This window comes from Ursus americanus, chromosome 35, assembly GCF_024610735.1.
Source record: "Ursus americanus isolate L20-20 chromosome 35, mUrsAme1.1.p, whole genome shotgun sequence".
NCBI lineage: Eukaryota > Metazoa > Chordata > Mammalia > Carnivora > Ursidae > Ursus > Ursus americanus.
This window is the reverse complement of record NC_142161.1, coordinates 4,686,414-4,947,443: the sequence shown is the minus strand read 5'-3', so window position 1 is coordinate 4,947,443 and position 261,030 is coordinate 4,686,414. Positions and strand designations below refer to the sequence as shown.

The following is a 261,030-nucleotide window of genomic DNA, read 5'->3' as shown; positions in this document are numbered from 1 at the left end:
CCCGCCAGTCCTTTCTAGTTTCACCTCCTTGGACCTGTGTGACAGTCAGCAGCTCGCTCACCCTCTCTGCGTCTTTGGCCGCCTCATCTGTGAAGTAAGGTGGTGGTTAGATTCAATGAGATTATTGATGAAAGCACTTAGCGCAGGGCCAGGACCGTGGTATATGGACCTGGATAGCTTTGAATAATAATATCACTGTTACTTTTGTTTTTTTTTTTTTTTAATCTCTTTGGGGACGAGGGGTTTAATCACCTAGAAGCTGTTGTCTTCCAGCTGGCCCCGGAAGCACGCTCCTGTGCCACATGCTGCGACCAGGGATGGGTGACCTGGAGCACAGTGCCTGCAGGCCACGCCAATTCCCTGTGGCCCCTCTGGCTAGAGGACCTTGACTTAGGGAAACTGCCCCTTCAGCGAGTGGAACCTCTGAGGGTCTTTCCTAGAGTTCATTCGTTCAACAGATCCTGTGTTGACTATGTGGCAGGCCTCTTTCTTGGTGCTAGCGATAGAGTAATAAATAAAGCAGAGTTCCTGCTTTCCTGGAACTTACCTTCTAGAAGGGAGAAATAAGGAAACTAGGAAATACCAGGTGGTGCTAAATCGCTGAAGAAAGTCACCCCAGGGCGTGTTAGCTTCTGTAGGGAGGGAAGGCCTGGTGGAAGAGGTGACGCGGAAGCGGAGACCTGAGTGAGAAGGAGCCACTGTGCAGGGGTCTAGGGAAGAGTCCTCCTGTCCGACAGAGCAAGCTGGTTAGCTTAGGCAAGGCCCCGCGGTGGGAGTGGACTTGGCGTGTCTGAGGAACAGAAAGGCGGCCAGTGGGCAGGAGCTGGCCAGCCAGGCAGGGTGGAGGGTGTTAAGATGTGTCAGAAGGAGGTAGGCATCAGATCAGATAGATTGTTTTGTGGCTCAGGGACGGAGTTTGGATCTTACAGTGTGGCGAGAAATCATGGAAGGGTTCTAAGCAGAATACAGTACCATTTACGTCGTAAAAGGTGCTTCTTTGCGATACCTGCAGCGTGCGTTAGAACAATATAGGAGGAGGGGAAGTGGGTGAGGCTACAGATGCAGCAGGACCGGCCATGGACTGGTAGCTGTTGAAGCTGAGTGATGAGTACAAAGGGGTCCCTGATACTATTTGGTCTACTCATATCAGTCTGGCATTTTTCATAATTGAGAATTAAATGAAAGATCATGCTGGCTGCTGGGCTGTAGGGACAGTAGTGGAAGCAGAGGCCACACTGTGGAGTCTGTTGCCCTGGTTCAGGAAGGGCAGTGGCTTGGGCCACTTGGGTGTCAGTGGAGAGGATGCTGGTGGCGGGACAGGACAGGTGTCTGAGAGCCTGCTGTCCAGTTGCATATGGGTGGGGGCAAAAGGAACCTTTTAGGTTCTTACGTATTTTTAAAGATTCTATTTACTTATTTGAGAGAGAGAGAGATCCAGAGAATGAGTGGGAGGAGGGGCAGAGGGAGCAGACTCCTCTGGGATCATGACCTGAGCTGAAGGCAGACACTCAACAGACTGAGCCACCCAGCCGCCCCCCTTTTAGCTTTTTAGCCTAAGCAACCAGATAAATGGAGATACCAATTTTTGAGATAGGAAAGATGGGAGGAACAAGCTCAGGGGAGAAATAGAGTTCTGATTTTGGACATGTCAAGTTTGAAGACTGTTAGCCCTAAGGTGAAGCTTCACGCTGGCAAATGGGTACCTGAGTCTGGTGCTCCGGGAAGAAGAGAGTGGGGCTGGAGTAGCTGGAGGGTCGGCTGCCTGGCTGGGTGTCTCTCCTGCCAGCTCACGGCCCCGCTCTCTGTCCACGTTGCCCCCACAGGGTACTGGCTGTCACGCTGAAATGAACCGCCGGCCCTCCTCCGTCTGCCATGGCTACCCTTAACGCACCCTCCACCAGTGGCACCGCCCCCACCCCCGGGCACGATGCCCCGTCCCCGCCTCCGGACACCTCCTTCCCCAGCACCCCCGCTGATCCTGTCACCAAAGATCCCCCTGCTGCCCCCTCCACCTCTGAGAGCATGAGGCCCTCAGAGCCAGGGGGACAGGCCCTGGAGTCGGGCTGTGGCCTCGTCCCACCAAAGGAGACTGGGGAGCCCCGAGAAGAGCCCGGCTGTGGTGGCTTCTCACCAAAGGACCTAGGAGTGCAAGAGGACAAGGAGCAGGAGGACGAAAGGGGAGGACTCCCTCCCGTGGACCTAAGCAACCATTTATTCTTCACAGCTGGCGGCGAGGCCTACCTCGTGGCCAAGCTGTCCCTGTCAGGTGGCAGTGAACTCCTGTTACCAAAGGGCTTCCCCTGGGGCGAGGTGGGATTCAAGGAAGAGCCTGGCCTGCCCCTCCTTGCCCACCCGCCCCCTGCACTCCTCACTGCCCTTCACATCCAACATGGCTTTGACCCAATCCAAGGCTTTAGCTCTTCTGACCAAATTCTGTCCCATGATACCTCAGCGCCATCTCCGGCCACCTGTGAGGGAAGGGATGGAGCCTTCTGGAGCTACCAGCTGGCTCCAAATCCACCCGGAGATCCCAAAGATGGCCCTATGGGGAGCAGGGGAGGAGACCACAGGGCACTCTTCTGGCTCTGCCTCCTGTGCCGCCTGGGTTTCAGCGGGCCCCAAGCTTTTCTGGGTCACACACAGTCTCATGGGGTGACGCTAACCCCTGCTCAACACCTGGGGCTGCCCGGTAACCCAGCCGTGCTCCAGGCGGGAGATGAGGGCTGCGTGGCCCTCCTAAGCTTTCTGGAACCAAAACCACCCGCTCAGCCCCCTTTAGAAGTCCCCCTTGACAAGAGCGGCATGGTGACCACAGAGGCGAATGTAGCCCAGCCCGAGGACAGCCCCCCTGACGCAGAAGCCCAGGCTCCTGCCCTGCCCGTGGAAGAAGTCCTGGCCCTCAGCCCGCCCTCCCCGCCCACCACCCCCGCCACCTGGGACCCCAGCCCAACCGAAGCCAAAGAATCGCCGATGGCAGCAGGTGAGGCGGGGCCAGATTGGTTCCCCGAGGGGCAAGAAGAGGATGGAGGGCTCTGCCCCCCACTCAACCAAAGCTCACCCACCTCCAAGGAGGGGGGCACTCTCCCTGCCCCGGTCGGCTCCCCCGAAGACCCCAGCGACACACCACAGCCCTACCGCCTCGCCGAAGACTACAGCCCGGCCCCTGCGGCCTTCCAGAGCCTCAGCCTGTCCAGCCACATGTCTCTGTTACACTCTCGCAACTCCTGCAAGACGCTCAAGTGTCCCAAGTGCAACTGGCACTACAAGTACCAGCAGACCCTGGACGTGCACATGCGGGAGAAGCACCCCGAGAGCAACAGCCACTGCAGCTACTGCAGCGCGGGGGGTGCGCACCCCCGCCTGGCCCGCGGCGAGAGCTACAACTGCGGCTACAAGCCCTACCGCTGCGACGTGTGCAACTACTCCACCACCACCAAGGGCAACCTCAGCATCCACATGCAGTCCGACAAGCACCTGGCCAACCTGCAGGGCTTCCAGGCGGGCCCCGGCAGCCAGGGCAGTCCCCCTGAGGCGTCACTCCCACCCTCGGCCGGGGACAAGGAGCCCAAGACCAAATCGTCCTGGCAGTGCAAGGTGTGCAGCTACGAGACCAACATCTCCCGCAACCTGCGTATCCACATGACCTCTGAGAAGCACATGCAGAACGTCCTCCTGCTGCACCAGGGGCTGCCGCTGGGCCTGCCCCCCGGGCTGGTGGGGACAGGCCCCCCGCCCCCCGCAGGAGCGGCCCCCGCCACCCCTCCCGAACTCTTCCAGTACTTCGGGCCGCAGGCCCTGGGGCAGCCTCAGGCTCCCTTGCCCGGCCCCGGGCTGAGGCCAGACAAGCCCCTGGAAGCCCAGCTGCTTCTCAACGGCTTCCACCCCCTCGGAGCGCCGGCTCGCAAGTTCCCCGCCGCAGCTGGTAAGCAGCCTGGGCTCCGTGCCTGCTTCCCCTCCTCCCTTCCCTGCTTCCTTCCCGGGGCTGGCCCCCCACCGGTAACCCCAGCTCCTTCAGCACTGTCCTCATTTGCCCACCCGCCCCTTTCCTTCCTTGGGCCACTCATCTGTCTCTGTCCCCCAGCCCCTGGCAGCCTCTCCCCGGACACCCACCTGCCTCCGAGTCAGCTCCTGGGCTCCTTGTCCGACAGCCTGCCCAGCCCGCCGCCCCCGGAAGACGGCCCGCCGCCGAAGGTGTTCCGCTGCCTCGTGTGCCAGGCCTTCAGCACCGACCGCCTGGAGCTGCTGTTCTACCACTGCAGCGTGGGCCGGAGCCTCCCCGAGGCCGAGTGGAAGGAGGTGGCCGGCGACACCCACCGCTGCAAGCTCTGCTGCTACGGCACCCAGCTCAAGGCCAACTTTCAGCTCCACCTCAAGACCGACAAACATGCCCAGAAGTACCAGCTGGCCGCCCACCTGCGGGAGGGGGGCGGGGCCGCGGGCTCCCCCTCGCCGGTGCCCCTGGGGGACGGGGCTCCTTACGGCTCCGTGCCCCCGCTGCACCTCCGCTGCAACATCTGCGACTTCGAGTCCAACAGCAAGGAGAAGATGCAGCTGCATGCGCGGGGTGCGGCCCACGAGGAGAACAGCCAGGTCTATAAGGTGAGGGTGGGCGGGGAGGGCCCGGCGCCCCCGGGGAGAGAGAAGCGGACAAGGGCTTGGGGACGCACCGAGGAGACCCCCACGGGTGGGCGAGCTATGGGAAGAGCCGGGGTGGCAGGACGGGATAAAATGGCAAGTGTGACCCAGGATCGTCAACTTCTGGGAGACGGGTGCGGAGAGGAGACCAAAGGCTGGTGGGCTCAGACAAAGTGAATCCAGTACTTTATTCGGCTTTTCTGGTGTTGGAGGCTAGGGGGGGGGGTGTCTGTCTGCTCAGGCCATCTTGTCACCAGTTCAAGAGGATGGAACCAAATTCCATTCACCTACCAGGAGGGAGTCCAGGATTGACAGGAGGAAGAGAAGGAGATGGGGGAGAAAAAGTAGTAATATCCAGGTGGCCAGAGGAGGGGAAAAGGGGGGTGCTCAAGAGAGCAGATGGGATGGGCAGGGAGGGGGTGCTGCTGGTCAGGCTCCCCTGGGGGAGGCAGAGGGGGCCCCCGAGATCTGGAGGGGCCTGAGCAGCCTCTTTCCGCGCGCTTCCAGTTTCTGCTGGAGATGGAGGGCGCGGCGGCCGGGGCCGAGCTGGGGCTCTTCCGCTGCCTGCTGTGCGCGTGGGAGACGCCCTCCCGCCTGGCCGTGCTGCAGCACCTCCGCGCCCCAGCACACCGCGACGCCCAGGCCCAGCGGCGCCTGCAGCTGCTGCAGAGCGGCCCCGCGGCCGAGGACGGGCTCTCGGCCCTGCAGAGTATCCTGAGCTTCAGCCACGGGCAGCTCCGGACTCCCGGTGAGGAACAGGGGACCGCGAGGGGGCGGGAGCCGGGGCTGGGGAGAAGGGGATGCCAGGGAGGAGAAACGGCTCTGTGCGCAGGCGAGAACAGGTGGAAAGGAGCCAGCCGTGAAGGGGTGATAAAAGCGGACTTGGGGAACAGTGGGGCGGCCCAGCGACGGGGGAAGCAAGAGGCTCTTGGGAGGGAGGAGGCAGAGAAGGGCAGAGGCTTTGCTGGGTGGAGAGTAGAGAACAGGAAGGGAGGTGAGGAGGCATCACCCAGTGATTCCGAATGGTGACTGGTGTTCCAGCAACGCTAGGTGTTGGGGGCGGCAGGAGCTGGTCAGGAAGGAGAGAGGAAGTAGAAAAACAGAAGAATGGAATCCACTTCGGGCCGGGCCAGGGCCTGTCGGAAGGAGATGGGAGCCGTGGGCCTGGCCCGAAGGCAGCAGGGAGAGGAAGCCCTGGACGAGCTCCCCAGCGTCTTCCTGTCTCCTAGGAGGTCTTCAGCCCAAAGGCTGGGCTTAGGGTCCCCCTTAGGCAGCTGAGGTTGTACCAGCAGAGACCGAGAACAGCCAGCCAGGCGCCATTGATCCAGAGGGTGCAGGAGAAGAGCCTGGAAGGGGCAGTCAGAGGTGGGCACGGGCATCCGGGCTCTGTAGGGGCCGGCGGCGGGCCAGGGTGAGGGTGCGGGCAGCAGGAACCAGGAACAGGCGGCATTGACTGGTGCTAATTGAATTGCCAATATGCTGGCTGGAGTTAAGTGCCGGAGGGGCCGGATCAATAGCTAATGATCCTGGCGCAGGGCTGAATGGAGTTAAGGAACTTTAACACTTTAATTAGGCTGCCACCGAAAATAAATTCCTACACATCTGTCAATTCTTACTTGAGTGGTAATCTCCTCTCCCAGCTAGACCTGCCGCCTCCCGCTCGCCGCACCTGCTTCCATTCGGCCTCACCTTCCTTCTTCAGTGCCCCTCCCTTTGTTTCTGGGCTCCCTGCTTCCAGGACCAGTCAAGATGGGGAGCCGAGTTGGGCCCCGTCTCTGCTGCTACGGCCAGACCTGTTTCCTCATCTTGAAATGATGGGGGCTGGCCTCGCAGAGAGGACCTCTTAGGCCCTCCTAGCTCTAACCCTGCCATTTCTCCTTCATCCTCTATTTCTTTTTGGCAGCTTTTTGTCCTCTCCAGCCTGTTGGCTCATCCATCCATCTTCTCCTTCTCCTGCTGCTTGTCCTGCTTCGTCTGCCCTATGTCCCCCCTTTCCTGATGCTTCACTCTTTTAAGCTGACTCTCCCCTCCTCCTACACAGGGAAGCCTCCTGTCACCCCCTTAGCTGAGCCGCCCACCCCTGACAAAGATGCTCCGAACAAAACAGAACAATTGGGTGAGTTGCTCGGCTGGTCCGTTTTCCTCCATCCCTGCCCCCGTTCCCTGCGCCCCTCTTCCTCATACATTCTGAGATGCACAGGGGTGCCAGTAATCCAGCTGCCCGGCAAGGCCTCCTGGGCGCAGGGAGCCAAACTGATGCAAGAAAGCGCTCACCAGAGGGAAAGGAGGGGGAGCCCCAATAGGCTCAAACCTGGCCATCCCGCTAACCCGGGGTCAGCCCTGTCGGCCCTCCTCTCCCTGTATTTGAGTACAGCTTTGTACTTTCCTGCCTTTTCCCCTTTCCCTAGAGCCCAACCCCTACCCTGGAAGCTCTCTGCTACGAATGAGGTCATCTTAAGGGCTGGGGGTTCTGGAAAGGAAGAGGGAGGGCTGTCAGAGTCTCTTTAATCTTCTCCCCTTTCAGCTTCTGAAGAGGCAGAGAATAAGACTGGCCCTCCAGGAGACAATGCCAACCAGACCACGGTCAGAACTGGGATAACTGGGAAAAGCTGGGGTGGAGGGTCTGGTGTTACGGAGATCTGTTCATATTCTAAAGCCTAAAATTCTCATTGGTAGAGCTTGACACACGGATTTCAGACTAAAGGTAGATGACATTTTGTCAGGCCTGTGACTTCCCTGGAACACCACATTGAGAAACGCCACCTGGGGCCAGTGATGTGTTCAGCCCCACACGGGGTGGAGCACAGAGGGCGCAGACGAGGGAAAGCAGGACTTGAGGCAGAGGGGGCAGCAGGAAAGGCTGCAAGCAGGTGGAGGGAGCGGGGAAGGCACAAGTGAAGAAATGAAAAGAGAGAGCCCAAACCACAAGCCTGGCTGCTGCCCAGCTCTCTACTCCTGTCAGGAGCGGAAAGACAACTAGACACGGATGGTCGTCTCCGCAGAAGGCCCCGAGCCAGCAGGGAAGCATCCGCGCACCTCCTTCCTGAGGCTAGAGGCCCCAGCCCAGATGACTGACCCACAGCAAACTCGGCGGCTCTCCCAGTCTCCTGGCCTCGGGCCTCGGCCTGGGCCAGGCAGGACCTGGGTGGTTTAGCCTGGGACCGGGAAGTTTGATTCTGAGGGGGCTCCCAGCCTGGGTTCTGAGGCGCCACGCTGGCCCTCACGGCTCTCCACATGGAACCTCAGCACGCAGAGTTACTGCTGGCCAGGCCCTCCTCCTCGCTCCTGTTCCCTCCGGCAGACCCATTCCAGATGTTCGCTCCTCCGGTGGAGGGCATTACAATGACCATCTGGATGCCTTGCCTTTCGGGCCATTCCCTTCCCGCAGCACGTGGGCTAGGACCAGTGGCACCTGCCGGCCGGGGAGACGGATGGCAGGCTGGAGGTCAGGCAGTCAGGTGACTAAGGCGGAGACAGGGCCTTCCCTCCGCCCCACCCCTCTGGAGGTGTGGGCGGGAATGCGCCAGCGGAGGCAAGCCAGAATTTTCCTGGGCCGCTGGGGGAGCTGTGGTGTTTGTTTACATTAAGAAGGGGAGAAGGAAAAGAAAGTGGGAGCTGCTTATCCTCTGGGAGAATGAGCCGGCTTCTGAGCAGACAGGTAGGGAGGGCCCGTCTTCAGGAGACACTCAGGTGAGGGACCTCGGAGAGGCAGAGCCGGCGGGGATGAAGGAGGCTCTGGGTCCAGATGTGCAGAGGGCAGGGGAGCCGGTTCCGGAGAAGACGGGCGAGGGCGGGGGTGGGTAAGAAGAGCAAACTCAGTCCGGGCGAGGCAGGTACAGGGCCATACTGTTAGCTGGGGAAGTAGGCAAGGCAGAAGAGACAGGAAGGCCAGGCCAAGGAAAGACGGAGGCCAGAATGGAGGGAGAGGCCCGGACAAAGAAGGCAGGCAAGGGCAGGTCAGCCTAGGCCTTTGTCCCAATCGAAGGGAAATGAGGGAGGAGCCAGCTTCTTGCCTCGGGCTGGACCTTCCGTGATGCCTTCATTTGGGGTTCCCTCCTCCTAAATCGGGTGTGGGGGAGTCTTGCTGTGTTCAGACACACACAGGGCTGGGTGATGGCGGCCCCCCCTCCCTGACGCCTCCTCCACCTGCCCCTACGTGTCCCCAGGTGTTCTGCTGTCCGTACTGCAGCTTCCTGAGCCCGGAGCCGGACCAGGTGAGGGCTCACGCCCTCTCCCAGCATGCCGTGCAGCCCAAGTACAGGTGCCCACTGTGCCAGGAGCAGCTGGTGGGCCGGCCCGCCCTGCACTTCCACCTCAGCCACCTTCACAATGTGGTGCCTGAGTGCGTGGAGAAGCTGCTGCTTGTGGTGAGTACTGGCTGTGTGAGGACCCAGCCGGGAGGCCCCGTTCGGGCCAGGTAGGAGGGAAGAAAAGGCTGGGCTGTCCTGGCAAGTGTGTGTGTGTGTGTGTGTGTGTGTGTGTATGTGTGTGTGTGTGTGGCGGGGAGGGTAGTGGTGAGGAAACAGCATTTCACAGGTTTGAGGGGGTTTCAGTGTTGGGGGGAACCTTAGCAGAGCTTGTCTGGCTGCCTCTGCTCGCTGGTGAGGGAGCTCAGCGTTTCGTTCATTTCCATGCGGTCCTGACAAGAGCTGTCAGCAGCAGGCACGGGCTGAGGCACAGGAGAGGCAACAGCCCAGGCCCTGTCCTCCGGGAAAAAGCAGAAGTTGGGGGGAGCATGTCCAGGAGGAGGCTGGAGCCCCCACAGGGGCGGGCACAGGTGCAGAGCAGGGCCTCGGGAGTAGCGGGGCGGGGGTGGTGCGGAGCGGTCACTGGGCTTTTTTCTGTTACAGGCCACAACTGTAGAGATGACCTTTACGACCAAAGTGCTGCCTGGGCCCACTCTGTGCCCGCTGGGGGATGCCCAGGAGCCCCCTGCTCCTGGGCCAGAGCCTGCACCCAGCAGAGAACAGGGAGCAGGTAAGAATGGGGACGGCAAACCTGCCAAGGTGGCAGGGAAAGGGGTCCTGGGCTCCACAGACCAAGAGAGTTTGAAGACAGCCAAGGCAAGGATCGGGTGCCCTAGATACTGGGTGGGTGGGGTCTGATTTCAGACAAAGGTCCCTTCTCATGGCACCCTTCTCTCTCCCTCAGAAGGCCCTCACCTGAGCCCCGAAGCCAGGCCTGATCCTCTTCCTGAGCCTCCCCCGCCCTCAGCCGAGGCCCCAGACAAGCCCCCGGGAAGCCCCGGTCGATCCCCTTCTCCAGCCCCATCTCCAGCTCCTCGGCCTGATGCCCCAGTGGAAGAAATGGCCCCTCCGCCCACCGTGGCTGAGGAGGAAGAGGGGAGCGTCGGGGAGCCCCGCCCTGCAGAGCCCGCTCCAGCGGACTCTCGCCACCCTCTGACCTATCGCAAGACCACCAATTTTGCCCTGGACAAGTTTCTTGACCCTGCCCGGCCCTATAAGTGCACTGTGTGTAAGGAGTCCTTCACGCAGAAGAACATCCTCCTGGTCCATTACAACTCTGTCTCCCACCTGCACAAGATGAAGAAGGCTGCCATCGACCCGTCCGGCCCTGCCCGAGGAGAGGCGGGCGCCGCGCCTCCCACTGCGGCCGCCGCAGACAAGCCCTTTAAGTGCACGGTCTGCCGAGTCTCCTACAACCAGAGCTCCACCCTGGAGATCCACATGCGCTCAGTTCTGCACCAGACTCGCTCTCGGGGGACCAAGACGGACGCCAAGGCTGAGGGGCCAGAGCGCGGCCAAGAAGAACCCAAGGAGGGCGAGACTGAGGGGGAGATGGGCACTGACAAGAAGGGCCCTGACCCTGGTGGCTTCATATCTGGGTTGCCCTTCCTGTCACCTCCCCCACCCCCCTTGGACCTGCACCGATTCCCAGCCCCTCTCTTCACCCCACCAGTCTTGCCCCCCTTCCCTCTGGTGCCCGAATCACTGCTTAAGCTCCAGCAGCAACAGCTGCTCCTGCCCTTCTACCTCCATGACCTCAAGGTGGGGCCCAAGCTGGCGTTGGCTGGGCCTGCACCCCTGCTGTCTCTGCCAGCTGCCGCTCCTCCGCCCCCGCCCCCGCCCCCCAAGGCTGAGCTGGCTGAGAGGGAGTGGGAGCGGCCCCCCGTTGCAGAAGAGGGGAATGAGGCAGGGCCCGCCTCGCCCCCCAACCCGACGCCCAACGAAGCAGCCCGTACTGCAGCCAAAGCCCTTCTAGAAAACTTTGGCTTTGAGCTGGTGATCCAGTACAACGAAGGAAAGCAGGCTGTGCCCCCTCCTCCGACCCCACCCCCGCCAGAGGCCCTGGGGGGTGGGGACAAGCTGGCCTGTGGGGCCTGTGGGAAACTCTTCTCCAATATGCTTATCCTCAAGACACACGAGGAGCACGTCCACCGCCGATTTCTGCCCTTTGAGGCCCTGAGCCGTTACGCTGCTCAGTTTCGAAAGAGCTATGATAGCCTATACCCACCCCCTGCGGAGCCCCCCAAACCTCCTGATGGGGCCCTGGATTCATCAGCTCCCCAGCTGGGCCCTCCCTTCTTGGTCCCAGAGCCTGAGGCAGGGGGGACCCGGCCCTCTGAGGAGCGGAGCCGGGCAGGACGCTGGCCCCCAGAGGAGGAAGAAAGCTCCAGAGGCAGTCTGCCTCCCCTAGTGCCCGCAGGCCGTAGGTTCTCCAGAACCAAGTTCACAGAGTTCCAGACCCAAGCCCTGCAGTCTTTCTTTGAGACCAGTGCCTACCCCAAGGACGGAGAGGTGGAGCGGCTCGCAAGCCTCTTGGGCCTGGCTAGCCGTGTGGTGGTAGTGTGGTTCCAGAATGCCCGCCAGAAAGCACGCAAAAATGCCATCGAGGGCGGGCCTGTGCCGACTGGAGGTGGCAACGGGGGAGCCTCCGGCTGCAGGCGCTGCCATGCCACCTTCTCCTGTGTTTTCGAGTTGGTGCGGCACCTCAAGAAATGCTACGACGACCAGCCCCCTGAAGAGGAGGAGGAGGAGGAGGCAGAGCGAGGGGAAGAGGAGGAAGAGGTGGAGGAGGACGATGCAGAGGAGGAACAGAGCGCGGACCCCCCCGCAGGGCCGGAGGGTCCCTCGCCAGGGCCCCCGGACAGGGAAGAGCTGAGTCGAGCAGAGGCCTCAAAGACGGGAGGCAAAGAACCTGAAGGGAAGGCCCCTCCCTCGCCGTCCCCGGTCCACACTTGTGACCAGTGCGCCGTGTCCTTCCCCAGCCAAGACCTCCTGGCCAGTCACCGGCGGCTACACTTCCTGCCGTCCGTGCAGCCCAGCACCGCCCCGCACCTCCTGGATCTGCCCTTGCTGGTGTTTGGGGAGCGAAGCCCCCTGGTGGCAGGCACTCCGCCAGCGCCGGGGCCTCCGCTCAAACGGAAGCATGAGGAGGGCAGCTTGTCCCCAACGGGCAGTGAGGCAGGGGGGGGAGGGGAGGGCGAGCCCCCCAGGGACAAGCGCCTGCGCACCACCATCCTGCCGGAGCAGCTGGAGATCCTGTACCGCTGGTACATGCAGGACTCCAACCCCACGCGCAAGATGCTCGACTGCATCTCTGAGGAGGTGGGGCTCAAGAAGCGAGTGGTGCAGGTCTGGTTCCAGAACACCAGGGCTCGGGAGAGGAAAGGCCAATTTCGAAGCACCCCTGGGGCGGTGCCCAACCCAGCAGTCAAGCCCCCCGCCACATCTGCCCCTGCAGCCTTCCCCAAGTTCAGCCTCTTGTTGGGCAAGGTAGATGATGGGACTGGGAGGGAGCCCTCAAAGCGGGAAGCACCTGCTTTTCCCTACCCCCCGGTTACCTCTGCTGCCGGGCCCCTGCCTTTTCTACCACCTGGGAAAGAGGCTACCACCCCAACACCAGAGCCACCTCTACCTCTCCCACCGCCCCCTCCACCCAGTGAGGAAGAGGGTGCAGAGGAACCGGCTAAAGCTTCTCCAGAGAGTGAGGCTTGCAGTCCATCTGCGGGGGATCTCAGCGACTCTTCTGCCTCCAGTCTGGCCGAACCGGAGTCCCCCGGGGCTGGAGGAAGCAGTGGGGGAACAGGAAGTGGGGCTGGGGTTCCGGATGGAATGGGGCAGCGGCGCTACAGGACCCAGATGAGCAGCCTGCAGCTCAAGATCATGAAGGCCTGCTACGAAGCCTACCGCACCCCGACCATGCAGGAGTGTGAGGTGCTGGGGGAGGAGATCGGGCTGCCCAAGAGAGTCATCCAGGTCTGGTTCCAGAACGCTCGTGCCAAGGAAAAGAAGGCCAAACTGCAGGGGGCAGCAGTCGGCGGGGCTGGGGGCAGCAGTGAGGGCCCCCTGGGAGCCCAGCGCACCGACTGCCCCTACTGCGACGTCAAGTATGATTTCTATGTCTCCTGCCGAGGCCACCTCTTTTCACGCCAGCACCTGGCCAAACTCAAAGAGGCAGTCCGGGCCCAGCTGAAGAGTGAAAGCAAATGCTACGACTTGGCCCCAGCACCTGAGGCACCCCCGGTTCCCAAGGCCACACCTGCCACCACACCTGCCTCTCTGCCCCTCGGGGCTCCCCCGGCCCTGCCTCGCCTGGCCCCGGTCCTCTTGTCTGGCCCAGCTCTGGCCCAGCCCCCGCTGGGGAGCTTAGCTCCTTTCAATTCAGGTGAGTGGGCAGTTGGGAGGGGTTGGCCTTCAGAGAGCATCTCTCTCTAATGACATGCCCCTCTTTTTCCTCCTTGACTCTTCCCACCTCCAGCCTCCTGTGGCCTTCCTTGGTTTCTGGCTCTTCGGGGGAGAGAGGGAGGGAAGGGCACGTGGCAGCCAGGTGGTGGGAGTGGGCAAGGGCGTGACTGGAGGTGGCCTACAGCAGGAAGGATGACAGGCTGGAGGGGGCTAATCCTTCATCACTCCTTTCATCTTCCTAGGCCCTGCAGCCTCCTCTGGCCTCCTCGGCCTCGCCACTTCAGTCCTGCCTGCTACCACAGTGGTCCAGACTGCTGGCCCAGGCTGCCCCTTACCTCAGAGACCTGTGCTCGAGCAAACTAACGCCTCCACAGCAGGCACCACTGACCCTGCCCCAGGCCCCCCTGCTGAGCCCCCTGGAGACAAGGTCTCTGGTGAGAGAAAGCCAGTTGCGGCCCCCACCAACTCCTCCACTGACGCCCTCAAGAACCTCAAAGCACTGAAGGCTACTGTCCCAGCCCTCTTAGGGGGCCAATTCCTGCCCTTCCCATTGCCCCCTGCAGGGGGGGCGACACCACCAGCTGTCTTTGGCCCCCAGTTGCAGGGGGCCTACTTCCAACAGCTCTATGGCATGAAGAAGGGGCTATTTCCCATGAACCCCGTGATACCTCAGACCCTCATCGGACTGCTCCCCAACGCCCTCCTCCAGCCACCACCCCAGCCCCCCGAGCCCACAGCCACAGCGCCTCCAAAACCTCCTGAACTGGCTGCTCCAGGGGAGGGGGAGGCCGGGGAGGCTGATGAGCTGCTGTCGGGCAGTACTGGCATCTCCACCGTGGACGTGACCCACCGCTATCTGTGCCGCCAGTGCAAGATGGCATTTGATGGGGAGGCCCCAGCCACTGCTCACCAGAGATCCTTCTGCTTCTTTGGGCGGGGCTCTGGGGGTTCTGTGCCCCCCCCACTGCGGGTGCCCATCTGCACCTACCATTGCCTGGCATGTGAGGTGCTGCTGAGTGGGCACGAAGCCCTGGCCTCCCACCTGCGCTCCTCGGCCCACAGGCGCAAGGCGGCCCCACCCCCAGGGGGCCCACCCATCACCATCACCAACGCCGCCACTGCCGCCACGGCTGCTGTGGCTTTTGCCAAAGAGGAAGCAAGATTACCTCACACGGACTCCAACCCAAAAACTACTACTACCTCTACACTTCTAGCTTTATAAACGGATAAACCAAGATGGGGGGAGAGGGGAGGGCCTCAGGGCTCCCTCTCTTACCCCAGGGGGTGTTTGGTGGGAGCTCAAATCCCTCACCCCAACCCTTGGCTCCGCCCACCTCACGGGAATCTTTCCATTCCCACCCTCAGTGGGCTTCACACACCCCACCTCCAGCAGAGTCCTGCCTCCTCCCCCCGCGCCCCCAGCCCCCAGACACACACTGTGTCCTCCTCTGTGGCTCCTTGCCCCATGTCTTCACAGACGCACCCATCTTGTCATCCTGACGGTCCGCTCATCTCTGCCCTGCCCACCACACATCTATCCTTGAATCCGTCTTCCCACAATCTTATCCCCACTGGATTCACCCCCAAACATAGTCAACCCCCGCAACACACACACACACACACACACACACACACACACACACACACACACCCGTTAGCCCATGCTGTTCCACTGACTGAGAAAACACCAAAAAAAAAAAAAAAAAAAAGAAGAAGAAAGGAAAAAGAAAACCCAAGACAAAGAAGGGGGAAGGAAAACAAACTTTGCTACTCCCCCTTCCCTCTCCCCACCCCCTTGTCTAGAGCGCCACGCAGCTCACAAACTTTCCAAATACCCAGTTGGCTCCCAAGGTTGGAGCCTGGGATGGGCAGGGAGCCCACAAAACTCTAACCAAACTGGAGGTTGGCAGGGGGAGAAGTGCCCGCAGCTCACTCTCCCCACACCCCTCCCTCCTAACCCTCTCCTCGCCTGACCGGAGCCCCTGCGGCCTGGACTCTAGGGGAAGCCGCCGCCAGGAACCCCTCTGCCAACCCCCACCCTGCACCCTGGGAACTGCAGTAACTTATTCTCAAAGGCTTTAAACACAGAGATCCTCTCAGCAGCCGTGGGCCCGCCCCTTGGCCCAGCCCTGCCACGTGGGGGTCCAGCCTGCCCACCAACGGCAAATCCAAAGTTCTTTTAAAAAAACTGAAACACACACACAACCAAAAAAAAAAAAGAGAGCGAGAGCGAGAGAGAGAGAGCACGCGCGCACATGTGCACGGGAGAGAGATGGAGACAGAGGAATGAACTAAAGTAAAACATAAACTTGGAAAATACAGAAAAAAACTGCAAACTCTCCCATCACACAAGTGGTGTTTTTTTGTTTTGTTTTTTCCTGTTTGTGTCCCTCTGCCCCCATGTTAAGGGTTTCTTTAAACCACTAGTCTTGGGAAGAGCAAATGGCTTTAAGTCGTTGGCATGGGTATGGTGATCCTTGAGACAGAAAGCCACGCAGCCTGGCACTGGCCGTGCCCAGCATCTGAGGCCGGGGCTGGCCATGGGGAGAAGACCTACCTTTGCCCCCTGAATCGAGTATTTATCAGGACCGCTAACAGCCCTTTGTTCCCAGCTGCTATAGAAAAGTCAGTGTTGCCAAATGTATCCCGGCGGTCCCAGGAAGAAAGGGGTGGACGGGACAGTGTGGTTTCTGAATCTTGGGTATACTTCCCTTTCCTGCAGCTAACCGCTGTTTCCTCCCATTTGCTTCTTTCACAAACCCCTACTTCTATTTCTGTGTCCAGTGGCCCCTTCACATTCCTGGTTGCTTGAGATCCTTGCCTTTGCGTGGACCCTTGTTCCCCACCTGTGTTCTTCCCTCCTCGGCCCTTGCCCTTCCTGCCACCAGCAAGTAGCAGGTGCTCGGGGCACCATCCGCGGAGTCAGAGACTGTCGGGGAGGCCCATGGGGCTCTGGAGCTGAGGACAGCTTGGGGGGGGGGGCGGGCAAGGCCGTGACCGAAGCACAAGGTGAATCTCTGACAGGGTGCTGTCATCAAGGGCAACCAACGAAAGGAATGAGCTAGAAGAGTGTTCCCAACCTCTGACCTCATCGTTTCTGCCAGCATCAGGTGCGAACTGGTAACCCCAAAGCCCAGCTAAAGTGGCACAAGGTAGAAAAGCAGGTGTTTTATTTCAGCAAAGAAAAGCCTGCAAAAGCTCCCAGTCCTCCAGACAGTTTCTGCTACCCCCCTGCCCGGGAGACCTCCCTTCTCAAGGTATTGTTGCAAACTTTCTCCCTTCGGGCTTCTTCCACTACCGTCACCATTTAATATGCGCACACACAGTTCAGTCAGCCCTGGGATTTCCACTTCCTGGCCTGTCACTCTGCCCTATGAACATGTTAATACCGAAGCAGAGGGTTCTGTGCTGAAAAGACGGGAGGGGAGAAAGGGGCAGGGAAATCAGCCGAGTCCCTAGTGCCCACATGATCTGTGAATCTCACTTCGGATCCAATCCATTTCTCAAATGAAGAGCTCCAGCTAGCAGACCGGGGTAGGGTGGAATCCGTCATTCCAGTGATGCCGGTTACGAATGCAGGCCCTACCGTGCTCTTGCCGCCACCCTTCCTGCCTCTCAGCCTCTCTCCTGTGTCCCTCCCTTCCTGTCCTTTTCTTTTCCCGTTGAAACTGTGAATAAGACTATTTTCTTAGCAGCATGTGTCAGGGGAAAGAAGATTTTTCACTCCGTGCTTTCAGGGAATGTGACGTGTGTTAAAGTTGAAAACAAAAAAAATTACAAAAAAGGATAGGCGGGAAAGAGGAAACATTTTAAAGAAAACTGGGGCAAATGCCTGGTACAGGATGATTAGAAGTGTGGTGTCGTGTACTTTTAGGAGTTTACAACCAGGACAGGTTAGCTGTTGTCTGAACTGTGAATATTTTTACTAGGAGTTAACATAGCCAGAAATCCCTCCTCTGCCTCTTCTTGCCCTCCTGCCTACTCTGTTCCATTGGGACACCCTGGTCTAGAGACACCGCATATGTGCACAGCAGGGGACAGGAGCGGACTCTAAGCCACTGTCCTTACCAGGAGCCCTGTAACTTGAGAGACGAGAGTCTGGCTGACTGTGGAGTCAGGTATGCCATTCCATGTTCCCAGTGGCCGGAAGCATTCCTCCCCAACCGCATGCTCAGACCAGAAGTCCCCAGCAGCAGTGCTTCTGCTCCAGAGATGCTCAGTGGGCTTCTGGCAGAAGGAAGCCCGGGGTGTCAGGCCCTATGCAGGATGCTAGAGGCAAACACCAGGTCACCCCGGGTAAACCCTGTTGCTTCTCCTGGGGAGTAGTAGACCCAACCTGAACGCCTGGCACATCAACACCTATCTTGTAATACAGGTCCCACCCCAACAACCCTAAAGTCAGCTTGAATCCATGGCTCCTCATATGGGTCTTCCACAGCCTGGGGCAAAGGCCTAGGGTTTCTGACATACATGGGCCCTAAGGCTTCCAAATTCTGGTCCAGCCTACTTACTGCTAGGATCAGTGCAGGAGACGAGGTGGAAGCGAGCTTGGCTGTTTTTGCTCTAAACCAGACTCAGTGTGGAGCTGGCTTCAGGTACCCCATTCTCAACTAGGAACAAAACTCAAAGTCTTCCGGAAGAATATGAGAAAATCTAAAGCCGCAGCAGCCAAGTGGGGCAGAGTCTGCAGTGACCACAAAAAGAAGCACTTCCTCCCTCAGCCCTCCAGCCCCTGGAGTGTACTTAAGCAGCACGCACAAGCACCGAGAAAGCCAAGTACTCCAGACCCAGTAGCGTCCATCTGCCTCATTCCATCTATTTGTTCCTTAGGCACATAGAGGGCTTATAGATCAGATCACCACTCCCCAAACCTCCACCAGCCTCGTTGTTCGAAGGCACATTTTCTCACCCAATCATTCATCCCTGTATAGAAACTCACACCTGAAACACAGAGCTCTGTGTATATAACCGCACCACTGAAACAAGCACGCACGCCGTCAGAAGCCAGCAGAACCACGCCGAGAGAGCTACGCGGATAGACACATGCCAGCAAGGATGGGCCCCGGGGGCACCGAGGCGCACGGACATGCCCCCAGCCCTATCGCCTACACCTCCCACAAGTACAACCAGCCTCTAGGACATACTCATTGTCTTCACATCCCACAGTAGGTGCGTAACCAGAGTCAGGAAGGGAACCAACTGTTGAAATCCATGGGGAAAGTACCTTCCATTCCTCTGCACTGTGCCACTGGGGAGAGGAGAGGTAGGAGAGAAACCAGGGGGCAACTTTAGGGAAAGCTCCTGGAGACAGGACTAAGCTGGGCTGGGACCCGGTGCTACAGGAAGGGTAGCACTGAGGAGCGTTTCTCTCTAGGCTGCAATGCGAAGCTCAAACCACCAGTTGCGAGCAACTAGTGAGAAACTTGGAAGCCCTGAGGATATCCTTGAGGACGAAGGAAGAGATGCTCCAATGCCGAGGAGGCCCTTGCTACAAGAAGGGCTACAGACCCAGTCTGCGGGAGTACAGCTTGGATACACGGTGAAAAGGGCAGAGGAAAGAAAAGTCAGAAAGAGGACATTCATAAAAGATCTAGACCGTGGCTCGTCAAGCCTGGGGAGGGATGGGAAACGATCCCCAGGGAAAGCCTCCAGAGCAAGACTACACGTTATGGGAAGAATGTAAAATTGGGTGAGGTCCGTCCCTGTCATTCTGTCATACTGAGGGCCCAGACAGCCCTCCACACAAAGGATAGACAAGGGGTAAATGGCATTATTCCCTGCCAGTAGTCTGAGCCTGGTGTTTCCTGCAGCTCTCCAGCCACAGAGAGGTGTCCGGCTAGAAACTAGTGGGGAAGCAGGCTGATTATAAGTGGACCAGAAGGAAGGTGACGGGGAAAGGTGACCTGGGATTGAGTTTTTTTTTTTTTTTTTTTTAAGTACTCTCTACAACCAACGTGGGGCTCAAACTCATGACCCCAAGTTCAAAAGTCAGACGCTTCACCAACTGAGCCAGCCAGGCGCCCCCCTGGGGTTGACTCTTAATCCTACCCAGCCGCCAGGCACACCAAGTACACAAACAATGGCTAAAATGAAAGAGGTAGTCGGTGGGAGCTTAGCATGCCCCATATCCACAGTCCTTCCCCGATAGCCAACCTCATACCATGTCTTTCCAGCTGGACTTGAATGACCCCCACTGTGCTCATTCCCAGCAAGTGCCTGGACAGCAGCGTCCTTGCATCTGGCCAGGTTTCCGCAGGAGGAGAGGCCCTGTACTCTGTCCACCTCTCCTTCCACCACCCAGGACCCAGACCCGTCTCCGAGAGGAAGTGAAATTAGCGTAACTCAGGCCGTACCGCGCCATAGACTCCACGCAAATCTTCCTGGACCACAGAGAGCCGTCACCCAGCCATGTCCTACCCCGTGGTTCTCAGCGGTGGTTTCAGGAACACAGGGCAGCCAACCATCAGAATGTGGAAGGGTTCCCTAAGGGATTCTTCTGTGATAACTACTGCCAGTGAGCGGGTTCTGACAAGCTGGATCTGACTGATGTGACCTCACAATCTGTCCCATTCCTCCCGCTGCTCCTGCCCAAAACATACCTACCACATCCCACAACGCACATACCAGGGGCATGACAGCGGAAAGACATGCCTGTGGCTGGGGAGGAAGAAGAAAGGTGCAAAAGGCCTGGAGGCATCCAGACTGGGTTAACTGTCCTACAGGTGGCTGCCGCGTCTTAGAACAGTCTCCCAGAGTCTGTCTACCTGCGGCTTGCTCGCCCGGGTGCTGCCTTACAATGCCCATTTCTGAACCACACTTGAGTCGCTGAATCAGAAACTCCTGCGGGGATCCCACGCTCTCCAGAGTTCAAGAACCCGATTCGGGCTGCTGAGCCCGTACGCATCTGTGGCCTGCCCTTAACTCTCCAGCACCCGGGGCCCAACCCTGCTCCACCAGGGTGCCACCAGGGGCCTCGCATCACCTCGGGTTTGTCCTCTTCATTACCCTGCCGTCGCCCCCACCTCCACCACCTGGGAAGTCTGTGTCTTCCGCTTACATTGGCTGTTCTCGCACAGGAGAAAAGAAACACTGTCCACTCACCCATTTGGCTGAGTGTCTCCCTGCTTTTTCCTCTGCTGTGGAAACCATGTCCCTTCTTCTGAAGCTGGCATCCACTTGCAGAAATGCTGAAACGAGAACTCCCCCAACCCTAAGCAGCTCAGTCCACCATGGCAATGGCTTGACTTCCATCAGAGCCACCCAGCCTCCCTCAACATCACCCAGAGCCGAATCTTCTACCCGAGTATCTTCCTAGTTACTAATCCACGGCTCCAGGCTACCCAGAAAGCAAGGAAAGCCCCACCTCCTAGATGTTCTTCCAGACGGAGGCCCAAGGTCCAGTTCTGTGGCACTGCCAAGGGCACTGCCTCTGGAGATGTAGGGGTGGTCTGTGTCACCACAGATGCTGGGGCCTCCCCTCCTAAGAGCCTTCCTTTCTACAAGGGCTCATTGCTGATCTGTGGTTTCCCTTCCAGGGGTGGATTTCAAAGACATGGACATTTGTCCAAATTCTACCTAACTGGGGTGCCATTGAGAGATTCCTAAACACTAAATCTCCCCGAACACTCTTTCTGGAAGGCCAAGTCCCAGGTGCCTTTGTCTTCCTTATACCTGCCTACCTCTCCAGGCCTAGAGCACCTCTTCATTTTTCTAGGACTGTTATGGAATATGGGCCTTTTCACAAGGGAGAAAGAACCGATTCATCTCAACCACAGCTCAGCCGATCACAAGGCAGGTGAAATACACCAGACACAAACCAACCACTACCCAGCAGCAAGGCCTGAGGGTCCCTCCTTCCTACTTTTCTTCCAATCTCTTCTGGCACCAGCTTTCCGACAACAGGGCTGGCTGGCCCCTCCACAGCTCTCATTCACCCTGCTGGTATTTCTTCCTGTCCTCACTGCCCAGAGAGGTGTACAGGCCACTGGCCGGGAGCCTTGGACTTGGCTTCTTGCCTGTGCCCTTGTCCCTCTGTGCTCCAGCTTCCCTTGAAATAGCTGCTCAAACACTGAGTGTGGTAGCAGCTAACTCCCTTTCCTGGGGGCAGTGAGGTAGGAGGGAGGTGGGTGTCTAGTTGGGGTTGGCTGGGGTACCGAAGCAGCGAGCTCTTGAGGGTCTCGTCTCGCGCCACCCCCCAGCACAGAGCTCCGCCTGATGCCCGGCCTGCCTATGTGCACCGCCCTCTCTGTCTGCCGCCAAGTGGCGGTCGTGAGCATGTTTGGCGGCTTTGGGTTTGCCGCAGTGCCAGGATCTGAGACACTGTTCACGTGCCAGTGCAGCACTGCCAAGCGTGGCGGCATCTAGTTGGTTGGGTGCCAAGCAGTAGGACCCAGATGGTGATAGAGAGATGAAAGAGGGGTGGAGGGGAGGGAGGGAAGGACAGGAAGGCGCCAGGGAGAAAATCAGATACCTCACTTGTTAGAGTGGAAAGTCCAAACGGGATCCACAGAAAGGTGCCCACCCATTCTAGATCCCAGCTCAGCAAGCAAACCCCCCCCCCCCCCGCGCCCTCCCCCCCCCACGCTCGCACAGTGGCAGACACAGACCAGGCAAGAGGATTTGGCCATCTTCAGCAGGAAACTGGCCGGGGGCCAGACAGGACTGCCAGCGCTCTCCATCCTTCTTCCTTGGGGTCTTGGCAATGGCGCGCTTCCTCCTTTGTGTCCTCACGCCTCTCTCCGTCTGTTGCTCCACTCCCCATGCCTAAGAGGGAACTGCAAGGAGGTCCTGGCAGAAAAAAGTCTGTTCTCCCAAACAACTCACACACACACATACACACACATGCACACACACACGGAACATCTCACCTCCCTTCTCACTCCTGGCACGGCAACGCTCTCAAGCAGATTGGTAAGACGCACTGCCACCTTCCTCCATTCCACACAACGCCAGAGCCCGTGCCAGGCTCCTCAGGCAGTGCCAGCACCCAATGCCTCACGCCCATGTCCCCTTGCTTTCCACAAAGGGCCAGGCTGCCAGCCCCGAGGAGCTCTCCCAGGGAGCAGTGGCACAATCCCTCCTCCTGGCTCTTAGATACTTTCTTGGCACTTGCCTGGCTACTCTTTCCACCACTTTACTTTCCCAGACTGGAAGAAGGCTGACTACCTCGTAGTCCAACCGTTTCTCAGAGCTGAGCTCCAGAGGGACAGCAACATCATTAACATCCCCCTGCCCCTCCTCTCTGCCTCCTGGGGTCCCTGTTCCCACCGCCCCAGATCGGGCCACCAGCCTGGCGGGTGTGATGCCAATGGCTCCCGGGTAGCGATCCTTCCTCTCAGAGCACCAGGACTCCTGCCGCCGCCCCCCTCCCCACCCCCTCCTCCCATCTCCGCGGGCACAAGGGTGGCAGCTGCAGTGCCAATGCCTGTAAGCAGGCAGCACGGAGCATGCCATGCACCCCGTCCTGCCCTCCCGGGCCCCGAACCTCTCCCCTCCTTCCACCCCATCCCTCTGTCCTTCTGGTTGGACACTAGATGGGCAACCGCAGTGCCACCCCCCCCGTGCCCAGGAGGCTCACATCCAGCACGCGCTTATGCGTACATGTACACGCGCACACACACACAGACACACACACGGCCCCGTGAGTGCCAGGCAGCGGTGGCAGACACACAGCAATGCACAGTGACGGGTATACCCGAGGAGGCAGCCAGATTCGGCACCTGATCCAGCACCCATTTGGGATTGGGTGGGTAGGCGGGCGGGCAGGCGGGCGGAGGGGTGATGGAGGCAGACGATGGCCCTAGGTTGGCAGCCGATAGAGCTGGGAGAATGGAGGGAACAGATGCTCTTTGCCCAGCCTCCCTCCCTCTCTCTCAGAGATCAGTGCCAAGCTGGGGGGATGGGGAGAGGGGAGGATGGGGGAAGGGTGGCATTTGGAAAGCTGGCAGGCGCGGGGAGCTGGGTCCGCCCAGGCTGGGCAGTGCCGGCACTGGCTGCCGCCTCTCCACTCTGCCATCTGTCTCGCTTCTCTCCCCACCCCCTTTCTCTCTCTCTCTCCTTCATCCACAGCAAACCGAAAAGAAAACAGGGTCCTCATTCCGCCCACCCCCAACCTCTGCCAGACCCCCTCGCCTCCTCCCCACAACTCACCACACCATACCACCACCAAGCCATCTGTGCTCTCTCCTCCTGGCTCGGTCACCTTCTTTCACTCGCCTTCGCCCTCATACCAAAACGGGTGCAATGTTTTAAAAATATATATACACATATATTTTAAAAAGCAACTTAAAAAAAAAGCCCACAATTTTCTTTGGGAATGTCCTGTCCTTCTGAGTCTGGGTCCTCGGTGCCAATATTTATGGCAAGCAGAGGGAGGGGACCCTGTCCTCAGCTGGTGCCCATGAATCCCATGCCAGGGAGGAGGGGTGGCTGGGGTGGGGGTGGGGTGGGGTATCGGGAGAGCTCTCTTCTCTCTGCGCCTGTGGTGGTTTCTTTTTTTTTCTCCTCTTCCACTTCCGGAGCAGATTCAAATAGATCTAGAGCCTTCCCCACCCCCAGTTCCCAGGGCCCCTATGCCCTTCTCTCCCTGCTTTTGATTTTACTCCTCGATCACCCTTTCCTTTTTTTTGGTGTGTGTGCGTGTGTGTGTGCGTGCGCGTGTGCGTGCGCGTGAGTGTCTGCGTCCATGGCGGTGGGCACTGTGCCAGCCACCACATAGCCATCTGCGATGCCTTCCGCAGCCTCCGCTCTTTCTCCTTGCCACCTCCAGCCCCCGGCTCCCCTGCATCCCAGCTCACCACCCCCCCATCATTAATTAGCTACTGAATTAATTAAATCGTGAATGCTAATTAACATTCCTACAGGGCAGGCTGCCAGGCTGGGAGGGCAGCGGGGGTGTGAAGAGGGGATTGGGATGGGGGAAGAGGAAGGAGAGCCTGTCTGCTTAGGAGAGCAGGGGGAGATGGAAAGAACCCAAAAGAAGGACGAAGGAGAAAGAGGGCAGAGTGATGAGACATGTGTGTGGAAAATGGGGTGTAAAAACAGAGTTCAAGGGAGTGCGACCCAGCCGTTCCTGCCCAAATAAGACAGCCAATTCCTCTTCCTCAAGCTTACCTTCCATCCCACGAAGTGTATACTACTTAGGTGGTGCGGGACTCCAGCAGCTTTCTTCCCAACTCTTACAGAAAATCAACCTCAAACCAGAGAGTCAACAGCTACCACCTGTCAGTCTGGCCACAATGATCCTTAGACCAGGTCACTGAGAGGAAGCTCTGGGCTCAGAGAAGCCCATGTTGACTTATCTTTCTCTATCTCTCTGTCAAGGTGAAGGGGACAATCTGTGAGCATCTGTCGCAGGGAGGCATGGGGGACAGATATGGGGAACGCTGAGGGGTGTCAATTCAATGGGAATTCAGTAGCAATTAGCAAAAATCATTGGCACTGCCCGCAAGGTTGTGCTAGGGACACTGTGACAGAAGACTGCCTGCCTTTGCGATTCCAGAGTAGGGCGAGTGGAGACACTCCTACCCAACTCGAAGGTCAAGAATTTGCGGAAAAACTGAGTAAGGGCCACCTAACTTGCAGTTGTTACTATTTTTAGAGAAAGAGAAACGCCAGTACAGGGAAACATCTTTCTGTGGGTGCTCTATGAGACACTAATCTGATGGGCTGCTCCTGAGAAAAATGGATCCCATGATCACAGTTGTTTGGGAAACTCTGTTTATTCCCCCTCTAAGAGATTCAAAATGCATACTGGTGTGTTAAGGCTCTGGAAGGCCTGTGAAAAAAGAAAATGTTGAATGTGTTTAACCCGCAGATACTCAAATTCTCTGGGCCACGGAACCCTCATTTTCCTATTTTCTAATTTAAATAATTTTATTCACCCAGAAGCCATGTTCCACTTTGGGGAAAGCGCTCGTAAGTGATCAGGTGGGGTTGTGCAGACAGACTAGCCGGCCCCAGGTCAGCTGCCTCGGAACAGTCCACAAACAAAGGAACAGCACCCAGGCTCAGGTCTTCTGAATGAATACACCAGCCACAACAATCTTCAGAACCACACACCTCTACTTTCAGAGCTGGACAGAGACCTTAGCAGCCACTCCTTGATATTACAGTAGAAGCAACCGAGACTCAGAAAGATGAAGTGATGTACCCAAGGTCACAGAGCCACTAGACGATAGCACGGACATCAGCACCGGGATTTCCTGACCGCTAGAACAGGCAAGGACTTAAAAGTCGGGGACCAGGCCGACATGGGATTTATCAGTTACCTATGCTCTTAAAAAACTTCACCAGACCCCTTGCCTCTGCGGACTGAGGCCCGGGCCTGGTCTTTTCCACTGCTGCCCTTTGTCCTCACCCCCACCTTTGGAACCCTGCAGCCTTTCCCTGCCTCTGGAGAGTCTATTCTGCCTTCCTGTGGAAGTGGGGATGGGGGCAGGAGTTTCTTTTACTAAAGCTAAGTGTTTCTGATACCCTGGATTCAGAACCCGTCTTCTAGGGAACCCCATCCCTGCCCCCCACTATATACTACTGGTTTCAAGCCAAAGCTTCTACTCCCTCACGACCTCAATCTCCTTGTGGTCCAGAAACCCCAAATGACTCCTGGGACATCTCCTGCTGTATTCCTAGCAACCTTCCCTTTGCCTGTCCTCACTTTGGCATGTGGAGTCCCTGAGGTCCCTTAACCTCGCCATCAGAGTCCTCGAGAGGACTCACTGGTGAGGAGGCCCTGGAGCCAGCTTCAGAGACATGCCAGGGCCCACAGCCTTTCTGAGCTTCTGAACGTTCATCCTCCCGCCACTGCGTGAGCCCCTCTTTTCTCGCAAGGCCCTTTGGGGAACTAGGAACAATAGAGAAAGGTGGGAGTGTAGCTTATTTCAAAATTGAAGAACATTACCAAGTTGTTTTTGCTTTCTGGGTCCTATTGTGTGAGCCAGCCCCACTTTACACCCACACTCCCCATGTGTACCCCCCTGACAACTTCACCAGAATGACGACTCTCTTCACTAGATAACTCATCACCCCATTTTAAAGGGAGAATAGCTTTGAAATACAAGTTTGACTTGCCAAAGAGATTTACATCCAAATATCCAGGAATGATGAGGTCTTCCTTTGGATCTCTAAAAGCCTATGAATGCGCCAGCTGACCCCATCTCCTCCTTCCTTCCAGTGTTTCTGATGGGACAGCCCTCTGGCACGGGCTGACAGAGCCACGTCAGAGTGTGACCCACTGTCCCCCTGCTAACTACACGTCTAGCTGAGGAACCACCCAATAAAGGGAGGACAAAGAGGAGTCAACTACCCGACTAGAGAGCCAGAGGTAAACCTAGATGTTCAGGACACATTTTTTAAAGAAAGTATTTCAGGGGGCGCCTGGGTGGCACAGCGGTTAAAGCGTCTGCCTTCGGCTCAGGGCGTGATCCCAGCGTTACGGGATCGAGCCCCACGTCAGGCTCCTCCGGTATGAGCCTGCTTCTTCCTCTCCCACTCCCCTTGCTTGTGTTCCCTCTCTCACTGGCTGTCTCTATCTCTGTCAAATAAATAAATAAAATCTTTAAAAAAAAAAAAAAAAAAAGAAAGTATTTCAGGGCTGCTTTTATTAGTGGGCGGCATCTTTGCTAAATTACCCCACTCTCAGTGGTCAGTGACACAGGCCAAAGTCCAGCTCTCCAGGGTCAGGGATTTCAACCCGGGTCGCTTTCCCTTCCCGAGCCCGGTTTACCTCTCTAACACCCGGGCACTGAGCCACTGTCAGAAGCAGAGGCCCTCCAGAGCTGCGATATAAATGATGATTATTCTATTATCAAATAACATGGCCAAGCCTGGCCGGCTCCCTACAACGGTGGCGGCAGAGGCGAGCTACACAATTCAATATTGATAAACTGTACATTGTCTTCCAGAACCATCACTCTGCTTGACAGCCACTCTCTAAGCCTCCCACCATTAGCAGCAAAGAGGGAGATACTGGCTAGTGACGGCCCCGGGGGGGGCAGGGAAACGAGGCAGAGGGAAAAGCAGAGGCCCCAGAAACCTCAGGGAAGATAAAGTCCTCAGAGCCCACTTCTACAGCCGCCAACACGAACCAGCCAACTCTGGCCCTTCAGGCTCTGTCCTGTGACCTGTCCTTCTGGAAGGTTAATCTTCAACAAAACTGCCCAGAAAAATCTAACACTGGGGAACAGGAAGGGGGCCTATAGTCTAGTCCCATCTCCGCCACGCCTTCGATGGCGCTTCACGTCCCCGTATTCACATGAAAGAGAAGGGAAGGTGCCTACACGTCTGTCCAGCGCTAACCTTCTCTAATACGACAGCTCAGCGTGTCTTCTAAAGTTACTGCCGTATTTCTTTTAGGTCCTGAGCACCCTCACAGAAACAGGGTCATGGGAGTAAGTTTTTTAGGAAAATGGTTTAAGATGTTGAGCCCCAGACCTAAGGTTACACCAGATCTGCTCTACACCCCCAGGGCCTTTGCACTGTCTGTTCTCTGTGCCGGTGTGCATCTCCCCAGACAGATGCAGAGCCAGCTCCCTGCCCTCTTCCTGCCCTTTGCCCAGGAGGCCTACCTGATCGCCCGACTTAGTGCTGACGCCTGCCCCCACCCAGCCCTGTACCCCGCTCTAATCTTTTCTTCCATAGCATCTATTACCTCCTAACATGTAATTGACTTATTTACATAATGTTCATTGTTTATTTTCTGTTTCTTACCTGGGGTGTGTAAACTCCACCGCAGCAGGGATATTTGCTTTATTCATGAATGTATCCCAAACACCAATAACAATGTCCGACACATAGAAGGTAGGTGCTCAATGAATATTTGCTGAACAAATGAAGCTAAGGTTAGAATGGTTCATGTTTTGGCCAGACCCACCTGACTACTTCCGCATTTGGGGCTAGGGGCAGGGAGAGATGGGCTGCCATTTCAGTGCTCCCCACCTTCTGGCAGGATGGCTGGTGGATGCCCCCCATCCTCCTCCATCCCCATCACAGCCTGAAGAACATGCCACTCGGGAAAACCCGGATATTTAAGTGGGATGTTCACTGTGGAACCCAAGCACCTGCCCGACTTGCACTCGATCAGGTCACTTAGCCCTCCTCCTCCAGACTTCAGTGTCCCACTCCAGGCCATCCCAGACGTAAAAGCCCAACCTCTAACACCATGATTCTTCAACTTGAGTAAGCATAAGACTCACCCAATAAGCTTCTAACACTTACTAGCAGACTACCTTCCAGAGACGGATTCAATTAAATGGGGAAGGACCCAAAAACATGCATTTTTAAAGACTCTCCCCAACCCCAAAGTGACTGTAATGACAGGTGTTGTTTGGGCCACGCCGGGAGACCTCTGGTGCGGACAAAGAGCTGGTGGGCTTATTATGTGAGCCTATGGCTCTCTCTTCTCTGATTCTCCCTAACTTCCGTACGTGGCTCTGTCCAGGATTAGGCCCAAAAGAAATGGATCTGTGCAATGGGCTTGCCATTTTCTTTCCATCGGAGCTACAAAAATTAAAACAGCCCTTGGAGAAATCTGGGAAAAAACCGAGGAAGTAGAGGAGAGAGGCAGTGTGGAGCGCAGGTGAAGCATGTCTCGGGGGAAGGCGTGTCCCAGCGTGTCCTAACTTCGCACCTTCTATTTTTGACAGCCTCTTTGGCCATTAGGTGCTAAGTTTAAATATCTCCACTTGGAAAGTAAACAGATGAAAATGAGCATGTCTAGACTGATGGAAGTCTGTCCATTTTATATGGGGAAATCTAGCATAAGCCAGGGGAGTGCTTCCAAGTGCCAGACCCAACACAGACTACTGGCCAGACAGGTTCTACTGGACAGAACTGAAGGGGACTCAACCTTCCAATCACCAAGGGCACTACTCCTTGGAGCAACTCTGCCTGTCTGGGAAGGGCGACTGTTAAGCAGATGTTCCCAAAAGGATGACACAGTCACCATCAGTCAAATCTCAGCACAGAGGTTCCTGGATCCTCTAAGATAGACGCTTGGAACAATAGAAACAAGCCAGCAGCAAGAAGGGATATCATGGCTGCCTCAGGGTTCTAGGAGCAAGATGAGGGCTCTGGGAGCCTCGGTGTAAAGGCATCTAGGTGGAGGAAGCAAAAAGGGATGGCGAACACACCCGTTAGGTCTTTTTTTGCCTCTGTTCTTTCTCTTTCTTCTTTGGCTCTTCCACTTTTTTGGAAACTTGCTAGAGACCAGCATTATTCCTGCCCATTCCAGAGACAGGGAAGACTGAGTTACTCAAACATAATTTAATCACAGGACTAGGGACTGAAAAGGAGCCCTGGGTCCCCTGCACCTCCACTAGGTTAAGCTCATAATTGTCTGTCATCTAGAGGTCTCTCGAGGCCAACCAGATTTCCTTCAATGGTAACAATAATAGAAACCAACATTTACTAGCACTTCCTCTATGTCAGGCACTATATATTAACCCATCTAGTTAAACAACTCTGAGGTAGGGACTATCATTACACTCACTCTACAGATGGAGAAACTGAGGCAAGGAGAGGTTAGCTATTGAGAGGAGTACATGGAGTTCCAATCAGGCAGCCTGGGCTCCACAGCCCATTCTAACTGCTTGGCTCACCCACTGATCCTGGGCCTAGAGACAGGATGGGAGTTGCCCTAAGTGCAAGATTCAAGACTAGGTCTAAGTCTCCTGAATCCCAGGGCAGTGCTGGGAAGCGAGTTCTTCACCACAAAATCAAGAGCAGAAAAGTCAGTGGCATTTATACCCACCCTCAGGGGAACTTTTAGGCTCTTTAGCTAAGTTGATTCCCTAGCATCCTATTCTAGAAGCTTTGAGCCTGGGATACTTTAAGTCCAATAGGTCTCACGTTTATACATTTCACTATCATTCAATCAGTGAACACAAGGAACTATGAGCAGATTGCTGTGACACAGTATGAAGTATATGGCAAAGATATGCAGAAGGCGGAGCAGAAAGGGCCTTCACATACCCCTATACCCCCTCTGCGTATGGAAACGTTACCCTGAAGGCTATCAAGAGAAATGCAAGGATTTGAGTAGGGGAATGATGGTAAAGTTTGTGCTTCAGGGAGATGACTTTGGTAGCTATTGGAGGCTATATTCGAATGGGGAGGAAATCGGAGGCAGGATAACAGGAGGCTGTGGCTGCTTGAGGTCAGAGATGACTAGAAACTGAACAGATACAGTGGTAATGGGAAAGGGAAGTTAAGATCAGCTTTCCTTAACTGGTGGTATATAGGGATGAGTGGAGAAAAAGATGCCGAAACACGCTCAGCTCCCATGCTTGGTGCTCAGGAAGAGAATGGAATCACATACTAGGAGAGTGAATAAAAGTAGATTTGGTGGGGAAATAATGGAGTTGGCTTTAGAAATTAAGCTAAAAGTCTCAAGTTAGAAGTCAAGCTAAAGTTTGTTTAAATCACCCAGGTGGACGTACTCATCAAGCAGATTTTAAGTTTTTTTAAAGATTTTACTTATTCATTTGAGAGAGAAAGAGCACAAGCAGGGGGAGGGGCAGAGGGAGAGGGAGAAGCAGGCTCCCTGCTCAGCAGGGAGTCAGACATGGGGCTTGATCCCAGGACCCTGCGATCATGACCTGAGCCGAAGGCAGATGCTTAACCAACTGAGGCACCCAGGCGCCCCTCTGTTAAAGATTTATTTTTAAGTAATCTCCACACTCAACGTGGGGCTCGATCTCACAACCCTGAGATTAAGGGTTGTGCGCTCTACTGAGTCAGCCGGGTGCTCCCAGCACGCAGATTTTGGATAGAGGAGTTGGAAGCTCAAGGAAGAAATCTGAGCTGAAGATAGAGATGTAGGAATTATTAGGAAACTGGTGGAGTTGAATCCTGGGGAATGAATGCTATATCACCCAGGGAGAAAATGCTGAGTGAGAAGTAAAGAAGAGGCAGACTCTTAAAATAACATGTAAGGGGTGGAGGCGGTGCCTGTACCAAAGGGACCAAAAAGGAACAGAGTGATACAAAGACAAATGGGAGAGTGTGTCACAGAAGCCAAGGGAGAAGAGTTTCAAGAAGAAGAGGTCAACAGGTCAAATGCTGAGGTCCACAATGTTTGGACAAAGATCTTGGGACCACCCTAATCTATCCCAAGCAGGCCGCTGACAGAAAACACTGCTTAGCGCTGCTATGTTTCGTGAGCCCCCTTTAATAACAAAAACAATTTACTTATCACCTTAAACTTCAGTAGAGAATCGCCAGGATAAGCAGCAGTGCCCCCGTGGAGCAGCCAAGGCAGGGTCACCTGGAACCTCTTGAGGGCCAAGCTCCACGTCTCAGGCAGGAGCTCATGCAGTAGACCCAGAACCCTGCAAATGATGCTGACCCTCTGAGACAAACCCCCTGAGCCTCAGTCCCCTAACCCACAAAATGGTTGTAAAATGGTCCCGGCGCTTGTGAAGACTAAATGAGCTCATTTTCCTGATGAGAACATCTTACACTGTAGCTGGCTCTTAGGAGTCACCTCACAAATGCTGCCAGTCATTTCCTGCCTTCCTTTATAGGCTTTAAAGACTTTTAAAGCTGCAATCTTACACGATTCTTACAACCTAGAGAGAAACGGGGGAAAACCAGCTTTAGAGATGTATAGTGCCTGACCAAAGGTCACCCAGAAAATTAGCTGCAAAGCCGAGACTGGGACCTAGGGCTGCTAAGGCTTAGTCCAGGGTTTTGTCATCTACAGCATACAAATGCCTAGAATCCTTTTCTAAGTAAATAATCCCTCTTTCATTAATCATTACATCTTGCATAAACCCGAAGCTTTAATACAGTAGCCTTATTCGTAACTGGACACGCCTATAGGAGAATTCACTCTAGGGAAGCTGAGCCCTCAGAATCCTCTTGGCCTCTGCCGGTATGACAGAACCCAGAGCCAAGCACAAAAGCAAAGGAACCCAAGAGTCCTATTGCTCAGATCTCTTTTTGCAAACATTACCTACTACTAGCTTTACCCTTGACCTAGACGCTGAACCCAGCTAAGCAGACCTCCAAGATCCTTTTACTTGGCAGAATCCCTTCTCAGCCAGAAGACGGGGCCCAAGGCTCCAATGTCCAGGGCCCACTTTAATCACCATCCTTCATTTCTTTGCTTCTGAAATGCCAACCTAAAATGTACCGTAAGGCAATGTCCAACATATAAGCCGTCTCCGAGGATATACGATATATTAAAGTGTTGACGCTACAGAGAAAAATAAAGCAGGAAAGGGAGATGGGGTATGTACAGAGGGAGGGGCAAGGGGCAAATTTAAACACAGAGAAGGTGACAACTGAGAGCAAAGACCTCTTTCTCTGAAACAAAAATACCGTCAGCTCAAAACATAATCTGCAAGTCATTTAGCCTTTCTAGACCCCGTTACAGAGCAGGGATACTTTAGAAGGTGAATGCCTCCGAGCAGGGTGCTTTGTGGATAGGAAGGAACACATCATCCTCTAACCTCTGCTTTGGAAATGTTCTGTTCCACATACAGTAGCCCCCCTTATCCACAGGGCACATGTTCCGGGACCCCCTGGGGATGGCTGAACCACAGACAGTACCGAACCGCATACATATTATGTTTTCTCCTATACACACACGCCCATGATGAAGTTGATCAATTAGGCACAGTAAGAGATGACAATTACAACTGGTAATAATACAGAACAATTGTAACTATATACTGTAACAGAAGTGTTTTGGATGTGGTCTCTCTTACCCTTCTTCTGCTTGTGATCCTGTGAGATGATAAAACAGCTACGTGATGAGATGAAGCAGTGAGGGGAACGACACAGGCGGGTGAGGCGTGCGAGGTTACTACTGACCTGACGGCACGTGAAGAGAAGGACCCTCTTGCTTCTGGACTGCAGGTGACTGCGGGTAACTGAAACCTCAGGACACGAAACTGCAGATAAGGGGGACTACCGTATTAACGTAGGGTAGATGTTACTCCCTTGACGCAGCACCGGCAGGGCCGACTCCCCCAGGTTCACCCAGCTGGCAAATGGCAGAAGTGGGAGTGGAGCCCAGGCCTTCTGATTCGTGGTCTAAGGTACTTGCCTCCACCCCGAGTGGCCTGGATTGAAGCTGTAGGCACGTTGCGTCTCAAGACAGGACGAGGGTCTCCCAATGGCATGGGCCAGACTAATGATGGCATCTGCATTTAGTTCCCCACTTCCCTCTAAGAACCTGACAGCACTACAGACACATTTAAGAGCTGAGGGAGTTCTCTGTTATTTCTTCAAATGATGCAACATCACTTCACCAAGGCCCTCAGAAGTAGTTTTCCTTTCGCTGACAAATCATAGTCAGTCAACTAATATTTAATCAAGGGCTTTGCTAAGTACCTGGTTCCAAGCAAGGAGCTAGAGTATCTATTTAAAAAAAAAAAACCTAATTATAAAAAAAAAGATGTATAGGTAACTCAGTTCCTACCATTAAGTTGTTTAATAGTAATTAGTAATCACTTATCCTTCCCCCTCTTTACGCCATGCAATCTTTGCCCTGAACCCTGACTATGGACTTTTGAGATCAGGAAAGGAGTTTATAGGCCTGATTCCCATCCCCTCCTAGCACATGGTAGGTGCTCAATAAAGTTATAGATTAATTGATCCAGCTCTCGGTAAGAAAACTAGGACTTCAACCTAGGTCTTATTATTCCCCAGAGTTTTGCCACTGCGCCATATCAGAACCGGGTGAATTCTCTCGAAGAGCATGCCTAACCCCAGGCGGGGCTGAACAATGCTCTCAAGGCTTCTGCTCCGCCAGGAAAATGCCTCTTAGACACAGGCTGTGCTGGCTCTGATATCAGTTCTGCCTCCACCATAGTCTCAGCTTTCCACGGGATTCTCAATCTATACACAACTAAAGTGCAGCCCCCCCCCCCCCCGCCCCCGGCCATCTCCCAACCCAGGCCTGGCCTGAGGCTCTGAAATCTCCCGGACATGTCTAGTGAATTCACTCAGCTGATCTCACACAGCACCTTACACAATGGTCTGCTCCAGAGCACACCGACTACCATAAGGACTATTTGAACATGCCCGACTCCCTTCCAAACTGAATTCCTCCGGAAGAGGGAGTTCACGGCCTATCCCAGCACCTAGCACAGTGCCCAACACAAAAAGCAGAACTCGGAGAGAGTGAGGGCATGCCTAGCAAATGCTGCCTGCTGTGGACACCACGCTGCCCAAACTGCCCACGCCTGGAGTCGTGTAGGGCCTTCTGCAGACAGATGTGCTTCTCTTACCTATGCTAAGGCATCATGTCGCCTGGGAAGGATACCATGAGAAATCAAACTCGTTAGCAGGCATTAGCTGGTTGCATTGTATTGACTGTCGGGAGGAGGAAAATATAAACTATTGAGAAAGGCGGGTGAAGGTCCAGAGCACAGGGCGCCACAGGGAAGGGGGAGCTGGCAGCCACCCTTGTCAGCACGGGCTACAGCAGCCCCTGACGGAAGCTCAGAAAGGAGAGTGGGTAGGTGTTGCCAACTCCATCCATCCAGGGCAATCTCTGCACAGAATTTAGCAGTAAGAGAGCCAAGGATTCTCAGACACTTGCATCTTTTTGCTGACGCTAGACTCTCAGCCTTGGACCGTCCAAGGCTTCTTCCCTCTGCAGATTGCAGAAACATCCCAAAGGCCGACCAGCCATTTTCTTCTCAGCAGCTCCCAGTGAGGAGGGAACAGAGGTAGCCAATAGGATACTGGCTCAAATCAGCCTCATCCACTTGGAAGTCCTGGCCAACCAGAGCCTGCAGGCACAGTAGGAAATAAGGGGGAGGGAGTGGAGGAGCTCAAAGTACATTTCTCACTGCTTCCAGCCAGAGCTGGATCCAGGATCACTGGTTTTCAGCCAGCTTGGCAGGACGTTTTGATAAGCCGGTCAATTAAGTTTCTCCAACAGAGTACTTCCTCCTGTCCCGTACTTCTGTAGGGTTCCTGCCCCTATTATCTTTCTACACACAAAGAAAGACAAGGAAGAATGGAGCGGGGCGGGGGGGGGGGGGGGGGGACGGACGGGACGGACAGGGGCATGTTTTTTTCGTTTTTTAATAAAGAATGAAAAAAGACATCATTGTAGGCTGTTAGAAAGGAAACTGGGCCAAAAGTCAAAAAATCTAAATCTGAGGCCTGGCTCTGGACTGACAAGCTCTGTGACTTGGGCTGTCCACTTCACTTCCCTGAGCCTCAGTTCCCTCATGCAGATGAGGGTGCTGGCCCACATGATGACCACGTGCACTGAAGTACCTTCCATAGACAAAGTGCCACATTTCCTTCGGAAAAATCCTAGAAAGTAGTTATTCTCTGTATCTTGCAAATGGAGTAATGGGATTAGAGAGGTGACTTACCAAAAGCTCCGCAGCTAGGAAGTGGCTGAATTTCAAGTCAGTTTTTTTCAGATCCCTAAACCCACTAAACCATATGCCATTGTTAAATGACCTCCAACCTCCCTTTCAACCTCAGAGCCCCAAAATTTCTTGAATAATTGCTGTGAGGTTTTTTTTTTTTTCATTTATCAGTCAGTAACATCAAGATCTGGAAGCTAAATTGCCCAAGTGGCACTTTCTATAGCCACAGAAGCAAATACTCCAAATTATTCAAGGACCCTAGATCCGCAGGGCTGGGAGAGACCCCTTACCCCTCCGCAAATTTGCTCTTCCATGACTCACACAGGAGAAGAGTCAAGGAAGGCCTTAAGGCATAGAAGAAGGCTTTCTAAATTCACCCATCTACTTCATTTTTCCTCTATTAACTATTAAGGCAACTGAACCTGTTAATGTGGCAAACATGTTTATTTCTTCTCATTTAGTTTTAGTACCGTTTGTTTTTCTTTGTTGTCTATCCCTGTGTTTGAGATCCGAAAGTCAGTAAGGCTTGAGACTGCCTGTGCCCCTTATCATTCGAGCAGACCCTTTCACTCTGGGTGCTAGTCAATGCCGCCCTATCATCAAGAGGCCTCGGGATGAACTGATGGTGATCCCCACCCGTTAGTGCTTCCACTCAAGGTAGCTGGACTCGCACATTCCAAAAAGATTACAACAGAAGAAATCATAGCTACTAAACAAAGGAAGTGTTAAAACAGTGAATAAACAATGTGTTAAAACGAAGTGTTATGTAATGCTTTGACTTGCCTCTCCCTGTGCCTATACGTAACTGAGAGAAGCATTCTGGCTGTAAGCAAGGCTGTGCCTAAACCACTCCAGGCATTATTAACAACTGCGAAAGGGGATGCCGACAGGCATGAGGACATTCCAGAAGAGACACAAGGTTTAGACAATTAGATTCTTTAAAAAAAAAAAGTCTATGTATCTCAGAGAACAGGCCCAGTACAGAGGTCAGAAATAATAGGCGAAAAGTTACCCTAGAGTTTAATCAAAAGAGATCTGTCAATATTTGGCTTGGTCTGCAAGAGACCATCCAGAAGAAGCAATTAACATAAAGCAAATTCAGGGGAAGAGCTGCAGTGTGTCCGGTACTGGCAAGGGAAATGCCACTTTCGTACACTGCTGGTGAAGTAGAAACTCATCTAGCCTTTCTGGAGGGCAACTTCAGTGTCCATTAACATTTAAAACTTCTATCCAGCAATTCTACTTCTAGGCACCTATGAGAAAAACAACTCAACATTCTTTACAATAGTAGTGTGTATAATAATTTCTATCATTAGCAAAATGGTTGCATAAACTACAGATATTAGGTAGCAATTAAAAAATTGAAAAAGATCTTTAAAGACCTAGAAAGACTTTCAAGATATAATAATTAAAAAAGCACATTACAAAACCCTATGTATAGTGTGCTCCCATTTATGTAAAAATAAAATAACAACTACAAAACACTCAAAAAAACCCCATGTATTTCTGTACCTACATACATGCATGGAAAAGGGCCCAGATATACACAAATTTGGTTAAGAGTGGTTATTAAGAATTGGGGGCGTGAGGTCAAGGGAGTTTCTGTTATCTGTACTATATGTGTAATGAATGACAAAAATAATAAAATAAAAAATAAAAAAAACCTAAAAATGAACATAAATACCACCTTTATATATGAAATAAAAGATACTCAAGACACGTTTTAGGAAAAAAAAAACAAGTTTACCAAATACCAGGCAGAGTATGATCTCACAGTTGGGGTGAGGGTGAAGGTGAATGGACACCAGAGGAAGACTGGTCCCTGGGTTCAAATCTTCCTTCTGCCACTTAATGGTTCCTCAATCATGGGCTCACTGCTCGATCTTTCCAAAGCCTTGCTTTAAGAATTACCTAGCTCATGGGGTGCTAAGAGATTTAAGTGAGAATGTTTAAAGTACTTTCTAAAAGCCTGGCACAGATAAGCACTCCATAAATGGTAGCCATTATTTGTATTAATAACAATAAATTCAGTATCAAGAATTGGATCCCTGAGATCATTTCAAAGAGAATCTTTATGACACTTGATTATGATTTAGTCTTAACATTAATCATTATTATTTTTTAAATTACTAATTCTGTGAGCTTCAGTCATTAAATTTTAGAGCTGGAAAGGATCCCGAGAGTTCATCTGACTTGGTGGTTGTTCCCACATCTGGCTGCACAGAATTAGCTAGAAAGCTATTAGAGGTGGGGGAAGGGGGGAAGACAGTCCAAGGCTCCTCTTCAGATCAGATTAGAATTTCTGGAGGTGGGGTTGAATGTGGCTATACACATGCTTACACATGCATAGAACGCCTCTGGGGAGGGAAATGAGGGACAAAGGCGGAAGGAAATTGCACTGTGTTCCCTTTCGTAGTGTTGGAATTTTTTACCTATTCAGAAAAATAAATCCTTTTTAAAAATTAAATAATAATAAGCTTCCCTAGGTGAATCAAATGCGGTCAACCCACAAACCAGAATGGGGGTCTTTATCCTTTGCTCCAGAAATTCCACTTGGGAAAATTGCAAGACTTACAAGATTTACATATAAAGATGTGGCTATCCATCACAGAAGGAAGAAACAGTAACAACAAACCTGGAAACATCCTAAATGTCCCACAATAAGAAATGGTTTCACAAACCATGGTACGTCCATGTTAGAATATTACACGTTCGTGAGGTGTTCTTTAATCCGATCTTTTAATAGCATAGGAGAATGTGACACAACACGAAGTGGACAAAATTGGATGTAAATGGGCACGAGCGGCCTAATCATAATTCTGGAGCGGGAGGATGCTGGGAAATGTCCACGACAGTGTGAAAGGGAATACAGTACAGACAACGACAAACCTGTGCCCTGTTCTCTGCACTCCGCTGCCTCTCCTCAGGCCTGGCCCCTCTTTAGGAACTGGCCTCCAACCCCATCAAGGAGCATCAGCACTACTCCCCTGTCGAGTCGCCCACCTTACTTGTCACATAATTCATTCTCTTACTCGCCGTCACGCTTTCCCTAACTTTAAAACATAAGCGCTCCCTTCAGAGGAAAATATTCGCCACAACTAGGAATGTCGCAGACTCTAAATCAACTGTTGAACCTCGATACATGGCTGTATGTTAATCAGTGTTTGGGAGGAGCTGCAAACACGTAAGGGTTTAGGCTAGTGCTTTGTGTGCCCCGCTCTGAAGACTTGGTTTCCCCAGGAGCCGCCATCTCTGTGACGGATCAGACACAGACGTAAGAAAGGATAAGGAATAACGTAAGAGGGCACGCAGGCAGTGCAGGCCAGTAGGTGCTAAGGGGGCACACACACATTCATACATATGTACAAGCCCAGTTACTCATTGTACCGCGCTCTGCACAGCCTGTATGCAAATATTTTTGAGTGAATTAATTACTGCAGTGTAATGGGGGGGAATGCTAAGTGAATGGTAGGTAGGGGTGTAGACAACACAGCACTTGGTCTCGGTGTGTTTCAGACTCAGAATGGTTGGGAAACATTCTTCTAGCCTGCTGCACTCTTCCAAGACTTGAGTTCTTGGTGGGGGGCTAAACAAGGGGGAGTTTAGAGCTGTACTGAATATAGTTTTCTTTACTCTTCAGAGAAGAAAAGCAATGACAAGCAAGATGTCCCTATTTTTTTCAGGTTGGGCCACAGTAGTGACTTTAATGGAATCCTTGGTGCCAGACCTACCCTTGTCAATTCATACCCCAACCTCCCTTCTCCGCTCCCTTCTATATAACTCCAGTTGTTCTCTTATCTCTCTACCCCTTGCTCAAAGACAGAAGCCACGGTAGCCATAAGGCACTCATCTTCCTGAAGATCTCACCAGGAATCAGTGCTCTAAACCTCCCAACAACGCAATTATCTCATTTGAAGAGAAGGCTCATCCCTAAAAAGTTGACAGGACCACAGAGAGGAAGCTCAAAGCTCACCAGAATGCAATAAGGAAAGGGAACTGAGAATGAATCCGGAATTTTCCCATCCTGGATTTTCTTGGTTCTCCAGGACAGGGTACACACTTAAGGATTGATATTTGTCTATTTAGACACCACCTTCAAAGTTCATCATTTTCCTCTGGCTTTTGGCAAACTTTAACCATTCTAGACAGATAAGAATTCATCTCCCGAAGAGTTCCTACAGCAGAGAATGCCACTGCCTTGCAAGGAGGAAGTTCTCCTTCATTTCCAACCTAAAGCACTCCTATTAAAACTGAGATTTATTTCTTTGGAAGACATTCAAGGCAGCAAATTAGCATCCTCTATACCACTATTCCTCAGGTTACTCATGCATGCTAATGTTTGAGACCCACAGCTCTACCTCTAACCTTTAGAGGCTTCAAGACACTTTCGTTTCTCCCATGTTAATTATTCTAATTATTCTCCTTTTTAATAGGTTCCATTCTCCATGATTTCACTTCTCTGTCTCTTCATACCTCTCTCAGGCTTCTTTCCACTTAGATTCTTTCCTCACCTACCCTTTTCCCCCTTCCTCCCTTCCCCCTTACCTCCTATCCCCAAAACTCCTGTCCTAGATGGACAGAAGCCTTGCTTTACCACCCCCTGCTTTTCTGACCTGGTTGCTTCCCCGTAGGAATGTTAATTAGCATGTGGGATTTAATTAATTCAGCAGCTAATTAAAAATGGGAGAGGAAGAGTGGGAGAGGAGGGCAGGAGAGACAGAGCCCGCCTTAGTGCAGAAGGCACCGGAGATGGTTCTGGGTTGGCTGGCACCATGCCACCGCCCTCCAACCCCCCCTCCCACAGCACGCACAGCGAGGGGGGAGGGGCAAGAGTGAGGGGCATAGACTGGCAGAGCCTCTAGACAGACTCGTTCAGTCCTGCCGCTGCTTTGTGCTGGGGAGAGACAGAAAGAGGGAGAAAACGAAAAAGAAAGGGGGAAAAACACGGACAGACCCACACACAGGAAGAGCAAGAGAAGAGGGCATCGGATCCAATGACTCCTCTCCTCTTCAACACTGGATGAAGCGAAGAGGAGAGACTGTTCATCCCTAAAGAGAGAGCCAGCATCTTGGGGTTCCCGGGCTTCTAAGGACCACTGAGGACAAGCTGGGAAAAGATAGCAACCAATCCTCTGGAGAAAAAGGGATAGCTTACTCTGACAACCAGGGACCCACTCTGCAGCCATTCTTCCCATACCTGCCTGTTTCCTCAGCATGCACAGGCAATGAGGAAGCTAGCTACTGAAAATGAAAGATGGGGGGGTGGTGGGAGTAGCACAGATGGGCGACGGGGAGCAAGTCGACGAGAAGGAGATTTAAAGGAAGAGGAATGAAGAGTGTTACGTGAGGAGGGAAGGGAGAGGTGGGAGAAGGCGAAGGAGAAGAAATAAATAATGAAGGAAGAGGAGGAAGTCAGGGGCAGAGCCACGCTTTGTTTGCCACGATGGATAAAGAGGGATGGAGTGTCCGAGCAGAGGACTTCTACATACTGATCCCACCCAGCCTAGGCCGGGCAGAGGGGGAATGGCAGCAAGGCAGGGAAGGGCAGGAGCAGATCCTTCTGAGGGTCAACTAAGGTGCCGGAGACAGGGAATCATCCCGCAGGACCTTCCTAAATACTGGATATTTCTGCCAAACCAGGAATTTATCAAAAGCAATGGAGAAAAGCTTCCAAATGAACAGAAAAGGAGGCTAGGATGACAGGAGACTGCAGACCCGATTCCAGGAGCTCCAGCAGGGAGATGGGTGAGGAATGGGATTTTTAGCACCACCCAGCTGGCTCTCTAAGGGTATCATCTGATACTGAGGGAAAGACATCCATTAGGGGGTTGATTTGAGGATTTGAGGGATGAGAAAGAGAGGAAAGATGGGGCTTCAGAAAGCACCCTTTTGGTGGGAGGCAGCTAGGAAGCTTTGGAGCTTAAAGCCTTGGAGGGAATAAAGGAGGGCAAGAACGAAGTCTGCCATCAGTGATGGATTACATAAGGCTTGACTGAAAGAAACAGGAGGGTGTGAAGCCAGATGAAGCTTTTCTGGTGTTAACTGCCTTAGAGCTGAATGCAATGGCAGACAGGGGTCACTGTAGCTAAGAGACAGGGTTTTCCTGGCTAGGAATTCTGATTTGATCTCTTTACCACCTAGGGCTTCCTGCAAGAGCTAGCAGTGAGTGAATCACAATTGGGAGAGAGGAAGTAGAAACTCAGGGGCTCTTTATTCTCCAGAGTTCACCCGTGGGGCTAAACCCAAGGCTGGCAGATGAGACAAAGCAGTTCTCAGAGGAAGTTGCTACAGGCTCAGTCAGAATGGAAATACATGAATGCTTTCTCAGCCTATTTTCTAGTCTAGGTTTTAATCGACAATAAAAAACTATATGGACACTTATTAATATAGCCACAATGATGGTTTAACACTAGATTTCGGATCACAGGCATGAGTAGGAGCAAGCAGGTGGTCCACAGAACCTTTTGTTATTTTAGTGCTCCTGGAACCGAAGAGTTAGTTGCAAATGAGCAGCAAGGAAAGAAGAGACCAGAGTTTCCAGCGTCCACCACTTAAGAGCCTGAGTTCTAAGATATTTTTGAAGGGGAGAAGTCTTAGGGGAAGGAGCCTATTAACAATAGGGTCAAATTAAATGTGGAACGGGAAATAGGAGCCAGGGCTTTGGAAATCCCCTACCTCGCCACCGTCAAGGCCTCTCCGATAGGCTGGACTGTGGAACACCTGAGAATTCTGGCCAGGTACCTCGGCCAGCCCACATACCCCAGCTCTCCCACTGCTGACGCTCTCCCTCAGCAGGCCAACCAAGGCCGGCTTAGCTTAGACATAAAACCTGACCTGCTGCTGGCTTCAAGGCTGTCAGTGGCTCTGGGGTTGAAATAGGAACACTGGTTTCCAAGAGGGAGTCAACAAAGCCAGACCTAGATGTCGGAAAGGATATGGGCTCTCATGCCAGCTCTGCTAATGACTTATTCATAAAGTTTTGTATAAATCACTTCGCTCTATAAGGCTTGAGTGAAACAAAACAAAAATCAACCAATTTTAGCTAGAGCACCGTAAACACTAAGGGAAGAAACAGTTAAAACTTAATTTATAACTCTTCTAGAAGGGTACTAAAGCTGAAAAGTTCCTGCCATTCAGTGAACAAATATTTATTGGGCCTTGCTTTTAAGAGAGGGACTTTAATAGGGATCACTGTCTATATTACATGAGTCCATGACCCTAACTAGAGGGTCTGAAAAATCCAGCTGAGGAAACAGAGAGTCCACTGGCCTACCTGCACACTTTAGGAAGGTGGGAGAGGCAGGCAAAAGAGAGGTTTTTCACAGGCACCTGCCAGGCTCGGAGAATAAAGCGAAGGGTGTGGTGTTCTAGCCCCCATTTCCCGTGCTCTGCTGGGCAGGCAACTCTGCCTCTCTTCAGTCTAGGAGGCAGCCGTGACCCACACATGCTGGGGAAGTGGGAGCCAGTCGCTCCGGGACAGCAGCATATGGTACAGAAGATCTCCTCCCATGGGGAAATGAAGGAGGCCACATGTCCATCTGTAATTCTCAGGACACACACAAGGCAGACTCAGCACCATTGTCCAGAGAGTTGCTAGGATGCTATTCATCCATAAAAATAATTCAATAAGAGGAAAATTAGGCATCCTAGAAATTGGATAACCTTACAAACGACGACACTGCTGAGTTAGCTGAAGGTTTGTACTCCTCACACAATGAGCAGTCTCCAGATAAAGTTAAGAAGCAAGGTGGGGTAAGACCTAGGGTAGTGGTCTGATGCATTTGGGCTGTATTCTGGAAAGACTAAACAATATAGGCAGCTATGGCTGAGTAAGGCAACCATGTCAACTTGGTTGAGATAAAGGAGACCCGGAATGGCAGGAGAAAGCAGCAGGCTAGGAGAGCAAACTGAGGTCCTACAGCCAGAACTGTGCTCAGCAGGCAGCCAGGATACCCAACAAGCAGGCGTCACAGCTGTACTGGCAAGAAGGACTTTCTCAGGACTCAAAAGATCAATTACAGGACATCTCCTGAGGGACCAGAGAACAGGTTTTAGAGCACGGTTTTCTTCCCGAGTCTTCAAACACAGGGTAACAAAAGCACGGCTATCCTTGGCCTAAACCAGAAGTTTCTGGATGAAGCCCTTATTACCTGAATTCTTGTGACTCCCTATCTCCCATTGTCCCAGCACATGGAATCAAATTCTGTGAATTCAGATAACACAGTATTCCCTTGCCAGCTGAGCTCTCATTATCCAAATCCAGAAACTGAATAGATCTGGACAGCAAAGGATACCTTTACTTACCCATTTCCATTCACTTTCCCTCCCAGAGCCTTGTCACTCTCCTGACCTAGCCCTGGACACTGACTCCTCAGTTCCCCTCACCCTGCTCTCTTCTCACCCACTCTCATCCGTAGCCGCTTTTCATTAGGAGAGTCATCTGTAAGATGCCAACAGTAGAAGAGATAAAGAAAAAGAAAGGGAGTAAGGAAGAGTGTAGATTTTAGATAGGGGTGACCGAGAGAAACCCTGCAGACAGAGAGAAGGAGAGAGAGAGAGAAATAGAGAGCAAGAGAGCTGGAGCGGGGGGGAGGGGAAGATGGCACTGCGGAAAAAAGAGCGCCACAAAATTAATTTGAGGAAGGGAACAGTAGAAGAGACGTTGGTGGAATAACAATCAGGCAGGAGAGGGCTGGGGAAAGGGGGAGGGCGCCAGGGGGTGGGAGGAATGGTGTTGGGGAGGAGGGCCAGCACGCAGAGCAACAGCAGCGCCACCTATGGGCACGGCGAAAGGCTACAGCAAGCAACAAAAGAGGCCCCCACCTGGGCAAGGGAAGGCTGGGGTGCGGGTGGGGAGGGACAAGCGATGGCTTCTGCCCTTCAAGCCTCTCGGTAACCAACACGCAGGCTAGAAGAATAAATTCTATATGGCTCTCCTGGGAAAAGAGGGACTTAACAAGGTAAGGGAGGGAGGACACAGAACTCCTGGCTTTTTCCATTCCAAGGGGTTTTCCCCCTCAGAATTCAGGCAGTAGAAAAGGGTATGAAAGGGAAGGAATGCCAGGTACTGAAAAGAACGTGTGCGCTGCTTCTTCTTTCATTAGCCTGAGAAAGGATTTTATCTTTATTTCCAAGTGATTTCTTTTCCCCACTGGAGGTCTGAGCACAGCTCCCTCCCTGGGGCAATGTATGCCCCTCACTCAGCTGCTTCCTCCCAGCATCGCCTTGAAACTCCCAACCATCATTAGAAACCCCCAGGGAGCCACCAAGCTCAGAGAGGGAAAAGGAAGGGTCCCCCACCCCCCCAGCAGTCAAACAGACCTGGGAGGGGGGGACGGGGTGGAAAGAATGAAAGAGAGAATGCAAAAGCTCTGCAGAGGGAGGAGAGACAGAAATGTGATCAGTGGTATTTGTTGTACTTCCAGGGAGGAAGGATCCGTCACATTTTTAATAATAATAAATACATGAAGACAGATTTGCCAGCACTGCTCCAGCTCCTTGGAAGTGTGGGGGAGGGGAGCCAATGCAGCTGCAGCACAGACCACTATCCCCCCTCCCCTCCCCCATTCGATGGGCTCAGTATTGCAGCAGCCTCCCCCTCCCCCTCTAACCGCAGTCCTCCCCATCACAGCCCACCCTTTCCCTGGTCCCTTCACACAGCTCTGCCTCTCCCTCCTCCACCTCTCTCCCTCTCTACTTCCCCCCAACCCCACACTCTCTCTTTTCAATCCTGGTCCTCATTTAACACGGTCTTACTCCAGCTCTCAGAAACCCTAGTACCCACAGAGTCCTCCCCCAATCCTGAGGCCCTGCTCTTTCCTACCAGGGCCCTTCAGGCTGTTGGCAATCTCCCCCATACAACACCCCCACAGAACTAATCCAGTACATTTCAGCATTTCCTGGATTTCACCAAAAAGGGCTGTTTTTTTTCCCCCATTTTTATTTCAATGTGACCTCCTTTCTCACAACCTTAAGTATAATGGCCATCAAATGTGCTTGTGTTCAGGGGGTGTCAGGGCCTCGGGACTAGGTGACTACTGCCACCTATTGACCCAAATTTGTTCAGGACAGACCTTTAATATACTTCTTACACAGCAGCGCTCTGTTATTTCAAGAGCATCAATAGCTTAAACATGCGAAGGCACGGCTCTTGGGGCTTCTCTGAGACCCTCTCAACAATGAGATCAAAGAAATACAAAGGCAAGACTGGGCAGAGAGCCAGAGCAGTGATGCCTTTCTCCAAGCAGAGGCAGAAGGAGAGGCTGAGGACAAGAAATCTAAGAGCAAGTTTAAGTCTCCTCAAGGGTCTATAAGCAAAGAAGAATAGGAGACAGAGTTCCTCTCAAGGGTTGTTTAAAATCTTGTGCATCACAACATAAATGATGTTACCAACAGAGGAGAAAGCAGGAGTTCCCTCACATACTTCCATCAGGTTGGCCAAATCCTTGGATAAGTCTAAACATGGATTGGAGATTTACACACATAATAGATCGCAGGGAGCATGGGGATACTCCGGACTGTTGCTGGCTCTCACTCAATCTGCTACCAATCGGAACTGGAGATTGGACAGATAAACTGGGCTGTGGAAAGGGGCAGATCGACACCATGCAGCTCTAGGGATTGGTTTAGCTATGTACTTTCCACCAACCCAAGGCAAGCAAGGAGATGGGAAAGCCTGAGCTCTCCATGGTACTGAAAATGGACACAATCAGATCATCCTTTCCTTATAAACAAAATACATTTTTCTAATAAAAAAAATATATCCATGAAGAATGTTGTGAACTTCTGACGGACATTTCCCCAAGCCTTCATAAAACTGTAACAAAAATAGGCAAAACCAGGTCTTGGTCAAACCCTCTCCCCCCACTCAGATGAAAAAACTAAGGCAGAGAGAGACACTTAACTACTTGACTAGAGCAAAACCAAGACTCTCTTTAACCTCACAAAACTGGAACAGGTACTCATGTGCACTAATGACAGACATTACTTCGTGAACATTGGAAACGATCTGTTGTTAGCAGTGCACTGAAGAAATCTGACATTCATGTGGTCTGAACAATCAGAGAACTGAATCTATGAGTAGGAATAAAGGATAGAAGAAAAGCGAACAACAGCCATAAAGAAACCCTGAGATTCTAATTCTTAGTTCCCTTGCTCTACTACGGGAACAGTGGTTTTCAAACTACATTCTATGCAGTTACAAAGGCTGCATGGAGCTACTCACAAATCTTGGGGAAAGCAGGCTATGAGAACATAGGGCTCCAGGATGCTTCATCCCCACTTTCACTAAAATAACCTCACTTTTGCCTGTTTTACATATTGCAAATCCCAGTAAACCTTTGTCAACAGTACTCTCTAAATGGTATTTGATGACTCTGGGGCAAATATCTCAGAAATTATTTAACATTTTGTTGGAAACCTCTTTCAAATAGTGCCTATCATCTAGAAAACCAGGGATAACAAGATATCCTGGGATTAAGGACTGGCTTGAATATAAGATCCACAATGGTAGGGGCTTTTGTTTGTTCAGTTCACTGGTATACCACCAAGAGGGCAGAACAGAATCTGGAACTTGTGGTTTCTTTGAAAGCAAGACCTTGAACAGAAATGGGGCAGTAGGGAAGGGGGAGCTAAAGGCTATAAACTACCTACCACTATTTTTAAAAAGGAAAAAAACAACCTGAAGACTTTCATGATCCCCATGACACCTGAGGGCCTCCACACTCTGTTCTTCAAGCACTGGCTGTCTAATTTATTAGCCATGTAATCTTGGGCAAACTGCCTAAATGTCTCAGTTTCCTCATTGGTGAAATATAGGCAGTATATAATTTGTAAGGATTATGTATAAAGCTCAGTATGTAACACAAAGTAAGATCTTAAAAAAGAAAAAGTACTCCCTTTCCCTTGGCAGTTCCCAAAACCCAAAAATCTTAATAAATTAGAAACAAATGCAACAGTTAGTCCTAAGAAGCGAATGTGGGAATATGGTGGTCCTAACTAAAGCGTTTTTGAACTGAACCTCCTGTCCAGTTAGCTCAGCCAGATAGGGAAAAGAATCTCTAAATCTGTTCTTGTGGCTCTTTGCTTAGATTCATTAGAGCAAACAGAAGTATGAGGGTCCTGGGCAGGTCAGGCTCCCTCAGATCTGCCAAAGACTAAAAGATCAAGGCCCCAGAAATAAGCCCATCCTGGAGAGAATCTTGGAGATTCAGTCTAACACATTCATTTTTCAGCTGAGGAAAATTAAAGGCCAGGGATGTTAAGTGATCGGTCCAAGAGTGGACAGAAGACAGTACTAGCTTGTCTCCTACTTTCTACCAGGCTACAGTTGACTAAAAACAGACGCCACCCAGTTGGGAAGAGCAGTGTAAATCCAAATTCATGGGACTCAGAATCAACAAGGATTTAGTGATATCATAACCTAATTATACCCCTTCTCCATGACACTGCCCAGGAATGCAGACACAAAATTAGGTTTTCAGGAAATCCCAAGCCCTTATAAAAACTCCAATGAACTCATTCGACAGATTCTTCAACTTCTGTCCCTTCCTGTTCCTCTTTCCACTTTCTGTATTATCCAAGGCCTGAAGGATCTCCCACCAACAGAGATCGTTCTGTGGACAGAATACAAGATCTCAGATATGTAACTCCTACCAGTCCCTTGACTTAGGCTGATATTTCTGTGGGATTCTCACTCTTTTGGTCTTCAAGCTAGGAATATTCTGTCTGCCTATTTTTGGCACTCCTTTGCAAGCTCTTTGTAAAAGGATTGGCCTTTACTGACTGGTAAACTGGGGGCTTAGTTGAGGGAGGGTCAAAGAGGCTACAAAACACAAGACTATACTGACTCTTTTCTAGTCTTCTCGTTCACTCTGCTATTCTCTCCAAATTAACTCTGTAACTGACCAAAGATCGGCCCTATGTTTATACTATTTTAGAAAGAAAAGAAAAACATTCTGAAGCGGAGACAAGAGTAACTTGTGGACAAGGAAAGGTTCTACATAGCTTTTCCTACAGTCAAGCACCAAAGGAGGTTTCCTGAACCACTGATGCCACCTGGTGGCCAGCAAGATACATTAACAAAACAAGACCCACATATTTATGATTTGAATTCAATTATAACAAATCATACACAAAACTGGGGCAATGTGGGTTGGAAGAGTTGATTACAGTACTCAAACCTCCCAATATTCTTTTGCTAAATAACCAATTTACAGTTTCTGACGAAAATATACCATTCAAAGGAAACCGTATAAAGCCAAACTTCTCTCACTCCCCCTCCAAAATTTCATCTATGCTTTTTCCCTTTTATCACCCTCTCACCAAAAATACCCCACACCCAGTGATTCCAGTCATACCATACATGTGCAAAAGGGGCTTCAATTCATAGTAAAATCAGTTTTATTAATAAAGGTCTTTCCATATATCCAGAGCAAACAATGAATTTCAAGGGGGAAAAAAAAAACACCTACATACAGTGAAATTAGAAGTATCCCAGGATGACAACAAATATACATATAAATATGGACACCCATAATCACCGCCGCCTCCGAAAACCTGAAAGGAAGGGAAACCAAGAATGAGGCACAGGACAGTTGGAAAAGCTGAGGGGATAGGAAAAAAAGAACACCTAGAGGGAAGGGCTCAAGAAGGGGGGGTCCCCTGGGCAGTACTCTGCATCCTCCCAGGACAAAAGACTAGAAGTAGGAACGAAACTGAATCATGATAACGCTTCCTTCAAGTGGCACTTCCACAGTTCTACTTAAGGAAGACCGCACACAAACTGTGGGATCTTAGAGACAGAATCCAGAAATCTTTTTTGTGAATGATGCTGATTTTCAGCTTGACAAAGAACAACGAAGCCCACCTCTAAAGAGATCAATGCCCAGTCAGGCAGAGATACTAGGGGCAGTGCTGACACCTAGGATGGTAAATCCAGAGAGCTGATGTCCCAACTTGTATTGCCCCCCCCTGCACTTCACCATCCAAGTCCTAGCCATTCACTGACCTTTTTTCTTCCGACCTTTCTTCGGTATCTTCTTCCGCTTCTTAACAGGATTCTGATCCTGAAGACGGATGGAGAAGTGAAGGAATGGCGGTGTATTTCCGAGGGTTAGCACCCCTTCCTGCATTCCGCATGGTAATGAGCCCCACATCCATCTGGCTGGAATCCAGGAGGCTGTCTCCCACCACTGTACCCACAACCTTACCTCATCAAGATGAGGGGTTCCTCCTGTCAAAGCACTGATGTCGCTGAAGTGTGTGAGGGAATGGAGTTGTGAGCTCATGACATTCGCCCGTTTTCGCCGTCCTTTCTCGCGTTTACTGACACTTAAGCGCACCATCATGCTCTCCTCATAGTTAATCCTGCCACACGAACACAGTTTACAACATGCTTAGTCCACACACACAGAAAGCTGCAGCCAAGAACCCGGGCCCAGGTATTTACTCACCCCTGTTCATATAGCTCTCAAGAAATTTCATAGCAAATCAACAGAGTATTTAAGAACAAACCAGATGTCTAATATTGAGCTTCCTCAACGAAGTGTTCTTTATGCTAGAACCTCCCTCCTCCCTAGAAATGAACTCACGGTCCATCCACAAGAATACTTATAAACTATTATACTAGAAACCTCTTCGACTTCACCTTCACAAACAGGATTCCCTACACGGGCCCCCTCACTCAAATCTATCAACAGAGACTGCCGCCAAGGCAAAACTGGTGAGTCAGTATTTGTATCACAATTGCTTTTCTGCTTTTCTTTCCCGAACTTATCTAGCGCTCTCAGTGCCATTATAAAAATCTGACTTCATTGCCTTCTACACAGAAAAGAGAACTGTGACAGCGAAATACAGAATTTCTAAAGCCCCACAGGGTGGAACTGCACATATTCCTTTTCCTCTAGCATTTGTTCAGCCTCAACAGCTGGGAAAAAGAAAACATTCTTCCTCTAGTTCCTATTCTGTACTTAACACCCCTCATTCTTAGAAACCACTAGCCTGTCTTCCACTCCACTTTCTCGATAATGTGAGTTCTCTTGGTACCAGACTTAATCACATTCATCCAAAGCATAAGGACAGGCTTCTATGGCGCAGAAAACAATTTCCAACGGCAAGCACTCAGACCTGTGTTGATCCTCTTGACTCTGGCGAGTAACATGCGGATGCCGAGCGTCACGGATTTCCTCTGGGGCATCTGAGTACTGCTCCTTCAGTTCACGAATGACAGAGCTGCTCAATGCCCGTTTTTTGGCCCGTTCTAGCCGCTTCTTCTCCCGCTCCGCTTCTGTCTCATCTATGTGATACATATCAGTAAGGGTTATCCCAGAACAGAGAGAAGGATAAGAGAGACGCAATTTATGCTGAGGAGGCAGCAGCCACAGTTCATACCATAATGTACTGGAACCAAGCGTGGTGGAACGTATTTCTTAACCGTTCCTTTTGCAGATTTCTTCCCTGAAGCTTCAGATTGGCCTTCTTCTCCTTCATCTTCCTCCTCATCCTCAGAGCTCAACTATTAAAGAACATAATGTCCATAAACTTAGGAAGTGTTAGACAATAAGAAAAACCAAAGCTGGAGTACCCTGGGGAGGTGGGAATATAAACAAGAGCCAGAAAGGAAAATCTCATACTCTATATTCTAAGGCACAAGATGGGAGTCAACAGTAATGAGAGAATCCCAGGAGATCCGGGGTCACTACGAGGCTCATTCAGGCTGAGAGTCCTCAGGGGAACCAGGATAACGCAACTCCCTACCTTGCTCATCAGATTGCTGGGACGAGGCTTAAAACGGAGTGGGTCGTTCTCACCTGAAATAAAAAGCCCAAGAGATTTTGCAAGATTTGGAAATTTATGACGGTCCCCACATAACCTTACAGTTTCTGCCACTTACTGAGGCTGCCTGTCACTGCAGTCTTGACTAGTTTGTCAACTTGATACTTCAGTTTTTGGTCCAAGGGACGAAGCTTCTCCAAAACCTATAATGTGGTTACATAGGATTACATTCCCTTCCCAAAATTAAAAATACATCAGAGTCTCTATATTAAGTCGCCAGATAAAGAACCTAAAATACACATAAATTTGAGCAAATGAAGAAGAAAACAGTTTTTTCATTTGGTTTCCTCACTTAATCATCAAAACACCCATTTAAATGAGAGCTATTGTGTGACAGTCCTAGAGTTCAGGCTGTGGAAACCTAGAACGCTAAGATGCCAGTGTTTCATACCGTGCGAATCTCCACCAGTCTCAAAACTGCAGCATGTCCCTGAAGAGACCCTCCTGAGGCTTTGTCCAGGATGAGATGGGTCAAATCCATAAGGTACATGAGCAGTAGCTGGTCCTTTACCTCCAAGAGGCTAAGACCCTGAGGTGAACAACAGAGTAAGAGATGCAGTCAGTTTTAGCCAAAGAATCAGGAGGAAGGCCTAGGATAAACAGGGTAATTTTTTCTGAGTTCGAATTTTTCCCAATCAGTTCCTATACGGTATCCGGAATAGTCTCAAGGAGGTGACTGTACCTAAAATGGCCAAAGAGACAATTATGCTAACACGAGAGAGGCAAACCTCTCAGAATTACTGGAAGACAGTAAGAACAGGAAAATCAATAAAGTATCCCCCAAAATAGCTACAGCAGGGTTTCTCAACCTCAGAGCCGCTGACATTTGGGAATGGATAATTCTTTGTTGTGAAGGCTGTCTGGGCCCTGCAGGATGTTGAACAGCATCCTTGGCCTCCACCTGCAAGGCCTCTCCAAATTTTGATGATCAAAATGTCTCCATACAGTGCTTAATTTTAATTTAATCAAAACAATTACTGACTTTATCCCCATACAATGGAATTAGGCAATACAGTTAAAAAACAATAATCTACATCTACTGACATGGACTTAATTCCATGTCAGCACACTTTCTGCACTACAATGTGGTTCCAACGAAGGCGGGGGTATGATGCACACGTTTCATTTTATTTAATTATTTAGAAGACTTCACTTATTTATTAGAGAGAGAGAGAGAGGGAGAACGTGAGCACGGGGAAGGGGAAAGGAAGAGGGAGCCTGGAGCCAGACACGGGGCTCGATCCCAGGACCCTGAGATCATGACCTGAGCAGAAGTCAGATGCTTAACCAACTGAGCCACCCAGGCACTTCCAAACATTTTATATATAGAGAGAAATCTCTGGAAGATAACACGCTATTAACAACTGCTACCCCCGGGGATCCAGGTGAGGAAAAGGAAGAAATGGAGTGTGCACACTGTGAAAGTGTTTTCCCATCAAGCATCTACTACTTTAACAATAAAGAAATTTCTAAACATGTATTCCAGTAGTTACCTCAGATTATATCGTTTTTAAATTTTCTTCTTTGTGGTTTTACACATCGTCCAAACTTTCTAAAATTAAAACACACGTTACAGGGGCGCCTGGATGGCTCAGTTGTTAAGCGTCTGCCTTCGGCTCAGGTCATGATCCCAGCGTTCTGGGATCCAGCCCCGCATCAGGCTCCCTGCTCAGCGGGAAGCCTGCTTCTCCCTCTCCCACTCCCCCTGCTTGTGTTCCCTCTCTCGCTGCCTCTCTCTCTCTCTGTCAAATAAATAAATAAAATCTTTAAGAAAAAAAAAAACGTTATATCTACAGTCAGAAAATCAATCAAACGTTATAGAAGTTTATTCTTTTACATATAAGTAACATGAGCCGACTTAAGTTATGGTTGTTAAAAAAATTTTTTTTTGTGATGACATGAAATGGAGCCGTAGAAGTCCACAGCCCTGGGAAGACCTATTTCAGAGAGGCTAAATATTCTGCTTATGATTACAGAGTATTAGTACAGCTAGGATTCAAACTCAGTCTGACTCTAACACCTAAGCCCTAGGTATCTTTAAACCAACATGCAAAGCTCTTGAAACCAGCACTAGAGTGATAACAGGAGAAGGAGCAAAGATTTTAAAGACAAACAAATTGAGTTTAAGTTTTGAATCAGGCATTTGGTAGTCAAATAATGGGTAAGTCACTTATGACCCCGGTCTCCTCATTTGTAACATATACAGTATTTCCTTTCTGCCCCAAAAAGTAATTATGAGGCTTAAATAAGTAATATGAAAGCACTCTAATCTGTAAAGCGCCTAGTAAGGTTTTGGTTCTGAGAGATAAGTTACTAAGTATCTGTTCAATGAATAAACAAACATACAGTGATCTAATATAAGTTTTTTGGTGTGGTTTTTGTTTTGTTTTTTTCATTTTTTGGGGTTATGTGTCACATGCTCTTCTGACTGAGCCAGACAGGTGCCCCTATAGTGATCTAATGAACATGCTGGCAGCCCAGAACCAGCCAAGAATTTGAGAAGTAGGTTCTTCCGACAAGTTTGGACATTGTCAAGTTCAAACTGAGTTATAAGCACATAAGAAAAACAACAAAAAGAAAACACAAAGATAAAAAAAAGCAGAAAAATATAAAAATGGGTTAAGAACAAAGCTGCATGATGAGAAAGAAAGGCAAAAGGAGAATGTATTAAAATTCTATTAGCTATAGAGGTGTCTGGCTGGCTCAGTCAGTCGAGCATGCAACTCTTGATCTCAGGGCTGTGATTTCAAGCCCCACACTGGGTGTAGAGATTACTTAAGAATAAAACCTTTAGGGGCACCTGGATGGCTCAGTTCTTTAAGCATCTGCCTTTGGCTTAAGTCATGATCTCAGGGTCCTGGGATCAAGCCCTGCGTCAGGCTCCCTGCTCAGTGGGGAGTCTGCTTCTCCCTCTCCCTCTGCCTCTTCCCTCCACTTGTGTTCTCTCTCTCTCAAATAAGTAAACAATCTTAAAAAAAAAAAAAAAAAAAGAATAAGAGCTTCAACTGATGTCAGCCTAGATCTTGATCTCAGGGTCGTGAGTCCAAGCCCCACTTTGGGCTCCAAGCCCACTGGGTGTGGAGCCTACTTAAGGAAAAAAAACCCTTCAAAGTCTCTTACTAAGCTACCATAATGATTTTCATGCTTTTATTGACCTATGGAGTATTTTGCTTAATGTCTTAGGACAAAAGCTCAATATATGAAACAGGTAATACCATAGTTTTCCAGTTCAAGCAGGTATGAAGGACCCAGAGCTCTCCTTTCATACTGCTTCATATCTACTGATCCCTAAGAAGGTTCTGCAAGACCTTAATTTGAAAACTATCATATTTCAATTTAAAAAAAAAAAAGATTTTATTTATTTATTCATTTGAGAGAGAGTGCGTGCGCGCAGCAGAGGAAAAGAGAGAAGCAGACTCCCTGCTGAGCAGGGAGCCTGATGCGGAACTTGATCCCAGGTCCCCAGGATCATGACCTGAGCCAAAGACAGACACTTAACCGACTGAGCCACCTAGGCGCCCTACCATATTTCAATTTTAATATGCACATTGTTTTCATATTTTAACATCTCTGAAGACAAGATGTATCTTTTAATCAATGGCATCTTAACCTCATATCATAGATTAACAAGCAGCATTTTTTAGTATACGAAGTAAGTGGTATGTGCCCAATTAACAGCATCTTAGATTAGAAATACAGTAGTAACTCCTCAGTTGGCCTACAAGGCTCTTCACAGAGTGACTACTTTTCTAGTCTTATTTCCTACTCCCCATCCCACCCCCGAACACACTGTATATCCAACCACACTAAATGACCTCCTTTCCCAGTATATTACCATGCTTTCAGGTCTCTGTGGCTTTGTACATGCTGTTTCTTTCTGTTCCCTGGACTCTTATTTATTCCTCACAATCCTTCTCCTCTGGGAAGCCTTCCCTGACTTCCTCTGCTCTCTGGCAATTATTCAGTCTCTCTCCTGGGCTTGCACAGCACTCACGATGACTCTGTGAAGTGACTGCTACTGCTCATACCTATTGCTTTCATCTGTCTTCTCCACTAGACTTCAGCACAGAAACTGGATCTTATCCATCCTTGAAGCTCTAAACTTAAGGACACAGAAAACACTCAACAAACCTATGATAAAAGAACTGTGGAGAACAAGTCAGGGGATGCTAACTCTTCAAATATGTCTTACCTTCTCTGTAGGATAGGCTTTAGCTTGAACTTTTTTGGTTAGAGCTTGTATTTGTGCAGTTACAGCCATCACCTGAAATTAGTCCAAATAAAACAGCTGTGAATAATATACCTAGTCATCTCTGTGACCTATGAAGGGCAAAAACCAAACAATGACACCTAAGAATCATCAGAAACATTGCCTAAGATGCAGTATTACCTTCTTTTCAGTTCTGGGAAAGTATAGGAGAGATGGTTTTTGATACTTCGTCAAAAAGTACAAAAAACTTTCCACCTCTTCTAAAGCTACAGAAACCATCTAACCAAACCATGGGTGAAGGGAAGGGAACTGGGCCAGTGGTGGTGGTGGTGGGTGCTGTACCTTTATCTGTACTGGTTGAACTTTCAACCAGTACACCTGGGTACCCAAAGAGCAAATCACACCACTTTTCCCAGCATTGGTTTCCTTAGCTGTAACAATAAAGGAAATTCATTCAGAAGACTTCTTTTTGGAGTCTTCTGTATTGCTTTGGATACAGATATCAATTACTTTGAATTCTAACCTGAAAAGGTTTTCGTTAAGTCACTTGGCTCTCATAGTATTTGGTACCATTCAACACCTGCCTTCAAACGACCAAAGTTTGGAGGTGAAGCACACAAAATCAAAGCCAATCCGTCACTAACCCGTCCCAAAGGGGTGACGTGACTCACCTGCTCCTGAAGGTTTTTCAAAAGTGTGACGGCACTTGGCAGGTCTGACTCCACCACCTCCTGTGAGAGGGAAAGAGAGAATAAAGAAAATCCCTTTTGTCCTCAGGATTATGAGAAGACATGGGGGATGGAAAACCGTCCTCTCTCCTTCAGACACCTCAGACTTCCGACTTTCCTACTCCAGTACACATGCAGCCTCGCTTCACAGCCGGCCAGTCCTCCAGGTTTCCAGGAGGAGCGGTAGCTTCAGCCCCGTCACCCTACTGCTGCTCTCACCCCGCTGTGCCAGGGAGGTTGCTTCCTTTCATCACCCCCTTCCCTCGCGCCAATAATTTGCCCAGAGCTACAGAGGGTATAGGAAAATCCCACAATAGCAACCCGAGAAAGCAAACTCACGGGACTCCCCGGCGCCGCCATCTTCACAAAGCCCGCCCCTTCCGGGGCGGTACTTTCTGAGCTAACATTGTGCGATAAACTTGATAGACAACAGCCGCTTGTAAATCTAAGCCAATAGGAATAGTGATCCCTCACTTCCGCCCCGAACAGGATGTGCGGGAGGAGGAGCCACATCCAGCCAATAGAATGGAAGAACTGCCTAATCTCGTCAGATTTGGGGGGCGATCTAATGACGTGAAAATGCTCGTGGAAAGGGGCGCATGATTAGTGGATAGTGTAGAATGTTTGGAGCTAAACCAATAAAAAACTAGCCAAGTGATTGATCGACAGTTAGAAAGGCCCAATGGCAAAAAGAAGTTTGCAGAGCAAACTGAGAACGTATTGGCTTCCCGGATGCCGCAGTACCCAATGTTTTTAACTGCTCTGCCCCTGCGTGACCACAACTGACCGCTAGGTGGCAGTCCTCGGCTGCTCTCTGGTGTGGCTGTGTTGCGGCTCCGCCGTAGCGGGCTGCTGCTCCAATGCAGGCCGCGCGAGATTCCTTGCAGACCGCACAGCCCTTGGATAGACTTTGTGACAGTAGTCCTGTGTGACCCTGGAGAAGTCACTCAGTCCTCGAGAGCTTTTTTCATGTGTAAATAAGAGAGTTCGGCCAGAGAAGCCCAGAACCAGGGTCTAGAAACGGACACCGTCATGAGCGGAGGGGACGCTGTGCAAAGACCCCCATGTGCCACTCCAACGCTCCTCACCCCTACCCGTTTCGGGAGGTGAGAGCACGTTTTACAAAGGAGGAAGCCAGTTAAGATTTATGTGACTTTACCCCCTGTCACCCAGGTCCGCAGCAGAACTTGGTCCAAATCCAGCTTGTGTTTCATTATGCCCTGCCTCGTCTTTTCTCGATACTTCAAAATATGTCACCTCACTCCTGCTTCTCACAGGCTGATAAAGTGAACTGGGTCGGTATTAATTGCTTCCAACACCTGCCTTAGGAAGTAAGCACTGCAGAGGTTAATAATGGTCTTGAATTAGTCTCGCAAGGGCGAGCTGACCTCGGGCTAGCAATCAGATCTCCTGACTTGGAACCCTCTTCTGGAATTAAGGAAGGAATAACCCCCATTTCTCAGCCAGGGTGGGAAGATACTGGTTTCTACATCTTTTACTAGACTCAGGAAGAATAGGTAGGGGTTCTATCCAGTCTCCATGACTCTTAACATTGGTTTGCTGCTTCAAGCCCACCTTGGAAGCTCAGAGTGGCTTGATAACCTATTCATTCTATTCATCAATAATTTTTGTACTGCTTGTCAGGATTTGTATTATGAAAAGTTGCCATTTCGATCTTTCTTTTCTTTTTCTTTCTTTCTTTTTTCTTTCTTTATTTGTTTGTTTGTCAGAGAGAGACAACAAGCAGGGGGAGCGGCAGGCAGAGGGAGAAGCAGGCTCCCTGCTGAGCAAGGGGGGGGGCTCCATTCCAGGAACCTGGGATCATGACCTGAGCTGAAGGCAGATGCTTAACGGACTGAGCCACCCAGGCACCCTGAAAAGTTGCCATTTCAACATAAATTCTCATACTTGTCTTTTAAGGTCACAAATAAGATTTTCCTTTCCTTGATACTTGAAATTAATCTATTCATATGCATTATGATGTCAGTGAGGAAACAAATTACGCTGCTTTGTTTTGGTTTTGATGATTAAGTACTTACCAGTTATTCTTTTTGTTATAAGAAAATCTTGGAGTTAACAGTGCAATAAATCTTTGTGAAGTCTTTCAGGACTCAACCAACAAGTATTGGCAAAGAACAAGAGATCATTAAATTTACTGTTTTTTATTTCTTTCAGCAATTCCACAAACTGTCAGTCATTAATAACATTTTCGTGCATGGTAATTCCTATCCATTCCTCTAGATATAAGTTTGTTTTTTTTTTTCTCTGACTTCTTTCAGGATTTTTCTGTCTTTAGTTTTGCAGTTTGAAGATGATATGCCTAAGTATAAGGGTTTTTTTGTTTGTTTTGTTTTGTTTTGGGGGAGTTTTTTGGTATTTATCCTGCTCAGTGTTTTCTAATCTTTCCAAGTTTCAGGTTTGGTTTGGTTTCTGTCATTAATTTTGGAAAATTCTCCGCCATTATTATGTCAAGTTTTTTTTTTTTTAAGATTTTATTTATTTATTCGACAGAGATAGAGACAGCCAGCGAAAGAGGGAACACAAGCAGGGGGAGTGGGAGAGGAAGAAGCAGGCTCATAGCGGAAGAGCCTGATGTGGGGCTCGATCCCACAACGCTAGGATCACGCCCCGAGCCGAAGGCAGACGCTCAACCGCTGTGCCACCCAGGCGCCCCTATTATGTCAAGTATTTATTCTCCTTTATTTCTTTCTCCTACTTCTGGCATTCCCATTATGCATATGTTACAGCTACTGAAATTGTTCCATAATTCTGGGATATTCTGTTCCATTTATTTCTCTCTTTTTTTTTAAGATTTCATTTATTTATTTGTCAGAGAGAGAGCACACAGGCAGGGGAACGGCAGGGAGAGGGAGAAGCAGACTCTCACTGAACAAGGAGCCCAATGCAAAACTCTACCCCCGGACCCTGGGATCATGACCTGAGACGCTTAACTGACTGAGCCACCCAGCTATCCCAGTTCCGTTTCTTTTCATTCCTTTTTCTCTGTATTTTAGTTTAAGAAACTTCTATTGACATTTCTGCAAGCTCACTGATTCTTTTGTCAGCCTTTGTTTAGTCTACTGATAAGACCATCCAAGGCATTCTTCATTTTTGTTAGTGCTTTTGACCTCTAACAATTTTTTTAAAGACTTTATTTATTCATTTGAGCAAGCGAGCGAGAGAGAGAAACAGAGCCAGCACAAGCAACGGGAGAGGGAGGGGGAGAGGAAGAAACAGACTCCCTGTGGAGCTGGGGCCCTGGGGCTTGATCCCAGGACCTGGAGATCGTGACCTGAGCCGAAGGCGGATGCTTAACCGTCTGAACCACCCAGGCACCCCTGACTTCTAACATTTCCTTTTGATTTTTTCCTAGAGTTCCCATCTCTACATTACCCGTCTGTTCTTGCATGTTATCCACTTTTTTCATTAGAGTCCTCAGCATATTAATTATAGTTATTTTAAACTCTCAGTCCAATAATACATTAATCATGTTTTTAATTTTCTGTACGTTATGATGCTTTGACATCTTAGGGGCCTTCCTAATCCTGGAAAGACTGCCCCTCCCTGAGCTGGCTAAATTCTAGAGGTAGCAAACAACTTTGGGTGAGCCCCCCTTTCTTATGCAAACCACCCAATCCAAAGCCCGGGTCTCCACCCATCTCCTTTATCTAACTGTTACAACACACAAGCCACTATTTCTCCTGCTCTAAGCGACCCCAGGGACAGATACCAGCCAGTTGGAGACCACCACTATAGCCGAAAGCTCACTACACATCATTCAAACTAGCCAATCCTAAAATGTTTGCCCTGCCCTGTCTTGCCTTTCCTGCAGAAGACACAATAAAGGACTGTGCCCATGCTTTCTCCTGTCCCTTTGCCTCCTGTCTCTGGTGCTTCCCTGTGTGGCCTTGTGTCTCATAGCATGTCCCCTCTTCTTGCGGATTGTGAGTAATGAACTCTTCTTTCAAGGCAGTTTACTCTGTCGTACCTGGTTAAAACACAATCCTGGAGACATTTGAAGATTGGTAATTGCAAAATCCCTCCCATGTATGAATCTGGTTCTCATGTTGCTTTGTCTCCTCAGATCTGGGGTGTCATTTGTTTGTTTGCCTTTTAGCATGACCTGTAATTTTTTATTGAAAGCAGATACGATGTATTGGATAATAGGAGCTTAGGTGGATAGGGTCTTTCATGTGAGGTTTTATGCTTATCTGGCCAGGAGTTGGGCTCTGTTTACTGTTTGCTGTACGTGTAGGTGTCAGAGATTTCCGTTTCCTCCAATGTCCTTGTTTCTGTCTCCTCCATTGTCTTTGGTTTCTCTACAAACTCCTTCCAAAACAGAATCCAAGGCTTTCAGTTCTTTCAGCTATAATCCACTTATTATACAGGAGCCTTATTGATGTGATAAGGTGAAAGGGGAAGCAATCTATCATCCTGTGATTAGGTCTTAGGCCTGTGCCCCTCGGCTGTAAACTTAATGATCCTCCCCGGGTTTCTCCCCCTTATGTGAGACAGGAAGGCTAGAGGGGTCTGGAGTTGTTTCCACTTTTCGGCTATTATGAATAATGCTGCTATGAACATATTCATGCAAGTGTTTGTGTTTCTTTCTTTCTTTCTTTTTAGATTTTATTTATTTATTTAACAGAGAGAGAGACAGCCAGCAAGAGAGGGAACACAAGCAGGGGGAGTGGGAGAGGAAGAAGCAGGCTCCCAGCAGAGCAGAGAACCGGATGCGGGGCTCGATCCCAGGACCCTGGGATCATGACCTGAGCCAAAGGCAGACGCTTAACAACTGAGCCACCCAGGCACCCAAGTGTTTGTGTTTCTTTCCCATCGGGTAAATAGAAGTAGATGGCTAAGTATTTGATCATGTATGTTTAACTTTTTAAGAAACCTTCAAACAATTTTCCAAAGTAGCAATGCCATTTTACATTCCCACCAGCAATGTTTGAGGGTTCTGATTTCTCCACATGCTTACCAACATTTCTTGTTCGCTGTCTTTTTTAGGATAGCCATTTTGTTGGGTGTGAAGTGGTATTGAGGTTTTAATTTGAATTTAATTTGAGCATCTTGTCATGTGCTTATTTATTAGCATGTCTTTGTATATCTTTGTTGAAATACCTATATAAATCTTTTGACCATCTTAAAATTCAGTTGTCTTCTTATTGAGTTGTAAAGGTTTTTTATATATTCTTAACACAAGTGCTTTATCAGAAATGTGATTTGCAAATATTTTCTCCAGGTCTGAGGCTTAAATTTTAATTTTCTTAATCGTGTCTTTCAGGTACAAAAGTTTTTAATTGTTACGAAGTCCAATTTATCAATTTTTCTTTTATGGATTGTGCTTTTGGGATCATATGTAAGTCTTCATGCCTAACCAAAAGCTTTCCCTATGTCTTCTTCTAAAAGTTTTATAGCTTTGGATCTTTTTTTTTTTTTAAGATTTTATTTGTTTATTTGACAGAGATAGAGACAGCCAGCGAGAGAGGGAACACAAGCAGGGGGAGTGGGAGAGGAAGAAGCAGGCTCCCAGTGGAGGTGCCTGATGCGGGGCTCGATCCCAGAACTCCGGGATCACGCCCTGAGCTGAAGGTAGATACTTAATGACTGAGCCACCCAGGCGCCCCTATAGCTTTTGGATCTTAAATTTAGGTCTATGGTCCATTTTAAATTATTTTTGTGTATGGTGTGAGGTAAGGATCTAAATTTATCTTTTTGCATGTAGATCTCCAGCATCAATTGTTGAAAGGCATTTTGCTTCAATTGCTTTGGAATTTTTGTTGAAAATCAATTGATCTAGTTTAGTTTTAAATTTTAATTAAATTAAAATTCAATTTCTCAATTGTTCTAAACACCTTTCAAGTCCTTAATAGCCACATTTGTCCAGTAGCTACTGCACTGGACAGTACAGCTCTGGGGACACAAAGATGAAAATATTACAGTCTGGTGACACAAACTTAAGAAAACTGGGACAGTGTAAGAAATGAGCAATGTGCTAAAAATAAAAACCAATAGAATGGGTAAAGAAGATATGGTATATATACAATGGAATATTATGGAGCCATCAAAAAATGAAATCTTACCATTTGCGATGACGTGGATGGAACTAGAGGGTATTACACTAAGTGAAATAAGTCAATCAGAGAAAGACAATTATCATATGATCTCACTGATATGTGGAATTTGAGAAACAAGGCAGAGGATCATAGGGGAAGGGAGGAAAAAATGAAACAAGATGAAACCAGAGAGGAAGACAAACCATAAGAGACTCTTAATCTCAGGAAACAAAGTGAGGGTTGCTGGAGTGTGGGGGGTAGAGGGATGGGATGGCTGGATGATGAACATCGGGGAGGGTATGTGTTGTGGGGAGTGCTGTGTATTGTGTAAGACTGATGAATCATAGACTTGTTACCCCTGAAACAAATAATACATTATTTTTTAAAAACCTATTAGAAATAATAAATAAATAAATAAATAAAAATAAAATAAAAAGCAATAGCGGGGAGGAAGAGAATATTTGTGAACTAATGTATTCAAAGGGTAGCTATGTGTGTTAGTCGGGGATCTCCAGAAACAAAACCAATAGGAGATATTATGAGGGATTAGTTCACACAATTATGGAGGCTAAGAAGTCCCACAATCTGTTGTTTGTGAGCTGGAAACTCAGGAATGCTTGTGGTGCGGTAGCAGCCCTAGTCCAAAGATCGGAAAACCAAGGAGTGCCAATGGTGTAAGTTCTGGTCTGAGGACAGAAGACCAATATCCCTTCCTCCGCCTTCTTGTCCTGTTCTGGGACTCAACAGATTGGATGAGACCCATCCATCCACACTGGGGAGGGCAACCTATTTTACTCCACCTACTGATGCGGATGTTAATCTCACCTGGAAACAGCCTCACAGACATACCCAGAAATGATATTTAACCAAGTATCTGGGCACCTAGTGACTCGGTCAGATTTACACATAAAATTAACCATCACACTGTCCTTAAAAATGCTCATAATTATTGACTCAGGAATCTATCTCTTGGCATCTGTTCTGACAAAATCATTTAAAAAAAGGTTTAAGTATTTATACGTGTATATATATGTTTACACGCGTATACGCACACATATATATCTGTTTTCAGACATTTTAAGTTTGAAAAACTACAGGGGGGTTGGAGAGTGACTGTGAGTAGGCATGGGGCTTCTTTTTGGGGTGATGAAATGTTCTAAAATTAAAGGCGATGATTATACAATTCTAAATACACTAAAAACTACTGAATTGTACACTGTGGAAGGGTGAATTTTGTAGTATATGAATTATATCTCAATAAAGATGTTATAAAAAATATAAACAATCTAAATATCCAACAAGTAAATTTCCATATTCTAACTCAGAAATAGTAAAAACTAGCCCCATAGCCTCATGTATTGGTACAGCTTCCTTTTTTTTAAAGATTTTTTTTATTATTTTTTATTTATTCATTCGACAGAGAGAGAGACAGCCAGCGAGAGAGGGAACACAAGCAGGGGGAGTGGGAGAGGAAGAAGCAGGCTCCCAGCAGAGGAGCCTGATGTGGGGCTCGATCCCAGAACGCTGGGATCATGCCCTGAGCCGAAGGCAGACGCTTAACCGCTGTGCCACCCAGGCGCCCCCAGTACAGCTTCCTTTTTATGCCAAGCACAATTCTGAACATTTACATGTGTTAATTCAGTGGTTTTCTTTTTTTTTTTTTTAAAGATTTTATTTATTTATTCGACAGAGATAGAGACAGCCAGCGAGAGAGGGAACACAAGCAGGGGGAGTGGGAGAGGAAGAAGCAGGCTCCTAGCGGAGGAGCCTGATGTGGGGCTCGATCCCAGAATGCCGGGATCACGCCCTGAGCCGAAGGCAGACGCTTAACCGCTGTGCCACCCAGGCACCCCTAATTCACTGGTTTTCAAAGTGTTATCCTCAAACCGGTAACATCAGGTATGCAAATTTGGGCACCCCACCTAATCTATGGAATTGGAATCTCTGAGGCCATCCCCTAAGAAACTGTGTTTCAACAAGCCTTCCATGTGATTGTGCAGCATGGCCAAGTTTGAATTATCACCAAACTTATTTATTCCTCACAGCAAACCCAGAAGATTGGCAATAATATTATTGTCCCCATTTATAGATATTCCCCATATACTAGTGGAATATCTGCAGTCATAAAAATGATAAAATCTAAGATTGTAGAAATACGGAATGCTCTTTGATGGAACAGAACTGTGTGTACATATTGTGTGTACACGCAGCAGCCAGAAAGAAGACTCTCTCTCTCACACACACACACACACACTCTCTCTCTCTCTCTCTACTTGGAAGGAAGTGGAGAAATAAGAATAGTTAATGTGCTTGGGTAGGAAACCTTGGGTGTCATTTTTGTACTTGCAGAGTTTCAACAAAGTTTCGTTTGTTTTCGTGTTTCCGAAGCAGCCCTGTTGAATTGGAAGGTACTTTTACAGAAGGACTTTTTTTGTAAATACAGAAAGCCCGTTTAACTCACTTCGCAAAAGCGTTAACAGATGCCGTATCTCTGCAACTATTTAGAGACGAACTGAATTCACACTAACACTGACAGTAAACAGAAGGATACTTAACAGCAAGAGCTAAAAATCCTCTACTCCACAAAGTTGTAATGGCAACCAACAAACCATTAAAGACGTGGAGTCCCAAACATGGCTAAATATGGGCACCGGATGGGTCACGGGGGTGACCAATGGTATCTCACCACACAGCATCAGGGATGGGGCGGGGGACGGGGCTGGAGGGACCAGTTGACATGTTACCTGCGATGCACAAAACTGAATCTTGCAGCGGGACAGAAGAGGCAAATCTCCACCCCTCGGGGGGCTTTATCTGTCCTGGTAGTTCATGCTGTGGTCCGCACCGTGTGATGACTGGTAGGAGCGGGATGGGCCTGAGCTGTGCCTAGAGGGGCAGACAGGGAGAGCCCCAACCAAGTCCGGAAGGTAGGAAAGCCCAGCCTGGGGTGAGGGAGCTGTTGGTAGGCTGGTCCGACCTGGAGGTGGGAGGCTGTGAAGCGACAAGATGGCACAAGCTGTGACCAGTTGATGAAGTGTCTTTAAATGTCAGCCGGAGGAGCCTAGGCTTTGTCTCAGAGACAACATGGAGCCCTGGAAGTTTCTACAAATGATAGATATGTAAGAAGTGCATACTTCTTTAGAAAATTGAGTCTGTGGGGCGCCTGGGTGGCATAGCGGTTAAGCGTCTGCCTTCGGCTCAGGGCGTGATCCCAGCGTTGTGGGATCAAGCCCCATATCAGGCTCCTCCGCTGTGAGCCTGCTTCTTCCTCTCCCACTCCCCCTGCTTGTGTTCCCTCTCTTGCTGGCTGTCTCTATCTCTGTCGAATAAATAAATAAAATCTTTAAAAAAAAAAAAAGAAAATTGAGTCTGCCAGCTATTTAGTGAAATGAGCAGCTGGGAGACTAGTCAATGTGCTGTTGCAATTATGCAGGTATGGAAAGGGGCGAGGTTGAGATGGGGTAGATCCTGGAGGATCCCGCAAGGAGCTGAAAAGTACCAGATGGGGCCCCTGAGATGGGGTAGATCCTGGAGAATGAGGTCATTGAGGATGCTGGAAGGAAGTCCAGACTGGCCAGGCAGCCGATCAAAGGAGTTCGTCTGTGAAACAGAGTCAGGAAGGTGTTCTAACAAGAGGACACTAGAACAGGTTTGGAAAGCCAAGCAGGCCAGTGGTAAGAGCAGATACCACTCACTGAACATTCGCTGTTTGTTGGGAGCTGTGCCTATAACTTCTTTTTCTCCCCTAGCTTTCTTGAGGTGTAGTTGACAAATAAAACGTGTATGTATGTAAGATGTACTATGTGGTATATTGATAGACACATACGTTGTGAAATGACTGCCACAATCAAGCTAATTAACAAATCCATCACCTCATATAGTTACCTTTGCCTTTTTGGTGGGGGCGGTGAGAACAATGACATACCCTCTTAGACAAGTTCAAGTACACAGTACAATACTGTTCACTATAGGCACTCCGATATGGATCAGATCACCAGAACTTACACATCGCTCACAGCTCAAGTTTTGTATCCTTTGAGCAACATTTCCCCCACCCCACCCCCAGCGGTTGGTAACCACCATTCTACTTTGTTTCCAAGAGTTCGACTTTTTAGATTCCACATGCAAGTGAAATCATGCAGCATTTGTCTTTTTGTGACTTATTTCACTTATCATAACGTCCTCCAGTTCCATCCATGTTGTCACGGTAACAAGATTTCCTTCTTTATAAAGACTGAATAATATTCCTTGTGTGTGGAATCAGATTTTCTTTATCCATTCATCTGTTGACGGACACTTAGGCTATTTCCGTGGACTGACACTTGTAAATAATGCTGCAATGAGCATGGGCGTGCAGATATCTCTTTGAGACGGTGATTTCATCCTCTTTGGATACATACTCAAAAGTGGGATTGCTGGGTCATATGATAGTTCTAGTTTTAATTTTTTGAGGAACCTCCATGCTATTTTCCATGATGGCTGTAACCAATTTCTTTTAATAACTCCATATACATGATCCCTAAGCCAAACCTATGGGGTAGATATTGCCATCCACATTTTATAGTAACCCTGAGGTTTAATGCGGAGGTTCAAAGCAAGATCTTCCGGGTTCCAAAGTCTGTGCTCTTTCCTCTAGATGGGTGCTTGTCGAACAGTAATGTGCATGAAATCGCTGGGGCAGGGAGTGTCTTGTTAAAATGCGGTATGCCTCAGTCCGTGGATCACACTTTGAGTCACAAGACTTTGCATGATACTTTTTTTTTTTTTCTCAGAGCGGTTAAATAACTCATGCAAGTCCCACAGCTGGTCTGTAGTAGAGCCAGGGTTTTTGAACACAGGTCTGTTTGATTACAAAACCTATGCTCTTAGATATTAAAATATGCTGTCTCCCTTTATTAGCAGGAGGCAGGGTCCCCCAGCTTCCAGTCTGGGGCTTAAGGGAAAAATCTAATCCTTGAGTAGATGCGAGCCAGAAAAACTAAGAGGGTTACCAAAACAGGGCCTCTGGCAGAGGGAACACGATCAGGGCTCAGTTACCAGACTGGGGCACAGGGTGGGGCCCAAGTCTTAGGAACAAGATAGAAGCTAAGTTTCTGGAACTACTGCACAGGGGCAGGGATAACTGTGCTGAGGGCTGATCAGGGACAGAGCTGACCCTGCAGGTGTGACAAAGTATAGCAGAGGAGAAAATGGACACAGGACTGTGAGCCAGGTCACCTTGCATACCTTCCTCCCCAGGATCCTTGGCGCTCCCCAGGGAGGCTGGGCCTTCCTAAGGCTCACCAGTATTCCCAGGGGCTCTAGACCCCATTCCCCGCACTCTCATTGCCCACCCTCCATTCCCTCGATTTCAAGCCTTCTGCCTCAGTCCTCCACGTGCACGCTCCCTGTTTGCACGACAGGATGGTTCCATATTTCAGGCCCTTCAGGCCCTTATCCTAACGACCTTGCTCTGTCAGGACCCATAAAAACTGTCTTTGCTTTCTCTTTCTTTCTTTCTTTCTTTTTTTTTTTCCATTCATTTTTCTTCCCTTTGATTGGCCAGTGCATAGGGTAGGGCTCTGGGAAGTCAGAAAGCAGAGGCACTAGCATTGACTCAGTTTGGCATCTGCGGTGGGGCGTGGGGGGCCTACGGGAGCAGCACCGAGCAGGGTGAGAGCAGAGAGCGGGGTATTTCGGCTGCCTGTGGGCTCATGCTTTTGCATCAAGAAAGCAGCCATCCACGCTACACCAGCTGTCGGCTCAAGGACTGCTTCAGAGTCATCACCTATATTAGGCTCTTGGACAGAACTTTCGATTGACTTTTGGCTAGAGGCCACCTCAGAACTTCCACAATAACGGACAGGTACGAATGTGAGCTAAAGGATAAGTTCCAGAGCCCGAAACAGAAAAATGGCCAGATAAAATTTTGAGCATGAAAAATGAGACATTTCAGAATTGGCTTTGCCAAAGAAATGATGAGCCATTATCATGTCAATGTCAGTGTTATGAAAATAAAGTCTCGTACACAGATACAGACGACAGCTTCCGGTACATACGAGGATACTTTCCCATGACCCGAGAAGCCCCATGGACCTACTATCACTTCTGCCCCCAAGCAGAGTCTCTCTGTCCAAGTGCCCCCCCCCAAGAGGATGATGTTCAAGGGGCAAAGAAGAGCCACGGCAGAACGCATAAGTTTGTCAGCGTCCTCTTAGATACCCTTTATCAGCCTCCTTGAGTCATTTTAAAATTCATTTTGGTTCATTTTTTTTTTAAAGATTTTATTTATTTATTCGACAGAGATAGAGACAGCCAGCGAGAGAGGGAACACAAGCAGGGGGAGTGGGAGAGGAAGAAGCAGGCTCATAGCGGAGGAGCCTGATGTGGGGCTCGATCCCAGAACGCCGGGATCACGCCCTGAGCCGAAGGCCGACGCCTAACCGCTGTGCCACCCAGGCGCCCCTCATTTTGGTTCATTTTTGAGAGCTGGTGACCGGTTAGCCTCTGGATATTCTGGTAATCATGCAAATGCAAGTTACTTGAGGAGAGACCCCTAGAATCATTCACGGCTTGAGGAGTCCCCCAGAACTACAAACATTTAATTTTTGTATATCCTAGTTAAAAAAAAATCTCACTGTGTGTTTTATCCATACACATAAAAGGGTCTGGAGGGATACCCTCCAACTACCAACCGTGGTCCCCTTTGTGGAAGGGGACCGTGAATGGTGGGAGGGGCTCCGCTTCTTTTGCCTTATAGAAGATTCATTGTTTGAACCTTCCAAGTCCTGAGCATTCCTTTTATAATTGGGGACAAAGGAGAGGAGGAGGAAGGGAGGGAGGAAAGAAGGAGAAAGAGATTTGAAAGAGAGGAGAATACACAAAGAGAGGGAGAGAGAGAGAGAAAGAAAGGGAAAGAGAGAGAGAAAAGGAAGGAAGAGGGGCTCCCTCCACCCTCACCCTGAATAAGATCCAGGGAATCTCATCTATGTCCCTTACCCGGCAGGAGCAGCCGCAGCTCTCGGAGGAGCAGAGAACAGCAGCTGTCCACCTTCTTCGGTGTATTATTCATCACGTATTTATTTTATTTCAATTTGTCAGAGTTCAAAGGGCTCAAGATAAAAATATCCAGAAGAACTTTTGGCCATGTAAAATATTAAACAATGGGGGCGCCTGGGTGGCTCAGTCGTTAAGCGTCTGCCTTCGGCTCAGGGCGTGATCCCGGCGTTCTGGGATCGAGCCCCGCATCAGGCTCCTCCGCTATGAGCCTGCTTCCTCCTCTCCCACTCCCCTGCTGTGTTCCCTCTCTCGCTGGCTGTCTCTCTCTCTGTCAAATAAATAAATAAAATCTTTAAAAAAAAATTAAACAATGAACAACATTTAGGGAGACTAGGGGAAGGGGAGGGGAGGGAAACATGTAAAGAAACATATTGGGCAAGAAAGAAACAGCAGTTTCAAGTAAATAGCAACACACACCAGTCTGCTTAAAAACCCGAGGAGGCTACGACTCCTTGTTGAAGCTCTGAAACCTTGGTCCCTAGAGGCTGGGCCTAGAAGGCTAGGCTTCCAAGCCTTGAAGACTTTGTCTCCCTTTTCCCTGCAGAATGCCCGCAGCGCTGGCCGGTGGCTGTGCACATGGTTGCTCAAGGCCCAACCCTCTGTTCAGGATCCGCCTGGAGCTTACCTTCCAGAGAAGACCCCCTCCTGCCCTCTGCCCTGCTGCTCTGCGTTCAGTGACAGCACTGCTGCGTTCCTGTGTTTATGTCCTCAATTTTTCAGTTATTTTGCATACATTAACTGTTGTCACTCTGGACCTGTGAGCATGTTGGCCATGCGTGTTCCTCGATCATTTTTCTTTGATATTTTATCACTGGATGATTAGTTGGTAACTCAGCTCATGCAAAGCCTGGCTCAGAAAGCACTTCTGCACTTGTCTGCGACTCTGAAAACTCTTTGAGGACAAGGAGGCCTCCGACCTGGCTCTTTACCCCTTTCAGGGTCTACGTGCTGCCTGGTCCACAGAGAGTGTGCGGTGACCTTCCCGTCCCCTTCCCACCACCTCTCCATGCTCTTCTCCGGTGACATTGCCAGAAGCCAGAAGGACCATGGTTAGCAGATGACCAGGCAGGCACGGCTGTCTAATTCTAGCCAAGGGCATGGGGGAAAGGACAGAGCCCAGGGACCTGTGGCCTCTTCTCTGAGAGGACACAGGGCTAATAATAGGAGGGGAGATTAGGGAGGGATTTGAACTGCATTGTTATCTCACAGGAATGGCCTCTGAGAGCCTTTTTTCCAAGCTCTTCCAAGAGCGGCACCACCCCCTCCTCTGCCCCGGTCTCTGAAGGAGTGCTCACCGTCTTTCATCGCTTCTTTCTCTCTCCTTTCCATCTGCTCTTCTCTGTCGACCCCATCCATCCCTTCCCCATCCTGTCCGTCCAGCCCCGGTCCTCTCCAGCTCATCCTCAGTCCTCACCACTTTTCTGTCGCCTGCACCTATGTTCCCTACTTCCCTGCCTTGGTCTGCTTCCTTCCACCCCTCCCACAAGTCCGTCTTGCCCACTTCTGTGTCCGTCCTGGGCTCCCCGCCCCACCGCCTCTCCTCCCAGGTTCCCCACTGTCTTCAGCTTCAGGCACCAGACTTGTTTTCTAAGCTGGTGGCCTTTGTCTCCCCTTTCCTAACACACGTGAATGAGTTTCTCCTTCTCCTGCCTCTGTCCCCTTGCTATGTTCTTCCTCAAAGCTGAGCTGGACAGGCACAGGTAACGGAGATTGGGGTGGGCGGACAACCTCCACTCCCCTAATAACTAGAAATCACCACCACCAGGCACCAGGCATTGGGACACCTCTGAGAACAAGACTCACGGCACGCAGGCCATAGGAGACACCTCCTTGAGCCCAGCCACAGCTATTCTTAGTACCCAGTACCACAAAAGGGCCTTTTGCTTTGTTTCACACCACCCCCACGGAGCTGCTTTTGGCAGCCAAGCTGTAATCTCAGAGACAAGGGGCCCAGGCACGGGGAGGCCAGGCTGGAAACTGTGCCCCCTGCCCTGACTTCTCCAAGCCATGAAACTCTGCCCTTGGGGCAAGGTCACCCCCCCCAACACTCAGCCACACAGCCATACAGCTCTGCCACTCTCTCGGCATTCTTGGCCTATTCACGCCACAGCTGAACGTCAGCTCTGCCAGCCCTTCCCCTTACTCCTCCTCAGTACCTCCTGGCCTGCCCCTCTCACTCAGGCTCCCAAAGGACCCTTTCCTGGCTCTTGCCCACTCCCAACAAACCAACGGCCTCACCATCTTGCTTCCCCCCACCACCACCACCCACACCCGCCCCCCTCTTCTGCTCAGAATGGTTCAGGCTGTTTTGATCTCGTAAATCCAAAGCCCTTGATAAAGGCCCTTCCTTCCTTGCTCCCGGTGGGGAAGCTAAGACCCCAGCTCTGGTGCTTTCAGGGTGGAAGAGCCTGACCAGCTCTCAGTCTTCAGTCTGGTCCGCGGTTCCGAGGTGATCTGGCAGTCAGGCTGCCCGCTGCCCCTGAAAAACTCCCCTGGGAGAAAACAGCAGCCAGCTCCCCAGGCTCCTCCTTCATTCCCAACCAGACCCGGGGAAGTCGCTTACCACCTGCCCCCAGGGCTGGAAGGAACCTGTAATGTGCGTATCTCTTTGTGTTCTCCATCAGTTTCAAATAGTTGTGTGGACTTTGGGGCCTGTGCAGCAAAGGGCTGGAATTAAACCCAGGCTCACACACCCTGCAGCAAGAATGCTGCGCAGAGGGCCAGCCTTCCATCCTACATCCCGCTGCAAGAGACCAGCAGCTACCCCCTGGCTGGGTTACGGGCTGGGGCAGGTGGAGGGACGGTCAAAGCGGCAACATCATCTTTCCAGGTAAAAATAAAATTGCTGAGGCATTCGCAAGCAGAAGGAGCCGAGTCTAGGGTGCTACCGGGTCATTCTCTAGGGTGACTCCCTGCCCTCTGGCCCTACTTTGTCCTCATACCCTGGACCACCGGAGGCCAAGACCTTTCTCAGGCGAGCTGGTGAGGGCCGGAGGATGACTGCGTGGCTGCCCCGAGCTCTGCTCTGAGCTCCCTGGAAGCATATCTGGAGATGAGGAGGAGTTGGCTAAGCCTTTCACTCGCAAGCCCGCCTTACGGGCGGTGGGTGCCCCAGCTCTCTAGGGATTCCCAAGCCACCACTCAGGCTTCCAGAGAGAGAGGCAGGAATAGGAAAACAGAACCAGAAGAGGCAAAAGGGAATGGGGGACAAAATAAGGGCATCTCTTCTCACCCCCTCTTCATGAGTTCGGGATTGCCCGATCTTAAAAACACAACAAACCGTGTTACTTGACCCTCTTCCCTTCTAGCTGCTGTCTAATCTCTTTTACTTCACTGCCAAGCTCCTCAAATGCATGGCGGCCACCCACTGCCTCCACTGCCTGGCCGCTCATCGTTTTCCTAATACCTCGCTGCAGCCTGGCTCGGCCCTGTGACTCTACAGAAGGTCCCTGCCCCAACGTCACCCAAGTTCCTCCTTTCTGTCTCCCCGCCACTCAGTCTTTCTTTGGCATCTGACACTGCGGCCACCTGCTCCTCTTGAAACACTTCTTCTGGTTTCTAGGAAACTGGCCTTTTCCCGTGCTCCTTGGCTCTCAGGTCGCTTTCTCTCTTCTCTGTGAGCTTCTCCTCCTTGTCCCATCTTTGCACCACAAGCATCTCCTGCGGCTTTTCCTCTTGTCTCCAACCTTGCGCCTTCTTCCGTGACCCTGCCCAAGGCTGTAGGTCTCAGGCACCAGCCTGCCCCCCAGTCCCACCATTCCAACTTCCTCCCGGGATGCAAAATGCCCTCCGTCAGCTGCCCCACTGTTACCTCCGCACCAAACACTGTCCCTCCTGCCGTCTGCCAAAGAGCTTATCCCTGTTACTGCTACCCCATCCTTCCCGACATGACGCGGTCATCAATCTTCCTTCCTCATTTCCTGTGTCCAATCTCTCAGCAAGGCATTTCTTTCTTCCTAGAAACCCTTCCAGCCTTGCCCCTTTCTCTTCACGTCTGAGGGCCCTGCCCTCCTACCAACCTGGATTGCTACTTTGTCCTCCTCTGGGTCTCCCTGCCTCCAGCCTCTGATCCTTCAAAGCATCCAATAATACTGGAGGGCTTGGCCCCTCCAGTTCTACTGTCATGATGTCACAGTGACTGTCCCTGGTTCAGAGCTTTAGTCATTTTTTATTGCCTCCAGGATATTGTCCATTTTGCCGGTCTGGGAAACATGGCAGCGTTGGTAGAAAGCACTTTGGAGCAAGACTGACCTGGGTTTGAGTCCTAGTGCCACACTTGCTGCTTGACCTTCAGCAAACATCTTGACCTCTCTGAATCCTGTTGCTCAACCATAAAATGCAATTTAATTGGCAAGCAAGTGTAAGATAACATGTATAAAATGCCGGGCTTTGTGCCTGGCACAGGGAGGCATTCCTCACACAAGCATCCATTTCCCCTCTTCTGCAGCGTGGCCCCACTTGAAGCTCCAGACTCCCCAGAGTCCGACTAGGCATGTGTCGCCTGAGTCTTCACGACTTCACTATGCTGTGAGCCTGCCATGCTTTTGGTCATGCCCTGATTCTTAACCTACACCACATCCCTAATCCCGGTGCTTCTCAAAGCCCTGCCCTCCCTTCGAGCCCCAGTTTCAGGCCCTCACCGAGAAAGCTTCGATGGTTCCAAACCACACCGAACAAGAGCTTCTCTTCCCTTAGGTTGTTCTGGGTCCGGACCACACCGTGTAGCCCTGAACTATTCTCCCTTGGTTTCCAGTGTGTTCCCTGTGGCTTCCCGAGCTGACGGCAATGCTTCTGAGTCAGACACCATGTATCCTTCTGTAGTCCCCACAGAACTGGGTGTGCAGCAAGACGTCTGATTGAGTGACGGACCGGGACCCAGTTGGGGGAAAGGAAGGATGAGATAGGCTGGAAGCTGGGAGGGAGGCTCTCCTGGCAAGTTCACGCTCTGTCTTCAGGCTGGCGAGAGGAGGGAGCTCAGCCTCGGCGTCCTAGGCGCATGCGGAGATATACACGTACGCACACATGCGTGTGTATACGTGTGTAGGCATGCGTGCCTGTGTGCACTCACCTGCACTTAGAGTTGGGGGTAAAGGTGGAGAGATAGGTGCTGGGCCGGGATGGCCTGCTGAAGCAAGTGGGGCCTCTGACAGGAAGAATGAAGTAGAGACTCCTTTCTCCCCTTGGGGAGGGGACAGGTGATTACTCAGCCTGGGGGCTCCTTGGCAATCCCATGGGCTGTCCATATCTTGGGCTGATCCAGGCCTGGTGGCTACAGGATACTGCCCCAGGGATGCCTGTGACCAGAGGTCCTGGGGTGGAGGAGCAGGGCTTGTGCGGCTCCCCAGCTGGGGCCCAGCAGAGAGAGAGCGCAGCGTTAGGCTCTGGCTCAGACACCAAAGCGTCTGGCAGACAACTCCCGGATGCTGTTTCTCAGTGTGCCCAATTATTTCACATCACAATACCTGGCTATGCCCCTTCCAGAAGTTTCTAGCTCCACCGGGCAGCTCCACCCAGGGTCCCTAAGATCCTCAGCCAGGACACACACAAAACATTCTAGCTGACAGTTGGCTCGAATGGCCAAGCATCCTCCACCTGGGGGCCTCTGTTCCCATCAGGTGTCCTTGGCTGATACCACCGCTGAGCCTGGGTGACTCCTGGAGGGCCGTGAGGGCAAGTCCACAGGCAGCGGTCAGGCACGGCTGCCTCTCCTGGCTTCAAGGCTAGACTGCAGGCCCGGACTGAGCCTAGGACAGCTTGGACACTTGGCCTCCTGGTCATGAGGTTCCCAAGGGCAGCCCCGACCTGGGTGGAAGAGGTCATGGGATTGCTGGATCGCTGATCCTCCCTGGCCTGGACCGTCCCTTGTACCAAGTGGACTTCATGGGGCTGCGAGAGATGCAAAGAAGCAAAGGGCGGATGGCAAGGTCGGTGACCAGTCCTACCACCCGCAGTCAGGTCCGTGTTCCTAATGGTAAAAGCTGCCACTTCATGAAGACCCACTATGTGTCTGGGGCTGTGCTGGGTCCTTCACCTGTGCAAACCCTAATGGACTTAGTGGTCCTAGAAGGGAAATGTGACCATCCCCATGTGAGAGATGACACAGCTGACTCAGAGAGGTTCTATGACTGGCATTGAACACACAGCTGGGAAATGGAAGGGATGGGTTTCAAGCTGGATCTTTGTGATTGACACCAAAGCTCACCAGACAGCTCCTTGCATGCCCTCTGAGGCCTCCAGCGTCAGATCTAGACAGGCCGTGCCCCACAAAGCCTTTCTTTTGGTGAGATGTACCCCTGCAAACACTCCCTGGAAGCCAGACCCACCTTCCCAAAGACCCCAACCTAAACTAGGCCAGCCCAGCCCCAGCCCCAGCCCTCTCCCCTCTTTCCTTTCCAGCTGCCCACTGTCTATCAGAAAGCAGAGGCTCTGGAGTGGAGAGTGGGGGCAGAGTGCGGAGGGGTACAAAAGATTTTGGAGCTAGCAGGAAGACAAAAGAATGACAAGAAGCAACAGCTGTTTGTAAAGGGAAACCTGAGACAGGCACAAAGCCCAGGTCCTAATCCCAGGCTCGTGTGGAGCCAGGGTAGGGGTCCCCCCAAGGTCAGGAATTCTAGGGGCAGGCAGAGAGGAGCGCTTGGCCCCACCGCAGGGTGGGCCCCTTCTCACATGTGCTCAACAACTGGCGTCTCATTCCTCTCCCTGGGCCAAGCCCCTGCTTCTTCCTACCCCTCTTTTGCTCCCATTTCTGGGGTTGGGGACTCCTTTCTGAGTTCCCTCTTTCCATACTGAGGTCCACTCTAACCTGCCCTAGTGAACCCCCTCCTTCCCCATTCCTGATAGTAATTTTAGCAACTTTTTCTCTGAACTCCTGCTGGCATGTCACAGCAAATGGTCCCAGTTTGGGCCTGACACTTGATCAGGGTGGTGACAGAGCCCAGACAAAGCAGGCACCATGCCGGGGAGGGGAGGGGAGGGGAGGGCAGGGCAGGGCAGGGCAGGGGAGACAGATCACCTTCCTTTCTCTCCAGGCCTTATTTGGTCTACCTTGGTGAAGTTGCCCTCCCCCCAGCCCCTCTTTATTTATAGCATTTTGCTCTGCTCTCCTTTGTCTTGTCTGCTCTCACTCTGCAGGACACGCTGCACTGTCCCCACCCCCACCCCCACATGGTGGGGCCCCGGCCCCTCTTCTCCCCACCAGGAATGCGCATGCGAGCAAAGGCCCTGGCTATAAGCTGAGGCCCAGATTCCACTTCTACAAGCAGTTGAATAGAGCTGTCAGGAGGGAGGGTCTTTATTTTGGTCACTCTGAGATCCTTACTGACTAGAACAATGCCACATTAGTAAGCGCTCAATAAATACTTGTGGAAGGAAGGGATCGGGAGAGCTGCTCGGTCTTCAGACAGTAGCTAGTGGAAGGAAGAGAATCCTGGCAGAGCCAAGAGCAGGTGCCAGAGGGCTGGGGAGTCATTGGGGGTCTTTAAGGATGTCAGACCTTCCAATGTGTCTCCAGACCCTGAGGGTATGAGGCAGAGAGCTAAGCAGCAGGGAGGTCAGCGCCAGCCTGCAGGGGAGCGGTGGTCAGTGACCCCGAATCTGGAAGAAGGAAACAGAGTTCAATTGCCCTAAATGTAGGAAAGGTTTTCCAGCTCCACAGCCAAGGAGGCTGGCCCTCGGTGAAGACACGGACTTTGAAAGGCCTTGACACCCTCTGTGCTCATCCCCCGCATCTGCACCTGAGCCCTGGGAAGTCAGGCAGCGGAAGTCAGGCTTTGGGCTTGGGAAGCTGCAAGGGGAGGATAAAAAGAGGTTTTTGCCCTTTGTCACCAAACCCTGAGGTCTCTACGAGTGGGGGCTTAGTTCCTCAGCCCCTGGGAGGGCCTGGTCCAGACCCGCAGAGTTTGTCCTGCCAGTCATGTTAGCAGCAGGGCCCGTGCAGGCCGCCTCAGCAGCCCCTGTGGTTGGGGATCGACCCTCCACTCACCTGCACCCTTCCCCCACACCCCACGGCTGTTCAAGGCTTTCAGACTGTGCCCAGGGTTACTGAGCAGCCCCTGCAGGGGGGGCCCCCACCTGGATCTGCCCTTCCCTGCTGTGCCTACCCCACCTTCAAAACGTACCTGTTCTGCCCTCCCCATCCCCCAGGCCTGCCGCTCTGCTTGCAAGCTGATAGCTAATCAAATGGATTAATCCGCATGCGCTGGAGAGCTGTGCTGGGGAAGGAGGGGGATTTCAGAGCAAACCACGCAGTGGTTGCCTGGACACAGAGCCCGTGAAGCTTGCGCACGCGGTGGCTAGAAGACGGTGGCATTAGCTCCGTTCTGTGCTCACGGGCTGAGCTCCAGCGCCCTTTCCTCACCTCCTGTGTGGCTGCTTCTCAGGCCTGCAGGAAAGGGGGACACTTTTCCTGCCCTTCTGCCCCACTTGCCAGAACACCGGTCTCCCCGGGTCTGGTGAGAGGCCACTTCAGAGATCACAAGAGGCTATAGGTGGGCCAGGCAGCAGCTGGCTTTGTTAGGGGTCTCCTTGCTCCAAGTAGCTGTATTTTCTGTGCCTCCACGAGCATCTGGCTCTGGGCTAGAGCACTCCGTACCTTCCGTACCTGAAGGCTGGGCTAGGAAAGTGAGTCAGGCAGGGGGTCCACTAGGACCGTCAGGCAGCAGCTGGGTCTGCCCTCTGAGCACAGAGACTCCTTGCCTCCCTGGACTTCCAGCCCTCCCTCCACACGCTGGCCTCCAGCCCCCATCTGCTCAGCTCCCCCCCACCGCCTTGAATCTTGCTGCTCTGCCTAGCTGCATGACCTCAGAGAAGGCACTTCCCCTCTCCATAAAATGAAGGACTAACGAATGGCCTGCCTGGCTCTGAGGTTCAGTGACCTCAACACACTGCCTGGCTGGTCCAAGGAAATCAGTGCCCAAGCCAGAGTCCCCATCTCTAAGCTCCCTCGTCATTCTTGCCACTTGGCTGGGAAACCTCCTTCCAGCTGCTCCAGGCTAGCCCCCACGCAGGGGCCATGCCCCCAGCTCTGCCCTACCCCTCTGCTGCTCACACTCACCCCCTCCCATCTCACTGGGGAGGTAGGACCCAGGCCAGGAAGCAGAGAAGACACCATGCGTGGGGCAGGGCCAGCTCAGGGGGCAGGTGTCGGAGGGGCAACTGTGTCAGAGGCCAGGAGAGCCCTGGGGGAGGGCCAGGCCCCTGCCTGCCTGAGGTCACGGTGGTCTGACCAGAGTCCCCTGTCCTGCCAGCTATGGAATGTGAAGCCTGGCCTGGGAGATATTTTGGCTGCACTTTGAGCCATCCCCGCCCCCTGGAACTCAGACCCTGCACGCTCCATGCCATAACAATGACGACCACTTCCAATTGTTTCCTAGCTGGTGGGGGGGGGGGAGCACTTTGGGGAAAGGGGGGGGAGCCTGGGGGAAATGCTTCTAGTGACAACAGCCCTTTCTAAATCCGGCTAGGGACTGGGTGCAGGTGGGGGTGGGGGCGCCTGCTGCCCGATATATACGGCCCCTGACCAGGTCAAGCTCCACAGCTCTCCCCTGTGCTCTGTCTTCCCTTGCTGCTCTCAGGTAGGAGCGCCGAGCAGGGGGCCTTCCTCTGGGATAGGGGGCCCCAGCTTTAGGAAGGGGCTCCTCTAGGAACAGCAAGCTGCATGCAGGGCTTCATGCAGAGTACCAGGTCTGATCATTGAGCACACAAGTGCAGGTCTAAACATGAGTGTAGGTGCCCTGGGAGTGGGGGGCTCGCTCATGTGTTGGGGGGGGTGTGAATGTCTATATCTGAGCATATGGGACCAGAATGCATTATGCATTAGAGATGAGTGTGTGTGTGTGTGTGTGTGTGTGTGTGTGTACAAGCATGCCCAGTCTCAATGCATGGAAGGGGAGGGTGTGTACCTCGCTGTCTGATGAAGATACGGAAATATCAAGTGGGAGACGTGTCTATGATCACGCCTAAGGCTAGCTGGTCCATTCGAGGGGAGGGAGAAGAGGATGGCAGAGAACAATGACTTAGCAAGTGTATGTGCTTAGAAGCTAGTTCTGTGGGGTCTGTCATGGGTAACTACCCATATCCACGCACGTGGAGGTGCTTGTGTGCACATCCGGGAGTCGAGACCACTCCAGCGTGTGCACACCCTGCAAAAGGGGCTCACAGGCACATGGTGTGGCTGTCCCAGGTCTTTTGGGTTCTTTTTTTTTTTTATTGGGTTTTTTTAAAAGATTTATTTAGTTAGTTGAGAGAGTGAGAGAGAGAGCACGAGCGGGAGGGGCAGAGGGAGAGGGAGAGGGAATCTCAGGCAGACTCCGCACCGAGCGCAGAGCTCGACTTGGGGCTTGATCTCATGACCCCGAGATCGTGACCTGAGCCGAAACCAAGAGAGGGACACTTAACCGACTACACCACCCAGGCGGCCCTGTTTCAGGTCTTTGTGTACTTGGGAACATCCAGCGATCTGGGCTTTTTTATACTGTACACATACTTAACGTGCGTGTCTGCTGCCGCGGCGTGATGGCACCCTGGGAGGGTGTGTGTGGCGAGGTGTAGGCAGGAAGCGGGTCTGTATGAGGCGTGTGCACGAGCAGTAGACGTGCGTGTTCGTCAGAGGACATGTGGAGGGCATTCGGCTGTGTGATGGGTGTGCCTATGAGAGGGTGCCTACGAGGGTCTCCTCTCCGAGAGTGTCCACCAAGACTGACAGTCCAATGGGGGCAGGATGGAAGAGAACTGGCTTTGGAGTCACGAGGCCTGGGTTCAAGGCCTGACTCCGCCACTTCTTGTTATGTGTTCTTGGACAAGCAAACCCCTTAACCTTAATTTCCTCATCTGTAGAATGGGGTGAGGATTGAGTAAGAGAGTGTGCATAAACGGGCTTTGGAAACTGTAAAGCACTGAACAAATGTGACCATTAGCTGTTTCTCAGATGGCTCCAAGTAGTCAAGTTTCACTAGGTGAGTATAGGCAAGGGTGGGACCATCTCCCAAGTTCGAGGACAAAGAATAGACATCAGGAAACTGTTAGAATTATTGCTCAGGAGAAAGGGCCACAGTGTTTGGAAAGCCAGACAGGTGACAGGACCAGAGAAGCTGGCCACCACTCCCCACCTGTTTTCAGGCCTGGGGGAGGGGTGAGTGCCGAAGGGCAGAGCCAGGGAGCAGCGGGGAGGTGGCCCTAACACAGCTTTCCCTCTTTCCAGGTCCCCTGCAGGCTTGAGCCCCTTTCATCTAGTACACACATTCAATAACCCGAGGTAAGGAAAGCTGAATGTGGAGTGTGGGGGAATCCGGGAAGACTGGCCATGACAGCCCCAAGGCCAGGCTATGGGACTCTAGCTTCTGCCTTGCCTTGGGGAGTGTGTCTTGGCAACCAAGAGCCCCTTGCCTGTGACTGGGGAAGAGCCAGGGAGGGACAAGGATTAGAGATGGACATAGTTAGCATTCTGCTTCCAGAGAAGCCCAGGACGCTCCTCCCTCCTCTAGGAAAGCCCCAGTCCAAACAAAAGTTGGCCTCCCTTTCTGCCCTGACAGGTTTGTTAGGCTATTCTCGGGTTGAGGGATCAGCTCAAGGAAAAAGAGGTGCAAGGTGACCCACCCCTGACTCAAGAGGATGGTGATAGGCTCTGGGGCTGCCACTGAAGGCGAGAAAGCCCGCAGAAGGGCGTGGAGGGTGGGTGGACGGGAGGGCAGCTAGCATCTTCTCCCACTCCCAGCCACTGCAGGCGCAGCCATGGTGGACGCGGAGATGGCCGCGTTTGGGGCCGCCGCCCCCTTCCTGCGCAAGTCAGAGAAGGAGCGGCTGGAAGCCCAGACCCGACCTTTTGACCTCAAGAAAGACGTCTTTGTGCCCGATGACAAAGAGGAGTTCGTCAAGGCCAAAATTCTGTCTCGAGAGGGTGGCAAAGTCACCGCTGAGACCGAGCATGGCAAGGTAGGTGGCAAGGCTGGTGTGAGAGGCCCTCCTGGACCCTCCCCCCCATAGCTGGAGTACACAGAGAGGGTACCACCAGGACCCATCCCATGCAGACCTGAGGGCAGGCCGATCTCCCCCTCTTCAGGGCAGGGATCCACTCCCCCCCCCCCAATAGCCCTTTGGATTCCTAATATCCTGTCTATCTTCCCTACGATCCCGGTCCTTCTCTCTTGAACACCGCTGTGCTAGAACTCGCCTGACTCCTTTCTGGGCAGAGGGAGGGCTGACAGGAGGGCCTGCATGGGGACTGTTGCAGACGGTGACCGTGAAGGAGGACCAGGTGATGCAACAGAACCCGCCCAAGTTCGACAAGATCGAGGACATGGCCATGCTGACCTTCCTGCACGAGCCCGCCGTGCTCTACAACCTCAAGGAGCGCTACGCCTCTTGGATGATCTACGTGAGAGCGCCATCCGGGACCCCTCCGAGTCTAGTAGCTTCGCCCTCCCCAACGGCCCACCTCCTGGAGCCGCAGGGTTCTGCTCTTCGTGTCCAGGCCCTGTATCCCGGCCCCTGCATCTCCGCTTCGGTTCTCACACCCCCAAGGCTGGGATTACCCAGATTTAGTGCTTTCATAGATTTTCCTTTCTCTTCTTCCCCTCCTGGCATTGTTCTCTTGTTCTGAAACCCGCCATTCCTCCCTCTTCATCACCAGCACCTCAACCCTCCTTCTCTACCCTAGACCTACTCGGGCCTCTTCTGCGTCACCGTCAACCCCTACAAGTGGCTGCCGGTGTACAACGCCGAGGTCGTGGCCGCCTACCGGGGCAAGAAGAGGAGCGAGGCGCCGCCCCACATCTTCTCCATCTCCGACAACGCCTATCAGTACATGCTGACAGGTGACAGGCCTCGGCGGCAGGGTTTTCTCGGGAACCGCATGGGAGGGAATGCACAGTTGGTTTGGGCAACTGGGACATGCCTGGAGGGAGGCCCGGAGGTGGGGCAGAGAGGGTGGGTAGACACCAGGCAAGAGCATCCTGGGTAGCTCCTGACCTTTCCTCCCCACTTGCTCCCAACAGACAGAGAAAACCAGTCCATCCTGATCACGTGAGTGCAGCTCGTAACCCGTTCACCTTCCAGAAGCTCCCTGACCCTAGCCCCTATGCATGGACCTGCAGTTCTCATGTCCCCCCACCTTCATGCCGGCTCTTCTTTCTTCTGTGACCTTTCCCCTTGCCTTTGCTTCCCTACTTCTTTTTGCTTCCCACCGCTCTTGGAGTTTTCCTCTCCCGTTCCCTACGCTCACCTTCCTCCAACTCCTCGCTCACTCATCCATAGCCTAGTATCACGGTGTCTTCATCCCCTCCTCGTTTTCTTTCGTCTTTCCCTTCAGAATCCTTCCGCATTCTGCCAACCTCACCCATTCTCTCCCGAAAGGGCCCAGGCCCATCTCCTCACATTTACCTTGCCCAGCTAAGACCAGGTTCCTTCTGCCCAAACCCAGCGGCTCCTTGTGGCACCCTTCCTGGTGCTCCCCTGATCCCATGTGTGTTCGGGGTGCACATTACCTGGCAGCTTCCTGCTTTGGGGGCTCCCACTGTCAAGGAGGACCAGACGTTCTTTCCTGACTTGAGGCTTGTTCGTCTCAGGCAGTGTCTGTTCACTGCCTAATGAGGCCCTGACTGTCCCAACAGTGGGGAATCCGGGGCCGGGAAGACGGTCAACACCAAGAGGGTCATCCAGTACTTTGCTGTGATTGCCGCCATTGGGGATCGCAGCAAGAAGGAGCAGACCCCAGGCAAGGTAGGCCTGTTGTCCTCCACGGGCCTGCGCTGAGAAAAGGGAAGGGGAGGCCTCTCACCCACCATCCTTCCTGACCTCTGCAGGGCACCCTGGAGGACCAGATCATCCAGGCCAACCCCGCCCTGGAGGCCTTCGGCAACGCCAAGACCGTCCGGAATGACAACTCCTCCCGCTTCGTGAGTAGTCCCTGACCTTGGATTTGGGATTTGCGTTGGTGGAGGGATGATGTCAAATATGAGCCTTGCCTCAACTCATCACTGGCCTCTTCCATCTCCCCAGGGGAAATTCATTCGAATCCATTTTGGGGCAACTGGAAAGTTGGCATCTGCAGACATAGAGACCTGTGAGTACCGTGGACTTGGCTTGAGCTCACCCTCATTCTATGTGATTGTGACCCCAACCTCTCTCTCTTCTCTCTCTGTCTCTCCATCTGTGTCTCTCTTTAGGCCTCTGCCTTTCGGTCTTTCTCGCTCTCTTTCTGTCTCTGTCTGTGTCTTTGGGTCTGTATATTCATCTCCCTCTTAGACGTCCTCTAATCTTTCTCCACCTCCGTCTCTTCATGTCTATGTGTGAGCCTCTCTCTTTGTCTCTTCCTTTTCCTCCGCCTTTTGCTTGCTACATTTGTCATTCATTTTCCTCTCTTTCCTTGTACCCAAATCCCCACATTTCTCTCTTTCTTCTCCCCTTACCGTTCACAGACCTTCTGGAAAAATCCAGAGTTATTTTCCAGTTGAGAGCAGAGAGAGATTATCACATTTTCTACCAAATCCTGTCTAACAAAAAGCCTGAGCTGCTGGGTGAGTCAGAGCTACCAACCGAGACCAACGATCTCCATGGCAACCTGGTCCCCTCTGCTTGTCGCTGCTTGCTGGCAGGCCCTGGGTTTACGGCGCTGCTGGATTCAGTTCTGTGGGATGGGAGACCACGTTAAACCTTGTCACCTGCTTTCCTGCAAGCCCTGTGCTGTGGTAGGCAGCCCCTCTGACGGCCAGAGGCTTGTGTCCTATCCGCATCACATCTTCTCCTCCCAGATATGCTGCTGATCACCAACAACCCCTATGACTACGCATTCATCTCCCAAGGAGAGACCACGGTGGCCTCCATTGATGACGCTGAGGAGCTCATGGCCACCGATGTAAGTGTGTGAGAACCTGGTCGAGAGGTGAGGGGACTGGCAGTGAGGGGTAAATGAGACCCGAGACGCTGTCTGTCTGTTATTCAAAGTGGTATGACCCTCCCCAAGGGCCAGAACATGCCCCATGACCGGGATGTGTTGGGGAATGGGTGTGTTGAGATGGGGTGGCCAGTATTTGGTGTTCAAATAGACAGAGAGGGCTGAACACCATGGGACAGAGAAGCAGACAAACCAAAAAGCAAGGCATCACCAAGGGAAAGGGGGAGGGTCAAGCTGTCGCTATGGGGTTGGGGCAGGCTATTCGGTGAAGACTAGATACAGACAGGTATGGAAGGTTTAAGCAGGGAAGCAAGTGTGGGGCCTACAAGAGGGACAAAAGTCGAAAACCTGAGTGGGTAACCAGAGCAGCTTCAGAGGACAGCTCTGACCGCTGATGCCAGATCTGGGGCCGTAGGCACACCATCCTGCTCTTGTGCCTCCCATCTTGGTTTTGGAGTTCCTCACTGGGCATGGGAGTCTCAGAAGCTACAGGGATTCAGGAGAGAAGCTCTCCCTCCTACTGAAGAGGGATCTCGTTTACCTGCCATACGTCCTTTTCTGGGCTCCACCAATGTGTGGTCTGCCTACAGAACGCCTTTGATGTGCTGGGCTTCACCTCAGAGGAGAAGAACTCCATGTACAAGCTGACAGGTGCCATCATGCACTTTGGAAACATGAAGTTCAAACAGAAGCAGCGAGAGGAGCAGGCCGAGCCGGATGGCACCGAAGGTGGGGGCCTGGGATGCTGGGGGGCAGCCGTGGGCCACACCTGTAGAGGAGTCATCCCTTTACCAACTTGGCTGCCTGTCCTCTCCTTCCAGAGGCTGACAAGTCCGCCTACCTCATGGGGCTGAACTCAGCCGACCTGCTCAAGGGGCTGTGCCACCCTCGGGTGAAAGTGGGCAACGAGTACGTCACCAAAGGGCAGAATGTCCAGCAGGTGGGTCGTCTTCAGGAGATAAATGGGGAGGGGGCTGGCATCCTGCAGTGGGGGCTTTGGAATTCACTCTCCGCACTAATCTGCTCATCTGGTCTCTCCCTTACCTTCCAGGTGGCGTATGCCACCGGGGCACTGGCCAAGGCCGTGTACGAGAGGATGTTCAACTGGATGGTGACACGGATCAATGCCACCCTGGAGACCAAGCAGCCACGCCAGTACTTCATAGGGGTCCTGGACATCGCCGGCTTCGAGATCTTCGACGTGAGTGGGGGGAGCCCAGGCACATATGCGCCTCACTCGTTCGCACCTGTGACCATCGTGGCCAGTCGCGGGAAAGGCAGTGGGGCTCAGGGGTGGCAGACGCCTCGTCCCGTCTTCCAGGGGAGCTCCCCCTCCCTGGCCTGATGGGGGAGGGGACCAGCCACACCCCCGGCTGGGCTTCGGCGCGGGCCGGGCTGACCGCACCGGCCCCCCCAACCCCTGCCCGGCTGACCTGCTCCGCCCCCGCCCCTGCAGTTCAACAGCTTCGAGCAGCTCTGCATCAACTTCACCAACGAGAAGCTGCAGCAGTTCTTCAACCACCACATGTTCGTGCTGGAGCAGGAGGAGTACAAGAAGGAGGGCATCGAGTGGGAGTTCATCGACTTTGGCATGGACCTGCAGGCCTGCATCGACCTCATCGAGAAGGTGCGGCCTCCCCCCGCTGCCTGGCGTCCCAGACGGAGTGCCTGAGCGCCCCAATCCCACCCTACTTGAATGCCCCCGTCGAAATGGCAGCCCCTCTCCCTGCTAGGGAACATGTGTTGGGTCCCGAGCCCTGTGTTGTCCTGACCACCCAGGACAGGGGGGCACAGGGAGAGCGGACGTCCTAGGGGTTTGGGAATGGACACGGGGAGGATGGGCAGCTTCAGGAATCCTCCCATACCAGTGTGTTTAACAACCCTGGTTTAACCTGGTTTGGGTGTGGGGCAGGGAATCATAAGACTGCACCTGTGTTCAACCCCAGCATCTCAGGGGTCTGGGCAATGGAGTGCTGTGTAAAGCATCTGGACCACCCACATTCCCAGACGTTCACAAAGCTCCCTCTGAAATCGAACAAAGAATTCTGCCTTGGGAACGCATGGACAGGTGCAAGTTGATGATAACTGTCCTCAAAGCTGAGCCTGGTACCTTAATTCCCAAAGGGGCATCACCATAAGCAAATACTGACCTCAGAGCAGGATCCTTCAGCATCCACGTGAAGCATTCTCAGTGATACCTTCCCCTCTACCCTCAGCCCATGGGCATCATGTCCATCCTGGAGGAGGAGTGCATGTTCCCCAAGGCCACTGACATGACCTTCAAGGCCAAGCTGTATGACAACCACCTGGGCAAGTCCAACAACTTCCAGAAGCCACGCAACATCAAGGGGAAGCCGGAAGCCCACTTCGCCCTGATCCACTACGCCGGCACCGTGGACTACAACATCTTGGGCTGGCTGCAGAAGAACAAGGACCCGCTCAACGAGACGGTGGTGGCCTTGTACCAGAAGTCCTCGCTCAAGTTGCTCAGCAGCCTGTTTGCCAACTACCTGGGGGCCGACGCACGTGAGTAGAGCCAGGAACCCTGGGGACTAAGGAGCAGGGTTTCTGCCGTGGTTCTGAGGCAAGTCCATGGCGACACTCCACCACTTTCGTGTCGGGCTGTGCCTTGAGGTTACAGGTTCCGTGAGATAGAATGGGGTGGAGAAGCCGAGCCGCCCCCAGTGAGGACCGTCGCCTGGAGGTCAAATGCCAGCGAGGACGGAAAGAGTCTGTGGTGGAGGGCTGGCCTCCCACACGTCCATTCAGGTCGCTTTCCTTGACTCTCTTCCCACAGCTGTCGAGAAGGGCAAAGGCAAAGCCAAGAAAGGCTCATCCTTTCAGACCGTGTCAGCTCTGCACAGGGTAAGCCTGTGCCCCAGCCCCAGCCCAGCATGGCTCCCCAGCACCCCCCAGCGCTGCTCCTTCCCGCCGTTCCCATGCCTGACTCCTCTGTCTCCCGCTTCCCTTGTGGCCCCTTTCCCTCCTTGTCTTTCCTCCTCTCCATTCTCTCCCCCTTCTTGGGTGGCCTCTTCTCTCCCTGTTTCCCATCTCACTCTCACTTTCTCTCTGGCCTTCCAACCTCTCCCTCCTCCGTATCCTCTCTGCCATTCCTTCATTCTCTCTGTCTCTCTTTCCCTTCCTTCCTCTCCTCTCCCTTCCCTCCTTCTCTCTCCTTCACTCGCATTACTTTCCCCTCCTGCGCTTTGGGCCACAGGAAAATCTGAACAAGCTGATGACCAACTTGCGCTCCACGCACCCCCACTTCGTGCGTTGCATCATCCCCAACGAGACCAAGTCTCCAGGTGAGGCGCAGAACTCAGCCCAGCCCCCCGCTGCCCATGTGCCCCAGGCCCTGGGGACAGGGCCTCCTAAGCCATCTCCTAATCCCCCACCATGGTGGTTTCCAAATGACTCTCGTCCCATCCCCCATGAGGTAGCAGACTACTCTCCCCCGCCCCGTTTCCTTGTATTTACAGTATGGCTTGGGGGGGCCCTGTGAGGCACTTTCATGGGCATGGCCTCACAGCACGCACCCCCAGTGAGACATACAGAGATTGTTTATCCTTTTTCTGACTGATCAGGAGCTGGAGGCATCAGGGGCCTGAGTTCAAGGCCTGGCTCTGCTCTGGTCAGCTTTTGACCTTGGTGAAGTGCCTTAACCTCTCTGGGCTTAACTCCTCTGGGCTTAGTTTCTTCCCTAGAAAATGGGATATAACCACCCTGGCAACTGCTTATGATAATAAACACAACATAAAAGAAGGAATGTGAAAACCTTTTGGTTACTCTCAAGAGTACAGCTAGGGGGAAAAAAAAGGACCATTATGAAGTGACTTGCTAAGGTTGCTGGCTAGTGAGTGGCAGAGCCAGAATCAGAGCCCCAAACTTTTGACTGAGTCCAGTCCTCTCCCCACACCTTCGTCCCTCCTCTCCTCCCGCTGCAGGGGTGATAGACAACCCCCTGGTCATGCACCAGCTGCGCTGTAACGGGGTGCTGGAGGGCATCCGCATCTGCAGGAAGGGCTTCCCCAACCGCATCCTCTACGGGGACTTCCGGCAGAGGTGGGTACAGGGAACAGGGGGAGCCCGCGCAGACTTGGTGGGGAGGGGAGTCCCCAGATGGCCCCGAATGCTGTGGGCAGAGCAGATCGGTGCAGAACGTGGGTGACTCGGGGCACCTGTCTCTCCAGATACCGCATCCTGAATCCAGCAGCCATCCCCGAGGGCCAGTTCATTGACAGCAGGAAAGGGGCAGAGAAGCTTCTGGGCTCCCTGGACATTGACCACAACCAGTACAAGTTCGGCCACACCAAGGTAAGGGAAGGGAGGAGATGAGCTGATTACAGAAAGACCTGTCTTGTCCTTTGGCTCCTTACCTCACAGCTCCTTCCCTTTTACCAGTCATCCTAGAACCATCTCTAAAAGGCATGCTCCCCTCCCCATGGACCTCCCAGCATCATTCCCTCTCCCAGCTCCAGCTGCCATTGGCCTCCCTCTTTGAGTTCTTTCCTCGGGTGTTAACTCCTTGAAAGAACTCTTTCCCTTCCCGGCCCACCCGCCCCTTGCCCGCAGGTGTTCTTCAAGGCGGGGCTGCTGGGGCTGCTGGAGGAGATGCGGGACGAGAAGCTGAGCCGCATCATCACCCGCATCCAGGCCCAGTCTCGGGGTGTGCTCTCCAGAATGGAGTACAAGAAACTGCTGGAACGCAGGTGAGAGCTCCAAAAGGAGGCTCCTGGCCATCGAAGGCCTAGGCCGATTCGGGGGCAGTGTCAGGAGAAAGCTCACCGAGACTTGAAACAAGCAGACCAGCAGGAGGGGCTCCTCTGGTCGGGCCTCACAGCCAGGACACCACAGAGGAAGGGTGGGCTTCGCTTAGGAGTCAGGGCTTCAGGACAGGAAGGAGAGATGGGACTCTCTCACCACCCTCTTGCTGGGCCCCCGCAGAGACTCCCTGCTGATAATCCAGTGGAACATCCGGGCCTTCATGGGGGTCAAGAACTGGCCGTGGATGAAACTCTACTTCAAGATCAAGCCCCTGCTCAAGAGTGCGGAGAGAGAGAAGGAGATGGCCACCATGAAGGAGGAGTTTGCGCGCCTCAAAGAGGCGCTGGAGAAGTCGGAGGCTCGCCGCAAGGAGCTGGAGGAGAAGATGGTGTCCCTGCTGCAGGAGAAGAACGACCTCCAGCTCCAAGTGCAGGCGGTGAGGCTCCGGGCCTCCGTGGGCTCGCGCACCTGTTCAGCCCCCGGCTCCCACACCTCCTGCACCCCCCACCCAGAGCTCACCGTGTCCTCTCACAGACACGGGATTCTGGAATCAACGCTCTAAAGACCTCCAAGGAGGTCCCTCTCGAGAACAAAAGGGAAGGGGGAAAGAACCAACTTTTAAAAAATGGGCTTTCCGGGGCGCCTGGGTGGCACAGCGGTTAAGCGCCTGCCTTCGGCTCAGGGCGTGATCCCGGCGTTGTGGGATCGAGCCCCACATCAGGCTCCTCTGCTGGGAGCCTGCTCTTCCTCTCCCACTCCCCCTGCTTGTGTTCCCTCTCTCGCTGGCTGTCTCTATCTCTGTCAAATAAAAAAAAAAAAAATCTTTAAAAAAAAAAAAAAAAGGGCTTTCCACTTGGGAAAGCTGGAGCCACAGCTCAATAATTTTTTGAACTAGGCAACCATGCATTATCTTTGAGTCTCAGTGTCCTCATCTCTGCACGGGGGATAAAGCTGCCCGTCTCACCAGGCAGTAAATATGCAAAGTGCTGGCCTCAGTAGATGCGGTTCTTTCCCTTTGGTGAAGGAGACCAGAGGAGGAAGGCCAAGTAAAGAGACTTCTGGGTTCCCTTCCTCTCTGCTTCCATCCCCCAATGTTCCCATCACATTGTCCTGCAATTCTTTCCTTCCTCATCCTTCTGAGGTTCCTCTCAGCTGGAGATATCCTGGAGCTCCCCTGCTACAAGCTGAGCCTCTCCCTGCACCTGCCAGGGTGAGGACCCCACACACTGAAAAGCCTCCCCTCTGCGCTTTGTGCTCAGGAACAAGACAACCTGGCCGACGCAGAGGAGCGCTGCGACCAGCTGATCAAGAACAAGATCCAGCTGGAGGCCAAGGTGAAGGAGATGACCGAGAGGCTGGAGGACGAGGAGGAGATGAATGCGGAGCTCACTGCCAAGAAGCGCAAGCTGGAGGACGAGTGCTCTGAGCTCAAGAGGGACATCGATGACCTGGAGCTGACGCTGGCCAAGGTGGAGAAAGAGAAGCATGCAACAGAGAACAAGGTGAGGGCAGCTCCTTCTGGCCCCAGCCCAGGTCTTCTCAGGATTCCTAGACCACGGTATGGTCCTGGTCCTTGGCACTGGACATCCCCATAGATGTCTCCAGGCCAATGACCTCTGACCCTAAAGGAGATGGGGTTCTTGGTCGACAGGTGAAGAACCTGACAGAGGAGATGGCTGGGCTAGATGAGATCATCGCCAAGCTGACCAAGGAGAAGAAGGCTCTGCAAGAGGCCCACCAGCAGGCCCTAGATGACCTTCAGGCTGAGGAGGACAAGGTCAACACCTTGACCAAGGCCAAGGTCAAGCTGGAGCAGCAGGTGGACGATGTAAGTAGATTGTCACAGGGCCTAGATATACCATGGCTGTATGTGTGTGTCTGTGTGTATGAGTGTGTGTTTGGAAGGATGGGATTGGAAACTGTTCCCTCCCCTGATACCTTTCTAGAAGGGAGCTGGGGAATAGAAAAGTGGAAGGGTGATCAATTATGAGTCATGTGTGATCAACTGATATGATCAACAATAGAGACGGACTTCCTTTTTTTCAATTTAGTTTCAATATCTCTACTTTCAACCACAGGGTCTAGAGAGTTATCACATAAGAACGTAATATATTTCTTTGGGAATTTTGTGAGGCTCTGAGGATCTTTGGACCTCTAATATTCTAAGCAGGATCTGACCCTCAGCGACCATTGTTCCACAGATAGCTCTCTGTGCATATCTCCATTGGATCGTTTATCACCCATGTTACCATTATCGAAGTATCTGTCTCAGCCATAGGACTGTAAGCTGCCTTTAGGTGAGAACGTGGATTGATTCAGTTGCGCATCTGAAGTGCCTAGCACAGGCCCGCAGGAGCCCACTGAATGAACTAATGGAGCTTTGGGTTTCATCACACAGTCATTCATGAAATCATTTATCAAATAGTTACTGACCGTCCCTCCATGCTAGGCGCTCTCATGGTCCCCAGGTCACTCTGGGGACGCTTTTCCAAGTCCTGAGCATCTCTTAGGATTCCCCAAACCTGGAGTGGCTGAACTTCCAAATCACCAAATCAGGATGACTGGTCTTACGGGGCACACTGGTCCTTCTCCCCACCAGCTGGAGGGATCCCTGGAGCAGGAGAAGAAGGTGCGCATGGACCTGGAGCGAGCAAAGCGGAAGCTGGAGGGAGACCTGAAGCTGACCCAGGAGAGCATCATGGACCTGGAGAACGACAAGCAGCAGCTAGACGAGCGGCTGAAAAAGTAGCGTGTGCCCCTCCCTGGCGCCTTTCCTCCTCCCCGGCTCCGCAGCCTGTTCTCCCCGTGACACTGCAACTGCCCCAAGATGCCCATCCTCGGAGGCCACACAGCCTCATGCAGCCTCCATCAGTGGGTGCAAAACCGTGGGCAGAGGCCTCCAGGAAGAGGGCTCTCCTCCCCCAGACACAGGCAGCAGGGCCCTCCAGTCCTCCCTGGCAACAAGCCTAACCTGGATCCCTCAAGCCTTTTCTTCCTGTTGGGCAGCGAAGAAGGATGGAAACCGATAGCTTGCCTCCTTCTACACACAAGTCTCCTTGGAGACCAGTTGCTTAACACTGAGGAAGGCTCCACACAAAAGCCTCTCAGGAAAGGCCTTTCAGGTTCTTCTCAGAAAGCCCCGAGGACCACAGAGAAGTGGGTCAGCCGCCAGGCTTGAGCAGTGCAGGGGTCTGATTAACCCATGCATCCAATTCTTACTGCAAGCCCTACCAAGATGTACAGACCCACTTCCCACACTTGACAAACTGAGCCCGCAGGGTAGATTTGGATCAGCAAGGATCTTATGGGGCTTTAGGGTCCGGACTTTGAAAGGCTCTAAGAATCATCAGGCTTGCGTCCTCATGGGGCCTGTGTCTGCCCAGGAGCCCTCACGCTCCCCCAGGCACACCATGTGTTGAAAGAAGGAGGGAATATATGATCCCAAGGATCCCCGAACCACCGTCTAAGGATGGTATTTTGAGGCCCACTTTACCAAAGAGGAAACGAAGGCTCAGAGAGGTTAACCAAAGTGCCCAAAGTAACAGTGATAGAATTAAAGACCATCAGAGCGAAAAGGGGCCTTTGAAACCATCTAATGCAATGCCGGCATTCTACAGGACCACAGAGAGGAAGTCCCACAGAGTCCAGGTCCTGTCTCTCTGCCTGCGGTGCTCTGCCCATTACATTTCTTGCTGGACTTCAGTCCTTCAGCACGCGTTACATTTTCAGGGACCCTACCTCCTCCCCAGATGCTATTTTTCTGATGAAATCCTGCTCTCCGTTTTTTTGTGTTACCATTTCCAACCACTGGTGGGCCCTCTTGCTGCCCAACCGATCTTCCTCATCTTACTCTCCCTCCTTCCCCACAGGAAGGACTTTGAGTTGAATGCCCTCAACGCGAGGATTGAGGATGAACAGGCCCTGGGCAGCCAGTTGCAGAAGAAGCTCAAAGAGCTTCAGGTAAGGTGTGGGATGCCCCGGGCTGGTGGTCAGCTTCCTCCACCCTCTCCTCCAGGATGCCCTCCCCCCCAGCATTACAGGAACTTGCTATGTTTCCACGAAGGGACATGCTAAGCTACCGCAGTGCACCCATGGAAGGCTCCTGGGAGGGGCTGGGTGAGCCAAGGACGACATAGGAAAAGACCTTGAAGGTCACAGGTGTAGGGGACAGAAATCCTGGCTTCCTGTCTCAACTCTGATTTAGCTGGCAACGGTGGGGCACCCACTCCAGATATCTGGGTCTCTGTGTCCTCCCTTGTTACCAGTGGCTTTCAAGATCCCTTTAGCCCTGACAGTCTGTAACTTTGATTCTTACCCCTAGAGCAGACAGCTTGTTAGGTCTTTAGACAAACATGGCTCTCTCACTCTAAACTTTTTGTGTTTTTGCTTAAAATATCCCTAGAACACAGGTCTCTTTGTCCCTCTTAAACAGTAAACTTCAACCACTTTCTTTCCGATAGAAAATGTATAATGTTCTGGCCTAAAGGAAGGCTAGTTCAGCTGTCCAAAACATCTTCTCCAAATCCTTTTATTCCCACTTCTCTCCTGGTAGAACTGGAAAGACTTGCTGTTCCAGACAGGCCAGGAATGTTCTAGAGCTCTGGGGTGGGGGCTCCGATGGGCGGCTCCGGGCAGTGGGTCTGAGCCCTCCGTGTCCTGGGCCAGGCTCGCATCGAGGAGCTGGAGGAGGAGCTGGAGGCCGAGCGCACCGCCAGGGCCAAGGTGGAGAAGCTGCGCTCAGACCTGTCCCGGGAGCTGGAGGAGATCAGCGAGAGGCTGGAGGAGGCCGGAGGGGCCACGTCCGTGCAGATCGAGATGAACAAGAAGCGCGAGGCCGAGTTCCAGAAGATGAGGCGGGACCTGGAGGAGGCCACGCTGCAGCACGAGGCCACGGCGGCGGCCCTGCGCAAGAAGCACGCAGACAGCGTGGCCGAGCTGAGCGAGCAGATCGACAACCTGCAGCGCGTGAAGCAGAAGCTGGAGAAGGAGAAGAGCGAGTTCAAGCTGGAGCTGGACGATGTCACCTCCAACATGGAGCAGATCATCAAGGCCAAGGTGGGCCGCCTGCTCACCTTCCTTGCACCCAATTCCTTCCACCCACCTCCACTTTCTGTCCATGTCTCCTCTCTTCTCTGACGGTTCAGTTTCCTGCTTCCCTTCTCCCACCCTGTTCTCCCATCCTCTCCCTTCCATGCCTCTCCTCTTCACTTCTGTAACTGCACCCCTTTCCACCCTTCAGTGCCCCCCACATCCATCGTACAACTCCCCTTCCTCCCTCAGGCTAACCTGGAGAAGATGTGCCGGACCCTGGAAGACCAGATGAACGAGCACCGAAGCAAGGCCGAGGAGACCCAGCGGTCTGTCAACGACCTCACCAGCCAGCGGGCCAAGCTGCAGACCGAGAACGGTGAGCCCCACCCCATGTCCCCTGACTTCCTGAGCCACCCAGCCTTGGGTAGACACTCACACGCATGTACACACACATACACATGTACACACACACGTGTACACACACACATGTACACACACATACACACTTCTCCAGAGAATGGGCCTAAGGATGAAGGGAGGGGATTGGGAGACAGAGGGGTGGCTGACCTTCCAGAGTTGATCGTGCCCTCATGCCTCTCCAGGCGAGCTGTCCCGGCAGCTGGATGAGAAGGAGGCCCTGATCTCCCAGCTGACCCGAGGCAAGCTCACCTACACCCAGCAGCTGGAGGACCTCAAGAGGCAGCTGGAGGAGGAGGTTAAGGTGAGGCCCAGACTCAGGCCAGTTGGCCCAGGCAAGGAGCGAGCAGGTCCCAAGAACGAGGCTTGCTGTCTTTCCGTTGTTCTCCCATTTTCCATACGGAGTTAACAGCCCAGGGCCTAGCACGTGCCTCCTCAGTCTGTTGCCCAGGCCAAGGCCTTCTGCCTTTTTGCGGCCATTTCTGGAGGGAGAAGGGTCTGGGTCAGGGGAACGGGAAGGGGAGGAGAGAAACACACTAGGGAGGAATGGCGGCCTTGGCGGGATGCAGGTGTGGGATGCAGGAAAGGCACAAGTGGGTCCTGGGATTAGCAGGACAATCTGAAAGCTGGAGAAAGAAACTAAACCGGAGCCTGTTTGGGGCACTTTGCCGGCCTCATGAACAAAAGAGGGAAAGAATAAGACCTTCTAGAAAGGCCAGGGCTCCAATCCTAACCTGCCCCTCAGAGCTTGGTCATCTTGAGGAAACCACCTCGCCTCTCTGAGCCGCTGCCTCCTCCCCCGTCGACGGGGTTGAGGTTGGTAATGCAAGCTCCAGTGAGGAGCAAGGAGTGCTGGGCATGGCTCAAGTGAACAGTGCGGGGCCACATGCACACTCTTTGTTGTTCGTCCTCCGGAGACTGTTCCGTATCCCCCGGGGAATTAGAGATAGGGGAAGTCCCAGGGAGGCTGGAGACATTAGGGTGAAGACATGGACAAGGACTGGGGTGTACTCTGGGGAAAGCTGAGCCCTCCTCCCGGTGCCCGCTCCCTCGCAGGCGAAGAACGCGCTGGCCCACGCACTGCAGTCAGCCCGGCACGACTGTGACCTGCTGCGGGAGCAGTACGAGGAGGAGACGGAGGCCAAGGCCGAGCTGCAGCGCGTCCTGTCCAAGGCCAACTCGGAGGTGGCCCAGTGGAGGACCAAGTACGAGACGGACGCCATCCAGAGGACCGAAGAGCTCGAGGAGGCCAAGTGAGTCCCGGGCGGCCCACCTCTAGCTGAGGCCCCTCTGCAGGCGGGACACAACCCAGCCCAATGCTGCGAAGATTCCTCACCGGGGATGGATGCTTGGCCAGGTTCTGACAACACAGGAGAACCCCGTCCAGGGCCCCACCTCCTTCTCCTCTCAGGGAAGCTTTTTGCTCGCGTTATGTTTCTCATCCGAATATAAGACGAACAAAAGGTTTGTCTGAGGGCAGAGTGCTCCCTCCAGGGGCAGGGTGCTGTGACAGGGGAAGTGCAGTGGCCCAGGGTCAGAGGAGACCACCTGGAAGGCCCTCCTGGGTGCTGTGGGTCTTCACAGTGTGCCACCAAGACCCTCTGCCAGCCCCGTTCTCAGACCTCCTGGGGCCTCTCCTCAGCTTCTCCAACAACGCTTCTGAATTTTCAAGGACTGTTTTCTAGAATACTCACGTTGTTTCCCCTTGTCCAAATCTACACCCTCCGTCCTCCCCACCCTGTCCCATCCCCCAACCCCCACTACCCTGGGCAGGAAGAAGCTGGCCCAGAGGCTGCAGGACGCCGAGGAGGCCGTGGAGGCCGTCAATGCCAAGTGCTCTTCGCTAGAGAAGACCAAGCACCGGCTGCAGAATGAGATCGAGGACCTGATGGTGGACGTGGAGCGCTCCAACGCAGCCGCTGCGGCCCTGGACAAGAAACAGAGGAACTTCGACAAGGTGGGCCTGGGCTGGCGGCCTCCACCAGGGGCACAGCAGGGAGGCCAGCATCACCATGAAGCCAGGGACCTCCTCCTGGGGGGCCGGGGAGGAGGCTGAGCCCTGCCGAGGGGCCTGGGCAGGCCCTGGAGGGGCGGTTGGGGGGCTGGGGCTAGGGATGAGGGCTGCGCAGTGAGCCAGGTCCCCACAGATCCTGGCCGAGTGGAAGCAGAAGTATGAGGAGTCGCAGTCGGAGCTGGAGTCCTCGCAGAAGGAGGCGCGCTCCCTCAGCACAGAGCTCTTCAAGCTCAAGAACGCCTATGAGGAGTCCCTGGAGCACCTGGAGACCTTCAAGCGGGAGAACAAGAACCTTCAGGGTGCGCTGGGGCCTGAGAGGCCAGGGAGGGGCTGGGGGCAGTTTCCTCATGGGGCACCACCCAGGGCCTCCAAGACGGGTGCCCCCCATGTTGGACCATGGCAGCCCCCAACTGAGTGGCCCGGCCCCTCCCACAGAGGAGATCTCCGACCTGACCGAGCAGCTGGGTTCCAGTGGAAAAACCATCCATGAGCTGGAGAAGGTCCGCAAGCAGCTGGAGGCTGAGAAGCTGGAGCTGCAGTCGGCCCTGGAGGAGGCTGAGGTGTGTGTGCAGGGCGTGGCCGGGGGGGGGGGTGAGGGGAAGCCCTAGGCTGGGGTCCCTGTTCTCATCTCCTTTTTGTCCATTTTGTTCACTGGTCCATCTTCAGAGCCTAGAACAGTGCCTGGCACATAGCAGCCCCTCAACAAACATTTTGTGGCATGAATGAATGAATGAATGAATGAACGAATGAATAGGTCACTCTATTTCCTTCGCACATTCAACCCATTACATCTCAGACAAGATTTCCTGGATCCACTCCCCTCTCCTTTCCGCCTCTGCCTCCCACTTTGGGGTTTTTCACATTCTGTGCCTGATTGCCTCCGTTTCCTTGGCAACACCTTTCTCTTCATTTTCCTCTTTGTCTTCACAGCTCGCTCTCCTCTGTGAGCGTCTGAACCACCTTTCCAAAGCCTATTTTTTTTTTCTTTTAAATTCTCTTTTCTTCTTCCTCCTTCTGCTTCTTTGAACCACTTAATCTCAATCTCGAACTCACTTTGTATCCATGACTCATGGACAGACCCCTGTCCCTCGCCCCGTGCCCTGACAGTGGGCCTCAGACCCTCTCTCCCCACCCCCTGCCAGGCCTCCCTGGAGCACGAGGAGGGCAAGATCCTGCGCGCCCAGCTGGAGTTCAACCAGATCAAGGCGGAGATCGAGCGCAAGCTGGCGGAGAAGGACGAGGAGATGGAGCAGGCCAAGCGCAACCACCTGCGGGTGGTGGACTCGCTGCAGACCTCGCTGGACGCGGAGACGCGCAGCCGCAACGAGGCCCTGCGGGTGAAGAAGAAGATGGAGGGCGACCTCAACGAGATGGAGATCCAGCTCAGCCACGCCAACCGCATGGCCGCGGAGGCCCAGAAGCAAGTCAAGGGTCTGCAGAGCTTGCTGAAGGTACGGGGACGCTCCCGAGGCGGGACGTCGCCGCACGCGCACGCGCAGTGCGCGCTGGTGTCCACGCGGCCGCGCTGGGCGGTAGCGCGGGCAGCGGGCTCCTCCCGGCTCCTGCGGGGACAGCCCGACCCCCTCCTGATGCTCCCGGCCGGCAGCCGGCCTCGCCCCGCGGCCGCCTGATGGGCCCCGGCCAACCCCTGTGGCGTGCCCGCCCTCCCGGTCTGCAGGACACCCAGATCCAGCTGGACGACGCGGTGCGCGCCAACGACGACCTGAAGGAGAACATCGCCATCGTGGAGCGGCGCAACAACCTGCTGCAGGCGGAGCTGGAGGAGCTGCGGGCCGTGGTGGAGCAGACCGAGCGCTCCCGGAAGCTGGCGGAGCAGGAGCTGATCGAGACCAGCGAGCGGGTGCAGCTGCTGCACTCCCAGGTGAGCGGCCCGGCGGCGCGGCCCTGGAGGGAGGCACAGCTGGCAGGACCCCGCAGGTGAGGTCTCAGAGCACCCTCCCCGTGGATGCTCAGTGCTTTTCGTGCTCTGCCCTCTCTGATCCTCAGAACACCAGCCTCATCAACCAGAAGAAGAAGATGGACGCAGACCTGTCCCAGCTGCAGACAGAAGTGGAAGAGGCGGTGCAGGAGTGCAGGAACGCCGAGGAGAAGGCCAAGAAGGCCATCACCGACGTGAGTGCCCGCTCCCCCCCGCCCCCACCACAGGCCAGGCCTCCGAGCCTTGGCGAGCTGACTCATGCAGCGGCGGGAGCGGCGGGCCTTGGGAAACAAACACCAGGCCAGGAAAATAGTGACCTTCGAAGGACAAGAGGCCCTGGGCCTTGTTCTCTTAGACCTTTCTTGTGTCTGCAGGCTGCCATGATGGCGGAGGAGCTGAAGAAGGAGCAGGACACCAGCGCGCACCTGGAGCGCATGAAGAAGAACATGGAGCAGACCATCAAGGACCTCCAGCACCGGCTGGATGAGGCCGAGCAGATCGCCCTCAAGGGCGGCAAGAAGCAGCTGCAGAAGCTGGAGGCCCGGGTGCGGGAGCTGGAGAACGAGCTGGAGGCCGAGCAGAAGCGCAACGCGGAGTCCATCAAGGGCATGAGGAAGAGTGAGCGTCGCATCAAGGAGCTGACCTATCAGGTGCGGGCATGGTGGCCGCTCTGGGCTGGATCCCCTGCACTACGGCCTGAAGCCAGGGAGATACCACCGAGAGGAATGAAGTGATCTCTCTTAGCCTCCTCCAGGGCAAGGAGTGGAAGCGCAGCCCCCGGCTGCCCCGTTTGCACCCTGCTCAGCCCTGTTCTACCCCGACTGTACCCTGGCTAGAGGTCAATCTCTGTGCCTCTTGGCCTGGGAGCTCTGCCTCCAACCTCACCCTCCGTCTGCCCCCTGGGGACAACACCCAGAGCTCCAGGCAGAGCTCACCCAGCAGATTTCCAGAAAGCAAGTATGTCTCTAAACTCCAGTTGGGTTCCATGACCACCAAAATATACCAAAAACGACCCCAAAGTCATTCAACAAATCTCAGAACTTTTTGATTTGTTTTCTAGAATCAGACCCCTAATTAGATTTTGCTTCTGTTCCAATCCAGAAGGTTACCGTCTTCATACACACATGTCCTTAGATCAAGTCTGTGTCATTTCCCTGCAGCCCGGGAAATCTCAGCATGATGCAGTCCCAGTGCTCCTGCCAGTGTGTGCTGGTTTCTAGAACAGGAGAGTTGACCCTGCCTGGGGCCCCAGGACCCCTAAGGGCCTCCTCCCTGGAACAGCACACGTGCATGGTTTTGTGCAGAATTTCAGGACTCCATCAGCTCCCTAGACTCTTTCCTGAAGTAAAACATTAAAAATATTCGTAGTTTTTTGTGGTAAAAAATTACAAGAAGTGTGCAAGAGTTTGTTGAAGATCAGAGAGTAGGTATTACGTTCCCGGTAAAAACAAGCGGAGGGAGGGGCATGCCGCCTCGCATGACCACGCCCTCCTCACGCCCACCCCCCCCACGGCCCCCACCCCACCCCCAGACGGAGGAGGACAGAAAGAACCTGCTGCGGCTGCAGGACCTGGTGGACAAGCTGCAGCTGAAGGTCAAGGCCTACAAGCGCCAGGCCGAGGAGGCGGTGAGTGGCCCTGTTAGGGACTGGGCCTGGAGGAGGAACACTGGGGAGCACCCCCCCCCCCCCGGAAGCTAGGAGGCTGAGAGAAGCTCTGGCCTCCTCTCACCTCATCCTCCCCATCCCTGAACCCCCACAGGAGGAACAGGCCAACACCAACCTGTCCAAGTTCCGGAAGGTGCAGCACGAGCTGGATGAGGCCGAGGAGCGGGCGGACATCGCCGAGTCCCAGGTCAACAAGCTGCGGGCCAAGAGCCGGGACATCGGCGCCAAGGTGGGTCCCTCCGCTGGGCCTCACTGGTCGCCCCGTGTCAGCACGTCCGCCAGCATCAGTGCCCCTCAGACAGAGCCCACTCATGCCAGGGATCCCTCCTCTCCCTTCACCCCCCACAATTGAACCCTGAAGCCCCAGAGGGCAGGTAATGCCGTCCTCGGTGCCTTCTAAGATTGTTCCAGCTCTAACTTTCAATGCTTTGTGAATCCCAGCCCTAGGGTGGTCAGCAACCCTAGAAGACCCCAATTTGTACACACCCACTATGTCCCAATTCCCCGCAACTGCTGGTCCCCTTTCGTCTTCCACCTAGTTTGGGCCTAGAGCCTAGTAACTCAGCCCTAAGGTGGCCCGCCTAGAGGACCCCCTTTCCTCGCCCAAGCAGCTTCCCTCTGGCTGACCTCAGAGCCCTGACCCCTCCACACCGACCCCTAGGACACATCTCTCACCACCATAGGGGCCTCCCACAGGCCCACAGTGGCCCTCCACCCCATCGGGTGCCCCATCTCCCCTTTGTTTTCTGTGCCCGTCCCTGCCCAACGCCCACCTCCCCAGAACTAATTTGGACTTTGTTTCCTTTCTAAAGAGCTTGAATGAGGAGTAGCTTTGCCACATCTTGATCTGCCCCGTCCTGAGGGTGCTGGTGAAGCCCCCAGTTCCAGAGCCTATACAGCAGCCCCTTTGGAGGAAGCAGAATAAAGTTATTTTCCTTGAAGCCAAGATCCTGCCTCCAGACTCTTCTTCGCCGCCCGCCAGCCACAGGGACATGAACATGGGGGATGGGGTGGGGCTCCAGGGGACGAGGGGCCACTTCACAGACAGCCCAAGGAGGCCTTCCTGGAGCGCCCTAGAGGCTCCGAGCATCCTGGGTGCAGCACTGGCCCAGACGCTCCCCTTCCTCTCCTCCTCAGCAGGTGATACCTCTCCTCCCAGCCCTCTCCCTGGCCCAGAGACCATCCCCTCGGGGTGCAAGGAGAGTTAGAGCCTGTGGAGCCCATCTGCTCTGGACCTACACGGACCGACCCTACCCCCAGCACCACCAGCAGCACTGGGGCTGGGCCGCCGGGAGAGGCTTAGGTATAGGGATGCCCTCAGAGGTGTGGGGAAGGAGCCCCAAGCCCCAGCCTCGGGCAGCTCTCTAAGGGACAGGGACGTGCCCTGCCGCGGCAGCCCATTACCCTTGCAGACACAGCCACCACTGTCTCCAACCACCCTGAGGCCAGGGCCTCCACCCCACCGCAGCCAGACTGTACCCTCAGCCCACCCTCCTCAGATCCCCCTCAGATCCCCCTCTGTCCACAGCGCTCCTTTCTTCTCCTGCACTTCTTCCTGCTCTAACTTCCTCTCCCCAGACCCTCCTCATATGGGCTTGCTGGAAGAGGGGGCATCTTCGGCCCATTTATGGCGGCCATCAGGAGGGGAGGCAGGCAGATGAGGGACTGCGGAGAGGAGAGTCCCATGTGAGCAGGACTGGTGGAGGGCAGAGGGCTGGGAAGTGGAGAAACTAAACACACCCAGCCCCCCAGAGTCACCGCCACACCTGGGTTGCTGAGGGAAGGCCTGGCACTGTAGGCCACAGCAAGGCAGGAGCTCGCAAGGCATGGGGCTGTCAGCCACCCCCTGGGAACCCCGGAAGGCCTGGCTCAGCCCTGGACTGAATCTCCCGCACCCAACTACACAGCCACCCCAGCCAGTTTCCTCCTCAGCCCTCATTCTGAGCAGCCAGGAAGAGGGCCCACCCCAGCAAGAATCAGAGAATAGGAGGAGGGGGAAGTGGGGAGAGGGGGGATAACTGAGGAGGGGGGCAGTGGAGGGGGGCAGAGACCTCAAGAAACCGGGGGCCAGGGGGCCATGGGAACCAACAGAGAGAAAAGATACAAGCAGTGAGGAGGCCTCAGAAAGATCCACAGGCTCCCACCCTTGTCCTCGTGGCCCCCTCCATCTGCCCTCCCCAGGACCACTCCTCTTCCTAGGAAGGACTTGGGGAGCAGTGAGGAAGTCAGCAAAGGAAAGGGAGATTTAGGGGAACCCCGAGGACGCAAGCGGACTGTGGGAGCAGAGGAAAGAGGCAGGGAGTACGGAGGAGCCCCCCACAGGCAGGAGGAGGGGGCTCACGGGTGGGAGAGCAGAAAGGCAGGGTGAACTTTGCAGAGAGATGCCGCAGGAGCTGAGGGATCCCGCTGGGCAAGGGAAGAAATCCTGGGGCACCTTCAGATGTGAAGAAAATTGGCAAGGCCAGGAGTAGAGACATTAGAGAGGGGTGGACAGAGACCTGGGAGCAAGACGCAAGGCAGAGCTGAGACAGGCAGAGGGTGAGCAGAGGTCGGGCTGAGAGCAAGCAGGACTCATGGAAACGTCAGCATGTCAACCTCCAGGATGGCCAGAAACCTGGCTCCAGGGACACTCGGAGGCCAGGCCCAACTTTGAGACAGGGAACGGGGCAGAGGGAAAGGGAGGTCAGCCAGAGACAGACAGAGATCCAGGGAGCCAGGCACAGTGTGGCGACCTGGTGTCCCCTCACCTGTGGCAGGAGGCTCCATCCGGGGCCCTCGAACTCCAGAACTTCCAGCATAATGAGATGTTGCTGTGGGAGGCAGCTGAGGGGGGACGGAGCGCAGGGATGGATGTGAGAGCCTGAGGAGAGGAGGGGACCTATGGGGAGGAAGAGGAAGGGAAATGGACCAGACAGGGGAGCAGAGCCCTGGAATCGACTTAACCTCTTCCCTCTTCCTCCTTCCATTGGAGACAGTGCAGTGGGAAAGCCTGCCTACCCCTTACCCGCCACTCCACCTCTACTGAGCCTGGCCTGCTCGGAACACAGGGTTCCCTGAGGACAAAGCCTGGTCTTTGTCGGCTGGACCTGACCCAGCCTGACCTGGTGTTCTTAGCCCCTTATCATCTCCCCAGGGCAATGGGAACCGGGCACTGACGCACTGGGCTCACCCCCAGCTTGCATGCCGGGGCCTCAAGCGACCTAGAGCTGGGGACAGGTGGTCTGCATCCCTTGGGGGGTAACATTTTGGTGCATGTACCTGCAGGAGATATGGATGTGGGGTTGACACAGGTCCCCCCCCCCGACCAAGGACACTGGGTATGGGAGACAACTCCCCTGGAACAGATGTGTGTTCCTGAGTCTAGTAATGCGGCAGCGGAGGGTCCTAAGGAGTTGGGGACCCTGGGGGAAAAGCCACATATTTAATGGAAACCTTCCTACCCGGAGAACTGACCCTTGTCTGTCCTACCCACCTCCACACTCTAGAGCTATATTGAGAGGTGACAGTGGATGGGGTGGGAGGGGGGAGCTGGGAGAGTGTTCCTGCGTGTGAGGATGTGGGGGCAAGCCAGAGCAGGGGAGTCTGGCTTTGTTTCCTGAACACAATGTCCACTTAGTCATACCAGGCACGGCCTGCTAAAGACCCGACACCCACTGCCTCTGAGAGGTGGCATCGCTGGAGGCCAGGGAGGGGGGCCTTGAGGGCCTGGGGCACTCGGGGACACCCGCAAGGAAGGGCATGTGAGTATGAGCCCCAGGAGGGTTGGGAGAGGACACCAGAGTTCTACCTGAGGAGGGGGAGACGGACTACAGGGCCCCCCACCCCCACCCCATGGAATGCAGAGCCTGGGGCCCCACTGGTGTAAATCCCCGGGCCTGCCAGGCGCCCCAGCCAGCCTCAGCAGCACCTGCACCCTCTGGCAGCCCGGAGAGGCGGAAGGGAGCAGCCCCCACCCCCACCTCTCCTCCCAGGATTAACGCCTCCTGCCTTTCCCCACCCCCTCCCTGTCCCACACCAGGAGCCCTGGAGGGTAAAACTTCTGCGTGTGAATGTGGGTGTGCAAATGTGCATATCAGTGTGCCTAACAGCAAGTGGGAGAATCTGCAATCATAAGCGTGTAAGTGTGAAAAATCTGCATGTGTGTGGCTCTGAATGCACACGGACGTGTGGTTGTCCAGTCGATATGTGAGGGCAGGACGGTGGGTCTGAGGGCGAATCCGCTGCGGTGGCATGAATTCCTTCTCCTTTGAGAGGACAGACGGTGGCCACTGTATCAGGAGCATCGCGGGAGGGGCCAGCGGCTCCAGATGCGTCCCCAAAGCAGCACAGCCTCAAGTCCCCAGGAGGATACCCGCCTGGAGATTTGGGGAACAGAAGGAAACCAGGCACTGCATTTGTGCAGAGAGAGGGTAACACAGGCATCTGTTTCCTAACAAAGGGAAACTGAGTCATGGAGCGGGGTAGTAGATTCCCCTTGTTGGGCACCCCGGCTCCAGCTCGCATCCCCTAGCACTGTGGGGCTTCGGGTCAGAGAGGGTGGGCAGACGTTCCCAGCCTGGGGCTGTGTGAGGACAGGCCAGGGTAGAAGTGGGTAGAAGGTAGGGGAACCCGTGGTTGGGGGGCAGGGGACAGCATCTGGCCTGCAGGAGAAGGTGACTCTTGCCCAGCGTGCTCAGCTCACCCTTCAGGTTAAAAATAACCAAGGTAAGGGCCCGGCGGGCAGGGGCATTTGTGCGAGAAGGTCCTGTCTTCCTGCTATCTGCCCATCAGTTCTTTGGAGGGAAGGAATGTGCACAAGGACTAAAAAAAGGCCCTGGAGCCAGAGGGGCTAGGGTGACAGACCTTTCATGGGCAAATCTAGAGGCCCTGCTGTCCTCCTGTCACCTCCAGAGCCAAGGGATCAAGGGAGGAGGAGCTGGGAGGGATGTGAGGTGGGAGGGAGGGTCCCTCCGGAAGGACTCCAAATTTAGGCAGGGGGTGGGGGCAGCGGGATATAAAGGAGATGGCTCCCCGGGACAGACAGACACTCCTCTGAACCAGGTAAGAGGGAGTTTGGGGGACTCTGTGGCCAGTCCTTGGAGCCCCAGCCTTGAGGGATTCTGCCTTCTAGGGAGTGGGGTGCAGGTTGGTCTGAGGCCCAAGGGCTCTGCCAGAACTGCTTTGCTCCAACCCTGGGAAGTTCCCACTGACAGAGGGGGAGGTTCCCAAGGAAAAGCCAGAAACCTCTTTTCTCCTCCAATCTGCCTTTCTTTCCCTGCCTCTGCTGCCCCCCACTTTCTGTATCCTCCATGTTGTCTCCATCCTCCTCCCTCCTTGGAGGCCTTTCTGCTCTTTGTCTGGTTTTATTCTGTCTCCTGGTCTTTGTCAATACTTGTCACTCTGGTACCTCTTTGTCTGTCCCCCTTGCCCTTCCTTCCTGGCCGGTGTTCTAACCTCCTCACCTCTCTCTACTTCCAATTCCGACCCCCCCTTCCGCCGGGCGCGTTCACTAACTCTGCGTCCTTTCCTTACTGACTCTGCCTCTTCTCTCTCCCCAATTTCTCACTTCGGTCTGTCCTGCTTGTCCGGCTCTTTGGGTGGATCCTCCTGGCTCACTTCTCCCGATGGCCCTTCTCCACTGTTCTCTCTCCTCGTCCGGTCTTCCCTCTGCCTGCCTGTGGCTCGTGGCTGGTGGCTCTACCCATGGTCCAGAGTCTTCAGGATTCTCTGTGAAGAGATAACCAGGTGAGAACCACCCCGATTTTCTCGTGGGAGCCAGCTTGCCGGACTAGGCAGCTGGCAGCTCAGCACCTCCCCTTAAACTCCAGCCAATCCTGCCCTGTGCAGACCCTTAGGGATTCTCCTTCAGCATTGTGTCAGAGGGCAAAGGACGCAGAAGTCAAAGCACAGGGAGGAGGGGAGCCGGGCCGGGATCTTCTCGGTGGTAGGGAAGACCGCAGGGCCAGGTGGTGAGGAGGTGTGGCCAGGAGTGGGAGAGCGGAGGGCAGTGCCACCTGCTGAGGCTTGGGCCCTCCTGTCTCAGCCGCAGAGAAGCACCAAAATGACCGATGCCCAGATGGCCGATTTTGGGGCGGCAGCCCAGTTCCTCCGCAAGTCAGAGAAGGAGCGTCTGGAGGCCCAGACCCGGCCCTTCGACATCCGCACTGAGTGCTTCGTGCCCGACGACAAGGAGGAGTTTGTGAAGGCCAAGATCTTGTCCCGGGAGGGGGGCAAGGTCACTGCTGAGACAGAGAATGGCAAGGTGTGTGGGGCATAGTGCCAGAGAAAGGGAGAGAAGGTCTGGTGGGGGGTTGCGGGGGGGGGGGGCACTTGCCGTGAGAGCTGAGGGCTCTGGAGAAGAGCCAAAGCCCGCGGGAGGGCAGGACACGCCCCCTGAGGAAGCTGGCTCTTGGGTGAGAACTCTGACGTTTCTCAGATGGACCGAGCAGGTGTAATAGGGCACCACAGCAGGGATGCGTGCCCTTCGCCGGAGAGGATGCTGGGGTAGGGGTGGGGGGACCTCCACTGGTGTCTGCCTCGGGGAACCAGTGGGGTCCTGGAGATAAGGAAGACAGAGACACAGCATCAAGCAAAGTTCCCTCTTGAATGGGTATCCCTCCTCTCTGTGCCTCGGTTTCCTCTACGGATCAGCTCCCTCAAACCCACCTCACGCAAACCAAGAGCAAACTCTTGACCCAGATGAACACAAAAAGCAGGAATTCTTGAGCTGAGCGCTCAGTCCTGGGGTTGGTGACTAGCGCTCAGAAGTCTTCAGTACCTGCTTCCTCACGCGAGCCGTGAGAATGGCCACTGGTCACTAGCAGCAGCTCACAGCCTTTTGCCTTCAGACGTGCCGACTGAATGTTGGGTCCCAACAACAGGTCACAGCCTGTGGGGGCTTTGACTCTGGCCCAGCTCTGCCGCTGGCTCTCTACCACACTGGCAATTATTCTAGCTCCAGCTCCCTCCGCTGTCAAAAGCAATACTAGAACACCTACTTGCAGGATCTGACGGCATTAGGGCATGGTGAACTGACGGGTGCCCATCGAACCACACTGATGGTGACCAATGGGGAGGGGAGGGTTGGTGGGTGAGATGTTTTCCAGCAGGGCAAGGATTGCCCTGAGCTACTGAGGCCCACAACTACGTCCCCAGGACTCAGGGTAAGGTGTGTGCGCAGACTGGAGAGCTGCCAGCCTCGCCAAGTTTGCCCCTAGATGCTTGAAGCAGGCACAGAAACGTGCTGCTCGTGGGCACAAGCCTTGGGGCCACTGGCAAGACACAGAGACCTAGGATGGGAGGGACAGTGAGCAGTTAAGTTGTCTGGGGGAAAGCACTAGGGGGGAGCTATGGGGCAGGGCTTGGGCGCTGGCCAGAGAAGAGTTGGGGGAGCGAGGCCAGGTCCTGGCCCATGTTCTGGGAAGAGGTAGGTGGGTGAGGCTGGTGAGCACAGACGGGCGAGGGTCTTGGTGGGAGTGTGGTCATCCCCGTCCATGCACCCTCCTCAGACGGTGACTGTGAAGGAGGACCAGGTGATGCAACAGAACCCGCCCAAGTTCGACAAGATCGAGGACATGGCCATGCTGACCTTCCTGCACGAGCCCGCCGTGCTCTACAACCTCAAGGAGCGCTACGCAGCCTGGATGATCTACGTGAGTGTGCGTGGCAGGACGCCAGCCCTGGATGGAGGCCAAAGCAGGCCAGGGCACGGGGCACCTGGGTGGCTCAGTCGTTAAGCGTCTGCCTTCGTTCGGCTCTGCTCGGGTCCTGATCCCACCGTTCTGGGATCGAGCCCCACATAGGGCTCCCTGCTCAGCGGGAAGCCTGCTTCTCCTTCTCCCACTCCCCCTGCTGGTGTCCCCTCTCTTGCTGTGTCTCTCTCCGGTCAATAAATAAATAAAATCTTAAAAAAAAAATGTAGGCCAAGGCAACGCTCTCAAGGCGAGGGGGGTCAGGACTCTCTCAAGGGACGCAGCTCCCCTCTGCCCCCTTCCTATCCCTGGTCAGCTGCAGGAAGAGAGGAGCCAGCTAGGGTGACCAGGGACTCCCCTGCCTGTCACCACCTGCCGCAGCCTTCCCCCTCCAGCCCCTCATGCCTGCGCTCTCTCCTGCTCCAGACCTACTCGGGCCTCTTCTGCGTCACCGTCAACCCCTACAAGTGGCTGCCAGTGTACAACGCCGAGGTCGTGGCCGCCTACCGGGGCAAGAAGAGGAGTGAGGCACCGCCCCACATCTTCTCCATCTCCGACAACGCCTATCAGTACATGCTGACAGGTGAGTCTGGCAGCCCTGACCTGTGCCCCCTCAGCCTCGTCCCCGTGGACCTGACCCTGTTGCTTCTCCTCTTTTCTCTTCCAGATCGGGAGAACCAGTCCATCCTCATCACGTGAGCAAATGCCATCCATCCACATAGGGACTTGGTGGGGACCCAGGCTGATTCCTGGGGGTGCAGAGGGGAGGAAAGGTTTAAGGTTGTGATTGCAAGGAGTGCAGGGGAGCTGGGCTCTCAAACGGGGGTCAGGGTGACCTACAATGATATGCAAATTCTGCAGGGCCCTGGGCGCTGGTGGAGGAGGTTAGAAGGCTGGGGTTCTGAGAGAGGAGGGTGCAGTGAGCTGAACTCTGAATAGAGCACAGGGGAAATCTTGGATTCTGATGGGTCCCTCTTGCCTCAAGTGGAGAATCCGGTGCAGGGAAGACTGTGAACACCAAACGTGTCATCCAGTACTTTGCCAGCATCGCGGCCATAGGTGACCGTAGCAAGAAGGACAATGCCAGTGCAAACAAGGTATGGGGTGGGCCACAGGCTCAGCAGAGGGGACCTGGGGGCAGGCTGACCCAGGTGACCTCTAGCCTTGCCCTAGGGAACAGTGGGGACAGAACCACTGAGCCCAGCGCTCAAGACCTTCCTGGCAGGAGACACACACTCTGATGACCGAATACGGCCCTTTGGAGCCACAGACCCACATGCAGTCCATCCGGCCCCACCCTCATTCCCCAGGACCAGAGCAACCCCCTGCCCTCCCCACTGCTGGAGGTGGACAGAAGATAAACGGGGTTCTGCTGCCTTCACAGGGCACCCTGGAGGACCAGATCATTCAGGCCAACCCCGCCCTGGAGGCCTTCGGCAACGCCAAGACCGTCCGGAACGACAACTCCTCCCGCTTCGTGAGTGCCTTTGACAGCTGCCAACTGGCCTCATTTGGCCTCGACAAGAAAAGGGGGTGCTGTTTTGTCCACAGTCACTACACCCAGTTGGCCATCCTGCATTTGGCTTTGGGATATCAACAAGCGTGCACACGTGCATGAGTGTGTGTGTTTGCACACACACACACACACACACACACACTCTCTCTCTCTCTCTCTCTCAAACCATCCTGACTCAGCCCGGCTCCCTGAGGTCTGAGGACTCAAGAAAAGAGACCCAGAGTCACCATAGCTATTCCATAGCCAAATAATGGAGCTGATTTTTGTCACATTCTCGATTTTCCGAATGACTTTTTCCAAAGCTCTTCCACACTGGAAGTGGGAAGAGAGCATAGGTGCTGGAGCCAATTCCCAGCTTCCCACCTGCCCAGCAAGTCCCCACACCTCTCTAAGTCCCAGTTCCTTTATCTATGGAGCAGAGCAGTTTACTGAAAGGGTTAATGAGATCACAGCAGAGGTACAAACAGGAGGCATCGTATCTGTGTTCATTCCCGTGTTGTTGTTTCTGCTCAGGGATACCTAGTAATACAGAGATAGGCATCCTTTTCCCTGTCTTACTGATACTAAACTGGGACACCAAGTAGGTCATTAACATTTCCAGAATTATCCAGGGCTTTCTGGGTTGTGTTGAGGTCCAAGATCTTCATTCTGTCCCTTCTGGCCAGTTCCCTGACTCTTTCTCCCATCCACCTCCAGGGGAAATTCATCAGGATCCACTTTGGAGCCACTGGAAAGTTGGCTTCTGCAGACATAGAGACCTGTGAGTATGGCAGGGAGCCCTGCACACCCCTGTGTGTCCTCCGCCTTCTTTCCCAGCCGGGCCACCCTATCTCAGCATTCCCCCTCCATCTTCTTTCCTCTTCCCATGGCTCTCTTTTTTGCTATAAGAGCCTTTCTCCCTGATCTCCACCTTTTGCTGGACCGACTCTCTCCCCATGCTTACCTGCCTTCCTCCCTTCTCCTCACTTCAGATCTCCTGGAGAAGTCCCGGGTGATCTTCCAGCTGAAGGCTGAGAGGAACTACCACATCTTCTACCAGATCCTGTCCAACAAGAAGCCAGAGCTGCTGGGTGAGCCTGCGCAATGCCTCGATGCCCCCCTGCCCTCCCCAGGCAGGGTGGGTGTCTTCCTTCTCCTCACCTGCCCCTGTTCACCTCCCTCCTCCTTCAGTCTGCTCAGGTCTTCTCTTCCTTCCCCATCTCAGATCTGCCTGTGTCTCCTCCTGCCTCCCTTCCCGCTTTTTCTTTGTCATATTTCTTCTCCTCCTCCTGGTTGTCTTTCCCCTTCTCCTCTTTGTGCCTCCCCTGCTCCCAGGTGTCACTCTCCCACTGTCCTCCCTCCCCAGTCCCTTGCCTACTTTTTCATGTCTTTTGGATTCTCTGCATGGTCCTTGCTGACTCTCCTCCTCTCTCCCTGCTCCTGGTCCTCTCCTCCATTGTCCCTGCCCCACCCCCACCATGCCCTTCTCCCAAACCTTCTCCGCCCATCCCCTGCCCTCTCCCATCCCCTTGTCCCCTGCCCTGCTCCTTGCCTGGACAGACATGCTGCTGGTCACCAACAACCCCTACGACTACGCCTTCGTGTCTCAGGGAGAGGTGTCTGTGGCCTCCATCGACGACTCCGAGGAGCTCATGGCCACGGATGTGAGTGGGGAGGCAGCGTGAGAGCTCTCGAGGGGTCCTTGCACCACCAATTCAACCACCCTCCTTGCCTCTCTTGCTCTGTCTCAGAGCGCCTTTGACGTGCTGGGCTTCACTCCTGAGGAGAAAGCTGGAGTCTACAAGCTGACGGGCGCCATCATGCATTACGGGAACATGAAGTTCAAGCAGAAGCAGCGGGAGGAGCAGGCCGAGCCGGATGGCACCGAAGGTGCGGGCAGGGGTTGAAAAGGCCTGAGGTGCTGGGTGTTCGCCTGTCATGAGGAGAGCGTCCACTGGGAGCAGGGTCTCCCGTGCTGGGTCCACAAGTGGCACTTTTCAACAATTCTTGAAGAGCTAGGCTGACAACCTAGTTTATTAAGGTTGTTAGGACCATGATAGAGAAAGTGGGGGGGAAACCACAAGTATGAAAAGCACGTGGTCAGAGGGCAGTACCTCATCCCAGGAGTAGGGCCCTCACACCACCCAGCCCTACCTCCAGGCTTTCTCCTCGTTGGAGCCTAGTCAGAGGCCACCCACTGTCCCCAGACAGGCTGGTTCCTGGGGACCTGAGGCCTGTGGGGTAGATGGGTGGGGTGAGAGCCAGAGAGAGGCAAGGAGGTCTGAGAGGCAGGCAGACAGAGAGGTCCCCCACAGTCCTGCCGACACTTCAACCCCAGCTGCACTGACCGGAAGTGATTTGGGGATGTCTCCTCCTGGGCCCAAGACTCACCCAAGCTCAGGAAAGCACAGACTCTGAGCCCTGCACATCTTGATCGTTACTGCAGTGTGTACATGGAGGGTGCCCAGCCCTTGCATGAGCCCCTTTCAGGCCCCGTGCCGGGTTCTGTTTGGGAGGGCCCGGGGTCAGGGTATAGCTTGGCATTAATATGTCACATACTTCGCTGGGCTTCAGTCTCTTCCTCAGTGAAATGGAACAGTCCTTTCTAGCTCACTCTGGGGCTGTTATAAGAATTCTTTGAGAAGGGGATGTCAAGGTGTGAACAGGACTAGATAAATGCCCAAAAACATTTCTCTTAGCCTACCTTCAAGGACCCTTTCTTTGTGTCAGAATGCCAAGCCTGGGTTTCATGATAGCGTGTCATCAGCTATCACAAAACTCTTGAAATTGAATCAAGAGTTTCCTCTTGATTTCCGCCAAATAGAGATTGTATGTTGGGTGGCACAGGTGGAGAGCTGGGGGGGCGGTGCCTAACATGCTGTTAGGAACCTTGATTTCAAGTTGGTCACCACGTGGATTAAGAGTGGAACAGGCCCAGTCCTGGATCAGATCCTGGGACGGGAGCAAAGGAGGCAGGGAGCAGAGCACATCTCCTCTGTCAGCCACAGTCCCTGCCCTGGAGACAGGAGAACGTGCTCACAGCAATGCTAGACAAGGGCCTGGACCAGGGACACCGAGCAGATGTTAAAGACAGAGGCGACAGGAAGTGCGAGGTGGTGGGAGGTTCTGGGCAGACTAGGAAGTCTAGGCTCCAGCCTGACTGCACACTGGCTACGTGCCCCTGGCAAGCCTCGTGCCCTTCCAGGCCTGGATTTGCAACTCTTTAGTGAGAGCCATTGGACGCAATGCTTCAGAAAGGCTCTGGCCCTGGATCAGGAAAAGAGGGTCTGCCCAAAGTCCTTGCTTACTACCTCTTTCCTTCTCCACCAGATGCCGACAAGTCCGCCTACCTCATGGGGCTGAACTCAGCCGACCTGCTCAAGGGGCTGTGCCACCCTCGGGTGAAAGTGGGCAACGAGTACGTCACCAAGGGGCAGAGTGTACAGCAGGTGTACTACTCCATCGGGGCACTGGCCAAGGCCGTGTACGAGAAGATGTTCAACTGGATGGTGACACGGATCAATGCCACCCTGGAGACCAAGCAGCCACGCCAGTACTTCATAGGGGTCCTGGACATCGCCGGCTTCGAGATCTTCGACGTGAGTGGGGGGAGCCCAGGCACATATGCGCCTCACTCGTTCGCACCTGTGACCATCGTGGCCACTCGCGGGAAAGGCAGTGGGGCTCAGGGGTGACAGACGCCTCATCCCGTCTTCCAGGGGAGCTCCCCTTCCCTGGCCTGACGGGGGAGGGGACCAGCCACACCCCCGGCTGGGCTTGGGCGCGGGCCTGGCTGACCGCACCGGCCCCCCCAACCCCTGCCCGGCTGACCCGCTCCACCCCCGCCCCTGCAGTTCAACAGCTTCGAGCAGCTGTGCATCAACTTCACCAACGAGAAGCTGCAGCAGTTCTTCAACCACCACATGTTCGTGCTGGAGCAGGAGGAGTACAAGAAGGAGGGCATCGAGTGGGAGTTCATCGACTTTGGCATGGACCTGCAGGCCTGCATTGACCTCATCGAGAAGGTGCGGCCTCCCCCCGCTGCCTGGCGTCCCAGACAGAGTGGCAGCATGGTCCCTTCTACAGCCGAGAAACTAGAGTCCCCAGAATCCCCAGCCTCTCTCAGATCCATCTTCTAGCCACTGTGAAGTCACCAGCGTACATGGGATGAGCCCCGTTCTCCTCTCCCGGGACGTAAGACCTTGTCCTGTATGGCGGTCACCTCCCAGAGTCTGAAGAAGGAGATGTAGTGAGAGAACTCCTGGCCCGCTGACAGCCCATGAGAAGCGTCGTTCATGGAAAGATCCTAGGCTGACACTAGAGACATTTGGCTTCCCACCCTCTTCCTGATAGCTGAGAAGGAGCCTGTCTTCAGCCCCTCTTGTCCATAGACTCAGAGGAGACAAGAACGGAGCTGGTGTGAGGTTCCCAGTGCTCGCTTTGCATTTTGCTAGTACGGACCAGAGCCCGGAATAACTACCCTCACCCAGCCAGCCAGTGCCCTTCAGAAAGCAGGATCTTCCCAGAAGCTCTGGGTGGCTTTGCAGGATGCTGCTCTCCCAGAGATCTCAGAATCCCCTGGAAATTATATAGAAAAGAGTGTGTGTGTATGTGTGTGCACACATACACACGTGTTTACATGCATTTTTCCCGGAAGGCATCTTAAGTTTAATCAAATTGTCATTAGGATTCCCGCCCCAAGAAAGGTCAAGAGCCACCATACTCTCTGAAGAGCAGAATGGACCCCTCTCACCATCCCACCATATAGGCAGAGGTCTGGCCTGCCCCATAGTCTGGCACTTCTGACACACACCTGTTCCTGGGGCAAGGAGGCTTCCAAGAAGAAGGGACTTGCTGCAGGGCCTTGGGGACCTGGCAGGGCAGCTGGGAGCACAGGGCGCTTCACGAGGTCCACTGAGGCAGAAAGAGGTTATAGGCCAGATCTGAATAGAATTGGATTTAGGTTAATTCTGAGAATATCAGGTTCCTATGTTGGGACAAGAGGTGCTTGCACAGACACTCTATAGCCTGCCAGCTCTACTGGGCTGTAGTTTTTCCTCTGGCAGGTGTGGGACTCTGGCAACCAGGGAGGGCGCGCAGTGATGCTCTCTCTACTTTCCCTCTCTGCTCTCAGCCCATGGGCATCATGTCCATCCTGGAGGAGGAGTGCATGTTCCCCAAGGCCACTGACATGACCTTCAAGGCCAAGCTGTATGACAACCACCTGGGCAAGTCCAACAACTTCCAGAAGCCACGCAACATCAAGGGGAAGCCGGAAGCCCACTTCTCCCTGATCCACTATGCCGGCACCGTGGACTACAACATCCTGGGCTGGCTGGAGAAGAACAAGGACCCGCTCAACGAGACGGTGGTGGGCTTGTACCAGAAGTCCTCGCTCAAGCTCATGGCCACGCTCTTCTCCTCCTATGCTTCTGCTGATGTCGGTAAGAGGGCAGCCCCTGCACTGGGCCAGAGCAATTCTGAAGTTGCCAGGGACCAGGGTCCCACTGCTTCAAAGCACAGGACTCTAGAGGCAGAAGGGAGCCCACAGGCCATGGGATGGGGGTCAGGAGATCTCACAGCAGTCGTTCTGCAGCTGATCTGTAGAAGGGCCATTTTCCACTTGGTGTGATGGATATTGGTGTACGTGTCGAGTGTCTCCTCAAGACTGTGAACAACCGGAGGTGAGTGAGGGTGACGCACGCACCACTGCCCCGGGCCCAGCATAGATCACTGAACATCTGGTAGCACAGGTGAGTGTCCCGTTCAGAGAAGGAAGAGAAAGGGTGTGGCTTGGGACGAGGAGGAAGAACTGCAAGAAGGAAGGTAGACCGTGGAAAGAGGCAAGCACGAAGGGGGGGAGAGCACTCATACTATTACGCTATCTCAGCACCTACTCTGGGGCAAGCAAGCTTGCCTAACCTCCTTCCCAGCTTTTAGAGGCAATTACTGTTCTCCTCGTGGGAACACTGAGACGTGGAGAATCACTCTGTGAAGTCACACCGCTAGTGAGAGGCAGAGCCCTGCCCCTGCCTGAGGGTTCCTCCGCTTTCAGACTCTGGCTCCTCACCCCTTCTCTTGTTATTAGGGGACAGCGGGAAAGGCAAAGGAGGCAAGAAAAAGGGCTCATCCTTTCAGACAGTGTCAGCCCTCCACCGGGTAAGAAGGGCCCAGAGATGCTAGGGGGGCCTGCGGTGGGCAGGCCCGACCCTGTGGCTGTGTCGCCCTAATCTGCTTCTCTGAGTCTGGGGAGGAAAGAAGCTGCCGAGTGGTCATTTGGGGCACGAATGTTCTCCACAAGCCTGAACTCACATCCTAACTTATGTGACAACTCTTGGTCCCTGGGAGAATTCTGGAGACAGGTTGTCAGGGGCCCAGGGCTCAGGGACCAAAAAGATGGTCCCTGTGGCTCCTGACTCCCCACTCTCATCCACCCCCAGGAGAATCTGAATAAGCTTATGACCAACCTGAGGACCACGCATCCTCACTTCGTGCGCTGCATCATCCCCAACGAACGGAAGGCTCCAGGTGAGTGATGCGGAAGGGTCTAGTCTGGGGAGGGCGCTTGGCATCCGCTTGCCCTGAGGCTGACATCGTCTCCTCTTCTCCTCTCCTCCTGCTGCAGGAGTAATGGACAACCCCCTGGTCATGCACCAGCTGCGCTGTAACGGGGTGCTGGAGGGCATCCGCATCTGCAGGAAGGGCTTCCCCAACCGCATCCTCTACGGGGACTTCCGGCAGAGGTGGGTACAGGGAACAGGGGGAGCCCGCGCAGACTTGGTGGGGAGGGGAGTCCCCAGGTGGCCCCGAATGCTGTGGGCAGAGCAGATCGGTGCAGAACGTGGGTGACTCGGGGCACCTGTCTCTCCAGATACCGCATCCTGAATCCAGCAGCCATCCCCGAGGGCCAGTTCATTGACAGCAGGAAAGGGGCAGAGAAGCTTCTGGGCTCCCTGGACATTGACCACAACCAGTACAAGTTCGGCCACACCAAGGTGGGTCTAGAGCTCCCCGGGGTGGAGCTGCGGAACGTGCAGCCACCTTGAGCGGAGCAGCTGGGAGTTTGGAAAGCAGGCCTCCGATTTCTGGCTTCCTGTATTAACCCAAGGGCTGGGACCCAGGCCTCCTTTCTGTCTTGTTTTTCATATTTCACGTTGAAGTCTAGGATAGATGGGTGATGGCTCCCCTGGGAGCCTCCTACCCTCTTCCTCCACCCCGGCTACCCATCTCTGAGGCTGCAGCCCTCTTGCCTGCAGGTGTTCTTCAAGGCGGGGCTGCTGGGGCTGCTGGAGGAGATGCGGGACGAGAGGCTGAGCCGCATCATCACCCGCATCCAGGCCCAAGCCCGGGGCCTGCTCATGCGCATTGAGTTCAAGAAGATGGTGGAGCGCAGGTGAGGCGAGGGAAAGGGCGAGGCTCTCCCAGACATGTAAAAGGCAGACAAGCAGAGCTAACTGGTGTGACTCAGAGACCTGAGTTCAAATCCTGGCTTCACCACTTACTAGCTGGCTTGAGCAAGTGACTTTACCACGCGGGGTCTCATTCTGAATTCTTCTAAAAAAGAAAAATCCGCGTAAAGAATGAGAAACCATTTAAAACACTAGCTTGACAAAAATCAAGAAGTTTGACCCACGGCTTACAAGTATGTAAATTAGCACAACCCTCCTGGAAAGCAATTTATCGTTATCTTTTAAGATGGACAATTGCAGGGTCTCCTGGCTGGCTCAGTCCATAGAGACACAGCTCTTGATCTCGAGGTCATGAATTTGAGCCCCATTTTGGGCATAGAGATCCCCCCCAAAAAAAGATGGACAATTGTATACCTTCCAATTCTACTCCCAAGTCATTCCCACAGAAACTCCTGCATACGTACAGCATGAGACGAAGAAGAATCTTCATAGCAGCGTTGGCCAAAATAGCAAAGATCTGGAAACAACTCCAATTTCCATCTCCAGGGGGATGGGTAAATAATAGTACAGTTGTTCAGTGGAATATTATAAAGCAATGAAAGGAGGGACTTACAACCACATGGTACAATATGTTTGAACCTCAAAAGCATATTGCTGAGTGAGCAAAAGCAAGTCACCGAAGGATACCTATAGTGTAATGCAATTTTATAAAACTCAGAGATAATAAAAAATAGTGACATACTGTTTAAAGAGACTGGGTGGCTCAGTCACTTAAACATCTGCCTTTGGCTCAGGTCATGATCCCAGGGTCCTGGGATCGAGCCCCACATCCAGCTCCCTGCTCAGTGGGGAGTCTGCTTCTCCCTCTCCCTCTGCTGCTCCCCCTGCTTGTGCTCTCTTTCTCTGTCAAATAAATAAATAAAATCTTAAAAAAAAAAGACATACACATATATGGTTAAAGTATGTTTTGAAAAAGTAAGGAAATGAAAAACACAAGATTCAGGGTCGTGACTGCTTCTGCTAGGGGGACCAGGAAAGGGGATGAGGAGAAGCACACAGGGAGAGCCAACACTGGCAATGCTCTAGCTGCTGTTTGAAGGATTGATAGGCTCATGAATCGTCATTTTGTTTCATGCTTCATAACTTACATATATACTATAGATATTCTTACATGTGAAATATAATTTTTTTTAACATATCTGAGGTTCTTATAGGATTAGAAACACTGAACTTAGTGGACACTCAAAGAGTGGTGTAGCTTTCATTACTACTGACGCCCCAGTAGGGAAGACATAAACTGCCCTTTCATTGCATTAATTAATAAATATTTATTGAGCACTTCCACGTTCAGTGTGATAATGTTGGAGTGAGGGTGCGTATCAAGGTAACAAGACAGGGCTCCTGCCCTCAGGCCCCATGAGCTTGTTTAGAGGGGCTGGGAGCCGAGTGCAGTTGGGCCCGTGCTCTGGAAGGACTCTTTCAGAGTGCCTCTTCCTGCCTCCGTGCTTCCTTGCCAGGGATGCCCTGCTGGTAATCCAGTGGAACATCCGGGCCTTCATGGGGGTCAAGAACTGGCCGTGGATGAAGCTCTACTTCAAGATCAAGCCCCTGCTCAAGAGCGCGGAGACGGAGAAGGAGATGGCCACCATGAAGGAGGAGTTTGCGCGCCTCAAAGAGGCGCTGGAGAAGTCGGAGGCTCGCCGCAAGGAGCTGGAGGAGAAGATGGTGTCCCTGCTGCAGGAGAAGAACGACCTCCAGCTCCAAGTGCAGGCGGTGAGGCCACACGATGATCTCTTCATTCCTCCCCTGGATTATAGCCCATCTCGTCCCCAGGAACTAAGATGCTGGATCTCTTCTCACTTTAATCACCAACTCTCCTCTCTGTCCTCTTCTCCCAGGAACAAGACAACCTCAATGACGCAGAGGAGCGCTGCGACCAGCTGATCAAGAACAAGATCCAGCTGGAGGCCAAGGTGAAGGAGATGAACGAGAGGCTGGAGGACGAGGAGGAGACGAATGCGGAGCTCACTGCCAAGAAGCGCAAGCTGGAGGACGAGTGCTCTGAGCTCAAGAAGGACATCGATGACCTGGAGCTGACGCTGGCCAAGGTGGAGAAGGAGAAGCATGCAACAGAGAACAAGGTGAGGGCAGCTCCTTCTGGCCCCAGCCCAGGTCTTCTCAGGATTCCTAGACCACGGTGTGGTCCTGGTCCTTGGCACTGGACATCCCCATAGATGTCTCCAGGCCAATGACCTCTGACCCTAAAGGAGATGGGGTTCTTGGTCGACAGGTGAAGAACCTGACAGAGGAGATGGCTGGGCTAGATGAGATCATCGCCAAGCTGACCAAGGAGAAGAAGGCTCTGCAAGAGGCCCACCAGCAGGCCCTAGATGACCTTCAGGCTGAGGAGGACAAGGTCAACACACTGACCAAGTCTAAGGTCAAGCTGGAGCAGCAGGTGGACGATGTGAGTAGTAAGAGCCATGCTCTGTCTCTCTCAGGTCAGGATTTTGCAGGCAACATCAATGGCCAAGGGGTTCCTGATACCTAAACCAACTTCTATGACCCCTGGGGCCTCTGGGCTCTCTGCAGTTCCTCACTAGGCTGGGGTTCAGAATTTTTTGTACTTGCAGGGATTTCTCTGATGGTTTGCCCTCCAATCTCACTGGGCTTTGAGTTTAGAAGGAAGCAGAAGAGCCTACACTGTGGATCTCAGGTTTTCTACACCTTGTTTATTATCTTCTTCCCACCAGCTGGAGGGATCCCTGGAGCAGGAGAAGAAGGTGCGCATGGACCTCGAGCGAGCAAAGCGGAAGCTGGAGGGCGACTTGAAGCTGACCCAGGAGAGCATCATGGACCTGGAGAATGACAAGCTGCAGCTGGAAGAAAAGATCAAGAAGTAGGAGCCTGGGTTGGCCAGGGAGGGCTAGTGGAGATGTCTGGCCTGAGGGTTAGAGCACAGGGTGCTGCACCCCCACTGGCCATGACCGTCCTGGGCACAGTGTGAATGAGGAGGTCAAACGACCCTCCTGCATTCACCCTCTGGGCAGGGGGGAGGGGACTGGTCCTGGCATGCCATGGCAAGAGAAGAGAATGGGTACAGAGGAAGGAAGACCACCTGTCACTCACCCCCCCCCCCACTTCTCCTCCAGGAAAGAGTTTGACATTAATCAGCAGAACAGTAAGATTGAGGACGAACAGGCACTGGCCCTTCAGCTGCAGAAGAAACTGAAGGAGAATCAGGTGAAGTTCTTTGCGGTGCAGCCAATGGGGAGCTCAGTGGTGAGGAGCTGAGGATGCAGGCGCTGCTTAGAGTTCTAGACGGTATCTAGAACTCCAGGCAGCCTTGGAGACCCCACCAGCCCTCACCCGGCACTGGGGAACACTGGCCTTCACCCATTAAAGCAACGATGTCTTATTTTAGCAGGCTTTTTGGGGGAGGCAAACAAGCCTACTAAAAGGGCTGTCTTGCTGACCTGCGCCCTGCCTCGTGGGTATTTTGCTCCAGTGCAAATGACAGGGCTCGATTCTCGTCTCACCCTTCCTCTGGTACTTCTCCCCTCTGCGTGGGGGTGCGAAGGGCCTTCACAGAGCCCCTCCCTATGGGGTGCTCTGATCATACTCTTCCCAGGTACTGATCCCATGATAGGCAGTCAACTCCTACAACCCTGAGCAAGTCGCTTCCTGTTGCCGAGCCTCCAATTCTCTTCTCATCCGTGAAATGAGATAATAACACTTGCCTTACAGAGGACCAGGGAGATAATGCTTCTAAAACCTCTTTGTCAGCTAGCAGTCAGCCAGCCACTAACAAAAAGGTGTTCTTTTGTTTTCTCCATGGCCTTCTCATCCCTCTCCAGGCGGAGAATAAATTAATAGCCACAGTCTCCCTTACTTTTAGTGCACCCCTGAATTTTAATGAGCTTTTCGTCCTGTGTTTGTCAGAAGAGCCCTGGAAGCAAGGAAGGCAGGCACTGCCACCCCCATCTTATAGTTATGGAAGCTGCATGGCCAGGTCTGGACAGAGTGGCCCCAAGGACAACAGGCATCAGCTCTTGGAGGCAGGGCCTTAGCCTCTGATTTGCTGGTCAGACAGTGGCTGTTGGAGACAGCTCACCCCCCGCCCCGCCCCGCCAGCATTCCGGTCTACAAGTGATGCATGGACACAGCTCCACTCATGTGGGGAGCCGCTCAGGGGCTGGCCTGCCTTTGGTGATAATTTGCCCTCCCATTTCCCAGAGTGCTCCTCTGGGTTTTAGCGAGAATATGAGGACATCCTCCAGGTTCTCCTGTTTGGGTCAAGACAGACTCTTTGGCTCTTAGATCCTCAACAACAGTGCTGTTATCCTCACCAGGTCTTGGCAACAGGCTGTGGCTCCTCCTTCTTCCTGCCCAAGGTCTCCCGCACAGCCCCGCCTTCTTCATCCTGGGAGCAGAGGCATGGTGGGCCTCTCTCTCCTGCTCCCCGGACCCACCCACACACATCCCGTTAATACAACCACAAGCACCGGTGCAGGGATCCCACTGATCGATGCTCCCCTTTGCTCCTGGCTGGTCAGGGAACAGACCAAAATGACAGATGGGACATTTTCCCAATTTAGTCAAGGCCAAGGCTAAGGCCAAAAAATGAGGTAGGGGCATGATGATGATAAGGGCAACCTGCTAGTACTCCCCTGGCCTGGAAGGGAATAGTCAAGGTGGAACAGAGCCCAGACATAAATAAGGCAAGCCCTAGAAAGCGAAGAATATGGTTGCCTGGACTTTGTGTTGAACTTAGAAGATTACAAAAGTTTTGATTGTCTTAAGGCATATTGTTGCAAATATTTGTAAGATACAAGCGTGGGCTTTCCTGCCTTACATTTAGCAGAGCAGAGCCTAGTGAACCTGCGGAATCTTTGAGATTCAGGATCTCACAGGATCTCCAAATCCCCATCAGAACATAGATTGTCAGGATTGAGGGCTGCAGATTCTCAGACTGGGTCGAAACGCCTTGAGGGTTCAGCTTCGGCCAAATTGCTGTTGATGGCCTATACATTCCAGAATGTCTAGCAGCACCCCTGGCTCCACCCACTAGATGGCAAGCGAACGTGGGTACAGACCTCACCAGCTATTCCTTTTGGCACAAAACTTTCCCTAGTTAAGACCGATTGCTCTAGAGGGACATGAATGTTCTAGAGCTCTGGGGTGGGGGCTCCGATGGGCGGCTCCGGGCAGTGGGTCTGAGCCCTCCGTGTCCCCGGCCAGGCTCGCATTGAGGAGCTGGAGGAGGAGCTGGAGGCTGAGCGCACCGCCAGGGCCAAGGTGGAGAAGCTGCGCTCAGACCTGTCCCGGGAGCTGGAGGAGATCAGCGAGAGGCTGGAGGAGGCCGGAGGGGCCACGTCCGTGCAGATCGAGATGAACAAGAAGCGCGAGGCCGAGTTCCAGAAGATGAGGCGGGACCTGGAGGAGGCCACGCTGCAGCACGAGGCCACGGCGGCGGCCCTGCGCAAGAAGCACGCAGACAGCGTGGCCGAGCTGAGCGAGCAGATCGACAACCTGCAGCGCGTGAAGCAGAAGCTGGAGAAGGAGAAGAGCGAGTTCAAGCTGGAGCTGGACGATGTCACCTCCAACATGGAGCAGATCATCAAGGCCAAGGTGGGCCGCCTGCTCACCTTCCTCTCCCCCTTATCCCCCACAGCGGCCTTCCTTCCACGTTCTCGGCCCTGTCTTCCCATTGTCACTCCTGCATCACCCTTTGCTCTCTGTCTTGCTCTCTCCCTCGCCCTCCCTGCCTCCACCCACAGCTCCTCACCTTCCCTCCTTTATTTCACGCACCCCCTTCAGACTGCGCCCTCCACACCTATCCGTTTCACCCCCCTACACCCTGTGCTCTCCCCACCTTGACCCTCCCTTCCTTTGTCCACCCAGCCCCTTCTCCATGATCAATTGTCCCTTTATGCCTGAAGGCAAACCTGGAGAAGGTGTCCCGGACACTGGAGGACCAAGCCAATGAGTACCGCGCAAAGCTGGAAGAGACCCAACGCTCCCTCAATGACCTCGCTACCCAGCGAGCCAAGCTGCAGACCGAGAATGGTGGGTGCCCCTAACCGGCCCTGCGCCAGCCCTAGGGTCAGGCACCAGTTGCCGCCTTCCACAGCCCCCAGACTCTCTCTTGTTCCCACCTCCAGGTGAGCTGTCCCGGCAGCTGGATGAGAAGGAAGCCCTGATCTCCCAGCTGACCCGAGGCAAGCTCTCCTACACCCAGCAGCTGGAGGACCTCAAGAGGCAGCTGGAGGAGGAAGGCAAGGTGAGGCCCAGCTAGGGGACAGTGGGACAGGCTTGATGGCAGCCCTGGGTAAATTACATCAACACCAGGGATGGAGCCCGGAGGCTGGAGAGAAGCCTCTGTCTGTGGTGGAAAGGCCCCCCAGTCTAGTTTCCTCTATCCTCCAGCTAAGCCACGCCTGAACATCATCGAATGCTTCTTTCCTTATTTGCAAGGGGTGGGGTGGGCAAGCTGGAAAGCTACTCCGAGATGCTGAGATTCCACACCAGCCTTCACCCCGAAGGAGCAAGGCTGGGCTTGTTTGAAGTTCATGCATCTGAAAAGGATCTAGAGAATGATGGGGGGGGCATTCCCTTCTCACCTTCCTTGGAGATAAGCACTCCTCCCAGTGCCCGCCCCCCGCAGGCGAAGAACGCGCTGGCCCACGCGCTGCAGTCAGCCCGGCATGACTGTGACCTGCTGCGGGAGCAGTACGAGGAGGAGACGGAGGCCAAGGCCGAGCTGCAGCGCGTCCTGTCCAAGGCCAACTCGGAGGTGGCCCAGTGGAGGACCAAGTACGAGACGGACGCCATCCAGAGGACCGAGGAGCTCGAGGAGGCCAAGTGAGTCCCGGGCGGCCCGCCACCCTGATTCTAAAGGCGGAAGGAGCAGGAGGACCTGGGGTGGGGGCAGGCCGAGCGGGCACGGGAAGGAGACCTGAAGAGGGTGGGAGAAGTCGGGGTGGGGTTAATCGACGTGCTTGAAAGGGAGCCTGGATCCTGGCCTCTGAGTGAAGCTGGCTGGCCCTGACTTACTTCCTGTGACGCACGAGCTTTTGGCTCGGGTTATACCTGGCGCTCGCGTATAAGACGAGCAAAAAGCTTGTTGGTCAGAGGAGCTTCCATCGATCAGCCTGGTGCGGGGAGGGCTGGAGGCCGCCACGTGCCCCTACACACGGGGGGACGCTCTGGTCCACCTGCCTGCAGGCTTGGGTCCCTCGAGGCTGGGGCGTGGGCCTGAAGGGCTGCTCCGGGTCCCAAGGAGGTGTGCGGGGGGGTGGATGGGGTCACCTGGTCTGGGGAGGAGGGGGTTCCCGCTGTTCCCAGGTAGAGTCACACACACACTAACCGCCCTGGGCAGGAAGAAGCTGGCCCAGAGGCTGCAGGACGCCGAGGAGGCCGTGGAGGCCGTCAATGCCAAGTGCTCTTCGCTAGAGAAGACCAAGCACCGGCTGCAGAACGAGATCGAGGACCTGATGGTGGACGTGGAGCGCTCCAACGCAGCCGCCGCGGCCCTGGACAAGAAGCAGAGGAACTTCGACAAGGTGGGCCTGGGCTGGAGGCCTCCACCAGGGGCACAGCAGGGAGGCCAGCATCACCATGAAGCCAGGGACCTCCTCCTGGGGGGCCGGGGAGGAGGCTGAGCCCCGCCGAGGGGCCTGGGGGGGGGGGGCTGGGGCTAGGGGCTGCGCAGTGAGCCGGGTCCCCACAGATCCTGGCCGAGTGGAAGCAGAAGTATGAGGAGTCGCAGTCGGAGCTGGAGTCCTCGCAGAAGGAGGCGCGCTCCCTCAGCACAGAGCTCTTCAAGCTCAAGAACGCCTATGAGGAGTCCCTGGAGCATCTGGAGACCTTCAAGCGGGAGAACAAGAACCTTCAGGGTGCGCTGGGGCCTGAGAGGCCAGGGAGGGGCTGGGGGCAGGGAGGGCCACACTGGCGCAGGGAGAGCTCAGGCTTTGAGCTTTCTGGCCCTCTGACCCCCAGAGGAGATCTCCGACCTGACCGAGCAGCTGGGAGAAGGAGGGAAGAATGCACACGAGCTGGAGAAGGTCCGCAAGCAGCTGGAGGTGGAGAAACTGGAACTGCAGTCAGCCCTGGAGGAGGCTGAGGTGAGCCTGGCTCTGCCTGCACCCCTACCTCGTACCCTCTCCTACCCACTCCCTCTTGTCTCTGACTCCCCACTCTCCTTCACCCCGGGGGGTGACACTGACCCTAAGACAAAATTTGTGAGCTCCTTTTTCTCAGTCTACCCACTAACCCATGACTGCCTCCAAAGCCAAGGTCTGCACCAGGGAAAACATCACAGTTTGGTCACAGGCCAAAAGGTTGTGTTTCCTACCATGTTTATAAAGTTGAAATACGGTCATCGTAATAACCCGTCAGACAGTAGGTGGGAGTGTGGGCTTCAGACTCACACAGATCTGAGGATGAAACTTGGCTTCAGGACCTCCACTTTGTCACTGGGCAAGTTTCTTAACCTCTTCTTATTTCTAATGGAATTAATTGTACATACCCATAAGATTTTATGCATGATTGTTACTAAGATTAAATGAGGTCAAAAACTTAAGCACATAATTCGTATTTGCTATTGTTACTGTTCATTTTTAGAGAACCTAGGGAGAGCCCTGAGTTTGGGGGCTTCTTTTTTCACTGAAGGGTAAGTGACCCAGGAAACAAAAATAAAGTTTGCATATGTGGTTATAAAAACCTCCCCCTTTTCCATGATACTTAGAAGGTCAGGATTATGCGGTGTAAGCACTAGACCGTCCTGGCAGGTGGGAGGTCCAAGTCCTTTCCTTGACAGAGGAAGCCCGGAGCATCCTGGGAGCCAGGTCCCACCTCCTGCGCCTTCTCGCAGACCTTCCTTTCCAAGCTGTAGTCCTGGCTGATACCCTGTGTCTACTTGGCCTCCCTCCCCACCTCGCCCCGTGCCCTGACAGTGGGCCTCAGACCCTCTCTCCCCACCCCCTGCCAGGCCTCCCTGGAGCACGAGGAGGGCAAGATCCTGCGCGCCCAGCTGGAGTTCAACCAGATCAAGGCGGAGATCGAGCGCAAGCTGGCGGAGAAGGACGAGGAGATGGAGCAGGCCAAGCGCAACCACCTGCGGGTGGTGGACTCGCTGCAGACCTCGCTGGACGCGGAGACACGCAGCCGCAACGAGGCCCTGCGGGTGAAGAAGAAGATGGAGGGCGACCTCAACGAGATGGAGATCCAGCTCAGCCACGCCAACCGCATGGCCGCGGAGGCCCAGAAGCAAGTCAAGGGTCTGCAGAGCTTGCTGAAGGTACGGGGACGCTCCCGAGGCGGGACGTCGCCGCACGCGCACGCGCAGTGCGCGCTGGCGTCCACGCGGCCGCGCTGGGCGGTAGCGCGGGCAGCGGGCTCCTCCCGGCTCCTGCAGGGACTTCCCGACCCCCTCCTGATGCTCCCGGCCGGCAGCCGGCCTCGCCCCGCGGCCGCCTGATGGGCCCCGGCCAACCCCTGTGGCGTGCCCGCCCTCCCGGTCTGCAGGACACCCAGATCCAGCTGGACGACGCGGTGCGCGCCAACGACGACCTGAAGGAGAACATCGCCATCGTGGAGCGGCGCAACAGCCTGCTGCAGGCGGAGCTGGAGGAGCTGCGGGCCGTGGTGGAGCAGACCGAGCGCTCCCGGAAGCTGGCGGAGCAGGAGCTGATCGAGACCAGCGAGCGGGTGCAGCTGCTGCACTCCCAGGTGAGCGGCCCGGGCCACACGGAGATTGCCGCCGAGGGGCAGTCTGGCAGGCCTCCGGCAGCTCTGAACCGGAGGCCCTGAGTGAGGGATGGCCAACGACTTCATCTCCTGGGCCACCCCTGCTCTGCTGGTCCTGGCTGCCGGAAGCAGTCCCTTGAGCAGGGGGCCTGCATTTCAGAGCTAATGGTGCCGTGATTGGTTGGGGGTGTCCAGCAAAGTCACCAATCTGGGAGTCGTGCAATGCTTGCTGGAATTTGGCATCCCTGATCTAGAGGACAGCCTCCAGCTGGCTCTGTCAAGACGAGATCTGGGGAGTTTAAAGGAGCACAAATGCATCCACATGCAAACTAAATTCTCGATGGAACGCCATTGTTCCGCAGTCCCATACGCCCTGTCACCAGCTGTTCTCCGCAATGAATTTTTTGTGGCCATCGCACGGCAGGGTCCCGTGGGGCGCTCTTCTGTAATCTAGTACGTGTGGGAATGACATCATGCACTGACCCCTCCCGTCCTCCCTACTCCACAACATTCTTTCTGAAACTCTAATCATTTCCAGGATATCGTCCTGGTAAAAAAAGTTGTTCCCATTTTCCTTGGACTGTTTTCATGCTCCTGAATAGACACGTTACTAAAGAGTCAGAAGTAGAACTGCAGACTTTTTGCTGCTTGAAGTCTTTCTTCCGAGCTGAGTAATTTTAGATGTAACATCTAGTACATATCTGTTTTCATAGGAAAAAGAAAAGCAGATACAAAACATGGAATGTAAAGTAACAAAGATACAACAGATAAACAAGGAATAAACAAAAGCAAGACATTTCTTTTAGAATGACTAGTTTTGGGGGGCGCCTAGGTGGCACAGTCCATTAAGCCTCCCACTCTTGGTTTGTGGCTCAGGTCATGATCTTGGGGTCGTGGGATCGAGCCTCATGTCGGGCTCTGCGCGCAGCATGGGGTCAGCTTGAGATTCTCTCTCCCTCTCCCTCTGCCGCTGCCACTCATGCGCTCTCTCAAATAAATAAATCTTTAAAACTAAATAATGAAAAATAAATTAAAAATGACTACTTTTAGTTTTCTGTGGATAAACGTGGAGAATCTAGTAACAAAGGATATATTGGATGGTTTTCTCTACCTGTATCTAGAACACCAGCCTCATCAGCCAGAAGAAGAAGATGGAGTCAGACCTGTCCCAGCTGCAGACAGAAGTGGAAGAGGCGGTGCAGGAGTGCAGGAACGCCGAGGAGAAGGCCAAGAAGGCCATCACCGACGTGAGTGCGCGCTCCCCTCTGCCCCCACCGCAGACGTGAGCAAGGGCCCTAGGTCCCGGCTAGGCCCCCGCGCCCTGAGCTGACTTGCACAGAAACAAACGCTGGATCAGGAAAACGGTGACCCTCGAGGGACAAGGGGCCCTGGGCCCCATTCTTTTAGAACCGTCTTCTGTGCCCAGGCTGCCATGATGGCGGAGGAGCTGAAGAAGGAGCAGGACACCAGCGCGCACCTGGAGCGCATGAAGAAGAACATGGAGCAGACCATCAAGGACCTCCAGCACCGGCTGGATGAGGCCGAGCAGATCGCCCTCAAGGGCGGCAAGAAGCAGCTGCAGAAGCTGGAGGCCCGGGTGCGGGAGCTGGAGAACGAGCTGGAGGCCGAGCAGAAGCGCAACGTGGAGTCGGTCAAGGGCATGAGGAAGAGTGAGCGTCGCATCAAGGAGCTGACCTACCAGGTGCGGGCATGGTGGCCGCTCTGGGGGGCAGTCAAGAGTGGATGTGAACTCGCTTCCCCTGCCCCCCTTCCCGGCCCACACGGGCCCCACGCACAGCCACTGTCCGGGAATGCCAGTCAACCCCCTGGCACCGACTTCTTGAGAAGCTGTCTTTAGATTAATTTTCTTTCACATTCCCTTGAGTCCGTTTGGCTTGAGTCCATGATTTTTTCTAGCGAGTGGAGAACCTGCCTCTACTTCCTGAAAGCTCTTTTAACCAGCATTTCCTCGGGTTTTTTTTTAAGAACCCAAAGTGCCATGAAGGCTTTAGGACAGTCCGCAGAATCCTTCTACCGGCCCAAGAGGGAAGGACATAGTATGGAACTTTCTGGATAAAAGTCAGAGATGGGAAAAGACTCAGACCTTCTATGGAACTTGTGGGACGACAGATAGATGGCCTTAGATAAGGATGATCCCAAAATGTTCTAAGACCTGCACCTTTGTAGCTCAGAGCTTTTGGCCTTGACCTGTTATTTTCACAGTGCGCCTGGGAAGGAAGGACAGAGAAACGGGGTATTGGTCCATTTGACAGCTGGATATGAGGCACGAGAAAGAGATACAGCTGGAGAACAGCAGGTGTATCGTGTTCCTAAGTGGGGGTGGCACCCTAGCACATACAATGACGATGACATAGACATGATCAGGTGACATTAGAGCCAATGATCCTGGTGCCCAAATCTGCCCAGTACGATATATATAGGATAGGTTAGAATGGTCTATGACAGTTCCCCCTTCATCCTGTGTTCCTCGTTGGTCCTCTCAACTCACTCTAACACCACTGGCCGAGAGCGTTTGTGGTCTTCCAGATGAAGGAATTCCATTTGGTTCTGGGCCCCTTGCCCCACTTCCAGCTCTAGGGCCACAGCCCTCTTTGCTTTTTAGATCCGGACTGAGGACCTTTGACCAGAAGTGGAGGCAGAGGTGGAATCCACCACGCCCCTCCTTTTTTTTTTTTTTTAAGGTTTTATTTATTTATTTATTGGACAGAGAGAGAGACAGCCAGCGAGAGAGGGAACACAAGCAGGGGGAGCGGGAGAGAAAGAAGCAGGCTCATAGCGGAAGAGCCTGATGTGGGGCTCCATCCCGTAACGCCGGGATCACGCCCTGAGCCGAAGGCAGACGCTTAACCGCTGTGCCACCCAGGCGCCCCAACCACGCCCCTCCTTGACCGGGCCCAACGGAGGGAGGGGCGGCTAAGGCCTGGGGAGAAGAGTGACCAAGGGGAGGGAGGGGACAATGATTGCCCTTGCCCCCCCCCCCCGCCCCCAGACGGAGGAGGACAGAAAGAACCTGCTGCGGCTGCAGGACCTGGTGGACAAGCTGCAGCTGAAGGTCAAGGCCTACAAGCGCCAGGCCGAGGAGGCGGTGAGTTCATGGTCTTCTCCACTCTGTCAACATACCTCCCAGGTGTGGGAACCAACGGGCGTCGGCCCCGGCACAGGGACTAGCCGTTTCACGTGTCCCGCGTGCTCAGAGCTGGGTCAGGCGCTCTGAGCGAGCAAAAGCGATGCCTACAAACTGCTTAGGACCCCTACACCAGCAGACCGGAGAGAAGGCAGTGGAGCCGCTAAGCAGGGCCCCCGAGCCACACAGCGCCGAAGGCTAGAAGGTGGCTGTGGAATCGTGGACCTGACCGTAGGGCGCAGGACTGGGTGGGCAGAAATGTGTGAAAGTAAGGTGTCGATGAGCACACATGTGCAGAAACCCCAGAGCCGGGAGTATCTGTCAGCATCAGCGCTGGGCAGGGGCTGTGAGGCTGGATTCTGAATGGGAGAGGACCAGACAGCACATAAATCATCTCAGGCAGTGGGTGGCCAGGCAGGATTCTGAGTGCTGGGCGAGCTGAGGAGGGTGCCAGCCAGGAGCAGGATACCCTTGGCAAGGCCGTCGCAGGAACATAGTTGAGGGGCGAGAGCACTGAGCTCCTGGCTCAGGGACAGGGAATCCCTCCGACTGGGAGGCTGGGAATTTCCACGCCGCCCCCCCCCTCCTGCCTCTCACCTCATCCTCCCATCCCTGAACCCCCACAGGAGGAACAGGCCAACACCAACCTGTCCAAGTTCCGGAAGGTGCAGCACGAGCTGGATGAGGCCGAGGAGCGGGCGGACATCGCCGAGTCCCAGGTCAACAAGCTGCGGGCCAAGAGCCGGGACATCGGCGCCAAGGTGGGTCCCTCCGCTGGGCCTCACTGGTCGCCCCATGTCAGCACGTCCACCAGCATCAGTGCCCCTCAGAATGGGCCCTCCTTACCCTATATTGTGACAGACCTGGGGGTCCCACAGCACCCCTACCTGAGAATCCCCTTCCTGGTTGAGCAGCGCATACGGACTGGAGCCCTTGAAGAAAGCCCAGTCCCACTCCCTAAACTACAAGGAGCCCTGTGAGACCCAAGATCCCTGAGGCCAGAACCTCTCCCTCTAAAGGCCTCCCCTTTAGGCCCCTGAAAGCCCTAGAGATTCCTCCCCACACCCTTCCTCCCTCTTGCCAGCTGCCACCTCACACCTTTTATTCCTTTCTCAGCAAAAACTGCATGAGGAGGAGTGACACGCCTCAGGAACCTCACTCTTGCCAACCTGCAATAAACATGAACGCCAGACTCTGCCTGCGCCCTGTCCTTCCCGCCGCCGCCAGCCAGGGGCTGTCCTAAAGCTCCCGGGAGGAGGGAGGCCCTGCCCCTGTGTTAGAGCCGTGGGAGCCAGGGCATCCCACATCCACAGAGGATGCAGCCGAGGCCCAGAGAGGTGAGGTGTCCTCCCTGAGCCCTGGTCAGAAGGAGAGAAAACAAAGGTACCAGAAGGGTGAGCCAATTCCCTGTGCCGAGACACAGAATTTTAGTGTCAAAGCTGAAGCCCCCCTCCTCCCACCCCGGCTCTGGGCCGCAGGGTTAGTTAAAGGTGTTCCGTTCCCTCCCAGCTGAATTTCCCTCTGATACCAGGAGAGGCTCAAGGCTCGCTGGGGGTGGAGGTTTATAAAGGGGTTGGCACAGGTCCCATTCTGGCCAGCCCCTTACGAGTAACTCACAGGGAGCCCCAGCCCGGTCGGTGGTGGCCCAGGTCTGACCTCAGCCTCTGTGGTCAGCACCTCACCGAGAGGGGATCCTGAGACCGTGGGGCCGGCCGACACTGAGCCCGAATCAACAGGCAGTGTGGACCAAAGCTGAGCACTGCTCGTTTCTTTCTGGCCTCTCACACGGGCGCAGGTGGGCACAGGTGTATGGGCCGGTACACACCTTAGATCATACTTCCACTCTCTCTGAGCTCCCACCAGGGACAGTCTAGCCCAGGTCATACAGCTGCCCAGGGGACAGGGCTGGTCCTGGCCTCATTCTGCTCCAAGCAGATCCCTGCCGCCTGCTGGGCTTCGTAGCCAGGTTCTCCTAACCACTCCTTCTCATCCCTTCACCTGGCGCCCCATCTCCCAAACTGCCCTGGCTGAGCCCCGGCTATGCCTCCCCTAAAGCCTTGACCCCACCTCCCCCAAGGGTGGCCAGTCAGTGCTGAGAATGGACTATGCATAGAGCCCTGAGAATGGGAGCAGAAACCCAGAGAGACACAAAATCCAGCTGGTTCTAGCCCTGGAGAGGCTGCCAGTCCTGGTGAGGAGCCAGGACATGAGGACAGGAAAGTTGGAGAAGTCAGGCCGAGACAGACCCATGATTATCACCAAGGGGAGCAGAGCCACTCTACTGGAGTTCCAGGGTCAGGCAGGGCTTGGGGGCTGGGGCCTGCCTCTGGAAGGAGTGCTTCCAGAAAGAGAGGAAGGTATTTCAGAGCAGGAGCAAACCAGCGTTAGAGGGCTAGCAAGCCAGCTTGTATGAGCCACTGAGTTAGGCCATGTGGGTGGGCAGGGTCATCCCGGCTGCCCTGGACCATCATGGGTCAGGCAAGGCTGATTCCTGGGCTGTGGCCGTATCTGCTCTCCAAACAACCCCAGCCAAACCCTCCCACAGCATTCGCTGTGGGCAGTCATGACTGCCCTTCACTAGGCTGTCTCCTTCCCAGGCTGTGAGTGCCCAAGGACAGGCCCACCTGTCACCTCTGAATCCCTGCAGCCCAGCACAGGGTCCACACACAGGAGATGCTCAGGAAATGTTCGCTGAGGCACTGGCAAGCTAGGAGACCGGACCCACTGGTGGAGGGAGCTGGAGATGAGGCTGGGCCATTTCTTTGAGTTACCGGGAGCTCAGTACCGTATCCCAATCACCTGTAAAGATGTTAGGCAAGCTAGGTTCTAGTCCCAGCTCTGTCACAAGTGAAGAGGTCACTTTCTGTAACTGGGCTTGTTTTTTCTTTGTGAAATGAGTGCATTGGACGAGCTGATATCTAGGAGCTCTTCCAGAGCCAACATATTGGGAAGTTCTGCCCTCACCTCGTACCACAGGCTGACCTCTCTCCTGGGGCCTACGGGCCAAGTCCCCCCCTCACCACAAGGGGGAGCTCTACACACGCCCCAGGCAAGCACCTGGCTCCAGACACTAACAAAATCTGCGTGTGCGAGTGTGGCAGGTGGGCACTTACACGGGGAAGGCTTGTGCCTTCTCAGACACAGGACTCCAGGAGCACACCAGGCCCACCACAAAGTGGCCTGGCACACAGAGATCGTGGAGAGGAAGTTTGGTGTTGAAGGAAGCCTTCAGCACCTTCAGTCCAGCCCCCCTTCCTCGCGGCTCAGACCTGGTTGCAGACGAGGGACCATGACCTGCTCCAGGCAGCATTTTTGTGAATACTCCCTGGCTTTCCTGGTCTGCCTAATTCCTGCAGAAGAAAAAGACTCACCAGTAGGATTCGAATCTTTTAATTTGGGAATGACCAGCTTCTTTCTTCCCCCCCCCCCCCCACAACAGCCCCTTCCTGGTAGGGCTTCATCGGGAGCCAGATCTCAGAGCACTGAGCCCCACAGACAAGTCCCTGGTGACTTCTCAGGCCAGACTGCATCTCTGAAGGCCTGGCTGGGGGCAGCGGGCTGTGGGCTAGTGAATCCAAAGGACATGTGTCTGGGCTGCACTGTTCCTTTTGTCTGGCTGGGCCTAGGAGCCAGGTAGCTCGGGGTCACTGCTGGTCCTCTGTGAATATGGAGCCGGGCAGGGAAGGGCATGTCAGCATCCGGTAGCCAGGGCAAAGGGTGGAGGGGGCATGTCCTCTCCCCAGAGCACAGACACTCACCCTGGGTGGTCCCGGGAGCCATCTCAGTCCGGTAGATCTTGAAGGCATCGTAGGCAAAGACGGAAACCAGGATGATGCCAAACACCTGTGGGAGCAGGCGTGTAGGAGCGGGGATGACACAGCGAAGGCGCCGGCCATCACGTGCTACGGAGAGGGAGGTGCGCGGTACGGGGCACGGGGCGTGAGCCAGAGCCCGGGGCGCCGGCTTGGGGTGGTGGGGAGGCACCGAGAGTGTGCAAACACCAGCCAGAGGTCCTTAGGGCCTGGGGAGCTCTGTGGGGCTGGACTCACAAAAGCAGCAATGGCAGCTCCATCCCGGGAGGTCACAGCTGCAAAGGAGACCACCAGGAAGATGATGATGGCACTGACACAGCGCAGGAAGTCCTGGGGGGCCGGGGGGTGCGGGGTCAAAGGGAAGTCAGAGGCCAAGAGAACATCACCCTGAGGTTTTCCAGGCTGGTCAGAGGCTTGACCCTCAGGCACCATGAATCCCTACACGGAGATACCCCTGGACACGATATAAAGCACTTGAGAGTGAGCGAGCGAGCCAGGGAAGGGACGCGGGTGAATGCAGAGCGGCCCCGACCAGGAGCCGGGAGCCCGGGTGCAGCAGGGCTGGGGCATGCGGCCCGGGAGGGCCAGGGCAGGGGCGGGGCCTTCGGTGAGTGGGAGAGCCGCTCTAGGGGGCCTGCACCCCCGCTGGCAGTGCCCTGTACTGACCAGGGACAGGAGAGAGGCTGGGAGGGAAAAGGACAATCTGCCTTCGGAGAAGAAAGGGACCAGAACGGGGGCGGGGGCGGGGTCCCTCACCAGACAGGGCCAGTTCAGCCGATCCAAGCGCAGGTGGTACTGGGTGGCGTAGAGGAAGAGGAAGGCGAGCGTGATGAAGAACTCCAGCAGCGCGGCGGCCATGTAGGCCGAGATGGAGGCCGTGAAGCAGATGAAGATGACGAAGGTCAGGGCCTGCAGGACCGAGTGTGTGAAGCTTACCAGGAAGGGGACCCAGGCCCGGCCAGATTCTTTCCCTTCCCTTCCTCGGGAGCTCCCCGGGCTGGCCCCCACCACCCATCCTTGCAGGTCTCCCCATCCCTGGTAGGGGAGCCACACTCCAGGGCGTTCGCCCAGCCAGGGCAGTCTCCAGCTTCGCGGCTCCCCCTGCCCGGGGATCCCAGCAACCCCAGCAGTTCGACTGAGCGGCACCCCTCCAGGGGGCGCCATTCTATGGAACCCACAGAAGAGGGGCCCTGCTGAAGCCCAGGGTACAGGGTGAGCACCAGCCCCTGTTGTCACGGCCACAGCAGCCCTGCACCCCGGCAGGGAGGCCCTATCCCACAGTACTTTGCCCACGCCTGGATGTCTGAGACTCCTTTAAACAAGGACCGAAACAAGCCTTCGGTTCCACACCAGGAGACGAGGGTAGAAGGCACGTGCTCCAGGCTGGACTCTAAGGGTCCCTGCAGCTCTGCCGATGTCGGTGACATATATGCAGCCGACTCAGGCTGACACTACGGTCTTGCTAAGTGACAGCGGAAGATCCTGTCCCCAGAACAGATGCTCATGGGAGCAGACACAGATAAAGGGGGGCTGCAGGAAGTATGCCCTTGATGTCCTAACTTTAGTTCTTCCTGCTGTCACTGAAGCTGCTGGAAGGGCCTTCAGATAGAGAGGCAGCCAGAGGGCAGGCGGGGAGGTGAGGGCAGGGCAGCTGGGGGCAGGGGGGTGTCCAGAGAGCCCAGGAAAGGGGGCCGCCGAGGGGTGAGCCCAGTGGGGGCACTGGGCAGAGAGAAGGGGGTGTGGGATCAAACTGGGAGAGATGGAGGCGCCAGGTCGGGGAGGTGGCTGTTACCAGCTCGGTTTCCAGCAGGATGCCTTTGACGGAGGAGAGGAAGGTCTTGTCCACAGCGAAGCCCTGGAGCCCCGCGGCTGCCCCCTCTGCGGGGGGCCCGTCCCGGCGATCCCGAACACTGAGCATCTCCGTGGGGCCCACCAGACACAGCCCCCGCTGCCACCAGCCCGAGAAGGGAACTGGGAAGACGGAAACCTGGAGAGATGGGGAAGCAAACAGGAGCAGGGAGGCACTTTGAGAAACCTGCAAGAGAAGCAGGCAGGCCGGCTAGGGGCCGCCGGGGAGGCTTGCCCAGATGGGCCTCCTCCCAGCTGCCCAGAGTGCCCTGCTGGTGCCTGCACTGGCCCCCCGGGAAGCACATGGGGAGGGGAGGGGCAGGGCGGGGAGGAGTGGTCAGCCCTCGCCTTGCTGAAGCCCAACCCTGCCAGGAGAAGGGGAACAGGGAGGAGGGGGGAAAGGAGGTGGTCCACACAGAAACTGGGAGGAGCTGGGAGGTGAGCCGAGAAAGGAGTTAGACTAGGAGCCCCCCAAGGACCCAAGCCTGAAGAACTCTGTATCCCCCTCCCCTAACTCCCCTCTTCCTGGCTGTCCTTTCTCCCTTTTCCTTTTAGGGAGGGTGGGAGCTGGAGCCCAGCCCAGGGAGCACCCCCCAGGACGAGGCTGTAGCAGCCAAGACTGAGGACAAAGGCAGATTGTTGGGGGGACAAGGGGGCGCTGTGTGCCTGCCGCAGTGCCTCAATGGGCCTCTGTCTCTCTAGCATGCCAGGAGGGCAGCCTGACCCCCACCCCAGTGTTCAGGGGGTAGGCCAGGGAGACAGAGAAGGGGAGGGATGGGAGGCCACAGAGGAAACTCTGGAAGGCAGAAGGACAGGGTAGTAGGTAAGGGCTGACCGTGGAGAAGAGAAGGCACCAGGCTGGGGAGCCTGGTGTTCAGGCACCAGGGACGCCAAGACAAATTAGGCCGTTTTGAATACAGATTATTTATTTGGATAAGTCTCTCCATGCTCAATAACAGCCTCTTCTTCAGAGCCTAGTAACTGCACCAAGGTATGTGCAAAGTAGGTGCTCACTGAGTGTTGGATGGATGGATGGACGGACGGACGGATGGACACACGATGTGAGGGGCTCTCCATTGGCAAAGGGGAAAGTAGCTAGAAAGTGCTTGTGCTGTGCTAGGGCAGCTGAGGATGGGAGAAAAGGAGGAGATGGGGGTGGTGGCCTCTAGAGCCTCAAAGACCTTTCCTAAGAGGAAATGCCAGGATGTCCTCTTCCAGCGGCCATGGCAGCCCTGTTGCTTCACCCCGCATTTCCCATCCATCGCAAATAGTGAAATGCGCGGTTCCCCACAAAGTCCCCGATCCTGTCCCGTGGTCCTGCTGCTCCATGTAGTGCTTTGGAGGGGTTGAGCATTTCGGGCATCCTGGCTCACCGTGGCGGGTGGTCCGATCAGGAACCAGGCCCGGGCGGCACGCCTAGGCCATCACTCGCGGCCGCACACACACGCAAGCCAAGGAGACACGGTAGAGCCTCTGTTCCAGGCAGTAGCCATCATGGGCACCCGGCTCTCCGGGGCACGGCCGCCGGTAGAAGACCGTCTGGTTGTGGTAGAGCAACTCTGAGTTGCCCAGGGGGTCCATGTGGGAGCCGGTCTGTAGGCTGACACAGTGTGGACACAGGCAACGGGCGTGGTACAGGTCCTGGGGGAGCCGGTTCAAGTCCCTGTCCAACCTGTGGGGGCGGCACTCATCAGACCCTGGAGGAAGGCTGGCGGGGCGGACAGACGGGACGGGCCAGGGGCGGGGAGGGCCCCGCAGTGGGGAGGCCAGAGGAAGGAAGTGTGGTGAGGTGGGCCTGGCTTTTTGTCCCAGCTCTTGTCTCCACTTGCTGAGTGACTTTAAACAATTCACACCCCCCCGGGGTTTATTTTCCCCCATGGGCAGTGAGGGGCAGGGAAGGAGGGGCAGGGTTCTGGCCTCTTGCGGAGGCAGGGGAAGGTGAGCAGCCTTCACAGACACGTTCTGCTGCCCTCAGACGTACACGCCGGGCTCGGGCACGAGGTTTCTTTTTGTAATTGTTATTCCATTTTTAGGGTTTTTTTATTATAAAGTAAAAACTGCCCTTACATCCAAGTATGAAGTGAAGACAGTCTCCCTACCCGTCCCCTGTCAGCCGTGGCGTGCTGACAGCCATTGCCCGCACATCCTTCCAGGCGCTTTTCATGCATCTATTATAAGCACGTGTAAAGCGTGCACGGTAAGACTTATTTACTTCTTCTGCAAGGGTTTTGTGGCCAAAACAAGACTTGAAATGTGGACACTCCTAAGGTCCGGAACTCCCAAAGCCTAGCAGGAAACAGCCGCTGGGTGGGAAGACCATTCTCCATACAGACAAGCCCTCACGAGCTGGGGCTCAGCTAGCATCGCATTTCCCAGGGTGGGTTCCCTAATAAGTACCCTGCAAGAAAAGGGGCCTGGGGCCAAAGGCGTTTGGGAAATGCTGAATTGATGGTTTCTTTTCTGCGGACTCCTTGCAACTTTTAACGTGCTGAGCACGTTATGAATCTCTGAGGGGCGAGGGCGGGAGCGGCTTTTCCCACACGTAGCCGTCCTCGATGTTTCTGAGGGGCAGCCTGTGCAATGAGTATCGCAAAGAACACTTTGGGGAAGATCAGCCAAGTAGTCATGAGGGGTTCGCGGCCACCACACAAGGGGTGTGCACCCCAGCCAAGTCAGCCATCTGGCACCCAGCCTCCTGCAAGGGGCTCCCACCTCGTTGGATTTAGCCCAGGACCCAGCCAGACTTCGGAGACCACTTCAAAGCATGATGACCTGGTGTCTCCACCCAGGATCTAGTCTCAACCAAAGCTGACCTTCTTCCTACCCACTGACCTTGCCCAGCCATCCCCAAAGCCAAGGCCAAGCCAGAATTAGACTTATGGGGAATGGGAACACAGGCACCCCAGGAAGACACAGACAGGCATCCCTAAGGCCCTCATTTTTTAAACTTTGCATCATTGTCCCAATTTCGGGGCTTCCTAATATGTTCTACAACATGGCTCCTATAGAGAATTTTAATATTTGTGTGGCGCACTGAACGAAAGAGTAAGACTGTCCGTAATCAAAGAGAACCAGCCCAGGGCTCTGGCGACCCCCAGAGCGGAGGGTTTCACTAGCTTGGTATACTTACAACCCACCCAAGGACCAGGGCGTTCTCATCGGGTATTGGCATGCTTCATGCCTGTATCATACCCTCATTCCCTGATATTTCAGCTAGAAAAACATGTCCCGTTGTAGGGACAGAAGGAGGAGGAGGAAGAGAGGAAAAGGAGAGGACCAAGCTTTCCTGTACTAAGTACAGATTTCACGTGCATTATTTCACCCGGTCTGCACATTGGTCTGGGGGGTATCACCTCCTTTTGCAGATGAAAAAACCTGAGCTTTGAAACCTCGAGGAAGTGGCTCAAAGCCACCCACTAAAAGTGAGAGCTAGAACCCAGACTAGGCCTTGCCTAACACTCACACCTTTACGGCCTGAGATAAAAGGGGGCAGGGACTTGGGTGGAACCCCCTCCCCTCGGCCCCTCACATACTCCCTGACAGGTACACGTGCTGGCATTTGGGAGGGGGCGGCAGACTCACTCATATCTCCAAGGGGAGATAGACCTGCTGTTGAGGGGTCCGTCTTCACTGGCCCTGCAGGATTCCGGCTGGTGGGTGAGGCTAGTGGTCTCTCGGTGGGGCCTGAGTACAGTGTTCCTCTTCAGCCACTCGTGAGTGGGGTCCTGCCTTTTGCTGGGGCAGCAGCTGGGCCAGTGGGTGCAGTCCTTCCGGACCCGAAAACCGAGGCTGTGGGTTCCCATGGCCATTACCAAGAACATGATCACCTGCAGGAGAAGGCCAGTGAGAGAACGGCCCGCAGCTAATCAGGGTGCTCCTGCCCCGGCTACTCCCTGAGGGCCTGCTTTCCAGCTCCACCTGGCCCCCAGCCCCAAACCTGGAGCCTGGCCTCTCTCCACCCTCAGCAACGTCTCAGCACCTGTCGGGCCCCTCGAGCTCACCTGGTTCATGTCTGATGCTGCTCGCCCGGCCACGGTGCTGCGCTGGCTGACAGGTGGGGCCTTGTGGAAGCAGGCTGACTGGAGGAGCCTGGGCGTCCTGGTTTTATTTTCAGCAAACCTGTTTTGTTTATTCAAATTTATTTCCACGACCTTTTGGAGGGAGTGACCTGACATTAAAAAACAAAACAAAACCAAAAAAACCCTGAAAGTGTTTCCAAAAGCTGCTTACATGCTCCATTCATGGAAGTTATAATTCACATCACACCTTGGGAGCCTATTGGGGAAGATCTGTTCTTTGCACCTTACTGGGTGTGGGGTCAATATAATAGGATCCTGTTATTCTGGGCATTGGAGAACTGGCACTATGGGAATTTCCCTGGCTGGCTTGGTACCCCAAATTAGGGAACATCATCTGGTCTGTCTTCAAGAGGCCTCATTTCCATGCATCCACCCAGCGCCTTGTCTCCGCCATTCCCTTTCTTCTCAGACAGGCTGTTGATCACCCACCTTACTGAACACTTCCCTCTATCTCCTTTGACCCTCAACCCTTCTGTTCTCTGACCCCTTCCTTGCTTTCAAGGACCCCAACATCTAGGACCCCCACCACTTAAGACTTCTTTCTCTTTGTCCATTACCCACTCCCTGACTTCCACTCACTCTCTCCAGCGCCTGCCCCACCCCCCACCCCACCCTTCCCTGACCTCCTCTGCCCCAGGATGCAGGCCTCACCCCACAGGACTGCCAGGAATGCCCTGACCCCATCAGTTTGTCGGCTGGATGTGCAGGGTCTGGTGGAAGAAGATGTGGGTGGTGGCTTCCATTGCATAAATGAGGTGAAGCCAGGAAGGGGAAGGGCTTGGCTGTTAACAGCCTCACCTAAGACCCAGCAAGAGGTCCCAGCTCCAGACCGGGCCTCTACTCCCACTCACAGGACAGTGGGGACAAGGGCCATAGCAGGGGTAGCTGCCCCTCTTAGGCCGTGGGGCAAGTCCACCCAACCTCAGCCCCACCCCCAGCTCCATGGGCCACTGCCGGCCAGGAGGGGGCATACGAGCTCAGAAATGCTTTAACTAGGCCTAACCCCAAAGACAGGAGTCAGCCAGGGGTCACCCCTCCTGGGAGACACTGTGCTGGCAGCAGGCCACCTACTTCCCTCCAAGCCTTTTCTCTCCATCCTTGCCCATCGATCCCCCTCGTCCCCCACACCCACGACCCACCCCCCCCAACACACTCATACACAGACATGGTCTCTAGAATGATGTTTTCTGATTTGCATGTGCTTTCCCTTAGAAAATACTCCTCTAGTAACCAGGGACTCAGAAAATAAACAAAGGAAACCAGGAATAAGTTGAACTGCAGAATGAGGAGGAATCCTTCAAACGCCGTAGGGCAAAGCAGCCCCAGAGCAGAGGCGTGATGAGATCAGGGGGTGGTCTGGAGAATTGGGAGAAGTTGTTCTGGTAGGTTTGGGGAAGCCTGGGACTGGGGGTGAGGCAGGGGCTTAGGGGAAACAGGTGGTGCCTGGGAGAGCAGGAGCTCTCAGGTAAAGCACTGAGGCGGGGAGCTCATCACCCCACTCCCATTGCCCCGCTGTCTGCCCTATGCTCCCTAACGTCCTCTCACCTCTGCATGCCACTGTGCGTCACGTGCCAGGATAGGGCCAAGCCCTGCACATGCATCAGCTCATTTTATCCTTACAACGAAACCATGAGATGGAAACTAGTAACCCCATATTACAGATGACAAAACTAAGACCCAAAGAAATTTAGTAACTGGCCCAAGGTTGCACAGTTAGGAGGCAGAGCTGGCTTTTTACTCCAGCCCTGACCAGCTCCAAATCTAATCTCCTGGCACACAGGTGTCACACTGTGCTGACCCTCAGGCAGCTGCAAATGGAAGAGAAGCCCCCCACCCCCCACCGTCTGCGCTTTTCTGCTTAGCCAGGCTTGGGCCGGGACAGGTCTCACCTGAACCTGCCAGAGGCCACGGGCCATTCCCGCCCACTTAGGCACTCAGCCCTGCTGGCTGCGATCCACCGCTCCAGCTCCGTATTCCCCCACCTTTGGCCTGGCACATGGCTCCCAGGATGGCTCGTGGTGCGTGGTGCTCCTGAGAAACCCCTAACCCCAGAAAAGACTGTGAGGGGGCACTGCTCTTCCACAAGAGCTGAATCCCTAGGGGAGTCCCCCAAACCAATCAGAGCCTCAGAGCCTGACCCTGGCCCAGATCTTCCCATCCTGGCCCTGTCCGGAAGGGGGTGCTCGAAAGAGCTGGAAGTGATCCCAGCGGCTTCTTTGGCTTGTTGATGCTGCTGGCCCACATGGCCTTTCAGGAGAGGCCTCTGGGGTGTCCTGCTGCCTCTGTACCAGGACGCCCTCTGAGGAAAGCCCTAACAGGCAGAGGAAAGGCCTCTGCGAACACACGGTCGCCCCCAGGGCTGGCCTTTCCCCCACCATGGTGATCAGCGCTGACCTGAGAACCTGTGCTCTGAGTCACACGCACCCCACCCCCTCCGGTTTGCTCAGCCTCTGTCCTTATCTCCCAGCCGCTCTGTGGGACTCCTTTGGGTGATTCCCTGCCATGAGAAACATTTTCCAGAGGGTTTTCCTCCTGGGGGAACTAGTTTTGGAATCCCTGAGTCACTTCAGCTTCCAGGGAATCCTTGGGGGTGTGGGGAGATAGGGGTGGCAATGGGAAGAACGCTGGAGGCGGAAGCAAAGGAAAGTTCACCTCACACCTGTCCTCACTTGCCTGGGCATGGCCCCACAGCCAGAGGGGGCTGGCGGAGCCCCTGGGAGGAGGGATCGGCACCCAGCAGGGAAGGGTAGGGGAGAGGGGATGGAAGGCATCCCCACCTTGGCCAGGTAAGGCCCTGGGGGCTTGCAGAAAACTAGAGTGTGGCTGTCCTGCCCTTCCACAGAAAGACACGCCAGTCCTCACTGGCTGCCTTGAAGTCCTGCCCCTGCCTCTGGTCGTTTCTTGACCTTGGGCCCTCTCTGCACCTTTCTCCTCACTTGTAGACGTGCTTGTCTTTTGTTTTTCGGTTTGGAGAGGGTCACCTGGTTGACCACAAAAGCGTCAACCAGCTCAGCCGCTCTGGATCTCGGCTCTCGAAATACTGCTGAAACCACAGGACCTTACAGGGTCTGCTGAAGCTCATCCGCACACCCCGGATCTGAGGGCCCGGCCCCGGCGGTCAAAACGCACACATGCTTTGGCCCCTGCTGGCAAGTCCTGCTGTCCTTGGCCGGGGGCACCTCCTGGGTCACAACCTGCCTGTGAGCCTGCAACTGAGCGCTGGCCTGGACCAGGGGCCTCTGGAACGCTGCTCCCACGCCCTGATTAGTTAGTGACAACGGTACTCGTCGCTAGTTACTTGTAGTATCACCCTTAGTTACGAAGATGCTTAGGCTTAGGAGCCTGCCTTCAAAGAGAACCTTGTCTGGGCCGCCTGGGTGCCTCAGTCGGTTAAGTGTCCGACTCTTGGTTTCGGCTCAGGTCATGATCTCGGGGTCTGGAGATCTCGGGGTCTGGTCCATGCTCAGCGGGGAGTCTGCTTGAGATTCTCTCCCTCTGCCCACCCCACTCTCTCTCTCTCTCTCAAATAAATAAATGAGTCTTTAAGAAAGAAAGAAAACAAGAGAGAGAAACTTGTCTGGCCTGGGAGACACGTGGAAAATCCGGGCGAACTGGACAAAGAGCCCTGCAACTCCCTCCCCTCAGCCCAGTGCTGGTGCCCATGCATGGAAGCCCTGGGCTTTCTCAGATTTGTGCTGTAGTCACGGCTGGCCTGTTCACTCGGCAGCTATTATTGAGCTATTATATATGCTAGAAGTACAGAGGAGGACAACCAGATGAGGTCTCTGCCTCGGGAAGCTTACGGTTTAGGAGACCCATGACAAACAAGGAAACCAGATCATTTCTGATGATAACGAGTGCTATGAAGAAAATGCAACAGTGTTGTGAGATAGGGGGCTGGCGGGGGGCGGAAGGAGGGTGCTGCTCCGACTTGGAAAGCCAGGGAAGGCCTTTCTGAGGATGAGGAATTTGAGGGTGATGACGAAAAGCATGTGGGGGAAGAGTGGTCTAGGTAGAGGCAGCAGGACAGGCGGAGTCCTATAGGTGGGAAAGAGCTGGAAAGAGCTGAGAGCCAGGAAGGACGGCGTGGATGGGAAACAAAGGACAAGGGGAGAGCAGGGGTGAGATAAGGTAAAGAGGTGGGCGGTGGCCAGATCACAGAGGGTCTTACGGGTTATGACAGAGCATTTGGATTTTATCCCCGGGTTCTGAATGGATTCAAGCATGAGCTATGCGATGTGAGTTTCTCAAGGGCACGCACTATGTCCTTGACCTTCTGCTGCCCCCATAGGGCTGGCATCAAATAACAATAATAATAATTGCTTTTATCTAACATTGACACAGCATGGGCCAGGCACTGTTCTCAGGAATCTCTTACTCCTCACAAGTCTGACGCTATTGACGTCTTTATTTATTTATTTATTTATTTATTTATTTATTTATTTATTTGTCAGAGGGAGAGAGAAAGAGAGCGCGCCAGCGCGCGCACAAGCAGGGGGAGCGGCAGGCAGAGGGAGAAGCAGACTCCCCAGTGAGCAAGGAGCCCAATGCAGAACTCGATCCCAGGATCCTGGGGTCATGACCTGAGCCGAAGGCAGAGGCTTAACTGACTATTGATTTCATTATTATCCCGGCTTTAGGGACAGGAAACCAGAGGCTCCAAGAGGTCATGCCAAGGTCACTAACTACTGTTGAAACCAGGATTAGAACCCAGGCAATCTGGTAGCTGTGGGGTCCCAAGAGAGGAGACCTGGAAGAGTCCCTTCAGAGGAAGTCCCTCAGAGCCCGTGAGTTTTGAGCAGCAAGAGGAACCAGGACAGTCATGATATGGGATGGAAGAAACCGACGGTTGGCCCTGCTGGGAAGGGGAGAGAAGCTGGGGCCCAGAAAGCTAGATGGAGGAGTTCTCTCCTTGCTACCCCTTGAATAAGGCCCGAGCAAGCCCTGAGGCCGAGGCCCAGCTGCCTGAGGCCGCCGCCCACCGCGCACCTGGGGTCTAACTGCTCAGCCTGGGTTCTGCCTAACCTCACCTGCAGCCCAGAGCTCCCCCCTGAACAAGGGAATCGCCTTAAACCTCTGCAAAGGAGAAGGCCGAGAAGAGATAAGGACGGGGAAAAGGCTCCTCTGGGCCTCAACAAAGAAACACTTTCAGTTTTCATGAAAGCACAAGTGGGGAGGAGGGGGCGGGGGCAGGGAGCCAAGGTGAGGAAAAGCCTGGAGGGAGATCTCCGTGCTAGGCATTTTACATAGATTTACTCTTCACCAAAGACACTGCTGCAGAAGAGGAGCTGAGACTCAGAGATGTTACATAACTTGATCAAGGTCACACAGCTAATAAGCCGGGATTCATTCCTGAGTCTGACTGGCTCCGTTCCATGCCGGGGCGCTCCAGAAGTCAGTCTTGTCTTTCTGCAGGTTTATACTGTGCTCCCCCTCACCTACATTTATTTCACCAGGGGTCTGGAGGAAATTGGACTAGGCTGGAGTTGGGAGGCGGAGTTCTCCCTTCAGATCCATCTGGAAATTTGCAAGTTCCTCTACCATCCTAAGGGGTCTAAGTCTATTTAGAATTCCCAGGCCCACGCTCAGGTCTGCACCCCATCTGTGAGTCAAGCCCAGGACCAATCCCCACATTCACTGCACAATCTCTTCCTAACCCACCGCCATAGGTTCCACTTCTCTCCTCTGCACAGGATTCTTCACAGGGGCCCAGGCGACAGGGAGGGCGAGCCAGGCCAGGTAGCCCCGTCCCCTGCTAGGAAATGCCTGGATGTGTGGGCCTGCGGAATGTGAGGAGAGAAGGAGGGGAGCATCTGTTCAAGGCCTCAGGTTCACAAAGGGCCTTAAATTAGACCTCTGATGTTATCTCCAAATGAGGTTATACTTAGAGTCATTGTCTGTTTTATGTGTTTGAAGTCTTAATTTGTTAAATGTAAACACTGAAAATCTACTACAGCTTTTCAATCCCGTGTGGCATCTCACCTTTTAAACACCAGGAACCTCAAAAATGGAAAAAGGGAAGCTCCCTTCCAGTCTAAGAGGCCTTGAGGTGTGCCCCAAAAGGAAGAAGCAGGAGATGGGGGTAGCTGGAGGGAAACAGCACACACTAAGGAAAGTGCGGGAACCCAAGAACCCTGTCCTTTCAGCGGATCCCAGCTCCTCTGAAAGAGGTCTGCCCTTTTGGGCCCGCAGTCCCCACTCCTGCTCCCCGTGGCAGCGGAGTGAGCCAGAGTGAGGGCGGGGGACAGGCCCAGACTGGCAGAGCAGCGTTAAGAGGCGGCACCACCCGCCCGCCTGCCGCTCTGGGACCAGGCTCCTGTTCTCTCGCCAGGGCCAGAATCCATGTCCAGCCGCAGACCCCCACTTGTCCCCCCCACCCCAACAGCCGGCCAACCCTGTCACCGCTGCGGAGGCAACGCCAAGGGAGAGGAGACGATCGGCTGAGGACCCCAGAAAGGAGGAAGGAGCGAGCTCCCTCCCACGGGGAAGACAGATGTGGGGCTCATGAAAGGGACGCAGAGAGAGGGGCAGAGCGGGGGCGTGGCGGGGTGAGGGAAGCTCCCGGGAGCGAGCGCACCAGATCACGGGAGGTCCGCCGCGACGGCGGGAGGAAGAGGCGCCGGGGAGAGGGCCCGGGAGGGGGCGTGCAGTTTGGCCCGAGGGTCCCGAGCTGAAACTCAACACCCGCCTTTGGAGGGATCGTCCTCCTTTCTCCTCCGCCCCTTCCCTTCCCCTCCCTTTTCCCCTCCCTCCTTTCTTTTAATCCCCAGGACTGAGCCCCGCGCCGGAGCGGAGAGGGCCCGAGGGGAGGAGAAAGGAACTGCCCTGAGAGGGAGCCGGGAGCCCGGGAAGGGGAGGGACGGGGAGCCGCGCGCGCGGGGGCTGAGCCCGAAGGCCACGCGCGACCCCCGGAGCCTTCGCAGCCCCCTCAGTGTCCCCCCTCACCCCCCTCCAGGCGAGTCCACGGGACCCTGGCCCCCGCTCCTCCTTCGCCTTCTCTTTGCTGCTTCTTTTGCTTTGTGGCCTTTCTCTCCGTCCCCAGCGCCCCCGGGAGCTGCCCCGAGGGACCCCGCCGAGGGTGCGCGTGAGCGGGCCGAGGGGTGGCGGCGCGCGGGTGGGCCCCGCGGCGGCGTGGGGAAGGCCGTCCCGCCCCTTCGGGCCGAACCCGCGTGCGGGGAGCGAGGTTCCGTCGCCGCGCCCCCCGAGCCCCGGGCGTGCTGAGGGCGAGCGTGCGTGAGTGTGACCGCGCCTGGCCGCCGGGCGTGCGAGGGTCTGAGCCGAGCGCAGCCACTCGGGCGACGCAGCCCAGCGGCCACGCTCTCGGAGGCCTTCGGCGCCAGCCTGGCCTCCTTTCGCCAACTTGGGCGAGTCTGAAAAGCGGCGAACTTCTCAGGGCTCGCTCGCCCCACCCCCTCGCAGCGGGGCCGCCGCAGGGCCCCGGGCCGCCCCGACCACAGCCCTGGGAGCACCGCTCTCGGCCGCGGCCCCCGGGTGCGGAGGGTTGGCCCCTGAACTCGCCCGTCCAGCCCAACCGCCCCGGCGGCTTCTCCCAGCCCTCGGGGCCGTCCTGACGGGCCTGGCGAGGCGTCGAGGGCGGCCCCAGCTCCCGCCTCCTCGCCTGTCCCGGCCCTGGGAGGGAGCTTCCGACCCCTGCGGACCCGGGGTCCCTCCGCGGCCTAGGGCAGACAGCTCCGGGGGCCTGGCCAACCCCGTGGCCCTTGGGACGGCACGGAGCGCGCGCCCTTGGATGAGGTCCCGCAGCGACGCCCCGGCCCGCCCCGCTCCTCCTCCTGCCCGGCCAAGCTGCCTCCCATTTGGGGAGTTTTGTGGGTTTTCTTTCTCCTCCTCCACCCTCCGCGGAGGCCACGACTCAGGAGCCGCAGCCGGGGGCCGCCTCCATGGTGCGGGGCGGCCGCTGCTGAAGTCAGAGAAACCGAGCCTGGCTTGGAGCAGGCCGCGCGGGAGGCCAAGGCCATGGCCATAGCCACGTCGGTGAGTCCACCAGGGAGAGGAGGCTGCGGGCCACAGGCCTCCGCGGCCTGCCCTGCACTCCTGTCACTTTTATTTCTGCCTTCTCTTTGTCTTTCTCCCTGGGCCCTTTCTCCTTAGAGAGGCTGTGTCCTCCACCCCCCCCACCCCCACTTTTGTTTCCCTCTTTCCCTCTCATTCCCCTTCCCTAGCTCCTTCTGGGTCTAGGTTCCCCCTTCTCCCCTCCTCCTCCCCATTCTCCTCTTTTTCTTTCTAGAGGCTGCCCCTGGATGGAGGGGAGGGGGTAAGCCTAGCCCGAGTCCTATCTGCTGTCTTAGGGGCGGGAACAGATGGCCACCGGTGGTTGGCAGGGGCTTGTGATTGGGAGGCAAGTAAAAGGTTGGGAGGGGGCTGAAAGAACGGAGGTGGCTCCAGGAAAATGGGAGAGGCCAAAGAGGCCCTTCTCTAGAAGAAGGATGGAGGAAAGCGGGGAAATAGAGCAAAAGAGGGAGGTCGGGCGGGGAGAGAGAGAAAATAGAGGGAGGAGAAGAGGTGATGTCAGTCAGCCTCTGGCTACTTTCCGGGGACTGGGGACAAAGGGAGGAGACAGCTGGCATGATGGGACAGTGGGAGGAGGCGTCCCAGAGAGCGTGTGGCCCACTGCCACCCCCCAGTTAAGGCAGCCACTCCCTCACAAGTCAGCTGGGCGCCTGAGGAAGGGGTAGAGCAGAGGTGGCCACACCCGTCATCAATCAGTCTATCAGCAACTCCGGCCGGGGTTCCTGAAATCGTGAGGCCCAGAGGTTTGGCCCCATTGGACAGAATTTAAACCTGAACACAAGGAGGAGCTCTCCACAGCCCCACCTCTGCTTTCTGCCCAGCATGCCTTACAGTCTGAATCCAAGCAACTCTGCCCCCTTTCCACCCTTCCCTAGACCCTGTGATTCCCAGGGAAAGCGAGGCTGCCTCTTGCTTTCTGGCCCCCTCTGAATGGGTACTCTGGGAAGGAGGACTGGGAGTCTGGAAAGATGAGAAGCATGGCTCCTGACATCCTCCCATACCCCTCAAGGATGAGTTCAGTTTTCACTCCTTTTCAGACCAAACTCCTTTTAGCTCCTCAGTCTGTATGATGGTGAGAAGACCTTAACTCAGAGCTTGGAGAGGGGGAGGTCCTGAAAACAGTGGGAGTACTCTTGACATAAAGATGCTGACTCAGGGCTAGCTTAGATCAGCTGGTCAGCTTTTTAGTCCCAGGAGGTAGGTTTTTCTTTTTACCTAGAGGTGGGGGGGGGGGGATTTACTCTAATCAAACTCATAGGATTCTAGTAACAGCTAATATTTACTGAGCTTCTACTGGCCCTGTGCTGGTCCTACGCTTTGTCCTGGTTTGTCCTGGTGGTTTGATGTATTATTTCCTCCAGTCCTCGCCACAACCCTGTGAGGATAGTGCTGTTATTATCCGGAAATGGGTATTTGGATATGGCCATGGAATTCTACAAAGGAGGTCAAACAACCTGCCCAAAGTCACCCAGTTAGAAAGGGACAGAGCCAGGACTCAACCCCGGTCTGTTTGCTTCAGAGCTGTGCTCTTCACCCCCTGCCTAATCCAAAACGCTAATTTCTGATTTACAACTAGAAAGAAAAGTGCTGAGCTAACCAGGAATTTGGGCCATCTGGTTAACATGTTTTCTTTCTGCGGGACAATATCCTTTAGAAGCCAAAATATAATCAGAAAATGGTTTGATGCGTCTGGAACCGGGCAAGAGGAAAAGTCAGTCTGTTGTTAAAATCACCCAGCCATGAGGGCTGGACCACCTCTCCACGCAAGGCGGATGCCAGACAAGGGGAACGTGCGCTCTTGCTGGCCGAGCAGGGCCTCCCCCTCTCCAGGGCCTGGTGGCCAAATGCACCCCTGCCAGAGATCATTAGCTTGACATGTTTTACTGAATTAGTCAGCCCGCGTGGATCACCTGCCCAGTGATGCCTGACTACCTGCTCTCCGCCACCACTGCCTGGGATCCCGCCAGCAGGCGCAGACACTTAGCAAGCATAACCCGACCAGAATATATTTCAATATTGTGAGTGTTGTAAGCTTAATGCTACCAAAGGACAACATGGGACCGGAGCCCTGTGAGGGGTGACTAGCAAAGGGAGATCGGGTATAATGAAGACTTCATCTGCACTTGAGTCATGTCTGAGCCATGGACTCTACTTAACCAAGAGGTTAAGTTACCAGTAGAAGAAGAAGAAAGTAGAACCTCGTGTTTGTGATTGTGGAGAGGCAGTTGGGGGTGATTGAGAGCACTGTCTCTGGAGTCAGACAGCCTGGGGTTCAAGTGACCTCCACCAGCAGCACCGGCTCTCTGTTATGGGCAGAGCCCTACCCTCTCTGTCCCAGCCTCCTTTCCAAATGGGGATAATGATGGCTCCTTCCTCATAAGGATGTTTCGAGATTAAATGAGATGAGATGAGATGATTCGTGTAAAGACTTGCACATGTCTGGATAGATAATTTGCCCTTGATATCTGTGACTTACCGTAACCTGAGCAGGTGGCTCTGGAAGCAACAAAGATTAGATGTCCCTACCAGACAGGGACTGGAAACAGGCCGATAAATGTTTGCTTTTGGTTGGTCTGCCAGCCCCTCCTCCACACACACACACACACACACACACACACACACACACACACGCACAGTAGAGTGTATACTCTTTTCTCCTCTCCATGGTAACCTCAGCTTCCTCTGATAGAACCTTATTTGCTGAGACTGAGAACAAAACAGTTGCTTCAGTTTCTGTTTTCTTCCTTTTTACGCCTAGGCACTGTCTGGGCTGGGTTTTTCCCAGTCTTTCCCAGATTGATGGGTCTCTGCTGCCACTCATTCTAACCTTCTGCTTGTCGGGGATGCTGCCTGGGAAACAGGGAAGGCGAAGGAGAGTCTCTGGCAGACCTTAGCAGGGCTTTCTCATGTACACGAAGCTTTGGAGGAAATTCATTCAACACATGTTCATTGAGACCTGATTCCAGGTGAAGCCCTTTCGCAGGGCCAGGAATATAGCAGTCCCTGTTCTCCCAGAGCTTACAGGGTAAGGGAAGAGATAGATAAGAAGAAACGAAATAACCGATAGTATAAAGTATGATGAAGGAAACGGTGGCGGAGACGGACACAGAATGGGGCAGGGAAAGGAGTGAAGAAAAGACCTCTTTGAGAAGGAGACACTTAAACAGAATTGAAGGATGAAAAAGGGCCAGTCAAGCAATGAGTCAGGACAAGAGCATTCTGGGTCAAGGAAACCACAAGTGCAAAGGCCCTGAAGTGGGCCAGAATTTCTCTAGTTCAAGGAATAGAAAGGAAGAGGAAGAGTACAGGGAATGAAGCTGGAGACAAGGCAGGACCCAGTCGAGAAGAGCTGAGGCAGTTCAGTAGCTTCAGGGAAATGGGGAGCTCTATATTTTTGAGCGAGGGACCCATTGACCTGATACATGTGTGAGACCCTCTCCCCACTCCCGCCTCACCCACCAGGCCCAGCTGGCGCGGGCACTCTACGACAACACCGCTGAGTCCCCCCAGGAGCTGTCCTTCCGTCGAGGGGACGTTCTACGGGTACTGCAGAGGGAGGGCGCGGGTGGGCTGGACGGCTGGTGCCTCTGCTCCCTGCACGGCCAGCAGGGCATTGTGCCCGCCAACAGAGTGAAGCTCCTTCCTGCCGGCCCGGCGCCCCAGCCCAGCCTCACCCAGGTGCCCCCAGCCCAGCCCGGCTCACCATATCCAGCCCCAGAGCACAGCAATGAGGACCAGGAGGTGAGAGCTGGAGCCCTCCCCGCCCCAAGCCAGAAGAGCGCCGTTCCCCTCTGCTGGTACCTGCAGCAAGGTGGGGCAGGGCGATCCCTGAGACCGCAGCTCTTCACGGACCCAGTGCTGTGTGAAACCTGTCTGCCAACCCTTCCTGGGCTCTGTTTCCCCATTGCTACAGGGTGGGGGCTGGAAGGGGCGTAAGCTCCTCTACGGCATATGTTATCTGCTTCTCTGGTCCCCACTCCTGACCCGCCCATCCGTCTTGATCCCCCAGGTATATGTGGTGCCACCCCCAGCTCGGCCCTGTCCTACCTTAGGACCTCCAGCTGGACCCTGCCCGCCGTCTCCTGATCCCATCTACAAAGTCCCCAGAGGGAGTGGGACCCAGCCGGCTGCCCCTGGAGACGCCTTGGAGGTGAAGGCTAGACCTCCATGTGTATGTTGGGCAGGACGCAGAGGGCTCGCAGTGGGCGTCCGCTGTTGAGTCTGAAGCTAACTGGTGGCTCTGTTCCCTGTCCAGGTCTATGACGTGCCCCCCACTGCCCTCCGAGTTCCTTCCAGTGGTCCCTATGACTCCCCTGCCTCCTTCACCCGCCCTCTGGCCCGAGTTGCCCCGCAGTCCCCTGGAGAGGATGAAGCTCCCTATGACGTGCCTTTGGCCCCAAAGCTACCATCAGAGCTGGAACCGGATCTGGAGTGGGAGGGGGGCCGGGAACCCGAGCCCCCCCTCTATGCTGCCCCCTCCAACCTGAAACGGGCCTCAGCCCTGCTCAATCTGTATGAAGCACCGGAGGAACTCCTAGCAGATGGGGAAGGTGGAGGAACTGAGGAGGGCATCTATGATGTGCCCCTTCTGGGGCCAGAGGCACCCCCTTCTCCTGAGCCCCCAGGAGCCTCAGCCTCCAATGACCTGGACACCTTGGCCCTACTTCTGGCCAGAAGCCCTCCACTCCCACACAGGCCCCGCTTGCCCTCAGCCGAGAGCCTGTCCCGCCGCCCTCTGCCTGCCCTGCCTGTCTCTGAGGCCCCCAGCCCTTCCCCAGCTCCCTCTCCTGCTCCAGGCCGGAAAGGCAGCATCCAGGACCGACCTCTACCCCCACCCCCACCCCGCCTGCCTGGCTATGGGGGCCCCAAGGCTGAGGGGGATCCAGAGGGCGAGGAGGTAGAGGACAATCCGGAAGGACACCACAACGAGTATGAGGGCATCCCAATGGCCGAGGAGTACGACTATGTCCACCTGAAGGTGAGCTCCCCTCCCACCAGAAATGCCTCCAAGATACCCAGAGGGAGGAGTGACGAGGCCTGGGCCCAGACCGACCGATCCTTCCTCCCTCCCTCCCTCCCTCCCTCCCTTCCTTCCTTCCTCCCTCCCTCCCTCCCTCCCTTCACTGGCCCTGCACTCTATGGCCCGGGACCCCAGTACTTGGCCCTACCACTTGTACTGGTGCTACAGCCTGGGGTCCCCAAGCCATCTGACCTGCCCCCAGATCTCTCCCACACCTGGAGTCAAGGGACTGCAACTTCTGATGGCAGGAGAAACCTGGGGAAGAAAGGGGGAAGGGGCAGGAACACAGCAGGGGGAGGGGCGGGGGGGGGCCCTCCGCTTGAGACCTTCATCCCTCCCACAGGGCATGGATAAAGCTCAGGGATCTAGGCCCCTGGATAAAGCCTTCCCAGGGGATCCTGAACTGCTGGAGAGGGGGCCGCAGGAGCAGCAGGTAACCCTGTGGGGAAGGTGCTAGAGAAGGGGGACAGGAAGGAGGAACAGGAACCTGAAGGAAGCAGCAAGGGATAGAGATTAGGATGGGGATAAGAACTCTGGGAGCCGGAGCTGGGGTAGAGAGGAGCAATAATTCAGCAGGAAGGAGCTGGAACCTGGAAAAGGATATCAGGAATTCAGAAAGAGGGAAAGAATGTGTTGGAGAGGAATCAGAAAACCAAGCAGCCACGGAAGCAGAGAGAATTTGGGGCTGGGCCGGGTGACTTCTGAAGCTCCTTCCAACTGTGAATTCCTGGGTGCCTAAGAGACCTGGCTTCTAATCCCGGCTCTACCAGTAAGAAGCCAGGGGCCCTGAAGTCACCAGTTAATCTCTCTGGGCCTCAGGAAAGTGAGGCGGTCTCCTCAAATGTCTAGAATGGTCCTAAACATAGTAGCTACTGTTTATCAGGGAGCTCCCAAGCGTGGACCCCGTGCTAAGCACGTCGCCCGGGTCAGCACTAATCACAGCCACAGTTAGTACTCACACAGCGCTCACCGTGTGCAGCGTTCTGTTCTAAGCCCTCTCTGTGCTGCGGCACTAACTGCCCCACAGCCTTGGGAGGCAGACGCTAGAACGGCACCGTCCAATATGGTGGCACTAGCCACGTGCGGCCGCTGCGCACTTGCGATGTGACTAGTCTGAATGGGAAGGCTCTGTAAGTAGAAAACAAACGCACACCAGATTTTGCAGACTTAGTATGAAAAGAAATGTCAGTCATTTTTGTATTGATTACATATTGAAATTACAAACAATTTTTATATCTGGAGTAAAAAAAAAAATCCAGTTTCTTTTCACTTCTCCTCACATGGCTACTAGAAAAATTTTTATTACACATGTGGTTCGCATTATGTTGACACTGGACAGCGCGGTACCAGATGCCCCATCTCAGAGATAAGGAAACGAGTTCAGAGACTAGTTGGAATCCAGGTTGATCTGACATCAGCTCGGGGCACTTTCCTGGCCCGGGCCATGAGAATTTAAATTTTCTGATGGGCAACCGGAAGAGCTCAGGTAGGAAGGAAGGAATGAGGAACCGAGGAAGGGAAGGCGGGAGGAAGGGATTGCAAAAGTAGCACGCCCCCGAGCGTGCCCGCCAAGCACTCCTCTTGCCGGCAGGAGGCCCCGTCCCCAGGGGAGCCGCTGGATCTGCCCACCGGAGACCTGCAGCTCCTGCACTTCTACGCAGGCCAGTGCCAGAGCCACTACTCAGCACTGCAGGCGGCCGTGGCGGCCCTGATGTCCAGCACCCAGGCCAGCCAGCCCCCACGCCTCTTCGTGCCCCATGGCAAGCGGGTGGTGGTGGCCGCTCATCGCCTGGTGTTTGTTGGGGACACTCTGGGCCGGCTGGCAGCCTCCGCCCCTCTGCGAGCACAGGTCGGGGCTGCAGGTACAGCACTGGGCCAGGCATTGCGGGCCACGGTGCTGGCTGTCAAGGGGGCTGCCCTGGGCTACCCGTCCCCCCCTGCGGCCCAAGAGATGACACAGCGTGTGGCAGAGCTGGCGGGCCAGGCCTTGCACTTCACCACTCTGCTCTCCAGCCTGGCCCCCTGAGGGGCCCCTCGGCCCTGCTCCGCCCCTCTCCTGCCCTGCCGGAGCCCCCTCTTGGGCCTTGGGCGGCTGGAGGGCTCTGTTTTAGGGACCAGGAGAGCTGGGGGCATCTTTCCCCTGCCAATCATCTCAGTTTCTCACAGAGATGTCCTCCCCCTCCTGCAGCTTTTTGTACGAGCCATTTTGTATAAATTATTTATATTTAATATTATTCCCTGTTTTGTCAGGGGCAGGTGCCAGGCCCTTTGGGACAGAGAGGAACTGGACTCTCCTCTCTCAGCCTGGGGTGGAGGTTCTTGGTCACTGCACTGCCACCCACCTCTGGAAACTTGCCCCACAGAGAACCAGGTGGCTGAAACCTGCGGCCACCCAGAGCCCCTTTCTCGTCCTGTTTCTTGGCTGTAGAACTTCAGCACCTCACTGTTGGCCGAGAGTGAGGGCAGGACACTGACCGCCCAGAATGTGGAGGTCCGGGAGAGGCCCGAGGGCTCCTCCCCACAGGACAGAGCTGGGCCTCAGTGAGCCCTGCTGTCTGGGTCTCTGCCTCTGCTTTGTGGGTGCTTGGGGGAGGGGGGGCCAGGCCTGGTGCCCCTTGGCCAAACTGATGGGACACACACTGTGGGCAGGATGTCCTTAGGTTTGGAGGGAGATTTTGCTGTTATTTTCAATAACTACTCATTCGGCGGTTTCAGCTCCCATGATGTGCCAAGCACAGTTTCTGAAAGTACATTGTGGGATGGGATGGATATAACTGAGTCAGTTAAAATAAGGAAATAAAAAAAAAAATACCTGCCACAGATTTGACATTGCTAGTAATGGAAATAAACAGGATGATGTGAGGGACTAACTGGATGAGGGAAAGGCCATTGAAGGGGACTTTGGACAGGACGGTGGGGCGGTAATATCTGAGCTGAGACCCCAGGGATCAGAGCACCAAGAAGATTCTGAGAGCTAGCATTCCCAGAAGGCAGACACTTAGTACTGACTGGGGCCTTTCCCCGAAGACTTCACTCTCACACGATGTCATTAGATAGGTGCACATGTGGAGAGATTGGCCTCACGAGAGCTTTGAAAGGTGCCATGCTGAAGAGATCACCCCAGTGAAGGCCTGTCCTCAGCTTCACGCCACAGGACAGCTCTGGCCAACAGCACGGTTCTGCTGGCTGGCCTCAGTGCCCTCTCCCTTAGGTTAACGCAAGAAGGTCTAGCCCCTTCAGCCCCCCTTCCCAGGCCTCCTGCTGACTGTCCTTCTAGACACACCTTCTCTTAGAGGAGCCAAGGGGCCAAGTGAACGCAATGTGCCATTAGTCCGTAGTCCTCAAGCACTGGTGAGATTGACAGGCCATGGCTTAGATGGGCGATTACGCCAGCCACTCACCACAGGGAAGAAGTCCAAGCCACAGATCTGTTGTTTCAGTTGTACCTTTTCCAGATGACACCTTGGCACTGTGACTGGATTAGAGGCACCCCAAACTTCAGTCAGAGTCAGTTTCTTGGCCCTCGTCTATGCCTTTGCTTTCTCCATTTTGGGTTCCTTCTTTCTCATTTCACTCTCAAAACTCACTTCCAGATTCTGGGGTGACCCAAATTCACCCTTGTGTGCCGAAGACTTAGAACAGGGCTATCCTCCATCATCTCCCAGAAAGAACGTCAAGAGATGAACCCGGAAACAGGTTTCAGTGCAAGTCCCAGATCTGCCACGCACCTGCGTGCCTGCGGGTAGATCCCGTCGGCCCCTGAGTCCTGGCTTTACCTTTAACAGGAGGATGATCATAATGGTCTCACAGGGTTGCGAGGCCGGAACAAGATAATGCGTGTTGAAGGGCCCAGTGCCACAGAAAGTTAAGCGATTATATATAATTCCAGGGCAGACACAAGGACACAGACAAACGAATTCCCAAGGAATGTTGGCTGTGACCCCACCAAAGTAAATCCTAAAGAGACACTGAAATGAGTTGGGGTAGAGGAGCGGTGGGAAGCTGCTTAATGTACTAGAAGAGTTCCCATATTTGGAAAATTTCTGAACAGAGGAAACAAATTGGAAGTGTGTGGTTCAGTGGAGAGAAGAGGCAATGGATTTCCTGGCTGAGACTAACAGCACACTCCTTTCTAGCCCATAACTTTAGACTAGAGAATACAATATCTATTAGGTATTAAATCTCTTAGAGAAGTGTGTCTCTAACTTGAATGTACTTATACCTGGGGGTCTGGTTAAAAGGGAGATTATGATTCAAGGGCTTGGATTCTGCATTTCTAACAAGCTCCTGGATGACATGGGAGTGCCGGTCTGTAAATCACACTTTGAGTAGCAAGTCTAGGGGTCAGGGAAGGCTTCTCTGAGGCAGATACGCCTGAGCTGATAGCTGAAGGATGAGAACTTGACTAGGGGAGGACAAGCCCTCAGGCATAAAGACCAGCTTGTGCAAGGGCCCTGTGGCATTGGGAAAACTGAAGGCCAGTATGATGAGTGCAGTCTGGGGAGAGAGGCAAGGTGAAGCACCAAGGAGGATGGGATCAAGCATGTATGAGGCTTCTGGAATGTTAGTATTTACCTCGGTGAGGAGGAGCCATTGAAGGCTGTTAAGCAGGAAAAGGAGACGAACAGATCTGCATTTTGAAAAAAATCACTCCGCCTGCACTAGAAATAAGGAGAGGAGAAAGGGGCGGAAACGACGTGGATGCAGAACACCAGTAAGGCTCAAGCAGTCTGGGCAACGGGTAGCTTGACCGACAGCGGTAGCGATGTAGAGAAGCAGTGAGAACTACATAGGAAGTAAAATGGCCAGCATTTTGTAAAGGATTTGACATGGGGGTAAGGAGGAGGCATTGTCGGGGCTGTCACCTGAGCACCAGGCCTGGGTGAGGGTGAGGGTGAATGGTAAGGGTACCATTCACTGGGGGAAAGAAGCACTAGAGAACAACCACGTTACAGGGGGAAGAGCATGAAGTTTGGTCTTGGACATAATTGAATTTGAGATCCCTGTGAGTCACCCAAGGTTAAGAGGATGAATAAGAGGTGGCTTCATAGGTCTGGGACTCAGAAGAGAGGTGGGGGCTGGAGATGTAGATCTGGAGATCAGGTTTGTATTGTTTATATCGGGGGTGAATGAGGCCATGGACATGGGTGAGATTTCAAGGTGGGAAAGAACAATGAAATGAGAAGAGGACCCAGGACCAAGCCTCAGGATCGCAGACACAGTGAGGGTGAAGAAGAGGAGGAGGAGCCCGCCATGGAGAAAAGAGGAGCAAGACAAATAAAACGAGGAGTATATGAGACTCAGCAACCAAAAAAGAAAGTGTTTAGAGGAAGGGGTGGTCAACAGCGCCAAAAGATGTTGAGAAATGACAAGACAGGGTGGTCTTGTAGAGGACCACAGCCAAGCTGCTTACAGGGTCCAACCCAGACCTCCAAGTGCACACCCTGAACTGTAGTTGCCAGTATGCGCAGCTGTCTCCCAAGTAAGCTACTCCAAGGTGGTCTTGTCCAACCTGTCATCCCCCAAAGCCAGCAGAAGGCCAGGCACATAATAGACACTTAATAAATTTTACTGAGGAACGAGTGGATGGATGGATGGATGGAAGGATGGCTGGATGAATGGTCAGGAAGAATTGGAAGCAAAGAAGGACTCTCTGGCAACTGCCTGAGTAGCTGCTATCCTTCAGCTTTCTTTCCTTTTTACCGCAATGGTCCGCAAACCCAGGGAACAGAGACAGAGCCCCTGGGCCCTGGCCCCCCTTCCTCCCTCTGACGAAGAGTCTGGACCGAAGGTTCTGCTGACGTGGGAAGGGGAGGAGAGTCTGGAGGAAGGGGAGGGGAAAGCAGCGCAGAGATCGCAGAGACGAAGGAGGCGCCCGCGGCTGCAGAGCTGCAGAGCGGGGTCTCTCCGGCCTGTGTCCGGGCATCGGGAGCCCCACTGGGCCAGAGGACAGCGCATCCTTTCGGTGCGGGCCGGCAGGGCCCCTGCGGTCGGCAAGCTGGCTCCCCGGGTGGCCACCGGGACCCCCGAGCCCAATGGCGGGGGCGGCAGCAAAATCGACAGCACTGTAGAGATCACCCCCAGCCCGAACGGAGTAAGTGCCCGCGCCCTGGGGGCTACGCCATCATCCCCCTAAACCCGCACCCGCGCCAAGCGCCTGGCATCTTCCTCCAGCGCACCCCCGCCCCTGGCCGCCTTCCTCGCGCCCGCCCTCTTCCCTTGCTCTGCGGCTTTCTCTGCTTCTCCGCTTCACCCTTCTCCCCCCCCCCCCCCAGCAGGTCGGGACCCTCGGAGATGCGGTGCCCACGGAACAGCTGCAGGGTGAGCGGGAGCGCGAGCGCGAGCGGGAGGGGGAGGGCGACGCGGGCGGCGATGGAATGGGCAGCAGCCTGTCGCTGGCCGTGCCCCCCGGCCCCCTCAGCTTTGAAGCGCTGCTCGCCCAGGTGGGGGCGCTGGGCGGCGGCCAGCAGCTGCAGCTCGGCCTCTGCTGCCTGCCCGTGCTCTTCGTGGCGCTGGGCATGGCCTCCGACCCCATCTTCACCCTGGCGCCCCCACTGCATTGCCACTATGGGGGCTTTGCCCCCAACGCCTCTGGCTGGGAGCAGCCCCCCAACGCCAGCGGCGTCAGCGTCGCCAGCGCGGCCCTAGCAGCCAGCGCCGCCAGCCGCGTCGTCACTAGTACGGACCCCTCGTGCAGCGGCTTTGCTCCGCCGGACTTCAACCATTGTCTCAAGGACTGGGACTATAATGGGTTGCCGGTACTCACCACCAACGCCATCGGCCAGGTGAGGCGGCCTGCTGGGCCGCGGGTCTGGGGGCGGGCCCAGAGCGAGGAGCACGGGCCTCACACCGGCTCTATCCCTCTCACATTTCCAGTGGGATCTAGTGTGTGACCTGGGCTGGCAGGTGATCCTGGAGCAGATCCTCTTCATCTTGGGCTTTGCCTCCGGCTACCTGTTCCTGGGCTACCCGGCGGACAGGTGAGGGCTGCCTTTGGGACAGGACAAGTAGAGAGGAGGGGATGCTAGGGTGGTTAGCCCAGACAGGTGGCCTTCGCAGGAGGCTGAAGAGGATTCACTGGACTCTGCAGTCTTCTGGACTTCTGTTCAATGATATGCAGCCCCAGCCCTGTCTCAACGTCACTCCCCATCAAGAAATACTCCTTCCATACCTCTTCTGCACAAGGGAATAATATACCACCCATTCCCTATCCCCATATCCATGGACAAAGACAACAGCCCCATCCCCACTGATCAAAAACCGTACCTCCACAGATGAAAAGTCCTAGCTCGTCCTCTGTTGTCCCTGTCACCACTAACCACCTCCTTCTCTATCTTCATAGATTAATAGATTCATCTCCAATAATAGCCCCATCTACACGATATGCTTTATCTCAGTGGCCTTATTCCTACAGATCATTAGGTTAATTCCTAAATATCAATAGCCATATTCCCACTGACCTGTATAGTTCAACACAACAAATGACCACCCTTATGGGTCAGTAGTCCAACCCCCATAGATCCATAACCACAATAGCACCCCCCCCCCCGAGATTAATAGTCCCATCCTCATGGGTCTTCAGTGCTCTTAGATCCTCTCAGATCAAAAGCCCAATTCACATGAACTAATGGCCTCATCTCAAAGATCAACAGCTTATCCCCACCAACTAATAGCTCTTCCCAGGGATCAAAACTCCCAATTCCTCTGATTCTTGCCACCATCCACTGACCAGGTGCTCCATCTCCACTGACCATCCTTGTGGATTATTAGACTCCTCTCCACCCATCTACAGTCCCATCCAAATGGATTCATAGCTCAACTCCCATGGATCAAAGGCAACCCAACATTCAATAATCCCTAAAATCAACACCTATCTTCACTGCCCAATAGCCACACACCTGCTGGGCAAATGTTCCTAAACCCACAGCTCAACAAGCCATTCTCATGCATTAGTGGTCTCATTCCCACAGACCAGTAGCATCATTCCTATGGAATAATACCCTCATTCCCAAAGGCCAATAATTCAGTCTCTTAAATCCAGTAGCCTTAGCCTCATCTCCATGGGAAAAGGCCCCATTGTACTGGGTCAGTAGCTTCACTCTTAGGGATCAGTCCCCCTTCCCAATGATCAGTGACCCCCATCTTCATTCCCCATAGATCAGTGGTCTTATCCCCAAAGATCAATAGCCCAGCCTCCAAGGATCAGTAGCCCTGTCCTCATTGACTCATAGTCAGTGACCACCATTACTGACCAATAGTCTCAGCTTCCCTAGTCTGTGACCCCCTGCTTACTGATTATTCCCATGAATCCTACCCCCATAGATTCATTCCCCATTGACCAACAGCCCTATCTACCCAAGGACTAATGTCCCCACCTCGTGAATCAATGGCCTCATCCCCAAAGATCATTTGTCCATTCTTCAAAGATTAATGATCATCCCCATTAATCAATAGTTTTACCCCATGGGTTAATAAATAGTTATATTCCCATGGGTCAATGGATCTTCTGGCAAGTGACCCCATCCCCACTGACCATCTTTATGGATTTATTGACCCATGAATCAACCCATGGAACAATGGCCTCATCCCCCAAAATCGGTGATTCAGTTCCCTAAGATAGCTACAACTTCATTATCTCCATGCATAAGTAGCCAATAACCTCGCCTCCGTAGATCTGTAAGTCCAACCCCATATATCAATGACTTCATCTCCTTTGACCAGTCTGAGCAAGATCAGCTCTATCCCCACTGGCCGATAGTTCCATCCCCAAGGATCAATTGTTCCATATCCCCTAAGCAGTATCTACTCTCCTTTAATGGTCACTCTCACTTCCATGCTCTCATCTCTGACCAACAGCCCCATCCACAAGTCAATCCCCTGCAGATCCATAGCTACACCCCAGTGCCCAGTACCCAGACATCACTTACCCATGGTCCCCATCCCCTCCCATCTTCTCTAGCCTCAGTTCAACTTTTTACACTGGGGCCTTAGCCTCATACCTCCAGCTTTGAAGTGGGCAGCTGGGCCCCACCCAGCAACTCCTCTTCCAGGAAGCCTGGGTGACCAGAGGCCCTCCCTGCTTTCCAGGTTTGGCCGTCGAGGGATTGTGCTGCTGACCTTGGGGCTGGTGGGCCCCTGTGGAGTGGGAGGGGCTGCTGCAGGCTCCTCCACAGGTGTCATGGCCCTCCGATTCCTCCTGGGCTTTCTCCTTGCCGGAGTTGACCTTGGTGTCTACCTGATGCGTGAGTGGCAGCTTCCCAGATGTCCTTCCCTTGAGGCTCATGCCTGTCTGCATCCCCAGGCTGTTCCCACTGCCCCCTAGGGTCCCCTCAGTCCCTCCTCATCCCCAAATCTCAGCTGTCCAGGATCTCAGTTGTCTTTCTGCCCTAGCCTTTGAAGGTTGCAGGGACTTTGCTTCTCTCCACACCCCGCCCCCTTAGTCCCCCCCCAATCTTTAAGGCCTTCCTTGCCCTTGACTTACTGCTGTCAGAGAATGGTGCTTATTTAAAAATGAAATCCTGACTAGCTGTATGCTCTTGATATGATGGTCAAATAAGAGGTCTGATGTGAAAGGGCCTATAAACTAGGAAAGCTGTACACTCACCAGGGACTCTGACCCTTGAGCCCTCCCAGGTTTGAGCAGGAGAGGAGGGAGGACTGAACAGTCTCTCCACTCTTTGCCACTCAGAAGTTAGTCTGTGGGGGGGTGATGGCTTCAGCCTCCACTCGGGGTCTGACCTCACTCTCTGTCCTCCCTCCCTCTCTCCTCCTCTCTCCCATTCCTCCTGCCTCCCTGGCATCTCCTCCCTGTTCCTGCTGTATCTCTAGGCCTGGAGCTGTGTGATCCAACCCAGAGGCTTCGGGTGGCCCTGGCAGGGGAGTTGGTGGGGGTGGGGGGGCACTTCCTGTTCCTGGGCCTGGCCCTTGTCTCTAAGGACTGGCGATTTCTGCAGCGAATGATCACCGCTCCCTGCATCCTCTTCCTGTTTTATGGGTTAGTATCATCCTCCACCTGTTGTCTGGCCATTCCCACCTCTACCTCCAGCCTGGTTCTAGCCCAGAGACCCTTCCTCCTCTCCACTACCCGTTGTCCAGACCTGCCCCAGCCCCGGCCCCTCAGAAGTGGGAGTTTCCCACCTCTGGATCAGGAGATGGGAGACCTCAGAGTGCACCCCACCCCATCCCTAGCTGGCCTGGTCTGTTTCTGGAGTCTGCAAGGTGGCTCATAGTGAAGCGACAGATTGAGGAGGCCCAATCTGTGCTGAGGATCTTGGCTGAGCGGAACCGGCCCCATGGGCAAATGCTGGGAGAAGAGGCCCAGGAGGCCCTGCAGGGTAAGAGACAGGGGTCCCTACATGTGATACCTCACATGCACACATGATACTACCCTCTCAATGATTATAGCTATGCCCCCTCCCAGGCTCCCCCCCACCCACATGGGAGGACCCTGGACTCTCAGCTGTTTCTTCTAACAGACAGCTCCTCTCTCTTTCCCAAAGACCTGGAGAACACCTGCCCTCTCCCTGCAACATCCTCCTTTTCCTTCGCTTCCCTCCTCAACTACCGCAACATCTGGAAAAATCTGCTTATCCTGGGCTTCACCAAGTGAGCCTGGGTGTCTGAGCCAAGGGCCAGGCCAGTAGCTGGAATGGGGGCTGGCTGGGTGGGGAAGGCCTGAGGACCCCTGCAGAGGGCAGCCAGGGTACTGGAAGGCTGTGGATGGGGATTCAGACACCGCTCTTTGCTTTACCCCCCTTCTCACAGCTTCATTGCCCATGCCATTCGCCACTGCTACCAGCCTGTGGGAGGAGGAGGGAGCCCATCGGACTTCTACCTGTGCTCCCTGCTAGCCAGCGGCACAGCAGCCCTGGCCTGCGTCTTCCTGGGGGTCACCGTGGACCGATTTGGCCGCCGGGGCATCCTGCTACTCTCGATGACTCTCACTGGCATTGCGTCCCTGGTCCTGCTGGGCCTGTGGGATTGTGAGCATCCTCCCTTCCCCACAGTGTGGGCTGAGCAAAGGAACCCCAGCAGAGGTGCCTCAGACAGGCTCAGCCACTGCTTCTGGCACAGGCCCCCAAGACCAGACCAGACCCTGCCCCGACCTCCCATAGTCCTCCCTGTGGCCACACAGCCCTGTTTTCCCAATCAATTAATGGATGCCCAGAGCCCAGCTGGCTAGAGCCATGGGATCAGAGAGCCAAGGGGACAATGCCAGGGCCTAGGCCAAGCATGATCTCCTCACCTCCATTCACATCCTCCCTCTTGGTCCTTCAGATCTGAACGAGGCTGCCATCACCACCTTCTCTGTCCTTGGCCTCTTCTCCTCCCAAGCTGCTGGCATCCTCAGCACCCTCCTTGCTGCTGAAGTCATCCCTACCACTGTCCGGTGAGAGCAGGGCTGCTCCAGCTGAGCAAGGGCCTGAGGGAGGGAGGGAAGACTGCTGGAGAAGGGTTGGGGTGAGGCCCACAGCTAGAGGCTGAGTGCCTCCTCCGACTCTCCCAGGGGCCGAGGCCTGGGCCTGATCATGGCACTGGGGGCTCTTGGAGGGCTGAGTGGCCCAGCTCAGCGCCTCCACATGGGCCATGGAGCCTTCTTGCAGCACGTGGTGCTGGCGGCCTGTGCCCTGCTCTGCATCCTCAGCATCATGCTTCTGCCGGAGACCAAGCGCAAGCTCCTACCCGAGGTGCTACGGGATGGGGAGCTGTGCCGCCGGCCTTCCCTGCTGCGGCAGCCGCCCCCTAACCGCTGTGACCATGTCCCACTGCTTGCCACTCCCAACCCTGCCCTCTGAGTGGCCTCTGAGCACCCTGGCAGGAGGCTGGCTCGTACTGAAAGCTGGCATGAGGCCCTGGCAAGCAGGTTGGGAGGACTGAGGAAGGCAGGGCTGCCCAGAAGGCTCAGAGGCACCTCACGCCAGCCGTCAAGGAGGGCTCAGAGGGCTGTCCCCACCCCCATCTCCTCCCTGCTGCTTTGTGTTCACTTCCTTGGCAAGAGTCAGGGGACAGGGAGCGAGCGCCACAGTGTAACCACTAGGTCTGGGCTCCATCCTGTGCCCAAAGACATCCTCTCAGACCTCATTCTTTCTTGCTCTATCATTCTGTTTCAATAAAGACATTTTGAATAAATGAGCATACCATAGCCTGGACTTCCCTCCCTTCTGTTGTCCTGTCTCTTGGGGGAAGGTTTCTTTGAGTGGAACCAAAATCAGTAACACTGTCCCTGCCCACCTCCCTGTGCCGTGCCCCTCTGTTCACTTACACACAGCTACCACCCTTTATGGATGGCTTGCTGTGCTACCAAGACTGGGCTAGGCACTTTACAAACTTAACCATTTAGTTCTTCCAACACCACAAGGTAGGTGTTTGGATCAACTAGAAGTTTCTTCGTTGTTGCAAGCAATGAACACTGACCATAACGAACTTAAACAAAAAGAGGAATTTATTAGAGGGATGTGATGGGACAGGTTGTAGTGGGGAGCTCACAGGAGGAAAAGCAGAACTAGTCATAAAAGGTCAGGAACCAGAGAGGACCTCTCTCCAGGGAGTAAGAACCAGGGCCTCACCTGGATGAATGACCTCCAGTGGGATTCCATCTTTGGTTTTTCCCACTGAAGATTCATTTCCAGACAGCAAATGACTGGCTAGCTTGAGTAACATGCCTGCATCCCTACCCGTAATACTGACAACTGGGAAGATGGAAAATCACAACTGAGCAGAAGCAGGACTCCTAGCAGAAGTAGAACTGGATGTTGTGCGGGTAAAAACAATGGACGCCCACGATAGTATTCTTCTTCTTTTACAGATAAGAAAACTGTTGCTCAGAGAGACTCAGTAACTTGGTCAAGGTTACAAAGCTAATGAGCGACCCAGCGGGACATAGTCAGATCCTGAAGCTGAAGCTCGTCATTGGCGCACGCTGGGGCTCCCCTCCCAACTCCTTCCAATTTTTAGGCACTGCCCTTGCAAGCGAGGAGTGAGTCTTGGGGCACCCCAGGACTTGGCCTTAGGAGACTAATACTTTCACCTCAGTGCCAGGGCCTGGCTCTCAGACTAGCCCTGGACTGGCTTTACTGCTTTGGGAGAATTTCTAGACCTCCAGCTTCCTTCAAGGGTTGCTATGAGATTAAACAAGATCATGTATTATAAATGCCTCTTAAATTACCCCACTAAGTAGTAAGCTCCTTGAAGGCAGGAACTTTCTCTTTCTCAACTTTAAAAACACCAAAGCCTGACACAACAGATGTTCAGAAAGTTATTAATGTGTTCATTCTCTCAGCAAATGTTTCCTGTGACCGATACCATCCTGGATACTTAGGGCTTAGGCCATCCTTCAAGGACCTTACAAATCCATCTAACAGTAGGAATATTAATGAGGAGGAAGAGAGGCCAGTGGTTTGGAGCACCAAACAGCTGCATCCTGAAGTAGGTGAGACTTCACTCAGAGAGGCAGGAAGTCCTCAGGGAAGGGTTTAGGAGAAAAGTAGTGCTTTCAATCCAAAGGCTATAGGGAGAGCAAAAGCCTGAAGGTAGGAAAGGTTGAGGCGGTTCTGGAGAGAAGGATTCTTAGGGAAACTAGAGTCTTGCACCTAGCCTCTTCCAGAGAAAGAGGGCTCATTCTCCACAGGTTCCTGTAGCACCAGTGGCCTCTCTCCCGCTTTGCTGTTCCATGTCTGAGGCCCAAAGCTCTACACACTAAGCCATGCTGCTGGACTCTCCATACTAACCATGGTATTGCAGAACTCATAAGAACCTTTCTCATTTAATCTTCACAGCCCTCTGAATTACGTAGTGTTATTTTATCCTATTTAACTATTGAAGACATGGAAATAAGAAGGATCTGCCATTAAATGGCCGAGCCAGGACTCAAACCCAGGCCTTCTGGCTGCGCTTTCAACTCTACCAGTTCCTTCGGTTATGTATTCTGTATCACACATTCCATAGAACAATGTCTGTGAACAATGTAACTGATTCCGATGTTCACTGTTTGGCTTGGGATAGACAATGATAACAGAAGAGATCATACTCACCACTGTCTCCAGAGATTTGGTGAAAACTAACAAGATGGTAGATAAGAAAGCTCTTGTACTTTTTGGAAGAGCCTCTGGAAAGCCAACGAGTTATTTATATGCTAATGACGCTGTCCAATACAAACTGTGAGGAATGGTGTCAAAGGGGCATTCCGGTAAACCCATTCTTTGCACCCCACGGGAAGAAGATTCAGGGGGAAAAAGTAAAAACTCTCAGAAAGTTAGAGCAGCTCCTATAGGAGGGTAGGTGAAAGAGAACAAGATTCTCTGACTTCAACAAAGAGGTGGAGGCGAAGAAAATGAAAGCATTCGAGAAGCATCAATGAAGCACAGGGGAAGATACAATCCCTTGTCCCTAAACAATTCATAGTCTGGGTCAAAAGGGTCAGTGTGCATAGCTAAAACAACTGGCATCTTGTTCTAAATTTCGCCAACCACATAATCTCACTGGACCCTCATTAATAACCCCATGAGAAACAGTTCTCAATTTTTAGGTTTTTACAAATGGGGAGACAGGTTTGCAAAGGTAACTTATTCAAGGTTAAGTGACTGTTAAGTAATTAGAGTAGCCAGATCCAGAGAACTGAGAGCCTGCAATCTTCTTACTGCATACCAGATAGAAAATAGTTCTAAGCACCATGAAAATATTACTTATCCTGTGACCAGTTTAGAAGATACCCAGGAACTGGAGATAGCTTTTCAGGCAAATAAGGAAAGGACTACTTTCATGAACATGAAACAGATTTTAGAAATGTTTTAGTTGGATTCACAACTATGAGCCATCATGGATTATTGAGGGGCAAATTAAAAGAATATATGGAGTGCATTTCTAACCTGAAGTTACATGAAATGACATGAAGGCCCCTCTGATTCCTCTCATTCGGTCAACCTTGCCTGGCCACCAGGGAACCAGTTTCTGCTGATGATCCACTACTGTCCGGGGCTGCCTCAGCTCTGGGAGAAGGGGCATGGTCCTTCCCTGCAAGAGTTCCGAACACTGTGAGACTAATACTTACAGTCCTATACAGAAAATGTAGAGAAATGTAAAAAGTGCCGCAGCAGCTCTGCAGAAGGAAGCATCTACTCTTTTGGGGACAGTCAAGGAAAGCTGCTCAGATATTTGGACTGGAACAGTGCAAAGCCCAGAGGTATGACAGCGCATGAATGGTGTGCACAGAGGACAGCAAGTGTCTGAACATCCATGGAATAAAGGGAGACTGAAAAACCCACAGCTAATCCTATTTATCATGACCAACTGAGAGCTTTTCCCCAAAGATCAGGAATAAGACAAAGATGTCTGCTCTCACCGCTTCTGTTCAACATTGTACTGGAGGTTCTAGCCAGGGAAATGGGGCAAGAAAATGAGGAAAAAAAAAAAAAAAAGAGAGAGAGACACCTGGAATATAAGGACAATGTAAAACTATATTTGCAGATGGCATGATCTTGTATATATAGAATCCTAAGGACTACACACACACACAAACTGTTAGAACTAAACAAACAAGCTCAGTAAGGTTACTAAACTTACAATTAAACTTGTAGGATACCAGATCAATGTACAAAATGAACTGTATTTCTATACAACAGCAATGAACAACCTGAAAGCAAAATTAAGAAAACTCCATTTAATATAGCAAAAAAACAACACTTAGGAATAAATGTACTAAAAGAAGCATTGAGACGGGCACTGAAAACTACAAAACACTGTTGAAAGAAATGAAAGAAGACTTAAAGACATACCACTTTAGTAGTTTGGAAAACATGATACTGTTACAATGGCAATCGTCCCCAAATGGTTCTACAAATTCAATGTAATCCCTATTAAAATCCTGGCTTCCTTTTTTGCACAAACTGACAAGCGGGTTCTGAAATTCATATAAAATGTACAAGTCCCAAAATAGCTAAACGATCTTGAAAAAGAGCAAAATTGGAGGCCTCACACTTCCCACTTCCAAAACTTATTACAAAGGTACAGTAATGAACACAGTGTAGTATTGGCATAGGACAGCTTATAGATCAATGGAGTAGAATTGAGACTCCAGAAATAAACCTATACGTTCATGGTTAATTAATTCATTTTCAGCAAGGGTGCCAACACCATTTAATGAGGAAAGAACAGCTTTTTAAACAAATGGTTCTGAGACAAATGCATATCTGCAAGGAGAAGAATGAAGTGGCCCTCTCCCTCACACCACACACAAAAGTTCATTCAAAATGGATCAAAGACCTAAATATAAGAGCTAAATTATAAAACTTTTAGGAGAAAATAGGGGCACCTGGGTGACTCAGTCAGCTAAGCAGCTGCCTTCGGCTCAGGTCATGATCTCAGGGTCCTGAGATCAAGCCCCGCTTCAGGCTCCCTGCCCAGTGGGGAGTCTGCTGCTCCCTCTCCCTCTGCTGCTGCCCCTGCTTGTGCTCTCACTCATGTTCTCTCAAATAAATAAAATCTTAAGAAAAAAAAAACTTTTAGGAAAAAACATAGGCATAAATCTTCGTGACTTTTGCGCTTCAAAGGATACTATCAAGAAAGTGAAAAAGCAACCTACAAAATGGGAGAAAATATTTGCAAATCATGTATATAAGGGTTTAGTATTCAGCATATATAAATAACTCTTAAACTTCATCAATAAAAAGACAAATAAGCCAATTAAAAAGTGGGCAAAGAATCCGAACAGACTTTTCTTCAAAGAAGATACACAGATGGCTAGTAAGCATGAGAAAAGATGCTCAACATCATTAGTCATTAGGGAAATGCAAATAAGAAACATGAGATACCCCTTCATACCCACTAGGATGGCTGTAACCAACAAGATGGACAGTAATGAGTTTGATGAGGACGTGGAGAAACTGGAACCCTCATACACTACTGGCAGAAACGTCAAACAAAGCAGCTGCTTTCAAAAGCAGCCCAATGGTTCCTCAAAAGGTTAAACATGGTTTATTACCTCCACTCCCAGGTATATACCTAAGAAAAATGAAAAGGTATGTTCACAGAAAATCGTGTAGCTTGTAGCAGCACTGTCCCTAAGAGCAAAAAAGAAAGAAAGAAAAGAAAAGAAAAGAAAAGAAAAGAAAAGAAAAGAAAAGAGAAAAAGAAAGGAAAAATGCAAATGTCCATCAACTCATGGATAATCAAATGTGGTCGATCAAAACAAGAAGCTATTACCCAGCTACGAAAAGGAATGAAGTACTGATACACGCTACAACATGGACTCTTGCAAACACGATGCTAAGTGAAGGAAACCAGACACAAAGGGCCACGTATTGTATGACCCCATTTATATGAAATATTCAGAACCCGCAAAGTCAGAGAAACAGAAATTAATAGTTGCTAAGGGGGAAAAAAATTAGGAGTGCTTGCTAATGGGTATAGGGTTCTTTTTGGGGTTATGAAAATGCTCTAAAATTAGGTAATGGTGATAAATGGATATGTTAACCATCACCATATAAATATATATGTTATGCTAAATACCACTGAATTGTACACTCACAAGGTACATTTTTATGGTATGTGAATTATATTTAACAACAAAATCCATTCAGCTTTCAGTGGGATGCAAGTCAGAGTTACAGCAAAGTGACACTTCCCTTCAGCAAATAAAATGAAAGTTCTCTTACTAAATGATTCTTCTTGAACAAATGCTAGCACCCAAAACAGTACCCAGCACTTGGTAAATACTCAGTAAATGTCTGTTGAATCCACGATTACCACAAGCACAAATAAATGGAAAGAAGCATGAGAAATTAGCATTAGCAGAGTTGAAAGAGGTTTTAAAATTAGATCATGATTTTTAAAAAGCTACTCATTTCAACCATATAGAAGAACAACTATTTTTTTGAAAAAACGGTCTGAAAAAAAAAAAAACAAACCAGCGAACTGTTTCTCTATCGTTGATGTCAGGTTGGGCATATCCTATCTGAAAAAGTTCTGGGTTGTCTTCGTTTGTTTTGTATCACTCATTGTCCCGCTTAAGATCTCTGACTCACTCTCACTCCAGAGAAATCTTGGAGACAGGCTCCCCCAAATCTCTTAAACACTTCCCTCCCCCACAATCCCAGTGAGACTAAGTTCATTACAATCCTTTGGTTAAGAGGGGGCTCATCAGGAGTGACTGACCAAAAAATAAGCAATCCTTCCCAAGGAAAGCAACTTTCTTCCATGCCACTTCCTCTAAAATCACTAAGATACAGGAAAAATAAGACCAGGTAAGGAGGGAAATCTGATTCTTGTGAGGATAGGAACCAGCAGGTCCAGGATAAAGGGAACTCCCAAGGGGGAATTAACACCTTCTGAGCACCTACTAAGTTATATAAAGGCACAATTCATGCCTTCAAGGAGCTTGCGACTCCAAGTGGGGAAACAGGGATGTAACTGCGTTAATTATAAAACCATGGAAGTGCTAAAGAGATAGGAACGATTTGCCCTGAGAACGAAAGCGATTCATTCATGACTAGGCAATGAAGGTTTCTGGCTTTGGTGCTTGGCTTTACACCTTGGCTTACACCTTAGGATTCTGACACAGTAAATAGAATGGCCACAGCACAATCAATACAGGAACATAAAGTAAAAGTCAACTGGAATGCACAGGGCATCAGATGTAGAGCAAGATGTGGCAGGGAACCTTAATCAGGATCAAATTGGGAAAGGGCTCAGTTCCGCGTCTAAGTACATTTGTAATTATTGGTGGTAGAACAGGGGGGATTCTGGCAACACGAACTGGAGCCAGACATCTACCAGGAACCCACTTAAAGATAGGGAGTTGCTCAAGCAGTTAAAACAGAATGGAGAGAATGGGCATGATGCTGAAAATTGACTGGACATACAAAATTAAAAACAAAGGGGGCGCCTGGGTAGCGCAGTCGTTAAAGCGTCTGCCTTCGGCTCAGGGCGTGATCCCGGCGTGCCGGGATCGAGTCCCACATCGGGCTCCTCTGCTGTGAGCCTGCTTCTTCCTCTCCCACTCCCCCTGCTGTGTTCCCTCTCTCGCTGGCTGTCTCTCTGTCACATAAATAAATAAAATCTTTAAAAAAAAAAAAAATTAAAAACAAAGAAGGGTAAAAAAAAAAAAAAAGGACATTCACCCTGTCCAAGATCCAACAATTTATAGGGATTTCTTAGCTAAGCACTTAGTGCCCCCTGGTGGATAGAAGGGACCTTCCCAGCTTTAAGACACATTCTAACCAATCTGATATTGAGATGCTATCCAGGCTCCTACTCATGAGCCTCTGCAGAAATCCCCACATTCAGATTACAAGGCACTATTCCAGTTGAATGGAGTTAGAGACGACAGATCCCTGAATGCTTAACAGACGACACAACAGGTGGCAGTAAAATACATGAGCAAATGCTAATGTCAACACTAGACCTGAGAACTCAGAAGACAAAGCCATTTGAGAAGTGGGGTAAGGCTTCATGGATATATAGGTCACTCATTTCCTTCACCTAAGATTACTGAAGAGATCCCCGAGATCAGAGGCAATCACAAAATATCCTTTGAACATAAGTGAATAGAATACATAAAGGTTTCGATATTTAGAAATCCTGTTAAGTAATGGGAAGACTGGAGCAAAAAGCCAGGAGGGCGATGTAGCACCCAAGAATTTTAAGACCAATCTCACGTAAGAATATTAAATGGAGTAATTCGGTTATTAATGTGACCAAGTACTAAACTCAAGGATACTAAATCAGTGAAAACCAGTTAAGTCCTAATTAACAGTGATTAAAAATGTTAGCTGAGCATAGTCAGTGGTCACCACGTGACTACAGAAGATAGCATAAGCTTTCCAATTGTCCTTGTTAACAAACTACTGCCTTTTCCCCCCATTTTTTGAGCTTACCTTGACGTAAAGACAAGAAAAGCTACCCAGACCCCAAGCTAAGACTCCAGTGCTGCTGCTGTGGGTAATTTGCACATGAAGTTTAATCAGGAGTGCACACTGAAGTGCCACTAGATCACTCTCATCTGGCCATTCTTTCACATCCCAGACTTATTCGGTGTACCTCTCAAACGCCAATCAGGCTGCATGCTACCCAGAAAACTCATCAGTCCCAACTAAATACACACTGTCCCTCTTGTAATTTTAACTCCTACTCCTTAACTGTGAGTGAGAACTTCCCCTCCACAACACCAGCACTTCCACAAAGGAGATTTAACAGCCATCTGGGATCTAAGAGAAAATAGGAAAATAGATAAATAATCCTTACACCCAAAAGGCCAAACAAATTTTTATTTTCAAAAACAACTTTATTCATGACACATATTAAAAAAAAACTCCCACCCCCTGGAAATGAGCTAAAAAAATAAACAAAATCCACCTCCCACCTCCCTGTTCCCACTTCCTCCCATTCCCTCCAAATAAAAGGGAAAAAAAGGCAAAGGAAAACAAAACAAAACAAAACAAAAAACTGAAAAACAAAAAACGCCCCAAAACCCCCCAAAACAAGGTAGTGCATTTCCCCAGGGGGTAGGGGAATTTACACTGGAGCCGCTGGGAGCGGAACGGAGATCTTCCGGCTACAGAAACCTGCAAAGAAAGACACTCAAAACAGAAAAAGAAACACAAAAGGAAACAAAAGAGATCACCAGGCAATCTGGAGGGGCAGGGAGCCGGAAAAGAGGGGTGGGGTGGGTGGCAGACCTGGCAGGACAGGAGCAGGTGGAGGGGACTGTGAAAGTTAGGGAGAAGATGGAGGGAAGGTAACAAGCAGAACAGTTTGGTGTCCTTCCAGAGCCCTGGGTAAAAAAACCCCTCCTACCACCCATGCCCACCTACCCTTGAGCAGCCCCCAAGGGGGTGAAGTGGGACAGGGAAACAAGGGGAGCAGCTTGAGCAGTTGAGACGTGTCCATGGCGAATCCCCAGAGTGAATGAGCAGCCCCCTGCCCCACTCCCTGGGCCTTCCCCTACTCCCCAAAGCAGGTCCCTCCTCAGCAGTTAGTTATGGGATTCTCCCCCCTTCCACAGTATATCTTTTTTTTAAAAAATATTTTTTTTTCCATCAAGGTCATCTTCTGTTTTTCTTTTTTTTTTTTTAATTCTTTTTTTTTTTTCCTTCTTTCCTCTTTTTTTCCTCTCTCTCCTCCTAATACACACTTTTTTTAGTAAGGGGAATACCATGATGTCGCTCTAGCCCGGCCCCTGGAAGAAAGAAGGAGAGTTAGGTGTTAACATGATCACTTAGGAGTTCAGCACAAGCCCCTCCCCGTGGGCCCTTGCCCCAGTTACAGTGCAGGGAATAGGGGGAAAGAAGTTTCCAAGTATCCTAAAACCGACCCCACGATCCCAGAAATTGCAACACTCCTGGCAAATGGGAGGGGGCAATTTAACAGAATACCTTGCCAGAGGCAAAAAAGCGCATCTGAGATATAGGGGCAAGAAAATGGACTCATTATTTATCCAGTTTCAGTTCTTCACAGCTCTTAAACCCCAGGCCTTCACGATCAGATCCTCCCTAATTCCTGGGAGCAGATAAGTAAATCTCATGAAAAGCCAAGGTCTATATGCCTATTCTGATTCTGTCTATCTAAAGGCAGAGAGATGATAGTAAAGCAACATGGGCACCACAAGAGGCCCAGAGACAAAGTTAACCTTGCAGAACACTGGCTCAGTTAAGGAGTAAATATCTCAGTATCCTCCCACACGGCTGTTGAGGAGGATCAACCAGCCTCTGGTATTCTTCCAAGGGAGGTTCAATCTTCAACCCCTCCTTAACTCTGGGAAAAGTAGCAAATGTCCAAGCAGAGCCTTCACTACTCTGAGGCCGTTCTTCCTGGCCTGCTGGGTAAACACCTTCACTGCCACCAACTCTCAAGGAAAAAAAAAAAAAGGCTGGGGGAAGAAGCATCTCTCAGAACAACAGTGGAGAGATCCAGCCCTTATCACCAATTCCTGCTCCAGAAAACGATGATGAGACTGGCCTCCTGGCCTGGCCTGCAACTACCTTCCTCACCCTGCACAGGCAGGAGACCAAGTCCCTGGAGACCAAGGGGAGGGTAAGTGAGGGAGGTTCCTCAGATCAGGAAAGAAGGAAACATACAGGGCTCATGGGAGGCGGGGGAGAGGAGCAGCCCATCTATCCTGACCTGTAGACGCGACCCCGGGGCCTGCTGTTAAAACCACTGTAGAATCGAGAGCGGGAACTGTTGTAGTTGGTGGTCCGGGCACGGTATCGGGCTCGTGGGAAACCCCGGTCTGTTGTGCTGATGCCTGGTCTGTTGGTTCGTTTTGGGATCACCTGAGAGAAAGGGATGTATAACAGAAAGCCTCAGAGTAAGCCTGGAGAGTTTATGCAGAACCAGAACAGCAATGGGCAATGGGGCTTACCTTGATTTGTCTTCCTCTAAACAGGGACTCATCTAAGGCCAAGGAAGTCCTCACTGACTCTTTATCTGAGAACTCTATATACGCAAACCTGAAACAAATCATTGTCATTTATCTATCTGCAGTCACAAACAGCAGCTTCCACGTCAAATCCACCTTGCAGGTACGCTCTGCTTGAGTAACGGCGTAGCCACATTTTTAATTATTTGTCAAAAATTTTTTAAATGGAATACTTCAATCTAAAATTCCAGCTACTCTTGGAAAATTATACAATAGTTTACACAGGACCTGGATTTTCATATAGCAGAACCAGCTAGGGCTAAGCAAAAGCTGTCCCTCCCTCTTCTAGTTCATGATCCCACCCACGCTAACCTTCATCTTTGTCTGGTCTCTGAAGGCATTTATGTGCAACCCGATATATAACATTAATACCCAAACTTGTAAGACAAACACCACTTATTTTAACTTACTGCTCCGTATAATACATAATTTATCTATTTCTAAAATGTGATTAAAAAGACCTCAGTTTACTTCCCTACTTACCCTTTAGGATGGCCACTAAATTTGTCACAGAGTATGGTAACACGATTGACTGAACCACATCCATGAAAGTGTGCTTCCAGCTCTTCTGCTGTTGCACCATAGTCCACCTGTGGGGGTAGAGGCGGTCATGTTTCACAGGTACCCCGCCTAGCCTCTAGGCTGGGCCACTCACATATACCAAGGCACATCAAATCTGGTTCTCTAAGAAACTAATCTTTTCTCTTCCCAACCCAGAGCCTCTGCTGATCGCCATTACCTTTTACCTCCTCCAACCCCCCCCCAATACTCCCCAAATCCACCACCTATTCTTGAGATGTTCCTTTCGAGGCTCCTATTAAGCAACTCCCAAAACAAGAGCTTCCCCCAACCCCAAACGAGACCCTAATACATACGTTGCCAACATAGATGGAACGGGCATCAGCCTCCATCTTCTCTTCAATAGACATGATCACTGGGCCAGCTTTGAAGAAAAAAGAACCCGGGGGGGGGGGGGAGCTGGTTTTCTACTTGGCCAATTTTTGCTCCACTACCACCACCACCACTAGAGTGAGGGCAAGATTTTTATCTGTTCTGTTCGCTGCTGTACCCGTTAACAAGAATACTGTTTAGCACACAATAGGTACTCGCTGAACATTTGACAAATCAAGCAACAGATTAACACATTCTTAAAAATCAGAGAAAATGGTACAGGAATTCCCTCCTGCCCCCAAATCAATTGAAAAGCTTTGACTGAAATCATTTGAAAAGTGAACAAAATCAAGGGAACCCTAACTCAACATTTCTAGATTAAAGAGAAAGCCCCCCCCCCCCCTGCAGTCGAGCAGTTTCTCTTAGAGGACTCCTAACTAAAGGGTCTCCAACTAAAGGAAGAACTATGAGACTTGAAGGTCAAATGCCAGTTGGCAATCTCCACAAAGAGTAGAGGTAGACTAAAGAACAAAGAACACATTTGTGAAAAGGACAAAGAAAGGCACAAGACTACCATCATCAAAATATAGGTTTTTGCCTCACTAAGGTCAGAGAAACACACAATGGACTATGACCGCAGCACCTGCCCAGTAATTGCTCAGACAAGCAGCTCCAAGGTCCCGAGCATCTAATCCCATACAACCCGTGCTCGCACAACCCTTCCGAGGGCTCGGGCTCCGCGTGCAACCGACAGTTACTCACCATTGCCTGGAGGTGGACTCATATTCATCTGTTTCTCTACCTCGTTCTGTAGCTCCTTTAGCTTCTCAGCTTCTTCCTCCATCTCCCTGACTCGAGCTTTGATCGCTTCCAGCTCCTACAACGAGTGGAGAGGGTATGGAGAAGAGCTTAAGAGGAACCAACGCAGGGGCTCTGCCCTGCTCTCCGTCCGAGTGCGGCCCTAGCCATGCTCGGCCATTTCCCTCGCCCCACGCGCGGGTCACGATGAAAAGAAAAGCAAGCTACCTTCTCTAGAACAACACTAGGCACCCATAACGCCCGAATCAACCCGGCTGGGCCCCTTCTGGCGGTCGAGGATCCGTCCCCGGCCCTGCCCCAGCCACGTTATTCCCCGCCCACCCCCACCCCCCGCCTGCCTCCCGCTCGCCCGAGCTCTGGGCCTCCCGTGACACGGCCGGGCCTGCTCGCTCGCCCTCCTTCCCTCACCGGGTCCTCAATGGCGCCGTCCCCCGGGTCACCCTCGACCAGTCCCGGCTCCTCCTCCTCCTCCTGGCTGCCGGGGGCTCCCGAGCCAGGCCCAGGGCCCGGAGCTCCCGGGGGGGCGCGGGGCCGGGGCGGCTCCTCTTCGGGCTCGGGCTCCTGCTCGGGCTCCAGCAGCAGCTCCTCAGTCTCCAGTTCCTCAGACTCCAGGCCGTTCCCGTAGTCCCCTGCGCCCCCCGGGGCCCCCTCCCCGGCCTCCCCACCGGCCCCGGGCACAAGATGGCGCCGCCGCCCCGGCCCGGAGCCCCGACCGCCCGCAGCCCCCGCTGCTGCTGCCGCCGCCGCCGCCGCCGCCATCGCCGCTCAGACTGGGGCCCGCCGCCCGGCGATTGGAGAACTGCGCCGGGCACGCCGAGGATTCATTAGTCTAGCAGCCTGCCCGTCACCACGAGCTAGGACTCCATTGGGGAATATTACTTGGCAATCAAATAAGACCCCACCTCTAAGGCGGGATATTGCGCCAAATTCTCAAACCCTGGTAGGGGAATTGGCCTGTCAATCAACATACGTCCCACCTCCTCTAAAATCCTTAGGTAACAATACCGCCACGCTGTGACGACATTCTTGCTTCCCCCCCTCGCCCCCCCCCCGCCGCCTCCAGGCGGGTCCGCGAAGTATATGACGCTCGGTGATTGGCCGCTGGCTGGGCGAGATGAAAGGGCCAATCTTCCGATCGCCTCGCCGCAATGGCCGTCTCAGATGCCGATTGGCTCGTGAGATTCGAAGGGCTAATACCCGTTTCGTGACAGGTGAACCTTTGCCCCGCAACGGACCTCCAGGCTTCCAGCAATGGAAACCCGAGGTCACATGACTAGTCCTTAGGGGGGCCGCCATCTTGACACTACTGGTTGGCAAGTAGAGAGCTGTTGGAAAGCAGAGGCCGGAAACATTGAGGCGGTTCTTGGAAACTGGTTTGCTGACCAGGAAAGGACCAGTAGATGGTATGTTGCTGGAAATGGAGGTTCTGAATGTTGCTCTCCAGTAAGGAGCTTACTTTTCCCATCGAGGTTACTGGTACCAACATCCATCGGGTCTCCCAAACCAGAAAGCGGGGAGAAATCCTCACGCCAGAGCTACCAGTCCTGTCTAATTTGTCTTCCTTGCACAGGCATACTTTCCAAGCCTTCTGCTTATGCCCCAGTGTCAGCCTGTTTCTTGGACTTCTTGCTACAGCCCCCTAATAGGTCTCTTAGATTACAGTGTCACCCTTCCATCGCTACTAGACTGAGCTGGCCCCCCTTTGCTGGCCAGGTAAAAGTAAAACTCCACCATGGCCTTAGAGACCTCAGGACCAGCCTACTTCACAATGTTATTTCTACACTCCTCACTCCTGCACCCGGCTCTGTGCCTCTGTACACCCTGTCCCTCTTCAACCAGATAACTGCAAACCTCAGCATCACCTCCGGTGCAAAACCTTCCGCTAGCCTCTCCTTTCCCGTGACAAGCAGGCCTACCTCCACAGTGCGCTTAATCATTTTGTCCTGCATTGTGAGGGTTTGGAGTTGAGAGGCTGGATCCTATCTATATTTGCAGCTCCACTGTGGGGCAATATGCTTTGCATATAGTAGGTGTCAATAGATGTTTGCATTGACTGGGGATCTGGGTGCCACCCTCGTTCTTCAACGCTTTCCCAGCCCCCAAACCTTTCTTCAGACCGCAGAGGAATTCCTCCACGCAGGTTCCCACCACATGTTCACTCTGAGATAACCTGTGAGACCTAGCCCTGGAAAGCAGGGTTGCCATATTGTAGTAGTAATACTACTCATTTATTAAAAAGGAAGGAACGACGGTGCTAAGTTTGCAAGAGGGTTATTTGTAGCCAGACCAAGCTAGGGCTTGACAGCCAGATTCAAATGAGCCCAACCAAATTAGTTAATCAGACAACCCCAGCAGGATGTGTATAGCTGGGGTGGGGAGATTTGGATAAGAGGAGATCCCTGTTAGCTAACCAAAAAATCAAAAGCTTCTTAGTATACCCCACTCTTCCCCTCACCCTCACTTTTTCTCACAAATCCTTACCTTAGGAACAAGGGGATTCAAAGCACAGTCATAGTCGCTTAAAATTTCACTGAAAATTACTTCAGCAGCCATCTCAGCTCCAGTGGTCTGGGAGAACTAACTTGAGCATAGAAGACAAGCGCTAAAAGACTGTGGGGTCCCTGGAAGAAAAAGGTTTTCTACTAATCCTAATCTAATCAAGATTTTGGTGTTTTATTGGTTCCTGGTTTAAACTAATCAAGCTGATCAAGGGAAATGGGATTTTTTTATAATGCCTTCAAATCCTATTTTTGTTGAGTACTTGATTTTCTAACAGGCACAATCCTAGACTCCTTATTATATTATTTCATTGAATTCTCACAACTCTATGAAGCAAATATTTCCAAAACTATAACTTTTTTAGGGATGAAGAAAGAGTGAAGTAACCTGCCCAAGTCATGGAACTAATTAAAAGTGAGCAGAGGAGGGGGAAAAAAAAGTTAGCAGGGAACTCACAGCTAGCTTTCAAAGCTTAGATCAAAATTACTATAAGGTCTGCTTTGATACACAGAGCTTACATTATATATGATGTTGAAACTGGAAAAAGACTTAATTCCAACAATAGACAGATGATTAGGCAGACCTTAATTATATCCAAAGATGATTATGCACCTATTAAAAGGGATACACATAGCATGTAATAACAAGCAAAAATAATTCTTGTTAGGCCAAAGAAGTAGAATGCAAAATTGTATATAAAGTATGATTAAAGTGTGATTATGGTATCTTATTTTTTAAAAAAATAACTTGGACTTGGGGGGAAAAGGGAACAAGAAACAGTCTGATCTTTTCTTTGGTAATATGTACTAAAAGCTTACAAACTATTGAGATTCTTAACCCAGTGATTGTATTTCTTATACTCTGCTCTAAAGAAACAATCTAAAACCTGGGTAAACATCTGAAAATAAAGACATTCATCAAAGTGAAAAAATGTAAGCAATTTGAATGTCCAAGTGGGCACATTCAGGAAAGTTGTTACACACACATAGATATAACTTTACATACTCATTTTGTCTTCAAAATATTTTTAATGACAAGGAAAAACTGTGCAATAGAACGGTAAGCAGAATTATAGTATAGAAAATTGTATATACAGCATAATCCTAAAATCGAAGCACAGATAGGAGATGGGAAAGAAATATGCCAAAATGTTAACAGTGGTACTTTCTGAGTAGTAGGATTAAACTTGATTTATACTTTTCTATGTTCTATGATTTTTCCACAATATATTATTTTTATTTCAAATTAACCCTCCAACTTCCAAACTTACTCTAGTAAGCATGATTACTGTCAAAGACATATTTAAAAAGATATTTGAATGGTGACTTGTGAAGTAAGATATACTTCCCTATTAGACTGTAAACTGCAAAAGGCCGGGACATCATCTTAATTATATTTGTATTCCCATTGCTCATCACTGTGTGCTCAATAAATGCTAACTGAATGAACTCTCTCCCATAATAATTTTAATATCTTGCCCATTGTTGATGCATAGAAAACATCAAAGAGATAAGTTTCTAAGAATGAATTTGTAAGAAATTAGTGTGTAATGATGTGAAATTTACCCAACATGAGTATAATTTTCCTTCAGTAATAGCCTCTCAATAGAGGCCATGGAGTTTCGGGAACACTGAAACTCAGCGATGTTGTGCCCTAGAAGGAAACATGTGTTAAAAGAAGTGACTGGTTAGTGGACTTAAGAAAAGGAGAATTAAATCAGTAAAAAATGGATGAGGGCATCTCCAGTTCTGTCCAAAAGGTTAAAGCTGTCTCACTAAACTACATAAATACTTGGCTCCTTGGTATAGTTTCATCCCTATTTTTAACTCTTGCTTTTTTTGCCTGCTATAAGTCTCTATAATCTAGAACTTCGTTGTTTAGTAACGTACCCACTAGCCACACATGCCTTAAGCACTTGGAACATGAGTAATCTGACTGGAGATGTACTGAAAGTGTCAAATATACACCAAATTTCAAAGACTTAGTATGAAAAAGCAACTGTAAAATAATTTAATAGCTGTAATATTAATTATAGGTTGAAATTATAATAATTTTTATAGACTGGCCTAAGTAAAATAGTATTAAAATTAGTTTTTACTTGTTTATTTTTGCTTTTTTAATAAAGCTACTAGAAAATGTAAAACTACTTATATGGCTTGCATTATATTTCCGTTGGACAGTGCTGATATAGAAGCTTGAAGCCTTGATCGTTTACTTACCTCCACTGTGGGGTGAACTCCAGTAATTTTGTTGTTTTTGGGGGGGGCTGAGCCCAACACGGGGCTTGAACTCACAACCCTGAGATGGAGACCTGAGCAGAGATGCCCAACCGACTGAGCCATCCAGGTGCCCCAACCCCAATTATTTTCTGATGCAAAGTCTAGCCTCGCCTACCTTAACTCCCTAGGTCTGTCCTTGGAGGGAAGTGCGGTGTCCATTTAAATGAGAAAGAACCTCCATTGGGCTGCTTATTTTCTATTCTGCTTGGTTAACTTCTTAAAAGCGTTGTACCTGGAAAACTTATTTTCATATACTGTACCAGAAATATGTGTTCTTTATGGAAAGATCAGAAAATACTGACATTAAGAAGAACAAAATAAAATCACCAGTAAAATCCAACACCCAGAGATAATCACTACTATTTTGGCATATACCCTTCCTGAAATTTTCAATACATAAATACGTATAAGAGGCGTGCGTGCACACACACACACACACACACGTGTTTATATATTTATTTTAGCAAACTGGGATCATACTGTGTATATTATTTTCTGTTTTCTTTTTACCAAGTCAGAAACATCTTTCTGTGTCAATAAAAATATTTTTCCAATTTTATTTTCCATGACTTTACTCAAAAAAGTTACCTTAGAACTGAGGGCTTCCCTGACTAGGCTATTTAACATTAAAATCTATACTTACACCTTCCCAATTCCATGATAATGAATTATTTTTCTTCATAGCATTTATCACCTCCTAACGTGAAATGTTATGTTAATGAATAATGTGAGATGAATTTATTTATTTAGTTTTTGTCTGTTTCCCTTATTAGAATGTAAGTAACATGAGGGCAGAAATTTGTGTCTGTGTACTTCTCTATCTCAGTGCCACGCACTGTGCTTAGCACACAGAAGAGGCCTGAATATTTGCTGCATGAATGAATGATTGAATCAGTAAAGAACTACAGAGATTTCTATTATATTACGTTTTCTGGTTGATTTTTAAAATAGTCTTAATTTATTTATGTCACACCTATATCCATATTTAAGGCAGCTTTTAAAGTTTTCAAAGGATCTGCTCTTAAGTAAAAACACAGAATGTCTACAATCCATCTATTTGCTAGCAACTGTTAACTAAATGTTGCCCAACTTTTATCAAAAGTACCATTTGAAGAAATGACATGTCATGGAGAAATGTCTGAAGGATAAACAATCCATCTATCCATTTAGGTAATCTGAAATTTAGCCCTGTATTAAAGCATCACAGGGTATCTTTGGGCTAAAATGTGATGAGCCTGATAAAACATGCTTAGGACCTATTGAATCCCCATTTGGTGTTTCTATGAGAAATACTGGTGTAAAACTCGACATCGTATTTACCGTCGGGTGTTACAGAGGGTGACATCCTCCATATCATGTCAGAAGAGCCACAGAAGTTTTTGCCCAACTTAAGGAATAGATAGGCTTTTCTAAATCCTAACAAGAATGTGAATCTTGTTGTGTTTTCCAATTTGCCTTAGCTGCCAAGAAAGCTCAAGGCCTAATTCGTAGCTTCGCTTTAGTATTTGGAAATACTGCTTACAGAATGCTTTTCTGTACGTTAATTTTCCCTTTGCTGCCATCTTATTGTAAAATTTCAATTTACCGTTTACCTCTACTCTAAAAATCCGTATCTTCCTACTGTTTTGTCTTTTGTGTATTATAGTAAGATGTTACAAATGCTTTTTGGAAAGGAACTAGTCATATACAAATCAACCAATCATTAATTCAATCCTACTGCAGTGGAGAGAAATGCTCTCATAGCCTGACAATATTAACGATTAAGGGCAGCTAATTCTCTTTCCCCTAATGCCACGTTCACCAAGCCACTCTTGGATTTTAATATGGCTTGCCCTGTTGATTTTCTGTAGAGACAGGATGGAAGCTCTCCTCTGAGCTGTATATTTCTAACTACAATTTAACACATAAACCCAGACGCAATTTAATTGCACTGGATTATATAAAGACTAAAAATTCCTGCTTATAATTTGAAATTAGGATCACCATTCCTGTCAGACGTGATTTTGATGTGGTCCTAGACTAGATGTACAGAGGGATGGGCTGAATAATTCCTGTAGCTTCCATCCACTTTAGCCGTTCGCATTAAAATGGCTGAAACCAAATATCTCAGGGGGCCAGGAAAGGAAGCAGGGGCTCCATTTTTGCCAGAAGTAGGCAGCAGGGTACGGGGGAGAACTGCTCATTATCATTAGAGGCTGAACCACAACTGGGGACTTGATTATCATCACAAAAAGATTTGGGGTAAGTTTTCTTTATTTTAGTTTGTTTTTCCTTTGTAGCCATCCCAAAGTACTGTATACACACGCCCTCTTAAGATTTGGGTTGGCACAAAGGAGCTCTTGGCTTTGGGTATTTGGCAGGGGTTGGGGGTGGGGGGAGAGAACAACTCTGATTTTCTTTTCTTTTTTGTCTCAACACTTTCCAAAATCCCTGTTACTCTAATTCTTGCCCTTAACAAGGTCATGAAGAGATGATTAGATCAAGAAATATCCTGACACCAGGCTACAGAGTGTAGAAGTCACAAACCCTGCTCAGTCCTTCTCATTAAACTTCTGGGCTTTATTTTTTTTTAATACGACCATTACATATTACACAAAAATAAAAGTCAAATGAACTTGGTATTTATAAATTATTAAATAAAAATACAGGAATATATATTTATATTTATAGAGCTTTTTCTTTTCTTCTAAACTAACCAAATCTGGTCTCCCGCCATTTTATGATTTAAAAAAGTAAAATAGTATATACCCTAGAATAAGTGGGGAGTGGGATTAATAATTGCAGGACCTAGTTGCCCTACTTCTGTCCTTCCTTGGCCTAAACAAAGTCCCTATTGTCCCTTTGGGCTCTGGAAAGCAAGAAACACCCTCTCCACCTATTTAATCTCTGAAAAATGGCAATTAGATTTATTTCCCTTATTTAAAAAAAAATGAAATAGATTTAAAAATTGGGAGCCATACTCAGCCTTCCTGGCCAAGAACTAATCCCAAGGAACTATATGGCTCTAGAAGAGAGTCTCTAGTTTTCCCTGACAGAAGAGTCTCTGGGGTTTCCATTGCCCCTCAAGCTAAAAAGGACAGGACAGATCAAAACTGCCCACTATGGTCCCAAGCAAGCTATGCTCCTGGGAATCCAAGCCCTTTCCCCTTTCAGAAAACAACCTGTCCTTCCACGCGGGTGTGAAGGCCTCAGAGCAGGGCATTTCAGTTACCTCCCCAGGGTCCCTGCTGCTCCATTTGCTAAAGACCCCCAGGAGAGGTAACAGAGATAGGCGTCCTGTGGTAAAGGGGAGGGTGAAGAGTCTGCCCCAAACCTGGGGGAGCGCAGGCTCCAATTTGGAGCTGATGGTCTAGTCAGTGGTTTTCCAACTTTTTTTTTTTCAGCAGCAAACCCCTTAATGCAAATAAAATCTTACCCTGAACCCCGATATGTAAGACAGCTACAAGGGGAGCTATTCTGTTTGAGGACATGTAGCCCAGCCTGCTTAGCACCCCCTCTTCACCTCCCCAAGGCCTCCTGAGGCAACCCCTAGGAAACTTCAGGGCTCTGCCAAGCAGTCTGAAAACCACTGGTCTAGTTTGTCCTGAGCAAGTCAGAGACCCCCCACCCCAACCGCCTGCCACAGACCAGCTCTGAGTTTCTGGTATCAGCATACTCACAACAGACCAAGTGGCTCATGCAGTCTACCACCTCCCCTATAAATACCATTAAAAAGTGCAGCCCTCTCTCAAAAGCAAAAGTCTGGGCTAAACACCTGAGGCCAATTTTGGTCCCACATTCTTGTGAGTACAACTATGTTGCCACATTCTGGGACCAAATGAAAATCTCCAAGAGTTAACCATGGTCTAGCTAAGCTGATCAGTGCTCAGGATCAAGGGCAGGGTTCTAGAGCACTGTGTCTGAAGTCAGCATTGGAGAGCAGCAATTTTAGCACCTTGGGAAGTGCAGCAGTGAGGTCTGGCTCAGGACATGCATCTGGAGTGAAACCGTTTCTCTCTCAAAAGAAAAAGCTATAATCGGAATCTGTTCTAGAGGACTGTGAGCTCTAAAGTTAATGTCCTCAGACTCTGAGGTACAGACAAGTAACACCCATGCAAACAGCGTGGCTTCGAAGAAAATAGAAATGCTTCTAGGTCATGGTAGGTACTCTAGAACCCATACACCTGGCCCTGGATAAAGCAGCACCAAAGCCCACTACATGGAATAGGCCAGTCACGGAGTATAGGTCACCCTCACACCCATGGGGTTCAGAGCTGGAATGTTCCTCTCAAGGCATCAGCAGTCTCACTGAGACACAGTGCAGGACCCAGACTGTACTCCAGGTCAACATTTACCTCCGCACACTCAAAAGGAAAATTAGAGTCCCAATTTAGAGTTTAAGTTTGGGTACAGAAGGTCCCAGAGACAGGGAACACTTTAGGCACCAATGTGCCCCAGTGGGAGAAGAGGGTGGCAGGTAGGTCCAGCGCCGCCCCCCCCCAACCCGCCCATTGCAGGCTCCGCAGCCCTGTTTTCTGTTCAGGGCCCAGGAGGCAGCAGCAAGCACGTGATGCACAAGGAATGGGGATGGTGAAGCAAGGCCAGCTACAGAACTCTTCTCTCCAAAGCTCTGCTAATGACTTTCTGCCAAAAAGTGCCCAAAGCCCTCTTCTGGATACAGTGTTTCTCCCGCAGCCTTGAGGCATCAGGACAAGGAGAGGGGGGAGGAGAGGGTTGGGAGGAGGGGCAGAGAACTGCCCCTTGTTCTTGCCACTCCAACAGGGAGGTTTTCTCCTTGAATACGGCCACCAACAGGTTAGACAAGCAGCCCAGCATGCACACGAGCATGCGTGCACATGCACACGCGTGTCCAAGCAGCCCACCATCACAGCCACCTCTCCCTATCACCCGAGAACCTCAAGCTTCCATTTCAAAGGGATGTGCCTTCTGTGTTTTCCCCAAATCTCACTCATCTGAAGGAGACACAACTCCTTATGCAAGTCAACCTTCCTCAGGGCTACAAATTAAGGTCTAGGTATAGTTTTGTGTGCCCACACCTATAGATATGACCTCTCCCACCTCCTCCCAACCCTCGAATGACTTCACCTCCTGGACCCCCGACCTTCCAAATACATTCCCTAATGTCTCCGGCTCATCCTTCCAGCTGCCTGCCTGGCACACACAGCTCCTTCACACAGTGCCCTGCCCCCTTCCCATCCCCATTCCATGCCCATCCATTCACCCCACTTCCTCCAAGGGCATTTCTCTTGTTCTGTTCCTGCTCTCCTGTCCCCCAGCCACACCTAGCCCCACCTGGCCCTGGACTTTCTCACTTGCTAGCAAAAAAGGCCCCTACAGTTACCAGGGCCCCCAGTGCCACGGCCCCTGTCAGCACTGTCCTCACTGAGGCCCAGTTCCCCTCCCGCAGACGCCGCGCCTCCTCCAGGGCCCCGTCCCCGTATAGAGCTGTGAACTCCGCCTGTGGGAGAGAAGGGAAGTAGGAGAGAAAGAAGGAGAAAGGGGTATCAGGAGAGGAAAGAGTGGAGGAAAGAGGAGAGGAAGAGTTCCAGTTCCATCCACTGCAAGCACTACCCCATACCCAGCTCCTCTCCAGCCAAAGCTCTACTGGCTGCAAGCCCCCATCATCCCCCCTGAGCTCCTGGCTCATTTGCCCTCTCTGCCGCAAGTGAATCCCAGCCTCTCCCTGGCCAAAATTTTTGCCCAGAACCGGCATCCTTTGCCGAGGCTTTCCTGACCACCACCCACCCCTGACACCCCCCACCCCCATGTCACGTACTCTGGTGTAAAAAGTTCCCAACAGTTGGATGCCATTTCCCTGCAGGCACTGTGTATTCTGTCCTCTGCTTTGGACCATGAGCCCATCCAGTGATGACTGCATGGCAGCCCTGGAGCGCAGAGTCCAGCGGGACACCCATAGTGAGGCCATCGGATTCCACCCAAATAGGGAGACTCAGCCCCCAGCCTCCAGCCAGAGCCCCCATCTTCCCTCTGGAGACCAGCTTTGCAGAGGGGTGTGCAGAGCAGCAATTCGAGAAGCTTCTTACCCAGCCCCCACTGCTGTGGATCCAGTCAGCCAGCCGTGTCTCCAGGTAGGCCACCATCCACTCTTGCACTTGTCCCACAAGTGGCTCCATCTCTTTGTTGACACTCTCAGCACACAGTGCGGCTCCAAAGACAAAGAAGGCCACCAGGCGGCCCCAGTTGGGGCCCCCTTGGAAGAGTTCGTCAGAGACCTGGGTGAAGCGTTGCTGGGCTGAGCCTGGGGTCACATGCAGCTGGGCTGCCAAATCAGAGAAGGTGCGCCGGAAGCGGGTCTCAAACTCATCTCCAGCTGCCCGCATGGCTTGGTGCAGTGGGTCAGCTGCTGGGCCCTCCCCAGGGCCAGCTCCACACACATAACCTTTCTGCCTCAGCTTATAGCCTACAAAGTCTGCCACTAGAGCCCGTGTGTCTGGGGCTGAGGCTGGGGTCGCCATCCGAGCGGCTGTAAGAGTCAAGGATGAAAGACTGGCATGAATATATGGTCAGAGAGCCAGAAGGGGTCCTTCAGGCTGGGCCAACCCAGTGAGGCAGGGAGAGAGGTGGGAGGAAAATGCTCAGAGACCACTGGGCAGGCAAGGGCAAGAACACGGGAATTAAGTCAAGGTGAGAGGCCAGGGCATGAGGGGCTGGCCATTAAATTCGTAATCTGCCACATTAAATGCAAAACAAGTAAATTTTATTTTTAAAATACTTTAGATTCTTTCCCTAATAGGAGAATACTAGCTCTGTAACACCCCCTACAAAACCCCTTTCCCCAGCACACACCTTTTTGGCTAAAGGAAGGGGCTTAGTACCTCCCCAGAGGGAAGATGTGAAGATGCTGGCAGAGGCACAAGATGGGGGAGGAGACAGGGGCTGAAGGGAAACGTGGGAGAAGCAAAGGGCTGCCCGGGACAGAGAAGGAAGGGGACACTCACCCAGCCTGGATGGCAGCTCTTAGGACCCAGCGCTGGTGGCAAGGAGCCCCCAGCTGGGGCCTTTCATCCTCCTGGCCAGCGTGGAGCCCTGGGAAGGGGAGGGGGAGAGCAGAGCTAGGCGGGGAAGGCCAGGGATCAGGGTCTGGACTGAGAAGGCTGGGGTTGCAGCTCCCCGGACCGGCCCCTGCCCCTGCCCCCAACGTTCTACCAGCTGTGTGGCCGAATCCATGTTTAATGACTGTCCTCCCGGGAAACCCAGGGCCAAGGGCTTCCTGCCGACACCATCTCTACTCCCGGCTCCCCCCAGTGCAGTCCAACAGCCCAGCTCCTCCTTCACCCCCACCCTTAGCAAGTCTCCAACCCCGCCTGCCTGCCAGGTTAGGGATCTCACGGGTCAGGCCGCTGCCAGGATCCGGGCCGTTTCCTGGTGCAGGAGCTGGGAGGGAGGGAGAGAGGGAGGAAGGGAGGGAAGGAAGGAGGGAGGAGAAAGGGGGGGGCGGGAGGGAGGGCCCGGCGCCGGGTGATGATGGGGCCCAGAGATGCGTCCAGAGAGAGGGGCGGGGCTGGGAAGCAAGCTTGGGAAGGGCCACAACTCCGGAAGAGAGAGGCTGCTGGAGGCCAAGAAGAGCAGGGCGGAGAGGACACACAGGGCCAGGCTGGGCTCCTGGATCTGAAGGCTGCCCAGAGAAGCCGCCTAGGCCTCAGGACACCTCGGAGCAAATTCGCCATTTCCAGAAGGTCTCTGGATGTTCCATGCACTTGTTGAATTTTTCCAGCCCTGGAGCGGATGCCTGGATTAGAGGAGCAGTTCCCATTTCCGTGGGAACTGCCTGCCAGGTGCCTCACCGTGTGGGACTGGCAGACACGACAGGGACACTGAACATTTCACTCCCTCTTTTCTCCAGGACCTTTAACCCAGTAGTCTCTCTGTGGGCTGGGGCTTTAGCCAGGCATCAAGACTTGGATCGCAAGTAGTTTCTGCAGGTAACTTTTCTTTACCTTCTTTCATTTTTTTTAAATCGGATTGGTTTTCTTTTTAATTCTTTTTACTCAACACATGAACTTATTCTCATGGCAAGTTCAAACAATGTAGAGGTATAAGGGGAAAAAATACAAGTCCTCAATCTCCCTCCTTCCACCCCTTGCTCAATTCCGCCTCCCTTTCTGGAGGTTGCCAATGTCAAGGTTGATGTTTACCCTTTCAGGTAAATACACACATACATATGTGTATGCCTATTATTTATACATGGTAGTATATTGATACAGGGCAGTTCACAGGATGTGAAGCAGTGTGACCACAGGCGAGCCTCTTGAGGGCTCTCTCGGGCATTCTGATGGGGCCCCACTGGCTCTTGCACTGGCACTTCCTTTAGCTTCATTCGGAGGGATCTCCAACCAAAGGCTAGAAAGAGGGGTGACTCAGTCGCTAAGCATCTGCCTTCGGCTCAGGTCATGATCCTAGGGTCCTGGGATCGAGCCCCCACATTGGGCTCCCAGCTCAGTGGAGAGCCTGCTTCTCCCTCTCCCTCTGTTCCCTCTGCTTGTGCGTGCTCTCTCTCTCTCTCTCTCTGTCAAATAAATAAATAAATAAATAAATAAAATCTTCAAAAAAACAAAAACAAAGGCTAGAAAGAGGCAACCCAATTTTCCTTTCCTGCTGATTCCCTTTGCTTCTGCCTCCAGCCCAAGCCTTGATATTCCTATCTGCCCCTACAGTCGCCGGAGAAGAAAGGTCGTTTCTGTACCAATCAGAGTAACAACTCATACATTTGGAGGACTTATTAGGAGCTAGGTGCTTTCTTTGCATGCATGATATTTATCCTCACACCAATCCCTGTGCTGCTTTATTCTCATTCTATAGAAGAAGAGACTGAGGCTTGGAGAGGTTATTTACCCAAAGCCATATACTTAGAAACTGGTACTCAATTTTGTCTGACTGTAAAGTTTGTCTTAACGTCAGTGCATTGCTACAAAGTCATCTCTCTGTTTCAGGTAATCTATGTTATCACAGCATTGACAAGTCCAAACTCAGTTATCACCTCCATTCGGAATGCACAGCAGATTCCACACCTTTATGACTGTATCCTTTCAACCATCCTCCTTACTTCTTTGCTCTTGGGCTGATCGTTCCAGCTGCCACCAGCAAGCTGCCTTCTTTAGAGAATAACCTACTCCAATCCTTCATTTGCAATCCCGATTTCTTCTAAGACACTTACTTGAAATAACAACGCTTTTAGGTCTCAGGATCCAAATATATTTCTGTCTGCCCTCCCATTTATTTATAAACCCTCTGAGAGCAGGAACGGAATTTTATTGACTGTTATATCCTTCAGGGCTAATAGACCCTCAGTAAATGTTGATTGAACAAATCATTCAACGCCCCTGGCCAGTTATTGAGTAGGCCCACTCCGATGTTTGAAGATAACTGTAGTGGCTATTTAAGAAACAAAGACTGAACTGTGAAGTGGAAAAAAAAGAAAAGAAACAAACATTGATTTGGAATAAAAGTTCAATGTCAGTCTGAGCAGCCAGAACAGAGCTGCTAGACCAACACACATTATACCTGGTCCAAAGCTGCGTACCTCAAGGATCTTCTCAGACCAACACCATGGAGCCAAGGAATGACAGCTCAAACTATAGACAAAGCACAAGTATTTTTACCAGAAAACCTCAGGCCATATAGGCCCATGTAGAACCTTATTTATTCCTTCAATTATATATATATATAATTACAATTAATATATATTAAAGATTTTATTTATTTGAAAGAGACAGAGAGAGCATGAGCAGGGGAGGGACAGAGGGAGAAGCAGACTCCTCGCTGAGCAGGGAATCTGATGTGGGGCTGGATCCCAGGCCCCTGGGATCATGACCTGAGCCAAAGGCAGATGCTTAACCGACTGAGGCACCCAGGAGCCCCTCAATGATATGTTTTACAAGAGCAGGGAAGACAGTTTTAAAATGCTCGACTATAACACAAATTAGTGTGACATTATTTTACACCCTAAAATAGGAAAAGAATATGTCCATGGATTATATATACATGTATAAAATCAAAAAATAAAACTCAGTATCACTTTAAAAATGATTCCTGGCTAAATAGCATTGCTAAGGTTAATACCGAGTTAAAATGCAAACAAGAATGACTTGTGTAGGGGCGCCTGGGTAGTGCAGTCGTTAAAGCGTCTGCCTTCGGCTCAGGGCGTGATCCTGGCGTACCAGGATCGAGTCCCACATCAGGCTCCTCCGCTATGAGCCTGCTTCTTCCTCTCCCACTCCCCCTGCTGTGTTCCCTCTCTCGCTGGCTGTCTCTCTGTCACATAAATAAATAAAATCTTAAAAAAAAAAAAAAAAGAATGACTTGTGTAACAAAATAGTATGTGTCTCACTGCTTATTTCCAACTTAGTCACTTGTGATTTTACAGTTAAACTATTGTGCTGTTTTAAATTTAGAGATTCCATTTCTACTCTAAGATTCCTCCTTACAATACTCTGAAGATGTTATCTATTACCACTATATGTTTTAATCTTACATAACCAAGTGGATAAGAGAGCGGGCTCTATCTAGCACCGGACTACTGATGTTCTAATCCCAGGTCCTCAATCATTGCCTATGTGACCCTGGGCAAGAGTCCTAGCCCCTCTCTTCCTCAAATTTCTCAACTGTAAAATAGGCATACTAGTACTCCCTACTCTTTTGATGGCTATTTATAGGAGTTAATATTTGTAAGACTCTTACAAGCATACCTAGTAAATTGTTAAGTGTTATACAAAATCAGTAGGGGATTTAGGGGAAAATAATACACAAAATACTTCACTTTTTTCCCCCACCAATGTAGAACAAAATGAAGAAGAAAAAGCCAGCTCTGTGCCCCTGTTGGAAGCTCCCAGTGGAACTAGAACTCCACAGTCCCAACTGCAAGAGAGTTGTGTGTTCATTCATTCAATAATTTGAGAGCCTACTATGTGCTGAAACTGTGAATCAGACACAACCCCTGCCCTCAAAGGGCTTGCGGTGGGGTTGGAGATCAGAACTCTAATCTACCCTTTCACAGATGAGAAAACTGAGGTCCAGAGAAGTTATGCCACGCTCAAGGTCACACAGCAAAATACTACCAGAGGTGAGACCAGAGCTGTCTTCCCACAATTCAGCTTAGAACTCTTTTCCAATGGACGACCCACCCTTTTGAGGGCCACATCTCAGCTTCTATTTGAGACACTGCCTAGTTTTTATGACCTGTCCTTCTGTGCACCCTCTGCAACCCCCCTCCAAAACCTGAAGCCTGGGGTTTGGAAAAGAAAATGGTGAGCCGAAGAGAAAGTCACACGCTGGGCATTTTGAACCATCCTCTACAAGAAAAGGAACGGTTACTCTGCCCTCGCTTAAGCATTAACTCTTCCCCTGCCAGAGAGGTTGAAGCCGTTTAAAAAAAAAAAAAAAAAAGCCTGAGTGGTCTCACTCAGGACCGGAAGGTGGATCCCCGCCCCCTGGTACGCGGCGAAGACAGATGGGGAGCCACCTGTCAGAGGACTGTGGGCGGGGGCCGGGGCCGAGAGGGCCGCGGGACCGGAGTAAGCGCCGCTGAGCGCACGCTCAGAGCAGACAGCTTGCAGGAGGCAGGAGATGATGGTCTAAAACCCTGAGAGCTGATGGTCAGAGCGGGGGAGAAATGTAGTCTCAGCTCCTGGTGGAGGATCCTGGAGGTGACAGCAAGGAGAGTACGCAACGGCGAGGGGCGGCTTCTGCGCCGACGCCGGGCAGTCGGGCGAGAGGAAAGCAGGGCAACGCGGCGGCGCTGCGGGCGGGCTCCGCCCGGGCGGGGGGTGCCATGTCTCGAGAGCGGCCCCCCCGCACCGACATCCCCCGCAACCTGAGCTTCATAGCCGCACTAACAGAGCGTGCCTACTACCGCAGCCAGCGGCCCAGCCTCGAGGAGGAGCCGGAGGTGGAGTCAGCCGAGGGCGGGACGCGCCTTGGGGCCCGATCCCGCGCTCACGCTCCGAGTCGGGGTCGCCGGGCCCTTTCTGCGCCCGCCGGAGGCGGCGGGGTCCGGGCGCCCCGCAGCCGCAGCCCCGACACCCGCAAGAGAGTGCGTTTCGCCGACGCACTCGGGCTGGAGCTGGCCGCGGTGCGCCGCTTCCGCCCCGGAGAGCTGCCCCGGGTGCCGCGCCACGTGCAAGTCCAGCTGCAGAGGGACGCCCTCCGCCACTTCGCGCCGTGCCAGCCTCGCGCCCGCGGCCTCCAGGTAGGCAGGCGGCAGCGGCACGCCCCTTTCCCGGGATCTCCCCGACCCGACCGCCGTGGGCGTGTGGGAGAGGATTTATCAAGCAACACCCATCTCCATCCCCAGCCCTAGACTTGGTCTTGCTCATTCGTTTTGGGGCCACTCTCTCAGCTAGGCTCCACTCCGACTGCGCCACGCCGTGGTCGGCCTCGGATTGGTCCAGTGCCTCGCCCTGACCCCGCCCCCGTCTCTCCTCTCCTCCCCCTTCCCCCAGGAGGCGCGCGCGGCCCTGGAGCCGGCCAGCGAGCCCGGCTTCGCCGCCCGCTTGCAGGCGCAGCGTATCTGCCTGGAACGCGCCGAGGCGGGCCCGCTGGGCGTGGCCGGGAGCGCGCGCGTGCTGGACCTGGCCTACGAGAAGCGCGTGAGCGTGCGCTGGAGCGCCGACGGCTGGCGGAGCCAACGCGAGGCACCCGCCTCCTACGCCGGCCCGGCCCCGCCCCCGCCGCGCGCGGACCGCTTCGCCTTCCGCCTTCCGGCGCCTCCCATTGGGGGCGCCCTGCTTTTCGCCTTGCGCTACCGCGTGACTGGCCACGAGTTCTGGGACAACAACGGCGGTCGTGACTATGCTCTACGTGGGCCCGAGCACCCCGGGAGTGGCGGAGCCCCGGAGCCCCAGGGCTGGATCCACTTTATCTGAGACGCCTGGGCCGACGGCGGGGAAACCAAAGGCACCCAGGGGCTGGGGGAGCCCGAAGATTTGGCGGGGAGGAACGAGAGAAACCGAGATTGGCTGGGAGCTGTCCAAGAGAGTCAAGTGGGGAGGACGAGGAGGATGGGAAAAATCAAAGGGGTGTGGGGAGTGGGCGGAATCAGCGAAGATCGGAGAGATAGGGGTGGAAAAACAGTTGGATGTGAGCGGTAGGAACCCAAAGCATAGAAGAAAAGAAACCAGAAAGGGCGCTGGAAGGATTAGAAAAAAAGCAAAACACTGGAGTTTAATGGTGATGTCCTATACCGTGAGTTAGTACTGGGAGAAAGTAAGTGGGTTCGTCAGACCTAGGCATTTGAAGATTAGGGTACCTCTTTGAGATTTAGGAGGTATTTTGTTTGAAGTAGGAGCCCACCCTACTGATGTCATTTGGATTGCCAGCTCATTCCCTCTTATCGCCGTTGCCACCTCAGGTCCCCCAAGTCCTGCCCATCCTAGCTTTATACTCAGCCATAATTGCCTTGCTTAAGTCCCAGGAACTTGGCCATTGCTCCACAATCCCTGACATTATGACAGGATTCCCTTGTCATTCCCGACTATCTATCCTGGGCTTCATTTTCCCCTGACTGGCTGGGTAGTGACGGCAGACTACAATCAGAGCTCCTTCCTCCTCCTCCAGGCAGCCCTGGGGATTAAAATGAAGGCAAAACCAACTCCAGGCCTGTCCTTGTAGCCAAATAATGCCGTGCCTGAGGAGTTGGTACACTCAGGGGCTTCCAGGAAAATGCCAGCCTTACCTTTCTGGGGTGCCTTTTAATGACCTCTAAGCACTTTATGCACTGTTTGTCAAGGAACAGTGAATCACAAGAATCACTGTAATGATTCTGCCTCAGAAGGAGTCACTGACTAGCTGTATTACTTTGGACAAAGTTCCTTTACCTCTCTGGGCCCAGTCTTCTTGGGAAATTAGATTTTGACTAGGTGATCGGTCATAGTCTCTTCTTGCTTTGACATCTTATGATCTATGAGTGACGGCGTGAAAGAAGCCACATTCTCCAACCTACCGTTGGAGTGCTACAGTTCAGAACACACAACGCTCCCAGCATGTGGTTGGGGCTGAGGATGGGTCCTCCAGTTTTTGACACAGATACTCCAGAGCCCAGGAAGCATCCTATAACCAGCTTGCAGCCTGATGGTATTCCAGGGCCTTTTTCAAACTGCAGCTCATCCTCTGCCCCGTGCTTTTTGCTCTTGCCCCACAGACTTCCAGTCTAGGTACTTTGAGACAATTTGGGGCAGGTGCATCTCTGTTGGGGAAAGTGATGTTTGGGAGCCCCAGAGATGAAAGGAAACAATGTTGAGGCTCTCTTGGGAATAAAGGATTATGGATATAAGAAATGGAAAACATTTCAAGTCAAGAATCAAAGCCACTTAGTACTTAAATGGCGCCAGAAGATGGCAGTCTGTTCCAAACCCTGAGCAAGTGAAATGAGATAGCTGCACTCTTCTACCCATTCACAATCATGCCTTCCTGCTTAACCTCTGCTGGTAGTTTTTCCTTTCCTCTTGCCCTATTCCTAAGCTCTTTGCTTTTTTCTCTCCTTGTCCCTTTCTCTCATCACTTTCATTTTTCTTTTAGCATATAGGGTATTTACCTTCGTTTTCTCTTTTCAGTTTGCCTCCATCTTCATCCTTGGTGATATTTGCTATTCCTTCTCCCTCCAGAAGGGGTGGAGAACCTACTTCCTTTTCTCCAAGACCGTGGTTGATCGACCTTCCTCCCTCAGGCTCCTTCTTGACAGTCTTCTAGAAGGGAGAAGAGGGAAAAGAAGCAGTTCCTGATGCAGATGAACAGCTGCTCCCAGGTAACCAGCTCCCTACACCCTTTTCTGTCTGTTACTAGTTTCTCAAAAATACCTGGATCCCCCTCTTCCTTATTACTGAGTCAGAGAGTGCATGCACATGTGCCCATACATGCATTCAGAACAGAGTATGGGGCGTGTTACCAGGCCCCTCCTGTCCAGAGCCTTAGTCCTTTGAAGGAAGATGGCCGACAGAGAGGAACTCTGAGTCGCTCCTCAAAGAAATTCCGGTTTAAACATCATCCCTACGTGATGAGGAAAACAAAGAATTTCATGCATCTTGTGGGTCACCTTCAGGTCGAAGTTCCAGCAGAGTGAAGAGAGAACCTCCTGGAAGCTACCAAGCAATGCGCTTTTTAGTCATCAATGAAGAGCCCAAGGGAGAATGATGGAGAAGGAGCCTGGGTCAAGGCTCAGTGTATACTCATCTCTTGCCTAATGTGTATGCACTGTTGTCATGTTGTATTAACAATCATAATAGCTCACATGTACTTATCCACTCAGGTCTGGTGTCTTGCATGCATTATAATCCTCAGAGCAACCCTGTCAGTTGAGAAATACTATCCCTGTTTTAGAGATGAAGAAACAGCTCAGAAAAGCTCAGTAATTTGTTCGAGATCATATCACTGGTAAATGGCATAGCTGTGAACTCAGAATCTCCAGAGCCGCTGTGTATAACCATGTTACTATATTTTTTCCCTTTAAAAACGAAACTGAAAACTTTGCCATATATAATCTTCTATTAGGAAAAGACCACAGTTTCTAACTGCTCTGCCTTCCCACCCTCCCAGTTTACCGAACTGGCTTCGAGAAGGCAAAGTGCTGAGGGTCCCAAGCCCCCATGCGGCGCTTGCTGCTCTCCCCTGTACCAGTGTCCCAGCGCTGCAAAATCAGCAAGGGGCCACACTGCCTGCCTGCTAGAGAACTTGGGAACCCACTTGAACTCCAGCTTTTCCATATATCGAGATTCTCTCCTGGCCCTAACCAACATTCTACACCTGTTGGTGCGACACCCCTTTCCACTCCCCGGACTGGTCTTGAACTGACCAATCCCTAAAGTTTCCACTAAAAGGTATCCCTGACTAGGACAGCTGCTGAGTGGTCTGTGCTTGGGCCCTCTCTGCGAGCTCAGGTATTACTGAGTGGATAAGTGTAAACTGGTTGGAGACCGGGAACTAAGGATAATCCATTTTCCCCTGAGCTTTCTCTGTAAGAAGTACTATGGCTTGCCCACCCCCCATTCTCAGCTTTATAGAACCAACACCTGAAACTTCTAGTTCTCCCCATATAGAGCTGCCCCAGGGCCTGAGGGGTAAGGTGATCGTCTAATCTGATATGGGAAACACTAGGAATTTGGTGGAATCTTTAGAGATGTGTTAGGTGTTAGGCATTGGGATGGGTCTTTCCCCTAGAGGCTAATGACTATATGAACAGGAGCAATTTCGTGTATAACTGGTCAGCTGTGGACTAGGCAGCGCTAGAAGAGAAAACATTACCCTGGTCGGGGGCTCGGGTCCTTGAGGCCACACAGCGGGACACTTTTGCCCGTTTCTCTCATCCAGACCTCAGATGTCTTCCTACACTTACCTGACAGCCTTCCTCTCATACTTTCATTTCTCTTTATGAATGTAGCTCATTTCTCTTCACAATAAGCCCTAACTACTGAACTTTTCCAATCTAACTCCCACATTCCCTTGCTTCTAACACCTGTGTTTCTCTGGAGCTCCTCTGGATCCTTGCAATCTGCAGGCCATAGAGTCAGAGACCTGGAAAAGCTTGTCTTTGGAGATCCCATGCTCCAGTACAAATGAGGACTCAAGACTTCAGCAGGGTCAGAGAATTTGTTAGTGCCGCTCGAGATGGGGCTTAACCCCAGCCCTCCTGACCATGTCCCACTCCCAGGCTACAAAACAGGCCTCTACAGTCAGACCCGCACTTTTTCATGGCGAGGGATAATATCACAAATGTTTCATTTTCTGCTGCTAGTTTCCATTCCCTTCCCTATCCAGGCATAAAAAGAAACAAAAGGCACTTGTAGTTTTCTCTGTTTTCCCAGCCTTGGCACTTCTTTGGGTGATATTGCTAAGGAACAGTGAAGTTGCAGAAAGACTGAATAATCCACCCATTGACTAGCTAACCTGGAGAGGAATTGAAAGTTTGCTCTGTGAATCCCCCCAAACCACTGTTCTCATCAGGCTCTCCCAGAGCATCCTCACCCTCTTCCCAGTGCAGCCCTGTTCACTGGGCCCCAAACCCACTAGTACTGTGCCTCACTTCAGCTTCCTCATGCAAATGCCCTCCCTTCTGGATAAAAGACCTCATATTTGAAATAAAGTCGAAATATGAAAGTATATCATAAAATACTGAGAAATATTGTTTGTTTGGGGTGGAGGGTGGCAAGAGACCCAGAAGTGAGATTTCTCTCTCCCACCCCCCATCTCTTGGTCATCTCATTTCTTAAAAGCCCTGTCTGCTGTTGTCCTATTGCTGTGCAAAAGCTGGGTGGGCAAAAGATATGGAGGAGTTGGGCAGCCCTGGAATAAGACCCCCTCCAATTGAATCCCACCACCATATTGGGTAGTGGTAGGAAAGTTATCAGGGCCCAGCTTTAGTCCCCTGGGGGCACCCAGCTCCAATTCCTGGTGCAGTTAAAGGGTAAGGCTTGGGTAAAAGTGCTGAGTTGCCCCTCAGGTTGGGGTGGGGCTCTTCTTCCTTGAGGGGGTCATCTAAGTTACATTCTCCTCCTTAAGCACTGAAGGAAAGAGCAAAGCCCCTTTTTTTCTGTCAAGGATAACCCTAAAGCAAAGCACAGGAAATGTGATGAAGAAGAAAAGCAAAGGCCTCTGTCTAATCCAGAACAGAGCAACAGGTATTAAAGTGAGGCATCCTTGAAAAAGATCAAGTTCTAACATAATATTGACTCCCATATCACCTGAAGGATGAGAGAATCCAGTTACCCACAAAATAATGAGACAATGTTTCTAATAGGGAAGCCGTAGCCTGAGACTAATCAGATGCTTCCTCATTACATCATAATGGCCAAGTTGTGACGTCATGGCCGAGCTCCCACACTTACGTTGTGAAACTAGGTATGCTGAAGGGTGGAGTCAGCATGAGGAGCAGACACCCAAAGAGAGGTAAGCAGGCACTTCCCAGGGTTTTTCTCCGTGGCTTATTGCCTAAGGTCCCTCTGTGGCTCTAATGTCTTTCCAGGCTTCTCCCTGCGAGGTCTGTCTGAAATCCGTCTTCCACAAGCTCCACCGCGGCTTCTGCTATCCCAGATCTTCAACAGTTGCAGTTCTGATTGGTCAGCCCTCAGCTTTTGCATTTCTTAGGAGACCGGGCACAGGATGGTGGAGTGTGGTTCCCCTAAGTGATGCAGAAACTTGCCATATCCATTTGGGTTGTCCCGGGGGTAGATACACGTTTTGGGGTGCCTGAAACACAACTTTTGGAGCCTTTGAAAAGAAAAATACATTAGGCACAAAAGTGAAAACAGTTTAGAATGAGAAAAGATAAAATTTTTAAGGAGCTGACAAATACCACATCATAAAATCAAGAAAAATAACAAATTTTAAAAATTATCTACTTGACAAGCATATTTTTTTTACAGTTTTGTTTTTGGGAGCGTGCTCCTCGGTAGCTTTTTCATATGGTTGTAATGTTTTCTGTAAGGAGTGTAGAAAGGTAATTCAGCGTTCTACATGACCGCTTTTTTAAAAATTCTTAGTGATTTAGGAAATTTTCACCATCACACTTTATAAGTGATAATGTCACATAATTTTTTAGGATTTTTGTCAAACTTGAAAAAAAACACTACCAAATTTCTTTGATATTATGTGTAAAATTTCAGAGCATTTCAAATTTGTAATGACTAATATACTCTGGATTGTCGACATTAGGATTAAGGTATAGGTATTAATCTGCTGGAGCTGCCATACAAAATACAACCCCCTGGGTGGCTTAAACCTGAAATTCTCAGTGGGGTCGGGGGAAGGGCTAGCCCAGTGAAGGGTATTCAGGAGGACACGTATTGCGTGGAGCACTGGGCGTTATACGCAAACAACGAATCATGGAACACTACATCAAAAGCTAATGCTGTATGGTGACTAACATATCATCATGATAATAAAAAAAATCCCAGAAATTCTCTTACAGTTGTAGAGCGTCGAAGTCTGAGATCGACGGATCTGCAGAGTTTACTTAATTCTGAGGTTCCTTTCCTTGGCTTATGGATAGCCATCTTCTCCCTATGGCTTCCCATGGTCTTTCCTATCTTTATGTCAGTGTCCAAATTTCCTATTATAAAGATACCAGGAATGTTGGATTAGGACTCACCCTGAAGACCTCATTTTAACTTAATTACCTCTTTATAGAACTTATTTCCAAATACGGTTACATTCTAAGATATCCGGAATTAGGACTTTATCAAATGAATGCGGGATGGGGGGGGGTGGACGACACAGTTCAGCCCCTAACACTATACTGGCTACTAAACTACAGAAGTAACTGCAAACCACAGTCATATACCGACTCAACCCAAACTAAATGTATCCCCAACTCAGTTTCCTTAGCCAATCCCAAAATACCCATGGCCTTTCCACTGCCACCTGACAAAAGGAGAAGTGTAATGGAGGGGAAGTCAGAAAGGAAAGAGACATCAATCTTAGGAAATTGCAGTTTGAATATTTTTTTTCAAGTTTTACAAAAAACCATGACCACGTTAACACATTCCTGGGGCTCCTCCAGTACTTTGGAAGAAGTCTGTGAAAGGGGTGGCCCTAAAACTTGAGTTTCCTTAGCTATATGGTAAATGTGCCTTTGGTTAATCCTGCTAATATCTAAGCCATGCAAAGGAAGAGAGAATTTTCACCAAAGATGGGGAATGAACATCTCTATGTTGAGGATGACATGACGAGTCCCCATTCTTCAGCACTAGTCTCTGGAAGAGCTGGGAAGGGTTGTTGTCTTGCTAAAGGTGGGGGTCCTCCCTTGTCTGATATTGTCACCCTGCATCTGTTCCTGTCTTCCAATCCTCATCCCAGTCCACTCCATCCCCTAAAGCTTTACGGTGAAATCCACATAAGAGGGAGGCTTCACGGGGAGCCTGGGTGGCTTAGTCAGTTAAGCGTTTGCCTTTGGCTCAGGTCATGATCCCAGGGTCCTGGGATGGAGCACCACATCAGGCTTCCTGCCTGCTTCTCCCTCTCCCTCTGCCCCTCCCCCTGCTTGTGCCCTCTCTCTCAAATAAATACATAAATAAATAAATAAAATCTTAATTAAAAAAAAAAAAAAAGAGGGAGGCTCCGGAAAAGGGGCAGATGAGTTTCTTCTTTCCTTGGACTTCCCCTCTCCTAAACTTGTCTTCAACTCTGCTCCCTACTCCTGAGTCTCAGGAGTGAGTGTCTTAATGAGACAAGAAAGGTGGCAGAGTTGTCCATCTTTCATATTTCCAAAAGCCCGTGATTAGTGTTGTCCAGGGTGCCTAACTGAACCGCCTATAGAGGGGCAGACACTAAGTTCCCACAGACTGCCTGGCTTTCCAGCCAGATAAGCATGAGTTCTTCCCAGTCAACCCAGTCTTATTTGTTTGGATTATGGGAGAACAACTTCTCCACTGAAAACTGAGGGCTGCTGCCGCCTGAAGTGTTTCACTTTTCTTTTTATTATATACAAACTCTTGGGGTATGGTAATAGTCAAGATTTAGGACAAAGTCTATGTATACTACCAGCCCCGGCTTAAACCCTGAGGGATCAGAAGTTTCTAACTCTAAAGCTGAGTATATATATCTTTCCTTGTTTACGCCTATTATGTTTTTGCTGGATACTAGTTTGAAGATTGTAGGGCTGGCTCTTAGGTTGAAATTTTTATTGAATGTAACGGGGGCTGGGAGGTGGGCAGGTACAAATACAGGCATAACATAAAATAGGGCTCAGTGTTGAAGTGGAAATACATTTCTGATGTCTGACAACCATGAAAGTGCTCTAGACCTTAAATTGGAGCAATAAAGAATCTGTAATGGGGGTTGGTTTTGGGGGGAGTAAATGGGAGGGATGATGTCCGTGGAATACAAAGTCTGAAATTGTTTTATAAATTATTGTAGCTATGTAAGCTATTAAGTGACCTAAATAGGCAAAAAGAGACTTTTTCAAAGACCAGCATATGAGAAAAAAGAATCACTTCAGAAAGTACTGGTTCCAAGTTTTAGTCTGAAGACCGAGAATCCTAAATTTACAGATTTTTGGCCCAAATTCCAAATATATGAACTTTTGGCCCACAACTTCAGAGTGTGTGACTACTTTGGTGAAAAGTCCATTTTAATGCCATCCCTTTCTTGATAGTGAAAACCGAGGTCCCCTAAATATGAGGCAGGGTTGCAGGTACTCCTCACTGGGACAGAGAGGAGGGCCTAGGGGTCTGGTGGGTCCCAAACAGGTGCCCCTTCCGGCACTTAGTCTTTGGGAACACCTCTTCGGTGTTCCGAAGGCGCCGGGCTGCTGGGATCCTCGTCTTTCAGGCGGCAAGAGATTTGATCCATCCGGAGAACAAGTTCCCGGTTGCTCTAGGCGCTTCGTTTACAGTGACGCTGCTGACGGCCCTCGGCTGGGCAGGCGCGGCGCGGCTCGGTTCTACTCGCGTGTATGGCTGGCAAGGGGATGCTGAAAAAAGTCTTCCTTCAGGAGGAACAAATGGCGAGTAGGTGCAAGGCGGTCTTGGACAATTCAACAAACTGCTGTGAATTCCTTGGGGGAATTCCGGGAGGACCAGGGCTCAGCGTACTCCGAAGGTCCGGCGCGGAAAGGTCGAAGGCGGGGGGGGGGGGGGGGGGGGAGGGGGGGAGGTACCATTCACAGCACCCTGTCCCCGGGGGACATCTTCCCTGCCCCAGGCAGCCAATAGCCACCCCGGCTGAGGCCCACGCAGCCAATAACCGACTCCAGCCGAGACTCACGCAGCCAATGGCCGACCCACTGCGCTCCGCCGGGGCCCGCCTGCCTACTTCCACCAATCGGGACTCGGGCCACCTTGGCACCGCCCCTGGAGCCCGCCCCACCCATCCGCCCCGCCTCCAACTCGCCCGAGCAGGGTTGGGCTAGACGGGCGCGCTCTGGGGGACAGGGGGGGCAGTCCCGGTCCCGGCCCTCCGCGCGGGTGGGCTTGGAGCAGGCCGCACCGGGCGGGAACCCCACTCCCACCCCGGAGGCCCCCTGCCCTTTCTCCCCCTTTCCCCCCGGCCCATGGTGCGAGGCTGGGAGCCGCCGCCCGGGCCGGACCGCGGTGAGTGATCCCCAGCCCCTTCGACTTCCCCTCCCAGCCCCTGTAAGATCTCCGACCTCCGGAGCCCCATCCCCACGTTGGGGGGGAGGAGAATTCTAGGCTCGAAGTCGCCGGGTTCTCTCTCGTTTCTCCTCTGGACTTTTCGGTTCCCTGTTGTAACTGGGGGAGGGTGAGTGGGTGTGTAGGGAGGAGGGGAAGGCTGGGTTGGGACGCCCTCCGCGAGGGGAGGATTGAGATTCGCCTGCTCCCTGGGGCTCATCGCCCCAAGTGCAGCAACTTTTTGTTCTCTGACCCAGTTTGGAGCCTTGTAGACTGCCTGCGAAATGGAGGATAGGAGAAACGTTTCCTTCCCAGGCCTCTTCTCCTCCCCCCACGACTACCTCCTGGCGACCTCAACACACTACAGAAATCTGGCCTTACTTCTGGGGAGCAGTGGTCTTTGGGAATGAAAGGTTTGGGAGAAACTGCCCCTTCTGACCCCCTACCCAGCCATACTCAGAAAACAAACCAGGAAAGTGAGAACCCGAATCCTCAGAGGTTCCTGGTTTTGCGTCCTAATCTGAGACTTCTAAACTGAAAGAAGACTCAAGCTGAGACCTGTTTGGTAATGTGGGCCCAGATCAGATCTTTTATCATATGAACCTCCTTCTCATCATACATTTGAAGCCCTTTTCTGTTATATGATTAGGACAGGTAGGTGGCAATGATTGAAAAAAAACAAAAAAAAGCCAGTTAAACGGGAATTTTTAAAATGATGCATACATATCTTAAGCATTGTCATTAAAAGTATGTTCGTTGCACCAATCTTTTGGGGTAGTGTCCAGGCGTTTTCTTTGTGTAAGTCTGCTGATTGGAGTTCCCAGTTGTCTTTCTAGTATAAACTGCACAAGCGAATTTCAAATCTGGCTGCGCCCTGAGAACTTTAAAAAGTACTGATGCCTGGGCCCTAGTCCAGACTAAATCAGAATAAGGAGGAGGGTTCCCTGGTTTAAGTTTCCCAGGTAATTCTGATGTGCCACTGCCTCTCATCTATGATTTCCAGGTTTGGTTTTTGTTTTTGTTTTTTTTTAATGCAGTGAGAATTTAAACATTTTGGAGCAATCCAAACGCAGAATACTTTTGAGATTTTTAAATCCCCTGCCCCTCCAATCTTTTACAGTTGCCTACTACTCCCCACTCAACAACTGTACACTCCTTAACATCTGACTTTGTTCTCATAGAAACAATTTTTAGTGCACTAATTTTTCATAGGTTTATGTGATATTTAATTACATTATTATATAAATAAATTTTAAAAACCAGGCATAAACAGGTTGGGAATCACACACAACTGGTCCAGGCACACAGGGCAGCTGAAGGAAGCAGATGATTTTGGCACACTAGAGACTAGCCGGCCAGCCTCTAGGACGCAGCACACTGTGAGTGTCGGTCACATAACCCAATGGATCAGTTAAGCCAGGCTCCTGGCCCAATTGAACACCTCTCCCTTCCACTCCACCTAATATCACCAATACCCAGTCCCTTATAGACTTAAATTCTCGAGTCTTCCATCCACTCTTTCCGTTCGTTCACATCAAGCTGTATGTTCCTCTTTAAGCAATTAGCATCACTCCTTTTTTATTAAGTTGGAGGTACATAAGGCAGAGGTTCTTAACTTGGGCTTCTGGGCAGTTAGTGAACCCTCTTGAGATTATATATAATGTGTAAGTTTGGATGTTTATGGGGGGTAGTCATAACGTTCTGAGGGTCCATACCTTTATCTGATTCTCAAAGAAGTTCATGACCCAACAAGTTGAGAAGCACATAAGTTGAACACCACTAAAGATTCTTCAAGGCCCTTAAAACTGTATCACCAAAACACATTTCAGTCAGTACTTCAGTTCTTCTCTGAATAAAGATATAGGGTAATTTTGCAGGATCATTAGTTTCTCATTTGAACTGTCTCCTGCTTTAACCATAAATCTAGGCTCAAGCCTAAAGTTGTGAATACCTCTTTTTCCTAGGATTGTACGTACACCTAGACTGGAAGTTTAAGGTAGTCCATTCTTTTCTGCCATCTGTCTATGGGTATGGAAAGCCCAAAGGGAAAGAAGGGTGTTATCCTCTCTCTCTCTGTTTTTCTCATTACATTTCTTATTAGCTACTTGAAGTAGCTAATCCAGCTACTTCAGTAAGGCATATCCAGCATATTTAATAAGGATACAAATTTAGTAATTATTCAGAATAGGTAATCCCACCATCACTACCATCTCTGCCCCTAGGAGTCCTTACTTCTCCAGTTTTGATTCCCTTCTTTTTGTACCCTTTCCAAATGGAGGCATAAGAACACAAGACACCAGTGTCTTCATTGTGGTTTTGATTACTGTGGGGGTCTACCCTCCTTGTTATAGGTCTCATGAGCCACTCTGGTGGTAGTTTCTTCCTACATCAAAGCCATATTCTTCCAGGGAGGTACCAGGTAGCCATACAGCTGTGCCTTGATTTAAGCCACCATCCTATATCAGGAAATCGTCCACAATTGTGTGTGTGTGTAATTGGAAAGCTGGATGTATACAGTACACCAAATATAGTATTTGCATTACTGCTTGTTATAATTGATATAATTGATACCATGAGAATCTGGACGATAGCAAACCACATGAATGAAAGCAAAAATGCTTCCTTGTAAGGCTTATAGCTGTGCCTGTCTTATTTCCTGTCTGGCAGTCTTCATCCTTACACTGGACTGCTTTATTCCTTATGCTACAGTTTTATCTAAAGTATAACTGTGTCCTTAAAAAACAGGACACAAATAAGGTTAAGCAGATGTCAAGCGTTGCAATCATAAAGTATTCTCCAGCTTAGGTTTCCTGGTGTTCCTGGTGGGCCACAATGTCTTAAGTGGTGGTTTAGCACCTGTCAGTTGCTCACAGGCTACTCAGCTGTGTCTGGGATGAACCTGGAGGGTACGGGTAGAGTGACTACTACATTGGCCATTCATCTCGCTATCAAAAAGGATTTATATTCAAATTATGGATTCAATTCTCCTAAAGTTGCGATTTTCATACTTTTTTTTAAAGCAGCATAATCCATTCTGGAATTAAATCCAACTCCCAAAATGTAAAGAGCATAAAATCATGGATACCCTGGTTTCCTCCACTGCGCATTAGAATTAGGACCCTGCAAAAAGAGATTGAAACCAATGATTTTGAAGAATGCAGACTTTGCTTCACTTCCCTCGTCTAGGAGGAGAATGGCATTCCCTGATATCAGAATCACCCTGTGATGCTGAAGTAATGAGAAAAGCTGCTATTTATTGAGCCTTTACTTTGTTCTAGACATCACAGCAACTGCATTTTTTTCATTTAGCCAAAAACTTGTGAGGAAAGTGCTGTTTTGACCGCCTTTCTGAGGGGAAACTAAGGCTTCCTGAGGTTAAATGATTTGTCCAAGGACAGGCCGCACTCTAGGAAGGGGCGGAGCTGCAGTTAATCTCAAATCGTCCTCATCCAGGCCTCCACCCCAACAGCTGCTTTAGGTGTTGGCTACACAGGACACCTAGCACATAGTAGGTGCCTGGTAAAAATACATAACTTTACAGACACTTAGCACTGTGCATTTCTTACACATGGAGAAACTAAAGCTCCCCTAAGTTCAGTAACTTGCCCAAGATCACATAGCTGGTAAGTGGCAGAACTAGGATTCAAACTGCAGGCTGGCCTTACTCAGGGATCATATTTCTACCCACTGTGCCATGCTGCCTCCATTTACCCTCTTCTCTTCAAGCCTTTGGGATCTGCATGGCCTTCGGTTCATTAGATCCGCTTGTTAAAAGGAAGTGGTGACTCATTAAAATGCTTCCAAATTTTTCTAATCGTCAGATAAAATCCCTTGATACCACACTGTACTATAACTTCCTGGAGTTTCTTAAATTCCTTGAGATTCTTCTCAGTTCATCATGTAGCATTTACGTAGGAATCCTGTCCTATCCTTAACACATCAGAGGTAAATATTTATAAACTCGGATGGGATTTTTCTAAGAGTAAAGGGTGACAGATCTGTGAAAAGAGTTTCTAATGCCCAGACAGGGAGCTGAGTTAAAATTTGGTCAACAGAACTTCCTAGGAAATAACCTGAGCAGGGATTTCAGGAATGATGCAGAGTCAGGGGCTCTCCCTGCAGCCCCCACACCCACAGCCCTGGGAGCAGTGGCGCTGCTGGGGACATTGCAGGACCTGGCTGCAATTCGTAGTGCATGTGCCCACCTGGCCCTGAGAAAAAAGCTGGGCTACAGAGATAAGAGTGGCAGGCCTTCGGCCCTGTGTGAAGGGGCTGTTACAGTCTGAGGGAGCTCTCCAGGCTCCCCGGAGAGAGACTGAGCTGTTGGAAGAGACAAAGGCTGGGGGGAGGGGCTAACCTTTGTTCCGAGGATGACTTGGTGGAAACAGTTCCCTCTCTCTACCCCCACAGGACCCCAAAACGCAGGAGGAGTAAGCCCCATTTATCCCAGATATCTGACCTCTTATCCTACCGAGAGAAAATAAAGCTTAGCAGGTTTGGGTTTAGGGCTTAAAGCCACCATCATTCCCCTCCCGGAAGGACTCCACCACTGAGAAGGGAAGAGGAAAGGGGGCCGGGGGCTGGGCAGAGGAACAGTGCTGTCCTGCCTTCTCCATACCTCCTCTCTCGCATTTCCCACCTGTCTCCACATTCTAGAGAGAATCATAAATTGTCAGGAGTTCAAGCATTTGCATCAGTTCTGAGATTACTGCACTTCATGTTTTTGTGGTTCAGTTTTCATCTTGTGACTCCTGTTCCATGAATTTAGAGGATGAAGGGAGATTGAATTAGAACCATAAAGGCAATAGAAGGAGGAGTTTTCCTCCTTAACCTCTAAAGACAGATTTTTGTCCTGCGGACAGTATTCACTAGTCATGTGACTTGGGGTAAATTTAACTTCTATGGACTTTGGTTTTCCCATACATATGACAGGAATTATAACAGGCTTATAAAGTTAGGAAAATTAAATGAGAAATTGTTAAAACACTTTAAAAGCAATCCAGCACGGTACACAGACAGCTGATGGTATTGGAGTCCAGCACTTTTGTTTGGCAGAAATTGAGCAATGGGCTGAAAGAGGAGCCCCAGTGATTGAGCTGTTTCTCTTCTTATTACAGCTATCTCTGAAGGGCACAAATCAGAGAGCACCATGCCTCCTAATAAAGAGGCCAGCAGTCTTAATAGCTCCCCGGCGGGGCTCATCTGCCTCCCTCCAATCTCCGAGGAGCTACAGCTTGTGTGGACCCAAGCAGCCCAGACCAGTGAGCTGGATGGCAATGAACACTTGCTACAAACCTTCAGCTACTTCCCCTATCCCAGTCTAGCAGACATTGCCCTTCTCTGCTTACGCTATGGGCTGCAGATGGAGAAAGTCAAGACTTGGTTCATGGCCCAGCGCCTCCGCTGTGGCATTAGCTGGTCGTCTGAAGAAATAGAAGAGACTCGAGCCCGAGTGGTCTACCATCGGGACCAGCTCCATTTCAAATCCCTTCTCTCTTTTACTCATCATGCAGGGCGGCCCCCCGAGGAGGTGCCTCCTTCTCCAATGCCACCTCCAGAACAAGTGGGTCTTGGAATAGTGCCCCTGACTCTTAGTGAGCCCACCCAGATGAAAGGATTGAAGGTAGAGCCCGAGGAGTCCTCAGAGCTGCTGAGTCACCAGAAAGCAAAGGAACCCCTGATGGCACCTGGCAGTGGGGCATTCCCCCACCAATCAGATTTTTGGCAGGATCTTCAAAGCAGTGGCTTCTCCAAGCAGCAGGCAGGCAGAGGTCCCAACCAGTCACATGGCCTAGGTTCTGCTTCCTGGAACCACTCCACAGCTGTCCACCAGCCACATGCTCGGGATAAGCCCCCACCAATCTCACTACTTGCTAGTAGTTGTAAGCAGGAGTCAGCATCTAATACGACTCCTTCTTCTTCCTCTACCTCTTCTTCCACTTTCCCGGTACTGGCTAATGGAGCTACTGCCACCTCTAAACCCCTCCAGTCACTGGGCTGTATTTCACAGCCACTGTCACCCAATGAACAGGCACTGCCCCCACATCTGGAGCCAGCCTGGCCCCAGGGGCTAAGACATAACTCAGTACCAGGTAGGGTTGGCCCTGCAGAGTACCTTTCCCCAGATATGCAACGCCAGCGAAAGACCAAGCGCAAAACCAAAGAGCAGCTGGCTATCCTCAAATCTTTTTTTTTACAGTGCCAGTGGGCACGGCGTGAGGATTACCATAAATTAGAACAGATCACTGGTTTACCTCGGCCTGAGATCATTCAGTGGTTTGGTGACACACGCTATGCCTTGAAGCATGGGCAACTAAAATGGTTTCGGGACAACGCTGTACCTGGTGCCCCTAGTTTCCAGGACCCAGCAATTCCCACACCCCCACCTTCAACCCGCTCCTTGAATGAATGGGCTGAGACACCACCTCTGCCGAACCCCCCACCCCCACCGGATATACGACCCCTGGAGAGGTACTGGGCGGCCCACCAACAGCTACGGGAAAGTGATATCCCTCAACTGAGTCAGGCGTCAAGGCTTAGCACCCAGCAGGTTCTGGATTGGTTTGACTCTCGATTACCTGAGCCAGCTGAGGTGGTGGTTTGTCTAGATGAAGAGGAGGAAGAGGAGGAGGAAGAACTGCCAGAAGATGACGAGGATGAAGAGGAGGAGGAGGAGGAAGATGAGGATGACGATGACGATGTGATCATACAGGACTGAGTCGAGGGGACTAGGGGAGGGAAGGTCTGTTACTAAAAGATGAACCAACTTAGTAACTGTTTAAACAAAGAAACCACATTTTTTAAATTACCTTGTGGCAAAGAACTGAAAAGCTTTGTGTTCTTGAGGTTGGGGGATCGGGGATGTAGTGAGGGTGGACCAGGGAGGATGGCCATAGGACCCAAAGAGAGGTGGGGACTGGATGAGCAGAAATCAGGCCTCTCGTCTCAATGAAGAGAGTGCTGAGGATCTGGTCTGAGCCATGGGCTGGGAAAAGGCTTTTGCCCTCTTCATGTCTGCTGTTGTTTTCCCTTAGTGTACTATGGAGAGGCCAGTCCTTGGCCCCATATCTACAGGAGGACTGGAAAGGAGGAGTAAAGAATTTTTATTCAATTGATGATTCCAGTGCATCCCCCGGTCCCACCATTTTCCCTGGAATGTAAGGCTGCCTCACACCCCTTTTCTTTCTGAGCACAAGTCCATGCATAATACAGCTAAGAGTCTTAGTATGACTCAGTCTCATCACAAGTCTTTCTTAACGCACACCAACTTGACTGTATGTTTTACCTTCGCTGTTACTGAGGTGCACAGGTAGCAGAATGTTTTCATTTCTCATACTGGGACCATTTTGCCTTGTACTTTTTTTTTTTAATCTTTTTCCAAAATGCCCATTCTGTTCACTATTTGTCTCAGGGTAAATCTTCCCCATGGAGCTTGTGAAAAGTTTAATAATTGGGTGGAGAATAATTTAGACTGGATATTTATTGGACGTGGGAATTAGGGGAAATGTCCTTTTAAAAAGTAGAATTAGGTCACAGAGGGATAGAGGAGAGGGATGGTTTCTACTTTTCGGGAGGTGGGTGCGGGTACGTTCCAGGTTTGGTTTTACAAACCTGAAATTCCCTCCTGCCTAGCTTGACGGAGACTAATTTTTCATCTTTTTTGGTGTTGGTTCAATTTGTGTCTGTAATTGAGACTTTTTCCTCTATAGGGTCTGTCTTGGGGACAGAGGGACTCTGGTCTTTAACTGAATTGGTTATTGATGTTTTAGAATGGTTTTCATCAGATGGAGTCAGATATAAAAATGTCAATGGGTTAACCATCTAGAAATAAGAGTGGAAGCCCCATATCGGTAGAATAAGAATAAAAGGCCACAAATAAAATTGTTTCTCTCTCCTCCACTTTGCCACTTCTATGGTTTAGAGATTAATGGAGCCAAATCCATTAACATTCTGATTTAGTACACTTTTTTTTTTTTTTTTTTTAAGCAGCAGGATATATTGAGGTAGATTCAGAAAACAAAAACTTGGGGCGCCTGGGTGGCTCAGTTGGTTAAGCATCCAACTCATGGTTTCAGCTCAGGTCATAATCTCATGGGTCGTGAGATCTGGCTCTGCGCTCAGTGGGGCCTCTGTGTGAGGACTCTCTCCCTCTGTCCCTTCCCTCACTCGCATGTACACATGCGCGCGCTCTCTAAAATAAAGAAATACATCTTTAAAAAAAAATTAAAAGAACAGAAACTTTAAAAGGCAGTACATCTGTACCTATCACTGGGCAGGTCTGTTTCCTGTAGCTGCTACAGCACAGGCTCTTGCCCAGAAGAGGTGTCTAGAAATGCCTTTTAAAACAAATTCAGAGTTCCAGAAAGAACAGGGAATCCTAGTTCAGCTTCAGGGTCATTCCCAGGACCTAATTCATTTCTGGCAGATGTTTGCTGTGTTTACGCTTTTTCCATATTTTTGCTGATGGCCTGCCTGCCAGTGGCTGGCCCATTTAATTCCTCATTTCTATTTAGTACGCAAAGAAGAATACAGGTTTCGTCTCAGTGGTGGTGGTCTTTGCCCATTCTCCCATTCTAGAGCTTGTAATATAAAACCAAGAGAGTTGCAATAACCATAAAAGGACGTCTTTATTTTATCCATATACTTTAGTAAGCTGAAAGTCTGGGTCTCCAACTGTTCTCCGACAGAAAGAAAAATCAGCATAGTTAAGTAGGCATAGAGGAAACAATAGGCAAACAGAAGTATAAGCGAGGACAAGGAACAGAGTTGTTGCTTATTAACATTGGCAATGGAAGAATATAACCAAAGCTAAAAGAGTGAAATATGGAAACGAACCACACTTCATGAGTATATTACCTCTCACCCTCAGTGATGCCAAGAATTGTTTTCAAAACCTTTACTGTGCGGGAAACGAGAGCTTCATGAGTGTGGGAGACATCTAAACATCTTCCTGAAGTACTAGCCTTATATAATGCCTGACCGTTTTTCTAGGAGGTAATACAGGGTGTATATGGTAAAGGTCAAGAGAGGTAAGGGCACAAAGTGAAACCAGGAAACAAGGCAGGGAAACATTTTCCAAGGCCATCGCTCTTAAGGGGTATTGGATGCTCTAGGCCTTCCTTAATGCAATATGTATAGATCAGACCTTGAAGAACCTTCATCTGGAAGTAGTCCATGCTTCTCTTGACCTGGCTAGTCCCATCTGTCTCTGTTCGTAGAGAGTCTGCGGCGGAGGGCAGGAAGGCAGATATGGGCATTTATAGCAAAAAGCGTAATTAAGGCCCTCTCGAACCATTATGTGAAGTTTATCAAGACAGCAAATCACCGCTGCTGCTTCCCCATAGTTTTTTCCACTGTGTGGTAACTAACTTTTCCAAACTTAAGATTTTATACACCTAGTGTGACAAAGGCTTCGTTGCTAATTATGAAACTCTCTAGAACACTTTAGTGGCTTATGGTAATAATAAGGCGGAATATTTAAAAAGCTATTTTGGGAGACCTGGAGAGGAGACTGGAGACCTGGAGACTATGCTGAGAGAGGAGTACCAGTGAGGCAGTATTCTCATGCCTCTGGGGAGGTGGCACTTCTTTTAGATAACTTCTTTTTGAACTTTATTATCTAAATTTTCAAAAACTACAAAAGTAGAGTAGTATAACGAGCTGACGAGTACCCATCACCCAACTTCAACAAATAACTCATGGTGAATTTTTTTTTTTTCATTTCTATTCTCTCTGTGTCCTATGTCCACTAGATTATACTAAAGCAAAACTCAGACAATCATCTAACTTCCTATCTTTAAATATTTTAGTAAGTTATCTCCAAAAGATAGACTATTTTTAAAAACATAACCAGAACAGCATTATGCCTACAAAAAAAATGATTAACAATTCCCTAATATCAAATATCCAAGGGGTATTCAGTTTTCAACTTTCTCATAAATGTTTTTGTTTTTTTACAGTTCGTTTCAATCAGGATCCAATTAGGGGCCACATATTTGTAGATGGCTTATGTGTCTCTTAATTCTTTCTCATCTGTAAGTTAATCCCTCCATTTGTGAGGATCTCAGGGATGTTATTTCCCCAGTGTTGCCTCTTAGGGCTTAGACCCTAATTTTTTGCCAATGAAAATATAGGGCATTTGGAATATGAGAGCAAAATATTTACCTACCTTAGAATGTCCTTGGGGTCACCAGGAGCTTGGCATTGAAAAATGGCCTAAATATCCTCAAAACCTGGGCCATAAAAGTTAACTTAAGAGGCAAGACTGGACTTTTCATGTAGAGCTCCTTACAAACCTCTCTTCTCGTTCCCATGCCCTTTTCCTCTTGTTGCCTACATCATATCAGAGTCCCATAAATTTATAAAGCATTATTCTAACCATCTCTAGAGAAGTGCAGTACCTCTACCCAAAAGATATATTCCATTGAAATACCTTTTTGTGGAACTTTTGGGAATGTTACTTGTGTCTACACACTTAGTTCACACTGGCCACGACCTCTCAGTTTAAAGCCATTCACTACCATGTGACCTAATTTTTAAACCCCAAGCTACGAAGCTAATCTGATAGTAGGACAGAATCTTTGAAATTGAGACCATCCTGGAAAATTGTGAACATATGATACCACATTTGAAACCCATGTCATTCTCCACTGGTTATATTCTACCACCTTAACAGGGGACCAAAAAGGCATTTCATGTGCAGGCCTAACCATGTGAGTTTTTCATACGCAGGCAAGTTAGACTAGCCAGGGCTCACCTGCTGAACTGGTAGCTGGAAACCAGGAAGACTCTCTAGTGGGGTTCTGCTTTCCCTCTGACCTGAAGGACAGAATTGAAATGGTGAAAGATAACTCCCTTGGGCAGTTCTTTGGCAGTGTTACTTATGGGTCAGGGTAAATAGGTAGGTCTTAATCTGTAGAACACTACTCAGAAGGGAAAAGACTTAGCAATTTAAGAGGTAGGATATAAAGTCCATTCTTTTCCTAACTTCTTTTCATCTTGAAAATCTTCCTTTTAGTATATATGTCAATGGCTGAAGCTCCATTCCTTTGGGAATGTTATTTAACATACCTGAGTTGTTGGGGGTGAGGACTCTTGTGTGGCCTGAATCCCCACCATTTAGGGATGGTCTGAAAGAAAAAATCCCCTGTCCAGAAGAGGCAGGTGAAGGCCTGAGGAGGGGAAATAGAAGCATTAGCAGGGAAAAGGAAGGTAAAGGTAAAAAGCATATGTCAAAGGAGAGCCTATATATTTAGACAAGATGGGAAATAAATACACTGCTTGCGACTGAAAGTAATTTGGACATATATAAGACACAGTACTATTAAATGCTCTCTTGTTTACAAGGTAGATTTATAAACTTCAGTGGTATAAGGCAGTAGAAAAGTAACCCCAGGGCTGCTGGCAGAGTGTCAGTGTGAACAGATGCCCAGTGAAAGGGAGCATAATTACTTACCTGTAAGATAGGCTGTGAGTAGAAGCTGGTGAAGGGGTTTCTGGAAAAAATAAAAATGAGCCTGTGAGATAACCCATGAACTGGAGGAGAGATTCATTCGAGTATACTTGGGACCAGGGCAAAGAAACCGGGGACCAAAGATTTTCAGTATATATGTTAGGCTTAGGGGCGAATAGCAAATGAAAAAGCTCACAAATCACCTAGCAGTGTCTCCTAAAGGTGCTTTCCTCTCTCTCTCTCTTTTAAAGATTTTATTTATTTTGAGAGAGAGAGCACAAACAGGGAGGGGCAGATGGAGAGGGAGAAGCAGACTCTCTGCTGAGCAGGGAGCCCCATGTGGGGCTCCATCCCAGGACTCCAGGGGATCATGACCTGAGCTGAAGGCAGACACTTAGCCGACTGAGACACCCAGGCCCCCCGTCTCTTTCATTAATTTGTGGACCAGGATTCATTACTGCCTTGATGTGCTCTAATATATCTGTGCATTGGTTTTCCCTCTAAGATGGGCATTACCAGGAAGAATGGCTATAGACAAAGGGTCATTAAATTAGTTAGGAGTGACAGCAAAAATGGTGGCATAAGGACCTCCAAAAGTTCTCTCCATAAAAGGAAAGAGAAAACTGGCAAAAATTGTCAGAATCAACTTTTTCAGAACTCCGTAAATTAACAAAGGGCTTGCAGCAGTCTGGGGAATGTTTATTCCAGAAAAATAGCCAAATGAGGTTAAGAACAATGGACTTTGTGGCATTTTAACTCGCCCTATTCCCATTTCTCCTCCAGCTCCGCGGTAGCCTTGAAAACCAACATTCTGGCAGTCATCGTGGGGATGGAATGGGGTTGGAACTCTTTCAAAGCCTCATTCCCAGAAAATAACCATTTGACCTGTCCAGTGGCAACTGGAAGACTCCACTTACAAGGCTGACTTTATTTGACCTGACCTGGAGCGCAAACTCATCAGGACTTGGAGCTTAGAGTTCACCACCTGTGAAAAGACTTTTCCCCAGGAGTGTTTGTTGTAAACAATTAGAAGCACTTTTTTTGGCTGCCTGAGGATGTGACTATCAATTGGGGCAAATAATAGGCTAACAGGAAAACACAGATGGAAGAGATGGGGAATGAGTTGTTGGGGACTCTGAAAACAACACATTCTTGGGATCTAGACCATAGGCATATGCGGGACTGTATGCATGCTCAGAAAAGACCTGAAAAGGCCCCAGTCTCTTACCTTGAGGTCATACAAGCAGGTTGAAGGCTAAGGCACAGTTGTCAATTGCCTGGTTAAGTGCTGAAAGTGAGCCCCAACACACACACAATCCCTCAGCAAAGACTGAGAGACTTACTGGTTCCAAGTGTTTAAGGGAATCTCTGTCCAATCATCAGCTGCCCACTAAACTAACTGAATAGAGACTTTGGTGGCTCCATATGACGATACAGCTTTTATAGAATTATTTTTAAAAAGTCACTAAACAACAATAAACAGCAAGAACAAAAAAAACCCCAGGGAGGGAGAAGAATCTGATTCCTAGAATTGCCATGTTATGTTATTTTAAATGTCCAGTTTCCAACAAAAAATGAAGTATGCAAAGAAACAAGAAAGTATGACCCATATAAAAAAATAAAGCATCAATAGAAACTGTCCTTGAGGAAGCCCAGACATTGGACTAAGCCCAGCCTAGACTTTGTCTAGACAGACTTTAAATCAGATATTTTATTTTATTTAAAAGATTTTATTTATTTATTTGAGAGAGAGAGCGAGAGCATGAGCAGGGAAGAGAAGGAAAAGCAGGGCTCCCTGTGAGCAAGGAGCCCCACGCGATGCTCGATCCCAGGACCCTGAGATCATGACCTGAGCTGAAGGCAAGACGCTTAACCAAGTGAGCCACCCAGGCACCCTAAATCAGCTATTTAAAAAAATATGCTCAAATATCTTTGGGAACCATGTCTAAAGCACTAAAGGGAAGTGTAAGTATAGTATCTCAACAAATAGAGAATACTAATAAGGAAAAAATATATTTAAAAGAACCAAATATAAATTTTGGAATTGAAAAGTATAACAAAAATGAAAACTTCGCTAGAGCAGCTCATCAGCACAAACAAGGAAAACAATCAGCAATTTGAAGTCCATTGAGATTATCCAATGTGAGGAAGAGAAAGAAAAAATAATGAAGAAAAATGGACAGAGCCTCGAGACCTTGTGGAACATCATCAAGTATATCAACACACGCATTATGGGATTCCTAGAAGAAGAATATTTGAAGAAAGAATATTTGAAGAAATGATGGCTGACAACTTCCCAAATTAGGTGAAAAAAATGAATCTACACGTCCAACAAGCTCAACTTCTAAAGAAGTCTGTTAGATTTAGTTGGTATATAATGTTGTTCAAATCTTCTATTCCATTGGTTATCTTCTGTCTAGTTGTTCTATTTGTTATTGAAAGTAGGGTATTGAAATCCGGTAGTTTCCCTCTAGTTCTCTTCAGTTCTGTTAGTTTTGCTTCATGTGTTCTAGGACTTTGTTGTTAGGTGCATTTTTTTAAGATTTTATTTATTTGAGGGAGAGCAAGTGAGAGAGAGAACGAATTGGGGAAGGGGCAGAGGGAGAAGCGGGCTCCCTGCTCTGTGGGGAGACTAAAAGCAGGGGCAGCAGTCAGAGCAGAGGGAGAAGCAGACTCCCCTCTGAGCAGGGAGCCCAACACGGGACTCCATCCCAGGACCCTGGGATCATGGCCTGAGCCAAAGGCAGATGCTTAACTGACTGAGCCACCCAGGCACCCCAGGCCATACATGTTAAAGTATCTAAATTATACAAAGTATTTTGTCCTACCACAATGGAATGAAATAAAAAATCAATAACAGGAGGAAATCTGGGAAAATTAAATATGTGTTGATATTAAACAACATAGTGCCAAATAACCAATGGTTCAAAGAAAAAAAATCACAAAAGAAATTAGAGAATACTTTGAGACCAATGAAAAAGCCAGAAAATACTAAACCTTATAGGACACAATGAAAACATTGTGCTTAGGGTGAAATTTATAACTGAAAATGTCTACATTAAAAATGCACATCTCCAATCAATAATCCAACCTTTTTTCTTAAGAAACTAAAAGAGAACTAAACCCAAAACAAGCAGAAGGAAAGAAATAAAGCTTAGAGCAGAAATAAATGAAATAGAGAAGAGAAAAACAGAAAATCAACAAAACCAAAAGTAGTTTCTTTGAAATGTTCAACTAGATTGGCTAGTCTTCAGCCAGGCTGTCCAAGAAAAAGTAGAAAGCTTCAAATAACTAAAATCAGGAATGAAAGAGAGAATATTACTACTAACCTGACAAACTCTCCAGAAATTCTACATTTTTCAAAGGGTGAATATGAAAGAATTGGAGGGAAACTATTTGATGATTTTCAAAAATGGTTATCTAGAAAAAAATGTGCAAATTTCACAATTGCCTCTTGTGAAAGAAAGGGAAATCCTCTGATTAAGTATTCTCTACGGACTGGCTAATGTCCTTGAAAATAGTAATAACAAAAATAGTTCTAAGGGGAAAGAGACAAGAAATTAAGTGAGTATTCTTCACTGGAATATTTTTAAGATTAATACACGGTGAAGAAACCTGATACCTTTCAGGCCAACATAATCAGTGTCTAGTTAACCTTCCTTTTAGACCTAACTTCTACTGCCATCTTGTGGCAACTTAAAAAATCCAAATCTATTTTACTCAAATTATCTTCCATCTCTTGACCAGAGGTTTTCAGTGACTTTCTATTGCTCAAAAAAAGTTTCTCCTTATCAGTTTGAGAACAAGAATACCATTATTTGAAAAGTAGTAATATATCTGTGGATACCTGGAATCAGTGTCTGGAAAAAACCAAATGGCATTATATTATGCACCGAAAATGCATAATGGCATTATATTTGCAGAGAAAACCAGAAATCTGCCGGTATCTACACAAAATATGTTGGTTTCTGACGCTTTCTCCCCCTTCTCACCAATATAAGAGTCCCTGGGAGTGCTTCTTCCCTGCAGGCCTCTGGCTCCCTGATGGACAAATATTAAATATCAATTAATAAATATATCCCAATTCTCTGGTTTCCATATTCTTTGTAATTTCTCTATATCTACACATTGAAGCCTCTGTTGTGCCAGAATAGGCATGCTAGTTCAAGAAGGATACACACATTATTCCTTCCAAAATGAATTATTACTGTTAGTTCAGTTATTGAACATTTCCACTACTTTCATCCCATTTATTCTCTGTGTTAGCTTCTTTCTTTTAAAAAGACTTATTTATTTTAGAGAGTGAGAGTGAGGGAGTTGGGGGAGGGGCAAAGGGAGGGAATCTTTCAAGCAGACTCCCTGCTGGGTATGGAGCCCAGCACGGGGCTCCATCCCAGGACCCACGAGATCATGAGATCAAGAGATCATGACCCAGCCAAAACCAACCCAACTGACTGAGCAACTCTGGTCCCCTCTCTGTGTTAGTTTCTAATATCAGGCCTGCATTTCCAAAAGAAAAGAGAGTCCAGGGATAGCATCGGATAATTTATGCCAAAACCAATATAAGCTTAATATTCTTGCCTGACATCTTTGCTTTCATTTAGCATTAGAAATCTCAATCTGGGAAGAGAACGTAAATATTACTTACTTGTCCCAAGCTACTAAAGCCAGACATTCTGTAAGAGAGAGATTCCACTGAGGGGGACCGACTGCGTAAGGTGAGACAAAAAGAAAACAAACCTGGTGTGAAACTTGACATAGACCTAAAATCTCCTCAGTCCCTACCTCTGCCATATCTAGGTATTTCTTTTATCTTCCAACTTTTGCCAGCAGTTTTCACGTGGCTGTGTAGGCTTCCTACTCACCTGACCACCTGGCTGCTATGCCGAGAACTGGGTCGTGGAGTGACTGAAAGACAATCAAGTGAGGAGTGAAGAGCTGCCATCCATGTCGTGGCCTGCCTTGCCTAGCCAACCTGTCACAAATAGGCATCTGGTTGTATGTTCCTCTCATATCACACACAAGATTAGGAAAATCGCATTATAGTCTCTGAAAGGAAACTATCTTCTATATGGGAAAAGGATATTTATTCATCTCACACAGATATTTGGGCAAACAAATGTTCTCTACCTGACTGTGATGGAGAAGTAATGCCCACTGGTCGAGGTGTGGCCAACCTGCAGGGAAAAAAAGAGGAAGCTCTAAGCGGAAGTTAAGTGCCCCCTGAGAGGTTCAGTCAGATCATTGTTCATAGAAATAACAGCTTACCCTCTGAGTGCAAATTGCTTACTATCATGTATTACAGGTATCACCCCAAAATACGGAGGCAAAGTTTCCCTATGAGTTTCCTTGGCTCTCTAACTCCCTGAGTGAAACCTTCTCTACTGCCCATAATAGGAGAAATTTTGAAGTCCTCCTTTCTTCTTTCCCTCAGTGCCTTACCAAGCATATATCTACTATATATATATAATATATATATATTATATATATATATTATATATATATCTATCAATCTGTTCATCCACTCATAAATCCATCATTCCCTCTCTCCCATCATCCTCTCATCCATCTCTCCAACAAGCATTTATTTAGTGTTTATACATCCTAGATCCTGAGATTACAAAGATAACTAGAATATAGTTCCTAACTTTGAAAGGCTCACAGGCTAGTGGGAAAGACAAAAATAAATAAAAGCAATGTTTAAGTGTTATGATGGGTATATCAGAAGTAGAGAAACATGGAAGAACATTAGACTAACTTCTGTGAGCGTAGGAGCCATGTCTCTTAACCCACCAACACAGGGCTGAGGTAAAAAACATTTAATAGTTGGTACAGTACAGACTAACTGGTGACGTACCTCCAGCACCTAGCATGGTACCTGATAAACAACAGGCACTTAATATTGTTGAATAAATGAATAATAGAACATCAAGCTCTGCCTAATGTGGTCTTGACAGAGGAAATGACATGTGAGTTGAATTTTGAAGGATGAGTAGGATTTCATAAGAGTGAGCATTACATTCAAGATTTCACTTCAGCACTTTTCAGTGAGTAACCGGAGAAGTGAAAGATAAATTCACCAACCATTTCCTCCACCTTAGAGCCCACACAGGTGTTGCAGCCAAGAGTCAAGAAAGAACAGCAATTTTCAAACAGGGCTAGTATGGGGCCTGATAAAACTGACCTGCTTCCTTGGTACCAGTTTGGAGATTCCTGTAGGTGAAAAAAATGGGAGTGAAGGAAGCTGCAGCTAGGATTAGGGTTCTAATCGATGAATGTTACTTGCTAGATAACTAAGCTGCAATGTCCTCTAGCTGTGGTTGCTAAGATTCCCAGTAGGAGAAAAAAATAGCAGCAATGTTTCCCTAGGAAATCATTAGCTTTGACGGAATAAAATCTTAGTTCCTTTTCATAAAAACATATTGGGAATCCCTAAGACTGATTTATGTGGGAAAATATGGAGAGTCTAGGGGGGAGAGAAAGGAAAATGACAGGATAAAATGTGCTAGAATAGTTACAGTAGTAGGATCAATAGGAAAATCATATAAATACAAAGAACATTCTTAGGAAAAAAGAAACGTCTAGGAAATAGAGAGTTGGATTGGAGGAAGAGGAAGGGTCCTGAGGTGCCTTGGGATTCTTGAAGAGAAATTTTAAGTTACAACAGATGTCTCCTCAATAAGAGAGTTTCCCAAATGGCATGTCATGACTTCCTGATGTTCCAGAATGGGTTACCAGTATGTGACATATTGATCCTTTCAGTCTTCCTAGGTCTTCTGTGGCCTCGACCATTTATTACAGTGCACTTGTTGTATAAATATTATGTCATTTATGCCATGGTGTGGAAAAGGTTAGGAAACACTGTTCTATACAGCATCTAGTCAGCTAGACAGATGGGAAAAGTAGAAGAAAGAATACTAGTAAGGAAAACCTGTTTCATTCACCTTTAGAATGGCAAGACATTTCTTCAGTTCTCCATTTTCCTTCTTTAAGACTGACAGCTCTCTAGGGAAAAGATGGAAATAATCATCTCCAGTAGGTCAGTGGGATACAAACCCCGATTTTTATTGTTGTTGACATCTAGTTAATGCTTACAGAGAGATGCCTGCCACTATTCGAGGTATTTCTGTCAGAGATCTAGGGATTCAGGAGACAGAGGCAGAGTCTGATGGCCAAGAGAATCAGGTGGATAAAATAAGCAGTCACTAGGCATGATTTCAGAGGAGTTTACATTGAGTTCCGTTTCCTTTCCACACATACCCCTGGCCTGCTGCTGTCTGAAAACTTCCATCGAGGATTCCATCTTCTGGCTTAAGATTTCCAAAATACGCCCTCCTAGAGGTAACATTTTAAATGCTATCCCTCATCTTTATCACTGAAAAGCTATGCCCTATTTCTCCAAAGAAGCAATTTTTGACAGGGAAGTACAAGAGGAAAGCTGTAAAGTGAGGAGGGCCCCTACAGGGAAGAAAGAGAAAAACGAAATGGGGATTGAGGGGACCAAAAATTCTGTACCCAATTGACCCAAGACAAACACAAACACACGCAGCAATGTTCAGGCTTTGCTTGTAATTTGTCACTTACTTTTCCTGGCTGGTCACCATCTGTTGTGCCTCCTGCATGGCTGCTTCTAACTTTGTAATTCTATGCTTATAAAAGGCGATGAGGAGATCTGTTTGTTTCTTCTGGAAACGCCACACCTAGGGAAAAATAGATCTTTTTTTTGTTTTTAAAGATTTTACTTATTTATTTGACAGAGAGAGAGAGCCAGCGAGAGAGGGAACACAAGCAGGGGGAGTGGGAGAGGAAGAAGCAGGCTCCCAGTGGAGCAGGGAGCCGGATGTGGGGCTCAATCCCAGGACTCTGGGATCATGCCCTGAGCTGAAGGTAGACGCTTAACGACTGAGCCACCCAGGAACCCCCAAAAATAGATCTCTGACATACGCCCCCATAACTCCTTCCCCCTTACTTTTGGCAACCAAAGGAAATCCATCAATTCATCCTTTAATACTAATCATTTTCTTCTGGAGCATTTGGCCTAAATCATGACTGCCCAAAATTAGAGAATTTGGCGCTAGGGAAAGCCAAGTTTCTCATTTCCAGGACAATGACCTTTTAATATCTTAATGAGAATATTCTGGCACGGTAGAATAGCCCTTTGAAAACATAATCTTTCATCTTGAGCAAGGAGAGTGATACCAAAAACTTTTTCAAGCTTAGAACTGGTTCTGACCTAACTTGTCTACTATTTGTCTGGACTCAACTTCCACATTCCTAGCTATTACAGAGCACTGGTAACCAAATTACTTCCTCTGAGGTTCTCACACTGGGGCACTTGCAGGTTCTTTATGCCACTACAGTAAAGGGCAAAGAAGCACAGAAGGAGATTACCTATTCCTGAATTTTATTTCTGGGCATGAGCAAATAATTTTATCTTTTGCTTTGTTTTACCATTTGATATACTGATGTGCCTTTCAGGGGATTACTGAATCAGAGCAAAAGTTAATATTTAGAAAGTGTTTTAGCTTTGTTAGGCTCTACTTTTGAATACACAGCAGTATTTATGTCTCATCTGCTTCCTCCCTACCAGACTATAAACCTTTTGTCTAAGGTCCTTCCCTAGATCTTGGTACTTTTGTCATAAACCTTTTGTTTGCACCTAATTTGCAAGTTGCTTTTGCCACCTTACTACAGAATTGTTCTTAAGAGTTTATATAGTCTCTAGGCTCTCTCCTTTCCAAACAAAAGCAAACTCAACTAATTCTAGTTACGTAACATTTCATTATAGTCTTCTTTAGTTTTTTTTAAAAAGTGGTCATTTTCATAAAAATAAAACATGATCATTTTAAAAAATCTGAACAGTGCAGCTGCAGAAAAAGCCGCTCAGAATCACAGAAGTTACTTAAAGTGGCAAGGGGTTGGGGAGCAGTAGATGTTGAAAATAAATGTAATGTTTAGCCAAGAGATAGTATCCCAAACATCTTGACCCATTCTTGGGAGCAGTTTGCAGTGAAATATGCCTGATGCTAACTTAATTTATTTTAAAGGTATTGGTAAACTCATTATCTACCTTTTTTTTTTTTAAGATTTTATTTATTTATTCGACAAAGAGAGAGACAGCCAGCGAGAGAGGGAACACAAGCAGGGGGAGTGGGAGAGGAAGAAGCAGGCTCATAGCGGAGGAGCCTGATGTGGGGCTCGATCCCATAACGCCGGGATCACGCCCTGAGCCGAAGGCAGACGCCTAACCGCTGTGCCACCCAGGCGCCCCTCATTATCTACCTTTGACTCTCACAACCTATTGGTTTGTCTTATCTTTTTTCTTTTTTGGTCTTATCTATCTTTTATGAAACTGACTCCCTCATTTCATAGTATCTAAAGGTCTTAGTATTTTAAATTATATCTCAAGGTAATCATACAGTTGAGAAAATATAAGTTTCTCTTTATAGAAATATTCCACCTAAAAAAATGAGATAGGAATGACAGAATTATTTATTAGCATTTTGCAGCTCCTAATGAATGAATGGATCCATGTAAAGTTCATCATTGGCTACCATCACACAAACCAAGAGATGGAAGACTATTACGTACCTCTTGGTGGAGCACAACACCAAAAACTAGGCTTGCTTCCCACCCACCCCCAACCAAATGATCTGATTAAGGAAATACAGAGCACAGACAAGCATTATTAAATGACTCCACAAGGGTACAATGAACAAAATCCACTCTGGGAACAACTCTATAGAACAAAAGACCATTTTTCTTCAATAACAATAAAAAAAGAGGGACACCTGGGTGCCTAGTGGGTTAAGTGTCCAACTCTTTATTTCAGCTCTGGTCATCTCAAGGTCCTCAGATGGAGCCCTATGTCTGGCTCATGCTTAGCGGGGAGTCTGCTTGAGATTCTCCCTCTCCCTTTGCCCCTTTCCTGGTGCACACACACTCTTTTTCTCTCTCTAAAATACATAAATAAATCTTTTAAAAAAGTAATAAAGAAACGAGAGGAAACCTATAGTTAAATAGAAACTAAAGAGACATTAACAACTAACTGAATTATGGACCTTACTGAAACCCAAGTCAAACAAAATTTTAAAATAATTATGAAACAGCTGAAGAATTGTGAATACTGACTACTTACTGGAGAAGATTAGGGGATTGTTATTTTACTATGACATGCTTGTATTTTAGAAATGAGTCCCCATCTTTTAAGAGACACATTCTGAAACATTACCAGATTAAAATCATGTAATATCTGGTTTTGGCTTCAAAATAGTCTGGATGGGGTGGCTGGAAGTATACATAAAGGAAGATCGGCCATGAGCTGATAACTGGTGAAGTGGGGGGACAGATATATTAAACTGGAATTACTAAGATGGATAGTATGGGTTTCTGTCCTTTAGTAGTTCATCACCATAGTACAAGACGTTCAGAGATGTGAACCAATAAATAAAACACAAAGTGATCTGTAGAACAGAAGAAATATATGTAAAGTATAGAAATAATGATCAAGAGTTAACTGTTTAGGGGGTGCCTGAGTGGCTCAGTTGGTTAAGCATCTGACTTTCGATTTCAGCTCAGGTCATGATCTCATGGTGGGATCGCCTGCATCAGGCTCCGCGCTCAGTGGGGAGTCTGCTTCAGGATTCTCTCCTTCTGCCCCTCATCCCACTCATTCTCTCTCTCTCTCTCTCTCTCTCTAATAAATAAATCTTTAAATTAAAAAAAAGAGTTAACTATTTGGACTTCAGAGTGTAGAAGTCAGGCATTTCAGGCAGAGGTATGAAACTATACGGTGCATAAAAGAACTGCAAAGAACTCAATCTACCCTATAGATTAGGTAATAAATAGCCTACATAAGAACTGATGTTGGTATATAAGATGCGAGGTGGTCGTTGTGGATGTGATTGGAGAGGTTAGAAGAAACCAGACCATTAAGAGAACTAGGTGTCACTCTGAAAAATCTGAAACACAGGTGATGAAAAGCCACCAAAGGGTCTTGAAAAAGCAGTTACATGTTCAGATTTCTAATTGAAATAGATTATTATGGGGCTCAGAGAGGACAGATTTGAGCAAAACAGATCCCTAAAAACACCTCCTTATCAAAAGCAATTAGAGGACTGTTAATAAGATATCAGAGGCACCCACTCTGAATAGGAAAGCCATAGCAGCCCACCAGGTGGGCAGTTAAGTTTTGAGTTTCATAATTTGTGATCAAAACAATATTCCCTTTCACACTGCAACCTCCTGGTCAGTGATTTTAAAAAACTCAAATATACTGATTCAGAAGTCCTAAATATGACAGATTACCTTCTACTTTTCAGGTAAAATAATTTTAGACTAAATAAACCTTTCTTCAAAGGCATCATTGATTAGCTCAGTTGTTCAATTTTTAAATTCAAGAAAGGGGTGAAGAACTGGTCTGGTCTACTGATGAGATCAGGCCTTGACCTGATTTTACTCAAATGGCATATGTGGTAGTTACTTACGTATATGTTAGCAAAACATATGACCTCCAAGTCAGCAAACCACTGACCGTGGCCAGCTGCCTGTTTTTGTAAATAAAGTTTACTGGAATACCGTGCCCGTTTGTTTACATGCTGTCTGTAGCTGCTTCTCTGCTAGGGCAGCAGAGCGGAGTAGTTGCAACAGAGACTGTATGGCCTGCAATGCCGGAAAGGTTTACTGGCCTTTTAAGAAAAAGTTTATCGGGGTGCCCGAGTGGCTCGGTTGGTTGAGCGTTCGACTCTTGGTTTCGGCTCAGGTCAAGATCTCATGGGTTGTGAGATCGAGCCCCATGGGCTCTGTGCTCAGCTGGGAGTCTGCTTGAGGATTCTCTCCCTCTGCCCCTTCCCCCACTGGTGCGTGCGCGCTCTCTCTGTAAAATAAATAAATAGATCTTAAAAAAAAAAGTTTATCAATCCCAACACTAAATTTATGAAAGTCTTTATAAATCCATTTCTGTCTTTTTCTCTGAATTTTTTTGTGTGTGAATTTCTATCTTTCCCTCTTTTTCTATCACTCTCCTATTTCTTACTCTATTTAATGTCCTATTTTGTCTGTTCTTCCTATTTATATTTACTTAATGAACATTTGGGTTACTTGTTCTTAATTTTAAAATGGATGGGCCCAAAGAATGGGAGAAAATGTATGCAAATTGGGGTGCCTGGGTGGCTCAGTTGGTTAATCGGCTGTCTTTGGCTCAGGTCATGATCTTGGGGTCCTGGGATCGAGCCCCGTGTTGGGCTCCCTGCACAGTGGGGGAGTCTGCTTCTCTCTCTGCCCCTCCCCCCTCATGCACTCTCTCTCTCTCTCTCAAATAAATAAAATCTTTTAAAAAATGTGTGCAAATCATATATCTGGCAAGAGACTTGTACCTAGAATACATAAAGAACTCTTACAACTAATAACATAAAAACAATCCAATTTAAAAATGGGCAAAGGATCTGAATAGACATTACTTTAAAGAAGATATATAGGGGTGCCTGGGTGGCTCAGTCGTTAAGCGTCTGCCTTCGGCTCGGGTCACGATCTCAGGGTCCTGGGATCGAGTCCCGCATCGGGCTCCCTGCCCGGCAGGGAGCCGGCTTCTCCCTCTCCCACTCCCCCTGCTGTGTTCCCTCTCTTGCTGTCTCTCTCTCTCTCTGTCAAATAAATAAATAAATAAATAAATAAAATATTAAAAAAAGAATAGGATATATAAATGGCCAGTAAGCACATGAAAAGATACTCAACATCATTTGTCATCAGAGGAATCCAAATCAAAACCACAATGAGATACCACTTTGCACCATTAAGATGGTTATAATAAAAAAGACAGATAAAAACAAGAGTTGGTGAGGACATGGAGAAATCAAAACCCTCATAAACTGCAGGTAAAAATGTAAAATATTGCAGGCATTTGAGAAAACAGTCTGGTATTTCCCCAAAAACGTAAACATAGATTTCCCCCTTGACCCAGTAGTTCGACTCTTACGTATATACCCAAGAGAAATGAAAATACATGCCCACACAAAAACTTGTACACAAATATCAATAGAATTATTCATAATAGCCAAAAAGTGGAAACAGCCCAAATATCTCTCAACTGATGAATGAATATGTGAAATGTACACCCATCTATATAATGCAATATTATCTGGTCATGAAAAGGACTGAAGTACTAACGAAGTCTTAATACGTGCTACAATGTGGATGAACCTTAGAAGTACCCTGCCTAGTGAAGGCAGTCACAACAGATCACACATTGTAAAATTCCATAGTTAGGAAATGTCCAGAATAGGCAAACCTATAGGGATAGAAAGTAAATTAGTGATTGCCTAGGGCTAGGGAGGGTAGAGAAGATTTGGAAAGTGCCTCTTCATGGATATAGGGTTTCTTCTGGGGGTAATAAAAATGTTCTAAAATTAGGTAACGATGATTGCATAATTACGTGAATATACTAAAAACACTGAAATGCATACTTCAAAGGGGTGAATTTGGTATGTAAAGTGTATGTCTATAAAGTTGTTATTTAAAAGCTAGGCAGGGGGCACCTGGGTGGCTCAGTCGGTTAAACGTCTGCCTTCAGCTCAGGTCATGATCCCCGGGTCCTGGGATCGAGTCCCATATAGGGCTCTCTGCTCAGCAGGGAGTCTGCTTCTCCCTCTCCCTCTCCCTCTCCCTCTGTGGTCTCCCTCCCTCTCTCTCAAATAAATAAAGTCTTAAAAAAAAAACTTAGGCAAGTATTTTATACTTCCCTTTGAAAACAACTTAAAAATACAAACTTTTTACTTATATGATCTTTAATTATTTTCCCATAGGTTTGTGACCTTCCATAATCCACTATGAGTTTTCCACATTATTCTTTAAACTAATATAGTACTTTACAGCTTTCAGAATGCTTTCACAGCATTATTTCACTGGACCTTTACAAGAACTAAGATGAGTATTATTATTATTTCACATTACATGTGAGGGAGTGTGAATGATTCAAAGAAAGTTACAAGCTAGCAGACAGGTTTAGCTTCAATATTTCTACTTCAGTAATTTTCTCAGTATTACCACTTTACCATATTTCATATACTACAGTAAGGGAAAACCTCAATAGGAAAGATTATTCTATTCATTCTTTCAAAAAGTACTTACTGAATCCAGGTACTATGTCAGGAGCTTACAGAAAAGATGAATAAGATTAATTAATACTGCCCCTATTCTCATGGGATGACGCAGATGAGCAAACAGAAAATTATAATACAATATGGCAATATGGTATTGCATTGTAAGTACTGTGTGTACTTATCCCTGTATATGTCTGGGGACAAGAATGTTCTAGACAGATGGAACAGCATGTACAAAACAGCATGAAGCAACAGAGAAAATAATTTATATCAACAATTAAAATAAATTCGGGTATGTCTATATTATAGCTGGGGGTTGAGGGAGAGGATAAGAGGTGAGACTAAAAGGATCAGCAGGGACCAAATCAGGTCTGGCTGTCTGGGCCATGTTAAAGGTTGGGCTTTATTCTCAGAGCAACAGTTGTATTGAATGGTTTTAAGTAGTGAAATGAACTGATCATACCTATATTTTTTTAAAGGTTTCATTTATTTATTTTAGAGAGAGAGAGATATCATGAGCAGTTGGAGCAAAGGGAAAGGGAGACTCAAGCAGACTCTGTGCTGAGCATGGAGCCCAATGCAGGGCTCGATCTCACCACCCTAAGATCACCACCCAAGCAGAAACCAAGAGTCGGTCAATTAACTGACTGTGCCACCAGTCACCCCCTGATCACACCTATATTTAGAATGATTTCCTGTTGGGTGCCTGGGTGGCTCAGTCAATTCAGCAGCTGCCTTTGGCTCAGGTCATGATCCTGGAGACCCAGGATCAAGACCTGTATCAGTCTCCCAGCTCAGTCGGGGAGTCTGCTTCTCCCTCTGATCCTCCCCTCTCTCATGTTCTCTCTCCCCCTCATTCTCTCCCTCTCAAATGAATAAAATCTTTTAAAAAAATGATTTCCTGACTTCAGTATGGAGAACTGATAGGAAAAGACTGGAGGTCAAAAGATCTGTTAGGAAGGTACTACAATAATCGAGGAGAGAAACAATGATGAATTGAATTAGAAGGTTTGAGATAAAGTAGAAAGAGTCAAGGTTTGTTGTTGTTTTTTAAGATTTTATTTATTTGAGAGTGAGCGTGCATGTGCACAAATGGGGGAGGGGCAGAGAGAGAGGGAGAGAGAGAGAGAGGGAATGTCAAGCAGACCCTGTGCTGAGCGTGGCGCTCGACATGGAGCTAGATCTCACGACCCTGAGATCATGACCTGAGCCGAAATCAACCTGAGCCACCCAGGCACCCTGAAAGATTCAAGTTTTTTGGAGACATAATAATATGATTTAATAATGGATTGGAAATGCAAAGAAAAGAAGGAAGGAATTAAGAATGACTCACAGATTTTTGGTTTGGTCATTATGTGGATGGTAGACATTGACCATGATAGAAATAGGAAGAGTAGCCTGTTCTGTGTGTACGTGAAGGGTAGGCTGGGTAGAGGGGTGTTTAGGATACTGAGTTCAGTTTGAGACATATGGAATTAGTGAAGATATCAAGTCGGCAAATGGATATATGCCTGAAGTTGGGGGGGGGCAGGGAGCACTCATTCATTCAGCAAAGATTTATTGAGTGCTTCCTATGTAGCCAAACTGTGATCTTTGCATAGGATACAACGATGAACAAAACAAAGCTAGTCCCTGCCTCTGTGGAGCTTACAGTCTATGGAGCATACAACAAACACCTCAAAAATTGCAAATTATCCAAGTGTTACTAAGAAAACAAAAAGGTTTCTAGGACAGGGGCACCTGGGTGGCTCTTGATTTCGGCTCAGGTCATGATCTCAGGTCTTAGGATCAAGCCCTGCATCAGGCTCACTGCTCAGGTGGGAGTCTGCTTCTCTCTCTCCCTCTTCCTCTGCCCCTTCCTCCACTCTCACTCTCTCTCCCTAAAAAGGAGAAATAAATCTTAAAAAAAAAAAAGTTTCTAGGACAGAGAATAAAGGGGGCGGTACCCATTTTAAATATAGCAGTCAGAGAAAGGCTCCTCTGAGGTGACATTTAAGCTGAGATCTTTACTGGAGATAATAGAATGGGAAGTGATCCCCATGTTGACGATAACTGGAGCATGAGAGCGGATGAGATTATCCATGGAGAGTGTACGTGTCTGGTATAGAACCTGAGAAATAGAACGATTCAAGAGATGGACAGAGGAAGATAAACACAAAAGGGAGAAAGAAGTTGGTTCCAGTAGTCAAAGAAAGAATATTTTAAGGGGAGAGAGTGGGCCTAGATTGCTGCTGAGAAATCAAGGTCAGTAACAACAACAAAAAGTATCCATTGGATTTGATAACAAGGAAGCTATTAGTATTCTTTGCAAGAGCAGTTGCACTGAGATAATCTAAATGAAGCAGACTGCCGAGGGTTGGAAAGAGGTGTGGGAGGTGAGGAAGTGGACAGAGCGTAGACACATATCCTCCAGTGCACTCCAGTATGTTTCTCTTTCTCAAGAGTCTACACAACATGCTTTTGTGAGTGTCACCAACAATCCTCATGTCGCCAAATCCAGTCCTCCCTCCTTTGCCCGCATCTTCATGCCTCAACAGCATTTGACCCATCTGGTTATTTCTTCCTTCTTGAAACATTTCCCTTTCTTAGTTTCTGCGATACCACACTCTCCTTGCTGCCGCTCACTCACTGCTGCTCTTTTTTCTCTTCCTCCTCTACCTAATCACTAAATGTTGAAGGGGCTCCTTCTCTGGGTGATCTCATCCAGTCCCAAGGCTTTAAAAACTATCTGTATCCTAATGAGTTCCATATTTATATCTCTCTTTTTTTTTAAAGATTTTATTTATTTATTCGACAGAGGTAGAGACAGCCAGCGAGAGAGGGAACACGAGCAGGGGGAGTGGGAGAGGAAGAAGCAGGCTCATAGCGGAGGAGCCTGATGTGGGGCTCGATCCCATAATGCCGGGATCACGCCCTGAGCCGAAGGCAGACGCTTAACCGCTGTGCCACCCAGGCGCCCCCATATTTATATCTCTATCCTCGACCTATGTCCTGAGCTTCAGAATAGTAAATTTATCCACCTTTGTGATATCCTCCTGGAGCTCTAACAAGCATCTGTAACCTAATATGTCCCAGATCGTATTTTCCCTCAAATGGTCTTCTCAGCCTTGGTAAAGAGTATAATCATCCCATATATTTGTCTTGTTTTGCTCAAGACAAAAACCCGGATGTCTTCCTCAATTTCTCTCTTTCTCTCCTCTTCCACGTCCAAATCAACAACAGTTCTACCAGTTCTTCCTAGAAAACATCTCCGATTTGATTACCCTTCTCCATTTCTATTGTGACCATTTTAGCTCAAGAAGTCATACCTAGATTTCTCCCATAGCCTCTTATGTGGTCTCCCTGCTTCTACTCATCACTTCTCTATGGTTCGTTCTCCACTCAGCAGCCAGATTTCCTTTTAATATTCTATATCAGATAATGCCATTTCTGGGCTTAAAACCCTTCAATGGTGTCCACTGCCACTCAGAAGAAAATCTAAATTCCTTACCACGGGCTACAAGTACCTATATATAGGTTCAAGCCTCTCTCTCTGACCTTACCTTGAACCATTTCCACCTCCCTCCCAGCCTTAATGTGCATTCATTCATTTAACAAACATTTCTTATTCACTTAATTTTTGCCAGGTACCTCATTAGCCATTGGGCAATACAAAATTGATACCTGCCTTTCAAAAGTTTCGGTTAAGTAAGAGAAATAGACATAAGAACAAATAATTTAAAACACTTTTGCAGAAGTAAGAGCAAGGTGTTACGGGATTACAAAGGACAGTGCAGAAATCTGCCTACAGGAACCAGGGAAGGCTTTACCAAAGAAGGAACAATTACTGGCATGCATTTGAAAGATGGCTAGTTATGAGGGGCGCCTGGGTGGCTCAGTCATTAAGCGTCTGCCTTGGGCTCAGGGCGTGATCCCAAAGTCCTGGGATCGAGCCCCACATCGGGCTCTTCTGCCGGGAGCTTGCTTCTTCCTCTCCCATTCCCCCTGCTTGTGTTCCCTCTCGCTGGCTCTCTCTGTGTCAAATAAATAAATAAAATCTTAAAAAAAGAAAGATGGCTACTTATGGATAAGGGTGCAGTCTAAGACCTAGGATTAGAAGAACGCTCACAGGTCTATGAGGCTCTCCAATCCCCAAAGATACTTAAATAGTTTTACCTAGAGGTGAGTAAAGATTTCAAAACAGGAAGTTTTAACTATTTGCCATGGAGTAGTACAGCAGAAAAATGACCTTGGCAGGTCATTAACAAAGATCTGGGATGATTAAAACACAAGTGGATATTTAGATCAATATGCCATTCATTCATTAAACAATTTTTTGAGTGTCTGCTACATATTAAGAACTATCCAAAGAGCTGGGTATATAACAACAAACACAACCTACCAAATCTCTGAATTTATTGAGCCTACATTCCAGTGCAGGATTCAAACAATAAATAAGTATATAATGTTAGAGATAAGCGCTATGATGAAAAATAAAGCCGGGTAAATAGTGCTGGGGCTACCATTTGATATATGAGAGTCCATAAAGGTCTGACTGAGAAAGAACAATTTGAGCAGAGGCCTGAATGAGGCAATCTAGATATTATTTGGATCAGTTTTTCAACTTCACAGACTAGGAAAACACATTTTCAGACATTGCTGACTTCACCAAACTGGCCCTTCACTAAAGTGATGATTAACTGACCCTTTCCATTTATTTTATCTTGATTATTTGACCATGTGTAATTGGTCCCTTGATTAGGCAGGTTAGAATTCAGACTACATATAATTGCTCTACTGATCATTAGCTAATCCTGAGGTTAGTTATTAACCAAAAGTCTGCTCTTTCTCTTGCTCATGTGATCTTGTTTACATTTCTCCTTGAGTCTCAGCTAGATTTTATCTCCCCATAATGTTAAATAGTATCTCAAATATGATGGCTCACCCAAGCAACTAAAAACAGTATGCAATGAAAGCTTTAATTCCCCTTCCTCTATTTCCAGAGTTAGGATTGAGGGGTGAGACACCAACAAAAAATTAAATCTACTATCTTCAGCCAGAACATGACAAAGGATCATCTTCATGTTAAGGAAAGGACTACTCTCATAAGAATGAGAAGTAAGAGTACAGAAGAAAAAAAGTGATAAAATCTCAAGAAACACGTCATGATAGAAATCCCATTAGGTTATAAAATAATCTCAGTGGAGAACTGGAGAATGGAAGGGGAAAACCAAAGTTTTTACAATTTGGGAACTTTCAAATGGTTATTCTGTCTTTTCTTCACTTCCTACCACATTCCTATTGCTCTTGACAAAGTCAACAGTATGCAAATATATGATGCATCAGGAAAGAAAAATATTTTCTAGGGGCGCCTGGGTAGCGCAGTCGTTAAAGCGTCTGCCTTCGGCTCAGGGCGTGATCCTGGCGTACCGGGATCGAGTCCCACATCAGGCTCCTCCGCTAGGAGCCTGCTTCTTCCTCTCCCACTCCCCCTGCTGTGTTCCCTCTCTCACTGGCTGTCTCTCTGTCACATAAATAAATAAAATCTTTTAAAAAAATATATATATTTTCTAAAATTCAGGCAACCAATTATAAACACTAAAAGAATTAAATATATATGCATTACCAAAAAAGGTTACTGAAAAGTGAGAATGGGGAACAAGAAATCCCTTCTTGAACATAGGTCTTTAAGCAAAAGTTTGAGAGCTAGCCCACTAAATCTACTGACTACAGGGTCAGGCCTATATATCTAAAGCAATTTTTAGAAGATTCATTAGTCTGCACAGAAAGATGATAAAGCTCCTAGACCCTTCTTTATTCTTTTTCTGGGTGGGGAGAGGCTGAGGAGAGGGAGAGAGAAAATCTTAAACAGGCTCCATGCCCAGTGTGGAGCTGGCTATGAAGCTTGATCTTAAAATCCTGAGATCATGACCCGAGCCATTATCAAAAGTCAGACACTTAACCAACTGAGCCACCCAGGTATCCCTAGAGCCTTCTTTATTCTTAAAAATTGCTTAATAGAAGCAGGAAGTGTAAGGCATGATATCAGCTACATAGTGGTTTTTACAGTCTATCACAGGTTTGGGGTCAGTAAAAAAAGCTAACTGTTGAGATTTGTATCATTAGGGAAGAAAGCAAATGAACAGTCAATTCTCTCCATTGTGTACAAACAGAAAAATATTATGTACAAAGAGAATCTTTGATTTAAAAAATTAGATGCAAATAGAATTTGCCTGGTGAATCTGATTTTCTTCACTTTTGTTTCTCATACCTGAGAAATGTGACTAAAATACTGCAAAGCTGTTTCCACAGGGCTTTTGAAGTATATCTTCTCCTGAGGCTTCAGCTATGAAGAGAGTAAGACAAACATTGAGCATATCCACAATGGAATGAAATAAGATACTGGCAAATATGGCAAAGGATGGCAAAGGATGTTTCTAAAGCATCTGGTATTATTTCACTATGTTAAGTATGAGGAAGCTCACCACTGTCCTAGGAGAGTCAATTTTATGTTCTAACCCTCCTTACCTCATGCTTCAATAGCAGCAGCCACAAATAATTCTTCTACCTGTTGTTTAACCCCCTTTTTTTCCATTGCTATCTTTGAGTTTTATTTCTTTTCTTTTCTTTTTTTTTAATTTCAGTGCTTGGTCACTCATTAACTGTACTCCTTGTATACTTACTACAGACCAGGAATGGGATAAGATGGTTTGTGGCAGAGGTAGAAAAACTTACGTTATCAGAAAGAGCCAGATGCTTGCAAGCAGTTCCACAAACAGCACATTTTTCTAGGGGGGAAAGGGAAAAAAATGTTTGGTTCTTCTGGGCAAGAGGTAAGATCTTCCTAAATTACATGGTAACAGTCAAGTAGGCTAGCAAGAAACAGGTTCTTACTGAATTTAGAATATTTTTGTGCTATAAAAGGACATCATCTTGAGCTCTGTCCTCAAAATCAATATTTCCAAACTTGTATGTTGATGACAAGTACGGCTTTCACACTGTAGTTCTACCCATCTCCTCTTTTTTTAAAAAAGATTTATTATTTATTTTGAGAGAAAGAGAGTGCACACGCATGATTTGGGGGGAGGGGCAGAGGGAGAGAGAGAGGGAGACAGAATCTCCAGCAGACTCTCCACTGACCTGGGGGCCTGACAAGGGACTTGATCAAGACCCTGAGATCATAACCTGAGCCAAAGTCAGACACTTAAATGACTGACCCACCCAAGCGTCCCTACCCATCTCCTCTTTATGAATTCCCAGTTTTCTTCTGCAGATGAGGGGGCAGTTCTAACCCTTCAGCAAGAGTACTAGAGTACACTTATGAGAGTGCTAGGAAGAACATGAGAGTACCAATGGTTTCAACTGTAGCTTGCTCTTTTCTCCCCCCATCTACCTGACAGTAGGCACACTGTAAATACTGCAAGAAACTCCCCAATTATTCCTGCCCTGTTGTCACTTTGCTAATAATCCTGGAACTTGTTTTGAAGCTCTTCTGCTCTCATTCTCTTATTAACCCAATCTGAAAGATGTAAAAATTAAAATTCCTAATTTTTCCCCTGAGTTAAAGTTTTAGTAGTAGTGCTGGTTATTGATTAAGATAAATGCCACATCAAGAGAAAACATCACATGACATATGCTTCACCGAGACAACCCTCTCCAAGGTGAGCTGCTGTTACCATAGTAAACAGTTTTGTTACTTCAGCAGATAAGTTAAAAGGGTCACGAGATCCATATAAAGAAAAAAAGCTTCTCCAGAGTCTAGTAACCTCAGTCTTCTTTCCTTGAGGACTAAAGGCTTTCCCCATTCTTCCCTCCATATTATTGCAGAGTGAGCTAGTAAGTATAAAACGCAAAACAAAGAAACTTCCCCAGCTCTCTGTCACCTGCAGGATAAAGTTCAGGCTCTTCAGTCTTGTATATAGAACCTTCCATCATCTGTCCATTGCCTACCTCTCTAGCCTCATCTTTTAACCATTTCTTACTTTATTTCTATGCTCTACCAATCCCAACGATGTGTAGCCCTCTGCACTATGGGTTTACCATATGGTATGCCTTTATACATACTGTTCTCTTAAACTAGAATGATCTTCCCTGCTTTATCCACTTGGCAACTCCAGTTTATTATTCAAAACTCTACTGAAGCAACAGCTCTTCTATGAAATCTTTCCCTGATCAAAGCACCCTATCCTAAGTCCCTCTTCTGGGCTATCTCTATACCTTGTATGCATTTTGGCATAAAAAAAAAAAAACTTAAATTTAAGTCTCATTTCTAAGACTTAATAGCTGCAAGAAATTGGTCAAATCACTTATCCTATCTGAACCAGTTCCTCATTTGTAATACGGATCTACTAATAATTACTTCCTGGGATTGTGATAAGGATACATAAAATTCATACATGTGGAAAATACTTTTTATTTTATTTTTTAAAGATTTATTTGTTTATTTTGGAGAGAGAGAGCAGGAGCAGGAACGGGACAGAGGGAGAAGGAGAGGGAGAAAAGCAGACTCCCCGCTGAGCAGGGAGTCCAATTTGAGGCTCGATCCCAGGACCCTGAGATCATGACCTGAGCCGAAAACAAGAGTTGAACGCTCAATCTACTGAGCCATCCCGGCGCCCCCGGAAAATACTTTTAAAATATTTTTAAAATATTTTATTTATTTATTTGAGAGAGAGGGAGAGAGAGAGAACACGAGTGGGGTGAGGGACAGAGGGAGAAGCAGACTCCCTGCCAGGCAGGGAGCTCGACGGCGCGCTCAATCCTGGGACTCCAGGATCATGACCTGAGCTGAAGGCAAACACTTAACCGACTGAGACACCCAGGCTCCCTGGAAAATACTTTTTAAATTCCAAATGTATCACTACCACCACCACTACCATTATCATCTTCATCATCATCATCATTTCTAATCAAACATTTCACAGGCTAGACCACTTCCCATTAGAAATGACTCTTGTTATCAACTAAACTTTCCCCAATTCCTATTCATTACACTTATTTTTTCTCTATTCTCTAATTAGTCTGATAACCTTGGGGCTTTCCCTGTCACAGACCTCAAAACACTGACAAGTACCTTCTTGTCAAGTATTAGATATTCCATTTGCTAAATCATTCTTTATTAATGGGTGCCTCAAATTTCCATAATCAATAGTGTCCTACTGTATCCATACTAACTTTGGCGTAATATGTGATTTTTATCCCAAGTCACACAGAGAAATGACTAATCATCATTTCTAGGTTAAAAACATTTTTGCCTGAATCTGGAAACAGTTAAGGCACTCACCCAGAGTCACACACTTTTTACAGAAAATATGGCCACAGCTGGTGACAAAGAAATGGTCCCCATCTTTTCGGAAACACTGGTTGCAGTGAAACCAATCCATTCTGGAACAGACAACGAGAAAGAGGAAGAATAACCTGGAGCATAATATAATTACAGCTGTTCCAAAATCTATGTGACAATGTTTGCTTAGCTTCTGTTATCTTTTGGGGATGTAGGGACTATTTTTGTGGGTATTCCAGTTGGTTTTAAGGAAGTACACATACCTCTGAAGTGAAAAAAAGCAGACCGCAAACTATGTTATACCATTTTTTAAAAAGAAAAAATACATATATATTTAGAAAAGTAATGGGACAATGAGATTTTTTTTTGAATGGTGAGATGATGATAGGTATTTGTGTGTGTGTGTGTGACCTTTACATATTTTTTGTTTTCCAAGTTTTCTGGATTAATTCGTGTACTGATTTGTAATCAGAAAAAACAATCTTAAAAAAAAAAAAAGAACCATTCATTTCTTTCCTAATAGTTCCCTGTGATACAGTGAGATGGAGCAAGGAGGAAAGAATGGACCAAATAATAGATCTCATATTAGTCACTTGGGACGTATTTTTAGGTGAACATGGTTTGTGAAAGATAATGTGGTCTCAGCTTGTACACTTTCCCTTCTACTCTACAGACACTCAGAATCATAGTTCTGGAAGGGGCTTCAAAAATCATTTAACATTTTATTCAATCCCATCATTTTTCAAAAGATATACCTGATGTTCACTGAAATTCAGTGACTTGTCCAAAGTTCCATCTTTAGTTAATGTCAGCTCTGGGATTAGAACTTGAGTCTTTTTACTCCCTGTCAAGCTCTTGCTACCACATCAAGTAAGCCTTTGTGTTAGACATGGCAACCATACATCCTATATTTTATGCCAATACTAATTCTATCCATATAATTGGTGAAATATATAATTATGTAAACGTGACTTTGTAAGATTTTTAAATGAAGAAATTGACATAAAAACATTTTAAAAACATAAAATTTTAAATGAAAAATTTGACATATTAAAAAAATAAGTGAGCTGAAACACATGGAGCTGTAATTAGTTCATACCTATAATGAATTCACGTTTCATTCCATGAATATGTTATTTAAGAATATAATATCTATTAGTTTGATTTCCTTTAAAATTACATTAGGAAAATAACCCAAACAGAAGGTGACATTGTTTTCTCCATGTAAGTCTTTTCTTTAAAAAAGTTTTTAAGTGGCTTGTGGAGCGTTTCGCTAAAAGAATGGTGGCTAGTGTGCACCGCACTTTAACATTTTTGCCACAAAAGACAAGATTCACGATAAAAACTTGCTGAATAATCAGTTCAATGCAAATGCATTATATACAGCCATGAGCTTTAAATTTCGATTTATTGCTCACAATACACTAACTTCTGCCAGGAGGTGAGTCTGAAGAACTACTGAAAAGGTCCCACTACATATATACCCTGCTTTGTATAAGGGCAGCAAAAACAGTGTTAATCAAATGAGTTGTCCATAGGAACCCCTTATAAGAAGGGCAGTTAAGGGCTTGTGAGGGCAAGACTTGCCGGACTTCTAGAAGTGATGGCGATTTTGCAGTCTCATGACCGGTAATCCTTTTCTAGCTACAGTCCCTACCCGCTTGGCCGCCATGATCTTAGAAGCCCTGGGATCTCACCGAAATCATCCAGTTCTCACGAAGAGCTGGAACTAGCGGGAAAATATACAGCAAGGCAGGCACCAGGCAGAGGCAAGAGGCTGGGAGTAGCCCGCGACGGCTCGTGAAAGGCGTGGGCGGGGCTCGAGGCAGTGGGCTGAGTGGGCGGGGCCTGGGGCGTGCGTGAGGCGTGGGCAGAGCCCACGGCCACGTACTGGGCGGGAAAGTTGGGCTCGTGGTAGCTGGCAAGAGGCAAGGGTGCCGCTTCTTGGTACTTGAGGAAAATTTACATCGTTTAAGAATGGGAACAAATGAGGAATATGGCCTAGTCCCGTACAAATTACTGCGGAAACAAGGTAAGAGTAAACTTAAGAATGCTCCTATAGGTCATAACACGCTAGGAAAAAGTGGTCACAGAGCAGAGGAAAATTTCAACCAAACATTTTTTAGTGAAATAAAAGAATGAATGTTTTGAAAGAATAGCATAAATCAGAAATAGAAAAGCTAAAAATGATGTGGGTAGAGAACATATTAAATAAGAACTAACAAATCCCGGGGAAAAAAGTTATAACTCTTTTCAGAAATAAAAGAATGAGAAAAAAAGCACAATTAATGGCTGAAAGAATAGTTTTTTCTTTTTAAAAAAAAGAGAAAAGGTTTTAAGAGAAAATGATAGATACAGAAAACAAGCAGAAGAGATTTTACACACACACACACACACGCACACGCACACACACACTCAAACACGTTTATTCCTCCAAGGAAAACCAGAGAGCAATGCATTAGAACAAATATTTAAAACAAAATTTGGAACAAATTTTCCTGAAATAAAATAAGACTTAAGTCTACATATCGAAAGGGCATACCGTATATAGGAGGAAACTGACCCAGAACGGTCAAAACCAAAACATTTTTAAAAAAGATTTTATTTATTTATTTATTTAGGAGAGAGACATCATGAGCAGGGGAGAGGGGCAGAGGGAGAAGCAGACTCCCCGCTGAGCACGGAGCAGGACTTGGGGCTCCATCCCAGGACCCCGGGATCATGACCTGATCCGAAGGCAGGCGCTTAACCAACTGAGCCACCCAGGCGCCCAAGACCAGAACATTTCCTAATAAAATGATTGGTCTTTTTTTTTTTTTAAAGATTTTATTTATTTATTCGACAGAGATAGAGACAGCCAGCGAGAGAGGGAACACAAGCAGGGGGAGTGGGAGAGGAAGAAGCAGGCTCCTAGCGGAGGAGCCTGATGTGGGGCTCGATCCCACAACGCCAGGATCACGCCCTGAGCCGAAGGCAGACGCTCAACCGCTGTGCCACCCAGGCGCCCCTAAAATGATTGGTCTTAAAGACAAAGAAAGACCGCTTTAAACATCCAGACAAAAAAGTACTAGTCACTTACAAGGGAAAGAAAAGTATATTGGCATCAGACTTACCTACAGCCGCATTTTGTGCTAGAAACAATAAGGCAGCATTTTCAAGATTTTCACAATGAGAGTATGATCTAAGAACTTTGTTTCTCCTTACATTGTGTTCAGGCGTAAAGGCTGCTGACAACAACAACAACAACAACAAAATGTGAACATGAGCTTTCCCTGAGGAATCCAGTAAGCTGTGGTTTGCAAACTTTTTGGCCTCAGAACTCCTTCACATTTAAAAAATTATTGAAGACCCTCTTCCCAAAAATCTTTTGTGTATGTGGATTGTATCTATCAATATGAATGGTATTAGCAATTCAAACCAAGAAATTTTTTAAATATTTATTAATTCATTTGAAAACAACAATTATAAGCCCATTAAGTAGTAATATAACCTATGAAAAATAGTTATATTTTCCAAAATAAAAACTAGTGAGAAGAGTAGCATCATTGTTTTAGTTTCCTGATCTTTTACTGTCTGACTTTTATAGAAAGCAGCTGGGTTTGTGCATCTGCTTCTACACTCTGTTGCAGTATGTTGTTTTGGTTGAAATGTGTGAAGAAGATCTAGACTCACCCAAAAATGTAGTTAGAAAAGGCAGTAGTATTTTAATAGCCTATTCAGCTAATTGTGAAAATTTTTCTTTGACACTCCACCAAAATTCAAGTGGGAGTTTGTTAAAAGCTAGTTGTGATGTGGGATCTAACACCATGTTAATGAACGCGTAACATCTTATGTTTAAACCAAACCAGTCATTTGGAAAATATTGGTTCACTGAGTTATACACATTGACATATTTCATTATATGATATTAAATATTGACACATTTTATTATATAATTTTGAAAAATCATTTTTGTTAATATTACTACCCATTTTATTAGAAAAATCTTTGAAAATTGGGAAGTTGTCAGGCTCACAGTTGCAGATACAAATTTTCCAAAATTCAAATTTTTGTCTGAAAGCTTAAATTTTATCATTGGCAACAAATACTTTGCTTCTTCCTTGAAGTGACAAGCTCATTTTGTTTATTTTTGAGAAAATGTCTACCAAAGTCAGAATAACTATAGTTTGTTAGTTGTTCTTTCAAGTAAAAATGGTGTTCCATAAAATAAGTGATTAGTTCAGCTCACAACTCAAACCATCACATAAATGGCTTTTCAAAATGTAATCTTAATTCTACTCAAATACTCTGGGTCACAGAAAAAGGAAACTTTTAACATTTTTTTATGATCAGGCTCCCTGCTCAGCGGAGCGTCTGCTTCTCTCTCTCTCCCTCTATCCCTTCCCACCGCTCGTTCTCTCTCTCTCAAATAAAAACTTAAAAAAAATAAATAAAATTTTTTTGTGAAATGAACTTAACATTGATAACAAAAAATGAAGAAGATTGCATACACACATAAAGCAACAAAACAGTCTCACTTGAGAATATGGATGCAAAGTTCTTTAAATAAGATATTAACAAATAGAATCCAACAACACATTTTTAAAAAGTATACATTATGACCAAGTGTTGTTCATTACAGGAATGAAATAATGGTTCAATATTAGGAAATCCATTAATGTTATTTATAGTGGTATTTCTAGGAAGAAATACCACGATCATCTCCACAGTTGCCAGTAAAACATTTGTCATAATTCACATCCATTTCTGATTTAAAATCTCATTGAAGTAGAAATCAGTGGATGTTTCCTTAACATGATTAAAAAGTGTGTGTGCGTGTGTGTGCATGCAGACGTGCACAAAAGCCAGCACGTTTTTGGTTTTTTTGCTTTTTAAGTTTTATTTATTTATTTATTTATTTATTTATTTATTTATTTGAGAGAAAGCATGCTCCAGTCAGTGTGGGCCAGCAGGTGAGCAGGGGTTAGGAGAGGGACAAGGAGACTCTGTTCTGAGTGCGGGGCTGGGCATGGGGCTTAGTGAGGGGCTCCATCCTACAACCCCAGGATCATGACCTGAGCCGAAATCAAGAGCCAGCTGCCCAATGGACTGAGCCACCCAGGCACCCCAAAGCTTGCATGGTTTTTTATAGAGGAAACACTTGAGGCATTATTGTTACTTAGGAATAAGACAAGAATACCACTATCACTAAACAAAGTATCAGAATGTTAATTTAAAAGGATAAGATAAAAACATCTTTTTATAGCAGATGATGTCATGTATATCTGAAAAATGGAAGAGAATCAATAGGAAAATGTAAATAATATGAAAATTTAGTAAAGTAACATGTTATAAAATTAACAAAGGAAATACAGTAACCTTTCCATATTCAAATAATAATCAGAAGATGGAATAGGAAAGAAGACTCTTTAAAATAGCAATAAAGCATGGGGTGCCTGGGTGGCTCAGTTGGTTGGGCATCTGTCTCTTGATTTTAGCTCAGGTCGTGATCTCAGGGTCATGATCTTGGGTTCCTGGGATTGAGCCCCACTGGGCTCTGCACTAGGCGGGGAGTCTGCTTCTCTCTCTCTCTCTCTCTCTCCCTTTGCCCCTAAACCTGATCACACACTCTCTCTTTCTGAAGTAAAGAAATAAATCTTTTTTAAAAAAAACCTAAAAATAAAATAGCAACAAAGCAGATAAAATGCTTAGGCAATAATTTAACAGAAATATGTAAATGTATATGAAGAAGACTTTAAAATATTACTAAAAGAGCAAAAATCAACATAAACAAATGGAAAAGTAAGTCTTGTTTTTATTTTTTTAACATTTTTTATTTAAATTCAATTAATTAACATATATATTATTGGTTTCAGAGGTACAGGCCTGTGATTCATCAGTCTTATATAATACCCAGTACTCATTACATCACATGCCCTCCTTAATGTCCGTCACCCAGTTACCCCATCCCTCCACCCTCTCTAGCAACCCTCAGTTTGTTTCCTGTGATTAAGAGTCTCCTATGGTTTGTCTCCCTTTCTGATTTCATCTTGTTTTATTTTTTCCTCTCTTCCCCTATGATTCTCCATTTTGTTTCTTAAATTCCACATATCAGTGAGATCATATGATAATTGTCTTTCTCTGATTGACTTATTTCATTTAGCCTAATGCCCTCTAGTTCCATCCATGTCATTGCAAATGGCAATATTTCCTTTTTGATGGCTGTGTAGTATTCCATGTGTGTGTGTGTGTGTGTGTGTGTGTGTGTGTGTGTGTGTGTAACACATCATCTTTATCCATTCATCTGTCGATGGACATCTGGGCTCTTTCCATAGTTTGGCTATTGTGGACATTGCTGCTATAAACATTGGGGTTCAGGTGCCCCTTCAGATTGCTCCATTTGTATCTTTGGGGTAGATACCCAGTAGTGCAATTGCTGGGTCGTAGGGTAGCTCTATTTTTAACTTTTTGAGGAACCTTCATACTGCTTTCCAGAGTGGCTGAACCAGCTTGCATTCCCACCAACAATGAAGGAGGGTTCCCCTTTCTCTGCATCCTCATCAACATCTGTTGCTTCCTGACTTGTTAATTTTAGCCATTCTGGTAAGTCTTGTTTTTAGATAGGAAGAGTCAATATCCTAATGATGTCAGTTCTAAGTTAATTTATAAATGTAACATGATCCCAATTAAAAAAAAAAACCACCAACAGGTTGTCTTCTGGAATTAAACAAATTGATCATAAAGTTCACATGAAAAATGACTAAACAAACAAGAGTATCCAGGAAAACCCTGAAAATGTTTAGCATCCTGTGGGGTAAATAGCTAGCTGCACCCAAATTTAAAATGTATTATAAAACCTCTGTAGGGTTGGGTGGCTCAGTCAGTTAAGTGTCTGCCTTCAGCTCAGGTCATGATCCCAGGGTCCTGGGATCGAGCCCCAGGTCAGGCTCCTTGGTCAGTGGGGAGCCTGCTTCTCCCTCTGCCTGCCGCTCCCCTTGCTTGTGCTGTCTGTCTCTCTGATAAATAAATAAATAAATAAATAAATAAACAAACAAACAAACAAACAAACAAACAAACAAATAAATAAAATCTTTTTTAAAAAAGTGGGAAAACATTCCTATGATTCAAAAATCTAGAAGCAATAATAGAAAAGAATGATTAATTTGACTAAAAGAAGACCTTTTGGGATGTCTGGGTGGCTCAATTGGTTAAGCATCTGCCTTCAGTTCAGGTCATGATCCCAGGGTCCTGGGATCGAGTTCCTCATCAGGCTCCTTGCTCAGTGGAGAGCCTGCTTCACCCTCTGCCTGCTGCTCCCCTGCTTGTGCTTTCTCTCTCTCTCCCTCTGACAAACAAATAAATAAAATCTTTTAAAAAAATTTTAACAGAATAAAAGAAGACCTTTTGCCTGGCCAGACTCAAACACACACACGCACATGCACACGTACACACACATACCCTGCCATAGATAAAGTCAAAAACTGAGTGACAAATTGGGAAATAATATCTTCCACTTAAATCACAAAGTACCGATAGCTTTAATACATAAAGAACATTTTTTAAAAAGACAATGACTTAATAGAAATTTGAGCCAAAGATATTTAGCCTCACTTTTAGTTAGAATTTAATTAGAATTAAGTTAATACATAATTCCATATTGTCACTTCTATGATGTTCCTTGCCTACCTCTTTAAGTAGCCTTATTTAGTAATTTGTTTTATTGTCTAGTGTTTCTGAAATTAGAATTTCTGAATTTAACTTGTTATATAATTTCATCTTTTGGAAATATAATTGTTTTATGTACATATTCAAAAATATAATTTAAAACCAATTCCTAGAAAATTGGAGGGAAACGAGATTGAAATAAATGACTTTAACTGTACATCAGATTGGTGACCTTTTAAACAAGTTTATTGAGACAGAATTGGCATACAATCGACTGTATATATTTAAAACTCACAATTTGATAAGTTTTTTTTTTTAAAGATTTTATTTATTTATTTGACAGAGATAGAGACAGCCAGCGAGAGAGGGAACATAAGCAGGGGGAGTGGGAGAGGAAGAGGCAGGCTCAAAGTGGAGGAGCCTGACGTGGGGCTCGATCCCGTAACGCCGGGATCACACCCTGAGCCAAAGGCAGACGCTTAACCGCTGTGCCACTCAGGCGCCCCATAATTTGATAAGTTTTGACACATAAATACCCTTGAAACCATTACTACGATAGAGATAGTGAAGATATCCATCATCCCCCAAAGTTTCCTCATGCTTCTTTGTAAACCATTCTTCTCAACCCTCTCAACACTTCACTCCTCAGGTAACCCAGGTACTTTCTATCACCACAGATCAGTTTGCATTGTCTAGAGTTTTATCTACATAGAATCATATGTACTCTTTTTTGTCTAGTTTCTTTCACTCAGCTTAACGATTTTGGGACCCATCCATGTTGTTGCATGTATTGATAGTTCCTTTTTTCTTTTTGAAGATTTTATTTATTTATATGAGAGAGCAAGAGCGAGAGTGAGAGAGAGAGAGAGACAGCAGGGGGTGGGGCAAGGGGAGAGGGAGAAGCAGATTCCCCAGTGAGCAGGGTGTGGAACAAGAGCCTGATTCCAGGACCCTGGGATCATGACCTGAAGGGAAGGCAGATGCTTAACTGAGCCACCCAGGCACCCCTCAATAGTTCTTCCATTTTTGCTGCTATTATTTCACTTTACTTCGTTTCACATTTCACTTTATACTGAGTAGTATGTATATACCACAATTTGTTTATCCATTTATCTGTTGATGGACATTTGAGTTGTTTCCAGTTGGGAGCTATTACAGATAAAGCTGCTATAAACATTCATGCACAAATCTTTGCACCTGTGCCTCTTTTTGTCTTGGGTAATTTCCTAGAAGCTGAATGGATAGATCACATAGTAGGTGTGGTAAGTATATGTTTAACTTTTGAAGAAACTGCCAAATTTCTCCAGAGAGGTTGTACCATTTTACATTCCCATCAGCAATGTGTGAGAATTTCACGTTCTCCGTTTTATTGCTAGCACTTAATATGTTCAGTCTTTTTAATTTTAATGATTCTAACAGGTGTGTCGTAGTGCCTCATTGTGGTTTAATTTGTGTTTTCCTCATGACTAACGAAGGGGAACATCTTTTCATATGCTTATTTGCCATCTGTATATATATTTTTGGTGAAGTGTCCAAATCTTTTGCCCATTTTTAATTTGTTTATTTTCTTATTATTGATTTTGAGACTTCTTCATATATTCTGAAGAAACTCCTTCATCAAGTATATGCCCACGTTGTGGCTTGTCTTTTCAGTCTCTCTTAATAGTGGTTTTTGAAAAGTAAGTTTAATTTTTGATAAAGTCCAGTTTATCAATTTGTTCCTTTATGGAGCATTTTTTGGTGTCATATAAGATATCTTTGCCTAACCCAAGGTCACAGTTTCCCATGTTTCCTTCTAGAAATTCAAGAAATCTAAACTATATAGTTTTGAATTTATATTTAGGAATATGATTCATTTCGAGTTAATTTTTCTATATGGTATGAGGTATGGATTAAAGTTCTTTCATATGTATGTATGTGTTGTTTTGTTTTTGTTTTCTGCATGTGGACATCCAATTGTTCCAGCACAATCCATTGAAAAGATTATCTTTTCTCAACTAAATTGCCTTTGTCAAAAAATTAGTTGTCCATAAGAAAACAATTCCATTTATGATAGGATCAAAAATAATAAAATACTTAGGAATAAATGTAACCAAGGAGGTGCAAGACTTGTACATGGAAGGGGCGCCTGGGTAGCGCAGTCGTTAAAGCGTCTGCCTTTGGCTCAGGGCGTGATCCTGGCGATCCGGGATCGAGTCCCACATCAGGCTCTTCCGCTATGGGCCTGCTTCTTCCTCTCCCACTCCCCCTGCTGTGTTCCCTCTCTCGCTGGCTGTCTCTCTGTCACATAAATAAATAAAATCTTTAAAAAAAAAAAAAAGACTTGTACATGGAAAACTACTTAACATTGTTGAAATTCTACCCAAAGCAATACACAGATTCAATACAATCCCTATCAAAATGCCAATGGTATATTTTGCAGAAATTGAAAAGCCCATCTTAAAATTCATATAGAATTTCAAAGGATCCAGAATAACCAAAACAATATTGAAAAGGAAGAAAGTTGGAGAACTCACATTTCCCAATTTCAAAACTTACTACAAAGGTAAGTGGTGCTGGCATAAGGGTAAACATATGGACCATGGAATAGAATTCAGAATCCAGAAATAAACCCTCACATCAATGGTCAACTGATTTTCAACAAGGGTGCTGAGACCATTCAGTGGGGGAAAGAATAATCTCTTCAGTAAATAGTGCTGGGAAAAATGGATATCCACATGAAAAAGAATAAAGTTGGACCCTTACCTTGTGCTATATACAAAAATTAACTAAAAATGGATCAAAGATCAAAATGTTATAGCAAAAACTATGAAACTGTTAGAAGAAAATATAAGGGCAAATCTTCATGGCCTTGGATTTCGTGATGCTTTCTAAATATGACAAAAACACAAGCAACAGAAGAAAAAATGGATAAATACTACTTTATTAAAATTAAAAACTTCTGTGTATCAAAGACCACTATCAAGAGAGCAAAAAGGCAATCCACAGAATGGGAGAAAATATTTGCAAATGATATATTTGATAAAGGTTTAATATCCAGAATATATAAAGAACTTCTGCAACTCAACTACTAAAAGGCAACTCTTAAAAACAGAGCAGGGGTGCCTGGGTGGCTCAGTTGGTTAAGCATCCAACTCGATTTCAGCTCAGGTCATGACCTCAGGGTTGTGAGATCGAGCCCACATAGGGCTCAGTGCTCAATGTAGAATCTGCTTGGGATTCTCTTTCCCTCTTCTTCTGCCCCTCCCTTCACCCCCTCCCCCGCTCGCTCGTGCTCTAAATAAATAAATTGATTAATTAATTAATTAAGTCTTTAAAAGAAACCAGAGCAAATTATTTAAATAGACATTTCTACAAAGAAAAGATACAGATGGCCAATAGACACATGAAAAAATGCTCAATATCATTACTCATCATGGAAATGAAAATCAAAACCACAATGATGATACCATTTCACTTCTAATAGGATGGCTATAATTTTTTTAAAAGGAAAAGAATAGTTGGGGAGGATGTGGAGAAATTGAAACCCAGGTATGTTACTGGTGAGCATATACAATGATGCCTTTGCTGGAAAACGGTCTGGTGATTCCTCAAAAAGTTAAACATAGAACTGCCTTACCTTATGACCCAGCAATTCCACTCCTAGGTATATGCCCTGAAGTATCAAAAACAGGGACTCAAACAGACAGTTGTACATCAGTGTTCACAATATTAATGCAGCATTATTCACAACAGCCAAAAGGTAGAAACAACATAAGTGTCCATTGACAGATGAATGGATAAATAATATGCTATACCCATATAATGGGATATTATTCAGCTATAAAAAGGAATGAAGTCCTGATACATGCTACAACATGAAGAAAACTTGGAAACATGCTAAGTGAAATGAAACAGACATAAAAGGACAAATATTGGGGCACCTGGGTGACTCAGTCGGTTAAGTGTCTGCCTTCAGCTCAGGTCATGATCTCAGGGTCCTGGGATCGAGCCCCACGTTGGGCTTCCTGCTCAGCATGGAGTCTGCCTCTCCCTCTGCCCCTCCCCCTGCTCCTTCCCTCTCTCTCACACTCTCTAGCACTCTCTCTCTCACTCTCTCAAATAAATTTATTCGAGAAAGAGAGTAAGAGAAATATTTATTCGAGAGAGAGAGTGCATGCATGAGTAGAGTAAGGGGTAGGGGGAGAGGGAAAAGCAGACTCCATGCTGAGCAGGGAGTCCAACCTGAGGCTCCATCCCAGGACCCTGGGATCATGACCTGAGCTAAAGGCAGACGCTTAACCGACTGAGTCACTCAGGTGACCCCAAATAAAATCTTTTTTTAAAAAAGGACAAATATTGTATGATTCTACTTATATGAAATATCTAGAATAGTCAAATTCATAGAGAAAGTAGATTAAAGGTTAGCATGGACTGGGAGAAGGAGAGAATTGGGGAATTATTGCTTAATGAGTACAGAATTTGTTTGAGATGGTGAAAAATTCTGGAACTAGAGGTGATGATTGCACAACATTGTGATGACACAGTTTTAAAAAGAATGCCACATAGGGTCTCCTGCGTGGCTTAGTTGGTTAAGCATCCAGTTTTTTATTTCGGCTCAGGTCATGATCTCAGGGTCATGAGATCAAGCCCTGCATCAGGCTCCATGCTTAGTCCAGAGTCTGCTTGTTCCTCTCCCTCTGCTCCTACACCCACTTGCATGCGTGCATGCTCTCTCTCTCTAAAATAAATAAAATCTTAAATAAAAAAAAAAAAAGAATACCACATAGATGCAAGTGTCCTTCTCATCACATCACATTAGGGGGTTCATGATATCAACATGACAAAATGGTGATGTTAGTCTTGATGACTTGTTAAGGTAACGTTTGCCAGATTTCTGCCTTTAAAGTTCAAATATGATTCCCTTTCTATATTCCTTGGAAGCAAGATTACAAGTGCAGCACACCCTCAAAGTGGAGAAGTGTTTAAGCACCACCTCCTATAAGGAAGAATATCTATCTACATTATTTGGAATTCTTCTGTAAAGATTTGTTTCTACTCCACCATTCAGTTATATTTTCTGTCATTTATCTATATCAATATAGACACACCTGTATTTATTTTACACTTTGGATTTTACCCTAATACTGTACTATTTTATTGCTCAAGTTATTCCATTTGGCTATTGGGGAACTCGTTCAGGTTGACTCCCCCAACCCTTTGAAACTTCTTTTCTTTCTGGTATCACAAGATGCTCCAGACTTATTTTGTATTTTTCTTGCCCCCAGCTCTAAAATCAGACATTTCTCTGGGGATCGTTGGTTGCTTTTTTTGCAGAATGGTATTTTGAAACCAAAAGCTGAGCACAAGGTGTGACTAGTCCTACGGGGATGTCAGTGCTTCTAGGTCCGCTCAGTGGACAGCCCTAGGTAATATGTATGCATACTAATTTCATGTATACACACATTTCTTTTTTTTTTAAGGGAGGTTTTCATTTTTTTAAAAGATCTTATTTATTTATTTGACAGAGAGAGACAGCGAGAGAGGGAACACAAGCAGGGGGAGTGGGAGAGGAAGAAGCAGGCTCCTAGCGGAGGAGCCTGATGTGGGGCTCGATCCCAGAGCACTGGGATCACGCCCTGAGCCGCAGGCAGAAGCTTAACGACCAAGCCACCCAGGCGCCCCTGTTCTATACCTTTTTAAAATAGCATTTTTATAATTTCAGACTTACAGAAAAGTACATAGAATTTCTGCTTACTTTAGTCCAGATTCTCCAAATGTTAGCATTGACCACATTTACTTTGTTATTCTCTCTATCGTTATTTTTTTCTGTTCCATTTGAGGATAATTTGCAGGCATAATGCCTCATTACTCCTAAATATTTCAGTGTATATTTCCCATAAACAAGGACATTCTCTCCCATAAGCACAGTACCATTATCAAAATCAAGAAACTAACATTGATATGGTACTATTATCTAATCTAGAAACCTTATTCAAATTTCACCAATTGTCCCCCAAATGTTCTTTATAGAAAGAGAAAAAAAAATGTTTTTTTCTGTCCAGAATCACATATTGCATTAAAAAAATTAGTTGTCCATTCAAAAATAATTAAAACAGAAGTTTATAAATTGGGAAGGGAAAGCCTATTGCCCCTGATCCTATTCCCCAAAGACAAATATGGTTGATAGCCTTTATATAAATCCTTCTAGAATTTCTTTCAATGCATATACCAACACACAACACACATATATGTTATACACTTAAACAAAAATATGATATACATAGTATCTACAATTTGTTTCTAGTTAATATTTCATTTTTTATACATCATTTTTTTAAAGTTTGCATGTTTTGATTAATTATACCTTATTTAATTAATAAATCCCATACTGATGGACACATAGTGTTTCCAAATTTTAACTATTGCAAAAACAAGCTGTAATAAACATCTTCATGTCATTTATCTTTGAGCATCCATGCAATTATTTCTAAAAGTAGTTTTCTAGACATACAATTGTTCATTAATTTTATACATTTTATAAATATATCTTGAATCCAGTGTCTTTCCATTTTTACCACTCTTGGATTTTTTTTTTTTTAGAGAGGGAGAAGGGGAGAAAAAACTTTTTTTTAAGATTTTATTATTTATTTATTAGAGTGAGAGCACAAGCAAGCAGGGGGAGGGAGAGGGACAAGTAGACTCCGCACTCAGCATGGAGCCTGACATGAGGCTTGATCTCACGACCCTGAGATCGTGACTTGAACTGAAATCAAGAGTGGGACACTTGACAACTGAGCCACCCAGGCACCCCTACCACTCTTGCTTTCTTTTAGTCCCTCTTTATTCCCTGCTTTCATTAATAGCCTTCTAACTCTCCCTGCCTCCAGATTTGCCCAACTCCATTCCATCCTACCACTGCTGCCAGATCCAGTCACTCTTCTGCTTAAAACCGCCCAACACTTTCAAGACCATTTATCGAGCATGGAACTCAAACTCTTCATGATCTACATTTCTCTTTGTAACTCTCAATGTTTGGTCACCATGAACTTCAGTCTCATTGAATTTAAGTCACACTGTCTCACCTGTATGCCTTTGTGCAAACTGTTTCCTTTGCTTGGCATATCATCCTCTTTAACTTTTATTCATCCTTCCAGACTTAGCTCAGAAATCACTTTCTCCAGAGGCTTACCCTGGCCTGCCCACAGAGTGGAGCTCGCAGAGCATCCTTTGCATATCTCTAGCATGGCCCTTGTCTCACTGTTTTATAATTGTTTACTTCTTTCTCTCTCTCCAAACAGACTGGGAATATATGCATCTATATATAAGACGTGTGTGTGTGTGTGTGTGTGTGTGCGCGCGCGCGTGTGTATGTATATATGTGTGTGTGTGTGTGTGTGTGTGTGTCTTCACTTTGGAATTACTGTTCTAGCCACTAGATATATAACAAGGAGAAAGATAAAGTTCTGGCTCTCATGGATTTTTTGTTCCCCGGGATTCTAGTGGGGCAGTTGTATCTAAGCTCCCACTGTATCCCAGGCACAGAGCTACATGGGATGCAGGGAGGTACAAAGATATAAGAGATATTATCTATCCTTTAAAAAGCCTGTGACCTAACAGGGGAATCCATATGTATATACAACTACACACGCTATAAAGCAGAATATGTGATCATTTCAGAAACATTAATTCACCCAGTCAACAAGTAATTGAGTACCAACTGTATATGGTTAACAGATATGGCTCTTGCCTTGAAGGCACTTCCAGGATAGTAGGAGAAAAAGACACTTTAAAAAAAAATCTCACAAATAAGTATACAACCATTAAGTACATTACTGTCATAAAAGACAAAACACCAGGAACTATGAGAGCATGTAATTTGGGAAGGCTTCCCTGAGGAAATATGGATTGCTGTGGGAACACAGAGAAAAGAGAGGTCAGGTTAATTCAGACAGATTTCCAGATGAACAGATATTTGAATGAGCCTAAAACAATGTGAAGATTTTGTCCTGCAGAGGTGGAGGGGAGGGAAATTCCAGGCAGAGGGAAACCATCAGTAAAGACATCAATGTGGTCCAATGTGATTGAAGGGGAAGAGTGAATGGGACATAAAAAGGGATGGTGAGGAAAAGAGGAGGTTGTGAGGAAAAGCTGGAAAGATGGATTGAAGCTTCCATACAAGAATTCAGACTTTATTTTATAAGCTAGTAGTTTCCTCAAGCAATAAGCAGATCCACTGAATTAGAATCTCAGAGAGTATTTGGTGGGTGAAATGAAGATAGGCCATTGCATGAAGTTGCCACCAGAGGGTACCATAGGAGAAGGTCTACCTGAGAAATTATTGAGCACTTCCTTTGTGCCAAATATATATTTCCTGGGGTAACTGTGATGCTCCCTCAGCCAGCCATAGGGACCCCTGCTTTATACAATGGAGAATCATCAGAGGCTTTTGGGCAGGAGAGAAACAACGATCAACCCCATATTTTATAATTCTGGGGGCAGAATAAAGGGATGGAAAGTCACAGGCAGGGAGATTAGTTGGTAGTCCCTATTGCAGTGGGACAGGAAAGAGATAAGGATTTCTGGAATAGGGCAACAGCTATGGGATAAGAAGACAGTTGTGAGACAATTTTCAGAGGTGGAACTAACAGGACATTGTGACCAATTGGATATAGGGCTACAAAGGGAAAGGGAGGGGAAAAGATGAAGGTCTCAGGCCTGGGTGATTAAGACCATGATGTTATGATAGCAAGATGCGATGGCCATAGCTGCAAATCTGAACACAGGAGAGAACAGCTTTGTCTGGGTTGTTGAGAAGAGTTTGGTTTTGAAACCAATGACTGATATGACCTAATGGGGCTAAAACCAGAACTCAGAGCTGGGTCTTCTATTCTCACTCTAAGCACCCTTTTGAATATATGAATTGTAATTTTTTGGAAGTTTTCTTCTGCTCCTTGCATCATTCATGTTTTTTATTGTCTAGGGCTTTCATGCTAGAGCTTTCCTCAAATGTCCAGTGATCCTTTGTTGGGGAGTCCAAGTAACTAAGCTGTGGACTTCAGGAGGAAAGAGAAACACCTAAAGTGTCTGTATCTAAGGTCATTGTATTATGCAGAGTTCTTCAGGGAAACAGAACCAGTAGGGAACAATGGATGGATGGATGGATGGATGGATGGATGGATGGATGGATGGATGGTTGGTTGGTTGGATGGAGATAGAGGCATACCTAGTTTTATTGTACTTTGCTTTATTGCACTCCACAGATACTGCATTTTTGACAAATTGAAGATTTGTGGGAATCCTGGTGCCATTTTTTCCAACAACATTTGCTCACTTGGTGTCTCTGTGCCACGTTTTGGTAATTCTCATAATATTCCAATTTTTTCATTATTATTATTTGTTATGGTGATCTGTGATCAATCATCTTTAATTACTATTGTTATTTTGGGGGGTGTTACAAACAGCCCCCATATAAAATCACAAAATTAAATGTTGTGTGTGTTCTGACTGCTCTACTGACCAGCCATTCCCTCTTTTCTCTACCTCTCCTTGGGCCTCCCTATTCCTTGAGACACGATAGAATTGAAATAAAGCCAGTTAGGAACCTTACAATGGTCTCTAAGTGTTCAAGGGAAAGCAAGAGTTGCACATCTCTCACTTTTTTTTTTTTTTTAATTTTTAGAGAGAGAGAGAGAGAGCAAGCGGGAGGCAGGGGCAGAGGGAGAGGGAGAATCTTGAGCAGGCTCCATGCTAGGCATGGAGCCTGACATGGGGCTCAATCTCATGACCTGAGATCATGACGTGAGCTGAAATCAAGAGTCAGATGCCTATCCGACTGAGCCACCCAGGCCTTCCAAATATAGCCACCCAAGGCTCTCCAAACATATCTCTCACTTTAAATCAAAAGCTAGAAATGGTTAAGCTTAAGTGAGGAACACATGTCAAAAGCCAAGATAGGCTGAAAGATAGGCCTCTTATGCCAAACACTTAGCCAAGTTGTGAATTCAAAGAAGAGTTCTTGAAATGAAAAGTGCTACTCCAGTGAACACGGAAATGATAAGAAAGCAAAATAGCCTTATTGCTGTTAGTGTTAGTGGTCTGGATAGATCAAACCAGTTACAACATTTCCACAAACCAAAGCCTAATCCAGAGCAAGGCCTTCACTCTCCTCAATTCTTTGAAGGCTGAGAGAGGTGAGGAAGCTGTAGAAGAAAAATTTATAGCTAGAAGAGGTTGGTTAATGAGGTTTAAGGAAAAAAGCTATCTCGATAACATAAAAGTGCAAGGTGAAGCAGCAGGTGCTGATGTAGAAGCCTCAGCAAGTTAGCCAGAAGATCCAGCTAAGACAGATAAAGGTAGCTACACTAAAGAACAGATTTTCGTTGTAGGTGAAACAGCCTTATATTGGAAGAAGATGCCATCTAGGACTTCCATAGCTAGAGGGCATCAAATGCTACAGAGAAATCCTTTGTGAAAAGATGAGTCAATCAGTGTGGCAAACTTCATGGTTGTCTTATTTTAAGAAATTGCCCCAGCCGCCCCAGCCTTCAGCAACCACGACCCTGATCACTCATCAACCATCAACATCAAGGTAAGACCCTCCACCAACAAAAAAGATTATGGCTTGCTGAAAGCTCAGATGATGGTTAGCATTTTTTTAGCAATAAAATATTTTATAATTAAGGTATGTACGTTGTTTTTTTTAGACACTATGCTATTGCACATAATAGACTGCAATATAGTGTAAATGTGACTTTCATATGCACTGAGAAGCCAAAAAATTCATTTGACCCGCTTTATTGCAATGCTTGTTTTACTGGAAGCAAACCTGCAATATCTCCGAGCTTTGCCTGTATAGATATATAGGTAGAGGTCAAAGTAGAGACACAGACAGAAACAGAGATAGAGATACTATGATAAATTGGCTCATGCAATTATGAAGGCTGAGAAATCCCACAATCTGCTATCTGCAAGCTTGGAGACTCAAGAAAGTTGGTAGTGTAATTCATTGAGTCCAAAGGCCTGAGAATCATGGGAGGCAATGGTTAAAATCCAATCCAAAGGCTAGAGAAGATGTGAAAATGAGATGTCCCAACTCCAGCAGGCAGATTTAACACAGGCAAACAAGGACAAATTCCTCTGTTCTCTGCCTTTTGTCCTATTCAGGCCTGCAACAGATTGGATGATGCTCACTCACATTGGGGAGAGCAACCTTCACTGAGTTTACTGATTCAAATGCTAATCTCATCCAGAAACACCCTCAGGAACACACCCAGAAATAATATTTAATCTGGACATCCTGTGGCCAGTCAAGTTGACTCATAAAATTAATCATCACAGTGCATGAGGTCCTTGAAGGCCGGTCTTTGCTCACCATTGTATTCCTAGCACAGTAAATAGTTGATCAGATTGGCTGAGTAGGTTAATGAAATTAATGACACCCAGTTACATATAATCCAATTTCTATTAGAATTTCTTTCTCTATTAGTCTAATAAATTGTGTAGTATTGGAAATTTCCTAAAAGATACATTATCTTTTAGGGATTTTATATTCTATATCAGTGATCTCCAAACTGTAGCCTGGCAAAAGTTGCAAATGATTGGATCCATAAATTTTCACTTACCTAGAGTTTTGTATTTCCTTCCCAACTTTGCTATGCATTTCTAATATAGGAGATCACAGTTAATTATCATGGTTTGGTGAGAAAGAGGAAAGAAGAAATAAAGCTATATTTTTAAAAATTTGTCTTAAGGAGAATAATTAAAGGCATAGCTATCACCAAATTAGCCACTATCGTTTTTGACATCCCCACAATTAGGACATTCTTGGATTTGGGGACCAGAAGGGAGTACTCTTTGTAAAATCCTCCTTTGGAACTTAGAATTTAGATTTTCAGCAATTGGCAGTAAATGATTAAAATTTATTTTGAAAGTGTACCTTTATTCTTTTTTTAAATTAATTAATTAATTTTTTAAATGTTTTTTTATTATATTATGTTAGTCACCATACAGTACGTCCCTGGTCTTTGATGTAAAGTTCGATGATTCATTAGTTGCATGAAAGTGTACCTTTATTCTTCTGATTCAATACGCAATGACTGTTGAATGAATATGTATTTATGAATTTGTTAAAAAGCAAAATACAACTGAGTAAATTTGAAACCCTAATTGACTTTATTTAGCAATTCATGAATCAGGCAGCATCCCATTTAAAGAGTGGAAAAGGACTCCATGGAGCTGTACAAAATGAAAGTCTTTTGTAGGCATATAGAGGCAGAAAAAGAAAATTTCTAACAAAGTGTGGGCACCTAGGTGGCTTAGTCAGCTGTGCGTCTGCCTTCGGCTTGGGTCCTGATCCCAGGACGGGATGGAGCCCCACATTGGGCTCCGTGCTCAGTGAGAACTCTGCTTCTCCCTCTCCCTCTGACCATCCTCTGCGCTTATGCTCGCTGTCTCTCTCTGTCTCAACTAAATAAATAAAACCTTAAAAAAAGGGGTGGGGGCTCCTGGGTAGCGCAGTCGTTAAAGCGTCTGCCTTCGGCTCAGGGCGTGATCCTGGCGTTCCGGGATCGAGTCCCACATCAGGCTCCTCCGCTATGAGCCTGCTTCTTCCTCTCCCACTCCCCCTGCTGTGTTCCCTCTCTCGCTGGCTGTCTCTCTGTCACATAAATAAATAAAATCTTTAAAAAAAAAAGGGGGGGGGAGTGGATTATTTCAGGCCAGGTCACCTTCCTTTGGGGGAAGGTCAGGGGGTCTACCAGGAAGCTTGCCTCACTAGTACTGATCAAGTAATACCAGACTGGTTAAAGGTCACATTTCTGGGAGAGGCTGAAAATGCAATTAGATTAGATATAAAGCCTTGGTTTGCTGACATAGGGCTTAGCACAAGTGACTCCATTTTGAGCCTGTTGTCTCTCTCTTTTTTTTTTTTCTTTAACAAATTCTATATGCCAAGCACTGCTTTAGGCATTAAGGGTACAATGGTAAAGAAACAAGCCAAGTTTTGTTTGAATGAAACAATTTAAACATATACAAGCCAAGTGACCCCTATCTGCCTACATCCATCTTAAATAATAAAGGCCTGAGGCAGAGCTCAGCATTCAAAGAATAATGAGAAGTCCTAGAAGTCTGGTAGTACCAAGTGGAAGAGCAGAAGAATATAAATTTGGAGTGGCCAATAGGATCATGATAAAGATGACTTCAAATCTGATTCTTATGTATGATGGGCAGCCATTGAAGTGTTTTGAGCAGAGGGTGACATGGTGTAATCATGAATGGAGGTGAAGAAGGAAAACACATGATCAAAGACGTTGGGTGGCAGCTGAAAAGGAATGTAGAGCAAAGGGAGTTGTTAGGGGTCTTTCTTTCTTTCTTTCTTTCTTTCTTTCTTTCTTTCTTTCTTTCTTTTACTTTTCCTTCCTTCCTTCCTTCCTTCCTTCCTTCCTTCCTTCCTTCCTTCCATTTTTTATGGGAAGTATTACAGCACATTTGTTTGCTGATAGGAATAATCCCCTAGAGAGTGAAAAACTGATGATGCAGAAGAGAGAGGAATAATTGTAGGAGCAAAGTCCCTGAGTAGGTGAGTTGATCTGGGAGGCTGGTGCCCAAGTCAGGAAGATACATAGGAGCAGGCACAGCACATCCATTTCTATGGGAGAGAAGAGAGAGTATGTGGGTGCAGCTTCAGGCAGACTGACAGAGTTAGTGGTTGGAGGGTGTGGAAGTTCTCTTTGCCTTTCTGTTTTCTCCATGAAACGATAGGCAAAGACATCAACTGGACATGAGGATTTGGGGGATGGTATTTTCAGAGAAGAGAATGAAAGCGAGTGGAAGAGTCTTTTGACTGCAGGACAGTGGTAGGAATGCTGGGCATTGTTGGAGGCAGGTTGAGATCTGTGTTCCATATGAAATGATCTTCAAAGTCAAAATTTTGATTGTGTTTTTCTCCTCCATCTACAGTCCAGCTCCTCTCCAAGCACCGAGGACTGTATCTTACTACAATTAATACACACATCAGTCCATCAGCTAGTATTTAATTTATTTATTATGCATTAATATACATTACCATTCATTCAATCAATCAATCAATCAATCAATCATATTTATTGAGTTCCAGGCACCATTTTTGGTATTGGGGTTACAGCAGTGAACAAAATAAATCTCTAATTTCAGGGAACTTACTTTCCATATCCTAAAAGATATGAGCCTTTATCTTTGGTAAACATAAATCCTCAGTGAAAACCAATTAGGAACTGGAAGTTTCCACATTTAAGTACTCAGGATTTGAGTCACTTAAATGCTTAGAAAGAATATCAACGTCCTGAGACAGATTTGGCCCAGCAAAGGAATTAAGGACATGAAGCTGCCTCAGGGAACGCACCTTTATTTCTTTCCCACTAGTGCTGGGCTAGCTCCCTGGAATCCAGCCAAGTGCAGCAGACAGAAGAGTAATCTGCTGGAATTTTTGTCTCTGGTGTCAGAGTAAGGATTCATCATTATCTCCAGAAGAGCATGAATTAATTGACCATCGTAACAAAACAGGATCTGCTTCATCCAAATTCTCAGGACTACATAAACCCTGGAAGATACAGCTTCCTTTGAACTTATGAATGTGTCCAAAATGCAAACAGAGCATACACTAAAAAGGGCTTGTTATCTAACTACATCTCCTCAATTCATCTTCCTTCCTTTCTGACCTGTTTTGGCTTTTTCTTTTTTATTTCTTTCCTCTTTGCTCACTAATTTTCATCTGCTTTCCATTTGGAATGAAATAAAGGGTCTAGAACCACTAGCTCAGGAAACCACTGTTTCACTGTTTGACCATAGGCAGTGGTCACTGTGACTTTAGGAAGAAAGCTGCCTTTAATTGAAACCAGGGTTTCTTCTGACTCTGGGCATGTAGGTGCAAGCAGAAGAATGGAGTGGGAGCATGGACTGTGAGTTTCCTCCAGGAAGAGATTTGGGTCCTCTCTTTGTGATCTCAGACTTCACAACTCTGTTAGAAAAAACAAGAATAAAGCGTCTATTGGGTCCCAAAGGGAAAAAAAAAAGAATGGGGTAAATGAGCTTTGTGCTCTATTCCTCTGCATTAACAGATACTTCTTAGCTGTTGTTTCAAAAAGGAAATACGGGAACATGACTGTTTTGTTCAATATATTCAAG

The 261,030-nt window shown here is 49.9% G+C and overlaps 12 protein-coding genes and 1 long non-coding RNA gene across 41 annotated transcripts; 7 read left to right on the top strand and 6 right to left on the bottom strand.

Moving 5' to 3' along the window:
* The first annotated feature begins 1,836 nt into the window (after positions 1-1,836).
* Positions 1,837-14,883, top strand: ZFHX2 (zinc finger homeobox 2). Its single transcript, XM_045802712.2, has 9 exons — positions 1,837-3,922; positions 4,082-4,599; positions 5,143-5,383; positions 6,677-6,751; positions 7,160-7,218; positions 8,802-9,002; positions 9,486-9,612; positions 9,787-13,263; positions 13,526-14,883. The coding sequence occupies exons 1-9, from the start codon at positions 1,873-1,875 to the stop codon at positions 14,503-14,505; spliced, it is 7,728 nt and encodes a 2,575-aa protein (XP_045658668.2). The 5' UTR covers positions 1,837-1,872; the 3' UTR covers positions 14,506-14,883.
* Positions 5,282-21,812, bottom strand: LOC148107093 (uncharacterized). Its single transcript, XR_015723091.1, has 3 exons — positions 20,385-21,812; positions 17,352-17,510; positions 5,282-5,981 (listed from the first exon to the last, which is right to left on the bottom strand). It is a non-coding gene; the product is annotated as an uncharacterized LOC148107093 (long non-coding RNA).
* A 27,189-nt stretch (positions 21,813-49,001) lies between these two features.
* NGDN (neuroguidin) lies at positions 49,002-56,785 on the bottom strand. The gene is made up of 11 exons (XM_045802713.2): positions 56,735-56,785; positions 56,339-56,398; positions 55,650-55,721; positions 51,849-51,986; positions 51,516-51,600; positions 51,380-51,432; positions 51,014-51,137; positions 50,750-50,918; positions 49,834-49,990; positions 49,632-49,689; positions 49,002-49,180 (listed from the first exon to the last, which is right to left on the bottom strand). Exons 1-11 carry the CDS (start codon positions 56,753-56,755, stop codon positions 49,161-49,163), a joined length of 957 nt encoding a protein of 318 aa, XP_045658669.2. The 5' UTR covers positions 56,756-56,785; the 3' UTR covers positions 49,002-49,160.
* Positions 56,786-78,957: 22,172 nt separating this feature from the next.
* LOC123795772 (myosin-7) lies at positions 78,958-101,153 on the top strand. Its single transcript, XM_087859009.1, has 40 exons — positions 78,958-79,061; positions 80,687-80,740; positions 81,209-81,417; positions 81,716-81,859; positions 82,142-82,298; positions 82,479-82,506; positions 83,094-83,202; positions 83,286-83,378; positions 83,482-83,545; positions 83,901-83,999; positions 84,234-84,337; positions 84,967-85,105; positions 85,198-85,316; positions 85,428-85,577; positions 85,833-86,003; positions 86,593-86,902; positions 87,174-87,241; positions 87,594-87,681; positions 88,321-88,438; positions 88,567-88,690; positions 88,949-89,085; positions 89,321-89,576; positions 90,400-90,642; positions 90,792-90,968; positions 91,740-91,885; positions 93,010-93,100; positions 93,806-94,195; positions 94,421-94,547; positions 94,774-94,892; positions 95,645-95,841; positions 96,362-96,545; positions 96,736-96,901; positions 97,038-97,162; positions 97,745-98,053; positions 98,281-98,484; positions 98,610-98,735; positions 98,916-99,191; positions 100,073-100,168; positions 100,302-100,436; positions 101,020-101,153. Exons 3-40 carry the CDS (start codon positions 81,217-81,219, stop codon positions 101,035-101,037), a joined length of 5,808 nt encoding a protein of 1,935 aa, XP_087715135.1. The 5' UTR covers positions 78,958-79,061; positions 80,687-80,740; positions 81,209-81,216; the 3' UTR covers positions 101,038-101,153.
* Positions 101,154-106,247: 5,094 nt separating this feature from the next.
* MYH6 (myosin heavy chain 6) lies at positions 106,248-130,656 on the top strand. Its single transcript, XM_045802717.2, has 36 exons — positions 106,248-106,448; positions 107,695-107,838; positions 108,304-108,460; positions 108,545-108,572; positions 108,863-108,974; positions 109,262-109,354; positions 110,090-110,153; positions 110,365-110,463; positions 110,933-111,036; positions 111,124-111,262; positions 112,703-112,971; positions 113,227-113,397; positions 114,507-114,816; positions 115,461-115,531; positions 115,813-115,900; positions 115,998-116,115; positions 116,244-116,367; positions 116,629-116,765; positions 118,299-118,554; positions 118,680-118,922; positions 119,072-119,248; positions 119,535-119,680; positions 119,934-120,024; positions 122,023-122,412; positions 122,724-122,850; positions 122,946-123,064; positions 123,449-123,645; positions 124,163-124,346; positions 124,514-124,679; positions 124,783-124,907; positions 125,774-126,082; positions 126,310-126,513; positions 127,653-127,778; positions 127,958-128,233; positions 129,542-129,637; positions 130,303-130,656. The coding sequence occupies exons 1-36, from the start codon at positions 106,248-106,250 to the stop codon at positions 130,654-130,656; spliced, it is 6,015 nt and encodes a 2,004-aa protein (XP_045658673.1).
* On the bottom strand, positions 130,454-135,793 carry CMTM5 (CKLF like MARVEL transmembrane domain containing 5). Of its 3 annotated transcripts, XM_045802716.2 has the most exons (7): positions 135,281-135,626; positions 134,245-134,397; positions 133,726-133,818; positions 133,435-133,519; positions 132,790-133,334; positions 132,301-132,475; positions 130,454-130,845 (listed from the first exon to the last, which is right to left on the bottom strand). In XM_045802716.2, exons 1-5 carry the CDS (start codon positions 135,404-135,406, stop codon positions 133,321-133,323), a joined length of 471 nt encoding a protein of 156 aa, XP_045658672.1. In that variant the 5' UTR covers positions 135,407-135,626; the 3' UTR covers positions 130,454-130,845; positions 132,301-132,475; positions 132,790-133,320. The 3 variants fall into 3 exon arrangements, with proteins under 3 accessions (XP_045658672.1, XP_045658671.1, XP_087715136.1); XM_045802715.2 differs by having other exon boundaries at positions 130,454-132,475; positions 135,281-135,793; XM_087859010.1 differs by having other exon boundaries at positions 130,454-132,475; positions 133,726-133,763; positions 135,281-135,687.
* Positions 135,794-136,371: 578 nt separating this feature from the next.
* On the bottom strand, positions 136,372-139,166 carry IL25 (interleukin 25). Its single transcript, XM_045802579.2, has 2 exons — positions 138,919-139,166; positions 136,372-137,008 (listed from the first exon to the last, which is right to left on the bottom strand). Exons 1-2 carry the CDS (start codon positions 139,155-139,157, stop codon positions 136,753-136,755), a joined length of 495 nt encoding a protein of 164 aa, XP_045658535.2. The 5' UTR covers positions 139,158-139,166; the 3' UTR covers positions 136,372-136,752.
* An 8,032-nt stretch (positions 139,167-147,198) lies between these two features.
* EFS (embryonal Fyn-associated substrate) lies at positions 147,199-155,586 on the top strand. Of its 4 annotated transcripts, none has more exons than XM_045802723.2 (6): positions 147,375-147,407; positions 150,906-151,184; positions 151,453-151,593; positions 151,699-152,421; positions 152,807-152,896; positions 154,055-154,489. In XM_045802723.2, exons 1-6 carry the CDS (start codon positions 147,390-147,392, stop codon positions 154,487-154,489), a joined length of 1,686 nt encoding a protein of 561 aa, XP_045658679.2. In that variant the 5' UTR covers positions 147,375-147,389. The 4 variants fall into 4 exon arrangements, with proteins under 4 accessions (XP_045658682.2, XP_045658681.2, XP_045658679.2 ...); XM_045802722.2 differs by having other exon boundaries at positions 151,453-151,614; XM_045802726.2 differs by lacking the exon at positions 150,906-151,184 and having other exon boundaries at positions 147,199-147,407; positions 154,055-155,586.
* Positions 155,587-158,163: 2,577 nt separating this feature from the next.
* Positions 158,164-164,600, top strand: SLC22A17 (solute carrier family 22 member 17). Of its 4 annotated transcripts, none has more exons than XM_045802719.2 (10): positions 158,164-158,557; positions 158,742-159,248; positions 159,340-159,443; positions 161,551-161,705; positions 162,292-162,457; positions 162,652-162,797; positions 162,963-163,068; positions 163,228-163,499; positions 163,741-163,852; positions 163,970-164,600. In XM_045802719.2, the coding sequence occupies exons 1-10, from the start codon at positions 158,171-158,173 to the stop codon at positions 164,256-164,258; spliced, it is 2,244 nt and encodes a 747-aa protein (XP_045658675.1). In that variant the 5' UTR covers positions 158,164-158,170; the 3' UTR covers positions 164,259-164,600. The 4 variants fall into 4 exon arrangements, with proteins under 4 accessions (XP_045658675.1, XP_045658676.1, XP_045658674.1 ...); XM_045802720.2 differs by having other exon boundaries at positions 158,739-159,248; positions 163,228-163,445; XM_045802718.2 differs by having other exon boundaries at positions 158,739-159,248.
* Positions 164,601-173,503: 8,903 nt separating this feature from the next.
* On the bottom strand, positions 173,504-188,818 carry LOC123795780 (polyadenylate-binding protein 2). 4 transcript variants are annotated; one of them, XM_087859086.1, is made up of 10 exons: positions 188,713-188,818; positions 188,322-188,409; positions 187,407-187,846; positions 186,704-186,820; positions 176,528-176,642; positions 175,750-175,817; positions 175,358-175,464; positions 174,818-174,905; positions 174,577-174,728; positions 173,504-173,632 (listed from the first exon to the last, which is right to left on the bottom strand). In XM_087859086.1, exons 3-10 carry the CDS (start codon positions 187,836-187,838, stop codon positions 173,593-173,595), a joined length of 1,119 nt encoding a protein of 372 aa, XP_087715212.1. In that variant the 5' UTR covers positions 187,839-187,846; positions 188,322-188,409; positions 188,713-188,818; the 3' UTR covers positions 173,504-173,592. The 4 variants fall into 4 exon arrangements, with proteins under 4 accessions (XP_087715212.1, XP_087715211.1, XP_045658698.1 ...); XM_087859085.1 differs by lacking the exon at positions 186,704-186,820 and having other exon boundaries at positions 188,713-188,816; XM_045802742.2 differs by lacking the exons at positions 186,704-186,820; positions 187,407-187,846; positions 188,322-188,409; positions 188,713-188,818 and adding an exon at positions 176,993-177,358.
* Positions 188,819-192,637: 3,819 nt separating this feature from the next.
* On the top strand, positions 192,638-199,462 carry PPP1R3E (protein phosphatase 1 regulatory subunit 3E). Of its 8 annotated transcripts, none has more exons than XR_015723101.1 (4): positions 192,638-193,567; positions 193,821-194,360; positions 195,981-196,120; positions 199,331-199,462. XR_015723101.1 is itself a non-coding variant. In XM_087859087.1 (3 exons), exons 1-2 carry the CDS (start codon positions 193,151-193,153, stop codon positions 194,241-194,243), a joined length of 840 nt encoding a protein of 279 aa, XP_087715213.1. In that variant the 5' UTR covers positions 192,638-193,150; the 3' UTR covers positions 194,244-194,274; positions 195,981-198,468. The 8 variants fall into 8 exon arrangements, 1 of the variants encoding a protein (XP_087715213.1); XR_015723102.1 differs by lacking the exon at positions 199,331-199,462 and adding an exon at positions 199,106-199,240; XR_015723098.1 differs by lacking the exon at positions 199,331-199,462 and adding an exon at positions 196,415-198,468.
* On the bottom strand, positions 199,426-240,040 carry RNF212B (ring finger protein 212B). 10 transcript variants are annotated; one of them, XM_045802734.2, is made up of 16 exons: positions 239,943-240,040; positions 238,246-238,346; positions 235,698-235,750; positions 235,234-235,308; positions 222,472-222,587; positions 221,832-221,892; positions 221,072-221,100; positions 220,018-220,064; positions 219,753-219,795; positions 219,536-219,596; positions 218,880-218,928; positions 214,891-214,930; positions 214,506-214,606; positions 214,192-214,253; positions 213,604-213,667; positions 212,568-212,658 (listed from the first exon to the last, which is right to left on the bottom strand). In XM_045802734.2, the coding sequence occupies exons 2-15, from the start codon at positions 238,343-238,345 to the stop codon at positions 213,605-213,607; spliced, it is 900 nt and encodes a 299-aa protein (XP_045658690.2). In that variant the 5' UTR covers position 238,346; positions 239,943-240,040; the 3' UTR covers positions 212,568-212,658; position 213,604. The 10 variants fall into 10 exon arrangements, with proteins under 10 accessions (XP_045658685.2, XP_045658687.2, XP_045658691.2 ...); XM_045802735.2 differs by lacking the exons at positions 212,568-212,658; positions 213,604-213,667 and adding an exon at positions 200,337-200,416; XM_045802733.2 differs by lacking the exon at positions 213,604-213,667 and having other exon boundaries at positions 212,466-212,658.
* HOMEZ (homeobox and leucine zipper encoding) lies at positions 203,164-218,987 on the top strand. 2 transcript variants are annotated; one of them, XM_045802728.2, is made up of 3 exons: positions 203,263-203,396; positions 208,553-210,177; positions 215,671-218,987. In XM_045802728.2, exons 1-2 carry the CDS (start codon positions 203,357-203,359, stop codon positions 210,151-210,153), a joined length of 1,641 nt encoding a protein of 546 aa, XP_045658684.1. In that variant the 5' UTR covers positions 203,263-203,356; the 3' UTR covers positions 210,154-210,177; positions 215,671-218,987. The 2 variants fall into 2 exon arrangements, with proteins under 2 accessions (XP_045658683.1, XP_045658684.1); XM_045802727.2 differs by lacking the exon at positions 215,671-218,987 and having other exon boundaries at positions 203,164-203,396; positions 208,553-211,420.
* Positions 240,041-261,030: the final 20,990 nt, after the last annotated feature.

Excerpts from the sequence above, each read along its gene's own strand:
- ZFHX2 (XM_045802712.2), top strand. The coding sequence starts at position 1,873 with ATGGCTACCCTTAACGCACCCTCCACCAGTGGCACCGCCCCCACCCCC. Across the intron at positions 3,923-4,081 it reads CAAGTTCCCCGCCGCAGCTG|CCCCTGGCAGCCTCTCCCCG; the intron begins GTAAGCAGCCTG and ends TCTGTCCCCCAG. Across the intron at positions 13,264-13,525 it reads CTTAGCTCCTTTCAATTCAG|GCCCTGCAGCCTCCTCTGGC; the intron begins GTGAGTGGGCAG and ends TCATCTTCCTAG.
- NGDN (XM_045802713.2), bottom strand. The coding sequence starts at position 56,755 with ATGGCGGCGCCGGGGAGTCCC. Across the intron at positions 51,987-55,649 it reads AAGCCTATCCTACAGAGAAG|GGTCTTAGCCTCTTGGAGGT; the intron begins GTAAGACATATT and ends TGTTCACCTCAG. Across the intron at positions 49,991-50,749 it reads AGTCAAGAGGATCAACACAG|GATTAACTATGAGGAGAGCA; the intron begins GTCTGAGTGCTT and ends TTCGTGTGGCAG.
- LOC123795772 (XM_087859009.1), top strand. The coding sequence starts at position 81,217 with ATGGTGGACGCGGAGATGGCCGCGTTTGGGGCCGCCGCCCCCTTCCTG. Across the intron at positions 82,507-83,093 it reads AACCAGTCCATCCTGATCAC|TGGGGAATCCGGGGCCGGGA; the intron begins GTGAGTGCAGCT and ends CTGTCCCAACAG. Across the intron at positions 83,379-83,481 it reads ATGACAACTCCTCCCGCTTC|GGGAAATTCATTCGAATCCA; the intron begins GTGAGTAGTCCC and ends CCATCTCCCCAG.
- MYH6 (XM_045802717.2), top strand. The coding sequence starts at position 106,248 with ATGACCGATGCCCAGATGGCCGATTTTGGGGCGGCAGCCCAGTTCCTC. Across the intron at positions 106,449-107,694 it reads CTGAGACAGAGAATGGCAAG|ACGGTGACTGTGAAGGAGGA; the intron begins GTGTGTGGGGCA and ends CACCCTCCTCAG. Across the intron at positions 111,263-112,702 it reads CGAGCCGGATGGCACCGAAG|ATGCCGACAAGTCCGCCTAC; the intron begins GTGCGGGCAGGG and ends CTTCTCCACCAG.
- CMTM5 (XM_087859010.1), bottom strand. The coding sequence starts at position 135,641 with ATGTGCTTCCCGGGGGGCCAGTGCAGGCACCAGCAGGGCACTCTGGGC. Across the intron at positions 133,764-134,244 it reads GGCTGAACTGGCCCTGTCTG|CTGTGACCTCCCGGGATGGA; the intron begins GTGAGGGACCCC and ends TCTCCTTTGCAG. Across the intron at positions 133,520-133,725 it reads GAGCTGCCATTGCTGCTTTT|GTGTTTGGCATCATCCTGGT; the intron begins GTGAGTCCAGCC and ends CTGCTCCCACAG.
- IL25 (XM_045802579.2), bottom strand. The coding sequence starts at position 139,157 with ATGTTCTTGGTAATGGCCATGGGAACCCACAGCCTCGGTTTTCGGGTC. Across the intron at positions 137,009-138,918 it reads ATCTCCCCTTGGAGATATGA|GTTGGACAGGGACTTGAACC; the intron begins GTGAGTCTGCCG and ends CCGCCCCCACAG.
- EFS (XM_045802722.2), top strand. Across the intron at positions 151,185-151,452 it reads ACAGCAATGAGGACCAGGAG|GTATATGTGGTGCCACCCCC; the intron begins GTGAGAGCTGGA and ends TTGATCCCCCAG. Across the intron at positions 152,897-154,054 it reads GGGGGCCGCAGGAGCAGCAG|GAGGCCCCGTCCCCAGGGGA; the intron begins GTAACCCTGTGG and ends TCTTGCCGGCAG.
- SLC22A17 (XM_045802718.2), top strand. The coding sequence starts at position 158,171 with ATGGTCCGCAAACCCAGGGAACAGAGACAGAGCCCCTGGGCCCTGGCC. Across the intron at positions 161,706-162,291 it reads CCTTGGTGTCTACCTGATGC|GCCTGGAGCTGTGTGATCCA; the intron begins GTGAGTGGCAGC and ends CTGTATCTCTAG. Across the intron at positions 162,798-162,962 it reads GGCCCAGGAGGCCCTGCAGG|ACCTGGAGAACACCTGCCCT; the intron begins GTAAGAGACAGG and ends TCTTTCCCAAAG.
- LOC123795780 (XM_087859086.1), bottom strand. The coding sequence starts at position 187,838 with ATGGCGACCCCAGCCTCAGCCCCAGACACACGGGCTCTAGTGGCAGAC. Across the intron at positions 186,821-187,406 it reads TCCACAGCAGTGGGGGCTGG|GCGGAGTTCACAGCTCTATA; the intron begins GTAAGAAGCTTC and ends TCTCTCCCACAG. Across the intron at positions 173,633-174,576 it reads CCCCGGGGTCGCGTCTACAG|GGGCCGGGCTAGAGCGACAT; the intron begins GTCAGGATAGAT and ends TCTTTCTTCCAG.
- PPP1R3E (XM_087859087.1), top strand. The coding sequence starts at position 193,151 with ATGTCTCGAGAGCGGCCCCCCCGCACCGACATCCCCCGCAACCTGAGC. Across the intron at positions 193,568-193,820 it reads CTCGCGCCCGCGGCCTCCAG|GAGGCGCGCGCGGCCCTGGA; the intron begins GTAGGCAGGCGG and ends CCCTTCCCCCAG.
- HOMEZ (XM_045802728.2), top strand. The coding sequence starts at position 203,357 with ATGGTGCGAGGCTGGGAGCCGCCGCCCGGGCCGGACCGCG. Across the intron at positions 203,397-208,552 it reads GCCGCCCGGGCCGGACCGCG|CTATCTCTGAAGGGCACAAA; the intron begins GTGAGTGATCCC and ends TTCTTATTACAG.
- RNF212B (XM_045802729.2), bottom strand. The coding sequence starts at position 238,345 with ATGGATTGGTTTCACTGCAACCAGTGTTTCCGAAAAGATGGGGACCAT. Across the intron at positions 214,254-214,505 it reads CCTCACCCCCAACAACTCAG|GTCAGAGGGAAAGCAGAACC; the intron begins GTATGTTAAATA and ends TCTGTCCTTCAG. Across the intron at positions 199,576-200,273 it reads GACTTCGACGCTCTACAACT|GCTCCAAAAGTTGTGTTTCA; the intron begins GTAAGAGAATTT and ends TTCTTTTCAAAG.